Consider the following 288,358-nt stretch of genomic DNA (forward strand, 5'->3'; position numbering starts at 1 on the left):
GACCTGACAACCATAAAAAAACTTCAGATTGTTCAGAACGCTGCCGCTAGGCTGCTCCGCAACGTCCCCAGAAGAACATCTGCCTCTCTAGCACTCCGCGACCTTCACTGGCTCAAAATTCCAAATAGAATTAAATTTAAAGCCCTCTGTCATGTTTTTAAAATTAAGCAAGGCTCAGCTCCTAAATACCTTCAGGGCCTTATCCAGGCTTATAAGCCTAACCGAACTCTGAGATCATCAGGGAATGGTGATGTTTCCATTCCCAGAATTAGGCTAGCGAAAATGGGAGGCCGTTCCTTTGCCCACTTGGGTCCCAAATTTTGGAACACTCTTCCTGTGACCCTAAAAACAGAAACAAATCTTTTTCGCTTCCGCAAGGGACTTAAAACTTGGCTCTTTCAACAGTAATTTGTAGCCTCTCCTCAGTAAAATCAGCATACAAGTTGTTCTTCTTCAGTCTATTCCCTGAGCGCCGGGAAACCCACTGCGGGTAGCTGTGCGCATTATAAGTTTAAATAAAGAAATAAATAAGGGACAGATTAGAAGAGGGAAAGGAGAGCAACCGTGAATCATTGCCAAAAGAGCCATGTCTTGAGTCCTTTGCGGAAACGGAAAGGTTGGTTTCAGTTTTCAATGCAGCGGGTAGGGCGTTCCAAAGCTTAGGACCTAGTTGGGAAAATAAGCGGCTGCCCATTCTCATCAACCTAAATCTCTGAATCACAAAATCACCTTTACGGGAAGATCTAAGAGAACGAGTAGGGTGGTAGGCTTGAATGAGTGCCTGTAAGTATGTGGGGGCCGTACCTTGTTTGATCTTAAATATATAGCAGAGAGCCTTGAACTTAATTTGACTGGCAATCCTAAGCCAGTGAAGGTCATGAAGTGATTAAGAGATAGAGGCTCTCTGCGGAACATGGCACAGGAGTCGTGCAGCCGCATTCTGCACAACCTGAAGTTTTTTTAGGGTTCCTTGATCACCTCCTAAATAAAGAACGTTACCGTAGTCAAGGCGGGAAACAACTAGAGCCAGAACCACCGTCCTTTGTATTGAAACAGGGAGCATCCAAAGAATTTTGTAGAGCCATCTTAAAATAGTTAAACAAGTGGAAGCCACCATTACTAATAACTGTCGCATAGAGAGATTCTCATCAATGAGAAATCCAAGGTTGCGTACCTGGGCAACAGGTTGGGGAATAGAACCCAGTTCTTTGGGCCAATGTTGAGGGCCCCATGAGTTACTCACTTTGCCCAGGATGGCAACCTCAGTTTTGTCACCATTAAGTGTTAAAAAGTTACTACGCATCCACTCTGAGACCTTGATCAGTCCTTGTTTAAGAAATGAGATGTTGCCATCTTCCACATTAGAAAAAAAAAAGATATTTTGCGTATTGTCAGTGTACGAGAATAAAGTGAGGCCAGCTTCCTCCACAATAGTAGCTAGGAGTCTAACATAAATGTTAAACAATAGGGGACTCAGGATAGACCCCTGGGGTACACCGTACGCTGAAGAATAGATTTTGGAAGAGGCTTTTGCAGAGAAGACCTGGAAGGTGAGGTTGCTTAGAAAGGAGGCCAGCCAAGCCAAAGCAGGACCCTCAACTCCCAGAGACCGAACCGATGCGAGAAGGATGGAATGTGAGATCGTATCAAAAGCCGCACTGAAATTAAGTTATATGAGTGCAGATGTTTCTGCGTGATCAATACAGTGACGCAATCTCTTGGTGACTCCTAAAAGCGTTGTTTCAGTGGAGTGATTTACCCTAAAGCCTGATTGAGACGGATGTAAGAAGCCCGAGCTTTCCACAAAGTGGGTAAGTTGTTTATTAGTATGCCTTTCCAAAATCTTGGAAAAGATAGGCAACAGAGAGATAGGCCTATAATTAAATAGTTTAGAAGGGTCAGCTCCAAACTTCTTTAGGAGAGGAATAATCATTGCATGTGTCCACTCAGGTGGGACATAGAGTTAAGAAGCTCCTTCAAAACACAAAGGGAGTCCGGACCAAGTTGTTTTAGAATTTTAATCGGCAAAGGATCACGCGGAGAGCCCGATTTTATACTTTCCAGACAAATAGCAAAGGATATGTCATCAAAGGGTGACCAAACAGTAAGTTTAGCTGCAGAGTCAGGCACGCTACTATTAAGAGATTCAGGAAACGGAATGGTTTGGGGAGGGAGCGGGGAAGAGGGGGTGGTGCAGCCTGAACCACCAGAGACCTGTGAATTAGCACAAAGGGAAACCGTGGAGGGTGTAACCCGGTCTAGAATGGCGGTATTAGACAAACATACGATCAGCAGGGTAGGCGTACCTGTAAGCGCCCCAACAGTCACAGCTAAATGTCCAAGAGGGGGGGGGGCGAGGGGTAAAGCACAATACGGTTAATAGTAAAGGGAACACGAAAGATTCATCAAAGGAGGGTGGGACGAAAGGTACGCAGGAGGTGGCTGGTCTTTCTCACTGTATCAATTGTAGAGGGATGGAAACAGGTGATGGGGCGGACTCAGCTTTATGGCTTAGGTTGGAAACGTTCCTCAATAGCCAACTATCCCCGCTCTATACGAAGATTACTGCTATTGAAGATAAAGTGACCCTATTGCTAGAACAGAATGGGGGTTCATCTAGCATAGTCACCCCACAATTTTTAGAAGGACAAGATAGGGTGTCCCAATGCTCTGAGGGTGTGGGGGATGTATCACAGATGGACTCACAGCAGAGAGAAAGGACAGCTGACCACACGGATAATGCACAAGCTGGGCCTATGGGGCCCGAGAAAGATGGGAAAAATAGAGGGGATGGGAGAGTCTCGACCCAAAGGAAGGAAGGACAGACAGTGCAATCTCTAAATCAGTTGAGAAGGACGAGGGCACAGGGGGGCATAGGTGACGGTGCTGGCACACCGAATCTAGCTGTGTCCGCGGGGGAAGAGCATGCCAGAAGCACCGGGGACCTGCCCGTCTTGGACCTCCTGCCAGCAGCCAGTCCAGACACAATAATATTGACAGGGGTGCCCGCCTCAACTGAAATTTGTGAAGAGACACCCCAAATGCTAATTAATAAGGCAGCCCACTGGCTAAGTAAAAACGCCCAATTCAAGCTTGAGCATTATAGGCACATCCTAATGGCAAGAAGGGTGACTTGGATAGGTCGCAGTAGGGAGTGTTTTGAAGGAGACACAGTGATTTAAAATTTTAGATTTCCGGGGCTGGTACAGGATCTTCTGGCCCATTCCAGGGGTGGCTTCCGGGGGGATAGTGGTTCATCTATCCAATTGTTACCGTTGGTTTTTTTTTATCCGGACTTCTGAAGCAGACACCCAAGAGAGGCTGACTGGCACGAGCACAGTGGTAGTGCAGGAATAGGGCCCTTGCCACGCACAAAAAATCGGTATGCCCCTCTTGCAAATAGCCAGGGTCTGGAAGATGTCGATTGACGCAAAGGTAGCTCTTGTCTCGGGGATGGCCCTACCGAGGCAATTGCTCCAAGCAGTCACCTAGTAATACCAGATAGCATACTAACCCCTGCACCCCCGGAGAAAGGCCAGGATTGCCATTATATTAATGAGAAAGCGCAGAAATCTCAAGTTCAGGCGTCATCTATAGGAGGCCAGATTTTGCCCAGCACATTAAATACAGACCAAGGTACCATAAAAGTTATATCCTGGAACATAGCGGGGCTGTCAGCTAAAGTAATAAATAACGACTGGCTAGCCTATATAAAAAACTTCCAGGTTAGCCTTTTACAAGAGACCTGGGAATGGAACAGAGATCGGCTAGCCCTGGAAGGATTTAAAATGTTTTTTGTTCCGGCGCGGAAAGGGGGGTGGGAAGAGCTAAGGATGGACTGGTGACGTATGTGGACCTAAAACTTTAAGGGACATGGGAAGACCTGAGCTGGGACTCTGATGTTTTACAGGGGTTAAAACTATGCATGAGGGGTCAGAATATCTTTTTTGTGAACTTCTATAATATGTTATCAGCGGGCTCCCCACTGACTAGATTCATAGAATTAGAAAAAAGGCTGGCGGGGGAGGTTGACCAAAAGGGACGCATGTACCAGTGGGTGCTCGCAGGAGACTTTAACTGTCATCTTTGCCCAAACTTGAAATATAGTCAGGGCGACTGGTCTTCTTGCCCATGAGAAAATGCCCCCCACTTAGAACACAATACAGAGGGAAAAGAGCTCAATAAGGTCCTGGGAACTTTTGCCCTCGAACACACTATGGATCTATTGAAAGAAGGGAATCCTGGGCAGAGGCACCCTACCTTTAAAGGCAGAGGTTGTGAATCAGTCATAGATTTTATCTTTGTTTCCACTACACTGAAACAGTAGGCCCTGGGGTTTGAAATACAACTGAGCGCATTCAGTGACCATAACCCATTAGTTATTGTCATGAGGGACCCCGATACGTCCATAACCCAGGACAAGAGGGGTGTGAATGGGGAGTTAATAGCGGTTGATCAAGGGAGAAGGCTGAGATGGTCCAAGGTGGACGTTGACGCCTTTTATGATGCATTAATGGCGGACAAAGATCAACAGGTATGGAGGTGTTTGAACCCGGAAGTAAAAGGGGCTGACTTAGTCAAGGCCTATGAAGGGGTCACAAAGCATATTGACAGACTCCTCAGGGTCAAATCGGGAAAAAAAGGCTCGGCGGAACATGAGTGGTTTGACCAGGCCTGCTCTAAGGCCCTGAGAGAGCTGAAACTGGCACTTACAACCCGCCCTAGGGACAAAAGCAGGGTCACGACATGTCGAGGTTTATATAAAAAGGCTGTTAAACTCCGCAAATCCTCCCTGCAACAACAGGCCTGGGAGAATCTGAGGGAAGCAGCTGAAACCAAAAACATGACAGCATTCTGGAAGGTCATTAATGAGCCATGCTTCCAAGATAGGGATAAGCCCAAGATCGCAAATCATATCTTGGCGGTATCATGGTTCGAGTATTTTAATGGCCTATATAATTTCAGCACACAGGAGGATTGTTCAGTTTCCAAAGACAAGCAAGGAAGGGAAGAGCATATAATTTTTACACTAAATGAAATCACGGCAGGTGTGGAGGGCCTGCCTAGAAATAATGTGCTGGAACCAGCCCGGGTCCCCTGTGACCTGCTTTTAGCCCAAGTGGATTTGTGGGCTCCCATATTGATCAGGGTGATCAATGCTGCAGTAAGTACGGGCATGCCTAAATCATGGTCATCAGCGATAATTGTACCAATCTTTAAAAAGGGAGATAGGGAGAGCCTGTCCTGCTACCGACTTATTTCGCTCATTGACGTGTCCATGAAAGTTCTCGGCCGGGCCATACAGAACCGTCTATTTGACTTGGCAGATGAACATAAGATCATTTCCGATACACAGTACGGGTTCAGGATTGGACGTTCCACAATGGACCAATTCCTTAACCTGTGCCTCCTGACGGCCAAGTACACTGTCGCTAGTCAGGAGACAGTGTACTTGGCTTTCATGGACTTGACGGCGGCATATGACCGGGTGAATAGGAATAAACAGTGGGAACGCAGGAGCTGGGAGTGGACCTGGGACTAGTAAACATCTTGAGATCCCTGCATATGAACACCGTAGCCCAGGTCAGGTATAATGAGGAGGGCAGCATGACTGACCAGTTCCCTTGTACAAGGGGAGTTCGACAGGGTTGTATATTGGCACCCTACCTATTCAACCTGTACATTAATGGCTTGGAGAAAGCGCTGGCAAGGCTGGGAGTGAACTCGCCAAGGATAGGTACCAGGGGGGTTCAGGTCTTGCTCTACGCGGACGATGCAGTGCTGCTAGCCGAAACCCCCTGGGGCCTTCAAGCATTGCTGGATGGCATTGTTGATTTTATGGAGAAGCAGGACAGCTAATCTTGCCAAATCATACATAATGGAGGTAGGGAAGGTGCCCGCAAAGAAATACAGATATATGATTGGGGCACATTGCATAGAAAAAGTCCAGTCTTTTTCCTACTTAGGGATACTGGTAGATTCCAGACTACATTTTAAACTACTGATGGAGGAAAAATGTTGCACCCTGATTAGAAGCACGGGGCAATCATGAACTATGCATATAGGTTGGGCCGCTGTTCTCCTGATCAGATCCTGAATCTCTATAATTCCATTTGTTCTGCTAAAGTACTCTAGGGCAGTGAAGTTTGGGGCTTTGTGGATGCTAAGCCTCTTCAAATTGAGGAAAATACTTTTTTTTAGAAGATTACTGAAAGTGCCACAAAGTACCCTGGGCTTCATTGTGCATGAGGAACTGGACGCCACCTATATTAATGACAGGATAAAACTAAAACCGGCTCCTGCTGGGTCAAAATCTCGACAAATCCAGAGGCCACTCTAACAAGAGAAATCATCAAGGACTGTATGGCACGTGGTAATGGGCTGAACATTCCATGGCTCAAACATGTTAGGGAATACCTTTAGGGCCTTGGCTGCCAGGAATTTTTTAATCACCCTCAGAAACTGTTGGCCAAGGATAATCTTATGGTCAATGGGGAAATTTGGAAATTACTGGGTTCTAGCAGGGAAGACCAGGAGATTAAAAAACCGGCAGTGAGAAGATATATCCTGACCAAATCCTGCCTGGGCATTGAACCTTACCTGTATCTCATGCACAGTGCCCAGGATAGGTTTTTAATGACGCGCTTTAGGTTGGATTCCTTACATCATAGCCTTGCGGTGCCTTCAGGTTTTACTAAAACAGTGGAGCAGAAGGGTCCCTGCGGCTGTGATCACCAATCTCCGCAGGACACCCTTCATTTTGTACTGCTATGCCTGTATTATACGCACCCTAGGAAGCATTTTTTTTAAAGAATTTAAAAAAAAGCAGGGTTTAGACAGGCTAAAGCGACCTTACTGTATTTAAAACTCTCCTCTGAGAGGTTAGCCCTGTACTGTACTGTAAACTTTTTAAGAGTGGCAATGCGTCTCAGGAACACCAGAGGGAATGTGTGAATTGTACAGTCATGAAATGTTTTTAAATCTGTATTATATTGTAAACTTTTTAGCAGTTGCAAAGCGCTTAAGGAATTCCGGATGGAATAAACAAAAAAATGTATTTATATGAATTGTTTTTAAGCTGTGCTTTTATGGTGTTGTCTTCTGATGCCGAATAATGTATATATTTGATTTGACTCATAAATGTATTTGTGGTTTCTTGTAAATCGCTTCTCAATCCAATGTAAGGTTCCAGGGAGGTTTATAATATACATTTATGAAGTAAATGTCCTTGAGTAAAGTGGAGCATTAAGACCATATAATAGAGCAAGAATACATGCAAACAAAAAACTGATGTGCCATACAGGACAATACATTGGGAGATTGCATAGTGTGGGACGTGATACATGAATGTAGAGTGAGTTACTGCAGAAAGTGAGTTCATCTCTATTTCTTATGTGGATGCACTAAACAGCTCACTACAGAACAGAGATAATGGTTCACCGTGGAGTGTGGGAAGCACTTGCAATGTTGATCTGAGATACTCAGGATTTATGCAACTTATGAAAGCAGTAATATCAAAGGCCAGGACCGGATTAATAAATGAAGCCGGTTGGCATGGGAACCCTTGATGCTGCCAGGTCCACGGGGGTTGCAGATGGGTGGTTGGCAAACATCATTTGAAAATATAGATGAACACGATGGGGGAGGGGCAGATGTGTTGATGTCTGTGCTGACTAGGAAGATGACACATGCCAAACCTGTCATGTGGAGCCTAGGCTGTAGTGACACCTGTACGGACGCCACTGGCCCACTGACATTGGACCCAGTGTCCACACTATTATGATTTCAAAAGGATATTAGGAACTCTTAATACCGCAGATGGATTCTCTGCCACGTTTGTGATAGAGTAACCAGTCCGCCAAACTCGAAATCAGGCCCAAGTGTTGGTCTCACAGCTCATGGCAAAGAATCACTACAAACATGAATTATTTCAATGAGCAGTGTCCACATTAGGGACATATATGATCTATAACAGATTTTATTAATTAACCCAACATGTTTTTTTCACAAGCTATCTAATGTTAGATATGTTTATAAGGTTTAATAAGTGGGCCTGTGGCTTTAAAGTGATTCCTGGGCTCTGGTTGTGGGTTACTTGGGATTACTTTAACAGAAGTAATGTTTGATCACTTTCAATAACTCGTGGTAGATTTACCATTGATTCCAGCTCCTCTCCCAGAATTCTTGAATCGTATAATCCCGCTCTGCAGCTGCCTGGCCTTACACCAGGCTGCTTTAATACCTGCCCCATTCCCTTCCAGCATCTTGTCTATCATCTTAATGAGCTCTCGCACCTGCCGCTCCCTCTCTGCTCCGGTCGCTCGGTTGTTGAAGGCACAGAACCGCCCCCCGCAGCTCTTGATCAGCTCTTGAAGTTTCGGCTCCGATTTACGCACAAACATTTGTATAGTTTCACCCTCCAGGTCGTCTTTCCGTGTAAACACAATCACTGTGAACTTTAGCGCCTCCTTCCCGAAGAGGCACTGGATCCTCTGCACGGACTCCCGCTCCTCCGCGGTGAACCGTCCGGCCTGGAGCACCAGGAGGATGGGGTGTGCGCCGGAGGAGGTCTGTAAACACTGCTTTATCTCTGCAGAGAGCTCCTCGCCGGGGACTGTGAGGGAAAGGAAGCTCGGGGTGTCCACCACCACCAGGGGCCTGCCGTCCCACACTCCCTCCCTCCTCTGGCACTGTCTGGTCACGGGCACCGCTGCGGCTCTGGACTCAAACACTTTGTCCCTCAGGATGCTGTTCCCAGTGGCACTTTTCCCGGCTCCAGCGGTCCCAACAAGGATTAGCCTCAGCTCATCTCTTCTTCCGCACTTCTCATCTGTGGAAGGAACATTCACAAGTGAGTGCAAATACTGGTGAAGAAATAGATTTCCATAACTGACAGTACAAAGCTATCTTACATTTCTCCTCCATGTGCTCCCTCCACTGGAGGACGAAGAATGTCAGAAAATTTAGCTAATGGGGGATCTACCCTGGTGCTGTGGGATAAATGACCAATGTGAAGGACTTCACACCATTTACTGAGCTTGAACTTAAATGGCTGTTGAAACTCCCTCCCTGCTGCACATCAGTAACCTCGAAGAGCTCCTCCTCAGTTGTGGGATGAGACCTCCTGTGTCTCACGCCTCACACTGAGGCCTTCACAATATGTGAAGCCCTCACATGTGAAGCCCTCAGGAGATGCATTTCATTCTTGGCAGGTATCAGCTGTTCATGACCGTTTCACAATGTTCTACTGTGTAAAAGTGCCCCAGGTGGCGCCCATGTTGTATAGATGGTCCTTAGTTACCCCATCCCATTTGCAAAGGGGTTACCACCTACTTAAAGTAGGCGGTAAAATGTGGATGTTTTGCAACCGTGTTTTGGTCACAAAACATTCCTACATACCGAAGCAATTCGGTATTAGGAAGGGACGCCATGAACACGCCCCTTCCTAATAGCAAATCACAAACGATTCAGTAACAGGCAAAAATGCTTGATGCAAGTGCCCCTTTAACCTTTAAGCTATTGCTTTATTTCAACTGGTGTCTTCTAGTGCGCACAATGAAACTTATTAATTAACACCTGCTCTTTGGGCATGCTGTGTAACATATGCATACTGGGTTTAAATGTGCACGCACTTACATATTTACACATTTTTGTCATTTAAACTACTGCTCAATTTCAGCCAGGCCTTTTTTCCCATTTTGTTCCATACTCTTCCACTCCTTTCCTAGTCTCTCCCCACTCTCTCTCACTCCATCTATTTTTTCTCCCTCTTACCTACTCTCTTCACACTTTTGGCCCTTCTCCCACTGTCTGTTTTACCCATCCTTCTCTCATACACTCTTCTCCCTAGGTATGACACATGTTACAATAAAATTAAATGTATCTCATACTTTTCTTTTCTTACGTTTCACTCCTTCTCTCCACCACTTCTCTCCTAATCTCTCCCCACTCTCCCTCACTTCCTGCACCTATTTCTTCAGCCTCTTACCAATTTAACAACATGTTTTCTCCTTCACCCATTTCTCCTCCTCTTCCCTTCTCATCTGTGTTGCACCTCCCTCTCTCATACAATCCTCTCCCTACAACAAATGTTACAGTGAAATTAACTGTATCTCATACTTTTCTTCATCTGTGTGATTATTTGTATTCTACTCTATTGCTTCTCATTGTGGTGCATAATAAATATGCTGTTACATCATTTTGGCTTTCCACTCATGAGGTACACCAAGGCCCAGGGCAAGGATCATAAATTGTGACCAATTTGGTTTCCTTGGTTAAATAGCACCACTTACCCAATAATATTGTTACGTACACACAAGGAAAAACATATTTGCCGAAAAACACATAATATTAGGCCAGGACGAAACTGCATTTTCTTCCCCAAATCTAAATTTGGCACATTTCGTCCTTACACCTCATCCTCTCCACAATGGCCTTTGCCTCTCCTATTCTGATCCTTTTTTCCAGTACATTGTTTTACCTATCTCACTGGCTCCCTTTCTCTTCTTCTCTTACCCCATCACACTTTTCTGTTCTTACCCTTTTCTCCTTCTCTCCTCCACTTCTAATCTCTCCCTAATACATGTATTTGAGCATTTAACCGTTTACTTACTTTGAGTCAGAGTCGTCCAGTGCACACCAAAGCACTTAATTATTAACATCTGTTCTATGCCCTCACTTCCTTCATCTATTTCTCCACACCACTATACTTTCCTCCACACCACTTAGCTTTACTCTCCTCCAAAACACTTTACACCACTCTACTCGGCTTTACTCCAATCCACTCTGCTTTACTACACTTAACTTAACTACAATTCACATAATACCACTTACCACCACATAATGCAACTACACCTAATTACAAACTTCTCATTAACACATAAATACACCCCACATATATACACTCTATTACACATAACAATCCACATAAACACACTCCACACCATGCCACATAATTCTACTCATAATAATTTCACTCTATAACAAACTATTCCATGCCACACTATTCAACTCCACACAAATCCATTCCACACCACATATTTAATTTAAAAAAATCCACCCACAGCACAATTCCACCACACTCCACAGATATCGAATTTACAACACATAATTAAACATCATACCATAAAACAGCACATCATGTAACTAAACTCCACTTCATAGCAGTCCACAGCAAAACATGCTATTCATCATAATTACACTCCATTACACACAATTCCACTCCACACAATTCAAATAAATTCTAAAAGACATAATTAATATCCATGTAATACATTCTAAACCACACAATTCTTTGCTACACAATGCCACAACTACATTCCAAACCAACGCACATAATTCCACTACATAACACATACATCCACAATCCATAACATATAGGTAATAAACATTGTCATTTACAACGGCAGTAGCTCTAAGTCTCTTTTTAATAGATTTTTAACACACATAACTAAAGCTCATCTCCTACCTATTTCTTCTCTATCATCTCCAAACAGATAAATCTATCCACACAATTCCACACCACACAATTCAACTCCACACATTTGCAATCCACACCACATAATTCAACACCAAACCACTTAATATAACTCAACAACACAATTACACACCGCATACATCTAATCCACTCCACACAATTCCACATCAAGGAACACATTTAACAGCACACAACATAAGTAAACTCCACTACACACAACTCCACAACACAAGATACCATTCCACTTAATTACACTCAATAGCACACAATAAGCATGGGCAGAAAATCCGTTCCGCTCGCGGATTTTCGGTAAATTTGTGATCCGCGAACGCTCGTGAATTTACAGAAAATCCGCAAATTCGCACGCAGTGGATTTTTTTTTCTTGGTGATACAATTTTGCGGCGTGCGGCGTAAGTTCGCAATTGCGAACATGTAGGTGCGGCGGGCAGCAACAATCTCGCACTCGCGAAATTACAAAATTTGCAATTCTGCACAAGAAATCCACTAGCAAGCAGCATAGACCTTCTGAAAATGATGATTTTTATCAGAATAACTCCTCAGGTTGACATTTGCCTGCCCTTTGTTTGGATTTGAGGCCTTTTAACTTTCTTTGGATCACTTTTGGATTAGAAATCAACTTTCACAAGCAAGTTTGTTTGGGGCATTACATTTGCTGTTCTGCAGAAAAACGAGTTTTGCTAAACTGAAAGCACTCAGCAGGTGCAAAAGTTCAAATTCATCATTAGTAACCATTCCCTGTAGTGCTTCCTGACTGGGGACCCTCCAGAGTTCAGTTACTAGTTGCAACAATTGTATGACCCTGCTCTGACCCTCACAGCCGGATCATAGAATAGCTACAAGTAGGCCACAAAGGTCCTGGAAAAAAAAATTGCACTGCAACAGAAAGCAAATTACAGATAAGGAAGCAGGTGCCAGACTGGAATTTTAAAACAGTGACACATTAATAAATCAACCCCAAATTAATTCATGTCAGTTGAAGCAGGGCAGGTGTGCTTGCTTTTTCCCCCCATAATCTACAGTGATGATGATGAACCAGAGGGTGGCATTGATGTACCAGAGGGCGGCATGGGTGAAACAGAGGGTGTCAGTGTTGAAACAGAGGGTGCTGTGAACCTGTGATGATGAACCAGACGTAGAAACAACATAGTCGCGACCGTTGCGTGCCGACAAGTAAGTTCGCAATTGCGAACTGGTACAAAATCCTCGCGAACTGGCAGAAACCCTTGCGAACACTAGAAAAACAAAAAAATCTGCAAATTCGCGAGAGTTCGTGGATTTTGCGGATTGCGAGTTCGCAAATACGCAAATTCGCGAACGCCAGATTTGCAAAATTCGCCCATGCTTAGCACACAATCCCACACATACTTACACAACACTCAATACCACATATAACTATCCATATCATTCCACAGCACACCATTCCGCATAATTTCTCTACACAAATCTAATCCACGTCACACAATTACACAATTTACTAATCCAATCCAATATACATAATTCCACTACACATCACATATGTACATTCTATAACAGGTACGTAAAACACATTGCCATTTAGAATGACAATAGCTCTAACTCAAACAAATGCGAGACCTATTGCATTTTCAATGCTTGTTATTTTTTGGGGGGCCTACTGACCCTCTCTCCAGCAAGGCCTTGTATTATGTAAAGACTGGAATGCTGCATTACCTCTGTGTTTGAGGAGTGTCACTATGGAATACGTATGAACAGCCCAAGATAGCCATCCCTGAGCTGCATTCACCCCAAGTTGTATTTTCCCATTGAGACAGCTGCACACCTGCTGGTAGCTGCCTCCCCTCCATCACCCCGGCTTCTCTCTGCACTTCTCATCCCATCACCCTCTCCTGCTTGCATTGGTGGATAAAGGCTGTGTTTGTGTGTATCTCAGTTAGCACCTTTCACAGAGCACAGAAGGCCTCTAGGTCCATCTCTGTGAATCAGGTCTGTTTGTGTGAGCAAACAAGCGCATGAAAAATATGTTTTCATTTTAGGGGGATATGGTGCCACAAAACACAGCACATCACTGGGAACCTCAATTATTTATACCACAAACTGTCATGATTTAATAATTTATTTAACATGAACAGCAATCAGAAATATTGTTAAATCATAGGGAGAGAGAAAAAGAAAGAAATAGTACTTACAACAACGTGCAATAATAGATATAGACATTGTTGTGAAAATAATATTGTGATGCAGGAATATTGTTGACAAGAATATCGATTTTCTAAGGAAATTAATATCAATGTTAAATAATATCTATATTATCAATATCATTTATAAAAATATCCATGTTAATATCGATGGTAAAAATGTCTATGTTGTTATATCATTGATAAAAATAGTTAATAATATAGTTTTTAAACTATTTATATGGGTTTCAGTAAGCTTTAAATGGATATGTTATGAATTGTTTGTATAAATATTGTTAATGTTTTTAATATAGTTTGTAAATTGTTTTTTTTTTTAATTAAATTGTTTATTGTTTAGTGTTGTAGTGGATTGTGGGGTTTGTAGGGGAACAGGGAGGGAAGTAAATTATTATAATTTACTATTTATCAATTTGTAATTATTATTAATTATTTAACTACTAATTTATTAGGCAAACTGTGTAAAAAATGTATTTTTAAAGTTATGTTTTAGGTGAGGGTTGTGGGGTTTTTAGGGGTACAGAGTGGGTAGTAAATGAATTTTAATGAATTAATAGTTATTTTCAAAAATTCATTATTTAATTGCTAATGAACTAGGCAACATGTGTATTTCATTTATTATGTATGTTTTATTTTAGGTGCAGGTTTTGGGGTTTGTAAGGGTTCAGGGCAGGAAATAAATTCATTATAATTAATTAATAATAAATGTTAACAAATAATGCTTATTTCATTGATAACTAATTATGTAAGTTGTGTAAGTTAATTTACGGGTTATGTTGTTGTGTTTGTAGTAGTAAAGGGTGAGAAGTTAATTAAAATATATAAGTAATCATTAGTTAATTAATATAAATAATTAATTATCAGTTAATTACATAGATTCTGTAATTATTATTGTATAAGTATTAATATTATTGAGGGGTCTTCTTTTTTAGACGACCAGCAAGCCAGTTTTAGACCGTTTAACTCCACTGAAGCTGTCATCGTGGCTGTAATGGATGTGCTGAGGCAAGGCGCCGATAAGAACTTGGCCCAGGCACTTGTTCTTTTAGATCTGTCGGCTGCTTTTGACACGGTCGATCATGCTATCTTGATCGACCGTGTCAAAAATGCGGGCATCCGGGGCATGGCTCTAACTTGGATCAGGTCTTTCCTGCACCAGAGCTCTCAGTCAGTTCATTTGTCCACTTTTTCAGCCCCTTATTCCTCACTTTCCTGTGGTGTCCCTCAAGGCTCTGCCCTTTCGCCCCTTTTGTTTAATCTTTACATGCAACCCCTTATAGTTTCTCTCCGTCACACTCCGGTCACTATTTTCAATTATGCGGATGATTTACAGCGGATCTTTCCTATTGATTCCTCTCCCTCTTCCTGTGTCAATTTCCAATCCACCATGCTTGCCATCTCTGAGTGGATGCATTTTAGCCAGCTGAAGCTCAATCCCAACAAGACGGAGTTAGTATTGACAAGAGGGTCAGCTAACCCTGGGAGCTCTAGTTTTTGGCCCCCTTCCCTCGGCCCCCGCCCTGTCCTGTCAATTCGGTGAAGATCTTGGTGTACTTATATCCAGTGATTTATCTATGAGGCCTCAAATTAATGCTGTTACTTCTTCCTGCTTTTTCCACCTACGCAGAATCTGCAAAATCTGTAGGTTTCTTACTACTGAGGCTCTCATACTTGTCATCATGGCCCTTGTCACCTCCCGGATTGACTATGCTAACTCCCTCTATGTCGGGATTCCTGCTTACCATCTCCATCGGCTTCAGCTGGCACAAAATCAGGCGGCCAGACTGGTCTTTCAACAGCCTAAACACCAACATGTCTCGCCCCTGTTGAGGAGATTGCACTGGCTCCCAGTGGCCTCTCGATGCATTTTTAAATTGGGTTGTACCGTTTTTAAGGCACTCCTTGCTCTTGCCCCAGCTTTCACTTCCCTAAGCATTAAGCATCACATTCCCTCAAGAAATCTCCGGTCCACTGCTCACAACCTCCTAACTGTCCCCATGTATAAACGTAAAAAGCATGGAGGCTCGTGTTTCTCTTTCCTCGCCCCTGCATTGTGGAATTCCCTTCCAATTTCTATCTGCCCTAACTATACCTGTTTTCGCAAACTACTCAAAACTCATCTCTTTCAGTTAGCTTATGAGTAATCCTGCTGCTTGGCCCCTCTGCTATTGTCTATGAGCACCATGAAACCGTCTGGTGACCGTGCGCGGTAAAAATGATTTTTGCATAACATAACATAACATTATGACTTTTTTTACATATATTAAAGGTGTGGGCTGTTGGGGTATTAGGGGCACAGGTTGGGAAGTTGATTGAGAAATAATGTTTGAACATTCATTATATAAGTCATAATTATGCAAACTGTGATGCCATTTTTTGTTAAGTTATATTGTAGATGTGTTTTGCGAGGGAGTTACCTGTGTTTTTGAGCCCTACAGCCATCTAGGGAAATCTAACAATTCGAGACATTTCTGAAAACTATATATTTTGGGGAGTCCAGGAAGGCATGGCTTGCATGGATCCCCCAAAGATTTACTATTCAGAATCACCTGCAAACCTCAAATTTAGCTAAAAAAAAATCACATTTTTTTTCATATTTATGTGTGGGAAAGTTGTGAAATCACCTGGCTGACACAAATTTCCTACCATCCAGCGATTCCCCAGATCTCCTGATAAAAATGGTACCTCACTTGTGTGGGTCGGCCAAGTACCCACAACAGGCAAGGGCCCAAAACATTTTGTGGAGACATTGAAATTATCTATCACAAAACAACCTGGTTTTTTTAAAGGGGACACATGGGTTTTGGTCCCCGGCTCAGTGGCCATCTAGGTAAACCAACCAAACTCATACATTTCTTAAAACAAGACACCCAGGGAAGTCCAGAGATGTGTGGCTTGCATGGATTCCCCCAAAGTTTTCCTACCCAGAAACCCATGAAAACATCAAATTTAGCTAAAAAAAATATCATATTTTCCTTACATTTCTATGTGGGATCACCGTGCTGGCACAAATTTCCTACCACAAAGCGTTCCTCTTGATCTCCTGATAAGCATGATACCTTACTTGTGTGGGTGTTAAATGTAGAATATCCTAAAAAAATGTATTTAAAAAAATATATAGCGCTTAGAGCTATCCCATCAATCATAATGTTTTTACCGCTTCCCAGTCGCAGGCCCTTGGCCCACCCACACAAGTGAGGTTACATTTTACTTGGGAGACCAAGGGGAACAGTGAGTGGGGGGAAATGTGTGCTGGCACGGTGAAACCCAGACATAACTGTGAGGAAAGTGTGATTTTTTAGCTACATTTGAGGAATACACAGGATTCTGCGAAAGAAGGGATCCACGCAAACCACACCTCTTTGAACTCCCATTGGTGTCTAGTTTTTAGATATTTCGGGGTTTGATAGGTTTCCCTAGATGGCCGCCTAGCCCGGCACCAACAATGCAGGGCCCCCCTTCCAAAACCTGGTAGTTTTGTGATAGATAATTCTGATGTCTCCACAATATGCTTTGGACCCTTCCCTGTCATGGGTACTTGGCCCACCCACACAAATGTGGTAGCATTTTTATCAGGAAACCTGGTGGAACACTAAGTGGTAGGAAGTTTGTGTCAGCCCAGTGATCCCACAACTTTCCCAAACAGAAATGTGAGATAAATGTGATTTGTTGTCAGCTAAATTTGTAGTTTGCAGGCAATTTTGGGTGGGAAAACTTTCGGGGATCCACACAAGTCATTCTTCCCTGGACTTCTGCGGGCTTCTAGTTTTTAGAAATGTGTGGGTTTGGTATATTTCCCTAGACGACCGCTGATCCCAGTACCAAAAATGTAGGTGCCCCTCTTGCAAAACCAGGTTGTTTTATGATCGATAATTTTGAAGTCTCCACAGAGCTTTTTGGGCCATTTCCTGTCAAGAGCACTAGGCCTAACTACACAAGTGAGGTGTTATTTTTATCGGGAGACTCAGGGGAATGCTGGGTGGGTGGAAGTTTGTGGCTCTCCACAGATTCTAAAACTTTGTATCACAGAAATGTGAGGAAAATGCATTTCTTTTTACAAGGTTTGAGGTCTGTAAGGGATTATGGGTAACAGAACCTGGTAAGAGCCACAGAAGTCATCCAATTCTGGAATCCCCTGGGTGTCTAGTTTGCAAAAATGTACAGGTTTACTAGGTTTCTCTAAGTCCCAGATGAGCTTGGGTCCAACATCTACAGCTAGACATATTGAGAAGAGAGGGTTGTTTCAGTGGAATAATGATGTGTCTATGTTGCGTTTTGGGCCATTTCCGGTCATGGACACTTGGCCTACCAACACACGTGAGGTACCATTTTTATCGGGAGACTTAGGGGATGCTCGATGGGTGAAAGATTGTGGCTCCCTGCAGATTCTAGAACTTTCCATCACAGAAATGTTTTTTGTTTTACAAAGTTTGAGTTTTGCAATGCATTCTGGGTGATAGAACCTAGAGAGAGGCACACAATTCACCCCATCCCGGATTCCCCTGGGTAGCTAGTTTTCAAAAATGTACATGTTTCATAGGTTTTCCTATGTGCCGGCTGCAATAGTGCCCAAAATCCATAGCTAGGCACATTGCAAAAAAAAGAGGGCAGTGCCGAGGGGCTTTCAGCTGCCATGTGAGAGGGCAAATCGGGGGCTATCAATCAATCAATCAGAGTACTTGTAAAGCGTGCTACTTACCCGTGAGGGTCTGAAGGCGCTGAGGGGAGGGGGTGCCGCTACTGCTCGAAGAGCCAGGTCTTGAGGAGTCTTCTGAAGGCGAGTAGGTCTTGGGACTGCCGTAGGTGAATAGGGAGTGTGTTCCAGGTCTTGGGGAAGGATCTGCCGCCGGAGGTCGTTCATTGGATGCGGGGGACAGCGGCGAGGGCGAGGCTGGCGGAGCGGAGCTGGCGGGTGGGATTGTAGAAGCTGAGTCTGGTGTTCAGGTAAGCTGGTCCGGCGTTGTGGAGTGCTTTGTGTGCATGGGTGAGGAGCTTTAAGGTGATCCTCTTGTCGATGGGGAGCCAGTGTAGGTCTCTCAGGTGGGGGGTGATGTGGCTGCGGTGGGGGACGGTGACGATCAGTCGGGCGGAGGCGTTTTGGATGCATTGTAGTTGTCATAGGTTATTTCAAAGAGCAAGGGTTGAGGCAAAACAAAACAGCACCTGTTTCTACCTGTGGCTTGAAAGTTATGGCGATGGTGCTTGTGAATCCAAGGAACACAACCCCGTCTGTTCCTTCAAGGGCAGTGCCCAAAAAATGCAATAGACAATATGGAATCAGCACCCATCTGAAAAGTATTCTTTAGCAGTCTCTAATGTCCTCAATATGTATAAAAGTGCAAGATCTTGTAATAAATAGGTCCGGACTGTTGCAAAGTTTCTTATTCAAATTCTTTATTGTGGTAATCCAAGACAGGAAAAAATCCAAGAGCATGTGTGGATTTCCCTTCTTAGCCGACGCGTTTCGTCTCAAACACTGAGACTTCTTCAGGGCTCAAACATCAGTAATAGTCAAAAATCAGTACAGCAAATCGAGATTCCTTAGGAATGGCAGGTTATAGTAATTTCTCTTGGTCTTGAAAGAATATATTTGGATAACTTGCACAAGTTAAGGAATAACTGTGTGTATCGCGCTTATTCTTGTTGTGCTGTTTGTATCGTACTTTGTCTTGTTATACAGAAATAGGCATGGTGGCCAAGGGAAAGTCAGGTTTTACCGGTCGAACAGCATCTTGAACAGGTCGGCTAAGAAGGGTCGGCCACCAGGAGTTGTCCCAGGCTGTGGGGGGGGGTGGGTCCGAGGATGAGGACCTCCGTCTTGTCCGAGTTCAGTTTCAGACGGCTGCTCCTCATCGAGTCGGCGACGGCCTTCATTTCCTCATGGAGGTTTGTTTTGGCGGTGTGTGGGTCCTTGGTGAGGGAGAGGATGAGCTGGGTGTCGTCGGCATCGGAGATGATGTTGAGGTTGTAATGGCGGGCCACTTGTGCGAGGGGGGCCATGTAGACGTTGAACAGCGTCGGGCTGAGGCATGAGCCCTGGGGGACGCCGCAGATGATGTCGGTGGCTTCGGATCGGAAGGGTGGGAGGCAGACACTCTGGGTTCTGCCTGAGAGGAAGGACGTGGTCCAGTCATGGGCCTTCTCTTGGATTCCGGCTTCTTGGAGGCGTGTGTTTAGAGTGCGATGGCAGACCGTGTCGAAGGCATCTGACAGGTCCAGGAGGATGAGGGCTGAAGTTTCGCCGGTGTCTAGTTGGCGCCTGATGTCGTCTGTGGCGGCGATGAGGGCTGTCTCGGTGCTGTGGTTTCGTCTGAATCCGGACTGGGACGAGTCCAAGATGTTGTTGTCTTCGAGGTGGCGGGCCAATTGCATGTTGAAGATTTTCTCGATGCCCTTCGCCGGGAACGGGAGCAAGGAGATGGGCCTGAAGTTCTTAAGGTCCTTGGGGTCCGCCTTGGGCTTCTTGAGGATGGCATTGATTTCGGTGTGCTCCCAGCTTTCCGGGAATGTCACTGTTTCGAAGGAGATGTTGATGACCTTCCATAGATGGAGTTCAATGGCTGCGTCTGCTTTGTTGAATACGTGGTGTGGGCACGGAGATCCTGAGTGGATGGAGTTCATGACCTTGTGTGTCTCATTGTCGTTGACGTTGGACCAGGAGGTCAGGCGGTTGTAGTTGGTGGTGTTCACAGGGAAGGTGGAGTCTGGCGTAGTCGGGCGGTCGTGGTGTTGAAGCTGTCGTGGATGTCAGAGATCTTGCGGTGGAAGAAGATGGCCAGTGAGTTGCACAGTTCTTGTGAGGGCGGGATGTCGCTGGCATTGGCACTGGGATTGGAGAGTTCTTTTACGATGCTGAAGAGCTCTTTGCTGTCGTGTGCGTTGTTATCCAGGTGGTCTTTAAAGGAGGATCTCTTGGCTGATCTGATGAGGTGGTGGTGTCTGTGGGTGGCGTCCTTGTGGGCTGCGTGAATGTTCGGTGTGCGTTCGTGGAGCCATTTCTTCTCCAGTTTCCGGCATGCGCATTTGGAGGTCTGGAGCTCGTCGGTGAACCAGGTGGCTCTCTTGCTGGCATGGCTGTTGGAGGGTTTCTTGAGTGGGGTGAGGGTGTTGGCGCAGTCATCGATCCACTGTCTGAGGTTGCGGGCTGCAGCGTCTGGATTGGTGGGATCGGTGGGTGGGTTCTGTGCGAGGGTGGTGATCAGCTGGTCTTCGGTGACTTTGCTCCAGCAGCGGTGAGGCAGCTGTTGGGTGCAGTGGTACGTGGTTGGTTTCTTGAAGATGAAATGGATGCAGAGGTGGTCGGTCAAGTGGAGTTCGGTGGAGTGGTCGAAGGCGAGAAGATGGAGTCCAGCGGGTGGCCGTCAGAGTGGGTGGGTGCGGTGACGAGTTGTCTGAGGCAAGGGTTGGCGAGGTTGTCGATCAGGGTGGCGGAGTTGGTGTTGTCGTTGTTCTCGAGGTGGAAGTTCAGGTCCCCGAGGAGGATGTAGTCCATGGAGGTGAGTGTGTGGGTGCTGGCGAGGCCGGCGATGGAGTCGCTGAACTGAGCCTGGGGTCCAGAGGCTCTGTAGACGAGTGTTCCTCTGAGGGTGGTTTTGGGGTTGGTGTGGATCTGGAAGTGCAGGTGTTAGGCGGTGTAGAGGGTGTCGTCTGCATGGGTGGTGACCTTGAGGGTGGACTTGTGGACGCTGTCTATTCCTCCTCCGATTTCGTCGGCGCGATCCCTGCGGGTGATCTTGTAGCCGTCCGGGATGGCTATGGCAGTGTCGGGCGCCGAGGAGTCGTTCCACCAGGTCTCGGTTAGGAAGGCCATGTCTGGGGCGGAAGTGTCGAGCAGATCCCAGAGCTTGACGGCGTGTTAGCATGCGGAGTAGGTGTTGAGGAGTATGCAGCGGAGGTGGTTGGATCCAGTCCTTGGAGGTTTGGTGGCTCTGTCGCAGGTGAAGCTGCAGGTGTGGCAGGAGAAGGGTCTGTGGGTCCGTTTCAGGGCGGCCTGGAAGCTGGTGTCGTTTCGGCCGGCGCTGAATGCGTGGAGGGTGCTGGTGTCGCAGTGGAGTCTGGTGTTGTGGCGTTCGCGGGGTCCAGGCGTTCTGGCGCTGGGCGCGGTCCAGCCACGGACAAGTGCAGACAGGCTTGCCTTAGGCGCGCCCGCTGCACGTGTCCACTGCACGACCGTGCAGTGTCCGGCATATATGGGGAGGTGGGAGGGAGGAGCAGCTGGGAGGCAGGAGGCGGGGAAACAGTGAGACAGAAAGCAGAATGGGGTGCAAAGAGAGAGGGGGAAAAAAAGTGGCACAGAGGGCAAAAAACGCGCACAACAGAGGGGAAAAGCAAGTGGCACAGAAGCAAAAAACGGGGCACACAGAGGGGGAAAACAGTGGCACAGAGGGCAAAAACAGGGCACAATGGAGGGGAAAAGCGAGTGGCACAGAGAGCAAAAGTGGAGAACAAAATAGGGGGAAGACAGTGGCACAAAGGGCAAAACGGGGCACACAGAGGGGGAAAAACAGTGGCACAGAGGGCACAAGCGGGGCACAGAAACGGGGGTAGAGCACACTTACCAGCGGTTACTCGGCAGCGGCAGCAGGAGCACACAGGCGGAGCTGCGTGGAGCGGGAGCGACCTACCAGGAGAGTCAGGGTGCTATTGCCCCATATGCCTCCAAGAGAGGCAGAAAGACTGTTGCCAATTTTTGGGGCTGGGACATTACCATGCCAATTTTAGGCAGTCTCTACCCCTACGTACAAAAAAGCAGCATACTCTCCGGCACCTTGTGGGCTTTCTCCCCCCCTGGTGGGCAGATATGGCTGAGGCAGAAAGACTGTGGGTATGCTTTTGGTGGGTACGGGCATTAGCATGTCCATTCTAGGCAGCCCCCTCCTCTATGTTTAATTAAAAAAGAATCCCTGGTGCCTAGTTGGCTTTCTGCCCCCCAGGGGGGAAGATGAGGGGTTATTGCCCCATATGCCACCCAGGGGCAGAAAGACTGTAGAAATTGTTTTTGGGGTGGGGGACTTGACATGCCAAATCTGGGCAGCACCCACCCCTACGTATACAAAAAAAGAAGAATCCTTGGTGCCTTGTGGGCTTTCCACCCTCTCGGGGGCAGATCCGGGACTATTGCCTATATCTGCCTCCTCGAGGGCAGAAAGACTGTTGCATTGTTTGAGAGGGTGGAGCACTGGCATGACCATTCTCAGCAACACCCAACTCTGAACTTTGAAAACAAAAATCCCTGGTGCCTAGTAGGCTTTCAGCCCCTGGGGGCAGCTAGGGGGCCATTGCTCCATCTGCCTCCTGTGGGGGGCAGAAAGACTATGGCAATTTTTTATGGGGTGGTGGCATTAACATGCTTATTCTGGGCAGCCCCCACCCCCATGTATAAAAATTATCACCAGTGCCTAGTGGGATTTCCGACCCCCATGGGGCAGATAAAGGGCTATTGAGAATCCCTGGTGTCTATTTATTTATTTATTTATTTTGGAATTTTGTAAAGCGCTTGGTTACGTGCTCCGGCGTCTCCCCGCGCTGAAAGAAAAGCCTGTGAGAGGGTCAGGATATTACAGCAGTGCTAGACGGAAGAGATGGGTTTTGAGGGCTTTTGCTAGGGTGCTTTCTGCCCTCCAAGGGAGGGGGTGTCATATTGGGAGCTGCTGCGCCATCTCCCCCCAGGGGAGGCAGAAAGACTGGTTATGCCAATTTTTTAAGAGGGTAGCAAAGGCCCTTGCCAAAGAGGCCGCTTCCCCCTCCCTTGGGTCTAGTGGGTGGATCCCTGCTTGGAGATCATTAGGGTAATGTACCATTGGAAAGGGAAGATTATCCCCTTTTTCAACAATACCTCTCCAATGTCATTCGGTGATAGAGCCCCACAAGCACAGAAACAATGATACTGAAATTAAATTTCAGTTTTCATTACAGTGAAAGAAAAAAAACCTTGGGAGGTTGGGGATGCTCCTGAGGCAAAAATGAAAAAAAGGAAATTCCTCTGCTGTCTGCAGCAGAGGTATTTTGTGCACCTGTACACATGACAGAATGGTTCATTCATGAGCACAGGAGCACTGGTGCCCATGAAGAAATTATTCCATCATGAGCACTGAAGAAATTAAAATAGAAATATTTAGACATCATTTTACAATTTAAATATTTATATTTTTTGTTATTTAATCGAGTTGTTAAAATATGTAATTTAATTGGAGTGAACTACTTACTCTCTACTCTTGAACAGACTGGAGGGGGAAATGTACATTTTACCCTTCCTGAGTCCAACACTTCTCTTACTGTTGCACAGGCTGGAGTGGGAATAGTAACTTTTTAGTCATCCTGTGTTTATTTATTTATTAGTTGAATTTGTAAAGGCGCGACAGCTACCCAAAAAGGGTTTCCCGGCTCCAGAGCAGACTGGGTGGAAATGTATAGCAGCTTGGAGAAGTTACTGTTTAAACAACCAGGTCTTCAAGGATTTACGGAAACGGGTGTAAACTCTTGCTTTCTGGATAGCTGTGGGGGAGTGAACTCCAAAGTGAGGGGCCAAGGTAGGCAAATGTGTCCAACACTTTCCCTAATATTGCATAGACTGGTGTGAGAATAGTAAATGTTACTGCTCCTGAGGCCAATGCTGTCCCAACTGTTGCACAGACTGGAGTTGGAATAGTATTTTTAACACCTCTTGAGTCCAACACTTTCTCTACTGTTGTATATACTGGAGTGGGAATAGTATATTTTTTATTTATATAGTAGTTTTTTTATTATTTTTAAAATAGATACAATTATGTGTTCATGTGTTTAAATGTATATTTTTGTATGTATAAATGTATGTAGTTTTTAGAATATTTGAATAAAAACATATTTTTATTGGATTGTTTACTTTATAATGTATAACAAAAATGGAAATAATAAAAAACTAATTGCAGTTTATTTGTTGTACTTTTTCAATTTATATGTGTGTGTGTATATCCATATCTATATCTGTATTTACTGACAAAACCATAGGTTTCAGGCATGTTATAGTTAGAAATTAGCATTTAAAAACCTTAGAAATTCACTGAAAAACACCATAAGTTTCAGCAGCGTTATAGTTAGTTGGACATTTCACTTGTACAAAACCATAGAAATTCCCCCGTTATAGTTAGTTCAGCTAACAATAACTCGTGCGCCCGCAATGACATCACTGATGACATCATCCAGTGAATGTGTGTTTTTCTAAAAATTAAATATGTTTTATATATGTATATCTCAAGGTCGATGGAAGAATAAATGGGTTATAAGTGTCTAAATGGATGCTTTTTTTGGGAAAATTGATTGTATAACTGAATGATTAAGTATATCTTAGTGAATACATGGGTTAGCAAATAATCTTTAAATATGTACATAACTGTATCAGTCTCTCACTTTATGTATAAGTGGCTTCATGGGTTGGTGAGTAGCTACATGAGTGTCTATATGGGTTATTAGATGATTTTTTGGGTATTAGTATGAGTGTCTGAGTGTCTGTATGGTTTGGTGGGGGTATTACGTACTGCATAGATGCATGAATGAGTGACTCACTGTTTGTATGTGTTGAAGACAGCATGTGTTCAGGACTGTATGGGTGGATGAGTGTGTGTATGGGTGTGTTAGTGAGTGAATGACTGTCTCAATAGTGTCTTTATGAGTAACTACACATGTTTTAAACTAGTATGTGTGAGTATTGGTGTATATATGTGAGTATAAGTGAGAGATTGAAAGAGTTCCCGTATAAATTAGTATGTGTTTCTATAAGTGATTGCTTAAGAGAGTAGGTATGTGTACATTTCTGTAGACGTAAGTGTGGACGTGTGTGTATAACTGTATATGCAAGTAAATAGATGTTTGATACTTTGCATGTGTGACTATGTATGTGAGTTACTCTATGGATGTGTGTCGGTGTGTAACAGGATATATAGGTGTATGAATACATATGATGAGTGAGTACATGTATGAGTGACTGTATAGGACTGTTGGTGAATGAGTGGATGTGTGTGTAGATCTTGGAATTACTGGATAGGTGTGTTGTAAGTGGTATTGGTATGTCAATTTTTTTGAAAATGTTAGTTTCTATTTTTGAGTGTGTGTATCACATCTGCCACTCTATCACAAGGATGATGTCATCAGTGATGTCATTTGAGATGTCATCAGTGATGTCATGAGTGATGTCACTGACCATGTCATGGTCATGGTGATGTAATATGTGACGTCATCAGCAGTGCATTGCGGGCGTGCAAGTTACAGTTAGCTGAACTAACTCTAAAGGGGGAATTTCTATGGTTTTGGACGAGTGAAATGTCCAACTAACTATAATGCCCCTGAAACCTACGTTTTTTTGACCAATTTTCTAAGGTTTTTTAAATGCAAATTTCTAACTATAACATTTCTAAACCCTATGGTTTTTTAGGTGAATTTCAAAGGTTTGTAAAATGCTAATTTCTAACTGTAACGTGACTGAAACATATGTTTTTTTAAGTGAATTTCAAAGGTTTTTTAAATACCAGTTTCTCATTATGCCTACAGAGGTAGGAAATGTGAAGAAAGAAGAAAAAACACACAGAAAGAAGAAAAAGAAATGCGGAGAGAAGCAACAGAAGTCCTCAAAGACGAAGAAAAGTGCAGGAAGAAGGAAGATGTGCAGAAAGAACAAACAGGAGAGCAGAAAGAGGCCTTGTTGCAAAATCATCCTCTACCCTCAACTTTTTAGATGGGTGCTGGTGGTAACTGACTCTGACTAACCAGTCCTAGAGCCAATGCTATGCTAAGAGTTACTTAGAATACAGTGAAAACACCTATGTACACTAGGGAACACTATGCGTTGGGGTACCCCTGTGATTACCATGGCCTCCTCTGTTAGACCTTAGTACATAATAGGGCAGGGGATTAAAACTACCTATTAAAACGCAACACAGGGCGTTTTTGCACACGTCACCTCAGATCACATCCCCTCCCTTCACCACTGTGGCCATTTTAAGTTGGGAGATTAAACCCCTTGAATCCTGAGGGTCCTTAGGGTCCAAATAGCCCACTAAGTACCTCCAGTAAGCGCCACAGAGCTACATTGCAGAGAGGTGTAAAAAGGGGCACTGCCTGGACCACCTCTCTGCAACGTAGCGCAGTGGTGCTCACTGGAAGGACCTGGTCAGCTAGTTAGCCCCAGGGGCCCTCAGGATTGCAGGGGAATTATTTCCCCAACTTTAACAAGCCAAAGGGCCCGTTCACAAACCTCAACTCAGGCTCCGTCCCCTCCCTTCCCCACTGTGTAAACACGACCTGTGGCCTTTTTAACTTAGGTGATTAAGTCCCCTTGAATCCTGAGGGTCCCTAGGGTCAAACTAGCCGACAAGGTATCTCCAGTAAGCGCTGTTGCAGAGAGGTGTTAAAAGGAGCACAGCCTGGAGCACCTCTCTGCAATGCCTCGCAGTGGCACTTACTGGAAGCACCTGGTGGGCTAGTTGGCCCTCAGGGACCCTCAGTATTGAAGGGGAATTAATTTCCTAACGTACAACTCACCAGGGGGCGCATTTGCACAATGGTGAAGGAAGGGGGTGGGGCCTGAGGTGACATGTCTGTAAACACGCCCTGTGGCGCGTTTTAAGTTGGGGAATTAATTTCTCTTCAATTCTGAGGGTCCCTGGGGTCCAACTAGCCCACCAGGTACATCCAGTAAGAGCCAGAGAGCTGCATTGTAGAGAGGTGTTCAGAGGCCATGCCCCTTTTTTACAACAACCTGCAACGCAGATCCGTGGCGCTTAGTGGAGGTACCTGGTGGAGTAGTCGGCGGCAAGGGACCCTCAGGATTGCATAAGAATTAATTCCCCAACTTAAAACACGCAACAGGTCTTGTTTGCACACATGTCACCTCAGGCCCCACCCCCTCCCTTCACCATTGTGTAAACGCACCCTGTGCGGCAGTCCGCGCTTCGTTTTTCTTTTTCGCTGCCGGATCCACAGATCCTCCTCTCATCCCCCGGTCTAAAAAAATTATATTTTTTTGGGGGGGGGGGGCTTGGCGGTCCTTTTGGGACACCCTGAGCAGGTCTAGGTGGTCAGGGTGTTTCTATCCTACCCCCTTTTTGTGTTTTGAGCATTTGTTTTCCTCTTTTCTTGTGCCTCGGTTCTACGGAGGCACAAGATGGCTGCCAACACTTCCTGGTTTGAAGTGTTGACAGCCAATTAGCATGCAGTGATCAGGAGGGTGCTCGGATCCTGCGCGCCTCTAGATATCGATTTTTTTTAATTTTGATTTTCTCAGCAACTACTGAACTGATTTCCACCATTTAACAGAAAGAGTCCTTTCTGAACCAAGAGCTACCTTTTTACCAAATTTGGTGTAATTCTATTCAGCAGTTCGGGCTGTAGCCATGGCTAAAGTTTCCAATGGGAAATTGCCCACAACTTAGGAGCGGACCGGAGCGGGCCATAAGTTTAGGAAATTTCAAGAATATTCGTCAATCTGCACCAAATGTATTGGGAATATAATGTTGCTATTTTGCTAAGGTAACTAGGTCCTAACTAATATATATATATGTATTCACTGAAAAAGCATAGGTTTCAGGGATGGTATAGTTAGTTGGACATTTCTAGAGTACAAAACCAGAGAAATTCGGCCGTTATAGTAAGTAGAGCTAACTATAACTCACGCAACCGCAATGCACTGCTGATGACGTCACATATTACATCACTCATGACATGGTCAGTGACATCACTGATGACATCTCAAATATATATATATATTACCTACTGGCGGTCGCCAGTAGGTAGTTATAGTTAAAACCTAGTCTCCATAGGAAATCTGCAACATTCTATTTGGAATAACTTGGGCGCCGGTGGACGAATCTTTGCAAATTTCTCCAAGAAAATGGCCTGCTCCGCTCCGCTCCTTCCCTGAAAGTTTGGGAGTGATTTGTGAAGCGGGGGCTGAGAAAACAGGGGGTCCCAAAACGTGTTTTCCCCATGCAAATTCCCATAGGACCTTTAGACGGGGCTACAGCCTGAACGGCTGAACGAAATTACACCAAACTTGGCAAAAAGGTAGAGTTCTGTTTGCAGATGGGCCTTTTTGTTAAATGGTGTAAATCCGTTCAGTAGTTCCTGAGAAAATAAAAAGTAAATTCATAAGTCTATATTGGAGGTGTTACGGTATGCTTACTGTAAGCTTACTGTACTCTGTACCTTCCCGAGCACGAGCTGAATGCTAATTGGCTGTCAACTGTCTGTCAACACTCTAAACCAGAGTACTGTACGCGTACCTTTCCGAGTACAAGCTGCATGCTCATTGGCTGTGAACAACCCAAACCAGGAAGTGTTGGCAGCCATCTTGTGCTCGGTAGACAGAGGCACAAGAAAGCAGAAAAACAAATGTGTAATGCAAAAAGGGGGCAGGGTAGAAACAGCTTGACCCCCTAGGCCTGCTCAGGTGGTCCCACAAGGACCCCCAAGGCCCCACATTTATTTTTAAAAACCCGGTCAGCTTTTTTTCAAATTACCCCCCAGGGGGATCAAATCCCGGGGGCATAGTGAAAAAGAAGAACTGCCCCGGGGACCACCACAGCAGGGGCAAAGCAACGCAGCCCCCTGGTGCATACTGTAGGTTCCAGGTGGGCTAGTTGGCCCCCATGGACCCCCAGTATGCAAGGGGAATTGGTTCCCCCTCTGCAAACGCACAAGGGGGCTGCATTGCAGAGAGGTGTAAAAAGGACGGTGGCCTCATTACACCTCCCTACAATGCAGCCCCCTGGCACATACTGGAGGTTCCTGGTGGGCTAGTTGGCCACCATGGACCCCCAGTATTCAAGTGGAATTAGTTCCCCCTCAGCAAAGGCGGCCAGGGGCTGCGTTGCAGAGAGGTGTAAAAAGGGGTGTGGCCTCATTACACCTCTCTGCAATGCAGCCCCCTGGTGCATACTAGAAATTCCTGGTGGGCTAGTTGGCCCCCAGGGACCCCCAGTATGCAAGCGGAATTAGTTCCCCTCTGCAAACGCGCCCGGGGGCTGCATTGCAGAGAGGTATAAAAAGGGGCATGGCCTCATTACACATCTCTGCAACGCAGCCTCCTTGCGCATACTGGAGGTTCCCGGTGGGATAGTTGGCCCCCAGGGACCCCCAGTATGCAAGGGGACTTAATCCCCCAACTTAGAACACTCTACAGGGCGCGTTATCACAGTGGTGAAGGTAGGGGGCAGGGCTTGACGTGATGTGAGTGCAAACATGCCCTGAGGCGCGTTTTAAGGTGGGGAATTAATTCCTGTTCAATCCAGAGGTCCCATAGGGGACAACAAGTCCAACAGGTATCTCCAGTAAGCGCCAATGAGCTGTGTTGCAGAGTGTTGTAAAAAGGGGGCGTGCCCTTTGAACGACTCTCTGCAACACAGCTGCCTGGCGCATACTGGAGGTAAATGGTGGGCTAGTTGGCTCACAGGGGACCTCAGAAATGAAGAGGACTTAATTTCCCAATCTAGCTCACTACTATTCCTGAAAAGTAAATTTAAATGTACTTACCAGTAACTTGAATTTCCTTCCCCAGGATATCATTGCCTGCTATATAAAATATATATAAATAAAAAAAATATTAAATACACAAACAAAGATTACAATTTCAATATTTTTAAAAACATTTTTTTTCAATTCATATTAAAAATGTGAAATGTAATTTAAAAAAATAAAATATCTAAAAATAAATAGTTTAAAATAATGTAGTAAATTAGTATAAAATAATATAACAATTAATACATTAAAAAATTATCATTTACAAAACCTTTGAAATTCACTGAAAAAACCATAGGTATCCGCCACGTTATAGTTAAAAATTAGCTTTTAAAAAACCTTAGAAATTCACTAAAAAAACCATAGGTTTCAGCCATGTTATAGTTAAAAATTTGCATTTAAAAAAACCTTAGAAATTCACTGAAAAAAACATAGGTTTCACACACGTTATAGTTAGGAATTAACATTTAAAAAACCTTAGAAATTCACTGAAAAAACCATAGGTTTCACACATGTTATAGTTAGCTGGACATTTCACTCATACAAAACCATTGAAATTCCCCAATATAGTTAATTCAGCTAACTATAACTCGCGCGCCCGCAATGCACTGCTGATGACGTCACATATTACATCACTCATGACATGGTCAGTGACATCACTCATGACATCACTGTTGACATCTCAAATGACATGTTTCTTTGTTGTACTTTTTAAATTTCTGTGTGTGTATATATATATAGAAAGGTTACGGCAGGTAACTCTATTTTACATGGCCAAAGTAATCACCCCCGACACTTGATCAAAAGCATTCCTTATGGAGAGTTTTTAAGAATTCAAAGAATCTGCAATAATGAGGTGGATTTGAATATTTGTCTTGAGGAATCTTTTCAAAGGTTTTTAGTTAGGGGTTATGATAGCAATGAACTTATTAAATCTTTGAAATTGGTGATGACTAAAACCCCAACTGTTCCTTCGGTGACACCGGTCCCTTCCACTACATTGGAGGAAGCCGAAGTAGAGGACAATGAAAAATCTAAAACCAGACTCATCACCACGTATAATTGCCAGGAACGAAAAATCAAACAGATTGGTCAATCTAACTGGCCAATCCTCATGACTGATATTACTTTAGCTCCCTTGTTGGAAGAGTATCCATCTATAACCTTCCGTAGAGCCCCCTCTATGAGGGATGTGCTAGTTAAATGTAGCCCTGAAGTCACTACTAAAACTAATTGTTTGTAATGATTTTAATTAATCAAACAATAAACTTACTTACTTACTTACTTACTAAAACTAATTGGTTATCCAATAGATCTGGCTTCTTCAAATGCAGCTCTTGCAGAGCATGCAAATTTGGAGCCAACACTACTGAGTTTAAACCCGCGTTCTCTGAGACTATTAGCAAGATTAACAACCTTTACACTTGTAAGACTGATTTTGCGGTTTATGTACTACAATGTACTTGTAATCTTCAGTACATTGGGAGCACAAAGTTACAGGTGTTTAACTGCATTTTACAATATTTACGTGCAATAGTCAACTCCGACCCAAGTTATCCAGTCGCGCGTCATTTCAAATTGGTTCATAACAACAACCTAAATGATTTGAAATATTTTGTTATTGACGTGGTCCCCACATCTAAGAGAGGAGGGGATAGGGAGAAAAGACTTTGACAGTTGGAGAGCCATTATATAGTGCTGCTCAATAGTAAAATCCTGAATGAGCTCAACATGGGGGAGGACCTTCATAACTTTTTATAATCTGTCATTTTTAGTGGAAAAAACATATTTTTGTATATATATCCATGGTTAGTCTGAGGGTCTATTATTCAATCTCTCCTCATATATGCAATGGTCATTTAATTAGCTTTTAGATTTAAGCTTTTTAATACCTTGTTTTAGCATTATTTATGAAATTCTGGTTTTACTGTTTTTATGGTTTTACCTAAATTTTGGAATGCTTTGAGGACTATATATCTAACCACTATTGAATTTTGATACACTAATATGTATGAAGTCCATCTTGGTGTCATAATTATAAATTTGTCTGACCAGGACCCAACAGTTGATCCTTTATATTCATCCTTAAGCTTTTAAACAAATTGAGTACTACCAGTTGATTTCTATCACTATTGCACTTTTAAGCACTTTCACTTTATCTGCTGCTATTACTGTTTACATCCTTAGTAATGTTGCTCGTTAACATTCAATAATATGCCTAGCACTTTATCTATTAGCACTTACTCACTTTTTGTGGGTTGTTTTTTTGTAAATACAGCATAGAACAATTGTCCACTGCCTCAGAATCTTGCTACTTGTACATACTTTCTTCTTGTTGATTTAGGGCACTTGCCCTCTATAACTGTATTGAAATTAAATGTCGCTATAATGCGCATTTCTTTCTTTTCACTGAAATCATGTTGTCAAAGTTCAAAGTATATATCTTTTAGACAGCATTCAGTGAAAACAGATTAGTTTGAATATTGAATGAAGTATGTTTTCAATGTCTATGAATGTCAACAGGTGGAGCTATTTGTGATGCATAGAGTATTTAAACCACCTGTGTCTCTGGGTAGATTATGTGATCAAGTCCGGTTTTGCCGGACAAAACGCGTCATGCTGCTGCCCATTTTGGAATAAAGCACACTTTTTCACTCTTCGCTGTGGTCTGTACCTGCTTTTTGTGCTGGTGTCCGTCTGAGTCCCCGTGCTGCAGGATTGTGGATTTCGATATATATATGACCTACTGGCTGTTGCCAGTAGGTAGTTATAGTTAGGATCTACTTTCCATAGGAAATCTGCAACATTCTATTGGGAATCACTTTGGCGCCGGTGGACGAATCTTCCCGAATTTCTCCACAAAAATGGCCCGCTCTGCTCCGCTCCTTCCCTGAAAGTTTGGGGGGGATTCGTCAAGCGGGGGCCGAGATAAAAGGGGTCCCAAAACGTGTTTTCCCCATGTTAATTTCCATAGGGCGGTCGACTTCACTTGTAGCCCGAACGGCTGAATGGATTTCCACCAAACTTGGCAAAATTGTAGGGACTGGTAGCCCGATGTGCCTTTGCTATGTCTCAAGATATGTGCTCCAGTGGATTTTGAGTAATTTAGGTTCAAAAAAATATATATATCTATGGCAGCGCCCCGGTACGTGCACCGGGCGGGCTACGCGACTTGCACACGGAAAGCTGATCGCCTCTCGGGTGTCTGTAAACATTCGAAACAGTCCGGAGCGGCCGCCATCTTGTGTCTCGGTAGGATCGAGACACAAGAGGTGGCAAAAACAAAGGGGGAAATGACCATAAGGGGGCAGGGTAGACCCCCCTGACCCCCTAGGTTTGATGTGGGGGCTACAAAAGGGCCCCGCGGGGCAAAAACATTTTTTTTTTTTCGCGGGGGGAGCGCCCGGTATGCGCACCAGGGAGCGCACCGGGGAGCGTACCGGGGAGCATACCATGGGGAAAAAAGAATGACAGTTTAAAAAAAAAATTGCTGTTTTTAAAAAAAATATTTTTGTTGTTTTTTTTTTTTGATTTAAGTACCTACATGTAAGTATCAATGTAGAGACTTAGGGGCAGATTTACAAGCCACTTGCGCCACTTTTGTGTCACTTTTCCCATGTTAAACGTGATGCAAAGGTGGCGCAAGGGGCTTGTAAATCTGCCCCTTAAATTGTTTTTTTTTTGTTTTTTTTTATTTAAGTACCTACATGTATGTTCCAATGTAGAGACTTAGGGGCAGATTTACAAGCCCCTTGTGCCACTTTTGTGTCACTCTTCCTATGTTAAAAGTGACGCAAAGGTGGCGCAAGGGGCTAGTAAGTTTGTCCCTTAAATTTAATGCACACCTTCTCCTCTGTAGATATCTTGCATGTTGTTACAGAAGTTATTGTGGTATATGGAATCCATACCATAGTCTGTCAAGAAAGCAGAAACAGATACTTTAAGCACTTCCTGAGAAGGCCTAGTGGATGATGGGTAGTGTATCCTGCTCCCTTATGATGAAAAAGAGATGTATATTACACATTGTAGATAATATAGTGGGAGAAAGGAAGTAACTATGAGCAAACTTACTATGTAACACAAAAAAGTTGCACAGTATACTATAAGTCTCACTTTATATTTTAATAATTTTGGTAGTACTTCATGAATTACATATAAAAATTAATAATGTCTCAAAATTTTTTAATTAATAAATATAAATTTATTGTTCTGATTTTTCAAAATTTAAAAGAACTTCTAACATTAGATCATCTGGTATGTCCTCATTTTGTTTGAATGATTCTATTGCTTCAACACTGTCAAGTAATTGTTGGTCCAGAGACTGATCCATAAAGTCCAAATCATCCATATCTTCCTCTGGATTGTTCTCAACAACAACTTCAAAAGAAATATTAATTTTGTCTTGTTTTCCTTCCATTTTCTTACTGTAAATTGCATAAAATATAACTATATCAGTAGAGTTAGGGTACTGTTGGGTTTAAGATCAGACAGGTACTTCTGAGTTTTTAACAGTGAAGTAATTTTTGGATAGTGTATGGTTTCAGGCAGGAAGTAGAACTATTAAAAAGTGCATGTGAATAAGCATAAGTAAATTCATAATTATACCAGAGAAGCCTTACTCAATTCATAAGTATAACAGAGAATCCTATCTCAATCTATAACTATTACAGAGGGACAGTATATATCTATCAGAAAACGTTTTGTCAAATTAACTTAAAGTGCACAACATAGTTCCCCTTCAAAAATATTAACTTACCTTTTTCAAAGCAGTTGAAGTTTTCTGTGAAAATTCTTTTGAAATGTCTCTCAGGTACTATTAGTCAAAATGGCTGTGTTTCCCTCTCATTTTTCATATATATTGATGTACATAACCAATCAAATGTCAGTATATAAAAGTACAAAATGTAAGTAACATTTTAATTGGTTGAAAATTCTAACCCTTGCATATGTGTTTTTGTCATGTAATTTACCTCCGGATATTTAGACAGGGCTACAGTCTAAATGGCTCAATGGAATACCATCACATTTGGGAAAATGGTAGGGACTGGTATGTAGTAGGGTCTATTCTATATTTGGTGAAAGTCTGTGTTTCGGTCAAATTGAGACACAAGATGGAGGACAAACAACGTTGGGAATGGGTAAAAAGGGGCACAGTAGACACCCCCTGACCCTCTAGGTTTTCTGAGGGGAGTTTAGGAGGGGCATATATGCCCAAAAAAAAAAATGTTTACATTTCGCGGGGGGCGCCCGGTACGCGCACCGGGGAGCGCACCGGGGAGCGCACCGGGGAGCGTACTTTGGTGAAAAATAGTGAAAAAAGTTAAAGAAAGATAATCATTTTGAGTGATCAGAGATAGGGTAGCTCTGAAAAGAGCTTTTGGGTTCTGTGGCTGATTTAGGTACCTACAAGTAGGTTCCAATGCACAGTCTTAAATTCAGGAGGAATATTCTATTCCCCTCATCTGAGAAGTGCACACCATCTCCTCTGTAGATGTCTTGCATGTTGTAGCGCAAGTTATTGTTGTATATTGAACCCATTCCATAGTCTCTCATGTAAGCAGAAACAGATTTATTCACATGTTTCCGTGCTTTCTCAAATTGTGGACAAAATTGGTTGGACCATTTCTGTCTTTGGCATATATTGGAATATACCAAGGCAGTTTGTGGAAAAAGTGTCATCAATTGATCAAAGGTGTCCTTTAAAAGCATTTCCAGACCAACCCGTCAAAGTGCCCAAGTCATTTCCTCCACAGTGCACGATTAGGAGGTCAGGGTTTGGCAGATGCAAAAAGGTTTTCACCAATGGTATCAATTGGTGACATCTCAATCCTCTCTGGCCAATCCATTTAATTTCCACATTTGATAAATCAAGGTTGTGAAAAATTTCTGCCAGCTGCATACCTTTGAGCCCAGTGGATGTAGCTATGTCCAATAATTCACACAGAATACATGATGAGAGAAGGTTCTGGTGCAGTCAGATGAAGTGTGGGAATGAAATGGCAGTTGGAACAGTGGGAGTTTACAAAACAAATTGTGGAGTTTCCCTGTTCTTGAATCACAAGCAATGATTGGTGGATTCAAATAGTTGTAAACTGAAAGTTAGGGTGCCTGGTTGTGTTGTGTGAAAGAAGCAATTTGAATGGTTAAGAAAAAGTCAATTAAAGCAATAATGCCCTGGATAAGCTGGTGTTTTGAGAGCTCAAACATCCTTGCTGACTTAATTTGCAACATTGTTGAATAAACTTTTGAACCTGAGAGTTCAATTAGGAGGGAGTTGCTATGGTAACTGGTAGAAAGGTCTCAGAGGGGGAAGGGTGTTGGTTTGAAAATAGTGAGGGAAGAGTTTTGATTGGTTGAAATGAGGCATATGTGTGTTGAATTAGAGCTTTTCTGTGCCAGTCTTGGTTTCAGTGTATTGAATGCATACCTTTTGCTCTGCTAAAGAAAAATTGGTGTGTGTGTCTGACACTGTTCTCAATCTCCAAAAGCATGTGTAAAGGTAAGTAATGATTTATTTAATTTAGATAGAGACTTATTTGTTCTATGGAGAAGATTTGGAAGTAGATAGTGAAGTTTCAGTAGTAAAATTGAATGCTTGTACATAGGACTTGTGCTGTGTTTGTAAAAAGTTACTTAAAAAACGATTTTGGGATAAAAGAATGGCTTTTATTTTTTTGAGAAGCAATTAATAGTGTCTGCCTCTGTAAAGAAATATATTTGAATGTTTTAGAATCAAATCACCTGCGTTAACTCAAATAAGGAAGCAGATTGAGATTCTTTCTTATTGGTTTGTGGTATGTTTTTTGGAAATGCTTGATATTAAAATATGCAAGATAGAGGAATTGTCTTTTGTGAAACAGTGAGGTTTCAGTAGTGAAATTGAATGCTTGTACATAGGACCTGCACTGTGTTGGTAAAATGTTATTCAAAAAACGATTTTGGGTGCAAATCAATGGTATTTTCATTTGGGCTTTATTTTTGATTGGCTTGTGCCGCAGGTGCGTCACTTTTAACATGGGAAAAAAATGACGCACCGGTGGCGCAAGGCTTTCATAAATAAGGCCCTGAGTTTCTTTGCTGTTGGTTTGTGTTTTGCTTTTTGATAATTCTTGCTATTAACATTTGCAAGATAGAGGATTTGTATTTTGTGAAACAGTGAGGTTTCAGTAGTGAAATTGAATGGTTGTACATAGGAACTGCGCTGTGTTGGTAAAATGTTATTCAAAAAACGATTTTGGGTGCAAATCAATGGTATTTACATTTGGGCAATTTTGGGTGCAAATCAATGGTATTTACATTTGGGCCATATTTTGATTGCCTTGTGCTGAAGGTGCGTCACTTTTAACATGGGGAAAAAATGACGCACGGGTGGCGCAAGGCTTTCATAAATAAGGCCTTGAGTTTCTTTGCTGTTGGTTTGTGTGTTGCTTTTTGATAATTCTTGCTATTAACATTTGCAAGATAGAGGATTTGTATTTTGTGAAACAGTGAGGTTTCAGTAGTGAAATTGAATGCTTGTACATAGGACCTGCGCTGTGTTGGTAAAATGTTATTCAAAAAACGATTTTGGGGGCAAATCAATGGTATTTACATTTGGGCCTTATTTATGATTGCCTTGTGCTGCAGGTGTGTCAATTTTAACATGGGAAAAAATGACGCACCGGTGGCGCAAGGCCTTTATAAATAAGGCCCTGAATTTCTTTGGTGTTGGTTTGTGTGTTGCTTTTTGATAATTCTTGCTATTAACATTTGCAAGATAGAGGATTTGAATTTTGTGAAACAGTGAGGTTTCAGTAGAGAAATTGAATGCTTGTACATAGGACCTGCGCTGTGTTGGTAAAATGTTATTCAAAAAACGATTTTTGGTGCAAATCAATGGTATTTACATTTGGGCAATTTTGGGTGCAAATCAATGGTATTTACATTTGGGCAATTTTGGGTGCAAATCAATGGTATTTACATTTGGGCCTTATTTTGATTGCCTTGTGCCGCAGGTGCGTCACTTTTAACATGGGAAAAAAATTACGTACCGGTGGCGCAAGGCTTTCATAAATAAGGCCTTGAGTTTCTTTGCTGTTGGTTTGTGTGTTGCTTTTTGATAGTTCTTGCTAATAACATTTGCAAGATAGAGGATTTGTATTTTGTGAAACAGTGAGGTTTCAGTAGTGAAATTGAATGCTTGTACATAGGACCTACGCTGTGTTGGTAAAATGTTATTCAAAAAACGATTTTGGGGGCAAATCAATGGTATTTACATTTGGGCCTTATTTTTGATTGCCTTCTGCCGCAGGTGCATCACTTTTAACATGGGGAAAAAATGACGCACCGGTGGCGCAAGGTTTTCATAAATAAGACCCTGAGGTTCTTTGCTGTTGGTTTGTGTGTTGCTTTTTGATAATTCTTGCTATTAACATTTGCAAGATAGAGGATTTGTATTTTGTGAAACAGTGAGGTTTCAGTAGTGAAATTGAAGGCTTGTACATAGGACCTGCGCTGTGTTGGTAAAATGTTATTCAAAAAACGATTTTGGGGGCAAATCAATGGTATTTACATTTGGGCCTTATTTATGATTGCCTTGTGCTGCAGGTGCGTCACTTTTAACATGGGAAAAAAATGACGCACCGGTGGCGCAAGGCCTTCATAAATAAGGCCCTGAGTTTCTTTGCTGTTGGTTTGTGTCTTGCTTTTTGATAATGTTTGCTATCAACATTTGCAAGATAGAGGATTTGTATTTTGTGAAACACTGAGGTTTCACTAGAGAAATTGAATGCTTGTACATAGGACCTGCGCTGTGTTGGTAAAATGTTATTCAAAAAAACGATTTTGGGGGCAAATCAATGGTACTATCTAATCCTTGTCAATAATGTAAAACCAATTCATGTGCTCAAAATATTTTTTTAGAATAACATTTAAAAAACAGAGGTTAGGTTATATGTTTAAGTATTATAGTGTTTATATTGTTTACTTATTGTCATTGCTTTGTTGTTTGATAATAGTGGTTTATAATGTGTTTTTTTTTTTTTACCACAGATTTAAATCAACATTTCAATATTAAGGCAAAATGCCCACAAGCCAGAGGAGAAGGAAAGATGCTATGCGAAAAAAAACAAAAAGAGCAACGGCATTAAAGCAGTGTCCTACAACAAATACTACAAAAAACGCCAAAAAAGCTCCTGGTAAGACAACGAAGTCCTTTCTTCGGAATATTAATAGATTAAAAAAAAAAAATGTACCTGTGAATTTACAGAAGGAGACAGCAAATTTGAAGAGAAGGGAGAGGTCCCCCCAAAATCTTACTACTGCAGCAGGAGACAATAATATTTATAGGAATAGAAGGCAAAATGAATTTAGGGACATACATAAATGAATGTTTCGCAATAGGGTCGTTTTAAATTTATTAAAAAACATTAAGAAAGGTACACAGAGAGCTGCTTAATATAAGAAAAAGAAAAATGTAGAGAAGATTGTTGATCAAGCTTTTGAAGTTAAGAACAAATTATTTATTTTAGTAATCAATAGAATTAGGACACTTAACAAGACAATTGATGTTTTCAAATCAAACAGTAGATTCAAAAGAGTAATTAATCAAACACATTTTTGTAAAGTTTTTTCTGGAGAATGGATGCATAGTTCAAGTTGTGAGCCATTTTTTAATGAGGAGAGTTACTTCCAGCAGAATGATTTAGTGCATGCAGTTGACACCAGTGGTCGAGCATATGAGGTGAAAGATGGTTGTCCGATTGAAAAAGAGAAACTTGTGTCTAGAGATGTAGAAGAGGTATTAAGTGATGAAGTTTTAGGAAGACGTACTAAGGGTACAGTGTACAATCGGAAATGTAGTAGTATTTGTAGTGTGCGACAGGATTCTATCGATGTGCTTTGTAATTTCTTACGTACATATAGTAAGAAAAGTCTAAAACAAAAAATGAAGATATTGCAAGACTTAAATCCTTGCAGAGTGAGAGAAAAAAAAGGTTTGCATGGACATTCATTGGCTTGTCTTTCTAGAAAAGTATGTCAGAGTGTTTTTCATCATTTTAGGATGTTAGCAGTGCATCATAACAAAATGAGGAAATTAGTGAGAAGGTTGTATTTTGCAAAAAGTCCAGCACTTAAGCTTAAACAGTTAAACAGTGCTCTTTTGCATGGAACTGAATTAGATGTAAAGAAGATTTGTGAAGAAATTGAGATTTGTTATTTTTGTGAAAAAGAGGACAGTGTAGAAATTGACACAGTAATACAAGATAATGTGAAAGACAATGTACAGATTTCAAGTACAGAAAAGTGTGACCAGGAAATTAGCAAGTTTCAGTTGAAATCAATTGAAAGGCCTAATTTTACTTGTGTGTGTTGTCGACAGACTCATTATAAGATTCAGACTAGGTTAGTTGATTTATATGCAAAAAGTGAAATGGAAAATAATAGTGAATGGAGGAATTTTGCAACTTATTTGTTGGTGGAGAATTCTTTTGATTTGAGTTTTGATCAGCGTATTTGTAAATATTGTTATAATAAATTAAATAAAAACAGAATGCCTGCTAGAGCTGTTTATAATAATCTGGAGTTGGTAGACATTCCTTCTGAATTGATGGATTTAAATACATATGAATCTATTTTAATTCAATGTGTCCATCCTTTTCAGGCAATTGTTCGCATGGAGCCTAAGACAGGGAAATTGCCTCCTTCAGATTTACAGAGAGGATTAAAGGGAAGAGTTGTTTATTTGCCTTTAGTTATTCTAGTTAATGGGGTTCCGACAAAGAGTAAGAAAATCTGGCAAGATTACTGGATGTTAGGAAAGTCAAAAAGGCAACGTTGTATTTGGTCAAAAACAATGAGTACTACAAACATGTATGTGTTGAAGCAGAGGAAATAGTTGTAGAAGAAGACAGTGATTGTTCAGTCGGCCAAATTGAAAAAGTTGATGTGTCTAGAGGTGAAGAAATATATGAACATTTTACTGTTCATCCTTTGCATTCCAAAGAAGTAATGGGGAATGCTATTGACTTGTTTCAAATGAAAGCAGCAAAAGGAAGTCCCATTAGTGTATGGGAAGAAAGTTTGGAAGCTCGTTGTTTTCCACTGCTATTTCCAACAGGTCGAGGTGGATGATATGACGATCGACCAGTTCAAATTCCTGCTTCTGAATACCGGACTTTAAGATTATATGCTGAAGATTCAAGGTTTCTTCAATGCATTCCATATTTGTTTCATCTACTGTATGAAAGTGACTTGTCTGGACTTTCATATGCAGTAAATCATATACTGAAAAGTGGAGCACATCTGCAAAATGTTTTGGCAAGGGACTTTATGGAAAAAGTCAATCTGCAAGATAATTTTTTGGAATCTCATCTAATCAAACTCATGGCATGTCAGCTAAGCATGGGTGAATTTTGCGAATTCGCGATCCGCAAATTTGCGGATTTGCGAATTCGCGATCCGCAAAATTCACAAATTTGTGCGAATTTGCAGGTTTTTGTTTTTTTGCGTGTTCGCAGAGTTTTTTGCGTGTTCGCGGGGTTGTTTGCATGTTCGCGGGGCTTTTTGCGTCTTCGCGAGCCGCTTGCATAGCAAAGTTACCCATGCAGTCGTTTATGGGAGAGGGAGAGAGAGATAGATAGATAGATAGATAGATAGATAGAAAGAGAGAGAAAGAGAGGGAAAGAGAGAGGGAGAGAGAGAACGAGAGAAATAAAGAGAGGCCGGATCTCTGAATGGCCAGATTCCTGAGTTGCCCCTACAGAACATACAGCTTTTTATTTTTAGCAAAATGCATATGAAAATTGTGCTGTAAAGGTCTCTTTTAGTTAACCCCTCCTGACAACTCAAAATGGGTGTATTTGCCATCCTCTCCCTTCTTCCTGTTTTTTACATCTGTAAGTGCTTCCTGATGAGGTTTAATTCCTTGGACAGGTGCCTCGTTGCCTACTTGTAACTAGTCTCTGACCCTGCTTCAAGGGTCAGAGCAGGGTCAGAGAATAGTTGCAAGTAGGCAACGAGGCGCCAGGAAGCAATTAGCAGCAGGTGTCCAAGTTGAAGTTAATATTTTTGTAAAAGGTTACAAAGAAATTAGGTTCAACTTTTGCACCTGCTGCTGTAACCCTTGCTTGGCTGAAAATTCGTCCCCGCTGATTCGCGGATTTTACCGCGATTTCGCGAGATTCACGGATCGCGAAATCGCGGAAAATCCGCAAATTCGCCCGCAAAACGGATTTTACGCCCACCCTTATTGTCAGCGTGGTACAAACAAGTATTGGTACCGTCGTCATGGGGAATTGAAATGTATGCTAAGAAACTTAGGAACTCCTACATGGTTCCTCACTCTTAGCTGTGCTGAGTATGAATGGGACGACTTACTTGAATTTCTACGCGAGGCAAATGCTAATATACAAAATATAGAATTGAAAACACCAGGAGAACTGTGTTCTTTGGATCCAGTGAATGTATGCAGATATTTCAATCATAGATTTGAAGCTATGATGTCTGTTATTACCAATAAAAAAAATCCTCCTCTTCGAGAGGTTTTGGATTTCTTTTGGAGAAGGGAGTATCAAGCAAGAGGTGCTCCTCATATACATATGTTGTTGTGGATTAAAGATGCACCCAAAGTTGGATCAGATTCGGATGAAACAGTGATGAGTTTCATTGAAGAGTATTCAACATGTGCTGTTCCTAAAAGTACTGAAGAAAACAATTTAAGGCAACAAGTTTTACACTTTCAATCCCATCGTTGTGGGAAGTACTGTCGTCGAAAATTCAAAAACAAGGAAAAGTTCTACATAAAATGTTGTTTTGCGTTTCCACGAGTGATTTGTAAGGGAAGTGTAAATAATTTGATGTCATCTCTACGACATACTGTGACGAGGAAATCACCCAAAAATACATTCAATTTGAAAAGAAACAAAGAGTCCAAGTACATCAACGACTACAACCCAGTGATTTTGTCCATGTGGAATGCTAACATGGATATTCAGTTTGTTGCTGACAACTCTATTGCTGTGGCTCGATATGTGACATCTTACATCACAAAAAAAGAAAAGACAGAACTAAAGGAAATGTGGGAGGACATTTCACATGAAAAGAGTCTAAGCAAGAAATTATACAGTTACAGTCTGAAGATGTTGTCGCATCGAGAAATTGGAGCATATGAATGTTCTGATCGGTTATCATCAGCAAGTCTCTATGCCAAATCTAGAACAATCATTTGGGTGAGTCTAGCTCTTGCTGCAACACGAAACCGAGTTTTGAAATCTGTACAAGAAATTGAGTATTTGGCGGAGAAAGAACCAAATAGTACAGATATTTTGAAGACAAACATGTTGGATACATACTATCCAAATAGAAGTAGTCACCTTGAGAACGCTTGTTTGTATGAAGTTCTGAAAAACTATAGTTATAAAAGGAACATCACAGAAGATATCAATAATGGAAAATATGCTGTCATTGGAAAGGAAGTATGTCTAGTGAAGCAGAAAAAAGGCCATTTGATTAATCATCGAAAATTGAGTTGTGAATCTCCAGACAAAAGAGAATTTTAATATTTAGCTCTTTTGCAACTCTTTAAGCCATGGCGTATAGAAGAGGAACTACTTGGAGATTTTCTCTGTTACAAAGATTCTTTTAATGCAACAAAGGATACCATAGAATGTCCTGTTTTTCCAAATTATCTGCAAATGTTGAATGAAGAAATAGAGCAAGAAGCCACAATTGCTGAAGATTGCCAGAAACAGTTCTCAAGATAGTCAGAGTTCTACTTCATTGAGTCAGGATCCACTAGGAGGACCAATTATCCAAAATGAAGCTGCCACTGCCATGGATGAGGTGGAAAGAGCTATGGAACAAGCTCAAGAGGATGTAGTTAACTTAGAAGATTTGGCAAAGCAACTAAACGTTGAGCAGAAAAAGATATATGATGAAGTCACAGAACAGATTGAACATGGATTCAGACATGAGAAAAAAGAGTGCTCATGTACATCATTTGAGCCTGTCCGACTGTACGTAAGTGGAGAAGCGGGGACAGGAAAAAGTTTTTTAATTAAAGCAATTGCAACTTATCTGCAGAAAAGGACTGATTCACCGCTGTCTTGTGTTGTAACTGCTCCAACTGGACTGGCAGCACATAACATTAAAGGGATTACTCTACATCATTTACTGATGCTGCCAGTTGAGCATGATAATAAATTGCATTACAACAAGTTATCTGGAGATGCGTGTTCTGAAGTTTCCAGAGTCCTGAAGAAAATGAAACTTCTTATCATTGATGAAGTAAGCATGGTCTCAAATCTAATGCTTGCTTTTGTGCATTTGAGAATGCAAGAAATTCTTAGAACAGAGTATGATGTGTTATTTGGAGGAAAAGACATTATTGTTTTTGGAGATCTATTGCAGTTGACTCCAGTAAAAGGACAACCAGTGTTTAAAATGCTCACGCATGAAGATACCAGGAAATCCCTTGGAAGCATTGGAAACGTTAATATAGGGCTAAATTTCAAATATGCAGAACTGTTTCAAAATATACGACAGGCAAAGGATGAAGATTATAAAAAAATTCTACAAGATGTAAGAATCGGAAAAGTAAGCGAGCATGTGAAAGAAGCTTTACATGCACAATTAATTTCAAATTTGTATCTAAATAAAAACATTCTTCCAGAGAATATTTTTAAGAAAATTACTGAGAACAAATCTGGAATATGTTTGATGCCAACTCTGCAAGAATGTTCCATCTTCAACAACAAAATGTTAGAGTTAGAAAATGAAGAGATTGTGATACTAGAAGCAATAGATAAAATTGAGCATATGGGAGCAACAACTATTTTGTCAGAAAATTCGAAAACAAAATTGGATTCATTAGAGAAGAGTATATCTAAAACAGCTGGTTTTGAAAAGACTCTGAATGTGTGTTTTAATTGTCGTATCATTTTGAGAAGGAATTTAAATGTTGAAAGAGGTCTGGTAAATGGAGCAATGGGTCATGTTGTTGATTTTATGAATTATAGAAATAGAGATGGAATTGAATTTTTAAAAATTAAATTTGATTGCATTGAGCAAGTTCAACAAATCAGTTGTTGTTCTGCTAGGTTTTTGCTTGTAAAAGACTTATATGTTCACCGAAAACAGTTTCCTGTTTGTTTGGCATATGCGGTGACAATTCATAAATCTCAAGGTTTAAGTGTAGTTAGTGCTTTGGTGAACATTGGAAGTTCTGTGTTTAAAGAGGGTATGGCATATGTGGCATTATCACGAGTCAGAAATTTATCTAGATTGTATTTGATTAAGTGTGATGACACAAAGATTTGTGCAGATCTGGATTGTGTTAAAGAATACAATAGATTAAGAAGAGAGTATGCTCCACATTTGCCACAATATCCTCTGATTGAAAAACGTGTGGTAGGCCGAAAAAGAAGAAATGAGAGTAGTTGTAGTGAGGTAGCAGCAAAAAGACAAAAAGTAGATGAAAATGTAATTGTAAGCAGAAAGAAAAAGGGTTCTGTTCAAGATGTGGTTGGATTTCAATTTGAAAACAGGTGTCAACTGCTATGCTAATGTAGTGGTTAATGTTTTTTTTCTTAAAACTTTACAAGAACAGATTGTTGAAAATCGGGATCAAAGATTGTGCGGTTTATTGAATTCTGTGTTTGAGAAATGTAGCAGTGATAGAGCAAAAATAGAAAGTGTAACAGAAATGCGAAATATTTTAGACTTGTGTTCTGGTCAAGAAAAATGTTCACAGAACATTCAGCAGGATTGTCAGGAATTTTTAATGTATATGTTTGGTGTTTTGGAAGATGAAGATGTAGATGTAGAAAATCTTTTTAGCCTTTCTTATCAATGGCAGCATGACTGCGAGAATTGTAGTTTATCAAGTACTACTAGAATAGATTTATATATTTAACTTTACCAGACTGCAAATCAGTGCCATTTAATAATCTAGTTAAAGCAGCTGATCATAATATGATGTGTACCCAATGTAAGTGTCCAATGCTGTCCACATTATTTATACAAAGTTATGGTCAGTATGTGATTTTAGTTTTCCAACGATGTAGACCTGATGGAACTAAATTGACAACTTGTATCAAAAATTTTGTGGCTTCTCAGTTATCAATTGCAGGAAGAACTTTTACAACTGTAGCTATTATTTATCATGATGGTCCTTCAACAACATCAGGACATACATACATACATGCTACTTAAAATGTCAAACAGGTTGGAGTTACTTCAATGATTCTCATTTGACTTATAAACAACGTTTGCCTTTTGACTTAAAAAATTCTTACCTAGTGTTTTTAAAACCAAAATTTTAGTAAAGGTAATTGGTCTATGAAGACGGGTGTAGTTAATAAAAGTTAGTTTCTTAGTTAGTCTAATGTTTAAAATTATTTATGTCAAATAGGTACTGTAAGTGGATCTCATAGTAAGTGATATCAGTATTATAGGAAATGTTCAACATGAGTGAACAAAAAAGGGAATATGAATTTTAAAAGATTGTGAAAATGTTATATGTGCTTTTCTTTGAAAACTTCAGGTAAACGGTAATTTCAGAGTTTAATTAGAGAAATTTCAAAATATACTCATATATCTGACACTATTTGGCCGTAAGGATAGTTGAAGGTATGAGCAATAAGTTTTAAGTTAACACAAGGAGGAAAATGAAAACGTTGAAAATTATTTCAGATGTTCTTAGAGCTTTTTTTACAGAAAGTCAATGAAATGGAAGTTTAAGAGAACAGCAGAGTATTTTCCTACGAAAAGGACTTTCATTATCTACTATTTTGCCTCATGGAAAAGTAAGTGAATCAAGGATTAGTGTACATATATAATTTGTAAGTTTATATGGGTTTTTTAAAACACAATCTTTTAGATTGTGGTTTTTTTTCCCACTGTTATATGATGAAGAGTTTGAACTCACTGTTTTTAGTGAAATTCAATATATTCTGAGAACAGCAAAAATAAAATATCTAACATGTTCTATGGGTTATTCTATAGTTTGCATTGTGTAAGTTTTTATTGTATTCCCATTGTCTCACACTCATTTTCCATTTTTCCACCCATTTTCAGCTCTCTTTACTCACTTACACTGCCTTTTTTTTACTTTGTTTCATCGCTGTTTCTTTACTCCACTTCTTTCACAACCCCTCAATCCAATTTCAACTGTCTGCATTTCCTCTGTCCCTTGCACCACTTTTCAGCTTTCTCACATTCTCTCCACTGCTTTAGTTCTCTTCCCCTCTCTATCCTTGTTTTGCTCCTTTACTCTTTTTCCTTTCTTCACTCATTGTACTGCACTTCATTCAGTCCTTCCCTTAGTCTTTCTGTGTAGTTACTTTCTCACTCCTTTTTCCACTAACCTCATTCCCTTCATCCCTTCACTCTGTGACGACCCTTCAGTCACTCTCAGTCATCTTCCATTCCTCTTTCTTATAAATAGATCCTCATTTAGACTCCTTTCCCTTTCACTCATTCTCCTTTTACTTACTTCTCTTTCCTGATTTCGTTTTGGTATCTTACTTACCTTCAATAATTTGCTCTCCTTCTATTTCTTTTTCCCTTTTTTTGTCCTTGTACATTACTTTATTTTCGTTTCTGTATCCTTCACTCTTGCTTTATTTCTTAGTACATTTTTTTAGATTGTTAACCTCTTGACCCATTCCTTCTATTTTAAAATATATATTTTACTAATTATAACTTTTTTTTCTTTTGTCTTTCACAGATTTAAAGTGTAGTTTAAACATGAAGGTAAGTTTACATTAATTATATGGTAAGTGTGATTATTTCTCATCACCTTTTGTTTTAACCTCACTACTTTTCTCTCACCCTACCTCACCCTTGTTTCCTTAGTCTGCTTCCCTCAGTTGCTCTTTTCCTTACTTTCCTACCACATTCAACTTCTTTTAGTGCCACTGCTCACCCACACTCCCACACTTACCTTTTTTTCTGGTTCACTTAGTGCCTTTCTGTCACTCCTTCCTTTAATCTCTCTGTTCTTTCTCTCTGTCACTCCCAATGTCTTACTCTTATTCACTTTTTTCCACCCTCTTTCACCCCTCTTTACTTTCACTCACTGCTCTTTTCTTTCCCTCCGTCACCGCTGTTCCTTTTCTCTAGTTCCGTCACTACCCGTCATTCTCCATCCTTTATATTCCTTCCTTTTACTTTCATCACCCATTCACATTCTCCCAGAACCTCTGCTTTAGTCTTCTTCCTCTTTCTTCTCTTCTTTTGCTCCCTTATTCATTTTCCTTTTCTCAGTTACTTCCTCTTACACCGTCCCTGTGTGTTCCTACCTCTAGCTCTCTTTCTCTTTACACCACTCTCTCTGTCCCCTTTCTTTATGCTCACTCCTTCATTATTTATTATTTTTTTTTTGGGGTGCGCTAACAGGACGTGCCCCGGTACGCGCACCGGGGCGCGCCAAAAAATATGCGCTTACCAGTGCGCACACCGGTACGCGTACCGGGAGCGCTCAAAGGCAAAAAAACCCCCATTAAAAACCAATGAACAATATATATAAAAAAAATAGTATTACATAAATATACAATATAGGATTCATTTTTGAAAATATTACATTTCATAGCTATAGAAATTTGCTATTAAAAAACCTATGAAATGCACTGAAAAAACCATAGTTTTCACACCAGTTACAGTTAGGAATTAGCATTTAAAAAACCTATTAAATTCACAGAAAAAACCATAGGTTTCACACCAGTTATAGTTAGGAATTAGCATTTAAAAAACCTATTAAATTCACTGAAAAAACCATAGGTTTCAAACCAGTTATAGTTAGCTGGAAATTTTACTGACATAAAACCAATGAAATTCCACATTATAGTTAGTTGGACTCACTATAACTTGTGCGTGTAATGCACTGCTGAGGACATCACATATTACATCACTCATGACAAGGTCAGTGACATCACTCATGACATCACTGATGACACCATCCTTGTGACAGAGTGACAGACCTCCTTTCACTGTAAAGTAACCCTTGAAACATATATTCAAAAATAGAAACTAACATTTTCAAAAAAGTGGATATACCCATACCAGTAACAAAAACCAATTCAGTAATTCCACCATCTATATACACATCCACTCATTCACCAATAGTTCTATATAGTCACTCATACATATACTCACTCATCATACGTAGTGATACACCTATACATCCTGTTACACACCGACAGTCATGAAAAAGTTACTCACACACATATTCACACATGCAAATAAACTAATAAACATCCATTTATTTACATATACAGATATACACACACTACCACCTTACTTCTAAGGAAACTTACACATACTTACTCTCTTAAACAATCACTTATAGAAACACATACTTATTTAAACAGGAACTGTTTCAATCTCTCACTCTCACATATACTGACTTATATATATCAATACTCACATAAACTAGATTAAAACATATGTAGTTACTGATAAAGACACTAGTGAGGCAGTCATTCACTCACTAACACACACATATACACACTCATCCACTCATACAGTCCTGCACATATGCTGTCTTCAAAAAACATATAAACAGTGAGTCAGTCATTGATGCATCTATATGCTAAGTAACACCCCCACCAAACCATACAGACACTCATACTGATACTAAAAAAACATCTAATAACCCATATACACACACATGTAGCTACTCACCAACCCATGTAGCCATTTATACACAAAGTGAAACACTGATACAAACATTTAAATATTTAAACATTACTCGCTAATATATGTATTCACTAAGATACACTTAATAAGCCAGTTATCCAATCATTTTTTTTAAAAAAACATTCATTAAGACAATAATTTAAACATTTATTTTTCCAACGACCTTTACATATACATATATAAAACATATTTATTTTTCAGAAAGACACACATTCACTGGATGGTGTCATCAGTGATGTCATGAGTGATGTCACTGACCATGTCATGAGTGATGTAATATGTGATGTCATCAGCAGTGCATTACACTCGCAAGTTATAGTGAGTCCAACTAACTATAACGTGGAATTTCATTGGTTTTATGTCAGTAAAATTTCCAGCTAACTATAACTGGTGTGAAACCTATGGTTTTTTTTAGTGAATATATATAAATATGTTATCTACTGGTGGTCGCCAGTAGGTAGTTTTAGTTAGGACCGAGTTTCCATAGGAAGAACATTTTTCGTTTTGCTTATAACTTTAGCATCGTTTGATGAATCTTCATGAAATTTTCAAAACTAATTTGTTGTTGATACCAGCTCTTATTTTGAAAGTTTGGGGGTGATTCGTCAAGGGGGGCCAAGAGAAAAGAGGGGTTCCACAACATGTTTTCTCAATGTTAATTTCCATAGGAAACTTTAGACAAGGCTACAAGTCGAACGGGTGAACGGAATTACCCCAAATTTGGCAGGGAGAAGGGTCTTGGTCTAAAAAGCACACTTTTGTTTATTTGGTGTAAATCCATTTAGTAGTTTTTGAGAAATATCAAAATGTACAGATATCGATTTTTGGGAATTCTGCCATCTGATTGGCTGAGGCGTTACCAGCACAAGCTTGCTGCTGATTGGGTGCGAACGCTGCGAGCGGTTGCAACTAGGAAGTGTTAGCTGCCATTTTGTGATTCTGTTGAAGGGAGTAAGGGGAAAAAGGGCAAAAGGAGTAGGAAAGAGGAGGATAGGAGCACTGTAACCTCTGTGGGGTGTTTAGGGTGTGCTCTAGAGGGGGTGCAAAACAAAGTATTCCCCCCTACAGGGGTGAAAGTGCTGGGCTACGGAAATTTTGTGAGATATGGCATAGAGTCTGATGCTGATAAGGTGAGGTGGTGCGGGACTCGGGGAATAAAGCGTGAACCCCAACTGTGTGTCTTATGCTGTCAAGTCATGTACCGTGGCCGCTGTAGTACTGCTGTGGAAGTAGTATCAGCATGTGTTTATACCTACTAGGATGAACTACTGACCCATACTGGCCTGAAAGTCCTGGGGTATGGAAAATATTTGAGGTATTGTCTAGAGTCTCATGGTGCTAAGCTGAGCTGCTGCCGGACTCTGGGACAAAAGCGTGAGCCGAAACTGTGTGTCATATGCTGTGAAGTCATGTTCTCTGGTCGCTGTGCCACATCTGTCCAAGTAGTGTCAGTATGTAGTTATATCTACACAGAGTAACTTGTGTATGGAGCTTAGGGGGTATTATATAGGGAGCGCAAAGGTAAATTTGCGTGCATGAAATGAATATGGGATTTGTAAAGTGGAAAGCACTGACGTCTGATGGTGCTGTGGGCGTAAGATGAGGTGCTGCTGGAGTTGGGGATAAAGCTGATGAACTACTGACCCCTATTGTGAACTTTTAACCTGCACGTGCCATTAAATGTTCGATAAAATATTGCAAAAGTACAATGTTAGGTTAAAAAAAAATTATGAAGTTTTAATCTCGGTATTGTAGAATGTTCCAGAAAGTGTGGTGATAAAATAGGTTGAATTTGTGACCTTTATGTGCCGTGGAATATTAAATAGCTTTTCGTATGGAAAATTCTAAATTAACCAATGGAGATAAGTTTTGGGAGGTCGTTGAAGGACTGAAGTATTCTGATTTGTTCTTTGCATGTATTTATGTGTGGAGCGACAGATAAATTGTGCCATTCCTGGTTTGATTCTTGAAGAAATCGGTGCTTTACATGTACTATGTGACAAAGGAAGAATTGTATACATATTGTATACATGTGTGACATTTGAAATCTGCATACCAACAACAAAGGTGAGTTAGAAATGAACAATGCGTGTTATGTGTTCTGTAGTAGTGATTAAGTATTTGAGGGGATGTTTTTAAGTTTGAAAATATTTTTTTATTTCAAAGTCATATAGTGTTAGTAAAGTGTGGTGTTTGAAATTGATTATAAAATATGCATAACATTTGACCTGTTGTTAAATAAGTACTTTATATATGTTTAGGAATTTTTCACAAAGAAGAAGTGTAGTTTGTCATCTTTATAGGACTTTATGGTTTTGAAAATGAGGTACAACGTTAATTTGGGTTTGTAATGTATTCGGGGGAGATAAACAAAATGTTGCACGTTTGCAAATTATACTTTTTTTGAAAATAGTGGGGTGGGGATGGTGGTAGGAGATGTATGTGTTATTAAGTTAAAAGCGATAAAACCAAACCCAGAAATGTTATGTGGCAGGTCGTGGCCCCATTTTTGACACTGAGGAGTACATCTGAATGTAAGTTGAGGTAGGTTGTTGTACTGTGAGGCTGTCTACAGTGTTTGGAGATTACATGGAGAGGAGATGCAGATAGGAAAAGTGATACGTTCCTTTTATATGTACGCATAGTTTGAATCATTTGATCATAGGTTGAGATATAATATGAACATGATTTCTGGTTTGCATTTGGGTATAGTTAACAGCTTTAGTAGGTTCTTACTAGTGAATTACAAAAAAGTAGATATACTAAAATATATGGTAGTAATCGTATTAATGATTGTCTGTTCTTATGGAATAGAAGTGGTTGGGGAGTGCTTCTTTAGAAGAGATATGTTATACATGTGTGAGAGATAAAAAAGAAATGAAAATGTGCGGTATATTTTCTGTATGACTTTGTTGACAATAGAGAACCACATGTCATTTTAAGTGATACTATTTGTTAGGCTGTGTCCCTGTGCTGGATACATGTAGGTGTTGAAGTGGTCCGGGATTTACCGGTGCTCAGCTTCACTATTCCTTTTGAGATACTTGTCAATTTTTTCATTCCATTTAAGCACAACCTGCATCCACCGACTGCTCACTGAAGCATATACGTTTCTTACACTTCACACAGTGTTGCTCGAGAGAGGCAAATTCTGGCCTAATGTCCATTGCAGGTGTTCCCGAGGTCGCTCCAGACATACTTGCTGCAGCAGGTGAGGGGTTCAAAGCAGCTCGCCTCATTTCATCCCAAGAAAGATTGAGAGGATGTGTGGTCCGGTGATGCTTGTACATGGAAGCAGTGCCACAAGAGTCTTTTTTTTCACTGCCTCTTAACAGCACTCGGTCACAAATTGTGCACATTATCTTTCTCGCATTTACTTTCTTCTCTGCACATGGAAAATTGAAGAATTTCCACACAAAAGATTCCGGCCTCTGTGGACATGGTGCCTCCTGCAAGAATTCTTCTTCAGAAGATACTTCCTCCTGCTGCTGCTGCTGTCCATTTTGTTTGATATTTTTTGAAAAACAAAAAAAAACCAAGCAAAAAGGGTTCTTGTGGGGGCATGGCTTGGTGCCCGAGGAGCATGGCGGCGCTGAGGTGAGCGCTCCGCCGGCCGAGAAGAGGAGTCGCATTCCGAGGACTCTTCTCCTGCTATCAACAACGGCTCCTGCTCGCAGAAGGGACTGAGCATGTTGGGAGACCCTTTTTAGCTCCCGCTGTGCCATCTTTATACCCATTATTACTGGAGTAAGTTCAGCCGCAATTCTGTCTAGTCGCGGCTGCCATTTTTATTTTAATTTCTTCTCTCTCTCTGCCACTCGCAAAACGCTCGAACTGCCTTCATTCACTCCTGCTTTATCTCATGGCGATTTGTGTGCTTCAATGCTTCACAGGAATTATTTAACACCTGGGCTTCTATACCCGGGCTACTTGGCTCTTTCAGGCTGCTTCTTTCAGCGACTTTGTAATGCTCAGTTTTTCCTCAGATGTGGCGGCCATTTTATGCTGATCCTTCACACATCGTGCCTTCCTTTATTTGGTTGTTCTCCTCTATGAGAACATTACCGCCACGTTCTACCCCTATTCCCTCAAGGCACGCTTTCATTAAGAACTCCAAATTATTTACTCTCTTTGCCAAGTTTGAAGCTCTTAAGCTGCCCTCGATTCCAGTTACGCAGTTTGCGATGGAGTCTTCCGTGCCAGCCTCTGGGAAAGCAACTTCCAAAAGACTTAAAAAGGATCCCGCCTCTCCATCTAAGTCGACGTCACCAGTCTCCCTGGAGCTTCTCTTGGAGGAAATAAGGGCTCTACGTCCTTTTATGGAGGAAACCAATACCAAATTACAAGTCTTGCAAGACAACTGGTCGCAAATGGATGCAAGAGTTTCATCTGTGGAGCATAGCATTTTCTCATTCAAAGAAACGTCTACTAAAGTGTCTAACTTACATCTACAGGTTTCTTCTCTGCAGAAGCAGGTGGAGGAGCTTGAAAACCGCAACAGACGCAATAATTTGCGTATCCACAGCCTGGTGGAGGGTTGTCAGGGGAATGACCCCATTGCTTTCTTCAAGTCTTTTCTCCCTAAGCTCTTGCATCTACCAGAGGGCACTGAACTCAATATCCAACGAGCTCACAGATTGGGCCGGCTTCCTTCTACCATTGCCACTTCATTACGACCAAGAGGAGTTATCATGTACTTTCTTGAATATACTGATCTCCTGAAAGTTCTGTCGGCAGCCAGAGCTTCCCTCGACTTACTTCGTCCGGATCTTCTTTTTTCTTTGCGCAGGACTATGCTAAGGCCACAGCGAACCGGTGAAAGGCTTTTCTGGACATGTGTGCTGATCTACGAGCCATAGGAGCCAGATATGGACTATTTCATCCTTGTCTTTTCAAGGTCACCTACAACAACAAGACTACAGTGTACGAAGATCCTGTTTGTCTCTGAATTTCCTGAACTCATGCAGAATGGACCTCTCTGATGCTTCTAATTCCTTTCCTCCCTGATTCCCATGTCTTTCTTTTGTGGCTCTCTTTCACTTTGTTTCCCCATGCACGTTCCCTAACTCTCCTGATGTATTTTACGGTTCTTCCTTGAATTGTTTCTTTTTGTTGTTTTCATACCTGTTGACCAATGTTGCAATGTTTGTGCTGTGACTTTGGCTCCTTGTGTTCTGTTTATTACTTGTATTTTTTGCCGCTTTGATAAAGTTAGTATTTCTCCTTGTACCCTTCTATATCCCTCGCTTACCATTTTCCTCATGTTGCCCATAGGTCAGATCATCTTCTTGTGGTGTCTTCTCGGTTGTGCGCTCTGTTGACCCTGGATGTCTCGCCTGCTCTATGTGGTTCCACCCCCCCTCCCCTCGATTCTGGTTTGTTCCTGGTTGTGATCCCTCATTTTCCCCTTCTGAAGGTATGTTTTACCTTTGTTCCCTCCACATGTCATGTATCTGGTATACCTTTTTCCCCTTCCTCTTCTTCCTTTGCTTCTTGTCTTATACAGGTGTCTCTTCAGGTTTTGTTTTTCCATCCTCCTTTTTTCATGTGATTTCTTCACTGACGTTGTCGTTCTTCCTTGATATATTCTTGTTATTCTTTGATTTCTCTTTGTCTACTTATCTGATTGTATCCATTTTTTCCAGGAATGTATTTTCTTTTCATGTACTTCCTTTTTTTCTCACTTTCTTCTAAATATGTGTTCCTTCTCCCTTTGGGCTCATCTTTCTGTGTAATCTCCATATGTCATTCTACTTCACTTGTTTGTTATATCTTTCGTCCCTCTTATTATAGTTACTTGCTTCTTCTTTTTCTTCTTCACTTTGTCTTTCCTTTTCTAATGGACATCTTGTCAGCTTTCTATAATTTCTTTTTGGGCTTTCTTTATGCATCTTTTTAAGTTGTTTGTCATGATCAGTTTCTTATTATATGTCGTTAAAAATTGTTACATGGAATGTTAAGGGTATTAATTCTCCTATCAAGAGACAAGCAATCTCGCAACACAAGCTAATTGATGCTTGGCGCCTTTGTAATCCGATGACTAAAGAGTTTACTTTTTATTCCCCTTCACACCAATCTCAGTCGCGGATTGACTATATCTTTGTTTCTTATAACATTGCCCAAACCCTTGCGCACTGAAATTGGCCCCATTTTGCTTTCAGATCATGCCCCTGTTTCAATTAATATCGATATTATCCCTAAAATTGCTGGACCTAGGATGTGGCGTTTTAAAAATTATTTTCTCCTTGACCCCAAGTATACTACTTCCTTCACCGATTTTTTTTACTGAGTTTTTTTAAATTAATGATACTCATTCCATTGCCAAGCATACTTTTTGGGATGCTTCAAAAGCTTCCACAAGAGATTTTGTTATTGGATATGTTGCTAAGAAAAGGAAATCTGCTCACAAATTCACTGGAGATCTTCTCCAGATAATTAAGAGTTTGGAACACTCCTACTACACCTCACACTCCCAAGAAAGTTTGACAGCTCTTGTTCAGGCCAAAATGCAATTTAACAAAAAATCCACGGAAGATGCTTCCCTATATTTACTGAAGTCGAGTGCGAAATTTTATGGGGGTCGAAATAAGGCTGGGAAGATTTTGGCCAATTATTTGAAGAATAAACACAATAAGTCGGACATTGAATCTATTTATGATAATAACTTGGACCTTAAACACAAGGATGCAGATATTTTAACTGAATTTTCACTCTTTTACAACACCCTTTACTCCTCTGAAACTCAACCCTTTTCCCAATCCCTCTCACATTTCTTCTCCGGTATACAGAAACCTCAACACTTTCCTCTTGACCTCACCTCTTTAGAACCAGATTTATCCCAGTAAAAATTACTCTTTGCACTCCAACACCTCAAAAAGGACGCGGCTCCTGGACCAGACGGTTTCACAGTTGAATTTTACCTCCACTTTTCGAAATTACTTATACCAAAATTGCACTCCCTGCTTCACACTTTTTTTACTTTAGGTAGCTCCTCAGGTTCTTTTTCTGACGCTCACATTTGCCTCATTTCTAAGGAAGGGAAGGATACCCAATATTGCAAGAATTACAAACCGATTTCTTTAGTTAATATCAATTACAAAATCTTTGCCAAATCGCTTGCAGCCATGTTAGATCTTTTACTGCCTGACTTATTAGGAGCTGAACAGTCAGGTTTAGTTAAGGGCCGTTATATCACTGACAACACTAGACTTTTATTCAACGTCTTGTCGAAGTCCTCACACTCACAGCACTCTCTGGCAGCGATTGCATTGGATGCAGAGAAGGCATTTGATAGAGTCGAATGGACCTATCTCTTCTCAACCCTCAAATGGTTTGGGTTTGACCCCAAATTCATTTCTCTAGTCTCCCTTCTTTACTCTAACCCACGTGCAGCTGTATGTGCTAATGGCTTGGTGTCTTCCTTTTTTGATCTAGGTAGAGGGGTCCGTCAACGAAGCCCCCTGTCCCCATTTCTTTTTAATTTAGCTTTGGAACCTTTCCTTTCCAAACTTCGTCAACATCCTAACATTCATGGCTTCCAAACACCACATTCTCATATCAAATTGGCTGCATATGCTGATGACATGCTGCTTTTTATATCTAACCCCACTGACTCTATACCTGCCTTTCTTGATGTGGTGCGTGAATATTCTCTCATTTCGGGCTATAAACTTAATAACGACAAATGTGAGATTTTGCCTTTAACAAAGTACACACCCCTTCGAACTTTACTTGAAGTCCTTCTCATATTAAATACTTAGGCCTGCATGTTACCTCTTCCATCTCGGACACGGTCTCTCTTTGTTTGAACAAATGCATTCAGAAATTATCGGATTTAACGTCCAGATGGCACCCTCTTTATTTGTCATGGTGGGGCCGGCTCGACACGATTAAGATGATGTTATCTCCCATAATTCTCTACACTATATCCAATATTCCAGTAGCCATCCCCTCGAAGTTTTTAAAGAAAATTAATTCAATTTTATCTTCCTTTCTTTGGAATGGTAAGAAACCCTGGATGTCTCTTGCCAGACTAATAAGACCAAAATTGGAGGGTGGAGTTAATTTTCCGGATTTTCCAGCGTATCAGAAAGCCTTTCTCTTAAGACAGGCTTCTTTTTGGCTACAAGATCCTGCAGAGCCTTGTCCTTTGTGGGTCACGGTTGAACGTCTTACATTATCTCCCTTTTCCTTTACTTTTCTCGCAAACCACCCTCGCTCTCTACTCCCTTACATAAGTTCACCACTTTTTTACTTCTCTCTTCTTCATCTCTTCCTCTCATTACCACTGCTGATTTTCTTAGTTCTACCATTTGGCATAGCACGCATATAACAATTAAGAATAAGCCCTTTTATTGGAAGTCCTGGAGGCAGAAAGGGTTACTTTGGGTCTCTCAACTATTCTCCAACTCCACATTTATATCCTTTTCTACACTTAGCCAATCTTTTGACTTACCTTCCTCCTATGCTAGCAAATACCTTTTACTCAAGGAAGATGTCATGTCAACCTATGCACGACTCTCACATTCCTGTACCCCCTCACCACCCTTCAATCATGTCACTCACTTACATTCTTTTTTACGTGCTTCACCCAAAGCATCTACCATCTACAAATACTTACATTCCACAGATTCCATTAGACCTAACAATAAGGTGGAAGAACAATGGGAGTGTGACTTCGCCACATCTTGGCCTCTATCTCTTTGGTCTAAGATTTGGACTGAAATTCGCAAATCTTCTAGCGCAGCCTCCCTGACACAATCTTTGTTTTTCATTTATAATAGACTTCTTTTCACATCATATGACCTTCTCAAAAGGTTTCCCTCGACTCCAGACCTCTGTTGGACTTGCTCTTCCCCAACTGCTACCCTATTTCATATGTTATTTTCATGCAAGGTTGTCCGCGACTTCTGGTTACAAGTTTGGTCTTAGATTAACCTAATTTTATTCATACCTGCATTCCTTTTCCTTTTACTCACTTATTTCTGGGTAGTCTCTCCCCTTGCTGGGAGGACATTTCACTTAATGTTAAAATCATAGATTTGTTGTTGGCTGTTGCATTTCAGCAGATCACAGTCAATTGGAAACATTTTTCAAACGTCTCCTTTAAAGCTTGGTGGTACAATGTATGTCATAATCATAGATTGGATACGGAATTTGTTTTTCCCTCTCATATGGCGGTGAAACGTTTAGATTTATGGCTCCCAATTACGCTTTATCTAGATACATGTGTTAATCGTTCCATTTATTTACGACCTGCTCAGCAAGAAGTCTTTAAACCTCCTTGAATACCCTTGTCGTTCCTTCTTTCTTCATTACCCTACTGTACTTGCTTATTATTGCATCATTTCCTATTTATCATAATTGTAAACCCTTCCTTTTTCATATGCGAAAGCCTGTTTTCTTTAGTTTCAATAATTTTGTACTCCTTTACACATGATGTTTTGCTTATTTGTTTAATGTTTCTCTTTTGACTTGCTCTTATACTCTGTATTGACACCTTGATTTTTCCCTAATAAAATTCTTTTTGAACTTAAAAAAAAAGGGTTCTTGAGGGAAAATAGATGCATCTCTAAAGATGCTCCAACAAGAATGATTAAAACGGGTAGGGTCCTTATCATTTTAGAACATAATTTTTTTTTGCGGGAGTCGCGCATCAAGCGCGCCCCAGCACGTATATGACATCACGCGGGACCCGCCACTGTGCAAGCGTCGCGTTCCGTAATGCGCATGTGTCGTGAATGCGCGGGAGCAGGGATTGCAGACTGGTTGCATTCCAATCACGCGGATCTATGTCGTTACAACGCGTTATTTTACAACGCAGCCCGTTACAACGCAGTTTTTACAACGCAGGAACCATTACAATGCATGCCATTACAACGCATGGCATTACATAGCAGATACTATTACAATGCATGCCATTACATCGTAAGTATAGGTAAGTATATCTTTTTTTTAAAAATGTAATAAAGTTAATTTAGGTAATTTAAATTAATAAATATAATTAAAAAATTATTAAAACAGTAATTAATTTAATTTAACTAAATTATAGTAATTTAATTAATATTAAAATTGTAATTAAATTAATATATTTAATATAATATAATTAATGAAATTTAATAAATTTATAAATAGAAAATAATATAATGTAATTTATTACAATAAATATAATTTAATTAAATTTAAAATAATACTTAATATAATTTAATTTAATATAATTATAGATAATAAAATAATTTAAAAAGTGTAAATAATATTATTTAATTATAATAAATTAAATAAATAAAAAAAGTAATTAAGTTAATTTAATGTAAGTAATGTAATTCAATTAAATTTATAATTGAAAATATTGTAATTAATTTAATTAAATGTAATCAAATTAATTTAATTAATTAAGTTTAATTAAAATCGTTATACCCCTTTACCCCAAAAACCAAACCCATCCCTAAAACCTAAAAATACCCCTGTACCCCAAAAACCAAACCCAGCCCTAAAACCTAAAAATACCCCTGTACCCCAAAAACCAAACCTAGCCCTAAAACCTAAAAATACCCCTGTACCCCAAAAACCAAACCTAGCCCTAAAACCTAAAAATACCACTGTACCCCAAAAACCAAACCTAGCCCTAAAACCTAAAAATACCCCTGTACCCCAAAAACCAAACCTAGCCCTAAAACCTAAAAATACCCCTGTTCCCGAAAAACCAAACCCAGCCCTAAAACCTAAAAATACCCCTGTACCCAAAAAACCAAACCCAGCCCTAAAACCTAAAAATGCCCCTGTACCCCAAAAACCAAACCCAGCCCTAAAACCTAAAAATACCCCTGTACCCCAAAAACCAAACCTAGCCCTAAAACCTAAAAATACCCCTGTACCCCAAAAACCAAACCCAGCCCTAAAACCTAAAAATACCCCTGTACCCCAAAAACCAAACCTAGCCCTAAAACCTAAAAATACCCCAAAATTACTTAAATTAATATATTAATATTTTATTTAAATTTTAATATTAATTTAATTTAAAAAATAATGTAAAATAAAATTAAATGAAAATTATATACTTACCTATACTTACGATGTAATGGCATGCGTTGTAATAGTATCTGCTATGTAATGACATGCGATGTAATGGCATGCATTGTAATGGTATTTGCGTTGTAAAAGTTGCGATGTAGTGGTAGTGCGTTGTAAAAGTTGCGTTGTCACGGTGCAATACCAATCACGCACATCACGTAATATTAAATGTATATGATGTAACTGAAAAACACACAGCCGTCGCACACCGTATGCGGATCCTTCATGACTTTTCTAAAATGGCGGCTAGAATCCGAGCACCCACTGTGATGTGTACGGTTTGGGTGCGCGACTCCGAAAAAAAATTGGAAGAATTTTTTTTTTAAAAGAAAATAATATAAATATATTCAAATAAAAACATCAAACAAAAAAATTTAACAATATTTTAGTTTGCATTTTTTTGTGTGTAATTTTCAGAAAAATAGATAATGTTATTTAATGAATAAAATATTTATAAATAAACAGTTAAAAGACTGTAGAAAATCAGTACAAAAATAGGTATAACTAATATTACATTTAAACATTTGCATTTAAAAAACCTTTGAAATTCACTGAAAAAGCCATAGATTTCAGAGACGTTATAGTTAGAAATGAGCATTTAAAAAAGCTTTGAAGTTCACTGAAAAAACCATAGGTTTCAGGGGCGTTATAGTTAGTTGGACATTTCACTCGTACAAAACCATAGAAATTCCCCTGTTATAGTTAGTTCAGCTAACTATAACTCGCGAGCCCACGAAAAGCACTGCTGATAACGCCACATATTGCATCACTCATGACCTGGTCTGTGACATCACTCATGACATCACTGATGCCCGGTGGGCATTTTAGGTTGGGGGATTAAGTCCCCTTGAATCCTGACGGTCCCTAGGGTCAAACTAGCCCACTAGGTACCTCCAGTAAGTGCCACAGAGCTGCTTTGGAGAGAGGTGTAAAAAGGGGCACAGCCTGGACCACCTCTCTGCAATGCAGCGCAGTGACGCTTACTTGAATCACCTGTTGGCCTAGTTGGCTCCCAGTGGCCCTGAGGTTCTAAGGGGAATTATTTCCCCAACTTAAAATGCACCACAGGGTGTGTTTGCACACGTCACCTGAGTCCCGGTCCCCTCCCTTCACAACGTTCAGAGACGTTATAGTTAGAAATTAGCATTTAAAAAACCTTGGAAATTCACAGAACAAAACATAGGTTTCAGGGGTGTTATAGTTAGATGGACATTTCACTCCTACAAAACTATAGAAATTCCTCGGTTATAGTTAGTTCTGCTAACTATAATTTGCGCGCCCGCAATGCACTGCTGATGATGTCACATATTACATCATTCATTTCATGGTCAGTGACATCACTGATGACATCTCAAATGACATTACTGATGGCATCACTGATGACATCATCCACGTGACAATCTGATACACCTCATCATACACTAGTATAACCTTTCATCACTCACTGTAAAATACAGAGTACCATATTTGAAACCATTGACATACCAATACCAGTTACTATCCAAACCCACTCACTGATTCCTAAGTCTACACACACAAAAACTACCCATTAAACAAAATCACTTATCCATGCAGTCACTAAGTAAAAGAACACTACCAAATGCACTTATCTATACTACTATTATAAAGAGAGAACTTGCACCTTTTGGCCAGGTAAACTCGGGAACCACAGCGCCAACCTACACACCCGATACATCTATGAAAATGTCAGGGTGTGTAGATGGACATAGGCTATATAAATAAAATAAAAAAGTAAATTAAAAAAATTAAGTTTGAAAACAAAGTAGTCCCCTGAAAGTAGCGCTGGTCGGGACCTAGCGCTGGCCGCGACGCGACGTGCATGATGACCGCGACGCGACGTGCGTGATGACGACGACGGAGGAGCGGCGGTGCAGTGACGAGCGGCTGTGCAGTGAGGAGCGGCGGCACAGGTAAGGAAAGGGAAAGTTTTCGAGCTTTTCATAAACTCTCAGTGCGAGACTGTGTGATGCAGGGGGTGCGTCCCAGGGGGGGTGAAGTGAGGCAGACAAGGACCTTCGCAGTGCTATCAGCTGGAAGAGGCAGGAGGCAGCTAGGAAAGGAAAATGTCGGAGCAGGAGTGAGTCGGGGCGGGAGGGGGGCGGGAAGGAGTCGGGCCGGAGGGGGGCCTGGTCTGACAATGTCGGGGCGGGCGGGGGCCTGGGCGGGCGGTTGGCCCTCAAGCCTCATTGCCCCCAGGCAACGCTGGGGCGGGCTGCTAGTCACATATATAGACATTGACATAGCAGTAGTCATCTTAGTTGGTTATGCAGTCATCCTACTCACTCATGAAAAAAATAAATCACACTTACATTTACTCACTTACACAATTATACACACAACACCTCAATTATTCAAACACATAGTAACTCATAGTTAATATGTTAAAAAATCACCATTACAATTATACACTCATTCTTATAGTTACTCTTACAATCACTAACTCTTACATATACTTATTTATATACACCAACTCTCACATACAATGCCTTTTATTTTTTTACTTTGTTGAAGATGTAACAAAAATATATATTTACTCACGAACACACAAATAAATACACTAAGTTACCCAAACAATTCCAAAAGTTTCCTGTTTTATTTGTTCTTTTTTTGTTGATTTTTTTGAACAAACACAAAAGATACAAACTTGTTTAAAAAAATAAAAAAAAGAATACAAAAGAAAAAAGAAGAAAAAAAGTTCTTATCCGAACTACCTTATGTGGTTAAAGAAAGAACTATCATTGCAAGGTAATGTGTGAAAGTTTGTACATGAATATGTTGCAACTCTGTGCTTCCCTTTGCACTGCTGCACAAACTGCAGCCATGCGGTGACACAGACACCATGGTGCAAAGATGTCTGTGTTGTGTGGGGATTGTTTTTGTGCAGGAAGGGACACCTTCCTGCACAAAAAGAATCTGTAAAGGCATTTTCCTCTTTCAATGTATGCTGTGGAATGCAGCATGCATTGAAAGAGGAACAAATGAGGAGAAATGAAAACAATTCTTCTTGTTGCACCTTGCTACACCAACTCTAGGATGGTGCAGCATTCATACACATCTCCAGATTTACGATTCCTCATAAATCTGGAGATGTGTATTGTTCTATGGGTGTTGCATGGGAACACCCAGAGCAACACATATGGAACGCCCCTTCAATGCAAAGTTCTGTGTATGAAGGGGTCGTATTTACAAGGAGGGGAAAAACCATGCAGGGTGGCTTTTCCTCTCCTTGTAAATATGAAGGAGTGCCTGGCGCCATCACTACGTTTCAAAAAGTGACGTACTGGTGGCACAGGGTTCTTGTAAATCTGTCCCGTAAGTGCTTAGGTATTGGCAGGCTGATACAATAAGAACATAGTGCTGGATGGGTGATTGAAGAATTGCATGAGACTGACAGGAGGTATCCTACGGTGCATGGGTACTACTTCAGTATTTAATGAAGTGGACCAATAGTATGTATCTGCTTAGATATGTGTAGGGATTATGCACAGAATATTTTATATGTACTTATGTTGGTGCCTAGGTCATTTTATAAGAATACCACTACTAACTGGAATGATGACAGTGCTGCAAACAGAGTGAACACCTAATTTATAAGTGCTTACATATTGGTGGTGATAGGAGAAGTAGATAGTGGTAGATACGTGATTAAAGAAGTGCATGGAACAGACTTGACGATTCCTACACTGCATCAGTGCTAACTGGGTTTTAGAAGAGTGTATCAATAGTATTTAGCTAGTTAGAGGTCTGCTTGGATAGTGCACAACATATTATAGCTGTACTTGTGTTAGTAGCTACGCCATTCCATAAGTTCATAACTAGAGTAATTTCAGTATTACAAACAGAGTGTATAGTGAATTTATAAGTGCCTAGGTATTTGTGGAGTAGTATGATAAGTAGAGAGTGCTGGATGGGTGATTGGAGAAATGTATAGGACAGACAAAATTTTGTACCTGCACTTGTGTTAGTGACTACGCCATTCCTCAAGTATACAACTAATAACTGGAGTAATTTCAGTGTTGCAAAGAAAGTGTGTGCTGAATTTATAAGTGCTCAGGTATTGGCGGAGGAATAGGATACGTATATAGGGCTGGATGAATGATTGGATAAATACATGGCACAAGCAGAAGGATTCCAACACTGCATATTTAGAAGAGTATTTAGGTATTTAGAAGAGTGTATTAATAGTATGTAGCTTGTTAGAGATCTGCATGCATAGTGTACAACACATTTTACCTGTACTTGGGTTAGTGGCTAGGCCATTCCTTAAGTATATGACTAATAACTGGAGTAATTTCAGTGCTGCAAAGAGAGAGTATGCTAAATTTATAAGTGCCTAGGTATTGGCAGAGTGATAGGATATGTACATAGTACTGGATGGGTAAATGGACAAGTGCATGGGACAGACAGAAGGATTCCAAGACTGCATAGGTACTAACTGAGTATTTAAATTACTGTTTCAATGCTATATAGCTGATTAGAGGTCTGCATGCATAGTGCACATACTATTGTAGCTGTACTAGTATTGGTGTGTCTATGGTTTCGAGAATGGTAGTCTGTATTTTAGGTAGTGAGGAGGTGCATCAGATGATCACATGGATGATGTCATCAGGGATGTTATTTTATGATGTCATGAGTGATGTCACTGACTATGTCATGAGTGATGTAATATGTGACGTCATCAGCAGTGCATTGCGTGGGTGCGAGTTATAGTTGAATATATAGCTGAATTTCTCTTGTTTTGTATGAGTGAAATGTCCAACTAACTATGACGCCCATGAAACCTGTGTTTTTTCCATGAATTTCTGAGGTTTTTTAAATGCTAATTTCTAATTATAATGTCCCTGAAACTTGTGTTTTTTTTGTGAATTTTATATATATGTATTTAATCTCATCTCACTCTTCAAAGGAAGGAATCAGCACTCAGGTTGTAGTTTGGAAGTATTTAATCTGCAAAGGACGTGATCCACGCGTTTTGGCTCGTCCGAACCTTGATAACGATACAAGACGTCATTGTATCATCCTTATTTAAATGTACAAATGCCTCCAGTTGCCAACATTAACAAAGGACTACATATTACTTTAATCCAAAAAGCTGCCGGCCATATTGGCCTGTTCACTATGTGAATATTCAGGAATTGATACAATAAAGAAAAGAAAACTTGTGTTGATATCCACACAATGTAATTTCATCATATCTTGCCCAGTGAACGCCATATCTGTATGTTCATCAGCGTGACCTATTCATAATAAACATACTTAGGATTGCAAACATCAAAATAAACAATGGACTACACATTACTTTAAAGTGAAAGGCTATCGGCCATATTAATCTGTGCATATGCGTATTATAATGGTTCTTACACGAAAGAATAGAAAAAGGGTTGTTAATATACACACACTATCCCTCAAAGTTCTAGCGATTATAGTCCCATTCCATTCACAGCTCATTTGAGATGTCATGAGTGATGTAACTGACCATGTCATGAATGATGTAACGTCTGAGGTCAGTAGCAGTACATTGTGGGGGTGTAAGTTATAGTTAGCTCAGGTAACTATAACTGTTGAATTTCACCAGTTGTGTATGAGTGAAATCTGAGTCTAACTATACCTCCCCTGTAATCTTTGCTTTTTTCAGCACATTTCTAGTTTTTTTTTTACGTTAAGTAAGATGCATATCACAATGGATGGTGGGGGTTGGAAGCAGGGCATGGCATTGAGCTGCCCCCACCCAAGCTTGCTGCTCTTGCCTTCCCTCCTTCTAGCCATCCATTGTCCAAGTCCATGTCCCTGCTCCCTTATTACAGCCCAGTGTGGCCGTTGTTCTGCCACTGGCCTTCCCGCCTTCTCTGAACTGTTAGCTTACTGCCCTATCCACCTCCTCCCTATCCTCTGTTGTCTGAATCCATGGACTAGCCTCCTCCCTCCTGCCATGCATGGTCTGATGTGCTGCCACTGCCCTCCATTTAGCATGATGTACCAGTCCACTCCTCCTGCCCTTCATATGACAATTCTATGCCCCATCATTGACCTCCTGCTTAGCCTCTTTGCTTAGCTTGCTGACCCTATTCTCTTTCCCCCTGCCCTCCGATGTCTGTGCGTGCCCCTGCTCCATCCTTTTTGCCCACCATGTTGCATGGACCTGCCACTCCTATCTACTCTGACTGTTTTGTTGAGCTGCCACTCCCCTACCACCTTCCTAGCATTGTCAGATGACTGTAACCTGTCCCTGTCACCTCCTCCCTGTCTGTCCACATTCCATGCCCCTATCCCCTTCCTCCTGTCCTCCATGATCCAGTTTACTGCCACACCCTTCTGCCCTCCCTGGTGTGTTGTGCTGCAACTGCTCCTCCTGCCTGCCCTGCGTGGTCTGTAGTGAGGCCCCTTCCCCTGAACTCTCTTGTCTGTTTTCAGGTCCTGACCCTCCCTTATATCCTCCATGGTCCTGCACCCTCCTTCTTGCCCTTCATAGCCATTGTGCTGCCACAGCCCCTCCCACCTTCCCTGTGTGGTCAGCGTGCTGCCCCTGACCCCCTCCCACCTTCCCTCCATGGTCTGTGGGTATGCCATTATAGTCTCACTGTTGCTCTCCATGGTGTGTCTTGCTTCTAGTGCCCATCCTGCCTGACCTCCATGGTCATCTTGCTGCTCCTGCCCCCTTGCCCCAGCCCTCTGTCTCCACATGCAGACCCCTATTCCCTCCCTCCCGCCTGTTCCATTGTAATGCCCCTGATCCGTCCCTACTGCCCTTTATGGTCCGTTATGCTACAGCTTTGTCTCCTGTCTGTCCATTATGATCAGCCAGCTACTATTGCCTCTTTCCCCTCTTTCCCCTCTGTTCTCTGTTGTCCATGTGCATGGCCCTGTCCCCTCGCAATTGCTTTCTATGGATTCTTGTGCTGCACTCCCATCCAGTATGCCCTGTGTTGTGTATTGTACTGCTGAAAACCCTGATGCCTGCCCTGTAGGGTCAGTTTGGTGCACTTCTCCATGTCCCTCCTGTCCTCTGTTATCCGAGTCCATGTCCCTACCCCAATTCCTCCTGCCTTCCATGATCCAATGTACCATACTTGCTAACATTTTGAACTTGGTAAGAGGGAGATTTTGAAAAAAACTGGGGTGTTGATTTTCCCCTTTGACTTACATGGAAAAAGAGGAGATTGTAGACAGGAGACAGATCAAATAAAGCCCATTTGAGCTTAAAAACATTGGACGTTTCCTGGCTGAGTCGGGTCAGTTGGCATGTTTGGTTGAACTACCTCTGCCTCTTCCTTCTGCCTACAATGGTCTGTTATATTGCCACAGCCTTTCTTGCCAGTCCTGTATTGTTGGTTTGTTGCCCCTGCCCCCCTTTCCACTGCCCTCCATAATCTGTTGTGCTGCCACTGCCCTTCCTGCCTGCCCAGTGTGGTCAAATTGTTGCCTCTGGCCTCTGCCTCTCAATAGTATCCTAATGAACAACTAGATTGCTAACATTCCATATTTATTACAAAAGTGTGGAACGCCTGACGTCATCTTGATGTAATCAAAACTGTAATACCTAGAGCATTTCCTTTAGAAATACATTTATAAGAGGGTCTTTTTTGCATTAAAATTATGGTTAGTGCTCTAAAAAACTAAAATGAGGACATATTTTCTTCTGAGTTTTCAAAAAGCGACACAGCACTATTAAATTATTTGTTATCTTTATGTTTTTTTTTCCAGTTGACCACTTGATTAAATGTTGGACGTAGGGGAGAGGATATGGTGTTACTTCCAGAGCTGCAGACTTTGCAACGGGGAACCAGGGTAGGGTTTCTGTTTCAGCTCAACATTCTGTGATTCTGGTCAAATCACTTAAACTCCCCATGTTTACAACCAAAATGTATTTATTCTTGTGTGATGTAACCAATGCTCATGTAAAACACTCCAATACCTGACAAGTCTGCACCATATAAAACTGCAAAAAAACAAAAATTAAAAAGTGTTGTACACACTTCTGTCATTGGGCTACATGTGGGCTACATCTGGGTGATATTTGTGCTATATTTGGGCTCTTTTGTCTCTGGTGGCCATCTTGGGAGATTTATTTGTTATGAAGTTTCCTAATTTCCTCATTTACTGCAGTCTCCTCAATAGGAAATGCTTTCAGTTTTTTACTTTGAGTCCATCAATAAGGTATTCAGATATGTCACACATTTGCCATAAATTCTGAATTTTAGCACTCTAGTTTCTCATTAGATCACTGTAGTAAAGCTACTGCTCACCACGGAAGTCTGCTGCCGGTATTAAAAGTGCATGTTTCAGTCTGCATTTCAGAATTTTTTAATGCAATAGAAGAGGATTTGAGAAGTCACTCAAAATGTGCCCTAATTTTTCTTTCTGCAGCACTAATCCTACTTTATTTGGCAAAAGGAACCCCCTAATGTTGTTCCTTTGCAAATTGAATGTTTTAAGTGTTACCACTTTATTCCAATCAAGATGGCTTCAGGTGTGCCATACTTTTCTCATAAGTAAGACTATTCGCGCTCTGGTTGTACTTTAGAACACTTTGGGACATTCTGTCATTAGGCTATACTTGTGCTACATCTGGGTGATATTTGCGCTACATTAGGGCTCTTTTGTCTCTGGTGCAGAAATCATTGAACAATTGGAATTTCAAGGTGTAAGTGAAACTTGTGTGTCTCCCATGAAGAAACTTCTTTTCACTGTGACCAAGCCTGATGGGTCGTACCACCTAGTTTTGGATTATCAACATTTAAACTCTCATTGTCAAACGTGCACAGTACAGAAAACCCACATTTCAGCCCTGGTCGATAGTCTCGTGAGAAAAAGGTTTAAAACAACACTTGACATTTCCAATGGCTTTTTTAGTCATAATCTGTCCTCGATTAGTAGTCATTGGACAGCCTTTACTTCGGGCGGCAAACAAAGACAGTTCAAAAGATTAGCCATGGACTATAAAAACAACCCAAGCATCTTTGCCACGCGTGTAGTCTCTCTGCTTGACAGACGCGACCCTGATGAGTACTAGTATGTTGATGATATATCTCTCACTGACGACAAATTATGGCCGCATCTGTGTCGCGTTTACCGCATCATTATTATGTTTGCGGACTTCGGTTAAAAACGTAACTTTGCAAAATCACACATTGCAGAGTACACAGTGTTGTTTTTGGGCTATGAGCTCAACAATGAAGGTCGAGGTTCAGCACCTCATCAACTCTGAAAAAACTACAGTCTTTACTGTTTTTTTAAAATTTTGGGCGTACTTACATTCCTGATTATGCCCAGCGTATTAAGCCGCTATATGCCGTGATACAACCTACTTTTACCAAATCATGCTGGCTACCTGAGCATACAGCAATACTGCAATCTTTGCAGGCTGATCTTCTTTATGTCCTTGCATGTGAGATTTGCCAGCAGATTAAACCTTCGACTGCTGCGCCCCTACCACAAACACAGTTGTACACATCTAGTAAACCACTTGGGTGTGTTTATTTCAGGGTTTTCCAAACGGTCGATCGCGAGCTACCGGTAGCTCGCCGAGCCTCTGTGAGTAGCTCACGCCAGCATTTTGATTTTGTAACTCTATATTGTCTTTTAACGTTTTTCGGCTTTTTTTAATAGCTGTTACCCACCCTCACCCAAACCAGCTGCTCTGATAGGCTTAACTGAGCTTAGCTGGGGGGTAGAGGGTGGGCTGAAGAGGATGAAGTTGTTAGTCATCCGGGTCATCACTATGCCACCTGCCTTTCGCAGCCTGGCACCATGCTTTCAACCTGCATGACATGTGCTGGTGCAGAAAGAGGCCGGAATGCTTGATTGCATGGCAGTGGGGTGGCGCAGGCAGTACTGAACTGCTATCCTACCAGTACTTGAGCCACCTGCCTTTCCAAGTCTGGCACTGAGTCTCTGATCTGCATGGGGAGCAGCAGCTCAATCCGTAAGATCCGTCCTGAAATAGCTGGGGTTGCTTTATTAGATGTGAGCAATAAGGCTGGCGGGGCAGCGCTGGGTGAAATAACAAATGCAGTCTGTCTGGCCTCAAATGGGTATTTTCCCCTGCTTGGTGTGCCCTTGCTTCGTGATAATTACGCTCATCTTGTGAACTGTTTAAATTCATTCTCACCAGGTATTGACAGCAATCGAGTAACTGAAATATGTATTTACATATTAGATAAGGCAGTTATTCATGTACTCACGGCAGCATGGGACCGACACTGTTTAAATAGTGCCTTCCACAAATAGTTAGGCACACAAGTACGTTCACATTCTAGGTGCCCTTTTTATTCGGGGACTTCCCTCGACCAGATGTGCTTTTGTTGTGTATTCTTGGCTAGAGGCTTGTCAAGCACCTGATCTAGTATCAGTGTCTGATGGTCATTGTGAAAGTAAAATGAGTTCGATTATTTTCAAAATGTGTAGTGTGTCATGTGCACGGATGGGTGTACCCCTTTGTGTTCAAGTGATTGTCAGTTGTCCATGGTGCTTCCTGTACTGGTCGTCTTTGATACCACATTGCTAGTCAGGCCGTTAGCACTTATGTAATATGTTTCACATACCGGTGTCATATATTTAGGTAACTTTATTTGAATGGTTCTCAGGTGAATGTGGGTGTGAAGAGAAAAAAGTACTTTTCAGCACGTCGGCTGGCATTACTGTGATGAGTATGGCTTCGGTACTTGGTTGCATGGCGAGGGTGTTAATGGGTTTTTTAAAAAAAAAAAAAGAGTCCACGATTAGTCGCCCAGGTAATAGGTTGGTCTCAAAACTAAATTTCACCTGGGCATATCGACAGTAGTGGGTTCCTGCGCAGTGCATGGTGTGGATTACTTAATGGTGGGCTCAAGTTTTGAGGAGGATTGCAGCAGAGAAGAACGGTGGGAGGCGCATTGTCCAATGTCACCCCAGTGATAATTGATAAAAAATATATTATCAGGTGTCATCCTCCATTAATTGTCTGCAAGGCTTCCTCTGGCATACAAATATGAGGGCCTTGCAATTATTTTTTGGCCGGGCATCCAGGTCCAGCAGGTGACTGGCAGTGGAGCAGGTCTTCTCCCTGAGCTCACCCGAATCTCACATGCACAGTCATATGCTGTGTCAGGTAGCCCCTTTCATCTGTGGAGCTAAGGGGCTGTTGGGGTGCCAGCAGCAGGTTTGGATGACACAGCACTCCAGACATATGTACAGCCCCTGTCTTACCAACAGCCCCAGTTGCTGTCAGGCCTCTGAGACCATGCACCGCCCCGTCACCAAGCAGTGTTGTTACCTAACTCTGAGTCACCATATCGTCATCCCCAGGCACCATTAGCAGCAGTTTTTGATCATGAGGAATCTGCTGTGCACCTCATATTGTGTACAAACTGTTTGGTTGAGCATTGCTTTCATACAGCCACTATAACTTAGCTCCAGATTCTGCCACCCTTTATGTTTTTTTAAAAGGTCCATATACTTTGTGTACCAACACAGAATTTGTCAGATGTAACTGAAAGAAAACAGCCACTTGTTAAAAAAATATATACATTTAACTTTTCAAGTGACAATCAATAATTGCTGATCTGATTTTTTTCATTTTGCTCTCCCTGGGGAATCCGTTCACTGCAGTGCGTGTTCAAATCACAGTAAGGTCTCCAAAGAAATTAGGCTTAAAGTCAATGAAGCTGGGCATGGGAGATCTCTTGTAAAAATGCATGAGTTGCTTGGCATTTAGTAGCTTACTATGATTTTCACTGATAAGAAGTAGCTCTCACTACAGAAAAGGTTGGAGACCCCTGGTTTATTTAGATCATTGTTGTCCTTTCTTTTCTGATACTGCGTAAAAGTTCATCTTAGTTGCAGTGGATTCGTGCACATGCTTTTTATGGGTCTGGCCACAACGCAGTGCTGATGCTTGAACTCTCATCAGGATTTGCGTGTCTTTGTGGGAATTTTTGCATGTGGCTACCTCCATTCTGACCAAGGTCCTGCATTCGCCTCCATACCGGCCTGAGTGCAATTCTGTTTTGGAATGTATGAAACGTGACGTAAAGCAATCCTTGACAGCTAGGGTTTTAGGTACTGGCAGGAACTGGTTGGCCTATTTTTATAGCATACAGCATGCACTTAATTATCTCCCTAGATGGTCTCTTGGTAGGCGGACCCCATACGAAATGCTTTTTGGCATAAAGATGTTTGTCCCGGACCTTGAGAGTCTAGACATGGTGGAATCAGCCCCACCTTTTGACGTAGATGATCATGCTGCTGTCTTACCGAACCTACAAGAGACTCGAGACAGTCTTGCAAAGGAACACTTGCCCTCCACAACTGATGCTGCACTTTAGATTCCGGCTGGCTACCATGAGTCGGTGACCTGGTCCGTGAGACGGTGGAGAACAAGAAGGAGTTTGGCCCCTCTTATCGTGGACCTGTTCCAGTTTCCAGTGCTTGGTGTGCAGGGTACAAGAAAGTAATTTTACCTCCATTTCCTGGTTGCAAGGATAACAGGTACATCTCCATTGACAATGTCAAATTACAACGAGTGGCCAATACTTCATAGTATGACTCCAGCGGTCTCTTTTCCAGAAATGCTGAGAAATTCTGTTTTGGCCTCAGCTAACACTAACAGGCCTGCCATTGAGATAAACACAGTTCCTTTATTGAATCCACCGACCTGTGATCCCCATGAAGATACTGAATATACTTATCCCACAGATGTGTCATTGCCTGGTGTGAAGACAAGTGCAATTGACCAGTCACATTTTTCATTTGACACTGACTCTACAACATCAAGAGCCCCATCAAAAGTTTTATTTTTTGCTGTTTGTTTTAAAAGACACTTTTTAATTCCCCCTTGGACTTACATTTGGCTGGTGATCTTTTCCATTTTTTGGTTCATGTCGATTGGATTTGTAGTTATGTTTTTTCGTCTTGTAAATGGACATTATCTGAAAGAAAGATCTTCTATTAGATTAATTAATGGAACTTTGGCACCCCGCTCCTCATCACATAGAATGAAGAGGGACCAGACTTTTGTTAACATCACTGCCTGGCCTGTATTGGATGGGATTGTTTGGGATGTTGTAAAATTTCAAATTCAAGGCTCAACAAAGGTCATAATTGTCCTCATTGTACTGTGTATTTCAATAGGGGATATGTTAAACAAAATGTACGCTCTGATGATTGGGATGTCCAAGCCGTGGAGGCTCTTTTTTCTGATTTGAAATATAATGCTGCATTTGATGCTGAAGATTTATACTTAGACTCCGCAAATTAGGCAGACGTATTCTGCTACCAGCACTATGGCAATCAATTTCTGCATAAAGCAAATACATTTAGAAATGTGGTTAATTATACACAATGGGAACATTGCCCAGCTCGCATTGAAGGTAGTTCAAAAACTCTATTGAAAGAATTTACGTATTTTACTGATTTTAATCGATCGAATCCTGAAGCCTTTTATTTCGAAATGACTGCAAAGTCATCATCCAAAGGTAGACTCACCCACACTAAATTACTGTATTCGAAGTCCTTTATGGATCAATTGGCTATAGGGGGCTATGAACTTTGGAAAGATGCAATTGATCTTAATTCTGTATGGGGTTCCAGAAGCTGGCAGGTACAAGGCACTGAAGCTTTGCATCGCGCATGTCTTATCCCTACCACGTGTTGTTTTTGAACTCTACGATTTCACAAACGACTTGATTTGGATTGGCTACTTCTAAAAAAATGAATGCTCCTACCATTCCTGGTCTGGGTGCTTATTCCAAATAGAACAATCACATGTCTATTGGTGAATTGCAGTCACTAATTACTAATACCTCCTTTAATATTTCCAGCTTGGATCCCCAAGGTTGGTTAATATGGCAAAAAAGTTCAGATTCATGCCAACATCGTTTTCTGGGTCTGGCTCCAGGCTACACGCAGGTTAGGGTGAACCCCCGTTTTGAAAGCTCCCATTCTGTTACTAAATATTCGGTAGGTAAATTGTGTCAAAATTGGCTTAAACATTCCACCTTGGCGTCAGTTAAACATCATTTATCATAATTGACTGCCGATGTTGATTTGAATGACTTTGTTAAAGACCCTGTAGGATGGCAGGTCCAAAAGATGGATATATGCTATTTACAACAAAGTTTGGAAACTGTCTCAAGTTGAAGTTGCTTCTAGATTGAGGGCTATTGATCAAGCTAATTTAGAAAAAGTGCTTGCTGTCATTGATAATAGCATTAATAAATCTTTCTTCCAGAATGTACACATTACATACCATTGTTTCATTTGTTGTTGATATTGTACAAGATGAAGTGTCTGTTTTGTACCATGGTTAAAAATCAATTACGATCTATAATGCAGTTTGCTTGGACTTTACAAACTTTAAAATCTGGGAAAGTTCCTTGGGACTACATGAATACCTCTTCTCTATTTTTCCCGTTTAATTTGACTGAAAAACAACAGTTTATGTCCATGAAGGATGCTACATATTAACTTTTGCATATTGAAAAATGGGAAGCGTTGCCATTTTCGGTCGCTGAGTCAAACTCAGCAGTATGGCTCATTCATGAGTTATTAACTTTGTCTTTTCCCTTATTTAAATTCAGTTCATGTATGAAACACAATCCCCATGGCAGATATGAACCATTGGGCAGCATCTATCTCCATGAAGTTTGGTCTCTTCCATCCACATGTAGGTGCCTGAGAGAGGGTAAAGACATTTATTTGAAGGGCGAGGAGTGCACTTCTACACCTGATCATTCACTGGTTTGCAAGAACATACAATTGCACAGCTCATGTAACATGCAAGCCACACATTTAGCTTGCATTTTAAAGGGTAATCCAGTGCCAGCTATAACACCAACTTTCATGCTGCTAGCTAACGGTAGTTATTTACTTTTAAATAATGAAGATTGCAGTTGTATGCTGGCAGGGATTCCAAACAGTGTAACCGTCACCCAACTTGTAGTTTGCTGTAAAAATGTGCTGTGCCCTCCCCCGCAAGGCAGACTGGACATATCCATTTGGCCTTCCATTCCGACCTTGAAAGCAGAGTTCAACAAGATGAGTAGAATAAGGGCTCTATTGTCCCAAAGAGAAGTCGCCCTTACTTCTTCCTGTGAAACATTTGTCCTTCACGTGGCAAACACCCACCCCGAGGTGCATGCACTTTTAAATACTGATCTCCCACTTCATTTGGTGCTTTGATTCATACTGTATTCAATGCCTCGTCAACAACTGGCTTGGCACATTTTTTCAAGGTTGTGACCTCATTCCAAAAAATACTTGGTGTGATACCGGCATTTGTTCATTCTATTTTTTCTTGCATCTTCAGCGGGTTACCAATAATTCTTGCCTTGGCGGCCGGTGTGCTGCTGTTGATTTGCTTGCTCAGAAATGGCTGCATAATCTGTGTCACAAGACAGCCTGCCCCGGCTGCTCCAGCTTCACAACCGGATGCTTAAATATTATAGAATGCGTGAGTGTATTCTATGGATTATCCTTCTGATTCTCGTACTTTACTTGCATGCAACCTGTTTCCATTGCCTGTATTGTTGTTTTGAATGGGCTTTGGATTTGTGTCTCACCAATACGGCAACTCCTGCCCCGGATTATGATCGACTGATGAGTCCCTTAGTGGCCCTAGAGTTGAACTGTTCTGGTATCAGAATTATGACCTTTGCAGCTGTGCAGGGAGTTCTAGGTAATTGGGACATATGTGCAGCAGCCCATGACTTCCTGGCACAAAGTTACCTTGAAGAACACGCAAGGTGTCCTCTGATGGTTCTAGAAGCTCTGACTATCAAAGAACATGTATGTTCATTTGCTTTATTAAATTAATTTAAACAGTGACTTCCTTTTGGAGGCTGTTGCAACATACTGTGCCTATATGCTTATGGATTGAATTGGCACTTGTCCGTCTTTTAACGCGTACTTTACTTTGAAAATAAATAGCTATTTCTTCCTATCGATGATGGGCAGTATACCGCCCCTTCTTGGTTTTTTGCTTTTTACCTAACAATTTCAAACATATCACTTCCAATTATCCAGTTGGCAAATTATGAACTTGGTTCTATCTCACTCAAACTTGAACTCTGCGTCTTTGCTTCCCTTTTTGTTCATGGTCCAATCAGGTCCGATCAGGGAAGGGTGTAGTGAAGACAGGGCTCTGCTTGCACACATTGCTATGTAAGCGTAAGCGTATTAGAGGTTTAAACACAATTTTGCCACTTTGCAGCTTTTGCACACAACACTACATGTAACTGTTGTTGTAAATCGGACTACTTGATTTTCTTCACATGAGAACGGTCTGTTTTTCACATCCCTATACTTAAACTGCGACCTTAGTCTGTACACTGTGTGCAGAAGTCTTCAAGGTCATAATAACTATACATGCTGTGATTCAGGTTGATCAGCCCACGCTCTAGACACAACATGCACACAGCCGCATCCAACTGAAATTCTAGTGCCTCTAATATTGCATTGCATGCATGATTCAGGCACTTGGAGAAAAAACCTTTCCAGAGACAGAGCGCTTTGCTGATCTTGAGATGTGATTCACCTCTGCCTTTTCTCAGAGGTAAGGGGTTCCCCATTAAAGCCTAGAGACCTTCTATTATTATTATAAAACCTAGTTCCTAGCAGGGAAGGGTGCTTCACAAGGTGCTATATGACCTGTTTCCACTATCATTGTAACATGATTTCTCCCTTTGTGTTTTATGGAACAATGCTGATTGTTTTATTTCTAATCATATGCTTGCTTATGTTAGCCAAAAAACTGCATCTTAGAGCATGTAGTTAAAAGTAAACATTTTAAAAGTTTCTGTGTCTCTAATTACTCATGGTTTGGACTTGTATGAGAATAAATGAAAGAGTGTTTGTGATTTCCACCATTCCTGGGAGTTGTCTAATCATTGGTAGCTTTGCCGTAGGACGGAGAGCTAATGCGACACTGATGCTAGTCGAATAGGGGTTCTGGGTACCGAGGTGAGTTTTTTGGTACACCACAATTCACTGAGGTCCTGGTTTCCTGTGCATAGTTCTCTGCATGAGCAGAATCCCCACAAAAAGTGCATGTGGCATTCTCAGACTTCTTAGGGTCCCACAACATTCACCGAGTGCATTATGTGTAGGGTGTTTTTATTTGAAAATCAACACCTTTGCGGAATTCTTTACTATAAAGACAGGTGAAAGGGTGCAAATGCACCGTAGTTCCTAATTTGCCATTCAGGATGTGTTGTCACAATATTTTAAAACGCCTACATTTAGGTATTGACTTTTTGGGCATAATTTTTGTTCATAGTAGTATGGACAGACATCAGAAAATGGACGCATGCAGAATTGCACTTCCTGATGATGATTTATAGTGCCATAGGAAATATTTAATGTTCAACCTAATTCTCAGATATGTTACATTGGCATCTTATTTTAGTTACTCTGTTTCAATACAATAAATTAATCCATGTACGTTATCTGTGTAGGACCTGAAATGTGAACATTGCATTTGCTTGCATTTTGTAGGTTAGTGTTCTCCCACCTGCCTGTTATTCCTCAGTTTGGCAGGGATGAGTCACCAAGCTCTTTTGCAGTCCCTGTTCCAAAACAGTCCTTCTAACATTCCTCTTCCAACTTCTCACCACACCCCTGCTCCCCTCTGTTTCAGGAGTGAAAGGTCTGGCAAACAGCACTCCCCTGGGCTCGAATGAAGAATGAGTGTGAGCGTCTGAGGTTGTGAAAGCCCAGGAGGCAGCAGTGCTGCGCTGACGAGAGCCACAGGCATACTCTAATGAGGGGGGGAGGGAGAGGGGGCATTGATAGACTGTGACTTGGGCACACAGGTACAGGAAAACACAGAGTGACTCTGGGACTTAGACACACAGGTACAGTGGCAGGCACAGATAGACACACCAGGACTTAGACACACAGGGAAAGTAACAGGCAGGGATAGACTGCCACTGGGAGTTAGACACACAGGTACTGTTACAGGCACTGGTGTGCAGATAGTGGAATCTAGAGACACAGTCTAGGGGGTAAATAGACATAACTAGGCTTTAGGTGGGAAGAGAAAACTGAGGGTCTATCAAAGGGGCGTTGCCAATGTAATTAGGGGTGTGGCATAAATTAAAACACATAAGCTAAAAATATGTGCTTAGCATAGTGTGCCACTTGGCTTGTATTTTGCGGTTTCTGTAATTGAATCCAGATATTTGATACAACAAGTAACATCATCCGTCCAACAAGTCAGGACTATTGATTGTGTCAATGGTTGTTATTTGCATAAGATAAATAAGCAGTAACTATGGCTTGTTTATAATATTCAAAAAGCTTCCACTTAAAGCCCTGGTGACACCACGACAATGTTGCTGCTCCTGCATTTCAAAAAGTGAAGGGAAATCCAAAGAGAAAATGACTCTCTTTAAAAGATTTCCCTTCCCCTACAACACTCAGCTGGCATGAAGTCATGCTGTAACTACTAGTGAGAAGTGGACCTGTCGTCAGCTTTCGACACGGTGAACCATACCTATATACTCGATCGACTGAAAAACAGGATGGGATTTGAGGGTACAGTGCTATCCTGGTTCAGCTCCTTTCTGGAGAATAGATCGCAAAAAGTAATGGTCAATCAAACCCTTTCAAGCGCAACCGACAATACTATAGGAGTTCCTAAAGGCTCAACGCTATCTCCATCACTTTTCAATCTATATGTAGAACCTCTTACGGAAATACTTCAAAAAGCTAACATTGCTTACCATGTGTATGCTGAAGACACTCAGCTGTACGTCAAGTTTGCGTCGACTGATGATATAAAGACAATGAACCTTGCTCTAACAAGAACACCTCTACGGCTAACCAAGAACCACCTAAAACTAAATCCTCAAAAAACGAAATTCCTCCTGATTACTCCTAAAAAAAGCAAAACATTGATTGCTGAATGGTCCAACCTTTTCACAGCACTAAAGTGCACTCCGAAGATTGTGGAGTAAACTAAATCTCTGGGTATTACTCTGGACAAAAACCTCATTATGTCTGTACATATCAACACAATGGCAAAAAATGCCAGGTTCCACTTAAGCTACTTATGAAAACTAAAACCTTTCTTAAACAAAGCAGACCTCAAAACAGCAGTTCAGGCATTGGTTATCTCAAGGATTGAATACGGTTGCACAACCTTAGCCCGGCTCCCTAAGATCTCAACAGCCCCATTGAAAGCATGTCTTAATGCAGCCACAAGACTCATAGCGAGATCCCAAAAAGTTGACCATATCTCCCCCCACTTGAAGCACGAATCCAGTTCAAGCTGGCATGCATCACCCACAAAGCAATACACAACAAATCTCCAGTATACCTCGCCAAGAAACTTACGCTGTCGGGAGGGTCACGTTCCTCCAGGAGCAATGCTGATCTACTACTGAAACCGGCGCGCTTCCGTAAGAAAAGAACTTATGACCGAGCATTCTCAGGCTCTGCACCGAGAATTTGGAACGCCCTCCCCCCGGACTTGAGAAGAATTCAACCATCGCAATATTTAAAAAGGAAGCAAAATCGTTTTATATGAGGAAATTTATCCCGTAAATCCTTAAAACTGTACTTCATGTATTTCATTCTGCCTGGCTGGTAGAATTTTCACACAAGCAGCTCACTGTACTAGGTTGGAATGTTATACTAGTTTAAGTTAAGTTCTAAAGACTTTATGGAAATCTATCTGTGAACTTTTTGGTTGTGATAGCCCTTAGGGAATTGATAATACCGCAATCACCAATGGCTAGTAATATGTAAAGGTAAGAATGTTGCTTATATGCTATCGTAAAGCGCTCTGATACCCTGTGCAGGGTCATGTTCGCGCTATAAAAAACACCAAATAAATAACTAAATAAATAAATGTGCCTGCTGTCACTGCAGTCAGAAAACAAACATTGGCATAGCCAACAGGTCTCGCCTTTGGGACCTTATAAGTGTTTAGCCATGCATCACATTATCACCGACCGGGCAGATTTCTGTATTGAAATTAGTACTTATGTAAATTGCTTTGATACCTTCATTCGCACTACATAATGTAAAAAATAACGAGCATTGGCATAGCCAATAGGGCTCGCCTTTAGGACCTCATAAGTATTTAGTTATTCAGCGCAATATCCTTGGTGCAACAACATCAACTGTTGCATGGGTAAACACGTATAAGGTTCCAAAGGTGAGACTTTTTGGCTATGCCAATACTTGTCTAGGTCAGGTGTGTCCAAGTGCCATTTTGCTTAAAGGCAGCTGTTTATCCCGAGAAGCGCCCAGCCACACTGGTTTTATTCACCTTGGCAACTATTGCATAATGCACACGGTAATACAGGAAGCTGATGTACAGTTACTTTGATCCTGCGTTCAATGCTCACTTTTGATGTGCCACGTTCAACTCACTAGGAACTGAATGGAGTACTAGAGATTGGGCCACAGTTTGGAATGAGCAAGCCGCTTTCCGGTTTGAGGCAATTAAATTCACTATTAGTTTTAAGACAAGCTTCTTTTCGAAGGCTGAAAACGGCAGGCTCTCTATCAAAGTACAGAGGTGTGCACCTGGAATATGATTTTTGTTAAGGTGTGCAGTAGATGTTTTGTTTAAAGTTGTTTTTTTCCACTTTCAGAAAGAAAAATGGAAAATAACAGATCAGCAGCATATTACATACAGCCCAGAAACTTGGCAGGCCACCACTCATAGAAGGGAAGTAACATTTGTCCTTCAGCAACAATAGATAATACTTTGAAATAATTTAATTTAGTGCATCTCCATCGTAATTATGACAGAAATGTATAGAGCCCTCCACATCCAGATTTGTATGGCCACATACATGTTTGGCTGGTAAAGGGCAGGGCTGGATATTAAAATCGCCTGCCCATAGCACTACAAAACAGGTATGTATGGAGTATAAAAAGACATCCTGCCCAGATACAAGCATATATATAGGCCACCTTACTATGTGTGGAATTTCAGACATTATTCTAAATGTTGACCAAGACCACATCAGGACCCCCTTTGATGTATAAACACAACAACTAGGAATTTGGGCCTACTTGAAAAAAGCTTTTTATAGGAAACATGGAAGCTTATTATAGATAAGAATCTATAACCTTCTTTTGGCCCATCCAGTGTTGGAAGGTATAGAAATTGGGAAAAACTTTAACATGTATGCACGTTGTATACCGTATTTCCTGTAGGCAGATAACATAAATACCAGATATGGTTTAGCCCATTTCAATGTTACCAAGTTACTTGATAACACCTCCCATATTCCAGGGATCACATGTGTACCAGCTGTTCATGTCTGGAGAGATATTACACGTGATTAACTCATTAATATGCTGGCACCTAGGACTAGGATTAACAACACATATATCTTCATTAATATGTCATAGTCTCTAATTTGACAAGGGCAGATGTCCTTAGGATTAGAACATGTAGGGGTATTCCACATAATTTACTCATTATTATGATGACACATAGGACTGGTGTAAACAGCACATATATTCTCCTGAGTTATATCAGGGGCACCAATTTGAGGTGCACAAAGTTCCTTAGAATTGGAATATGGGACAGTAAATAAGCTAACCATGCTAGAAAATCAATTAGTTGAAGAAAGGGCATCACATCTGTTGGCTGTTGAAATGGAGAAAAAGGTTTTGAATACATTACAGGAATCCACAGGGTCATGTGCAGGAGCCTGCACTGACTTACCAGAGGACACACTACATTGTAGAACATGGAGGCAACCTGGGCTGGGAGCCATGAGCTGTATCAGCAATGAAATTAGGGAGGCCACAGGAAGGAGACTTTGGTCTATTAACTGGACGATTCGCTGTCCAATAGAAAAAGCCCTATGGTACAAAGGTGATATTACTCTTAGGTGCAGACTGTAAATACATCTTAAACAATAGGTTACAATCTAGACATGGCTACCTATAATTAACAATCACACTGTCTCCCGAAGTGTCCATAGTATCTGGTTTAATCCAAACACAGTTCAAATATGTGTTATATAACTCTTCAAAGGACTCACCCCGGTCCTTCAACAGGGTTGGGACCCCAATTATAACCCGTACGTATGGGCAGGAGGCAGGTAGAAGATTAATCACTGCTCATGTAGACCTTGATGCTTATCTGGTTGAACTTTATCAGTCTAAGGTACTAAATTTGGAGCATACAATATGGTTGCAGAATTAGGTTGGAGTGTGGACAAGCAAAAAGGTGCTGAAGATTGCAGAAATATTCTAATGTGAGGCAAGGAACCCCAATGAAATGTAGAGGATGACAATTTAGAGTTCAAAGCGTCTAAGTGCACAACTATGGGAGAAAGTTCTGGTTTTAACAGTTTAGCTGCCTTGTGCCTTTTTGTGATATACAATCAAAGTTCTCCATCCCTGGTTGAGGAGCGTTATCAGATTTCTTTGAAGCTGAACAATGAGGTGAAGTGTCAGGCTGTATTGGGGTGATAGCTGTATTACAGGGTTGTTTCTAACGCAATGTATGCTTGGATTTCCTAGGTAATGCAGAGGAGTGAGCTTTATCCATCATGTCACAAGAGCAAGGGCCCTTCCTACGACATGTTAACTGACAATTTAGACTGTGGCACCATCAACGGCCGTTGAGGTGATATGGTGGAGACTGACAATAAGCTAACTCTAAAGCCACAAACATGATCAGAATTAGGGCAGGTGGAGCCAATATACAATATGCTTTCAGCAAGTACTATTTCATTTCTCACCACATTCACAGCACGTTCTAGCATCCCACCAAATGAGGTGCACTTATGCAATGGAGTGGGGACTGGGCCAATCTCAATTAACACCTTTTTTCCCAAGCTTGGGCATGCGCAAAAAAAACAAAATAGTAGCAAACAATCAAAATAAAGATGAGTAAATGTTTCCTCTACCTTAGCCAAAGGTGCGCTGCTCGGAAAATAGGCTCTTGAGGTTTTCATCTGCAAACCAAGAGACAGGGACAAGCTAAGCCTACCCTCTTCTGATTGAGGAATGGGCGAAAACAAGCCAGCCTTGGCCCGGGCTACTCCCAGGTACGGCCTGCACCGTGGGAAGGAAGCATATCTGATATAGTGCTATTGGGGCTTATGTGGTATCCCCTTTGTTGCACCCAAATCAAGTAGGGTGTTATGGAAGTGGCCCTGGCAATGGCAGGCAACAATAATACCAGGCAAACACTTGCAGGCTGAAAAAACACAAGACTCTGAGTCATTGAAGTGCAATAAATGATTGGAAGAATAATCAATGAGGGGCATATTGTCTTGGTTGGCAAATTGCAATGGGACATCAAACTGTCTTGCCATGCTGCACTGTCAAGGAAACTGCTGGGTTACTGTATAAATGAATAATAACACAAAACTGAGGGGTCCACTATGACCATGGCCACTCACTTGTATAACAGGTAGAGCATAAGCAAGAATAAGAAAGCCTTCTCATTAAACATGTACAGTGACTGATAGCATGCAATCTTCACCGTGGAGTACAACCAGTCTGTTCTCTTAGTCTTTCTTACCAAGAGATATGTATGAGGAGAGGGAAAGCCTACTGACAAAGCAGAGGAAAGATACAGACTAGTACTGAAAGGAGAAAGTCAGATAAAGAAACTTGAAATATAGAAAGCAAGGATAATGGAATGATAACAAGAATTTACAAACATTAGAAATAGGAGTTGAAAATGGTGAAAGTAGAAAAAAACAAGGCAAAATTAAAATTATTCTAACAGTGGGGAGAGGTAAAAGTTAGGGAAATAATAATAATAATAATAATAATAATAATAATAATACTAATAATAATAATAATAATAATAATAATAATAATAATAATAATAGAACTTACTGGGGCCAGAAGAAATATTGGCTGTGGCTGCAGGGGCTGATGGTGGTGGATCATTGCGCTGCGGCACAGGTAGTGGCATTTGCCTTGCAGAACCTTTTGCCCTTGGTTGCTGATGTAAGAAATAAAGAAGATCAAATAATTTAGATCAGTGGTTCAGTTAATCTCCTCAAAAATATTTTGACAGGTAAATTCAGTTGTATTGTACTTTTCTAAATCAAATCTCCTATAGTAGTGGTAGTATTGAGTGACCAATTACTAATTTCCTAAACCTAAGCCCTATTACTAATTTCTTAAACCTAAATTTCATTTGGAACTGATAATGTCTCGGCGGTCGGGTTACAATGTCACAACTGAGACAGATATCCCGTCCCCCGAAATATGAATCCCATTATATTCTATTGGGTTTATATTTTGGTGGTTAGGATTTCCGTCACTGTTGTAGTCATGTAACCTGTCCACCGAGATATAAGTCAGGCCCTCTGTCTCTCTTTTCAATGCATAAGTGCAAACTACACATCACTGGGAGATTGGGACTGTATCAGCTGCATAAAGAAAGACATAAAGAACACTTGCTGAATGATAACAGTACCACTATCCTACTGATAGGACAGAGGAGTCTGCATGAATGCTTAAATATTCAGACCAAGCGAGCACCGACAAGTCCAATTATGTAGTACCGAGTATCTTGCTAGCTCAAGCTGGATCACGTAATATTCATAACATAAACTTAACTTACCTCCCAGCGTGAGCAGCATGCTATATGGAAATATAATAGTGTTTTAGAAAACAAAAAATAAATAATCACCCACTAAGCCCCTCAGCCTAAACACTCGGCAGGTCAAGCAGGTCATGTTTTTAGTCCAGCAGGTTGGCCCAGCGGTGCCTTAGCTGTTGCATTGTGCACTTAACTCCAGTTCTCTGACATGTGCCCTTGTGAAATTTCCCCCACAGCAGCTGACAATCAGGGTGCACACCTTCCCAGGCCAGCTACCAACATGGACGGGAGGTGGTACTGCATATAAAAAGCTAGTGCTGCTTCCTCTGCCTCTGAAAAAATGGGGCAGGTCTGCACCACTTGGTGGTACTGGTAACCACAAGGTGTGTGGCTTGTAGCAGCAGCTGCACTGGCACCACCTCTTGCTGTCTGCTCCCTGACATGGCACTGGGGTGGAAAAAGTTAATTCAATTCAAATTCAATTCAAAACAAGCTTTATTCGATTTTTGATTTAAAATCATAAAAGCATAAAATCACATTTTTACAATTTTTTAAAAATAGACAAATTACAGTCCATACTATACAAAATAAGCTTGATTGATATCTAAAAAAGAAACCAACTTCGGTCCTCTAAGAATTATTAAAAAACAGAAGAATTACAGTAATAATGTTTTATCAAACAGAGCCAATTACAGGGAACTTCTAACTTTTATGACAGCTTTTAAAAATCTTGAGACAGCATAAATAACATGTTCATCTCCTAATTGTAGAATTTTCACGAATGCTGATCTACATGTACGAATCCCCCAGGATTTAAGGATTGGTAGCAAGAGCTTCTTTCTGGGATTTGTGTAAAATCTACAAAATAGCGCAAGGTGAATGTTCGATTGGGATGAACTGTTGTCACAGGGGCAGATTGATTTGGCAGCAGACCAATCGTTACTAGTTGGTAGAGTGACCATACGAAAAAAGATACCCAGTCTGAAGCGTGTCAACAACATGCAGGAGTAAGGGCTCTGGACCAGGACAAATACGATTGTGATCCCTCACAAAATGTAATTTCCTTAAATCTGAGCACAGTATTTTTAGATTTTTCATGATTCCATCTGATGGTATCAAAGTGAGTGGCCACCATATTTTTCAGTGAGGATCTAGTAACCCCTTCTAAGTTGGTAGGCTTGTCAAAGAACCCTGGATGACCTAATTCAATGAACAAGTTTCTCACATAAGATAACCAGCTGATATTAGCTACCCCGTCCAATGTCAAGCAGTCGCTGATTAGGTCTCTGTTCAGCGTGGTTTCTTCCGTAACCCAAACCTTATGCCATAACAGGATAGGAGACATCCTAATGATATCGCTAATATAGGTGACTCCCGCTTCAATATGTGTCATGTAAGTTGATGTAGATTTTGATACACCCAGTAGGTAACGGATAAACTGGTTTTCACAACATTGTAAGGCCTGGGGACTCTCAATTCCCCATAACCCTGCACCATACGTGGCGGTAGATACACACTTTGCCTTGTATATGTGTATTAATTCCTTGACGGGTTTACCGCCGATTTTTACAGAAAGGTTTCTTAGGGCACCTATGGTCCGAGTGTCAGTCAGTCAGTCAAAATACTTTATTGCGATAACTTAATATCATACAAAGACAATGGCAGTTATATTCGTAAAATCACAAACAACAAGTACAATAAAAACAGTTAAAAAACATTTTAGGGTTAACATGTTAAAAAACCATCGTACACCATGTTACATTTCGTAACTAAAAAATTGATACAAAGTGCAAAGTGCTAAAGTGCAAGGTGCTAAAGTGCAGAAAAGGTTTGAAAAATTACTAGGTGTGTCCCCATCTGAATGGTAGGAAAGGGTGACTACTAGCCCTGTTACAATGCATTCTAAGATTCTTGACCAATGGTCACCAGCAGACAGACTAATTAGTGTGCAGGTCTATACTACAAAAGGAGGTAGACACATTTTTAAGTCTGATGTTCCTGCTTCTTATAGCTCTCACCAGGAAACTAGCCACATGAAACACAATCCTGGGAGTTTGTAACATTTGCAAATAAATAAGAGCAGGTCTGACTAAAATAAATCCTGCTTCCTTGAGTATAGGTACAAGAAACAACTTCCGAGCTTCATTGTAATAACTACAGAACATTGTAAAGTGCATAGTACTTTGCTCAGAGAAATGATCGCAAGAACAGGGCGGTGCCTTTTCAGGGGTACTCCAAACGGGGTAAAAACCCAAGTTAAAATGTATCAAATTAAATCAAAAATGAGTTAAAATAAACCTGTGGTATGGATGGGTCACCACATTAAGGTAACTGTCAGGACCATTAGGTATAGCCAACAATAAACTGGCCCTGACACAGGGTTTCTTCAGCTCAGTTTCTTCCCTCTCCAGGGATAGGAGCTCCTTCATGGCCACCTTGGTGTAAGCAATGTCTTTGGATGTTATAGAATCAATGACAGAGTATAGTTCAGGCCTCCCCAACCTCGAAAAACTATCCTTAATATACATTAACCACCTAATCCTGTGTACATTATCTAGGGTCAAACAGTCCCTCGTTATAATATGATTTAGAGGAATTTCTGTATTAAGCCACATCCTGATCCAGGCGATTAAAGGTGCAATTCTAATCAAATCTGAGATGTAGCCTTCCCCCAGTTCCATATGAACGGTATAGGACGGGGTTGACTGTGGGACACCCAAAACAGATCTAAAAAATTTATTTTCCGTTGTCTGTATGGGATCGACTCCCCTATGACCCCACAATGAGCCACCATATGATGCAACTGAAATGCATTTAGCTTTGTATATTTTACTGACAGCTGCAATTGGCCTACCCCCCAGTTTTTTAGAAAACCCATGGAGGGCAGCGGATGTTCTGGCCAGCATGGCTGCTCTGCTTTTTACATGAGGACCCCAGCTACCTTTCTCATCAAAGGTGATCCCCAGGTAGGGAAAAGAGGAGACGCGTACAAGCTTTTCCTGCCCACAGAAAAAGGTTTTATGAAAAGATTTCCTTGAGGCCAGGCCCATGAGCATAACCTGTGATTTTTTCGCATTTATTTTCAGGTCAAGGGAACCCATAAAGGATTCAAAGGCATCCAAGAGTCGTTGAAGCCCCACCCCAGTTCGAGCAAGAAGAACCGCGTCGTCCGCGTAAAGGAGGACTGGTATACCCTGTTCCCCTGCACGTGGGATGTCGCTTGTAACGCCCCTGAGGGCAGGCTCCAGGGCGTTCACATATAACGTGAACAACAGTGGTGCCAGTATGCAACCCTGTCTGACTCCCCTTTCAGATGCAAAAACATCTGTACACCTTCCATTAGTGGATACTCTAATTTTGGCGGTAAGGCCAGAATGGAGGTCAGCCAATAAATTGACTATGGATCTGTCCAGGCCCATGTCAAGTAATTTTCCCCAGAGCTTAGTTCTGTTGATCATATCAAACGCAGAGGAGAGGTCCATGAACCCAAGGTACATGGACCCATCCTTAGCCCTGGTATATTTCTCGATCAACAGTTGGAGATTAAGACACTGATCCAGGGTACTTCTTTTGGGTCTAAACCCATATTGCACATTACTCAAGATGTTGTTCTCTGTGGCCCATTCATTCAATTTCACTAATATGACTCTCCCTAGGATCTTAACTGAGGAGTCTATCAGTGAAATTGGCCTATAGCATGCAGGGTCCTGCCTATTTCCTTTTTTAAAAACAGGAATAATTATTGATGTTTTCCATGACTTGGGGATATTGTCACGGTTTAAAGCGTTGAAGACCCTGCAAAGCAGTCTTGACCAGAAGTTAGGGAAGCATTTAAAGGCATCAGCAGGAACACCATCTGGTCCCGGTGCCTTTTTAGTCAGGGTACAATCAATAGCAGCTAATAATTCCTCAACTTCAAAGTGCAAATAATTGCCTATTGGAATAGTAGTCTCTTCCTGTGCCCTGTTCTCTGCGTTATACTGGTCTGAGTAGATGTCTCTGAAATGTTTAATCCAACCCTCATCAGGGATATTAGTTTCTAGGGGGGAGTTATCCTCCCCTGTGAGAAGGGGTTGGTTGACAATCCTCCAGAAATCTCCACTATTTTTTATTATGACTGGATCTGTGAGTTGTGCCCAGGCTTCATCTTTAAGCTGTTTTTTCCTTTCTGCAATGGCCTTTTTATATAAAGCTCTACTAGTACTGATGAGGTCACGATCTTTTGGAACAGTTTTAAGAGCATTGAGCAATGCAGAATGTGCTTTTGAGCATCTGTGATCAAACCATCTTTTAAGAGGTTTCGATTTGGGTTTGCTGATCACAGAGAGCCTGCCGTTTATCTTGCTACATATGCTTCTAAATGCAAGGATCACTTCCCCATCATTAGCTTCACTAGATAAACACACTCCAACCTCTTCCTCTGCCTCTAAAAGAACTTCTTGAACAAAGGGTTCTGGGATTATACTATCCCATTTCAGTCTACGTCCCTGGTCCTTAACTTTAAGTTGTCTTTCTTCATAACAAGGACCATGGTTTCGCCCTAAAAGTTCAGACGCTACTAGATCCATGGAAACTGGATTATGATCACTAAAGTCGGATACCACAGTTCTATACATTAAAACTTTGAATAAAAAACATGCAGAAATAAAAATATAATCAATAATAGAGCCATTGTCTGAGCCCTTAAAAGTAGGGGCCCTGACCCCCCCTCCCCACAACTGGATTCGTATAGGTTCCATCTTGCGAGGAAGTTTTCTAGGCAACCCCCCTGTTTATTATGCTCAAGATGGACCATTGCACAATTAGGAGGGGATTCTATGTCATCGCAAACACACAAAAGTGAGCAAGGGTGTATATTAAAATCCCCTAGGAAGATGATTTCAAATGCATTAACATCTTCACTGTAGACTGACAGAAAATCATCCAATCTACCTAGACTATATGACGTACAGTCAGCAGCGTTGGAATTATAAAAATTAATAAACAAAATGTTGGGAGATTCCGCACGAGACAATTCGACAATAAGACAATGCTCAGATCCTGAGTCACATTTCTTAAGGCTACCTTTGATGTCAAGTTTAAAGAGGCTTAACAGGCCTCCCTTCGCTCTTCCTGCTGTGCTAGCCACAGCAGGAATACAAAAGTAACTGTAGCCATCAAGAGAAAAAGTATTGTTTGTTTCCCAGGTTTCCTGTAAAGCGATAATGTCATACTTAGATATAAAGTTTAGCCATATTGCATTGTCTACTTTAGTCTTGATACCTGCTATGTTCCAAGTAAGCATGCTAAGAACAGGCACATTATTCCCTGTCTGTCCAGAATGTTCTGGCTGAAGTCAGTCATTATGATCCAAAAAGGATAAGGGTGCAAAACAATTAGACAGTAAGAGGGGTTGAGCAAAAGGATTCTGATGAGCTAGGGGTACCGATTGATTTACAATATTACGATGATGTTCACGACCCCATCTAAAGTTTAAATCAGAATTAGAATCCCATCCAAAGGCTGGTGTTTTAGGGTATGTAACGTTCTGTTGCTCACCATAAAAGAATTTCAAGGTTAATGGTACAACAGAACCCTGCCTGCGTTGTGGTGGGAGTAAGTTAATGAGAATATTAGGTAACACGCCTGTGTGTGAAAAGCTTACTGCCACGCAATCCCCCTTAAATTTTTTTGGGCGATTACCCAGCCATGGAACCCTTTTAGCGGTTTTAATCTCTTGAGCCAGCTGTTGTCCCCCCCCTGGGGCTAATCTCATATTAGTTGTAAGCCACTGTAAGGCTTTATTAGACAGAGAGGAAGGGGATTCTTCAGTACCGGCTTCTAAAGGTGGTACATTAGCCAGTACTAGAACAACAGGAGAAGCTTCAACTATAAATTGAAGAGGGTCGGTTGGCTGAGCATGTGCAGGGGGTATCTCAACCGTTAAAGAACCGTCCCCTCTATTATTATTAGAACCACTAGTTTTTTGATCAGGAAGCTGGGGTGGTGGATTATTTAAGGCGTCAACTATGTTCTCCCCCTCTTGATCATCAACTTCTCTACTATTATTACCCAAGTTTGACACCAACGTCATGACATTATCAACACCCTCTGTTAGTTTGTTCATCTGCCCTCCCAGTTTTTTAACTTCAGATTGTAATTTGTCGATTTTAGAAAGCAATGGTTTAACAATGGATTTAATTTTCATATCTATTAAGTCAGCAATTCTGTCAAACAGATCCTCATCAAGGCTGACATTGGACTTAACACTTCCCCCTCCAGCTTCCTTATGGGTAGCTTTTGGGGTGTTTACCCTCTTCCTCCTGGTCCCAGATCTTAGTCCCCCCCGCCTCGGCGGGTTTTTAGTTTTCCCAGAGTCCAACCGAGAAGGTTGTTCAGTGATTGAAGTATCTTCATCTGTAAGGGTAGCACGAATTTCCTGATCCACATCACTGTCAGATTTATTTCCAAGGTCCACTATAAGAACCTCAGGACCAGATCCAGATAGTACATTGTCATTTATGGAGCCGGATTCCTGCGTAGTGGGACAGTTGAAACAAGCATCAGAGAAAGTCTGCAAGGACACTGAGTCCTCAGGTGAGGGGGTTAGAGAAGGGGACAAACAGTGTAGGTCAGGTGACTGACTCAGTCCCAGGGATTCTCTCCTCTGTAGATTAATTTTTTCCACTGTTTGCACCAAATAGTTTTTCATAGTGTTAGCTGGTGGTGCAGATCCCTTTTTAGACATAATGATGAATATAACAAGGAGCCTGAACTCCTGAAACACACAGGGGGCTATGTATCACCAACAAAACAGTCTTACTTGTTCTGTAGGGTCCCTTGTGAGCCTCGTGCAGAGTTTCTAGCCCTGCCCTGCCTCCTCCTGCCGATGAGGGCCGTAGAGGGCCCGCCCTTTGCCCGGGCTTCGCCCCGGGCGTCCCGCTCGAGTCCCGCGACGCGGGGGTGCTGCCGGCTTTATCCAGTCCTTTGGCGCTCACTGGCGCCTTTCGCGTCACTCAGAACGCGCCGCCGCGAGGCCTGCCGGGAGTTGTGGTCCCCCGGAGCGGCGGCGCGGAGCCAGGTGTTCCGGTGACTCTTGGCGGTGTCGGCGTTGCAGGGTAGGTGTTCTGTGCCCCCTTTGTGACTCTCGGCGGTGGCGGCGCTTCCAGGTATGTGCAGTCTCTCCCCCGCTCTGCCGGGGTGCTGCCGGCTTTATCCGGTCCTTTGGCGCTCACTGGCGCCTTTCGCGTCGCTCAGAACGCGCCGCCGCGAGGCCTGCCGGGAGTTGTGGTCCCCCGGAGCGGCGGCGCGGAGTCAGGTGTTCCGGTGACTCTTGGCGGTGTCGGCATTGCAGGGTAGGTGTTCTGTGCCCCCTTTGTGACTCTCGGCGGTGGCGGCGCTTCCAGGTATGTGCAGTCTCTCCCCCGCTCTGCCGGGGTGCTGCCGGCTTTATCCGGTCCTTTGGCGCTCACAGGCGCCTTTCGCGTCGCTCAGAACGCGCCGCCGCGAGGCCTGCCGGGAGTTGTGGTCCCCCGGAGCGGCGGCGCAGAGTCAGGTGTTCCGGTGACTCTTGGCGGTGTCGGCGTTGCAGGGTAGGTGTTCTGTGCCCCCTTTGTGACTCTCGGCGGTGGCTGCGCTTCCAGGTATGTGCAGTCTCTCCCCCGCTCTGCCGGGGTGCTGCCGGCTTTATCCGGTCCTTTGGTGCTCACTGGTGCCTTTCGTGTCGCTCAGAACGCGCCGCCGCGAGGCCTGCCGGGAGTTGTGGTCCCCCGGAGCGGCGGCGCGGAGTCAGGTGTTCCGGTGACTCTTGGCGGTGTCGGCGTTGCAGGGTAGGTGTTCTGTGCCCCCTTTGTGACTCTCGGCGGTGGCGGCACTTCCAGGTATGTGCAGTCTCTCCGAGTGAAAGCCAACTTCCCAGCTGCTATTGCAGCCTTCCAACCACCCCGCCTATCGAACATTACTCCCAGATAACAAAACCTGTCGGCTGTTTCAATTCTTTGGTCTTCTAAGAATATGGGGCCCTCCTTAATTTTGCTGCACAGGGCATGGTGTAAGTTTTAGAAATGTTCACCCTTAGACCTCTGTCCCTCATGAAGCCCGTACATTTTTTCACTGCCCTCTGTAGTCCGAGCCTTGTTCGTGACATTAATGCAGCATCGTCGGCGTATAATAGGATGGGCACCGGGGACCCGTTTATAGAAGGGTAGTCATATGGTGAGTCTGTTAGATGTTGCCCAATAGAATTGATATAAAAGGTAAATAACAGCGGTGCTAATATGCAACCTTGTCTAACCCCTCTCAGTATGGGAAATTTATCTGAACATTCTCCTTGTTTACCAAACCTCACTCTAGCACCTGCGTCCTTATATAGTTCTTTTATAAAAGTGATGATTTGATCATCAATGCCAATATCACGAAGTGTTAGCCAGAGGAGCTTGTGGTCGACGCAGTCAAATGCGGAACTTAGATCAATAAAAGTGATATAAAGCTTTCTGCATTTGGCCTGGGTATATTTGGAGATGAGTAGAGACAGATTTAAACATTGTTCAATCGTCCCTTTCCCTGTTCTAAACCCATATTGCAAGTTGGAAATAACATGGTGATCCTCCTCCCAGGATTGAATTCTGTTCAAAATTATTCTGCCGGCCACTTTCATAAAGGCATCCAAAAGAGAGATTGGCCTATAACAGGTGGGGTATTTTCTATTGCCTTCCTTGAAGATTGGGACCACGATGGCATCGGGCCAAGTAGAAATGAACCCACACTGATTGGCCTTATTTAAAACGTTCGTAAGCAAAGGGGCCCACAAATCCAACTCAGCCTTATAAACATCGATCTGGATGCAGTCAGGACCTGGTGCCTTCCCTGATGCACTTTCTTTAATGGCCACGAGTACCTCATGACAACTGAACGTTATATCCATGGGAAATGGGTTGCAATAGCTAGGATCACTTGAGGTAACAGTGGGTGTACTCGGTGTAGATATGTTCGCCCCAACTATCGGTTTGTTATATAGTTGTTTAAAATGAGTGACCCATGTATCACCAGTTATTGCAACATCTATGATAATTTCGCCCGAGTTTTGCAGGAATGCGGAATTCACCGCTTTCCAGAAAGCGGTATTGTCTCTTCGGCGAGAAGCCTCAATCAAGGACGCCCAGGCCTCTTTTTTCAAAACAGATTTTCTCTTCTTAATAGACAGTTTATATGACCTTCTAGCTTGGCGGATTGTGTCTGGGTTTTTAGGTGTACCCTGCAGGGCCTTTTTTAGATTTTTTAAGGCTTTCGTACAGTTGCTATCGAACCATCCTTTCGATTTGTTGTTACCGCGTTTTGGTGCTCTATATAGGAGGTTCTTTATTGCTACTTGGATTTTCGAAAATGCGGTCAGCACAATATCAGGGTCCTCGTTATCTCCCAAGCACCGCAAAAAGTTGCCAAGAGAAGATGATATTAAAATTTTCAAAAACCCTGTATGTTCAACCCTTTCCCATTTGATGACATAACCATTTCTTGCCGTTAAATTAATCTTTGGATTATAGGAGCAAGTGCCTAATTCTCTACTTGGTGCCCCCCTGAGTTTTACAGTAAGTGTTATAGGATAGTGGTCACTTTGTAAAACTTTTCCTATTTCCCAATTATTTGCAAACCTTGCAGGTGTGGAGGTCATCAAGATGAAATCTATGATAGAGTTGCTACCACGACCGTTAAAGGTTGGTTGAAAAGGGAAGGCGGTAAGCATAACTCATTTGCAAAAGACAAATCAAAGTGATATTGTTAAGGAGATTACCTATCTTTGTGGGGACGTTGTAATTGTCACATTTAAAGACCCAAGGGTCATTACACATATCACAGATTGGTTTTCTGGGTTTAGCAAGGGTCCAATATCGTCTAAACCTCTGGCTTACTTTTACCCTGAATCTCTAATGCCGCCTAAGCCACATCAATCAAAAATTTACTATGACAAATCCTCACTGGCACACCCTAGAAGACCATTTTATGACAGATATCCCACAAGGCACCGAGTAAGGGATCAGACATCTTTCCCCTTTACTGACTATAGGCAACTGCCGACACCACGATACAACCCTGCGGGCTATGCTCAACCTTCCCCATTCATAAATCCGTCCTGGGACTTTCCCTGCCATAACTTTTATGAGCCACTCTACGGTCTTGATGATGTAGAGTGACTCCTTCAAGGCAAAGAAGAAAACCAGGGTAGTATGTATGCTGTAAGATCAAATGACCATCTCAACGCCATTCAGGATGATGGGCTTGACAAAAACCTTTCAGTTAATGGGGCTAGAAATAGAGAAAAATCCATTGATAGGGACAAAGTTAAAGGTGCACTATGTTTAGGCCCAAAACCCACTGACAACGTTCCCTCGTCACAAATGGGACTCAGGAATAAAACTTCCTATTTGCATTTCCTCTCTTGGAACTTGGCGGGTCTTTCCACAAAAGTCACATTACCAGACTGGATTAAGGTGGTTAACCAGTATTCCATCCTGTGCTTTCAGGAAACTTGGGTGATTTCTCCTATCCATCTACAGGGTTTTCAAACATTTCATTCACCTGCGTCTGTGAGTAAGCAGGGCAGACACAAAGGGGGACTTTGCACGTATATTAGTGTAGCAGTTGCCAATAGGATTAGAAAAACTTTACTTAGGGACTCATTCCAAGTAATTGTCATGGATATCGCCCCGTCTCTCTCACTCTTAATTGTTAACTTTTATAACAACTTGACCGTGGAACAATTGGAGAAAGCAGTGGACAACCTACATCAAGCCCTCTTAACGATCAAAGCAACTTCTGGAGGAGAGTGTGTAATACTTTTCATGGGCGATCTTAATTGTCACATCTGCCCTAACACAACGAGAGATGCCTGCGATATCTATGAGTCATATGAACTGGACTCTGCCGATGCTATTTTCAATCATTTCCAACACACAAAATCAGGGGATCTGCTTAATAAATTTGTGACCTCTCTCAATTTACATCTAGCAAATGAGCTTCTTCACACCCCAAGATCCCTTAAAACAACCTTTCATGGCAGAGGAACGAACTCTATTATAGACTTTATATTCTTCTCAAAAAATCATGCTTCGCTAATATCAGGCTGGGACACCCTTAATCACCCTTATAGTGATCACTATCCTTTGTCTATATCTGTTGAGCTTCCTTCTCTAACTACGGGTCAAAAAAGCTTAGAGGTAAGATATGATCAACCAATTCAAATTGGAGCCACAAACGGTTATACTGTTAAATGGACAAAAATCAACCCAACTAATCTTCTCAAAAACCTAGTCACCAAGAGGAGGGAGGAGATTCATATCTGTCTCTCTAACAACAATAACCCCAATGACATCTGTAAAGCTTTCATCAACATCCAGGCTACACTGAAAGAATTACTGACGCGCCAGTACAAATCCGGACCTATTGTACATAAAGGGTGGTTTGATAAGAAATGTTCCATGGCTCTAAAGTCTTTAAAGAACTTGCTGCGTATCACACCCAAACCACTTCCAGAAATACGACAGGCCAGGATCCAATATCGCCAAGCTATGAAAAATAGAAAAAGGGAACTGAAAAGGGAAGCATGGCAGAATTTGGTGACAACATCTGTAACCGGGGACATGTCAGCCTTCTGGAAACTTATCAACACTCCCCTGCCGTGGGTAGTTATGCCTGAGAGGTATTTGGACATGGCAATAAATGGCGAGACGTGGGCGGCCCATTTTCAAAAACTATACAGCAATCCCACTTGCGCAATTAACTCTATACCAAATTGCATTTCATCATCAATCTTAAACTCATCCCCGGAGAGCACTAATAAAATTGTATTCTCGCACAAGGAGGTTGAACTGGCCATTAGGGAAACACCCCCTGGGAAGGCACCTGGTCCAGATGGCATTCCGGCAGATGTGTACAAGGCAGAAATTGAATTTTGGGCCCCCCTATTGACTTCTGTTTTAAATTCCATAAATACTTTTGATCTACTTCCATCTTGGGCTGAGGCAATAGTAATACCAGTCTTTAAAAAAGGAGATAGACACATGCCATCGTGCTATAGACCAATATCCCTGCTCGATACCCTAATGAAAATTGTCGGACGTATTATCCTGAAACGAATAACTAATTGGACAGAGGATAAGAACATACTGTCGAACTTGCAATATGGTTTTCGGTCAGGCAGAGGAACAATAGAACAGACCCTCAATTTACACCTCATCATGTCTAAATACGTCGATACTAAAAAGCGAAGCCTGTACATAACGTACATAGATTTAACTTCAGCATTCGACTGCGTCCTTCATGACCAATTATGGGGCATTTTAAAACAACTGGGGATAGATCCATCAATTCTCCTATTTATTAAAGCCCTGTACAGAGATGCCGGTGCCAGAGTCAGATTTGGCCTGAAGGGAGACTGTTCGCCACGCTTTAACATCAATAGAGGGGTTAGGCAGGGGTGCATTTTAGCCCCCCTGCTTTTCTCCCTCTATATAAATGCCATTGGCGAACAGCTCAAAAACATCGAATGTGACTTCCCAAAAGTAGGTGGTCAATCTATCCCAATTCTGCTATATGCAGACGACGCGGCTATTCTCTCCTAGACCAGAGTGGGCCTACAAAAAGCTGTTTCTGCATTCACAGTGTTCATGAACGATAGGGGCCTGAAAGTCAACATAGGAAAAACTTACACAATGCTATGTAATAAAAGGCATAAAAAAATCCCTTGCCCCGTGTTCATTGAGGGCCAAAGACTCGAGACTGTGGAGGCATTCACATACCTGGGCATTTGTTTACACAAAAAACTAACATGGAAAGCGGCAATAGAGAAGAGGAAACTTGCTTTTGTAAGAGCCATCGGTGGACTCCGAGATTTTGCAGGAAAAATAGGGGGGAGGCCTGTGAAACAACTAATAACTATATACAAAGCAAAATGCGCCTCTACTGCCACCTATGGGGCTGGTCTTTGGGGAATAGATAAAAACATCTCATCGCTACAGATAGTGGAAAATCAATTTTTAAGATACCTTCTGGCCACCACAAAAGCAACTTCCGTGTATATGATGCACATTGAATTGGATCTGCCATACATATCGGACATTATAAAATCTGAGCCTCTTCTCCTCTGGCACAAAATTTGGACTACCCCCGAGACCGCCTTGAACAGAGAAGTTATACTAGACATCTTAAAACTGGAAGGGGCCAAAACCGTCAACCAATCCAAATGGCTGACCTATGTCAAAAATCTCTTTGCGGAGATTGGGCATCCAGAGTGGTTTACGGATCCTTCAATATTGGAAGACATCTCAAGAAAAACCCTAAGAAAGACCCTAATGGCCCACCTGGAAACAACTAGATGGAATAAGCAAAAACATCTTAATAATATTCAGGCTTATCAAAGGGTGACATCCCATAAGGGTCTACAATTATACCTCTCTTCGGATTTCTCCTGCTACTCGAGGATGTTGCTTACCAGATTTAGACTGGGTACATTTTTCCGACTTGTAACTTTCCCTACACGTAACGATTGGACACAGATTCTCTGCCCATGCCCCTGTGATGAATTGTCAACCCAAACTAACATTCACACTATTCTTTTCTGTAAATATTATATGTCTCTGAGGAAAGCCCTTTTGTTACCCCTGTTAAAGAGATGGGGTATTAGGTCTTGTAAAATCGCCTTCGAGCGTCTGCAAGAACTTGAAGACCGGGAGGTGATCTCTAAAATGGAACAGTTTTTAAAATTACTGATCAAATTTAGGAAATCCCTAGAAGGATATGGGTGTTAACAACTGTCGTTTTTAATGCTGCTTTTAAATGCTGTTTTTAATTGATTTCTTAAACAGTGTGTTTTTACCAATTCCTAAGTAATTGATGAATTTTAAATTGAAATTCTATGTTTTTCTCTTTTTATTATCTTGTTTTTAAAAATATTGTATAATAATGTACGCTTATATGATATTTCTTTGTTGAATATCGAATAAAGCTTATTTTGAACCTTTGAACCTACCTATCTTTGTGTGGGTAAAATGTGTGGGACAGTCTTCCCCGTATTCTGCCAGGCCGCACAAACCTGTAGCATGGTGGGGACAGATGGTACAGTTGAAGTCACCAGCCCAAATTATCACCTTTTCACCTGGTACATTTTCTTTAAGCGAGTTTAGGCTAGTCATAAGAGTACAAAGAGTAGGCTCTATCATGTTACTGGGCACGTTGTTATAAAAGTTAACTAAAATAATATTTGATCGAAGCCCCATCTAAACACCAAAATTTGTTAATGCAAAGTGGATAAAAACTTTCGAACTTTGACATCCCCTGTTGCTTCTACGTATGTGCAAAGGCCTCCTTTGTTTCGACCCTGGGTGCTAGGGAGGGCAGGTGAGTAAAATGTTTGATAACCATTAATGTGCTGTTCCTCCATCCACCACATTTCTTGTAAACATATTATACTATGCTTCTTGACGACGTCTAGCCAAGTTTGCAGGGAAACCTTATTGGCTAACCCTGCTACGTTCCAAGAAAGCAGGGTATGGAGTGTCTCAGTAGTGTTCTTTGAAAGGGGCTTATCACTGATGTTTGTATTTGTGGTTATTGGGAGAATGCGATCAGGGATGACCTGCGTGACAGTTAACATTGGGGATATTTCACCAGGGTAAGTGTTCCGATTACTGGAGCCTAATTCTTCTGGAGGGTCCGCAACCGGGCTATCATTAGACGTGACCAGTACGTGTGGATTTAAGTTAGGTTGATCCGTAAAGCTGATAATATTCATCAGCGTCTCTACCTATGGGGTATCATGGTGGTCTATAATTGGCGTCTTTAATGGAGTAAATGTACCCTTGCCCGTAGAGGGTTTTACCTGTCAATCCAAATCTTCAAGGCCCGACAAAGCGTTGTTTCTATTATTTAAAGGAATTTGACAGAATGGTGCGTATGGAGGGAGAGGAACAGGAACATAATCTGCGTATCCCCCCCAGAACCTGGGTAGCCTGTTGGCAGGACTAGGATTGTGCCACCTAGGTCTCTTTATAATTGAGTTTATGTCAAATAAAGAAGGGACGCGGGCATGGTGTAAGGAATTATTAAATGTGTCTCCACCGCACCAAGAAGAGACCAGTGGCTGAGGGTAGAAATAGCTCAAATCCCTCGTTAAGATGCCGTTTGATTCCCGGGCCTTGTACCAATCAGTAATATGGGTAACCACCCTATGGTCTCTGAAATTAATGACAAATACATCCCCAGATAGATCTTTAGGTCTTTGTCCCACCCAGGACAACCTTCTCACGTTCACTATCTCTCCGTCTAGGTGAGGGGGCAGTGGCCTGTTGTTTCTAAGCCAATGAATCACCTTATTCTTTAATTCTAGGTTGCCTTCCCTCTTGCCTTCCATAAGTTTGGGGACCCCTGTCAGGACAATTACAAAAGGGGCTGAATCTGGGAGTAAGTCTAAGTGGTGATGGATTTTGTTGCCATATTTCTCAAGAGAGTTAACTCTATCCAAATTTGCAATGTTGGATTTAGATTTAGAAAATGGATTTATTTTATGGGTGCTATCGGTTGACTCTTTGTCCTGATTTCCCTTCGGCTTTGTTACCCTAACAGGACTTTTACTGCCCTTATTAGTTCGTACATTTCCTGAGGGAAGTAATTTCTCCCCTGCCTGTACTTCTCTATCAATATTATGTGCCAATTGTTGTGTTGATTTGGGAGATATAGGCCTCAAAGATTGTGGGATTGTAGGCTTATTCGTGTTTGCTTCCTTATGGCCAGTGAGATTTACAGATGGTACAATGGCTGGGAGTGCCGGTACAGGCTTCGCCAGATCCTTGATTAGCCCTGTGTTTGTACTAATTGCCTGCTCAAGAATCCCCAGCCAGTGCTCTATTCTTTTTGGTCTCTCTATTATTGGTAGTGTAAGGGATCTAAATAGATGTTCCATGCTTCCTATTAATTTGGTACTCAATGTTTCTTGTAACGGACAGTGTGGTAAGTTAGCTAAGCCTGGTGTTGTAGCTGCATTAGGTGGGGGGGCTTTAGGAGATTTACCAAAGTCAGTATGATTAGTCTTATTTTTCTGTAATCCACTCCCCTTCTTTCTCCTTTTTCTTGGAGGCGAGCCTTGTACTCTAGGTGGCTTTGATTGTTTAGCCTTTTTTTGGATAACCTCTGCAACTGGAGAGGGTGCCTCAACTAGTACTTCAACCTCTGAGATCGTATTGCTAAGGGAGTCTGAAACACTTATGTGCAGTTCCTTAGTCACATCGGGTGAGGGGGTTGTGTCTCAGAGGAGTATTGGGATGCTGTCATTAATAGATATGTCAATGTCCTCATTATCAATGTGAAGACTCGTATGTGGGGGGGTAACTTGTTGTATCGGGCCCAAGGACGAGCGATTATTCTTCATAAACTCAATTGAGCCCGGCCAGTCAGGGCTAAAAGAGCTGCACGGAGGAGCAAATCCGGGCCAGTCAAGACGTGCAGAAGAAAACGGCAGAGCGGAGCCCGGCCACCACACACAAGCAGGAAACCGTAGAGTCAGCGTGCACCCCTTCAGAAAGCTACCACATGGTCCTCGGCAGCGGTGTGTGTTTTATGCGCCTCCTGGCGCTGCAAAGTGAGGGGGGTGGTGTCCTGGCATCGAGGCTGCTGAGGCTTGTAGTCCGACCTGACCGGCGGAGCCAAGCCCGGCCAGTCAGGGCGAGAAGAGCTGCACGGCGGAGCAAAGCCCGGCCAGTCAAGACGTGCAGAAGACAACGGCAGAGCGGAGCCCGGCCACCACACACAAGCAGGAAACCGTAGAGTCAGCGTGCACCCCTTCAGAAACCTAAAGTTAAAAAAAGGAAGCAAAACAGAAGAACTAAAGGAAGTATAAAGATAAAACAATAAACATGGAAAAAGTCTCAGAAAATGTAAAAAAAGACAAAAAAATTAAACACACAAACACACACTGATAAAAAAAGGTAAATGATGGGTGGTTGACTGTGCTAGTTAGAGAATTAGAATAGACTGAAAGGATACAAATATCAGGCCCAACACCATGCAAAGAACACAAATCAGGTAAAATACTACAACTGCAACCAAGAGGACTGAGAGGTCCCATTTGCACTAGTTTTTCAGCAGAGAATATGCTATGGGCCTCCAAAAGAAGCACAAATAGGCAGACAAGCGTTCTTCTGCTCATTCGTGCAGTCCAGCAGAATCTTGCAGCTCTTTGTGGAACTCTGTGGAGCAAAACTCACTGAGTTCCACCCAGGCACAAAAAAATACATGAGCCAATTTCACTTTACATACCGATGGAAGGATTGCAAATAATGTATGAAATATAATTCTACAGGCCCACATTACAACAATAATTAATGAAATTAACAATCTAAACACATACTTTTCCTTATCTTGAGGAGGTCTTGGTTCAACTGGAGCACTTTATGACATATAATGATATAAACTACTTTTATTTGGCAGATGTTAAGGTGAACCAAAGAAAGAAATACAAAGAAATATCATTTCAAGCAAAGAGGTGAATGGCAATGGGAAAATACTATTTTAAAGTAATGACATTTGATACTGTGCCAAATGTATACTTTACTCCCATTGATTGAGTCAGTAAAGATGCATCACTGTTTTTTTATATATTTAGAAAACAACTTTTCTTGGGGAAGCATGTCTGTAAGAAATGTTTCTTAGTTGAGGTGGATGACTATCTACCTTATGAAATATTTGGAACACTTGTCAGGGTTGAACCCTCATAGCCACTAAATAATGTTCAGTGGACTGTAATGTTGGTGCCACATTTATGCCTGGCACCCGTTAGTAGGTATATCCTTGTACCTCCGTAACTAATGCCTTAAAATTTTACAGGGGTAACCCTACCCACCTTTAAAGAATTTACTGTGTATTCTAATTGAAACAATCCCACAGTGCCCTCACTCTCTAAATCCAAGGTGTAGAAACCTTTCTTCATTTTTATAGTGCCTGTGTGCTTATTCTGAGGTGATGAGCATTGGCTTCTCGGATCTTAGGGCACTTTCTCCCCCGTGCCTGGCTAGGAGGATAATGGCTGTTCAAGTGTCATCTGTCATTTTCTAATGATGGAGAGGCACTTTAGAAGTATGTTTTGTTCTTGGACACCAGCCAACTGGTCTTCCTGCAGTGGAATAAAATCACCTCTCCACACCCAAGCCATTTTGTCTGCAAGGGGAGCAGTTTTCACATCTCATCATTGCTCTTCACTAGTTGGGCAAATGCAAATTAACCGCCAGGAGATTCAGACAAGGAAAAGATAACTTTCTTAAAATCAGTTTTCTTTAATATTTAATAGAAATCCACACAACTTTGAGCTTGGTTGGTAATACTTTTGGGAAATAGTGATCTAATCATTTTTCTAACTGGTCCCTAGTCTGAGGTAGCAGAATTTCTGTTTGAATATATTGCTTCCCAGTGTTTTTCTTCGGGTCAGCCTGCCGTCCTACAGAAAAAGTTGCTTGTGGCTTCTAATCAATGTGAGGATATGTTAACTTTAAATTTCCACATCCTACTATAAAATCCCATGCACCCTGCCTAGTGGTGTCCAAGACCTACCCATACTTTATTTCTTAGTATTTATATAGGAATGTTTCCTAGGGGAGGTTTTTTCATGTCAAACAGCAGTAGCACCCAGGCTACAGTGATAGGCCTGGAGTCAAGTTTGCCTTGTCACATTAGTGGATAGCACAGTAGTGCTGAAGTTCATAAGTGACTATTAACTTTTGATTCCATTGGAGTAGTCTCTGGGCACTATATAGTATGACCTTATATGTCAATTAAATATGCTAAATAGTTGTTATCCAATTTCAACATGTATTAATGGTCAGAGAATATGCAATGAGTAGCAGTGTCCCTGTCTTCAGCCTCAAAACACCTGCGGCATCAGTTTACAAGACATAAGGGTTACCAAACAAGAAGATGCACTTTCTCACACTGGATTATACTGTTTAGCTATCTGCAGTAAAAGTAAAAGAAGACTACTTAAATATTTAGTTACAAATGCTGAATGTTGGACCAACACTGTTTGGTCTGTCAAAAAAGACATTTAGCTAGTTGAAGGGAAAGTTAGTTTAAACTCTCCTTCGTATGGTTCAATTAGGACAATGGAAGGATAAGATCTCATTGCAGTGGCAATCACCATGAAATTATGGGTTTTCTACATGTGTGACATATTGGGTATATAAATTTTTACACAGTTTTAAATTTTTAAGAAAAATACTATCATTAGAAATACTAATCTCAGATATTGTAACACACTTCTCCATTCCTTGATTTAATTTATATGTTTAAATATAAACATAGGACACAGTTACTGTTTGCCTCCATAGTACATTTTGTCATGTGCATGACTGGCAATTCATGAGTACATACAAATCAAAGTCTCTACTGATTTCTAATGCACAATTCAAATAGTGCTTCCCAAAGGTTCATACAAATGATCATTAACTCCTTCGGTGCTCATGACGAACCCAGCTTGTCATGAGTCACAGTGGAGCTGTGCTCATGACAAGCTGGGCTCGTCATAATGGCTGAGCGCCGCCCACGCATTATTGATTTTCCCCCTCTGCGTGAAAATTCATCAGTGGGAGGGGTTGTGACGAGCCCAGCTCATCATGCGCACAGCTCCACTGTGACTCATGATGACCTGGGCTCATCAGGAGCACCGCGGCGCTGCACTCACCCCTCTCCTCTCGCACCGTGGGGGAATTACCCCCACAGCTAAGGGGTTAAAACTGCGGACAACACAGTACTCAATGACGTGGACATTTGGTATATACAAAATCACATAAAAACACTGATTGAACACAATGGTTGTTGTGTAGTCTCACACCAAATGGAACACTATTGATGATAATTTAGTACAGTATTCCAATGGATGACATCAAATCAACACGCATGAATGTATTTGTAGATATTTCAACCAAAACATATTTTTCAGGTCTCTTCAGGACCAAAAGTCATCCAATTAAGCACCAGTTAAAATGATAATATCACCCTTATTGCAAGTGTGTATCTGTTAATAAATCTGGTAGATCATCTATGTACCTCCAATAACCATAGGTAAAAGGAGATCTCAGAAATTAGGCAGCCTGTATCAACAAGTATTGGGATATGGATAATCTATTCTGTTTATTAGTGAATAGTGAAAAACCCACTTACTCAATGTGGAGTTATCTGGATAGTCTTGAAGATTGATACTTTATCCATAACTAATGCAGAACATTGTAAGGAAAGAAAATGGTCTACCATTATGTTAGTTTATGCTGTCATGGACTGCACCCTCTGCATTTCTCACAATCATTTGTAAAGCACTATTTAAATAATGCCTCTTGGAACCGTTCATCAAATACAATATGCTGCCTTGCCCACGGAGGAGTACTTTGAGCTCATGAAAATAGACTAAGGGCCTCATTTAGAGTTTGGTGGATGAGTTACTCTGTCACAAATGTACTACAAGTGCCATTAGATATAATTTTGTTGATGGGATATCCATCAAATTTGAGACCGAATAACCCATCCATAAACTCTAAATCAGGTCCTATTTCTGACAGTAGAAATTTTGACAGGGAGACATTTCTAAACTTATTTGACGGACAGGAGAACTGTGGGAATTTTATTTATTGCTGATTGGAGCTTTTCCAGCCAAAACCAATGGCACAAGGTAAAGCCTTCAACCAGCTGGAACCTGGTTCGCATTTCGGACCTGCAATACATTTTGATTGACCGGAAATCACACAAAGGTCCCAGTCCACAGCAACCATGGACTATCATTACTGCTTTGTACATTTTGGCACTGCCTAAATCTTTACAAATACATATCTCTGGTTCTCCTTATGGTATTTTATTTTGTTTTCATACAGTATATTTATTAAAATGTGTTCTACATTTTATGATTTGCATTGCTTGATGTCATTACAGCGTTGGTACTGCATACATACTTTACAATTTGCTCTAAGGTAAGCCTCTATGCTCTGTGTCACAGTCACCAGGCAATTGAGCTATAAGGGTTCACCCTGAATAGGATTGTGATTATCCCTTAAGGTGGGGTGGTGACCATCCCAATTAACATTCACATTTTTCAGAGTACTCAACTAATTTAGGTGAATGATTGGTAGAGCACAAAATATTTCTAGATGGCAATTTTGGAATGGAATTAATAAATCAATTAATTTTGGGGTCACTTTTGTTCCTGGTTCTTGTACATGGTTTGCATATAAAAAGAGTGAGGGAGTGCAATATATTGAATAAACCAAAGGATACAGGGACTTCATAGTTAGGCTCTGATTTCACTCATGCAAAACCATATAGATTCAGCAGTTGTAGTTACCTAAACTAACTATAACTTATACCCAGTTATGCATTGCTAATGACTCACATATTACGGTATATATATATTCTTGTGTCCCAGTAGCTTGTGTGGTATATGTGAACGATGTCAAATCCCTCCTTGACAGACATTGTCTCACCTGCAAAGCCTGGTGACTGGAACACCTAAATGCATATGGTATCCCTAATATAGGGGCTTCATCTCTAAAGAAGAAGAACACTTTATTATAACTAAAAATGTAACTCATTAGAAAACAACAACCCTATCAAAATAATGCTCAAGCTAAAAGCAAACAATCAATCAATCAGGATTCTTATAGAGTGTGACTAATCACCCATTAGGGTCTCAAGGCAGTGGGAGGGGTTCTGCCATTCAGTCGAAGAGCCAGTTGAGTGGAAGAGCCAGGTCTGAGGTCCTTCCTGATTTGGGGCAGTGAGGGTGATTTTAGAGGAAAAGAGTTCCAGATCTTTGTTGCTAGGTAGGAGAGGGATCTTCTTCCGTCTGTGGTCTGGTGGATCTGTGGGATAGTGGCCACGGCCAGGTTAGTGGAGCAGAGGTATCTGGTGGGCATGTAGACCGAGAGGCAGTAGTTGAGGTATTCAGGTCCGATGTTGTAGATGGGCTTGATGGCATGCGTGAGGAGCTTGAAGGTGATTCTTTTTTTGAACAATAGTCAGTGGACGTTTTTTCAGGTGACTGGCGATGTGGCTGCAATGGGGGATGCCCAAGATAAGTATCACAGCTACGTTCTAGATTATTTGCAATTACTTTTGGAGCTTCTAGGTGGTGCTGGCATAGAGTATATTGCCATAGTCGATTGGCTGCTGACAAGCGCCTGGGTGATCATTCTCTGGGATCCACTTAAAGCTCTTTCAAAGCAGGTGGAGTGTGTGAAAGCAGAAGGATGAGACAGCAGTGATTCGGTAGTTCATTGAAAGAGAGGATTCAAGGATGATGCCAAGCTTATGTTTTTGGTTGGTTCGAATGGGGAGCTCTGAGTGGTGCAGGCCACCAGGAGGAGTTGTCCTCAGTTTTTTCTCAGTTGAGTTTGAGGCAGCTGTCCTTCATCCAGGTGGTGACTGCTTTCGTCCCATTTGGTAGTTGTTCTTTGCCGCTGTAGGTTCATCGGTGAGGGCGAGTGTCAGCTGGGTGTCATCACTGTCGGAGACAATGTTTCATCTGTGGTTTTTAAAGCGGGCTGCTAGCATGTAGAGGTTGAAGAGGGGGCGTTCAGAGAGGGACTCCATAGCTGATCTCTGTAGATTCTAAGGAGAACATTAGGGGCCTGACTATCTGGGTTAGCCTGGTGAGCAAGGCAAGGATTCACTTGAGTTGGGCCTTGATGGCCTTCTCAATGACTTTGCCTGGGAGGTGGAGCAGAGAGATGGGTCTGTACTTTTTTAGGTCTATCGGGTCAGCAGTGGGTTTTTTCAGCATGGGGTTTATCTCTGTGTGTTTCCGGTCTTCATGAAAGGTGGCAGATTCAATGCAACAGTTTATGGTGCGGCAGAGTTTGGGGTCAATGGTGGATCTGGCTCGGTTGTAGATGTGGTGAGGCAGGGGCTTGAGGGGGCTCCAGGGTGGATTATATTTATGATCCGTAAGCTGTCATCAGTGGTGAGATTCATCCAGTTGAGCAGGGTCAGCTGGGATCTGCAGCAATTGGGTGCGGTGGTTGAGGGTAGGGTGAGTGGGTCCTGCAATGCAAAGCCGTCATAGATGTCTGTGATCTTGTGATGGAATAAGGTAGTAAGGTTGTCACATAGGTCTTGGGAGGGGGATGTCAGTGGTATCTGTGCTAGTCTTGGCAAATTCTTTGATCACAATGTGGATTTCTTTGCTATTATATGCATTGGTGTTGGTACGTTTCTGTATGACAGTTTTCATTGTGGCTCTGATGAGGTGGCGCATTGTGACAGTGGTTTTGAAGGCACATAGTTTGCTGGGGTCTTGCTGCTCATCCATCTTCTCTCAAGTCACCTGCAGGAGCACCTGGACTTTTTAAGGGCAGGGAAGAACCAGCTTGTTTTCTCAGAAGGCTGTTTGTCAGAGGGTTTCCGGAGGGGGGGCCACTGTTTTGTACATGTGGGTTTGGTGAAGGAAAAGTGGACGCAGTGGTGGTCAGTCCATTGGAGTTCAGAGGTATAGCTGACCAAGATGTTGTTGCTTGCGGGAAAAGATGGGATCGAGTATGTGTTTTGCAGAGTGCATTGGGGAGGTAACCAGTTGTCCAATGTTGGTGAGGTTCTACTGTAGGGATGAGTTGTTGGGGTCCATGAGGTTATGGAAATTGAGGGTGGCAAGGAGGATGTATTCTGTTGAAAGGAGGGCGTGGTGTGGTAGGAAGTCGGCTACAGATTTGCTGAAAAGGTGGCAGGGCCTGGGGAGGTCTGTAGATGAGGGTGCCACAGATGGTAGAGTTTGGGTTGGTCTGGATCTGGAAAACAGTTTTTAAACTCCAATGCTGATCCATTGTTTGAGAACTGGGTATAAGTTGATGAAGAAAATAGTTTATATTAATACATTGTCCCAACAGGAGTTGTCTCAGCCTGCTTTTGTACATACTATTTTAGGTCATATAAAGGTGTATAAGTGAAAATATAAACATTTGTCTGGCATAAACTCGTAGATGAATATTGTGTGCACACAATATTTTGTTTAAAATATTAGACCCAAAATATCTAAAATATCATTGCAAATAGGTAAATATAGATTTACTCTTCATAACTTCACTTCAACATACCAATATGATATGTATTTATCATCAAGGTACATAAATATAGAGTGAAGCATGGTAAAACGTTGCTTTCCCCTAGAAATTTACCTTTATGATATTTTTTTCCTAAATATTGTACACTCAAAATATGTTATGCAATATTTTGTCCTAATACCGTATAAACATGGTTTATGGTGTCACATCTATCAGAAGGCAAGCAATGCTAATCCTTTACAACATAAAAGGAAAATGCAAGACAAAACAACATTTATCAGATGGAATTAGGGTTAACCAAATTCTAAACGTAGTTTAGGCAGAGGTTCAATGTACCTATACAGTTTCTGATTGTGCTAGCTAAAAGTATGGGTTACAACAATGTATGTCAATCTGAGCGTGGGGCTGGGCAGTAGCATAAAATGTGTAAGTGGGACTCTTTATCACATTAGCAGTGTCTACAAAAAATAATATCTGGGTTACAATGGAAAATACATCTGCTAACATTTTTGAGCAGCACTATCAAGAATTTCATTGGATGAAGTTCTGATTATATTGTAGGTTAAGTATTTCTGAAAGGTATGGTTGTTTTGAGTAGATGTTACAGGAATTATACTTACTTTTCGAAAGTGTATGTTGTAAGAGTTCAATGTAGTCAACTGACTGTGACATTAAGACAAGTGGTGTCTTGACTGGTATTTTAAATACCAAGTAGGATGTTAGGTGTCTAGATGAATAAGCAAATACTTTTCATTGATTTTGGAATTGAGTTTTCACTAAGCATGGGCTGAAAATTCATTTCGCTCATGAAATTTGCGGATTTTTGGCAATTTCGCGTACCGTGAATCGCGCAAAATTGCCAAACAATCCGCAATTCGCAAGTTCGCAAATTTTTTTGCTTGTTCGCGCTTCAAAAATACAATCTCGCGTGCGCTGCATTGACTTACCTTGATTCTGAGTTTGCCGAGTTGTTTTCCTCCAGCGAACGAGATGGTCCCGCCCAAAAACGACCGCATGGGTAAGTTTGTGGTAGCCGCGCTGAAAAAAAACCCTGCGAACAAGCCAAAATAAAAAAAATCGCAAGTGTTCACAAATTTGCGGATTTCGCGGACCGTGAATTAGCTTTCGCGCGAATTCACGGAACACAAATTTCGCCCATACTTAGTTTTCACATGAATTGTTGTATATTAGGCTGACTTTATAATGCCTGAATTTCCCAGTCTATAAGTTTGTAAGAATATATGAGAAAGAATTTTGCAGATCTTGAAGTCTACATTCTAGACACCCTATACACTGGAGTTGAACTGGGTAGTTAAAATATTCTTCTGAACTTATTTAACTTTTATGAGTTAAGAATTGAATCCAGTTTGTTGAGTAAAGCTCTCAGACCATGTACTGGAGCTAAGAGGAATTTGACCTTGATCACTTTAAAAATATAACTAAATTGAATTAGGATTAGAACTGTAAAGTATTGTGTTAAGTGGGCATCAGTCAAAGGCTAACGAGGCAGCTTTGTCCCTTACTATAGATCGATTCATCTTGATGAGAGCTTTCCTGTAAACCCGACTCCAAGGTAGTTGTAACTTTTGAATGTTACTCAGCATGTGATTGCTCAGGTACCAATTCCTGTGTTAGTTCTTTTTCTCTCTGCCAAAATCCATAATATTTATCTTGCTCAGGTTGGCCTATAATCATTTATTATTGTACTAGATTTAAGCTAATCCAATGCCTTTTGAAGGCCTATTGGTAATTGTACTAGGATAATTGGATCAACTACATAATGAAATATTTAAACTGCTAACTGAAAACTTTTGTGTAGAAGAGTATTATCCACAAAAGGCCATGACTAATGCTATACCAATGTCAGCTGAATAAAGACAGAATAGAACATAGCCTTATTTCAGACTTTTATTAGTAGGTCCCCACTTAGTAATGCGAGTGACGGGGGCGTGGTTTGGCGCCCGGCGGAGATGGCGGCGTTCATGGAGCGCTCCGTGGTCGCTGGGGTAAACGAGCGGTTCACGGACCTGTTCCCTACCGGAGATGACGGAAACAGCCTTCGGAGGGGTCCAGGAATGCTTCGACGCCCATTTCGTCACTTTTGGTGACTCCCGTCTCTACTTCTGGTGAAATTCATTCAGGCGCGGCGTCATGTCGGCCGCGACCGCTATTTTGGGGCTCTGAGGCGCGTTTCGCGAGTGGCGCTCTCCTAACGGTAGCGATTGTGGCTACATGCTTCTTCCCTCCTCAAACAAGGTTTGCCCTCATTTCTTTCTGCAATGCCTGCATTGACTACTGTGCTTTTGCCAATTCCGCAGCACGCTGTTTTGTGGTGTTTTTCGATTCAGCAGCCATTTTGAATTGTATGTACTATATGAAGCATCAATATTTTGACCAGCTGACCTTGGTGCCGAGCCTTCCTTTCTCATATAAAACTGGCTCTCGCTTCCTTCTCATATGTTTTTTGAGATTATTGCCTCAAGACCTCATGATGCAGCCAGGTTTGCCTCTTTCAATTTTGGGTGACCACCATATTTTCCTCTAACGTTCCTCTGCATGTTTTTTTTTCTTGAGTACTTCTGCAGCCCTCACTGACTCTCGTTACTTGCTGATGCCCCCATGGTTTCAGAGATCCAAGTGATAGTTTTTCTCTCCTTTGGGGGTCTTAAACTAATGGATTGAGGCGCAACGGGTCGTGCTAACAAGACTCCACGGCGCACCTTTATCAAGAACTCAAAAGTGTTCTCTGAACCGGCTCATTTGGAAGCCTCTCATGCATCTGTTCTCCACATGTCGCAGTCCAGCGCGGAACATCCTATGCAGCCCTCAGGAAAAGTCACCACGAAAAGGCTAAAAAAAGATCCTCCTTCACTGTCTAATTCCTCTTCAACCGTATCTATGGAAGTATTATTGGAGGAAATACGACCCCTTTGTCCTTTTATGGAAGAAACCAACGCTAAGCTGCAAGTTCTAACTGATAACTGGTCACAGATGGACGCCAGAGTTACGTTGGTGGAGCGCAATGTCTCTTCTCTCCAGGAGTCACCCATATGCACTCGCAGATCTCCTCTCTCCAGAATCAGGTTGAGGAGCTTGAAAACCGGAATAGGCGTTACAAACTATGCATCTATGGCCTGGCAGAGGGTTGTGAGGGGAGTAATCCTATTGCCTTCTTCAAATCCTTTCTTCCTAAACTCCTGCATTTACCAGAGGACACTTTGCTTAACATACAGCGAGGCCATAGGCTTGGCCGTGCTCTTCACCTGCTTCCACTTCTTCAAGACCAAGAGGCGTCATCATGTATTTCTTGGAATATACCGACCTTCTTAAAGTCCTCTCAGCGGCCAAAGCTTCCCCCCGCCCTACATAGTCGGGATCCACCTTGTTTTTTGCGCAGGACTACGCTAAATCTACAGCCAGTCGTCCCCCAGCTTTTTAGGATATGAGGCCAGAGTTGAGTTCCATCGGTGCCAGATATGGTCTCTTCCACCCTTGTTTCTTACTCATAATAATAAGACAACAACCTATGAAGATCCTGTGCGACTTCGGAGCTTCCTGAATTCCTGCAATGCAGCCACCATGGACACCTCTGGTTCCTCCTCCGCTTTTCCTCCATGACTTACTTGAGTTGCTGTTATTTTCTTCTAGTCCAGTTGGTTCATGCTAGTTTTGTCATACCAGTTCTGTTTTTCTGCAATTCCCCTTGCTTATCCCTCCCTTATATTTGTATATGATGTCTATTCATCTATCATTCTTATTATGTATCAATCTTTATTGTTTCGTTTCCTGATGTTTTCCTCATGTCTCCACAGAATTCGCTTTTTGTTCCGTGATGCTCCCCCGGCTTGACGGCCCGCTGACATTGGACGTCCTGCCTTCTCCAGTTGGCTCTACCCCCCTCAACCTTTCGTTTGTTCTCCCTTCTGATTGTCCTCCCTCGCTTCCCTCCTTTGTAAGTACATTCTCCTTCTTTGCCAAACATGTTTGCCTTTCCCTTTCTCTCCCTCTCCATGTTCTTCTCCCTACTTAACTTTGATTCGCAGGTGTCACCTTTCTTCTATTCACTTCAACATTTCTACTACTCATTCTCTTCATATATTTCTTTACTCTCTGATTGGGTTTTTCTTTTTTGTTTGTCTATTTGGATACACTTTATTATAATGTTCTTCACCTTTGTCTTTTGCCTTTGCTTATATTCTTCTTTTTTCTCTTTCCCCATTTGTTTCTTTTTTCCTCTGCTCGTGGTTCTATATTTTCCTTTTTTTCTTCTCCTCTTGTTCATAAATGTATTTTCTCTCTGCTCAGAATATCCTAGCATATACTTATACCTATTTTTTTCTACTTCCATTCCTTTCTTTCTTTACTCTCCTCTTCTCACTTTCTTCCTTACACTTCTTTCTCTTCTCTTACTCTTTCTCTCCTTCATTTACGGCATTTATGATCATTTCTTTTTCTCGCACTCAGCTTTTCTCATGAGCCTTCATTTTGAATCTACTTCTTGTTTTCATTTTCTTCTATTTTGTATATTATGTCATTGAAAATCATTACATGGAATGTTAAGGGCATTAATTCTCCAATCAAACGACAAAGAATTTTATCTCATCTAGCTAGATTAAATGTAGATATTGCATTTTTACAAGAAACTTATTTATCTGATGCAGAATCCGTTAAACTTAAACTGGGTGGGTGAGGTTTACTATTCCCAGGGTGACGGCAAACGAAATGGAGTAGCTATTTTATGTCGGCAAAATCTCTCCCATTCCCTGATTACTCAGGAATCGGATGCTGAAGGCCGGTGGATACATGTTAAACTGTCTCTTAAAAGTGTTCCAATTTCTCTTCTAAATGTCTATGCCCCTACTGGTGTCGATCCTGCTTTTTGGCATGACTTCTCTCGCCATATCACCAGATTTGTTGATGATAATTTCATCTTAGCAGGCGATTGTAACCAACCTCTTGATCCCTTCCTTGACAGAAATTCTAAAACTCCCTAAATCCCAAATAAGTCCCATAAACTCTTTGCTCAAGCCATCTCCCAGCACAAGCTCAGTGACACCTGGCGTTTGTGCAATCAATCGACAAGAGAATTTACTTTTTATTCCCCATGCCATCATTCCCAATCTCAGATTGATTATATTTTTGTTACTCACAATATTGCCCAGACTCTTACTAATGCCGAAATTGGTCCAATTTTACTCTCAGATCATGCCCCTACTTTAGTGCATCTTGATATACTTCCTAAGCCTGTTGGCCCCAAGAGGTGGCGTTTTAATAATACCCTTTTGTTGGATCCCAAATTCACTGATTCCTTTACTAAATTTTTTGACGATTTTTTTTTGTTTAATGATACTCCTTCCATTTCCAAACATACCGTATGGGATGCTTTTAAAGCTGCGGCCAGAGATTTTATAATTGGATATGTGGCAAAGAAACGAAAAATTGCCCGCAAATTTACTACAGATCTTCTTCGAGATATTAAGAAATTGGAGCACGCTTATTTTACGTCCCACTCACAAGACAGTTTAACAGCCCTGGTCAAGGCCAAAATGGAATTTAACACAAAATCTACATAAGATGCTTCCCTGTATTTATTGAAATCTAGTGCAGTTTTATGGAGGTAGAAATAAAGCCGGGAAAATCTTAGCCAATTATTTGAAAGTCAAGCATAACAAATTGAACATTGAATCCATCTACAACACTCAGTCTACTCTTAAACACAAAGACGCAGATATTCTTACTGAATTCTCCATTTTCTATAAAACCTTATACTCCTCTAAAACCCAACCCTCTTCCCAATCTCTTGATCATTTCTTTTCTACCATACACAAACCTGACCATTTTCCTCTTGATCTTTCTTACCTAGAACTAGACATTTCTCAACAAGAATTACTTACAGCGCTCCAAACTCTCAAAAGAGATAAAGGTCCTGGACCAGACGGTCTTACTGTTGAATTTTTCCTTCTTTTCTCAAAGCTCCTCATCCCAAAATTACATTCTCTTATAGACACTTTTGCTACCTTGGGTGCTTCCTCAGGTTCTTTCTCTGATGCCCACATCTGCCTTATACCCAAGGAAGGAAAGGATGCTCACTATTGTAAAAATTACAGACCCATTTCTTTGGTCAATATTGACTACAAGATATTTGCTAAATCACTTGCAACACGTCTTGACCTTTTACTCCCAGATCTCTTAGGACAAGAACAATCAGGCTTCGTCAAGGGTCGGTTTATCACTGATAACACAAGACTCTTGTTTAATTTATTATCAAAATCCCATAATTTATCCCTTCCCCTTTCAGCAATTGCACTAGATGCTGAGAAAGCATTTGATAGGGTTGAGTGGACTTATCTTTTTCATACCCTTAAATGGTTCAGTTTTGATCCCAAATTTATTTCTTTGATTTCTTTACTGTATTCTAATCCCCGAGTGGCAGTTTGCGCCAATGGCCTAGTCTCTTCCTTTTTTGACTTAGGGAGAGGCATGCGTCAGGGTTGTCCTTTGTCCCCTTGTCTTTTTAACCTGGCTTTAGAACCTTTCTTATCCAAACTTCACCAAAATCCCAATATTTATGGCTTTCAAGCTTTGGATTCCCAAGTTAAGCTCGACGCATATGTTGACGACATTTTACTTTTTATCTCCAACCCCGTTAAATCTATCCCTGCCTTCCTTGCCGAAGTAAAAGATTATTCCCAGATATCTCGTTATAGACTCAACAATGATAAATGTGAGATCTTACCCTTGACGAAGTACACCTTTAAACCTGATTTTAGCACTTCCAATTTTACATGGAGCTCCTCACACATCAAATACCTTGGCCTACACATTACCCTCTCTATTTCAGGCACGGTCTCCCTCTATTTAAATAAGTGCATTCAAAAATTATCGGATTTAACATCTAGGTGGCATCCTCTCTATTTATCATGGTGGGGCCGCCTAGATACAATCAAAATGATGTTATCTCCTATAGTCCTTTACACTATTTCTAACATCCCTGTCTCAATTCCTTCTAAGTTTTTCAAGAAGATTAACTCAATTCTTATATCTTTTCTTTGGAGCAATAAAAAATCTAGGATGTCTTTAGTTAGGCTTATATGCCCCAAGTCAGAAGGTGGAGTTAATTTCCCGGATTTTCCAGCATACCACAAGGCGTTTTTGTTGCGACAGGCTTCCTTTTGGTTGCAAGACCCGATCTCTCCCTGCCCCCTGTGGGCTTAACTCGAACGCCTCTTTCTCTCCCCCTTTTCCCTTGCTGAATACCTTTCATTCTCACGTAAACCCTCCTCTATTCCCACTCCCATTCACAAATTCACCATTAAATTACTTCTATCTTCTTCTCCTGCTCCCCCTGCGACCATTGCTGATTTCCTCACCTCTACCATTTGGCACAACACCTCCCTCTTGATTTGCGACAAACCCTTTTACTGGAAGTCGTGGCGGCAAAAAGGATTAATATGGGTTTCCCAGTTATTCTCACACTCTTCTTTCATCCCCTTCCCTACACTTCGTACTGACTATGGTTTGGCTGCCTCTTTTGCCCATAAATACCTTCTTCTTAAAGAGACAGCAATGGCCACTTACAACCGTCTCCTGCTAGCCCCTCTTTCCTCTCCTCCCTCACTCACTCCCACTTCATTACTTCATTCCTTTTTGCACACTACTCCTAAAGCTTCCTCTATTTACAAGCACCTTCACATCAAAGATACCATTAGACCCAAATCTAAAGTGGAAGAATGCTGGGAACACGATCTTGCCACATCTTGGCCCATTCCTTTCTGGGATAAGATCTGGAATAAGATTTGAAAATCCTCTAGAGCAGCGACCTTGACACAATCCTTGTTCTTCATTTAGAACAGACTTCTTTTCACGCCATTTGACCTCCATAAGCGCTTTCCAGCCACTCCACACATCTGCTGGTCATGTTCCTCCCTGCAAGCAACTTGATTCCATATGCTGTTCCTAAGTAAATCTGTTCGCGACTTTTGTTTGCAAGTTTGGGCCCAAATTAATGTTACTTTCCACACATGCATTCCCTTTTCATACACTAACATTTTCCTAGGTAGTCTATCTCCTTGTTGGGAAGACGTTGATCTTAATAGTAGGATTATTGATTTATTGTTAGCTGTTTCAGCAGATAACAGTCAAATGGAAAGACTTCTCTAATATTTCCTTTAAAGCATGGTGGTATAATGTTTGCCATAATCATAGACTGGGCACTGCTTTTGTTTCTCCTGCTCATATGGCAGCAAAACAAATGCATTTATGGCTTTCTATTACGCTTTATCTTAATGTATGTGCTAAACGCTCATTTCACCCGCGTCCCTCACAGCAAGAAGTTTTAAAACCTCCTTAAATGTCCTCCTCATTCCATTTTTCTTTCAATATCAACTGTGTGTATTTCCTTTTGCATTCTCATATTATTGCAATTACTGTCTCCACTGTATTTAGTTTTTGATGCTCATGGTTGGATTTTATTATTGTTTACAATGTTATTAGGCTTACTGCTTACTGATGTACTTATATTTTGTATTCTTTTTGAATCATATATTGACACGTTGTTCTTTTCTCCTTTTACCAAATAAAATTATTTTTGAACTTAAAAAAGAAATGCGAGTGACTCCATCTTTTTTAATTCTAATCAAGATATTGTTGAGTAAGGAAATGGTTGCCCTATGTAACAGTGTTGGAATTCCACAATCGTTCAGAAATCCATATAATCAGGGTCTGGTCCAATGTAGGTATAGAGAGACTTTTTTTAATTCTCTAGTTTACTCATTTTTTTTTATATAGTACCATATTATGTTTTCTTTTGATAGTTTTAATTTGAGTATTAGTTTGAGTGCAGTAGAGTGCCTTGAATGTGCTCTCACATAGTTTTTCATGCACTTTTCAAGCTTGAAACACCTCAAATCCTCATTTTCCCCATACACTTGTTTTATTTTATAAATAGGTCTCCGTATAGTAATGGCTGCTGTTACAGTTGTGTTGTTCACTAAAACAAATATCTTGAAGATAAGCCTTTTTTAATCAGTGCCACTTGAAAGATTGCTACCACCATCTCTAGCTTGATCTATGCCAATGCTTGTTAGCTTGGCCTTCCTTGGCCAGCTATTTACAAGCTGCCAGGTGTTCAGAATATGGTGCTATGACCATCGGGAATTTCAGGAAATGTGATAGGTTCTCCAAGGGTCTCTGTAAGCTGCCTGGTTGTCTGTTTCTAGAGGGATCCATTATAAGGTGCCACAGAGTCTAGTATGTAGCAAACCCCATACAGAGTATGCGTTTGCCTCACATTTAAATGCTCACTTCATTTTGATTCCACCCTCCTGGCATCAGTCCCCCAGTTCGGAAAGGCTCAGGGGAGAGCAGACAAAGGGCATATTCGCGTTCTTTTCTTGCTTCCTCTATTTGGAAAGCACTCTATCTTGGCCTGAACAAAATTGAAGAAGGCTCTATAAATTAAGTTATTTTATTGATTAAATTCATATCTTTTATAATGTTGTCAGTCAATTCAGTGCCAAGGTACCATTGGATGCCAGTTTCACTGTTTAAGTAACAACTTAACTGAAATCATATCTTGCACATATAGTCCTTCAATAAATTTAGTTGGTGACCTAATGCTTTAAATGCAGGGCTGGTAGCAATTTTAGAAGAAATCTACCAGAACTGATGTTTTTGGACTCCTGTACTGTGGTGAAGGAGCATTGCCACATTAGGGATAGCTCAGCGTTCTGACACCTAACTATGTGAAGCCCGAACATATAAGTTATGTCTAACCAGAGGTATACTTCTGTCACCTAAAGCAAACATACTGATGGTCAGTTACTCAGAGTGTACTGTAGATCCGATGTTAAGCTTGCTTTAATATATGCTTTGTGTGGTTGTCTCTGGGCCGGTATCTATGCAGAGGAAGTGCACCTGTACCCCCCTGTGTAAGCATGGCATCAGCGTGTTCCTCCTCCTCAAACTAGTGAAGTGTGTCAGAAAAGTGCCTGTGAAACCTTATTCTGCTTCTACGCTAAGATCGGGTCTTTCAAAAGTAGCACAGCAAAGATATTGAGCACAAGAGCTTACCAATGTAAAAGGATTGTGCAATGAAAAGACTACTTTGTGCACTACTACTTGCTGTGTTGAGCAATTCAAGGCTGTCCCTTTCGATACCGAAAACAGGCTAATTGCTATCAGTACACACATTTAGGACCAGCCATTATAGAGAATATGAATATTATTCTCAAAGAAATTGCGTGGATGTAACACACTGAAAATTACGCTTTGGGAATAGTATATCAGAATGGACTTTCTGAAGAGGGGATTAAAATATGTCTTGAGCCCACTTTAATTTAATGCAAGGGATTTTGCCTAACTGTCAAAATGTGTTGTTATCTTGAACACACTATCCAAAATTGGGTCTAAAGTCATTTGTGTTGAAATCTTATTTTAGTTATGAAACCAGCCACTCCACTTTATAAACATCTGTCTCTAGGCTGTAAACATGGTCAAATCCATGAAAACATGTTTGTTGTAATTGTGATATGTTTGACCCATATGTTTTAAATGAACACATTATCACTCTCTTGTTCTTATTTTTGCTCTAAGGATAGCTCTGACCTATTCTGTATGTAGTGTTATGTTAGCATGTTTTGTGTAGTGCACAGCTGCCTCAGCAAAGAGGCTTCCCACCGCTGAAGGAGAACGTGTAAGCTGGTAATCAGGAGAAGGCATTAGAGTGAGGGGAAAACATGAGTTTGAATGGCCCTACGAAAGGCCATGTAATTGTTCATGGAACGGAAGGAGTGCACTCCAGACCATGCCCTCCTCACACAAGGATAAGTGTTAGAGCCACCTCCAGGGATTGACATGTTAGAAGCCCTTCTGCCCCCCCCCCATGCTTGGGTCTAGTTACCCCCTGATCACACCCAGCAGTGAGAGGCCTGTCTGAGTACAGTTCCAAATGCCATGCACCATCAGGGGGCTGTAGCTCTCTATAGTCTTATATTAAAAACACACCGTTCACCAAGAACAGGGAGCCACTTCTTCATGGTGATTCTCTGTCTGTAAGGAACAGAGCTAGAACAGGGGCAGTCCCCCGTTTACTGCAGCAGAGTTGAGGTCAGGGAGTCCAAGGTTTCTCCAGGAGCTGTTATCCACATGGTACCCGGCATCTGTTCCATCTGCCTGTTCTGACCATGCACGCTGGCCTAAATTCCAACTCTGATTGTGCCTGCTGTCTCACTTTGCCCATCCGCTTACTTAGAGGTACAAATAGTGAAGGGGTACTCCTGCCATGAACATATCTTGCCTGGCCGACAGGTGTGCCACTACATTTGCAGTTGATTGTATCTCCTGTCTGAGGGGATTGCGCACAACAATTAACATATATGGCAAAAACATGACTAAAACACAAGCCCTGGAGTGTACTTTAATTCCCTAAAGATCTCTTCTCTTGTACAAAAGCTGTTGCAAGTGAAACCAAAGTACCCTATCAATATCCAACCATAAGGGGGCAGTACAAGTATCAGTTCCTGAACAGTCAGCCCTAGAATGGTCAGACTCCTTCTTCCATTGTAAACCCTGCATCACCACACATGACATTTCTGTCATTTTACGAGTTGTCCCAACACTGTATGTGTTCAGACAGCCTTTTCAAAAGCATTAACCAATGTCACGTATATGAACCCTAGTTCCCTAAGAGACTGATCACTAACTTCTACTTGACTTTTCAGAGTGCACAAAACTGTTGTAGCTAGACGCAAAAAGAAAGAGGGTCTCAGAACATGAGATCCCTATGGCTCATGTGGTGAGTGAGGAAACCAGCAGAGGAGTGGCAAGGGAATCATAACCCTCAAATGTAAATGTAAATGTAAATGTCTTTGTACTTGTATAGCGCACAGTTACCCGCAGAGGGTCTCCCGGCGCTTGTACGAATACCACAAGGGAAACCTTCCTGGTTTTCCGTGTGAAGTGTCCACTCCTGGGCACCTCCACGGTGAAACCAGGCATCCCCGGCGCTGTGGGGGCCGTTGTGGAGACTAAGCAAGATATTGCCCAGAGTTGCAGCGTGGGACCCATGATTAGAATAGGCACTGAGGTGAGAATATCCAGTCAGAGGAATTTATGAGCCCAAGACCCGCCGAGGCGGGAATCGAACCCTGGTTCCTGGCCGGAGCTCTGCATCAAGGTCTGCCTGCTCTAACCATTGAGCCACACTTCTCCAAATGATCAAGACCATGTACTACCCCAGCCTAACTCCTAAATGCAAACCTTGGGCATATAGGGGACTTGGACCAAACACATCACTATTACATACTCTTCAGATGAGGTGGACGTAGGAAGTTCCCACACTCCCTGCACTCTGCCTTACACTTAGGAGGGCCATTTAAATCTATTTCATCTCCTGGAGATTCCTGCCCTGCTCCCATTGATCTTCCCAGGCATTTTGAAGAAGGGGCAGGACTTGCAGCAACTACCCCTCTCATTTATAAGCCCCAGGCGCAGACCTCGCCTAGTCGAAGCAGTCCTACATCCCCCCGTGGAACGCCAATCTTCATGCCTGCACTAGGGAAGGCAGGGGAAGCCCTTCCCCTGCGTCCCCCGCAACTGCCTCCACGTCATCAATGATGTAAGCACGCGAGTCACACTGACGTCCTTCGAGGTTTCCCTTTGTTTCCTGACGCGCTGGAAGCAATTTGCTTCCACAAGTCGGGAAACAAACAAGTGAGTTTCTCCTTGTGGAGGGCGGGGTATATTTTAAAAGGCATTGGAGGAAAGGAAAGTGATTTCCTTTCCTCCTATGTCTTTAAAAAAGCATCCTGCTGCACCATTACACGCCTGGGGTGCGATAGTGCATCAGGAATGCTTGTCATTTTTTTTAAAGGCCCAATTTGTGTCAGGGAGCGGCCCCAGTGGGCAAAGGTCGCTCCCCTTGGGGGAACAATATGTGCAGTTGGGTCTGCCCCCCTTGGGGAGGCCAGATCGATAGTATATATTTTAAACAAAAAAGGTGTTTGTGTGCCCCCACTGGTCCACCAGGGATTTTTTTTTAAATGCCCTTTGTGTTTTGGGAAGCGACCCCTTGGGCAAGGGTCACTCCCCTTGGGGGAGAAATATGTGTAGTTGGTTCTGCCCCTCTGATGGACCACCTGGGATTTTTTTTTTGTAAATGCCCTTTTGTGTCAGGGAGCAGCCCCTTGGGCAAGGGTCGCCCCCCTTGAGGGAGCAATTTGTTTAACTGGGTTTGCCCCCTGTGTCCACTAGGCCACCAGGGATTTAAAAATAAAAATTAATTATGTTTTTCGGGAGCGGCCCCTTAGGTATGGGTCACTTCTCTTTGGGGATCTTTTATTTTGGCTGTTTCTGCCCCCCCTTGGGGGCAGGTCGGTCTTGTGAGTCTAGGCTCATCTGAAGCCATTAGACACCAGGGATTGTTTTAGTGTTGTCGGGGAGCGGCCCCTTGGGCAAGGGTCGTTCTCCTCGAAAGAGCAATATGTTTGTGGTGAGCATCACCTTTGGCAAGGGTCGCTCCCCTATGGGGAGCATTTATTTGGGCCCAAATAAACAATTTATTGTATTAACACTAGGCCACCAGGGATTGTTTTTGTGTTGTTGGGAGCGGCCCCTTGGGCAAGGGTCGCTCCCCTTCATGGGGTATTTATGTGGTTGTTTCTGCCCCTTTGGGGGCAGATCAGCCATATGTTTTCAGGCCCATCTGTCCCCTAGGGGGGCAGAAGCCAGTAGACACCAGGGCTTTTTAAATATTGGTGTTGGGGAGTGACCCCTTGGGCAAGGGTTCCTCCCCCTTTAAGAGGGTGAATTTTCTGGCTGTTTCTGCTCCCTGTGGGGGCAGATCGGCCTTATTCTTTTAGGCCCACCTACCACCTCTGCTTGGCTGGTGGATTGTATGTGGACTAGTGCATTATTTGCACATGGGATTGTAATGTTTTATTTCTCTTTTTTATTCAAGTGTAAAGCTTTTGAGCCCTGTTTGCGGTTTTGGCAGTGGATGTTCTGCAATTTTGCATAGTTGCATCTTTTGGTAAGAAAAACATTGTTATTGTATTTACTGCAAATGAGTATTATTGTCATGCATGAATGAATATTTTTGTAAGTGTTGTCATAATGGCAGCATATTTAGTTAGTGTTTTGAGCATGAAATTCCTTGTGGTGTGTTTTGCATTGTCCTATGTGTAATTTTCTTTTCTTTTTCTTTTTTAGTGGGATATTGTTGATCCTTACTGTGTCTGTGCAGAGTAGGTGGTGGTGAGTCTAGCTGCTTCTGGCAAGTGAGTGGTATCGTTTTGGAGTATGTAGGTCTTTCTGATAAAGACACATTTTGTTTATTACTTATTTTACAAAGTGTGTGTTGTTGTTGACTTGTTTGACAAGTTACCTTTATTAGTAAGTATTATGGCTAGCCGTAGAATGACTGCTCAGCAGGTGGTTGGTATGCTTTTTTAATCTTCCTCTGAGCAGGATTATGAGACTGACAGTGCGTCTGAGGGAGAGGAGGAAGGGGAAGTTTCAGGTAGTGAGTTTTCTCTCCACATGGATTCATCGGATGATGAAGGTTCTCTCAATGAGGATGAAGACACTCTTGGTGTGGACGAAGCTACTCTCAGTGCGGATGAAGTAGCGGTTTTAGAGGAGGACACTGCTGTTCTGATGGTGCAGGAGGCATCTGGGTTGCAGCCTGAGGCTGCTAGGCTTCCTACAGGAAGTGCTGGACTCTGGCTTGATCCAAACATGATTCAGAAAAGGGGGTGGTGATGAACAGAGTGTCTGAATTAAGCAGACCACTCTTACCCAGTCCAAAGATCAGGGCTTGATCCATCACCGTTATTTAGCTCACTGCACCATCCCAGCTCAGAACCTGGCTATATGCAAATTAGTCTGTCCCTGGCCCAGTGCATCATGGGAACAGGGCAGACCAAACTACCTAGCCAATTCTTCACCAGAAAAGAGACAAGCTTCCGGGGACCGGTTTCTGGCATTTCAGCCGTCGTCGGCCCGGCTTGCTTGAATCCTGATGGTGCAGTGAGCAAGGGACTCATGTCCGAGTATACCCTGCCACACCTATAGTGGCCAAAAACGATTCAGAAAAGGGGGTGGTGATGAACAGAGTGTCTAAATTAAGCAGACCACTCTTACCCAGTCCAAAGATCAGGGCTTGATCCATCACCGTTATTTAGCTCACTGCACCATCCCAGCTCAGAACCTGGCTATATGCAAATTAGTCTGTCCCTGGCCCAGTGCATCATGGGAACAGGGCAGACCAAACTACCTAGCCAATTCTTCACCAGAAAAGAGACAAGCTTCCGGGAACCGGTTTCTGGCATTTCAGCCGTCGTCGGCCCGGCTTGCTTGAATCCTGATGGTGCAGTGAGCAAGGGACTCATGTCTGAGTATACCCTGCCACACCTATAGTGGCCAAAAACGATTCAGAAAAAGGGGTGGTGATGAACAGAGTGTCTGAATTAAGCAGACCACTCTTACCCAGTCCAAAGATCAGGGCTTGATCCATCACCGTTATTTAGCTCACTGCACCATCCCAGCTCAGAACCTGGTTATATGCAAATTAGTCTGTCCCTGGCCCAGTGCATCATGGGAACAGGGCAGACCAAACTACCTGGCCAATTCTTCACCAGAAAAGAGACAAGTTTCCGGGGACCGGTTTCTGGCATTTCAGCCGTCGTCGGCCCGGTTTGCTTGAATCCTGATGGTGCAGTGAGCAAGGGACTCATGTCTGAGTATACCCTGCCACACCTATAGTGGCCAAAAATGATTCAGAAAAGGGGGTGGTGATGAACAGAGTGTCTGAATTAAGCAGACCACTCTTACCCAGTCCAAAGATCAGGGCTTGATCCATCACCGTTATTTAGCTCACTGCACCATCCCAGCTCAGAACCTGGCTATATGCAAATTAGTCTGTGCCTGGCCCAGTGCATCATGGGAACAGGGCAGACCAAACTACCTAGCCAATTCTTCACCAGAAAAGAAACAAGCTTCCGGGGACCGGTTTCTGGCATTTCAGCCGTCGTCGGCCCGGCTTGCTTGAATCCTGATGGTGCAGTGAGCAAGGGACTCATGTCTGAGTATACCCTGCCACACCTATAGTGGCCAAAAACGATTCAGAAAAGGGGGTGGTGATGAACAGAGTGTCTGAATTAAGCAGACCACTCTTACCCAGTCCAAAGATCAGGGCTTGATCCATCACCGTTATTTAGCTCACTGCACCATCCCAGCTCAGAACCTGGCTATATGCAAATTAGTCTGTCCCTGGCCCAGTGCATCATAGGAACAGGGCAGACCAAACTACCTAGCCAATTCTTCACCAGAAAAGAGACAAGCTTCCGGGGACCGGTTTTTGGCATTTCAGCCGTTGTCGGCCCGGCTTGCTTGAATCCTGATGGTGCAGTGAGCAAGGGACTCATGTCTGAGTATACCCTGCCACACCTATAGTGGCAAAAACGATTCAGAAAAGGGGGTGGTGATGAACAGAGTGTCTGAATTAAGCAGACCACTCTTACCCAGTCCAAAGATCAGGGCTTGATCCATCCCCGTTATTTAGCTCACTGCACCATCCCAGCTCAGAACCTGGCTATATGCAAATTAGTCTGTCCCTGGTCCAGTGCATCATGGGAACAGGGCAGACCAAACTACCTAGCCAATTCTTCACCAGAAAAGAGACAATCTTCCGGGGACCGGTTTCTGGCATTTCAGCCGTCGTCGGCCCGGCTTGCTTGAATCCTGATGGTGCAGTGAGCAAGGGACTCATGTCTGAGTATACCCTGCCACACCTATTGTGGCCAAAAACGATTCAGAAAAGGGGGTGGTGATGAACAGAAGACGGCTGAAATGCCAGAAACCGGTCCCCGGTAGCTTGTTTCCTTCCCAGTATAAGAATTGCCTTGGTAGTTTGGTCTGCCCTGTTCCCATGATGCACTGGGCCAGGGTCAGACTAATTTGCATATAGCCAAGTTCTGAGCAGGGATGGTGCAGTGAGCTAAAAAACGGTGATGGATCAAGCCCTGATCTTTGGACTGGGTAAGAGTGGTCTGCTTAATTCAGACACTCTGTTCATCACCACCCCCTTTTCTGAATCCTTTTTGTCCACCATAAGCGTGGAAGGGTATACTCAGATGTGAGTCCCTACCTCATTGCACCATCAGGATTCAAGCAAGCCGGGCCGAAGACGGCTGAAATGACAGAAACCGGTCCCCGGTAGCTTGTTTCCTTCCCAGTATAAGAATTGGCTTGGTAGTTTGGTCTGCCCTGTTCCCATGATGCACTGGGCCAGGGTCAGACTAATTTGCATATAGCCAAGTTCTGAGCTGGGATGGTGCAGTGAGCTAAAAAACGGTGATGGATCAAGCCCTGATCTTTGGACTGGGTAAGAGTGGTCTGCTTAATTCAGACACTCTGTTCATCACCACCCCCTTTTCTGAATCATTTTTGTCCACCATAAGCGTGGAAGGGTATACTCAGATGTGAGTCCCTAGCTCATTGCACCATCAGGATTCAAGCAAGCCGGGCCGAAGACGGCTGAAATGCCAGAAACCGGTCCCCGGTAGCTTGTTTCCTTCCCAGTATAAGAATTGGCTTGGTAGTTTGGTCTGCCCTGTTCCCATGATGCACTGGGCCAGGGTCAGACTAATTTGCATATAGCCAAGTTCTGAGCTGGGATGGTGCAGTGAGCTAAAAAACGGTGATGGATCAAGCCCTGATCTTTGGACTGGGTAAGAGTGGTCTGCTTAACTCAGACACTCTGTTCATCACCACCCCCTTTTCTGAATCATTTTTGATCCAAACATGGTTCAGTCGGTATTGCCTGCCTTTAGTGTGATGCAGGGTGTAGAGATTGTGAACATTTTTTGCCTATACAGTTTTTTCAGTTGTTTATGGATGATGTATTTTTGGGTGAGATTGTTGAGCAGACTAATGTATATGCTCAAATGTTTTTGAGGGACAGTAGTGCCAGTCTTAGGCCCCACTCTAGAGCTACCCGGTGGACTCCCATTAATCTGGAAGATTGGGTTTGACTTTATTGATGGGTTTGATAAGGAAGAAAGCTGTCCATGGCTTCATATTGGTCTACCAGTCCCTTGATGGCAGCTGCCATGTTTCCTGTAATTATGACTCATGATCGGTATTTACTTTTGCTTTGGATGCAGCATTTTGTTGATAATGCTTTGGCATTGCCATGAGATCACCCTGACTATGAGGGTCTTTTTAAGATTCAGCCTGTTCTTGATCACTTTGTAGATCGATTTTCAGAGATCTATACTCCAGGGAAAGAAATATCTATTGATGAGTCTGTGGTCCTGTTCAAGGGCCCTTTGTTTTTTAGGCAGTACATTCCTAGCAAGATGGAACTTTATGGAATTAAGCTGTATATGTTGTCTGAGAGTAGGATAGGATATGTTTTTAATTTCTGTGTGGACACTGGTAGGGATTCCACTATTGACCCCCCTGGTTGTCCGTCCACTTTTGGAGTTTCAGAGAAAATTGTGTGGTATCTTGCTAGAGGACTGTTTAACAGAGGCCACCATTTGTACCTTGATAACTTATACACTGCTGTGCAATTGTTTAAGGAATTGTTCAAAGTGAACACTTTTGCTTGTGGCACAATCCCCTCTAACAGTAAAGTTATCCAATAGAGCTTGATGGCAAAAAACTTCAAAGGGGACAGTGCCGTTCCTTGCGTAGTGATGAACTACTAGCTGTGACATTTATGGACAGGAGGGATGTGTACATGCTGACTACCATCCATGGTGAGAGTACTTCACCTGTGGCTGTTTGGGGTCAGATTTCTGAAGTGCGCCATCATGTATGTATTTTAGACTACAATAAGCACATTGTGGTAATGATAAAGTAGATCAGAGATTGAAACTGCTAATCATAGGGCTTACATTTGGTATAAGAAGTTGGCCATCCATCTCTTCAATTTAGCAACTTTCAATGCTTTTATTGTGTTCAAGGAGTGTTCTCCTGCGTCAAAGTTGACTTTTGTTCAGTTTTTGGAGTCTGTGATAAGCAGACTTGTTGTAGCTGAACAGGCAAGTGTTCCTAGAGTTGGAGTGGTGGAGGATGTGGCTAGATTGAAAGATCAAAGAGCGATTTTGGTGGGATGGAGTTCTAATGAGAAAAAAGAAGTCCTTCTTTGTTTTTAAAAAAACCCCTCACTCACCGACCTGGTCGGTGACATGCTTCATCATCGGGGCCACCTTGACAGCCGAGTGCCGTCAAGGTGTGCTGCGACACCTGGAATACAGTGGAGCAGGTATGTGAGTGATGAATGCAAAAAAAGAAGTAGGTGAGTTAAAAATTGTCCTGGTATGGCTTATATGTGAGAACTTTATTCTTAAGACTACTGGACAATAATAAAAATAGTGTATGTGTCGATACAGTAAAGGTTTTATTATGACCAAATGTATCTATAATATGTGTGCAAGGTCTACATGTTTCAAACCGAGTGGAAATCACCGGTTTTTCTTCAGGACCAAAAAAGGAAATGGGTGGTCAGGGTACACTAACGCCCTGCCATACCTGCAATCCTTTGTTCCCTAGTAACAAAAATAGTTACGGGCGCAAGGAGGGGTGATATAGGTACACGGCCTGAATTGTCCACGAAAACGAATATGTTTTCTCTACTGTAGCCTCCCTTCCCCCTTAACCCATGCAGCCAAACAACCCCTATTTAGGAGTTTTTTTGCTATTATTGTAACCACTTTTGGGTTACCTTGTTCTTGCCCTGTAACTATTTTTGTCGCAGCACACCTTGACGGCACTCGGCTGTCAAGGTGGCTCCGATGATGAAGCATGTCACCGACCAGGTCGGTGAGTGAGGGGTTTATTAAAAACAAAGAAGGACTTCTTCTTTATTCTCATTAGAACTCCATCCCACCAAAATTGCTCTTTGAGCTTTGTGTATGGTGTACTCCTCCTTTTTGTTATATATGTACCTAGCCCAGGGGATCAGGAGTACTCTTCCGTCCACCGAGGTGGATAAAATCCCTTTACTCTCCCTATTTGTTTATAATATAGATTGAAAGATCACCACTTTCCTGATTTAATTCCTCCCACGCCCCAAAAAAACAATCCCTGTGTGAGATGTAGAGTCTGCTTGTGAAGAGGTGTGTGGAAGGAGAGTTGTATGCACTGTGCCGATTGTCCTTCTAATCCTGGGCTCTGTGTGCCCACATGTTTCAGATTGTATCACACTCCAAAGAGTTTTTGGGAGCAACCATGAGTCTAATTGTGTACTGCCTGGTCTGTATGGTTTTATATAGTTCAATTTAACGTTTGGCAATAGAACGATGTCTTCAGTTATTGCTGTTGTTTTTGTAGTTATAGTTTTGTATTTTGTTCCAATTTGTTTGTGTTTTCTTTCTTGTTTAAAAAAATGATGCCGGTGTGCGTGGACTGGAGCTTACCTGGCGGACTGCGTGGACTGGAGCTTGGCTGGTGGTGTGCTTGGATGAGCTCTTGGCTGGCAGTGTGCGTGGATGGGCGCTTGGCTGGCTGTGTGTGAGTAGCGACTTGCTGCTGGTCACTACACACACTGCTATCTAAATGCCACTCCAAGCAATCTATGAACTGGTGTGGTTGCGGTGTCAGGAATATGTGCGTGTGAAAGTGATGGGCCCTTGAATGGCTTTGACTGCTGGTGTGAGTGTTGTAATGTGCTGGGTCCGCGGCTGGCGGTGTGAATGGTTTTGTATGTGTCAAACGTATGAAAGGTGTATGAATAGTTTGTAAAGCGGTTGGTGCCTTGTCGTGGCTTTACAGCTCACGAGCTGTCAGTCAATGGTTCAGTTTCTCATCCTTTCAATTATTAACAGTGCATTTCATTTTTGTGAAAACTCTGGTTATTACAACTATATATACTAAACCATCACTCACCCTCGTGCCAAATCCGACCAGTATGCCTGCATGCTTGAAGAATAGGTGGTTGTGTGGAATTTTAGTTTGCGATCTAAACATCATCTGCGCCAGCTTGTCACCTATGTACTACGTGCACAGCAGCCATTTTAGGTATCATGGTCTCCCTGTCCACGACCGATCGCCAGCGCGCCCCTCTGACCTAGCAAGCATCCTCCGCGCACCCTGGCTCCCCCTCCCTCCCCCTCATGAGCATGACCCTTCTGCATGACCCTGTCCTTGGGAGTCACGCCAGCGCCTGACCCGCACCTCCTCTCCTCCCATGAATGCCCCTCTGTTGATAAACCTTCCCTCCGCACTGGATTGTCCACACGGCATGAATACCACTCCTTTGATGACCCCTCACCCTGTGCCCGACTGTCCACACAGGTCCGAGGCCATTGCCTAAGCCGGGAGATATCATTTACTGCCCCTCATTGTATGGAATCGCCCCTCTTCAAAGGACACACTGTTGATCAGGGCCTCCCCACCCCCTGGGATATGATCAGGCGCACACATCCTAAGACTTGGCGAAACACTCAGCTGCGTGATGACCCCCTCCTCTAATCAGCAGGTTGAGGACCTCTATTGTGAAGGTATATGGGGGTGGGATTGACACAAGGATTACGGGGATGTGTCTTTCCTTGCTTCACAATGTTCTGATTGTAATAAAGAAAGGTCACATGCCATAAACCAGTGTATAGGAGGCCAGGCCTCCGAGAGGCTGTTAGAGCACCTCGAGACGATACCTTGTTGTCTGATCTGATGTGTTCTGCTCCGTCGGAATAAAACTTCTGTTTCCTGCCTTCTGGTCTCCGGCGCCTGCCTCATTGCTTGGTAATTCGAATGGTACAAGGGCGGTTAGCGCCGGGCAAATCTTGAAAAAGGTCATAGCCCTACCCTTTTTCTACAATTGGCGCCCAACGTGGGGCCCATCAGCGACACGTGGATCCAGTGGGAGAGGTCCCGACGACAGAGTGAACGACTGCAACGATCGGGAAGAGCTCGTGTCCGATAGACCCTCGTCTGACAGCCGATCATCCGACCTTCACTAGTTCCGAACAGACCTCTCTCGAGTGATCTACGGTCCTGACTGGGAACCATCAGGAGTGCCACGAACATCACGAAGAAGAGAGGACGATCGGGCGCTGGATTCAGAAGACAGGAAACCGTCCATGCGGTCCGGGTAAGGTCGTGTAGACACGACGAACTGAGAAAAGATTGTTTGGTTTGGATAATACTAGTATTACGCTTTGTTGAAACCTCTGGAGATTCACCGTCTGCAAACGGAGAAAACAACAGGCTCTCTCTTTGCAAGCAGTGAAGGATAGGTAACGCAGACTTTTGTCCCCATTGTAATCCGTCGTACCTATCTTCCTCCCCCACTGTTTTGTCTGGAGATTCTTTGTCTGCAAACAGGGAAGAACAAGGTCTCTCTTTGCAGGTAGAGAAAGAGTGGGTAACGCAAACTTTTCGTACCCACTTATTCTCCCCACTGATTGTTTGATTGACCGAACATTGATTGTCCGGTATTGGTTCTTTTGAGGTATTCACCGCCGGCAAACAACGGAGAATAGAAATATTCTGCCTAGTCTTTGCCCGCCGTGATAAGATAGGTAGTGCAGACCTTTGTCCCCGTTGTAACCCGTCATGCCTATCTTCTCCCCACTGATTGGTAGCCTGTACAGCCCGGACCGCTTATTAGAGATGAACCATCCGGCTCCACTGGAAGGCACCCCTAATAAGGACATGTTCACTAAGCATGGACTAGTCGCCATAGCTTATACTAAGCTATGGCATAAATATACAAAAAAGAACCCTGAAAGTCAGTGGCCACTGATAGGTTCCTTTAATGAAAATAAAATAAAAACATTGGAAATAGCGCTCCAGAAAAATAAGACCACGCCCACTATGCTCGATAGTATAGGCATGTGGCGCAAAGAAACGGAACAACGAAAGAAAAGAGAAGAAGCAAAGATAGGGAAAGAATTACGAAAGGCAGCCCACCTAGCCGCTAAGCAACTAGAAGAAGAAATAAAAGAAAGAAAGGAAGCTACACAAAACCAAGAATCAGGGTCGACAGGTCAATGTCCTGTAAGAACCCCCTCTGCACTCTACCCTGAATTGCCCTCTAAACAACGGGCGATCGACGAGCTACTGCTAGGTCCCCCAATCATCTACATGCCGCCTCCATATGCCCCCTGCCAACAAAGCTTGCAAGTCCCGAGTGCGAGCGAAAGTGACCTTAATGCTAGTGCACCAGCCCTCACGGCCTCCGCACCAGCCACATTAACAACATCGTCAGACGACCCTGAGGCTAGCAAACAACCACCAGCCAGACCAAATAGGTTGAGCAAAGATGAGCGGGATGGGATCGACAAAATAGCAAAGACATTAGTAGAACGAAGGGAGAACGAGGATTATACAATGAGCGTATATAACTCACATGCCGACAGCCACAGGCGACATTTCATTTTGCGATTCAGCTACCACACCCTGAACGCATATGAAGATAGGTATCAAAGTAAGGGTCCCGCTAAACTAACAACGCTGTATAGGAAGATTGATGTTGGAGATGGGACTGACTGTGAGGCGACGGAGCTCTTCATGCAGATGCTTGAGGTCCTCCGCCACCTCACGGAACAAAAACCAGAAGCCAAGGTTACAGTCCCTGAAACGACCTCAGTAGAAGTAGCCAATACTATGATGCCCATCAGAGAGGCGGCTCCTTACTGGATCCCGCCACGTGGCCAGGGAACAAGCGATGATATTAATCATGCAGATGCAAAAGGGAGAGTTGTGTACAATTGGGTTTACCAACCATGGGACCGACAAGATATCCCAACCTTTAAACAAACTCTGCCCGATTTAAGAAAGAACCCGACAGCATTCTATACCGAATTAGGCACAGCCTTGGGTTCGACGATAATGACTTTAGCGGACATTGACTTGTTCTTCGGGTTATGCCTGCCAGCTGACGTGTGGAAGCAAATCCGGAAGGCTGACCACACGGATCTGTTTGGACATACCTGGGACCAACTCGGTAAACTAGATAGACAGCGAGAGCCAGGAAGGAAACCAGTAAAGGACATACTGGAACTCCCAGACAAACTAGTCCAGAAGTTAAAGACACTGATCCCAGAAAGAAAGGTAGACTGGTCAATAGTCACGGCCTGTCGACAGAAACCCCAGGAAGATGTGTCAGAATACTTCTCCCGATTCGAGACAGTGTTCTCCGACTACAGTGGCCAAGACATGACCACCGCAACCGGACAGCACCCGTTTGTACAAAATTATGTAAAGGGCCTAACACAAGAGGTCTCCCAAAAACTGCAGACGAGTGAGAGTAGTTGGGGGGCATCCAAACCCGCAGCTATCCTCCAGATGGCTCAGTATTACGAGCACCAAAAGAACGAGAATGATAGGGCGTCCGAGAAAAAGAAGAAAGATTTAAAGGAAAGGGTAATGATAGCCCAGATACAAGGTATAGCGGTAGGACGGGAACACCAAAAAGGGAACTACCAATCGATCACCCCCAGAAATCTACCTCCTAAAGATCACTCCTCAACACCACACACTGGACGTAGAGACATTAGCAATGACCAATGCGCCTTCTGCAAAGGATTCGGCCACTGGAAATCCGAGTGTCCGGTTCTGCTAGAGATGAATAGAAACAGGGACCCCAGGGATGTGGCAGGTGGTCAGAGAAACCGAGGACAAGGACGAGGGCACACAAACGACACCAACAATGACAGATCAGGGAGATTGAACACATTTGACCGTCCCCGACAGAACCAGTATCAAGTATCTAACGGTGAGAATACCCCAGATTTTGCATAGGACTGCCAGGGGCAAGGGAGGGATCCAGTCGAGCTCTGTGTTGACCAGCAAGGTCCTTATGTCACCGCTAAGGTCTTGGGTACAGAGTCTCCATTTTTGGTAGACACTGGGGCGACACGTAGCGTGTTATCGAGACAACTGATTCCAAGGGCACCCTTGTCTGGCTCACACATTACATCGATAGGTTTCGATGGGACGCCCTCCACTAACCCCCTGTCCGTACCTATCACCTTTGACCTAGAAAGCAACATCACTGACGCGACATTTCTGCTCTCCTCCAACTCCCCTGATGCCATCATGGGCATCGACTTACTGAAACATTTTCGAGCGACCATTAGGTGTTCCCCAGATGGAATCCAAGTCATCCTGTACGACAACCCAGAGATACCCAAATCTTGCCCGACACGACACATGTGCTCCATAACTGACGCTGACCTGTCCTTGCTTGATACTCTGCCTCCGTACCTATGGGCCAAAAATGACTCTGATGTGGGACGAATGATGATTGACCCCATTCATATAACTGTAAGACAGGACGCTATGCTCCCGAAACTCTCACAATATCGGATATCACCCGAGGGCGAGAAGGCACTGGTAGCGATCATTCAATCTCTGGTGGATGCAGGAGTGGTTGAAGAAGTGGTCAGCAACGTCTGCAACAGCCCAATCCTACCTATTGTTAAGAAGCAAGGTGAAGGAGATGAGAAAGCGTACCGCTTCATCATCGACTTGCGAGAGATTAACAAAGTGGTTGTACCCCAGTATCCTGTAGTCTCAGACATCACCACCATTCTGACCCTCGTCCCGTCCACTGCCACCACCTTCACTGTTATTGACCTCAAGAATGCGTTTTTCTCTATCCCCATCCACCCAGACAGCCGTTATCTCTTCGGCTTCACCCTAAAATCCCGCTCGTACCGATTTTGTAGAGCTCCCCAGGGCTACACTGAAAGTCCCAGCATTTACAGCCAGGCCCTCAAAAGACAGCTGGATGCCTTCCAGCTACCAGATGGAGTGGTGTTGATCCAATATGTCGATGATATCCTTTTGGCAGCCGACACCACCCCACTGGCAATCACAGCCACTGTCCAACTCTTACACTTTCTTGCAGACAATGGCCACAAAGTTTCCAAAAAGAAATTACAGTTCTGCCAGCCACAAGTGACATACCTAGGCCATCTCCTGTCCAAAGAAGGGAGGAAACTCACACCCGACCGAATCCAAACCATTCTAGACACCCCTGTCCCAAAAACGCAAAAGCAAGTCCGCTCTTTGGTTGGCCTAACTTCTTTCTGCAGACAGTGGTTACCTAATTACAGACTCATTGTGAAACCATTACTTGCCCTGTTGACCAAAGATGTCCCCTCCCCGCTTCCTTGGACCACTGAGTGTCAAGCCTCCTTTAAGGAATTACGGGATGCACTCTGCTCAGCACCCGTCCTCGGAACGCCGGATTACTCCAAACCCTTCTCCCTCTTCACCCACGAAAGGGAGGGGTGTGCATTGTCTGTCCTAACTCAATCGATTGGTCCTAAGCAACGCCCTTGTGCCTACTTCTCCGCCACTCTTGATCCTGTAGCCAGAGCTTTGCCTGCCTGCCTTCGAGCAGTAGCTGCCGCTGCTGTCTCTATCCGTCAGAGCGAAGGAATCGTACTTTCGAATCCTCTCACTGTGTTAGTACCCCATGCAGTCGACACCCTTTTGAACCAGACAAAGACCCAACACCTGACTAGCGCACGACTTACAGGGTACGAACTGACGCTACTTGCACCCCACATCACACTAAAGAGATGCACGACTTTGAATCCTGCCACATTGTTGCCCCTGCCTGAAAATAACCCCAACGTCCCTCCCCTACACGACTGTGTGACCCTCACGGACGAACAAACTAGGAGTAGAGTTGACCTCCGAGACACTGCTTTCACTGACCCCGATGGAGAGCTATGGGTAGACGGCTCATGCATCAAACTCCCAGATGGCACCACTTCAGCTGCCTATGCAGTTACGACGGCCCGAACAGTAGTTGAGACAGCCTGCATCACACAACGATCTGCCCAGGCAGCAGAACTGATAGCCCTCACACGAGCATGCATCATAGCCACAGGGACCACTGCGAATGTATATACAGACAGCCAGTATGCCTTCGGGGTGGTCCACCATTTTGGGCTCCTGTGGAGGGAGAGGGGATTCCTGACGTCCCACGGCACCCCTATCCTCCACGGAGATCTAGTCTCCGCCCTGATTGAAGCAGTTCTCCTCCCCAAACGATTAGCGGTGATCAAGTGTCAAGCACACAAAAGGGTGACAGACTTAGTTGGGCAAGGGAATGCACTGGCCGACATCACTGCACGAACCACAGCCGAGAATAGGACGATAACACGCATGTATGTGACCAGGTCACAAGCAGAGAAATGGACTGACGCAAGGGAAATGATCAGAGACATCTAGTCGGCCAGCACCCCTCACGAGCTGACTGAATGGGCAAGGGTGGGTTTGAAGGATGATGAGGGCTGCTGGCGAACAAAAGATGCAAACAGATGGTTGCTACCCGACTCATACCTGATCCCCATACTGACAATGGCTCATTCCCCCGCACACATAGGATCTGCACCCATGATCGAACTCATTTCCAAAGTCTGGCACAACGACAAAATCCCCGACTCAGCCAGACGTCTAGTCCAACAGTGCCTTATCTGTTTGCAACACAACCCCGGGAAAGGAACTGTGGTACCCCAGGGAGGGTTTGGGACCCCCGATCACCCCTTTGAAGTCCTTCAGATGGACTACATCCAACTAGAGAGATGCCAGGGCTTGAAGTATATACTAGTCATTGTATGTGCCTTCAGCAAATGGGTAGAAGCCTATCCAACCCGTGACAACACTGCCATGACTACTGCCAAAGTACTACTGAAAGAATTTTTCCCTCGCTATGGCCTTTGTCGAATTTTATGGAGCGACAATGGCCCCCACTTCATAGCTGAAGTTATCCAATTAATCTTAAAGGGATTGGGGGTGAAGCAAAGGTTTCATGCGGTCTTCCACCCCCAATCCGCCGGTCTGGTGGAGCGCCATAATGCCACATTGAAGTTGAAATTGTCAAAAATAGTGGCAACCACCGGACTTAAATGGCCAGACGCTCTCCCTTTGGCCTTGTTATAAATGCGCTCCACTCCCACTAAACACCACTTGACCCCCTATGAGGTCGTATTCGGGCGACCGATGAACCTCTGGACCGCTCCCAAGCCGACCTCCATTCATGACGTCCCGGACGTTCTACTGTCTGATTATTTGTGCAAATTAACTAAGACGTTGTCTGTCATTCATCAACAGGTGCAGCAGGCCATCCCCGATGCTTCCAGGGGCCCCGGCCATGACATCCAACCGGGAGATTTCGTGTTGATACGAAATTTCCAGCGGACCAAGAGTCTGGAACCTCGGTGGACGGGCCCCTGGCAAGTGCTGATTACCACCCGGACGGCGCTTCGAGTGGAGGGGAAGAGGCACTGGCTGCACGCATATCACTGCCGAAAGGTCTCTGCGAACCTGGCCACGACTGAAAACGTCAACACCCAAGAAGAGCTCCTGAACAAAGACCGACCAACATCGAACTGTTATCCCGATACTGAGGCACTTGAACTTGCAAAATTCTCTGATCCCACTGTGCCCTCCAGAGAAGGGTATTTCCTGCGTCGAAAGGAGGGAGCTTCGGCTAAGTAGGCCACGGACTAAGTTGAATCTCAGAACGGTGACCTAAGCACAACCAAGGGTTGCCGGGAGAGAAGCTAAACGAAGTCTGTGGTTCTGCCCGCTACCGAGCCCCTTGAAGGTGATGGAAGCGCCAGATAAGAAGATGATGGAAGCGCCAGGTGGGAAGATGATGGAAGAAACAGGAAATACCCACTATAGAAACCCAAAGACTGACAATTTGCACAAATCAAAGACAATCGCCCTCTTTATTGTCTTCCTCTTCTGCCTCCTCCTCATGACCTCCTTCTGGATTCTGGAGGAAAGCACACCGGCTCATGAGGCATTGCTACCTACTGCACAGCCAACACCCCTGAAAGAGCATCACCTAATCTCTCTGTCACCTCAGCTCCGAGAGAGGCGCAGGGAATTCTGGAACAATTCCTTCGTGCAACTGTTGCACCAACACAACCTTGCTGCAAATGCTACGAACTGCTGGATCTGCGGGTTGCTCCCGCATGCCACTGGACACTCCATCCCCTTCATCCCTTCTCCTTTCTCAGTTCACGGCTCCTGCCTCGCCTGGTTGATCCTCATGCAAGAGAGCCACAAGGATAATGCCACCTCCAGCCAGACAGTGTCGCACTTCTACTCTGGGTTCTGGCTGAACAAAACCGGAAAGACCTCTGCTGCCCTGTGTCCTGCGCTCACAGGCGCCACCTTCCTTAAAGACATTCCAGCCAAGGAACGAGTCGAAGTACAGGTGCTCCACAATCCAGCCAGAACCACCTTCTCTCATCTGCAAAAACAAACTACCGCCACTCTGACTGTGGCTCTGTCTGTTATCAATGTCACAGGTCTTGTGTGTCTCGAAGGCCACGGAACACAGCTGGTGGGTCACAGTACCTGCCGAATCACCAGAACATTGGACTCAGTTGACCCCCCTTCCTTTGTTGCTTCTCCAAATATGTACTTTGTGTGTGGCACCAAAGCTTACACCTGGCTCCCGAAAGGATGGAAGGGTATTTGCTACATTGCCTTCGTTCTTCCACCCACGTATGTAGCCCCTGCCAACCATCACCGGCAGAGGCGTGCAGATGACATCGGACAAGCCGATTCCACTGGAGCCCAGTTCCTAGATGCAGCAAAGGGACTTGTTCCTCTGTGGGGCCCAATGGCAAACAGCCGCGCTATCCGACACCTGACTCAGGCAGTAGAAACAACGATCAACATCACGGCTGGCATCCTCGCTAACAACACGGCGGAGCTTCAGGCGGTCCGCCTTGTGACCCTCCAAAACCGCCTTGTCCTGGATGTGGTCCTAGCCGACCGAGGAGGAGCATGCCGCATCATCGGATCTAGCTGCTGCACCTACGTGCCAGACAACTCGCCTTCAGTCTACAAAGCCATTGAGCACCTCCACAGACTTTCCTCGGAGGTTCACCAAGAACAAGAAGGATGGTCGCTCGGGAGCTGGTTTTGGGACACTTTGAAGAACTGGGGTTGGAGGTTGTTTTCCTTCGTGCTGATACCTGTTGTGATATTATGTGGGTGTTGCTTAGGTATCCAATGTCTGCCACCTTTGTGCGGCCTTGTTTCCAACTGTATATGCCCAAAGACTTTGGACTTCCGAAATGAGCACATGAGTCCCCTCTATGAAGTAGAAATACGTAACCTTATGGGGATAAATCCAAACTGACAAGTTGGCGAGACATGTTAAAAGGGAGGACTGTGGAATTTTAGTTTGCGATCTAAACATCATCTGCGCCAGCTTGTCACCTATGTACTACGTGCACAGCAGCCATTTTAGGTATCATGGTCTCCCTGTCCACGACCGATCGCCAGCGCGCCCCTCTGACCTAGCAAGCATCCTCCACGCACCCTGGCTCCCCCTCCCTCCCCCTCATGAGCATGACCCTTCTGCATGACCCTGTCCTTGGGAGTCACGCCAGCGCCTGACCCGCACCTCCTCTCCTCCCATGAATGCCCCTCTGTTGATAAACCTTCCCTCCGCACTGGATTGTCCACGCGGCATGAATACCACTCCTTTGATGACCCCTCACCCCGTGCCCGACTGTCCACACAGGTCCGAGGCCATTGCCTAAGCCGGGAGATATCATTTACTGCCCCTCATTGTATGGAATCGCCCCTCTTCAAAGGACACACTGTTGATCAGGGCCTCCCCACCCCCTGGGATATGATCAGGCGCACACATCCTAAGACTTGGCGAAACACTCAGCTGCGTGATGACCCCCTCCTCTAATCAGCAGGTTGAGGACCTCTATTGTGAAGGTATATGGGGGTGGGATTGACACAAGGATTACGGGGATGTGTCTTTCCTTGCTTCACAATGTTCTGATTGTAATAAAGAAAGGTCACATGCCATAAACCAGTGTATAAGAGGCCAGGCCTCCGAGAGGCTGTTAGAGCACCTCGAGACGATACCTTGTTGTCTGATCTGATGTGTTCTGCTCCGTCGGAATAAAACTTCTGTTTCCTGCCTTCTGGTCTCCGGCGCCTGCCTCATTGCTTGGTAATTCGAATGGTACAAGGGCGGTTAGCGCCGGGCAAATCTTGAAAAAGGTCATAGCCCTACCCTTTTTCTACAGTTGTGCAGAAATATCTGTCTTTTCTGTCTTTTTCAAGCAGCATGTAACTTGTCCCTTTTTGTGAGTGTTGTAATGTGTTGGTTTTGTGCTTGGTGTTGTGAATGGTCTTGTGTGCATCACATATGAAATGTGTGTGAATGGCCTGTAGAGCAGTTTGAGCCTGGCCGTGGCTTTACAGCTCATGAGCTGCGAGTCACTGGTTCATTTTTTTGTCTGTTTAAATATTGACAATGCATTTCGTTTTTGTGAAATCTCTTGTTAATAACATTTTATACACTGAACCATCACTAGCACTAGTGCCAGGAATCTTTGTCTTTCTAGTCTCTCTGCCAAGGTGTACATTCCATCTAAGAATAACCTACCAACTGTAAATATTGTCGTAAACTAAACACCCATGGGGGTACATGGTGATGTCTCTCTTGTGGATACCAACAGGTTATCTTACCCACAATGTCCTGCAAACCACAAAATGTCCGTCACATTTTCCTTACATTATTGTGCCAAAGTTTTCACGCTGCAAAAAGAAACAACTTCTTTCCTATCCCCCGCCTTTTTCCAAGTATCCTAATAGAAATGGTACCTCACGTGTGTGGGAGGCCCAAGTACCCGCGACAGGCAAGGGCCCAAAACGTAGCGAGGCGACATAAAAATTGCCTTTCTCAAAACAACCTGGTTTTGCAAAGGGGTTACCTTTGTTTTTGGCCCCGTGCTCGGCAGTCATCTAGGGAAAACGACCAAACACACAAGTTTCTGAAACCTAGACACCCAAGGGATTCCAGGGAGGTATGGCTTGCGTGGCTAGCCCACCGTTTCCTTACCCAGAATCCCATGTAAACCTCAAATTTAGCTGAAACAAATTACTTTTTTTGCACATTTTTTGTTGGAAAGTTGTCACGTCACTGGGCTGACACAAATTTCCTACCACCCAGAATTCCCCAGGGTCTCCCGATAAAAATGGTGCCTCACTCGTGTGGGAAGCCCAAGTACCTGCGAAAGGCAAGGGCCCAAAACGTTTTGAGGCTACATCAAAATTGCCTGTCACAAAATGTTTTGCACCCTTGCCTGTCACTGGTACTTGGGCCTCCCACACGAGTGAGGCACTATTTTTATCCGGAGACCTGGGAGAACGCTGGGTGGTAGGAAATTTGTGTCAGCCCGGTGATGCCAAAACTTCCCCCACAAAAATGTGTGAAATAACTGATTTATTCAGCATAAATTGAGGTTTGCAGGGGATTCTGGGTAAGGAAACGTTGGGGGATTCACGCAAGCCATACCTCCCTGGAATCCCCAGGGTTTCTAGTTTTCATAAATGTCTGGGTTTGGTAGGTTTCCATAGATGGCAGCTATCGCGGGGCCAAAAACACAGGTGACCCCCTTGCGAAACCTGGTCGTTTAGTGATAGGCAATTTTGATGTTGCCTCACTATGTTTTGGGCCCTTGCCTGTTGCGGGTAATTGGGCCTCCCGGGGGAATGCTGGGTGGTAGGTAATTTGTGTCAGCCCGGTGATTCCACAAGTTTCTAACCACAAAAATTAGTGAAAAAAGTGATTTTTTCAGCTAAAGTTTGGGGTTGCAGGGAATTCTGGGTCAAGAAACGTTGGGGGATCCATACAAGCCATAACTCCCTGGAATGCCCCAGGTGTCCTGTTTTTCGAAATGTGTGGGTTTGGTAGGTTTCCCTTGATGGTAACTGAGCACGGGGCCAAAAGCCCAGGAGACCCCCTTGCAAAACCAGGTTGTTTTGTGATAGGCAATTTTGATGTTGCCTCAATACATTTGGGGCCCTTGTCTCACGCGTGTACTTGGGCCTCCCACACGAGTGAGGCACCATTTTTAGCGGGAGACCTGGGGGAACTCTGGGTGGTAGGAAATTTGTGTCTGCCCTGTGATGTCACAACTTTTGCACATAAAATTGTTTGAAAAAAGTGATTTTTTCAGCTAAATTTGAGGTTTGCAGGGGATTTTGGGTAAGGAAACGTTGGGGGATCCATTCAAGCTATATCGCCCTGGAGTCCCCTGGGTGTCTATTTTTCAAAAATGTATAGGTTTGCTAGGTTTCTGTGCCGGCAGAGCTAGGGTTAAAAAACTACTGCTAGGCACTTTGCCAAAAAAGGATCATTTTTCACTATGAAATTGTGGTGTGTCCACGTTGCGCTTTTTGCCGTTTCCTGTCGCGGGCACTAGGCCTACCCACACAAGTGAGGTAGCATTTTTCTCAGAAGACGTTGGGGAACGCGGCGTGGGTAGACATTTAGGGATCCATGCAAATTCCAGAACTTTCCACCACAGAAATGTGAGGAAAATGTGTTTTTTTTACAATTGTTTTGGTTTGCAAAGGATTCTGGGTAACAGAACCTGGTGAGAGGCAGTCAAGTCACGCCATCCTCGAATCCCCTGCGTGTCTAGTTTTGAGAAATGTATAGGTTTGCTATGTTTCCAAGGTGCCGGCAGAGCTAGGGTTCAAAAACCACAGCTTGGCACTTTGCCAAAAAAGGGTCATTTTTCACTGTGAAATTGTGTTGTGTCCACATTGCGTTTTGTGCTGTTTTCTGTCGCGGGCACTAGGCCTACCCACACAAGTAACGTACCATTTTTCTCATTAGACTTCGGGGAACGCGGGTGGGTGGAAATATGTGGATCCACGCAAATTCCAAAACTTTCCACCACAAAAATGTGAGGAAAATGTTTTTTTTTGTCAATCTTTTAGGTTTGCAAGGGATTCTGGGTAACAGAACCTGGTGAGAGGCAGTCGAGTCACCCCTTCCTTGATTCCCCTGGATGTCTAGTTTTAAAAAATGTATAGGTTTGCTATGTTTCCCTAGTTTCCAGCAGAGCTCCAGTTCAAAAACGACAGCTAGGCACTTTTCCAAAAAAGGGTAATTTTTCACTGTGAAATTGTGTTGTGTCAATGTTGCGTTTTGTGCCATTTCCTGTCATGGGCACTAGGCCTACCCACACAAGTGAGGTACCATTTTTCTCGGCAGACTTTGGGGAACGCAGTGTGGGTGGAAATCCATGCAGATTCCAGAACTTTCCACCACAGAAATGTGTGGAAAATATTTTTGGGGGGACATTTCTATAGGTTTGCAAGGGATTATGGGTAACAGAACCTGGTGAGAGTCAGTAAAGTCACCCCTCCCTGTGTTCCCATGTGTGTCTAGTTTTCAAAAATGTATACTAAACCACAGCTAGGGACTTTGTAAAAAAAGGGTAATTTTTCATTGTGAGAATGACAGTGTTCACATTGCGTTTTGAGCCGTTTTCCTGTTTTGGGCACTATGCCTACCCACACAAGTGAGGTACCAATTCTGTTGGGAGACTTAGAATAATTCAGATTTGTAAAGCAGCTTTTAATATCTATTGACTTTTAATGCATTTCTGCCTTCCAAATAAAAGACAATGAGTAAAAAACAAGTAATTTTGAAAAATGACCGATAATTCTCATGCTAGTATGAGTGTTCCCAATTTTGGAAATGTGCAAATATCTACTGTTTCTAAACTCTATATTTTGTTCCCATTTCAGAATGACATAGGTCTCTTTCATACCGGTTTTTCCATGTATACATTTTCCCAGAATAATTGCTATATACCTGCTACATAATAAAAAAACATTGCAAGTCGCTGCTCAGCTTTTGGCTCTGGGTTCGTCTGGTTCTTGGTGAACCTACAAGTCCTATATATCCCCTCAACCAGTAAGGTCCCACTGATGTAACAATATTTTGCTTTCAAAGAGCTGTCATAATTAGATGAAGTTACGGTGAAAACGTTGACACAAAAGGCTGTTTTTTAAACTAATTTTAAATTTTTCAGAATTTTGTCTACTTTTAAAAAATGTGTATCTTTCCAGGATCCATTATTGCTTTCATACCCATTCTACCATTAACTTGAAGGAGGTTGAAAGCACAATAAATAGCGAATGTCCCAGAAAAATGTCAAAACCATGTAAAAAAATGTTGGTTTTCTGACAAAAGTCTGTCATTCCCTTAAGGCTGGGAAAATTGTGATTTCAGCCCCATATACCTTTTTTTGATACCATTTGCAGGAAAAAACCCAGACGTGTTCATTTGCAGCACTTATTTCCCATTTTGCCTTAAAAAAACTAAATGTAGCTGTATTTTGGATAATTTTGGGGTTCCTTCCAGGGGAATCTACAAACCCCGGTTACCTTTAAAATCCCCATGATGTTGGAAGAAAAGGACATACATTTGGCATGGATACATTTTGTGGCCAAAAATTTAAAGGGGCCTAAGCGCAAACTACCCCAAATAGCCAAAAAAGGCTTAGCACAAGGGGGGAAAAGGCCTAGCAGTGAAGGGGTTAGGAAACATGTCAAATGGTTAATCTTGAGTGAACATTAAAAGCACCTGGTGAGTGGTTTGTTGGCATGTTTAAGCCTGTGTCTCCCAAATGGGTTGGATGGCTTTCTCCGTGACCAGAGAAACCAGCTGTCTCAAATATTGAGGGGCTTTGTATGTGCTATGTAAGGTAAGAGGATTCGCTCACCCTATTTGGTCAACAGGTTGTTTTTAAAGCCCTTAATTTGGTCTATTACTGTGGAGGAGAAAGCGAAAATACCGAAGGAGTTGAAGGCTTACTTATTATGCAAGGCAACATTATACATAGGATGAAACACAACTGTACTTGAAGATCTCTTCTCCAGAGGACATTTAAACTTTAAATGATGCTCTCTTACAAAATCAACAAGGCACACCCTGTTCTATCTGACAGATAATGGAAATTCTTTCTGCAGCACAATTGAGAGCCAAAACAAAATCCGAGTCCTGAAGAGAATCCCGGAATTGTTGGGGATTCGAAACGCGTTGGCTGTTGAGTGTGGGGGAAGGTAGAACAGGAAGTTCTACGAGGGGACTGAATAGAAATGATTTCCCCCTTTTTCTAGGTTGTCAACACCCTTAAGTAGGATATGCATCCCCATCAGACCACTGGCAGGACAGTATACATGTGTCTTTGAATGAGCAATTGTCCGCCTTGGGTTTTCAATGCAAATGCAGGACTGGTTTAATTTCAGGCTGGCACACATAATTTATCAATGTTTATCTTGTGATTATTGGTTTGCTATGTACATTTTTATCACAAATAACCTTTGGTATTATATATGTGTTGTATATATTGTCTCACAAAAGAAATGGTTCTAAATCATGCATACACACGTGTTGCAATTGTGTGATTCACTAATGTGGCGTTTCATTTTAAAAGACATGCCCAATTGATTTATGAATGTCTTTTTGAATTATCAAAACTAAGCAGAATAAATGCTCAAAAACCTCAGAATTAGTGGTCTCGGGTTTATCGCCAATATTTAAAATATTTCTCCCTTGACTCCTTTCTGTGATTTCAACAAATATGTATTATAGACGGAGGAGAGCCCTTCACATGCTGTAACATTGTTATGGCCAATAAAAATATTCTCTTAGTGAAATTGCCTGGGAGGGAGCTAAGCACACAAAGGAGGCAGGCTATGAGTCAAAGCAAGATGGTGGCTCCCTTTTGAGGTCTGGAGGACCAGCTTTTCCTTTAACACCAAGGAGCCTTCCCCCAATATGTTTACAGGGTTTAAGCTCAGTACCCCATCCAATAACACAGCGAGATGATAGCCTGATGTGGTGCTGCTCTCATCTCATCTCCTGGCAGTTTCTCTGAGAGTGTGGCCGACAGCCAATGGGAACTGCCTGTTTCCAACATGCCTCCCCCGCATCTCTGAAGTCCTCATACTCACCTAACCCTGGTAAGGCCCTTTCCCACCCAAAAGATGAGGGGGTTAGAACCTGACAGTGGACTCCTCAGTCATGGACATCAGTGGTGGCTGTAATGAGTGGTGCGAGCCTGACCATAACATGGAGGCACCACTCCTCTTCTAATCTCTCTACCCGGCTATGAGGCATACAGCCTGTTCTGTCTATTCCAGCAACATCGGGCCCTGAAGTCAATTACTGCCCGGTGTATCAGGCTATCTACCTGGCTGGTGTTGGCTTCCAGTAAGCAGATCATCACGGTGGAAGGAGCTAATCAATTGCTTACGGAGAACTGTGGACTCAGACGGTTTGGTTTCGCTCAACATTCTCCGGGTATCATGATGGAAACCATCCTGAAACAACTTTGGCGCTACCATGAGGAGCAACCTAATGACAAAGGAAATGATGGTCAAGAACGGCACGGCTCCCGGGGATCTCTGCTGCTGCCTTGGAGATGTTGAGGCAACCAGGCTAACAAGCATGGAAGACATCTGGCCATCACCAGCTCGGTTATCCCTCCAGGCTCAAGATCATTGCCCGGGAGCAAAACGCCCTGTAGGCTTTGCAGAATGATCAACACAAGACCCCCAGGAATTCCGAGAACATCATGCTCGGTAAATATGTAATATACGTTGTCCAACAGCAGCTGAATGAAAAATGTCCTAGTTAACATGAAGGAAAGTTTCAATTCTATTAAGGACGCAGAGGTGAGGCTTATGCACTTCTTTCTTCACTCTTTATTAATAGCACATTCAAAGATAAAGTATAAAAACATATCACTGAACTTCAACTTCCATGAACAGAAACCATGACCATGGCAACTACACTCTAATCACATATCATTCCATCAGTGCATATAATATTGCAGGTGTTGCAGTCCTTCCTCTTTCTTTGCATGTGGAGGTGAAGTACGTTGGACCTTATTTCGTTTTAGACTCCGAACTTAAGAATATATTGGTGATATTTTAAAGACTCTCCTTTAAACCGTTCTTACCAATGTATCTAATATTCAAGGCAAAGAATCCCACACCAAAATAATATCAAATTGAATTCAAGGAATATTGTAATCTCACATTAAATCTTAAGGTATAGCACAGGAACTGGGAACCATTATTAGCAATGTCAATGCATCATACACCAGCAAAGCAGTAAACCACAGTGGAAGAATTACTTTCCTGTTAATCCCAAGATTGCGTCCTCCTATCTGTAGATCCATGAATGTCACTGCGTAAGACCTCCTAGGGAGGGAGGAATAGGTAGAGTATGCCAGGGGGATATTCATCACTTCCGCATCCTTATTATAATTGAAATTTTCCTCAATGTTAACTAGTTTATTTTTCATTCTATGTCAGGACCGGAGGAAAGGATTATGCATTTTTAAATCTTACTTACCACCAGTGTAGCCACATCATGGATTGGTTTAAAATAAAACTTTTTGAAGGTGGAATCCGGTGACCAATCCGCCGCCTTCATAATACCTTCCAATCTGCCCACTTTGGAAGCCATAGCCCTTGAGTGGAGTGTGCCCCAAACTCACTAGTATCGATACAAGCCTCTGTCATAATCCATCTTACCCACCTGGCTATGGTCGGGGACGACATCACCTTGAAGGGTTTTTTGATGGCAATCAGCAGTTACCGTTCCCCTAGAGGCCGTACCTCCAATGTCATATCTTTGTAGGCCTTTAGGCATCTGGCATCACACAACTTAGGAGATTCGGGAAAAGCTGGATAGGATACCGACCTGGTACTAATTTTCGTCCTCCTTGAGATGTTGAATGTGACTCCCTCCGGGGTAAAAATTCTAACAGATAGGTCTAAGGCTCTCACATCTGAAGATCTCTTGTACAAGATGAGGCAGAGCAACATTGCCAGCTTTGCTGAAACTTCTTTCCTGGACAGGTACTGATTGTCTTGCCAAGATGACAACAGGCGAAGAACCAGATTGACGGCCCAAAGATCCGTGTAGCGAGGTTTGTTGGTACGAGGAATCCTGATGCCCTTAATGAGTTTACTCACCCAGGGGTGCTCCCCCACATGAACATTATTCACCGGTGTATGACCTGCTGAGATAGCTGATCTGAATGAGTTGATTGTACAATAAGCCAATCCTTCCTGAAAAAGTTCTGCCAAGAAGTTCACTATATCAGTAATGCTGGTGCCTACGGGATTCAGGTGTCTCTCCACACACACACATACCCATCTCCTCAAAGCTGATCTATACCGCTTGATGGTCCCTGGGGCCTAGGCCTGTCAGATAAGGAACTCAGCCCCCTTGTGAAAGCCTGACGTGCTGCCAGAGTCACCTGAAATTCTCCACTCCATGAGATGGAGATGGCCCTGGAGAACCAAAGGGTGAGGACGGCCCAGAGGATCCACCAGGAATTCTTTGTACAATGGAAGTTGTGTCAGGACAGCCCAAGCCAGCTCCAGGAGAGAGGGGAACCATGTCTGCGATCGCCATTGGAGCTTGTCCTGGCTTCCTGTGACTGACAAGTTCGGAGTACGTGAGTCCCCTCCGGAGATGGGATGCCTTCAGTCTTTGTAGTGCAGCGGTCCTGGGAAGATGGCCTGTATAGAGGATGCCAACAAACCAACATCCTGGCCAGCTGACGTAAAAAGATTCTGTCCCATCTGAGACCCTTCCTCAGTTCCTTCTTGATCTTGGCAATCATCTGTTCCGATAGATTCAGTGTCGCCAACCTGGAATGGATCCATAAGCCCAAGAGTAGCATGCTCTGCTGAGGGGGCAGGTCCGACTTCTGTAGGTTGATAGTGAGCCCTAAACTCTGGACCAGAATTATGGTGATATTCAGGTGAGTTATGAGTCATAATCGGGACTGATCCATCACCTATTGCCCAGGGTCCGTAGATGTTCAACCACTGGCTTGAGGAGTTTGGTAAAGCACCATGGTGCTGATGACAGGCCGAGCGGGAGAGTCCAGAATTTGAAGACCTGCTACCTCCACTTGAATTGGATAAACGGATATACCTGCAGTGAGGGGGAAAGATGGGGACAGGCAGGTAGGCATCTTTCAGGTCGAAACATACCAGTCGTCCTCTAGCAAAAAGGTCCCTGATGAGGTAGATCCCCTCCATCTTGAAGTGGCAGTACACCAGCCACTTGTTGAAGGACCTGAGGTTGATGACGTGGCAGAATCCCTTATCCTTCTTTTCCACTAAAAACAGGTTGCTTAAGAATCCTTTGGGATGCAGTCTGAGTGGTATATTGCCTCTTTGGTCAGAAGGTCCTGGACCTCCAGGTCTATGAAGGACTCATCCCGAGAGGAAAAAAAACAAAAAACAGGGTTTGACTGTTTGAACTGGAGTTCCATAGATCTCTAGTGGTACCCCTTTACCGTCTCCAGTACCCAAGGGTCTGAGGTGATCTCTGCCCACTTGTGAGACAATAAGGCTATTCTCCCTCCCAAATGAAGAGGTGTTAATAAATTGGTGCTTACCACTGGATCTGCTGGAGTTGTTGTGGGACCCTCCACTGCCATGGTTGTTCTTTCCTCTTCCGCCACGGGAGGGGTAGAAGGTTCCTTGCCAGCCATTGTTTCATCTTGCCTGGGCTCCGTTAGGGCCTTGGTAGGTTTGGCGGCCATAGGAGCAACTCCTGCTTCTTCCCGCCCTGCTAAAAACCTTCCAGAGGGAAGATCTTCTTCAGCAACGCCTGGGCTTTGTCCAGTGCTGAGAACGTCTAGACAAATTTCTCTAGCTCCTTGACAAAGGCGTCGTCGAAGAGGGAGCCCTGGACTTTGGGACCAGCCTCTGAGGATGAGAGTTCCCCAACGTAGGGTCTATTTTCAGAAGGAGAGAGCGACAACGTTCTGCTGAGGGGGCGCAGTTGATATTGCCCAGAAGGCATACGCCCTCTGCACCAAACCGGCCACGTCGTCTGTGGGAAAAGGCTGATCTCACTCCTTTGACCACTCTGCGAGCTCTATGATTTTTGTTCTTAGTCTCACCACATCCAGGAGCTTGTCCTGGCAATCTCTCCAGGATTTATCGATCCCCTTTTTGGAGTCCCTCATATATTTACTGAAGAAGGTGCACAGCATGGGGTCTATCTTGGGGGTAGCTGTGACCTTTTCCGTCAGTGAAGGTTGGTGGCATTCTAACCTGAGGCAGCGCACACCTCCTTGCTGGGGGGCTGACTAGTTTTGTTGCCAACGTACTTAGCCATCTTCCTGTCAGGCTCTCACGCCACAGACCACAGCCTAAAAATACCTTCGGGGTCAAACATGTGGGAAGGGGCACGTCCCCATCACAAGGGTCGGAGTTGATAGACTGTGGGCGCCAAAACCTGCCTGAATCCTGTGTTTAGTGATAGGAACCCCTTTCTTCCTCAAAATCGCCCTCCCCATGTCGTTGAACCACTCTTCAGGGTCGAAATCTGTGGCGACCTTGTCACTGGTAACCCTGGGTATGTCTTCTTCCCGGTATGGTGCCTCTTTCGGCGTTTGCATACTCTTGTGAAAAACTTTCAAGGTGCCCTGCGATACACTTATTAGCCTTATGTTGGTAAACTGGGGTCACCCCACTAGGCCCAGCCCCCCGTCTCCCAGTATCCCCGTGCCCTAGAAGACCTGGGCAGACAGTTTATCAACACTTTCTTGCAGGGGAGCTAGCACCTGGGAAGTGGCCCTTGAAAGGAGCTTGTCCAACCCTGCAGGAAGGAGCTGCTGGGGTCCCATTCCTCCTCAGAGCAATGAGAGGGTGCATAATCGTGGTGTCACTGGGATTGCATCTTATAGGAGGGCAGGCGCTCTTGAAAAATACTCCCTTTTATTACTGTGGGCAACCCCCTCACCGGTGCTCCGAAATTCCAGTGCAGGTCTACTACGGTAGTAGCTAAAAAAAAACCTGGACTGCCGGTAGCAGGAAATGAAGGGATTTAAATTATATTAGTGGGCAATGCCCTTAGTACCTACCGCAGCCCAGTGTCAAACAATGGTTGGAGGAAAGTAGGCATGAGCAGGCGGCGGCTCAATTTCCCTAAGCGCAACGCTACCACATGAGCGTAACAAGCTGCTCTGTGGAGCGTCTGAAGTGTGTTAGAAGTGCGAAAGAGTACCACCTACCTCACCAGCACAGGAGCAAGTAACACACGCGCTCCGGCCAAAGAGCCTGCCGCGCGGTTGTGAAGAGAGGGAACCGAGTAATTTAACAAAAACATGATTTTCAAACAAGTTTTTTAATAAATATTGAATCCAAGCCAATGAGAGCGGAAAAAGGCTGCAAATATTTATTATGGCATTCCCAGATGGGAGGAGGGGCCATCACATACTGTAACAGTGTGACGGGAACAAAAATTGTTCTCTTAGGGAAATCGCCGGGGAGGGCGCTAAGCACACAAAGGAGGGGCATTCTAACAAATGCACCACCAAAAAGCTAACATTTCTAAAGGACACAGATAACAATCAATGACAGTGGGTGTGCAAAAGCCAATAGAAGAGCATACAACAAGTCTTCAGGATACATGAGGAATGTTTAGGTGTGCAAACACCAGTTCCTAAGGAATCAGGTACTGAAGCTGAGGGATTGCAAGGAGGGTTGGTGTATACTGCACTTGTTCACCACTAAGTCTAATGTTCACCCTTTAAAATGTCCCCTCTTTTATTAGTATTCCCCGGATTATAGCATAGAGGATTGTAGCATAGTGGCGCCAAACTCGACACCCGGCTGCACATGGGGGTTTTCACAGGACCATAAAGGGACCCTAAAATGCGATTCAAGCGATGGAGCTGCACATGCAACATTAAAGTAGAAATACTTTCTAGTTTCACAATGAAACCTGCCAAAACAGTTGTCTTCTTTGAGTTTTTACTTCATCAATTCATCCAATTTATTTGTCAATTGACATCTTTCACAATAGTATATTCACAGCCCAACCAACATGGGTTTCGTACAAGTAAAATTGCTTAAACAAGGCGTGATTCCTGTGGTACATTTTTGTGTGTACAGACCCATTTCTAAAATACTCCGAAGGCATTTGGGTGGCTGTCTTGGTTAACCCCATCTGCTGACATTAAACTGCAGCATCACGGCTGCCACACTCCTCCACATAAGAAGTGTACAAATGGCTGGAACAAACACATTCACAGAGCCAGAACGGGAGGAATAACATACTCCCGGCAAAGACATGGACACTGTTAAAAAAGCAAACATGTGGTATCAGGTCTATCAAAAACACATTGTGAAAATAAATGTATAATACACTTACATTGCACGCCTCCAATAAATCATTAAATAGGCAGCTCCATTCAGTCGAAAAGCCAGGTCTTGAGTGTCTTTCTGAATGTGTTTAGAGAGGGGGCACATCTGATGTCAATTGCGAGCTCTTTCCAGGACTTGGCCACGATGTAGGTGAAGGCCCTTCTGCCCGTTGTGGCTCTGCGGATGAGCGGGGTTTCGGCGAGGTTGGCGGATCGGAGGTTTCTCTTGGGTACGTCGAAGGAGAGTCTCTCATTGAATATTGGGGTCCTGGTGTTGTGGAGGTATTTGAAGGCGTGGGTGAGTATCTTAAAGGTTACTCACTTCTTAACGGGGAGCCAGTGGAGGTCTCGGATGTGTTGGGTGATGTGTTCTTCTCGAGGGATGCCAAGGACAAGTCTGCCTGCAGTGTTCTGTATGGTCTGGAGTTTGTGGAGCAGAGACTTGTTGATTCCGGCATAGACGGTGTTTCTGCAGTCCAGTCTGCTGGTTATGAGTGTGTGGGTAATTTTCTTGATTCAGGGGGATCCATTTGAAGGTCTTGCGAAGGATGCAGAGGGTGTTGTAGCAGGTGGAGGCAATGGCGTTGACCTGATGGGTCATGGAGATGGATAAGTAAAAAAATAATGCAGAGGTTCTGGGCGTGGTCAGTGGGGCTGGGTGGGCTACCGAGGGTGGTGAGCTACTAGATGATGTCCCATACGGTGGAGGAGGGTCCGGGAAAGTGGTCCTCTGTTTTCTCCAAGTTGAGCTTCAGGTAGCTGCTGCTCATCCGGGATGCAACGTCAATCCTTCCTGAAACCTGAGTTTGGTGGGACAGGGTCATTGGTGTGGGAAAGGATGAGCTGGTTGTTGTCAGAGTAGGAGACTGTGTTGAGTCCGTGCTGTGTGATGATGGTGGTGAGGGGGCCCATATAGATGTTGAAGAGCGTAGGGATGAGTAACTGTTAGACCTGACATCATTGGTGTGAGCCTCCCTTCCATTTTTGATGGATTGCCTCCTCTATTTTGATATGTTTTCGTTGGATTTATGCTTTGGGCACTGTGCCCCTGCTAATCAGTGCCACAGTGCAAGTGCTCCCTATGTTAAATTGATGTTCTGATTGGTTATTCCATGATTGGGTTGTTTGATTTACTGCCAGCCCCTAGTAAGGTGCACCATGTGTGCCCAGGGCTTGTAAATCAAATGCTGCTGGTGGGCTTACAGCACTGGTTGTGCCACCCACAGAAGCCGCTTGTAAAGTATGTCTTAGGCCTGCCATTGCAAGGCCTGTGAGTAGTCTGTGACTACCATGTCGATTTGGCCAAGTGCACCCACTTGCCAGTCCCTAAACCTTCCCTGTGCTTCATATTAGACACCCCTATGGTAGGCCAAATGGCAGGGTGCATTGTAAGTATAAGGTAGGACATGCTCTGATGTGTGTAGCATTTCTCAACAGTGAATTACGGAAATTTTTGTTTTTCAGTATTGAAGACTACCTGTTCTTATAGGCCAGAATGGGCGGTTAGATTATTACATTCTTATAATCTTAACTGACTCAGGGAACATGGTGGAAATTCGAATTTAGTATGCCTGAACTGAATAAGGGGGTCCTTGTTTCTGCATACTTCACGGCCGGGCATTGCTCCGCCGCAGCGCCGCACCAGCAGCAAAGGGCCGGGCCTTGCTCCACCTGTTTCCCGGCCGGGCTTGGCTTCGTCGGGCCCCTCCCATCACCAGTGACGCCCACAACAGCGCCAGGAGGCGCATAAAGGCAGCGCCAGGGCTGAGTCCAGTGGGGGTCCTTGTTTCTGCTTACTTCACGGCCGGGCATTGCTCCGCCGCAGCGCCGCACCAGCAGCAAAGGGCCGGGATTTGCTCCGCCTGTTTCCCGGCTGGGCTTGGCTCCGCCGGGCCCCTCCCACCACCAATGTTGCCCACAACAGCGCCAGGAGGCGCATAACGGCAGCGCCAGGGCTGAGTCCAGTGGGGGTCCTTGTTTCTGCATACTTCACAGCCGGGCATTGCTCCGCCGCAGCGCCGCACCAGCAGCAAAGGGCCGGGCCTTGCTCCTCCTGTTTCCCGGCCGGGCTTGGCTCCGCCGGGCCCCTCCAACCACCAGTGACGCCCACAATAGTGCCAGGAGGCGCATTAAGGCAGCGCCAGGGCTGAGTCCAGTGGGGGTCCTTGTTTCTGCATACTTCACGGCCGGGCATTGCTCCGCCGCAGCGCCGCACCAGCTGCAAAAGGCCGGGCCTTGCTCCCCCTGTTTCCCAGCCGGGCTTGGCTCTGCTGGGCCCCTCCCACCACCAGTGACGCCCACAACAGCGCCAGGAGGCGCATAAAGGCAGCGCCAGGGCTGAGTCAAGTGGGGGTCCTTGTTTCCGCATACTTCACGGCCGCGCATTGCTCCGCACCAGCAGCAAAGGGCCGGGCCTTGCTCCGCCTGTTTCCCAGCCGGGCTTGGCTCTGCCGGGCCCCTCCCACCACCAGTGACGCCCACAACAGCACCAGGAGGCGCATAAAGGCAACGCCAGTCCCTCGTCCCGCGAAGCCCGGGCAAAGGGCGGGCCCTCTGAGGCCCTCAGAGACCGAAAGAGACTGGACTGGGCCACCCCCCTTGGCTTTGTGAACACACCAACTAAGGTAATCAATAGCTCTGATGGAGGCTAAACGTAAGGCTGCGGCCAAAAAGACACCAATGCATACACGATCTGCAACCAGGAAATTTACACTGGCGCAAACCCCACTACCTACCCTAACCGCAATTGATAGAATGTTGCAGCAAACAATTGGGGTTGTTGTGAATGCGATTGAAAACACTGAAAGAAGACTATCTTTGCCACCCAGTATGTGTTGAATTACTCAATCGCCACAAATTGTGAACTCCCCTGCAAATACAACTAATGTAACAACACTATCACATGACTCGATGTTATTACAATCTGTCGCAGGTCTGCCAGGGAATGATTTAAACCAGGTTGTTGCACCACAACCTTTAGGACCTACTGTGTTCTCTGCTAGGGAGAGTAGATTATCATTAACACCCAATTTGATAACAAGTGATATACCCCAACCCCCAATACTGAATGACGTGCCTAATGATACAGGGGAGATGGATGGTTGTGATATCAATGACATTATCTTTATATCTGATTCAACTAACACTAGTCTGTTAAGCAGTGTGACTGACCACGGGTCTACTCGGCCCAAAGATAAACCCACTCACAGTAGGAAGATGTTGTTAGTTAATAAACTGGGCAAGAGATACAGATGCAAAAGAAGGAAAGTAACCCAAACTTCAACAGATCATGGAAGGGAGGGAGAGGTATTGCAACATAGCTCAAAGGAGAAACTAACCACAATTAACATAAAGGGACTGCCGCAACATATGATAAAATCCTACATTACAACAGTGACCGAAATTTTAGAATCCCTTAGTAAAAAAGTGGAGAACTTGGAAAAACTAGGCATAGCCAACTTAGACATTCTAGAACATCTGGGCACGCAAGTCAAGTCCCCTACTACTAATGTACCAACAGCGAGACCAAGCAAAAACTTGCCAAGCAGTGCAACTAGAGTCCCTAGTATACCCACTATGGCAGCGACCCCGGTAGCAACTACAAGTGGAGTGAAAATGTTACCTACCATCGCCCCAAATGTTACAACGGGCCAGAAAGTCGCTGCGGGACAAAGGGAGACAGGTGGCCCCAGTTACAACACAATCTTACCAGCACCTAGGCGCCACATTAATCATACCATCCCTGCTATGATTAACCTTCCACCGGAATGTAGACCATATGTAGCTATCCTTGCTAATGTCCCTAAACTGAAGCCTACCCAATTCGAAAATCAGGAAACACTGAAAAACAAAACCTTGCACTGGCTCGTGAAAAACTGTGGTTTCCCAACACGAGGTGCAAATCAGATTATTTCCACACAAAGAGTCGGTTGGGTGGGACCAAGTAAAAAGGAGATAAATAGGGACTGTATAGTTATAAACTATAGGGCTACTGAATGGGCAAGAGACTCAATCTTAAATGCGTCAATGCCATCTAATCATGAATATAACACCACGTTGTTCCCACTTGACTACTTCTATAGGAACCAGTTAGGAAGACAAACCACCACGCATACTTTTAAGCACCCTAGAGCTGTACACCTCAACTACCCCATTGTACCCTCTGTACCAGCACCATTGTATAATGTATATGATAATTTCACAAATCCAATCTGCAATAGATTTCAGGTGTTTAACTCACTAGAGGAGACCGACTGACTGAATGTACCATCTATGATCCCACTCTGTGAATCTATTGTATCTGGTGAAATATCTACAATTGAACAAGGGTCAGGGGGTCAAATAGGGTTAGAAGATGTAACTGTGTTAAACACGACTAGCACCGAACAATGTACAAATATCGATGCAATTATGCCAATCGTAACCACCCCTACAGAGATAAACCCGAAGGTGAGCCTAGAAACACTGTCACTGATTGACTATCCTGATGTTACACAAGGCAACCCTGCCGACTGTTTAAATGTCACCACTTGTTATATAGCGGGAATTGCTGCTAAATTAACTACTCCGTACTGGGATAACTTCATCATACAGGGTTACGACATAATATGTCTGCAAGAAACGTGGCATAGAGATCAAATACAAGTCGAAGGATATACCACCTACAGTGTGACAGCAGTAGCATCCAAGGCAGGTAGAAAAAACGTGTCTCAATATCCCGTTCCATCAGATCCTTGAGATCCAATGACCTCCGCCTTCTGATCTCTCCCCGTTTCAGACTCTCTAGAATGGGTGGCAGAGGGTTCAGTGTTATCGCGGCAAAATTGTGGAACGCTCTGCCAATCGATCTTAGATTCTGTCCCTCTGAACCCATTTTCCGGGCCAGACTCAAAACTTGGCTCTTTTCTGGACTCTGATTTTTATTCTGCTGCTTTCCCTCCATGCTCCTCTCTCCTCCCCTGGAGGTTCAGGTTCTAGCGCCGGGACACCCCCTCGGGGGTAGCTGTGCGCTCTACAAACTACATAAATAAATAAATAGAGCAAAGGGTGGTTTATTGACTCTGGTATCCACTAAATTAATGGAATTCAGTACTGGTGGATATGTGGAGGTGGGTCAGAATGCATCAGTTTTACGACTGACACATAACGAATGTAGGGACTTACTTATTGGGAATTTTTATAATAATATTGTGGGGCCCAATAGGGGTATGATCGTATCGGATGTCGAGCGGGCAATAGAAGAAACACTTGCATTATCAAGCAAATGCCCTGTAATACTCTGGGCAGGAGATTTTAATACCCAAGCATGCAGAAACCCTCAGAAGGGGATCTGTGGACACCGAGAGGAGTACCCTGGTGCCGATAGTATTATCTTTCATCATTTCCCCCACAATAACTATGGTAGTGCACTGAAAAATCTGGTAGCTAAATTAGACCTGGAACTACTAGATTGTACTAAGAATAAAAATAACGAGAAGTGCCCAACATTTAGAGGGAGAGATGCCCACTCAAACATTGACCATATCTTGGTGTCCAATGGTTCTGTCTATTCCAATGTCTGGGTAATAGAACAGCCAGTGAGTGATCACAACAGTATATCAATGGAATTAATGGGCTGGAGCCCAAAAACAAATGTGTATGGTAGACTTATCCAAGGGATTGTGGCTGAGAGACCAAATGGCATGAGGATCAAGTGGATCAAAATAGACCCCAATAAATTAATGGTGGATATTATCCGCAAATGTAATAGAGAGGTAGGCTATTGCTTAGCACCTAATGTGATCGCGTCCACTTTACTTTCACATTTTTTGCAAATTACTAATACTATTGAGAATTCCCTGGTAGTAAGAAATAGAAATTCTAAGAGAAATAAAACTGCGTGGTTTGATAAGCACTGCGCCCAGTCATTAAAAAAGCTAAAAACAGCGCTTGATGTTAAGCCGAGAGATAAAGATAAAATCCGAGAAGAGCGACTTAACTATAAAATTGCCTTAGCATCTAGAAAATAAGAGTTGCAAAATGAAGTATGGCTGAAATTGGACATGGCTGCAGAAACAAAAGACCACAAACTATTCTGGGAAACTGTAAATGGTCCTTTTTTAAAGAACGATAATATCCCTGAAATTAGTTCGCATGTTAGCTGACACGCATGGATTGTCCACTTTACTGGGATTTTTTATTCTGATTTTAATCCAGATGGCTCCATTTTAAGTGTTGATACAGTACCATGCCCTAACTGGCAGAAAATGCAGTTATTTTTAATTTTAAATGAAGTTACAGAGGCAATTAAAAATAGTAAGGGTGGCAAAGCACCTGGGCCTGATGGGGTGCCCATGGACTTTTATAAACATGAAATGACTCTATGGGCACCAATATTAACACGTTATTTTAACGCGGCCGTAGAAGATAGTTTACCTATAACATGGGGGCAGTCAATTATTGTGCCGCTTTATAAAAAAAGGGTCCAGGTCTGAAGCACGAAACTATCGCCCCATTTCACTCTTGGACTCGACAGTTAAAATCCTTAGTCGTGTCCTATTAGTGAGATTGGAAGCCTGGGCCGAGGAAAATGAAATCTTATCCCCAGTGCAGTATGGGTTCCGCAAGGGGATGAGAACAATGGAGCAGTGCGTGAACCTGGAACTAATAGTCAGCAAGTACACTAAAGCTAAAGACGGTAATCTTTTCTTGTGCTTTGCTGACTTGAGTTCAGCATTTGATCTGGTGGAACACGCACTGCTCTGGCCTATCCTGCTGGCAATTGGTGCCCCTGTTGAAATTATCCATCTCCTTGCCAGGCTGTATGACACCCTGTCCAGCAAAGTTAGATTTGGAACAGATGGAGAGTGCACCCCCTTTTTTAAAATCAAGAGAAGAATCCGACAAGGATGCGTACTTGCCCCACTCCTATTCTCCCTTTTTATAAATCAAGTAGATCAAATTTTAAGACAAACTAACGCAGATGCACCTATCATTAACGGTAATCCAATCCCAATCCTTTTATATGCGGACGACGCAGTCCTTCTTTCCAGGACACAAAACGGATTGCAACATCTGATCAATAGGTTCCACATATTTACCGAGAGTAGAAAGCTGAAAATAAATAAAGGAAAGACTGTCACAATGACATGTGGCAAGAAAACAAGAAAATGTAGGTCTTTTTTTTAGATGGGGAGAGACTGGAATCCGTCAGGAGTTTTTGTTACCTAGGCATCTCTTTCTCAGGAGATGGGAAATGGACTAGTGAACAAGAAAGTGTCCTTTTTAAAATGGCTAGGAACACAAGCTGCGTTTTTAGATTTGCTGCCAAATTAGGGGGGTCGTAGAATACATGAAATATTGACAAGATATAATTCAAGATGTATAACATCAGCCATATACAGGGCTGGTATATGGGGCTATAGTGCTAACTTGATTCAGCGTGAGGAAAACGTGTTTTTTAAACGATTAATTTGTGCCCCGGCTATGGCCTCAACTGAGATAGTACATAGGGAACTTGGCATGAATTATGTTAATGATCTAATTGCTTTACGACCCCTGTCCCTATGGCGCTCAATCTGGGCAAAGGAAGAGACATAATTTACTCAGGATGTAATTTCTGATTGTTTAAAGCTCGATTGCCGCTCAAATATCCCCTGGTTATGCCACATACAACACTGGTATAAGACACTGTACGGTTACAACATCTTTGAAGATTTAACAACGGGGTCCGTGTTGTCGAAGCGGGAGCTCAAAGTTTCATTCCTTAAACATACAGATAGGATTAGAACGGAAAGATATGTAAAACAAAGTACAATTAATCTATATCTGGAATATAACAACAATGAAGGCTTCCAAACTTACCTAACTATTGTTAGTACCAGTTCCAACCGTTTTGTATTAACACGTTTGCGGTTGGGAATTGTGCACCATCTTGTGGCATTTCCTACAATTAAGAAACCCGGTACATGTTTATGTCCCTGTGATGGCAAATCCAAACAGAGTATTTGTCACTTTTTGCTATTTTGCAACTTTTATACTCCTTTTAGAAAATGTTATCTAAAACCCATCTTTTTAAAATACAATATGCGTAGTACAAAAACAGCGATGCAATTGATGTTTAATTTAGAGACCCCAAATGTATGTTTATATGTGGCCACTTATATTTTAACTCAACCAATGATGCATTTTTATGACAGCTTAGCATCCTCTTTTTATATGTAGAAATCGAATATCTCCAACACTTATATCACTTATAGCACTTTATACTGCGAATTTGCACATGTCTTGTTACTGAAATGTAGTGAGAAACATTTCTAGAGCATCCGGTTTTGTGCTGCTAAATGTATACTGCACTTTAGGAAGGATGGTACAGTCATTTTGCACTTTATTATGCTAGTTTGCACATCTACTTCCAGACGTATGCACTAAATAGGCACCTTAAATACCAGACATGCGCTGCTATTGTATACTGTGTTCAGAAAGAACGGTATTGCCACTTTGCACTTTATCTTGCCACTTTGCACATGTACTAGTAGAAGTATGCTCCAATGTAAGTTGTACATATGTAAGGATGATTCAATTAATTTTGCACTTTAATATTGCTAAATTTGCACCTACATTAGTATACAAATGCACTAAAAAGCTCTTTAAAGACTGTCGGATATATGGTGTTAAATGTATACCGTATTCAAGTAATCATGGCATTTGGCAAACCAAAATTGATATAAATATATGCTGTTTTTATTTTATTTTATGCTGTTGCTATATGGTTGTATTCATACATACCGAATAAAGCATTTTGAAATTGAATATTAAAATACATCTTTTAGTAAGGTTTATTTTAATATCCTGTGTTTGCAAATACCACTTTTCGAAAGTAGGTATTTGCTTGCCTAAACATTTGAGCCTGCCTCTGCTGAGTTGTGTATTCCTTGACTGGGTTTGTGTGTGACAGGGCTGGGGAATTCCAGGAGACAGGCTGGGGCAGCCCAGTGGTGAATAGAGAGATCAGCATCCAGGTGGGAGGGAGGAGTGCCCCTGGAACCTGAATAGGGCTTGGCCTTCCCTCTACAATGCTGGCTCCACCCCCTGTGGCTTGTCTGGTGTCTCTGCCCTGCACTGTGAAACAAGAGAAGGAATCATGTCAACAGAGTGCTCCAGAGCTGTATCTTCCCTCCCCTGTGCTGGCGCCACCTCCTGTGGGGCGGCTGAAATCTCTGCCCTGCACAGTGAAAGGAAGAAGAGAGTCATGTCAACAAAGTGCTCAGGAACTGGTTTGAACTAGGCAGAGGCCTCTCTGCCTTCAGAGAACAAAGGATTTTGGGATATAAATCTTGGGACCCAGTCCCAAGGACTTTAGATCACTTCTGGAACAAGAAAACGTTCTGCCAAGGAGAAGAACCAAGCAAGCTGCAGGAGCTGGACTGCCCCTCTGCCAGTGTGCTGTTTGCTGGGTTGGCCTGCAGTGGTTGCTTCATTGCCAAGGGAAAGGAGAAGGAACTTTTAAGGACTTTCATTTATCTACAGAATATTCTCCAAGGGCTTGAACTGTGCTTGCCTCCTGCTGGTCCCAGGGCCAAAAGACTTCACCTCCAGCTCCCTCCTGAATTTCCTTCCTGGGAATTCTGACTCCAGTTACTTGCATGTTGCTGGGAGCTGAAAGTGTGACGCATCGAGAAGAACTGTGTCGCCGCCGCAGCTGAAATCATCGCAACGCCGGAGAAACGAGCCTTCACCGCATCTCCCTGGAAGCGTGTGTTCATCGAATATGCCTGCTGTCACATCACCGGAGAAGTGTGACGCCATCGAGAGAGTCGCCATCACATCATCGGAGAAGCGTGTCGCAGGACCTGTCGCGGCTCCAAAGTACAGAGTCGTCGCAAGGCTGCCAGGGCGTCATCGCATCGGCATTGCCTCGCCGCATCAAGGGCACCATCTTCTCGCATCACAACCGGATCATCGCATTGCATCGCATCAAGGCACCAACTTGCGTACCGCAACGGGTCCGCAGGCCGAGAATCTCTGCATCACCTCCGGACCGGTAAGGCTCACGACGAGTCCCCTAATCTGCGCAAGCAATGAGGAAGGACGCAACCGTTTCCCTGGGTCACAGAACCGACGCATCTCCCCTTCTGCGAGCCTTTCTGTTTACTTTGCGTTACGCATCCAGGTACTTTGTTGAGAACTTTGTCGCATTTATCATCAACTTGAACTAAGCAACTTGAATCATCTTTTAAGTAACCTTAAGTGTAGTATTGTGGATTTTTGTCATTTGTGGTCTTGTGTTTAAGTTTATATAAAGAATACTTATTTTTATAAAACCTGTGTTGTGTCCATCTATAGTGTTTTCACTGTATTACTGTGTATATTCACAAATGCTTAATACACTGCCTCTGAGATAAGGCTGTCTGCTCGTGCCAAGCTACCAAGGGGGTGAGCAGGGGTTATTAAGGAGTGTAATCCCCTTATCCTAACTTAGAAGTAAGGGACCCCATTTGCACAAAGGTGAATTCCATTGCCAACTGGAGACCCCCAGATCTAACATTTGGTGGTCAGCGGTGAGGATTTGGACCTTGCATTTGTGTTTCATATACAGTGATTGGTGTACACTACTAGTGAGTGGAGACCAAACGTGACCACATACTTTTTATTTTTTTCCTTGGAACTGTTATTTTTTCTGGGCTCCCAATTCTTACTACTATGAGTAAAGCAGCATCTGTACCATCTATGGATCTTGATTTTGAGGAAGAGAGGTTGGAAACCAACACTGCGAAACAGCTCAAATATCTCTTCAGGAAACACTATCTTGGACCCCTCGCAATTAGGGTTCCGTCCAGGTTTCAGTACAGAGACTGCCCTATTAGCCGTGACGGACTCCCTGAGGATAACTATAGATGCAGGGGGATCAGCTATACTGATTATTCTTGACCTCTCCACGGCCTTTGATACCATTTCCCACCTAAGGCTCACAGAGAGGTTAATTTCCTGTGGCATTCAGGGAATAGCCCTTAAATGGATTTAGCACTTTCTGGCTGATAGATCTCAAACACTCATCTTGGGCCCTTTTCATTCTGATAAAATACTACTGAACAAGGGTGTTCCTCAGGGCTCCTGCCTTAGACCAACCCTTTTCAACATTTATATGGCTCCTTTGGCTAAGGCAGTAGAAGCCCTGGGTTTTGAAACAATTTCATACACTGACAACACCCAGCTGTTGTTCACCATCGGCCCTAATCCCGAATCTGATAAGCTCCATTTTTCCAAGGGTATATTGGCGATATCCAACTGGATGACTAACAACTGCCTCCAGTTGAACCCTGGAAAAACGGAAATCCTGTTACTGGGAAATAACTCATTTTTTACTTTGCTTGCCACCATACCGGAAGACCCAGCCCTGAACCTGACCTGACTTGAGGGGTCGGCGGAGCCGCGAGGCAAACGGCGGCGGCTGCTCCAGGAGGCATTTACAAATTGCAGAGCAAGTGCACCGGGAGACTCCCAGCCCCGCAGGACCACAACCTCCAGCAGCCTCTGGGGCGGCGCGTTCGTGACGCGCAGAGAGCGCCCGGAGGCGCCACTTAAGGACAGTCCGCCCTCTCGCCCCGCGAGTCGCGCGCGGGAGCGCCCGGGCTAAGCCTGGGACAAGGGCGGGACAGTCTGTGACAGTCCAGGACTGGCCGGCACTGGACTGGGCCAAGGACTCTGCTCAACTCTTTACTTGTGAGTCTCCACTTTTATTAAGTATTTTCACGTATTATCTGATTAACTTTGGATAAAGAGTTATCCCTATTGATATATCCAAGGGTCATAACTTTGGTAACATAGAGAAACATCTTTCAACAATGTCAAAACCTAAAACACCATACAATTGACAATTATCTCGTCCAAGTGGTCGCAAAAATAAATCACGATAGGAGATCTTCCCTGGGCCTGAGCTTAAGCTCCCAAACACCATCATTAGAAATTATGCCCCTTGTTACACCTGACCTTAACACTAGTAGGGAGGCACTCCATCAGCCATCCCAGGAGAATAGCTCTCTAACACAGCTAGTAGCGGTCCTAGCTGAGGTAGATGCTGATGCTGATGCTATACCAGATGAAGAAATCATACTACTAGAAGACGAGCCCCCAGTACCGGTACCAGCCCCTAGAGGCACCAAGGGGGGAGACAAAAATCTGCCAAAGAGGGGTGGGCTCCGCTCAGGCAAAAAACGTCTTGACATCTCCCCAGGTAAAAAGAGAAGTGAAGATGAAAGGGGTAGTACTGAAGGGAAGGTAACACTGGACGAGGATCAATTCAAGAGGCTGGTAAGCGCCCTAGAAACCAAAATTAAGAATATAACTAAACCCCTCCTGACTAAAATTGACTACCTAACCGAAGAGGTAACTAGACTAGGGGGGCTCCTGGAAATAGCTACTCAGGAAAAGGAAAATCCCCCTAGACTGGAGATCCTGAGAGTTGAGACGAAAGAAAGCCAGACACCCCACAGGCTAGAACCCTTGGTTAACATCCCCCTCACTTCTACGCTGGGTAATGCTCTTGGGGGGGGGACCCAGGAGGACTGGGTGAAAGCGGGGCTTCTGAAGGGTTGGGGAGAAGGGACAGATCTGAAGAAGGTAATATAGAAAAGGGCCCAGTAGAATTGATCGTTGAGGCATCACCACTTGTACTGGTCCTAGCCAATGTCCCCCATCTGGAACCTGGGCACATAGAGAATTCATCTTCCCTGATAAATAAATCACTCCACTGGCTTTCGCGTAATATGGCCTTTTCCCCGGGGGGTATGGATCAACTGGCCCAAGAGGTGGTAAAGGCTAGAAGAGTAGAGTGGATCGGGGGAAGTAACAAAAAATTTAGAGGGGACTGTATGATCTTACACTTCACCGATCCAGAGGTGTTGCCAAATGTCCTGGCTAATATATATCCCCCACAGCGTAGATCCACAGAGATAGTCCCACTGACTTTGGACTTCTTTTATGCAAGGACAGGGAATAAGCTTAATCCTTCTGTGCTTAGAACGAAATGGAACACGGTGGTACGGAGAGGAAAGCCCTCTGATGCCAAAAGTAGCTGGGGTATGCCCTTGGAGAACAGATTCTCAGGCCTATCAGGCCTAAACGAGTGTGATTGACTGCAGGAGAAGGAGAGTGCCTTGATGGACCGCACAGCCAGCATTCCATCTGAAGAAACTGTTATTGTAGAGAGGAGAGTACCCAAATTTATCCCCCTACTTGCCACCAAATCAGCAGAAGGGAGTAAACACTCCCGGGGTATGGTTTTGCATTGCCCAGCTAGGTACCTAGCCTCTGCTGCTAGCGGTCCCAATTATTGTAGGGCGTGTAGTCCTCCACTTAATTTGCAAAATCCTCCTTGTCGTCAAAATTTGTTTTCATCAGAAGAGAGGGTTGGCTTAGCTAATGAGGGCCTCCAACTTCTATCATGGAACCTGGCGGGAATTTTGAGCAAACTAGAGTCCCCAGAATGGGGGGAGTTCATTCAGCTCCATGATATAATCATGCTACAGTAAACCTGGTCAGTGCTCCCTGTTCATCGGCAAGGGTTTCTAAACTTTTTTATTCCCGCAAAAAAGAACCCCAAGGGGCGCCCTTCAGGGGGGCTAATTATATGGGTACGGCAAACTCTGCAATGCACCATAAGAGTAAGGCCTGTGAATAACTGCGACATACTGGCAGTTGTGATTACTTGGGGGGATGGTTCTGAGATGGCCCTTTTTAATATTTATGCTAGGGGAGTTCCTGGGGGTAAAGGTTCTGATGTGGTAACAGCACTAGATAACAACATGGAAGCCCTGCCACAGCACATTACAATCATGGTGGGGGGTGATGTGAATACCACATTTGAACCTTTGGGTCCTGAAGATAGTGAACTATCCCAAGAAGAGGATGCCAAATGGGGAATACCGCAGCTAGACTTACCTCCGATAAAGAAGTGGTCTGAGGCAGCCGTTCAATTGACGAGTATGTGCTTAGCCAGGGGATTGAGGGCTGCAAATGGACGCACTCTTTCTGACCTACAAGGTGCTCCTACTTTTGACAACCTCAGGGCAAGTAGCAGGATTGATTACATCCTTGTAGATGTCAGAGTCTGGAACAGGGTTAGGGACATGTAGGTCACCCCTAGAGTGGAGAGTGACCATAACCCGTTGTGTTTGCTCTTCCAACTAAATCACGGGGTAACAGTGCCAGGCTTCGGTATGGGTTTCCTGACCCTAGACCTAATCTCCACTAACAATCTACGCCATATAAAGTGGGCTGCACTGCTAGGTAGGCCTGAAAAACTGCATGATTTAAAAGAGGTGGTGGCAAATGAAGTGAGTGGACTGCAGGACCGATGCAACGATACTGACTTCTATAAATTAATTGAAGAGGCACATCCCAAATTCTTCTTAAAGATTCAGGGGTTCTTTTTAAAGGAAGCCAAGCAGAAAAAGGGTATGTATCCTTTGAAAATGGCAGGATGGTATGACCAAGCCTGCAGAAGGGCGAGACAGAATCTAAGCGTGGTACTAAGAAGTAAAAATAGAGGAGAAGTCCTGAAGGCTAGGGACGAGTATAGAAAAGCCCAGACTAGGGCAAAACGATCGTGGGATGAAAGCCAGTGGCAGGAATTAAAGAATGCTTGTGCAGCCAAACAATGAAAAGAATTTTGGGCAATCATAAAATGGGATAGGGGCGGAATAGCTGAATGCCCAAAAACCACGTGGCAAAAGAATGCTGGGTTGACTTCTTTAAGCCGCAATATTCCTGTACAATGCCCCTTGAGTGCCAACCCACGCCGCCCATAGTATTTTATAAAGAGGACGTATTCACAAAAAATGACGTAAGTGTAGCACTGGACTGGTTGACAAGAGGGAGGGCGCCGGGCATTGATGGCATACCGGCCGACCTATTTATATCGGACCGGGACAATTGGTGCCTGTACTTTGCCTGGCTCGCAAACTCTATAGCACAAGGAGCAGCAATACAACCTCGTGGAAAGGCGCAGAGATCATTCCAGTCTATAAAAAGGGAGATAAGGCCTTACCATCTAATTACAGACCAATCAGCCTTATCGACGCAGCGCAAAAATTGATGGGTAGAATGATTCAAAATAAAATGCAAGACTGGATAGATGAATGTGGAGTCCTCTCGCCATACCAAGCTGTTTTTCGCCCCTTAACCAGCTCAATTGATCAGGTTTTCCACTTTCTAACCCTGTATTGGAAAAATGTCACCCTAGCAGTCTTTGTAGACTTAAAACAGGCATTTGATTTAGTCCCTAGGCAAAAACTTTGGAATGTGCTAGGTGAACTTGGAATTAGCCCTGAACTATTGTCACTAATAGTGCGTTTGCATGAGGGTAACTATGCCAAGATTAGATGCGGGACACAGGGTGAAGTCAATGATTCCTTCCCCGTAGAGCGTGGGGTGAGACAGGGATGTGTCCTGGCCCCCACCTTATTCTCCCTTTATATTAATGGAGTAGTGGACCATCTTAGGAAATCACCAACTGATGCCCCTATCCTAGATGGGGTGCGGGTCCCGGTACTCATGTTCGCGGATGATACCCTATTGATATCACAAACGCCTAGTGGGCTACAAAAGACAATTAACGCCTTTGGGGACTTTTGTAGGATTCGGGGCTTGGAAATAAATACTGCAAAAACCAAGTTCATGAATATGAACCCTGCTAAATCGTTTAAGGGGGCTATGTACTTTAATGGGGCAGTTCTAGAAGAGGTGGATGCCTTCACATATTTGGGTATTAACCTGCAGGGGAACATGCAGTGGAAATCGCATATTGTCTCCACGGTTCTAAAGTTCCATCAGTTGTCGGGGGCCATTGCTCTGAAGCATAAATCTTCATTGACAAAACCCATTCAACCTGTTATGGAGATTTATAGCATGAAAGTTCTTGGTGCATGTCTTTATGGAGCAGAACTATGGGGGTTCGCCAACATCAATGAGTTGACAGTTGCAGAGAATACATTTTTACGTAGGCTGATTGGCGTCCCGCAGAGTACCCCATCTATTCCTCTCCTCTACGATTTAGGGAGGAAAAAAAATCGAGGATCAGGCTCGGTTGCGCCCACTAATATTTTGGAGGCGCATAAGGACTACGCCTGAACTGGGCCACTACGCAGCTGCACTGATGGACATTGTCAACTCTGATCGGTTCCATAAGATCACGTGGTTAAAAGAAATCAGGAATCTATTAAACAAGCTGCATCTTGATCACTTATGGTCTATTACTGACCCTGCAGCTTTCCCCTCCAAGGTCTTGATAAAGAAAATGTACTGGGATATGATATTCAGCTCGGCTTTGTCATCTAACCAGCCTTCGGTGTTAACATCCCAGTATTTGGAACATAAATTAGTCCCAACCTGTGAACATTACTGGGACTTGATCACTAAACCATTGGACAGAAAGTTGTATTTTCAGTTCATGGTTGGCTGTCTACCGCTCAATGTATTTACATCAAAATGGTCTCCCGGTAATGTTAACACCTGTGCTCACTGCAAGGATCTTGTTGAGGACATTCCACATTTTCTGTTCGCCTGCCCCCTTTATGTGGCTCCAAGGCAAAGATGGTTAAAACCTGCATGTAGAAATCTAGGGACTAGAATACACCAAGAAGCGCTTAGAATCTTAAGAACAAATTGCTCCCCATGCCTCGCCATTGCACTAGCCAAATATTTGGGCTGGGCTTGGATTATACGCACCCGCACTTTATCTCAATGAATTGTGTCCAAAGATAGCAGAATGTTTTTAGATGATTTTTTACTCACTTTTTGTAACAGGTTTTCATTTCTAATGCGATTGTATATTTTAAAATATGTTTCCGACAGCACTTCATGTTTAATGAGTATTTTAATTGTTGTAAAATAGAATAGTATTTATTATGTATAGAGTAGGGTGAAAATGCTTTTATGACAATGCTGTCGAATAAAGCTTTGAAACGAAAACGAAAACGTTACTGGGAAATGCCTCTGCTGTTTGGTCTAATGATTGGTGGCCCTCCCAGCTGGGGGTGTCCCCTGTCCCCAAGCAGAGTGTTAAAAACCTGGGCATAAAGCTGGATCAATCACTTTCAATGCAGGACCATGTAGCAGCCACTACAAGCTACTGGTATTACAGTCTTCGATTACTTCGAAAAATCCTCCCTTACATACCCACTGCCTATCGTAGAACGCTGGTCCAAGCGATGGTGATCAGCCGTTTGGACTACGGAAATGCCTTACTGGCCGAGGTGGGAGTGGCATTACTAAAGAAGTTACAGGTCATCCAAAATAACGCTGCCAGAATGATCTTAAATATGCCTGCAAGCTCCCCTTCTCTACCCCTGTTAAAAGACGTGCATTGGCTACCGGTAATAAAAAGACCCATTTTTAAAATTTGCTGTCTGTCATTTAAAGCGCTCAATGGCCGGGGCCCGCTTTATATATAAAATAAATTAAAAAAATACATTCCAGGCCGTCACTTGAGATCTGGCTCTTTGCAGTTGCTCCAGATCCCTCGCATTCGTCTTAAACGTACAGGAGGCAAGGCCTTTTCCTTTCTGGTGCCTAAGTACTGGAATAGCCTGCCCAAGGCCCTGAGGGATATCTCATCATATGGAACCTTCAGGAAACATCTAAAGGCTTTCCTTTATTAGTATCATAGCTTAGTCCCCCGCTGCAAGTGATGTTCCTATAGGCAGCGCCGAGATGACCCAGGGTGATTTGCGCGCTATAAAAGAGTAAATAATATAACATAACATAACATAACATATAGTGAGCCTGAGGTTGCCGAGCCTGGGTTAGCCCATGTGCTGGTGGTACCCCAGCGCTTCAGAGCCTTCCTACTGGTTTTGGCTCATGATGTTCCTTTAGCTGGTAATCTGGGGCAGAACAAGACCTTTGAAAGCCTTGTCTCCCACTTTTATTGGCCCCAGATGCGGAAGAGTTCAGATACTCATTGTAGAACTTATCAAACTTGCCAGGCAAGTGGGAAAAGTGGAAGGAGGCACAAGGCCCCTCTCCAACCTTTCCTGTAGTCAGTAACCCCTTTGAACGAGTGGGCATTGACATTGTGGTGCCACTGGACCCCAACACAGCCATGGGCAAGAGGTTTATCCTGGTCTTCGTGAACCATGCTACCCGGTACCTAAAAGCCATTCCACTCAGGACAGTAACGGCCCCGATGGTGGGACGTGCACTGATGGGGATCTTCTCCGTGTGGGGTTCCCCAGAGAGGTTGTGTCTGACCGAAAATAAACTTCATTTCTAATTATATGAAGTCTCTGTGGAAGGAGTGTGGTGTTACCTACAAGTTTACCTCTCCTTACCACCCCCAAGGTATGGGCTGGTTGAAAGATTTAACCGGACCCTTAAGGGCATGATCATGGGTCTTGAAGAACCAATGAGGCGTAAGTGGGACGACCTCTTGCCATGCCTTCTGTTTGCTTACCGTGAGGTGCCACAAAAGTCTCTCGGGTTCAGCCTCTTTGAGCTTTTGTATGGTCACCCGGCAAGAGGAGCTTTAAGTCTGGTCAAGGAAGGCCGGGAGCAATCTCCCAGGAAACCTCCCCAGGATGTATATAGCTACATGCTGGCCTTTAGGAACCAGACTCAGCGTTTCAGGGATCTCGCTCAGGCAAATCTGGAAGCCAGCCAGGAAGAGATGAAGCGGTGGTACGATCAGAATTCCACTCTGATTGAGCTTCAGCCTGGACAGAAAGTTTGGGTCATGGACCCTGTGGAGCCTTGTGCGCTCCAAGACAGGTGGACCAGTCCATATGAGGTGGTGGAGCGCAAGAGTGATGCCACCTATCTGGTGAACTTGCGGTCTCTCAGGAACCCCTTGCTGGTCCTGCATGTTAACCGCCTGAAGCCCCACTTAGAGAGGTCCGAAGTGGGCATGCTCCTAGCGACAGATGATGGAATGGAGGAGGAGACTGAGCCTCTTCTTGACCTCCTGTCTGCAACAGAGCAAGATGTGTTAGTGGATGATGTCAGCCTCTCTGCCACACTGACCCCTGATCAGCAGCATGATTGTCGCCAACTGTTGGGGCAATTCTCTGATCTATTTTCCTTGGTCACTGGTGTCACAAAGTGGTGAGTCCATGATGTGGACACTGGAGACAGTCCTCCTGTGAAGCACAAGACTTACAGGGTGACTGACAAGGTTAGGGCTTACATTAAGGAGCAAATCTCCAAGATGTTTGCTTTAGGGGTCATTGAGTCCTCCAACAGTCCTTAGGCCAGCCCAGTGGTCTTGGTCCCAAAGGCCCCCTCGCCGGGTGCCACACCTCAACTTCGGCTCTGTGTGGACTACAGAGGGCTCAATGCAGTCACCAGGACTGATGCACACCCCATCCCCAGAGCTGATGAGCTCATTAATCGGTTAGGGGCTGCATGGTACCTCAGCACGTTTGATATGACGTCTGGGTACTGGCAGATCACCTTGACTGATGGGGCTAAGGAGAGGTCAGCATTCTCCACACCAGATGGGCACTACCAATTCCGGGTTATGCCCTTTGGGATGATTGATGCCCCTGAAAACTTTCAAGGGTTGGTCAACCAGGTGTTGGCTGGGCTTGAGGATTTCAGTGCAGTGTTCAGCACCAGTTGGGAAGAATACTTGCAGCACCTCTGGGAAGTGTTGTTGGCACTGCGAAAGGCAGGCCTCACGATCAAAGCAAGTAAGTGCCAGATCGGGCAGGGTTCTGTGGTGTACTTGGGTTACCAGGTAGAAAGCGGCCAGGTGACGCCCCTACAACCCAAGATTGATACCATCCTGGCATGGGAACCCCCAAAGACTCAAACACAGGTAAGAGCCTTTTTTAGGATTCACTGGGTACTACAGGAGGTTTGTCAAGTGGTATGGCAACATTGTTGGACCCTTGACTGAGCTGACTGCCAGGAAGCAGCCCAAGAAAGTGAACTGAACTGACACCTGTCAGAAGGCTTTTGATGCCCTGAAGACTGCCGTGTACACAGCACCCGTGCTTCAGGCGCCCAACTTCTCAAAATAATTCATTGTACAAACAGACGCTTCAGAGCATGGTGTGGGGGCTGGTCTATCACAGATTACTGAAGAGGGCTTTGACCAACCTGTGGCCTTCATCAGTAGGAGGTTACTTTCACGGGAACAGAGGTGGAGTGCAATTGAGCGTGAGGCATTTGCTGTGGTCTGGGCGCTGTGGGTGGGGGTGATGACGAGCTGTTTCAGTCTGAGGTTTGCGAGGTTGTCCAGTAGGGTGGAGGAGTTGGGGTTGCTGATGTTGTTGAGGTGGAAGTTGAGGTCCCCGATGAGTATGTTGTCCGAGGAGGCGATGGCATGGGGTGCGACGAGGTCGGCGATGGTAGTGGTGAATGCAGTTTGAGGTCTGGGGGGCCTGTATGAGAGCGTGCAGCGTGGTGTGGATCTGAGGCTGGTCTGTTTCTGGAAATGGAGGTGCTCGGTGGTGGTGGGGAGTCGCTCGTAGTCGGAGGGAGCTCTTGCGTGCGATGGTGAGTTCTCCTTCTGGGAGGTCGGGTGGCATTTCTTCTGGATCTTGTATCCATCAGGGATGGCGGTGACGATGTCGGGTGGAGGAGGCGGTGGTCCAGGTTTCTGTGAAGAAGGTGACGTCTGGCGAGAGGGTGTCGAGGAGGTCCCAGATCTCTACGTCATGTCTGTGCAGGGAGTGGCGCATGTTGAGGAGGATGCATTTCAGGGCTTTAGCAAATATATGGATGTACAAATATGTACCTGTGTACCTACACCTACAATGTGATTCATTTGTGCGTTCAGTAAATGTACATACAGAAAAGGTCAGCAGGCCACGTACAATTCATATCCTAGGAGCATAGAAGAACAGACAATAGCTGGGGTATGCTGAGCTGCTCGTTCCCTGGGAGACAGGAGTGGGAGAGGGTGGGGTGTGCCCCACCGGAGACCGGAGTTCAGCCACAAACAGCAGGCTTTCCAAATTCACAGCCGCTCTCTGCCCCCCTCTCCATCCCAGTCACAATGGCCCCCGTCCTTCTTGCACATCAGTGGCAGGCGATGGTGGGCGTCTCTGCTGTGTCACAAGCCAGTGTGTGTGGTGCCCTGTGCCACGTACAGGCAGTGTGGTATAGCGCCTAGAATCAGAACCTCCTGCGCACTTCAGTTCTAGAACATAATGCTCTGGTGTCAAAGCACTGGGTGAATTGCACCAGCGCCTTCCCCCTGTGTGGGCGATCTGGCCGAGCAGCGCGTGCTAATGGTTACAATGCAAAATCCCCAAACTGCTGAAATTAACCAGTGATGATTCACTACATTAACCATATCCAGTGTGTCTGTCCAGCAGAGTTTAGGACGTCCACATATTTTATAACTCATGCCATCTTTAATGTCATTGCACGCTACATCATTGATGCCACCGTCACTGGCATACAGTACTGACATGATGCAGTGCTTAATTTGAGGCGGTGTTTCCCCGTGAGGGCCACCGGCACTCATTTTTCTTCAACAAACTTTACTTTCGAGGAAGAGACGGAAAAACACAAAAGGTGCGAAGAAGGGGGAAGAGGGACGGAAAATTGTGATAAATGGGTGAGCCAGGGGTGAAAAGAGCCTGCAAGGTTCGATAACAGGGTTAGGGAGTGGCAGGACAAAGGGGCATGGGGTGGAAGCAAGAGTAAGCAGACTTCGTGTTTGGCACCGCAGCCTTTGGCAGCACCCGCCATTGGGCAACGGAACTAAACGTTGCGTCTGACACCTTGTTTTTTTTTTTTACAAAAGAAGCATAGGAGGCTTCCTACCTTGGGGTCCCCGGCGGCCTCTGTTCGAGGGTCGAGAGCGCTGTGTAGGATGCTGCACACCGGGCAGGGGAGTTTCAGGTCCGCCTTCCGGGCGCTTTTCAGCAGCTCCTGGTGCTCCTGGCACAGGGGCTGACTCCTGAGTGTCTCTGGCTGCACAGGGCGCTGTCTCGGCTGCTCTACCATGTGCTGCTGCTCCCCACGCAGATGATGCCCTCTGGGTCTCTCTGGCCTCACAGGGCTCGGTCTCACCTGCTCTACCTTGTTCTGCGGCTCCCGGTGCTCCTCACACTGATTCTGCTCCCCGGGTCTCTCTGGCCGCACAGGGAGCTGTCTCACCTGCTGTAACTTCCTCAGCAGCTCGCTGTTGGGTGAGAGATCACCCCGGGCACATAATACTCTGCACTTTGGGCAGGGGGCGCGGGGCCCCTCTCCCTTCCAGCGCTCAGTGATGCAGGGGCGGCAGAAGTTGTCTTGACACTCCGTGGTCACAGGATCTTTATAAAACCCTTGGCAGAGGGAGCAGGTGGCTTCATCCTTCAGACGCTGCACAGGGCTCGTAGCCGCCATGTTACCAGCAGGAGCACAAGAGAGAAGTGAGGGATCACTGAGCACAGGAGGGAAGTGAAGGATCACTGAGGACAAGAGGAAAGGGAGGGGTCACTGAGCACAGGAGTGAAGGGAGGGATCACTGAGCACAAGAGGGAAGTGAGGGATCACTGAGCACAAGAGGGAAGGGAGGGGTCACTGAGGACAAGAGGAAAGGGAGGGGTCACTGAGCACAGGAGTGAAGGGAGGGATCACTGAGCACAAGAGGGAAGGGAGGGGTCACTGAGCACAAGAGGGAAGGGAGGGATCACTGAGCACAAGAGGGAAGGAAGGGGTCACTGAGCACAAGAGGGAAGGGAGGGGTCACTGAGCACAAGAGGGAAGGGAGGGGTCACTGAGCACAAGAGGGAAGGGAGGGGTCACTGAGCACAAGAGGGAAGGGAGGGGTCACTGAGCACAAGAGGGAAGTGAAGGATCACTGAGGACAAGAGGGAAGGGAGGGATCACTGTGCACAAGAGGGAAGGGAGGGGTCACTGAGCACAAGAGGGAAGGGAGGGGTCACTGAGCACAAGAGGGAAGGGAGGGGTCACTGAGCACAAGAGGGAAGTGAGGGATCACTGAGCACAAGAGGGAAGGGAGGGATCACTGAGGACAAGAGGAAAGGGAGGGGTCACTGAGCACAAGAGGGAAGTGAAGGATCACTGAGCACAAGAGGGAAGGGAGGGGTCACTGAGCACAAGAGGGAAGGGAGGGGTCACTGAGGACAAGAGGAAAGGGAGGGGTCACTGAGCACAGGAGTGAAGGGAGGGATCACTGAGCACAAGAGGGAAGGGAGGGGTCACTGAGCACAAGAGGGAAGGGAGGGATCACTGAGCACAAGAGGGAAGGAAGGGGTCACTGAGCACAAGAGGGAAGGGAGGGGTCACTGAGCACAAGAGGGAAGGGAGGGGTCACTGAGCACAAGAGGGAAGGGAGGGGTCACTGAGCACAAGAGGGAAGGGAGGGGTCACTGAGCACAAGAGGGAAGTGAAGGATCACTGAGGACAAGAGGGAAGGGAGGGATCACTGTGCACAAGAGGGAAGGGAGGGGTCACTGAGCACAAGAGGGAAGGGAGGGGTCACTGAGCACAAGAGGGAAGGGAGGGATCACTGAGCACAAGAGGGAAGTGAGGGATCACTGAGCACAAGAGGGAAGGGAGGGATCACTGAGGACAAGAGGAAAGGGAGGGGTCACTGAGCACAAGAGGGAAGTGAAGGATCACTGAGGACAAGAGGAAAGGGAGGGGTCACTGAGCACAGGAGTGAAGGGAGGGATCACTGAGCACAAGAGGGAAGGGAGGGGTCACTGAGCACAAGAGGGAAGGAAGGGGTCACTGAGCACAAGAGGGAAGGGAGGGATCACTGAGGACAAGAGGAAAGGGAGGGGTCACTGAGCACAGGAGTGAAGGGAGGGATCACTGAGCACAAGAGGGAAGTGAGGGATCACTGAGCACAAGAGGGAAGGGAGGGGTCACTGAGGACAAGAGGAAAGGGAGGGGTCACTGAGCACAAGAGGGAAGTGAAGGATCACTGAGGACAAGAGGAAAGGGAGGGGTCACTGAGCACAAGAGGGAAGTGAGGGATCACTGAGCACAAGAGGGAAGGGAGGGGTCACTGAGGACAAGAGGAAAGGGAGGGGTCACTGAGCACAGGAGTGAAGGGAGGGATCACTGAGCACAAGAGGGAAGGGAGGGGTCACTGAGCACAAGAGGGAAGTGAGGGATCACTGAGCACAAGAGGGAAGGGAGGGATCACTGAGCACAAGAGGGAAGGAAGGGGTCACTGAGCACAAGAGGGAAGGGAGGGGTCACTGAGCACAAGAGGGAAGGGAGGGGTCACTGAGCACAAGAGGGAAGGAAGGGGTCACTGAGCACAAGAGGGAAGGGAGGGGTCACTGAGCACAGGAGTGAAGGGAGGGATCACTGAGCACAAGAGGGAAGGGAGGGATCACTGAGCACAAGAGGGAAGTGAGGGATCACTGAGCACAAGAGGGAAGGGAGGGGTCACTGAGGACAAGAGGAAAGGGAGGGGTCACTGAGCACAAGAGGGAAGTGAAGGATCACTGAGGACAAGAGGAAAGGGAGGGGTCACTGAGCACAGGAGTGAAGGGAGGGATCACTGAGCACAAGAGGGAAGGGAGGGGTCACTGAGCACAAGAGGGAAGTGAAGGATCACTGAGGACAAGAGGAAAGGGAGGGGTCACTGAGCACAGGAGTGAAGGGAGGGATCACTGAGCACAAGAGGGAAGGGAGGGATCACTGAGCACAAGAGGGAAGTGAGGGATCACTGAGCACAAGAGGGAAGGGAGGGGTCACTGAGGACAAGAGGAAAGGGAGGGGTCACTGAGCACAGGAGTGAAGGGAGGGATCACTGAGCACAAGAGGGAAGGGAGGGGTCACTGAGCACAAGAGGGAAGGGAGGGATCACTGAGCACAAGAGGGAAGGAAGGGGTCACTGAGCACAAGAGGGAAGGGAGGGGTCACTGAGCACAAGAGGGAAGGGAGGGGTCACTGAGCACAAGAGGGAAGTGAAGGATCACTGAGGACAAGAGGGAAGGGAGGGGTCACTGAGCACAGGAGTGAAGGGAGGGATCACTGAGCACAAGAGGGAAGGGAGGGATCACTGAGCACAAGAGGGAAGTGAGGGATCACTGAGCACAAGAGGGAAGGGAGGGATCACTGAGGACAAGAGGAAAGGGAGGGGTCACTGAGCACAAGAGGGAAGTGAAGGATCACTGAGGACAAGAGGAAAGGGAGGGGTCACTGAGCACAGGAGTGAAGGGAGGGATCACTGAGCACAAGAGGGAAGGGAGGGGTCACTGAGCACAAGAGGGAAGTGAAGGATCACTGAGGACAAGAGGAAAGGGAGGGGTCACTGAGCACAGGAGTGAAGGGAGGGATCACTGAGCACAAGAGGGAAGGGAGGGATCACTGAGCACAAGAGGGAAGTGAGGGATCACTGAGCACAAGAGGGAAGGGAGGGGTCACTGAGGACAAGAGGAAAGGGAGGGGTCACTGAGCACAAGAGGGAAGTGAAGGATCACTGAGGACAAGAGGAAAGGGAGGGGTCACTGAGCACAAGAGGGAAGTGAGGGATCACTGAGCACAAGAGGGAAGGGAGGGGTCACTGAGGACAAGAGGAAAGGGAGGGGTCACTGAGCACAGGAGTGAAGGGAGGGATCACTGAGCACAAGAGGGAAGGGAGGGGTCACTGAGCACAAGAGGGAAGTGAGGGATCACTGAGCACAAGAGGGAAGGGAGGGATCACTGAGCACAAGAGGGAAGGAAGGGGTCACTGAGCACAAGAGGGAAGGGAGGGGTCACTGAGCACAAGAGGGAAGGGAGGGGTCACTGAGCACAAGAGGGAAGGAAGGGGTCACTGAGCACAAGAGGGAAGGGAGGGGTCACTGAGCACAGGAGTGAAGGGAGGGATCACTGAGCACAAGAGGGAAGGGAGGGATCACTGAGCACAAGAGGGAAGTGAGGGATCACTGAGCACAAGAGGGAAGGGAGGGGTCACTGAGGACAAGAGGAAAGGGAGGGGTCACTGAGCACAAGAGGGAAGTGAAGGATCACTGAGGACAAGAGGAAAGGGAGGGGTCACTGAGCACAGGAGTGAAGGGAGGGATCACTGAGCACAAGAGGGAAGGGAGGGGTCACTGAGCACAAGAGGGAAGTGAAGGATCACTGAGGACAAGAGGAAAGGGAGGGGTCACTGAGCACAGGAGTGAAGGGAGGGATCACTGAGCACAAGAGGGAAGGGAGGGATCACTGAGCACAAGAGGGAAGTGAGGGATCACTGAGCACAAGAGGGAAGGGAGGGGTCACTGAGGACAAGAGGAAAGGGAGGGGTCACTGAGCACAGGAGTGAAGGGAGGGATCACTGAGCACAAGAGGGAAGGGAGGGGTCACTGAGCACAAGAGGGAAGTGAGGGATCACTGAGCACAAGAGGGAAGGGAGGGATCACTGAGCACAAGAGGGAAGGAAGGGGTCACTGAGCACAAGAGGGAAGGGAGGGGTCACTGAGCACAAGAGGGAAGGGAGGGGTCACTGAGCACAAGAGGGAAGTGAAGGATCACTGAGGACAAGAGGGAAGGGAGGGGTCACTGAGCACAAGAGGGAAGTGAGCGCTCACTTTCTTGAAGCACTCCTCAGGCTGTGAGTGTGAACTCTGCTCTCACGAGAGCTGGTCCTGCTGCATTCCAGCCTCTGCACGTGCAGGGTCACGCCCTCCACACGTGCACAGAACCTCTGAAAACTGCTCACTCAGAGCAGTAAACCTTTTGGGGCGGATTAAACACTGCTCAGCATCCAATTCTATCACAGTGGCACACAACATCTTCAAGCGCCTAGATGCACCAGTTCATTTCACACAATAACTTCTGCGAAGGTTCTCTTTCAAGCTACAGACTGACTCCTTTTGACTACGTATATATTGATGCATACTTAAATAGTGTTGGCATTACCAAGGGTGAAGTAACAGATGGTTTAAGATTAACAAATAATTCTATAATTACAAAAGTCAAGAATACAACATGGTGGATCATTACATAAAACAGAAGGTACAAGAGGTATACACAGCAGTGAAAAGGCTGCGGTACCCTAACTGCCTGTCCCAAGAGGTGATTACAGCGTCTTTTATGAAATATTATTGAAAGAGAAGGGGTTTCAGGTCCATTTTAAAAGTCGCCAGGGAGGTAGTTGTGTGTAGATTGGAGGTAGTGAGTTTCACATTCAGGTTGCACTAACCGAGAAGGATTGGGCCATCAGTTGTTCATTTTTAAAGGCAAGGGTTCCAGCAGCATTGCTTTGGCGTTTTGCTAAGGTCTCTGGAACCACCACATAGCTTGTGTTTGTCTGCCTGGTAACTGAGAGTGAATGTGTGCAGCCCTTTATGGGTGATGCAGGCAGTCTTGTGAATAACCCTGGCTTCAATTGACAACTACTGCATAGTAATACACATGGGGGTAATGTGGTCATTTACCTTTGCTCTGTAGAGTGTACAATCTATTTCAGGGGTGCAAGGTGGGTTTTGAGACCTATCAAGAGAAAGTTATGGTAGTCTATTCTGCAGAGAACCGGTGTTTGAGCAAAAGATTTCAGATCTTGCTCTGCCGTCTAACAGCAGTTGATAGCAGGCATTTTTGGCTGTGGTGAATGTGTAAACATTTAGTTTGAGCATTTTGTTTAGGTTGACTCCTAGCGATTCGGCACTGTCAACAATGGTGGGTTTACTGTTAGAGTTAGAGTTTAGGGTGGTGGCAAGATGCCAGATATCGTTTTGTGAGGATACATCGAGGGGTGGTCTACATATTGATGGTAAAAAAAATCCATGTCTTGTTCAGGAGGACAATTAGTCAAATTGAAAATCCCATTGGGCTTCTATATCAAGAGACGTCAAGCAAACCACACACATAGGTTTTCGTTCTCACTCAATATTTCATACTCAACCCCGATCACATCAAGATGCAACTCCTCACTATATGCTACTTTATATATATTAAAACATTCCTTTATTCGTATGTCCAATATAATCTAAAAATATGTTTTTATAAATATAAAACCCATATTAATACAAATCTCATAGGTCACAATAATGAAAATACATACAACAATTACACATACATCACTATGACTGCCTTTCTAATGAAGAGGAGGAGTTCTCCTCTACAATACAATGCAATACAACTTGTTACACAAACATGTTAACATAGACAGGGAGAGGACAATAGACCATTGCATGTGTCTTTTCAATCACCAACCTTTCTAGATAATTTGTTGTATCACAGAGTATCATTCAATTGTTAATATCTACTGCAGTGTTAATTATGCAACAACGTGTTTCAGTGGATTTCCCCTGTTCAAGGCCACCTTCTTCAGGATAGATACATTTCTCCCATAGTCTAATTAAAACAGATTTACCTATATAAAACATAAAAGACAAATAGGCCTAATCTTCCTACTTCCCGAGATATATATTGCTCGTGTATTTCTTTCCTAAATATTCAGTCTCAGCACCAGTGGTTCGAAAATCTCATTCTTTTTATATGTTCATAAGTTTATACTCCATTTTATGAGGCTGGCTTGGTATATGATGCGTACGTATGTAAGTGGGCACACTGCACCAATCCAGAGAACCCTCATGGTGATGTTAGTGGTCTTAGAAAACCTTAGAAAGCTCTCTAAGTGGTAGCTGTGGAAAACAGCCTTCAGGCTTAGTCCAAAAGGAGTGTAAAGCTGCGCTTTTTACTAGAGCATAATCTTAAAAGTATAGATTAGGTGAAAAAGAACCACACAGTGTATCTATAAAAATATGTATTTATTATAAGACACTCACTGACACATACAGACATCTCCTGACCAGAGATATATACATAGCACACAAAACTTTTTAATAGAAACAGGTAAGTAGCACAAATACACAGTGGTCACAAGGGGGAGACCAAACCATATACTAAAATAGTGGTATGCGAACCTCAACCGGAGTCAACGCTATACCCAGAAGACTTAGAAGGGCCAGGGACCAAAGGAACCACCGAGGTAAGTAACCAGGAGCGCCACGGATGCCGTGTACAGTGAAGGAAAACGTGCAAAAAGAACAATTGATGGTCCGAATGCAGAACAATGTCATACATTCACCCCAGTACAGAGATCTGGACGTATATCCATTGGTTTTTTGCTCAATATGCCATTCCAGGGGGCGCTAGGTGGCGCCAGACCAAGATGGCTGTACTGGTGTGAGGCTCCCGATCGACCGAGCACTTCTGCCTATCCTGATGGGATCCTGACCGTGAAAATTCGCTCCAGCACTGCCCCTTCACATCCGCCTGACCGTGCTGATCACGGCGGTACCTCACTTGCCCTGGGAATCCTATCCTGAGCTGGGTCGGCGGCCGGAGAAACCTGAGCGGGCCGCGGCGCTGTGGAGGGTGCTCTCTTGCGCAGGCTTGCCTCGTCAGGAGAGGCCGGTGCTTTGCGGCCTTCCCGGCGCTGCCGAGAAAGCCTTGCCTGCTGAGCGGTGCCTGCCCGCTGGACGTCTGGTGCGCTCCTGCACGCCCTGGGGGACCCCAGTTGCTGCTTCAGGTGAGAGCTGCCTGCAGCCTGCAGTCTTTCCCTGCCATCTCCCCCCACCCGGCGCTGTGAATGCTCCTTGCTGTGCCCACTGCCTCACTGGTGTACCGGCCGCCCGCCATCTTGGGCCTTCTTCTCGGATGACTGGGAGGCCTCGTGCCTAGCCCCCACGCCACTACTCCTCTTTACCAACTCCTCTGGGGCTGTGACTAACTGGACTTTCGGCGCTGCTGCCCACCATCCACTGCACTGACGGCGGCACCCCCCCACCCCTCCCATTTTTGAGGCTGGCGCCTTATGCAACCACGGCGCCTCTCTACCTGCTGTGACTAGGCCGCTCCTGCTGATGCCACTGCGTGGGTCACTGTGACCACCTGGACACGGCCACCTGCCTGTCCTCTCTCTTTTGAGGCATCTCCGGGGCCATTGCGACCACGTGGCACCCTATTGACCACCCCCGCTGCAGATCCGCGCTGCGGTACCGGCCATTGTCGCAACGCATAGTGCCATTCGCATCCTGGAGCTCCTCCCAAGGCGGGCTGGTCTGATGGGTTTCCCCCCCCCACCCTCTGTGGAGGACCGCACGACCTACTGGTCGCTTGCCGTTGACCTCTCCTGGAGTGGAAGCGACGACGGTGCACAGCACGGGGCCTGAACCGCATGCGGCCATTGCGTGGGACGTCGGTCCGCAGTGCAGCCGCTTCCCCAGACCTGCTCTTCACGCTGTCGTACCTGCCTGGGACCCCCATCCATCCGGAGCCTACTGCTACAGCTGTTTTTTACCATTATCCACTTCACAGGCCCTGCCCGTGGCGGTCCCCCCCCTCTTCTGCCTCGTCCCTCCTGCGCTCTGGCGTCCACTTCTCCTACTACATCGCGGACGCCCAGACGAGACATGGGCCGTAGCGATGCACGACAGTCTAAAATACCTTTTGAAACCAAAAACACTTCCAAAACGGCGCCGGAGACTGAGGGCAGCCCTGCTACCTCAGCCCCTCCGGAAGAAGACTGGAAAACACTTCTGCTGGGTATGAAGCAAAGCCTATCCACAATTGATGCCAAAATAGACACCATTAACATGCGTATGGACAGCGTTGTAGCCAAGCTGGAGCAACACGACACCCGCATCAAGGAGACAGAAGACAGGATTTATGTTCTGGAAGATGGCGCTACCTAAACGTGCAAACAAGTCACTTAAATGGACAGGTTGCTCAAACTCATAGCAGACAAGAATGAGGACTTAGAAGCGAGGTCCCGCCGCAATAACTTCAGAATTTTAGGCCTTGCGGAGTCCACCAACACAGGTAAAATGGAGACCTTTGTAGAGAACCTTCTCATGGAACTGTTCCGGAAAGAATCATTCTCCTCACACTTCATCATCGAAAGGGCCCATAGATCTCTGGCAGCCCGCCCGCCTCCTGGAGCTCAACCTCGCCCTATTATCGTGCGCTTTCTGAACTATAGAGACCGAGATGCGGTGTTAAAACGCCTGAGAGAGCTGGGAACTGTGAACTATTGCAACTCTACTCTCTCCTTTTTTCCTGATTTTACACTCTCAGTCCAAGAAGCTAGGCCAAATTTGCAATGGTTAAAAAGAAACTCCAGGCACAGGAGATCCCATACGCCATGCTATACCCAGCCAAGTTGAAAGTAACATTTCAGGGCAAGCATCACTTCTTTCAAAATCCGCAGCAGGTGGAAGACTTTCTTAAGCACTGTAGGAGAGAACAAAACAGTGACGAAGCAGCTCGTCGGAGATCCAGGTCACAATCACCAATGTCGCAACAGGACTGAGAGGAAGCATTGCGATATTGTCCCTTTTTATACAGCGTGCACTGACCATTGCCTAAGCGGAGCCTGATTCTTCATATTTGGTTTTAGGTACTTGAACTGCACAAGACCTAACGGTCTATGATGTACCTGAGTGCTCGGTCGCACACCTCCGTCCCACCCTAGACGTCTGGTTCGTACCTGGTGTCTGTGGGTGTAAGTAGGGAGGTGGTTGGCAGGTCTGGTGCCCCTAGTTTCTGTCCCCCAATGGGCGAGCCCCTAAACACCCCTTCCCCCCTGAGGGTAGGGGTATGTGTCATACCATTTCTTGGTCTTATTCTGTTTCATTTTTGGGATGTTGGGTGGTGGTTGTATTCCCGGCCAGTTGGGGTTGCCGGTGTGGGTGGGAAGGAATTTCGCTCTACTACTGATGACATTGAAATGTTTGTTACGTTGCCTCGGGGGGGGGTTCTGTTGGGGGTTTTTGAGGGAGAACTGTCCTTTGTATAACGTCAACTGTGATATGGCCCTTGATTTCGATGTTACATGCTACATGATTCGTCCTAAGTCTGAATGGGTGACGTAGAGGGTATGCAACCGTCGCACCAGTTTCAGCTGGTATCGTGGAACATCCGAGGGCTGAATAACCCCAGAAAAAAGAGGCAAATTCTGTGATACCTCAACAGGCAGGGCATATCAATTGCTATGCTTCAAGAAACACATCTACTGCTAGATAGCTCTTCCCTTTTTGCGTCCAGGTGGGCCTCCTGCAAGGTTTTTTCTTCCTACTCCAACTATGCCAGGGGAGTTACGATCTTTGTTAGACGAGGTATGAAATTTACACCTGCCGGGACAGAGGTGGATCCCTGTGGCAGATACTGCATGGTCTGGGGTAAATTACACTCACATACGGTCCTCTTTGCCTGCTACTATGGCCCCAATATCGACGATACTTCCGCACTACTCACAATGTGGTGTAAGATTCAAACACTGGGCAGAGGCCATGTCATACTGGGTGGGGACTTCAACATTGCTTTGGCACCGGGCATTGACAGATCTCACCCCCAGGCCGCACACTACTCCCAAAACCCAACGTGCCCTATCCTCAATGGTTGCTGAACACCACTACATTGATGCATGGCGGCATCTACATCCGTCCCACAAACAGGGCACTCACCACTCTGCAGTGCATTCCACATGGGCACGTCTAGACTACGTGTTCCTATCGGCAGGCCTCACTCCTTGGCTAATCAACGCCCGACACCTCGCCAGGACCTTCTCCGACCATTCCCCGGTCCTAGTATCGCTACGCATTCCCACTGAGACCTCCCCTTATTTGAGCTGGCGCCTCAACCCTTCCCACCTCACGGACTCTGCCTTCAAGGCAGAACTCGAACAGGACATACAAGACTTTTTTGAGCGAAACGTGGGGTCGGTGTCGAACCTCACGGTGGTCTGGGAGGCCTTTAAGGTCACGGTGCGGGGATGGTGTATCACTAAAGGGGGAGGCGTCCTCAAATCCCTGCGAGGCAAACTGCGTAAACTTGAATCCGAGCTTCGTGATCTAGAACAGACTAGTACTCGCGAGGCCCGCGGTCATGCTTCCAACGCCCTACTTAGGGAAAAGCTGAATGAATACGCGGAGGCGGCAGATAGAGAGTGCAAGTTCCTTGGCAAACAGTATACTTCGCGCATTTTCGGTGAGGGAGACAGGCCCGGCAGGGCACTTGCCTCCGCTGTCCGGTCCCCTAGATATAATAATTTTGTCACCACCTTGCTGGATGAACATCAAATCCCACAGCGAGACCTTACTGAACAACTCCGCATCCTCACGAATCACTACTCCACTCTCTACACCTCTCAAAGATCGGCACCTATTAATCTGCATCCCTATCTAGACGACACAGCTATTGCATGGCTCGGTCCTTCCCAGCAAAAATTCCTTCACCACATCCTCGAGATAGATGAAATAAAAGACGCTATCATGTCCATGAAATCGGGCAAGTCACCTGGTTCTGATGGGCTGCCAATTGACTTTTACAAGGCCTATATCCACATCCTTGCCCCAATACTACAGCAAGTTTATTATTCGGCCCTTGAAGAGGGAACTCTGCCGTCCTCTATGCGCAAAGCCCTTATCACATCTCTCTTAAAACCGGGCATGCCTCCAGAGCACTGTGACTCCTATAGGCCCCTCTCACTGCTCAATACTGATGTCAAAATCCTAGCGAAGGTACTTGCGTCACGTCTTAACCTGTTGTTGGAACAGGGCGACTTCACATAATCTTCGCACCCTTCAGGCTGTACTACAGGACATTAACCCTAGATGCGAGGCGGCTGCTGTGTTCCTAGACGCCACTAAAGCGTTCGATTCCCTTGAGTGGGATTACCTCCTGGCTCTTCTTGAACGCATGGGGATCCCATACAGCTTCCTAGATTGGATAAAACTGCCATATAGCAATCCGTGTGCTTCAGTCCTACTCAATGGTGCCAGGTCAGCTCCCTTTGACATCCACAGAGGCACCAGACAGGGGTGCCCTTTCTCCCCTGTACTCTTCGCAATCGTCATTGAGCCGCTGGCGGCTAAACTCCAACAGCATCATAACCACCGCTCTCTAATTTACCCGGAGCGTCAGCTCCTAGTAGCACTGTATGCTGACGACATGACCCTATACGTACATAAACCGCAAGAAAACCTTAACCCCCTTCTACGCGAAATCACCAAATTTGGTGCCATATCAGGAATACAAATCAATTGGTCGAAGTCAGCTCTGTTCCCCTTAACAGATAGGACCGTGCATTTTCCCCTGGACTATCCCTTGATATGGGAAACAGAGGAAATAAAATATCTAGGTGTCGTTGTATCCCGAAACCGTGAGGCCCTCATCAGGGCTAACTACGGCACTGTACTCGAAAAATTGACTGATACCATCACCAAGTGGATCGATCTCCCGCTGTCAATGGCGGGACGCATCTCCCTTATAAAGATGGTGGTTCTTCCCAAATTGCTATACCTCTTTACTAACATACCATACAGTCCGGGCTCCCACTTCTTCCGTGCCCTCAATTCCCAATTATCGAGACTTATACGGGGTGGCAAACAGGCCAGGATTAGTCTAAAGACACTCATGTTACCTTACCATCAGGGCGGGTTTGATGTCCCAAACTTCCAACGCTATTACGACTGTGCCCAGGGCCACTTCGTCGCGTACTGGCTACCCCCCCTCCCTTCATGGCCCACTTGGCGGTGGAGGACGGATATATGCGGCCTGTGCAACCGTCGGGATATCTATATACTACGCCATGTCTCACTGACCGGGACCCAACCACAGTTGATTGCACGTTGCAGGCTTGGCAGCGCCTAGCAGATCACATGGAGGTCGAGTTTTTATATTCTCTGTGTATGCCTCTAGTGCATGATCCTAGATTGCGCGTAGCATGCGAAGAGATCGGTCGTAAACTACTCACGAAACTGGCGATTCACATGTGGGGTGATCTATACCTCCAGGGACAATTTCGAACATCGGCGCAATTTTTGGGGGAGAACACTCCCTCTGTAATGGACACGTTCCTTTACGTTCGGCTACGACAGAACGTTAAAGCGGTGACCCCAAGCTTCCCTGATGAGCCGGACACCCTGGCCCCCCTGCACACGCTCTTACAATCTGACACCCCTAGGCATGTGGTGTCTATTCTATACAAACATGCCCAGCCAGCCCCATCGCCATCTCCGCTCAGAGTCCGCAGCGAATGGGACGGCGACCTAGACACCCCGATGTCGGACGAACAATGGGGGGAAAGCATCTCGCACACTAATGCAGTGACCGGTAATACTCGTCTCAGGCTGATTCATTTCAAATTCTTGCACCAAATTTACTTCACTCCTTCCAAACTATTCCGGCTTGGCCTCCGCGACAAGGACAAATGCCTCAGATGCAGGGTAGAGGGTGCCGGCTTCTTCCACCTGGCGTGGACATGCCCTGCGGTGGCGGACTATTGGCATGCCATTTTTAGAGCGTTGTCAGACATGGTCGGGGTGGATATCGCTCCTTGTCCCAAGGTTGCCCTGTTGGGTCACATGGTCCCAGCACTGAAGTCGCATCGGAAATTTTTTGCACTGGGCCTCCTATTAGCCAAACGCCATGTAGCATGTAGATGGGGTAGAGGCCGTGCGCCTAAATTTAAGGTATGGCTTAATACTATGTCTACTTAGCAAGATCACCTTCACAATTATGCCGAACTCTTCCCACACAAGTCACGTCCCAAAGATCTATGGGGTCCCCTCACTGCATATCTCCTCCGTCAACAGAGCGAGGAGTCTTCGGAAACGTGAAATCATACTTGACTTCTCTAACCTCTCCCCTCTCCCTTATCCCTTACCCAAACCCTGCCCTGATCCCCTGCCCGCCTTGCCTCTAGCCTCCCCTCCCCCTCAATTTCCCCCCTCCCCCTGGTTATCATCCTACATATAGGCTAGCGTGCACACTGTGCCCTATGGCACCTCACCCAAGACATCTACCTGCCCTCTGAACCAGTCGGTGGCCTGACTATACATCTCGGCAGCTTCTGATGCCCGGCTCTAAGCTGCTCTGCGGCTTGCACTTCATACCGGACTGCATACTCACTTGACTTGCATGTTATACATATCACTACTTCCGTGGTCTTTGCACATTATTGACCTCACAGATTTGATTATGGAATGTCCCCCCTCCCTCCCTCTTCCCCCCTTCCCCTCCTCCCCTTTCTGCCCTTCCCCTCCCATGTCAGCCAGAAGTATTCAGCTGGTGCGGAGCATACTAACCTCGACGGAGGTTGATCCTCCTACTACTCAGCAATGCATTATGGCTCCTCACCTCAAGGTCCTTTAATCCACATACAATGTATGGTGGTATATCATGGGAGGGATTAGTTTTCTGTTGGGTTTCTGTAGTTGGTTTTAAAAAATGATAAAAGAAACCTCAAATGCATTTTGCTTGTGCACACAATGCTTCCATCCTGTGGTTATGATGCATGTATCACCTGGCTATACCACCCTTATATCGCGGCCGGCCCAGCAGGGTTGTAGGCGGCATGCTGTGTCTAAGTTCTATTGTTGTGCCTTTTTAATTATGAGCCCACCCTGTACTATCTCTTGTATAGCTGCCGGCCTGCAGCTGCAGGTTGTAGGCGTGAAGCTGTGTACTGACCTAATTTTTTTGTCATCAATAAAGGTTTCAAAAAAAAAAAAAGAAAAACAATATGCCATTCCAATTTGGACCAAGCCGTATGCAAATCAGTCTTGACCCTGCACCCAATGGGAACAGTCCAGCCCAAAAGGCCATACTCCCATGTCCTTTGTCCTGTTTTGCCCCTGAGCGTAAGCCAATGACTCCCTAAATTGGTTTGAACTGGACTACGCAAGGAGGGCACCAAATGTGCCCTACAAGCAGACTGAGTGTCGCTAGCAAGCGCTCCCTCCCGGCCCCAATACTCTAAATCCTGTCTGGGAGGTGGTCACACCTCCCTGTGACAGGATACCTATTTTTCTGCCTTCCCTGCTCAAGCCTGGCTTAGCAGCAGGAGGGTTTCTGTTGAGTATGGGTGAAATTTGTGAATTTGCTGTACAAATTCGCTGATTTTGCGGACCGCAAATTTCTTGCAAATTCACGGTCTGCAAAATCCGCGAATTTGTGAGAATTTGCGGATTTTTTTATTTTTGCGTGTACGCTGTTTTTTTTTCAGCGTGGCTACCGCGAAGTTACCCATTTAGTCATACATGGGCGTGGCCATCTTGTTCACTTTGCGTATTTCTGTTTCCGGGCACAAGTTGCATGCTCACGTTGTGCGCAGGGCAGGTATGCGTGTTCGCGTCTGTTTTTGGGTGCTCGCGAGGGAAATATCGCGCAAACTTACCCACGTGGTCGCAATGGGCGCGGTCATCTTGTTTTTTATTCATTGCTATGGGTCTGGGCATGCTTTTTCAATCCTCCTTTAATCTTCGTAATCCTTTGTTTGTTTGAACTTTTTAAAAATCTTTTTTTACTTATTATCTATCTTTATTTTTGTACATTTATATTATGTGATTTTTTCTACTTTTGGTTACTTTAAAACAACTTTTTTTTAACTCTCTTTTCTTTTACTTACTTTCCCTATTCTTTTCTATTTTATTTTCCTTTAACTGTCCAGGACCATGGCAAAGGGAGCCGGCAGCATAGGTTACAGTATGTTTTTTTTGTTCATATAGATACTCCTTCTAAACTGACAAGGAAGGAGTTGGCTAGACGGGCCCGGCAACGGAAGCTGGAGGCAATTGTCGCCGAATATCGGCGGCTGGTGGCCCAGGAGGAGGAGGATGACTCGCAGTCAACAACATCCACGACAGCTGCACCCTGCGCGTGTCCATCCTTGAGCAGGAGGTGGCGAGGCTGAAAGCCCTGCTCAAGGACCTCCGGAGGGAGCAGCGTGTCCACCAGGCCAAAGGACACCACCAGCAGAAGTAGATAGACTGTCCCTTGCCCCTTTTTTGAAGACTTTTGGGGGGGGGGGGATTGGGCGTTGGGGTTTTTGGACTGGGGACATTAATTTCATGGACATTGGTCTTGGTTAGGGCGGGGGTGGGTTGGGTCTTTTCTTGTGGGATAGTTTATTTTTGTTAGGGCTCAAATAATTATTTATTTCAACTTAAACATAGCATCTGCGTTTTTTTTTTACTGTTTTGTGGGGGAGGCAGGGTGGGGTTTACAGTACGTTTGTTTTCCTGAAACTTAACTGGCGGGTTGATTCAAATTGTCTAATCGCCCAAATTTGTACAAAACTGCCTCTGACAGACTTAGTGATTTCAATTGTCCCACTACTTTACTAGTACTACCGTCAGTCTCTCCTCTCCTCCTGCTCCATTATTCTTCCTCCCCAAAATGCTTATCTTACCTGTGATTCATGTTTGAGAATAAGGCTAGGCACAGGGCCGGCTGCATGGCAAATGGCGATTAAGGTTGCCTATGGAATCCTGAATGGATGAAATGTCATTGTTGTGGTGCTAGCACACTGGCAGTAGCAGCATATGAAAAAAAAGGAAATTAAACATTGAGTGGCCTGAGCGGAGGATTAAAACAGCACGATAGATAGTACAGTACACAATAACAGTGCCATAAATTGTAGCCTAAGCAATGCTAAATTATTAAAAATGTAAGTACTAGTTGCATGGAGTATGCCTACTACAAGAAATAGTACTGAAGGTGAAGGACACAGCAGCGCAAGCATTCATCATGTGTAGGAGGGGGATGTTGTTGATGATCAATCCACTTGATGGCGCACATGAAATTCTGATTTGATTTGCAAATACTCATGGGTGTTTGTCAAGCAGAATAAAAATAAGAATATATCCTCGGATTCCTTCACCAGCCTTGAAATTGATTTTCTGTTGCATTGACCTTATCCTCAATAACAACAAACAGGTGGGTTGAGGGTCCTAGGGAATATTTAATGACCACACAGTTACTGCCCCTAAACATAGTATGTTCTACAAAAAGAATAACTGTGGGTCTACAATGAATCTATGTGTGTCGAGATGACTTGATGTGTACTCTAAGTGTGTTAGTGGAGCACACAACAGGATATCGCACTGTGTGGGAAGATATCCATCAGTTACTCTTCCTTTGCCGCCCTTTCATCATTTGAACCACTTCCCAAAGTGGAGAGTCTTTGTTGTTGCCACCTCACTTAACGTTGGATGGGAATGGCTAGTTCTGTAGGATAAGGGGCACAAGAAATTGGTGTTAGTAACTGAAAGCAGTGCATGAAAAAGTTGTGGAAAAGGAAAAGTGCTCTATTAAAATTGGAGAGTGAGCACAAAGATACTTTATTCTGGTGCCGTCCACTTCCAAAGTTAAAAACAATTCAGTGCAAAAAAGCCAGTAGGTTCAGCAAATAGCTACTGACCGGATGTGTTGGTCGACATGTTTCTGCGGTTATTTAAAGATCCAAAAGGTATCTACCGCTTCTTCAGGACCTATGTGTTTGCTACTGCTTGAAAATGAAATACAGCAAAATTGATACAGATATCACCTGTTCAATCCTGGTAGTCCTCCTATGTGTGCAGGGGATGTCCCAGTACGCAAGTCATCAAGACACAGACAACATAGATAAAAAGGCACATACAAAAAAAAATAGAATAACAGTACTATAGTTAGTATAAGTCATCTAAAATCATTAGCTTTATTCAAAACAATTACTCATTGTGTGGGTTCTATTCAACCCATTTTAAACATATCCTCTAGCTCACCTCCGATTCAAGAGGAACGTGCTTCTCCTCACCTGGCAACAGCTCAGGAGGATAGTGCGCCGCTCTAGGATATAGAGAAATAAGTATGTAAAGTCACAGGAAAGTGCTCCATTAAATAAACAAAGTGACAAGTCTCTTTTCCTTCCAAGAGGAGTTTTTAAGAACTATCCTTCTTGATATTTCACCATCATATGTAGCCTTCGTGTATCTGTTGAGAGGCTTTATCATCTCTACGGTCTCATGATGTACCGTGAAATACTCTCCCTATCCCTTGCAAGAAGTATATGCAAGATACCTGAGCTTTACCTATGTGCCAGTTTCTTCCATTGCTTGTAAAAATGAATACCATTTCTCTTGTTTTAGTTCTGTTGTATGATACCCAAGTGCTGTAAAACGTTCAGAAGCGTGGGCGGTACCCTTCTCTGTTGACTATTGTTGTCTATTTGTATGCCCAGATTGTATTGTATAATGCTTAATGTTGATAAAAAACCTAGTAACCCAAAGTGTTGGTAATGTCTTTTTCTTAACTGAGTTTCTCAAATTGGGACTCCATGTGGAGTCCCTGGTCTATTATGCGGAAGCATCGTAGTCCCGATATGTCGATCCTCGTAGACACTACAGTGTGCATTAGTTCGCGTGGCCACAATAGTTCTCTATGCGCTGTTGTATTATGCTGTTTTAACGATCTGTTAATTTTTAGTGGTATCCACTTACCTGCCCGTCGATACACCTTGCAGCCATCTGGGCTGTATGGGGAGGTGCCGGGGCCGCGTAAGTAGACGTATTTGTGTTTGTAATATGAATAAAGTGATACTTAATTATATTATCACCATATTCTCTCCAGAAAGCAACCTCCAATTCAGTTTCAGCATCAAAATATCTTCCTTGCCTGAGAATGCCTTGGCAAGGTAACTAAAATAAACTAGTCATTCAATGATTGCAATGATTTTAATAAATGCATGCATCCAAATTTGCGTCTATGAAAAGCCCCAACACCGCCTTGGCTATATATATGAAATATATGCTGCACTCCTAGGTGAGGAAATTATACCCCTTTCACCTCTGATAATTCGTTCTCAATGCGCATGTGATGAAACACAAACATGTGCATGTTATTTCACCAATCCCGGGGAGCACAATAAATGCAAGCCCAAATAAATATGTAGGTTAAATATGTGTAACTAAAATACCAACTCTTACAGTTTCAGGAAGCTCATCAGTCCTGATGATGATCTAAAGCCATATAGATCGAAACGCCGTCGACATACCCAAGGATTTTTCACTCATTCTATTGTATATAATTGTTTTTTAACCTTGTTGTTGTTGTGTGACAGTTCGCTCACTTTGTTCACTTTTGTCACGTCCTGCACCGTACTATTCACCTGAGCACCTGAAATACAGTATAAATATTTATGTATACTCTATAAAAAAGAAAAGATTAAAATAAATAATTTTTCTACCTATACCTACAGTCTTTGCTCCCCAGCGTTTATTAAATGCTCGCTACTCAGACCTTTTTCTCCAGGACCTAATCAGGCCAAAAACTGAACCATTGTGACTTAAAAAGCACCACTGAGTGAACCAACCTAATGTAGCATACCTCTTTGACACAGACAGACAAAGCATATCTAGTTTTATGCAGCAAGCCAAATAGCCGCAATTGAATTTACATGAACTGCTTTCTGCACTCTGGCATAACAACACTACATTGGCTCGACCACTCCATACCACTAGTAGACAGACATGTAGTTCTGCTGTGGTTGTTGTTGACTTGTTTACCTGTTTGTCTCTCACGAAATGGCCATAGCTCTTCCATAAACCGACGATGATGATCCATCCATCCCAGTGAGTGACTGTAAAGAATAAAGATATTATGTAACTTTGATCATCAAGACTCATCATCATGGTATTTTGGCAAACTCCATGTTGTTTATGCAGTCACAGTCTACACACAGTGAGTCCAAGGACATTTTCCATATTAAAAAATGCAACGTAGTGGCCCCTGCAGTAGAAGTATAATTTGAATTAAACAAGGTAAAAACAGAGTAGACTTGAGTTACATTTAGTGTGTAAAAGATTAAATAATAACAGAACACAATGATTCATTTCATGCACAACAAACAAACAGCAACTGCTTTCATCAGAGCCAGACAGCCAGTGTTGTCCACTGCATGCCATCTCATTATTTATTACCTGTTCCACGTTTTATCCGCATCTTCTTCTTGTTCTTAAAATGAAGGCCCACAGGGCAGCCTCTTGTGTCAATTTCAGAAGTAACAGCCAACAATCAGCATATAGTCAGTAATTCCAGTCCCACTTCTTTTGAGGGGACTCGTCTACGAAGCAACAGTTTCTTGATTCTGCGTAATCCAGCCATTTGCCTTGAGGGAAATGGATAGGGGGAATCTGGAGGAGGAGGATGGAGGAGCATGACTGAGTTGTGAACTTGTGAACTTCAGGAATGCAGATAGCGGCACCTTCAATAAGGAAATAAGACGAAGACACTGCTGTTGATGGATTTGTTGTGATTAGAGTTTTGTTGTGGTAAAAGTTGCAAAACAAAGAAAGACACACAGGAATAAAAGTGAATAAGGACGAAAAAAAGGGAAGTCAGTATTTCAGGCCTAGGTGTCAGGGAAGTAGTGCTCGTCCTCAAACTCTGTGATTTGAAACGGGAGTAGATCCGCTAACAGAGAAGAACCTCTGTCACCTGAATCGGTGTCCTCTTCTTCCTGCGTGGATTCACGTATTTTGTAATCTGGTGGTATGAAGTGCTGATTCATCATTGTTAACCTCTCCACATTTTTGGGCGGGAGGCGGGTCCTTTTTGAGGTTACAATGGCACCAGTAGCACTGAAAACACGTTCAGAAGACACGCTTGTGAGTGGGCAAGGCAAATAATTTAGAGCCAGCTTGGTGATCAGTGGCCATAGAGGCCTTTTCCCATACCAACACACCAATGGGCTGTGATCAATGAAGACCTCTGTTGGGTCATCCAGATAGGCCTGCACCATCCACTCAAGGTCATCCAGGGGTGCTCCACTTTGCGTACCATCAGTGGCCTTTGCATCAACACTGGAATGAGCAAACCCTTGATGAGTTATCCAATCCGCTTCCGACAATATTATGGCTGAGCCTGGTGATGGTGAGGATGATGATGATACGGTTGCTGGAGTTGGTAAAGGCTCTGAGGAAAAGTGACTGCCTTCGACCACAGAAGTGGACCTTGACGCGGGGTGGCCTGCTGATTCAGTAGTACTTGTGGCGGTTCCTTCAATTTCCTGCCGCTCATTTTCGAACCAAGTGGTTGACAAAGCTATTGGCCAGTCAAAGGGGGTTGACTTGAGACTGAGAGATTTTGAATGAGATTTGAGAAGAAGTAAACATGAAACATCATGATTTGTTGCAATTTATTATTAGTAATTCCAAAACACAGTTTACTAAATTTGGAATAGGAGTGGACTAGGTAGGTAGGTTTTGTACATTTTTAATAGGATAGGATGGTCTGCGATATACTACTACTCGTTGATCTGATTTAGAAAAGTTCAATATTATTGCGATTGCCTTTGCCTGTGAGATATATTTTGGGGAGATAATTTTTATTATACCACTAATCTTTTTTTGTCCTTAAGTTTTTCATCAGCATATAGGGGCAAGAAGAGGGCTGAGGCGGGTGAGGGTCCAGGAGCTGGAGCTGGAAGTGCGTAAGAGTTCCTCCGTCAATGCATCTGCTGGCCCTAGTAAATCCTCCTTGTGTGAACATTAAGATATACCCGTTTATATATTATTTTTCCAAATCCTCTTCTATGTATACATTTCTATATTATTATTATCTCCGCATTATACTATTTATTTATTTTCTATATTTCAAGATTCTCTACTTTACGTCTAACTGTCTCTAGTTACTACTAGTCTGTCTGCTTTGTAGCTTTCTTTCAGCTGCTTTTTCAGTCAGCTTTCCCTCTACCCTTTTGTGGACTGAATTGGTGGTACTCTAAGACTCTGAGAACCCATTGGTCACATAGTACTACTACTCCTCTGCCATGCAGATTGCATGCCCAGTGCCCAATTAAGGTATTCCACACAGTAATAGACGAGAAGGCTCATAATCACTAAAACAAGCGAGTGGCAATGGTCACATTGGACACCCCTAAGTTGCGTCTTCTTATTAGCTAGTCCTAGTATTATATTAGCAGCAGTTGGTGAACTGATGAGCTGCACAATGTGTGGGAGGAAGTGCAAGCAGGACAGCTGTATTGCATTAGCCAACCAAGGCCCTATGCTATTTTTTCCCCAAACATCCAATTCTTCAAACAATAGCTCCAAACACTCCTTAACTGCTTATCTCTTGCCTTAACGTCAGGCTTTTTAAAAACTTTTCAACAACAAAATGATCATCCTGATATTTTTTTATAAAATATACTGTCTATAATGTATCCAAAATCTAGTGAATGATAGGAGTGATTTTTTTTAATTTTGCTATAAAACAATTGATAGGGGGAGGTGTATCTGTCATCTAAGAATTGTGTAATCTTTTTTTTCTAGCAGCACTAACCACCAGTGCCGGGGCCATCGCAGACGACGCCAGCCAGTCCGCAGATGTGGCAGCAGAAGGGGGTGATTCGTCAAAGGAGGGGGTAAGTCAAATTGCCTGCTTATTATTGACAATTAATTATAATTATCAGCTCACTGTAAAGGTGCAGTCTTTTTGACATGTGACCAGCAGGTGATCACATCAGGAGTTGAAGTTGTGCTGAGTAACTAATGGCTGCTCCTATCTTCAACTCAGCAGAAACATTTTCTTGAACAAGACCTTGAACAATGGGTTGTTGGAAAAGGGAAGGATGGAAGGGGAAAGGTTGAATAAAATGTATTATATATATGACTGAAAGCGAAGGATGCATGGGTGGAAGAAAGAAAGCGCCAGGTGCATAAATAGTACTGTAGGTGGCTGATAGCTAGGATGCATGGGTGGGTGAAAGATGGAAGAAAGATTAGTATACAGGTGGGAATGCAGCTTGCCTGGGATGGTGAAAGTGTATCTGTGAAAGGATATCCGCCTGGGTGTGGGATTAGAATCCTGTGGTCGTTTCTTTTGATTTAAGTATGGGTGGGTAAATGTCATATGACAAATGTATGTTGATGAAAGGTTTGTACTTGAGATTAGAGTGAGACAGAGAGCCTTGTTTGGTACTTTGGGTGGATGAGTATTTCAATGGTGAGGAGTGGATTGAGAGAATATAAAAAAAAACTAAATGGTGGTGGTAGGAAAGCCAAGGGTGAAGAATAAAAAATAAAATACTTGAAGAACAATGCAATGTTGAATGTAAAATCCTTCGGAAGGATAAAAAGGAACTATGGTGCTCCTCTGTAGTGGTGTTTGTCTCACCTTTACTTGCCTGGAATGTTTTTTAGAGGTTGTTTTTATTCAAATGTTTGAGGAGATGGTATTTCAGACTCCTCCCTCGACTCACAGTAGTTTTCAAGTGCAACATTATGTGTCCTTCCTACCCACCCATCATCAATCACCTCCCTCCAAAGGCATACTTTTCAAGGTGTTTTACTAAGAGCATTGTTTACAAATTGACTTTTATCTTTCTTGATACGTAGTTACTATTGCAGCCCGGACCTGGTGGAGGAAAATGGAGGCCATCAGGGGCGAGTACCAGCGTCTGGTGGCCAAGGAGGATAAGGCAGAAGCTGCCGCAGATGACCAGGATGCCCACCAGGCCCCAACAACCACCCCCCCACCACACAGTCCCAGAGGTCGAATGGGTGCCCGCCGGCACCATCATCATTCCACCAGCAATGCTGCTCCCCCTTATTTCAGCCATTATGAGCGCCGCATCATGCAAAGACTGGCGGATATTAAAGCCAGACAGGAAAAGGGAGAGTGGCACCTCCAGAAGTTCTTAACCCGCTGTTATTGCTCTCTTTAGCCCACTTTTTATCTGTTTTTATGGGGGGAGTTGGGAGATTGTTCGGTCTTTCTTTATTTATGGGCATCTCTTGGACAATACTTGGACGAGCTCAGCTCGTCATGAGGCACAGTGGAGCTGTGCTTATGACGAGCTGAGCTCGTCATGAACAATGGGAGTCAATGTTCTTCAGCACAGAGGGAGAATAAGGCCAGCATCGATGGTGATAGAATGATTGCCATTCAAAAGTGATCAATCAACCACTGTTCACTTCTCTTACCAGATTAGATGAAGCGAGGATTCCATGGATTCCCAAAGTGCCATCATGGTGGTGGTAGTAGTAGAAGCATGCATTGCTAGAGTTTCTTTTGATATTGAAGGCAAACTCATCAGAACTGAAGCAGGGTCCCACTTCCTCCTAGGCAAACTGGAAGTTAACAAAATTAAATTAAAAGAAGTAGGTTAATTCTGTTATTAATTATATGCAAGCTTCATGACATGACAGTCACCAGAGACTAGACTCCTAGAACAAACTCAGTCTCAGACACAAGAAGAGAGTATGATAAGCAATGAACTATTAAATTATTCAGAACAATCTTGAGCTACTATGAACTGTATGAAGTGGACATTCTTAACCGGCACAAATTAATAATGTGCCTAAAGGATGGTGCTGGCAATGAGATATGTTCCTCTGAAAATAAATATCATAGACTGTGCAGGCTGGGGTGGATATTATATAATATATACTGCCAGTGTTGGCTATATGAGCTTACTTAGGAATAAGATTCTTCTCACCCTGTGCTGAGTTGTGTTGCTTTCACCACATCCACCCCACCAAGTATGTGACCAATTAATGGTGTAAACATTGTTAAGTCACACCTTAATAAATCACACAGCCTGGAGGAAGTGGGTTAGTGGTTTGATGAATGGTTGGGAAGGGGAATTTGAGGGAAAGGTTTGACAAAGACAAACACTATACATGGACAACACTCATCTTGGCAGCCAACCATCATACATCTGTTATGGGAGGAACAGGAAATGCATGCATGATGATGAGTGGTACTAGACAAGAAAAGGGAAGTATATTAATTATGCAATTGTCTCTTTGCCACCAGGGAAACCCAAGTTACATACATGATATTTATGTTCTGTTGTACTGTACTAAGAAAGATAGCAAATACAATTAAATGATCTGTAGGAGTAAAAAGCAAGCATGGACAACAAACACAGTCGTAATGATTGAAGAGAAAAAAAAAAGATACTGTATAAATTGGGAGTTGCATCTCCATATTCCTATTGGACTGTCTGCCTGTGAATCTTGGATGCCTGGCGGATGCTGTTTGATATGGTAAGTGTGAGTTATTTTTTCCACTATGACGCAGAGTAAAGGGCCTGTAGATGGACAAACAAAAAGGACATTTAAAAATCAAGGAGAAAACAAAAAGTTGAACTCCATAAAGAGAAGGAGTGCAACAAGAAGACTTTCGGAGGCAGCAAGGCTTAATCAGACTCTGTTTACAGCAATTACCTCCAACAACAGGCCACCCTCACCCAAACTCTATTTAGCTTCAGATTTGAGCCAGACAGCACAGAGCACACATACATAGTATACGCAAAGCAACATAGTATTTTCCAAAAGAAGTAAACAAAAAAATCAATGCGCCACTGTCAGTCACACCATACTCACCGCCCAACACGACTACATAGATTTGTAGGGCTGGTCTTGGTTGTTGTTAACCTTTAGGCCCCTTCAACGTCCATTATTCCATCATTCATCTCTGATCCTCCTGACCTGACTCTGACTGCACATATGGTGGTCATGGTGTCCAACTCTGAGTCTGTCCCAACAGTGTCCAACTCCCGAGTGGGTCCTCGGGACTCATCCACTCCAACTCAAAATTGCAACAGATTTGCCTGTAGTAGTACAGTTTTGTTATTGAACAACAAGAAATGAAAGATTGACTTATGTCACTTTGTTGAATAGACATTCACAACAAACAACAATCACTCATCGTGCAATGTATGCCATCATTTACCTAGGTGTCCTTGCTGGGCAGTACCTCTAGGTTAGGAAAGGATAGATTGTTATGTTTCATATAGGCACCCTGATATAGGCACGGGTAAAATCATACCCTTTCACCTACATCACCTCCCCTACACTACACAGTAACAAGCCTTTTTTGGTGTGAACCTTTTTTCCAAGTTCTAATCCTGGGCGCAGAAGGAGGGTTTTTATGAACAATAGTGTTCTATGACTTCATCTTTAGACTAACACAGCATGAATGAATATTCATGAGTTATTGGAAACCAAAGAAGGACTACATCCACCGGCATAATATCTACGCTCAAAGTTCATACGATACATCATCTTCATACTACACAATGGCCAATACAAGAAACAAGGGAAAAAAGGCCCCTATATACTTTTCTGTATAACTACAGCACCTCTCACTGGCATTAGTTAGAGGGAACTGAGAATTCCAGCTGACACACTGACCAGAGACGCTGAGGCTCCTGCATGCAGGCGCTCCAGCGGACAGTGGTCTAACACATCCCCTGTGGGGTGTCCAACTCGAGACCAGGACGGGGTCCCACACTCCCTCTATTCAGGTAATGACTAAATCCTAGAGGGATTCTTGGCGTCACACCTACTCACATGCTAGGTACACTTAGGTACATCTAGATGGGCATCGTAGGAGTACACATGCTTTTATCATGCATTTTGTATTCATGTATGTATTCATGATTATTGCAAGATGGTAGAACTGTACTATCCTTTTATATTCACTGTACTGCTATTCATATTTCTCTGCTGCTGTCTAACGGATTTTGCAGCACATCTACTTTACACTAGAAGAACAACTGCGCGATAAATTCTGATTGTAACACGCCCAACTGTTTCTTTTGTGTAACTCTCTGTGACTGAGTAAGTAAGCACGATTGACTGAGCGAAAGGTAGTACATTGTTTCCTCAATTCTGAGGGATCAGGGTTGTCATGATCTAAGGTTGCCAGAAACTAGTCTCTCCCCCATAAGAGTAGATTCTAGTGGCACTGTGAGCTAGCTAATGAAAACAGGCTAACATTCTCAGTGGGGGTCCATGGAACCAGTCCGCCACCAATCCCACAGTTTATGTTATCTGAACGTGCAGATCCTGCATGGGTAATATATGAACTACACGACATGGCGCTGCCAACATTGGTTGGGTACTAATTTAAGCAGTAGTATCTGAGTAGTTCAGTCCAGCTTATTCTCAGAGACCCCTACTCACAAAATGCCAGAGACATCTGGAGTGGGTAGGGATAACTCTGCCACAGTTGAGTAGGTGAAATATCCTATTTATTGGCTGCTGGTTAATCAAGCTTGACAGGACACAGAGTTCCTAAAGAATTGTGCAATACAACCTTATCTTAGTTGACAGAGGGCAAAAATAAGTGGTGATGGCTCGATGAATCTCAGTGGAAAATAAAGAGGTGGATGTTATGCTAATAGCACCAAAATAAAGACGTGCAATCACCCTATGATCATTAGAAAATTGCTTACAAGCCAGGGATAGCTTAGTAGCTTTCGAGATTGAGGCACATGAAACAAACAAAACAGAGGTATTCTACTCGTGGGTTACATTCCCAGCAGCAGATGCACGAACACAGGCATTTCACTACTATACAGATGGAGATGCACCAGCGGAATATTGTCCGTTCAAGGGCATAGAGATTCCACTCACTTACCAGGAACATTTTTAATGGTTTAAAGGGGCCCAACACTACATAAGAAGAGGAGTAAAACTTGGTCCATTAGGAAGACCAGGAGCAACATGGCCAATATTAGCAGGCTACATACCACATCCTGACAATGAAACAATGCCACACGGAGACTTACTCACTCAACACAAATAATTAATTAAAATCTAAAGAAATTGACACAATTTGTCATGAGAACTTTCACAGTCCAGCCAGCAATAATTGCAACAAACACAGCTCCTACACAGAGCTTAACAACTAAAAACACTCCACAAATTCAGTAATGAGTAAAATGCCCACGAAACGTGAACAAATCCCTTTCTGGGAAGCCTCGAAGATTACCCAGCTTAAGGCTGTATTTACAAACACTTTCCATTTGAAATACACATGGGCAAATTCTCAAGGACTTATTACTGAGTTAACAGCACTTTATCGCAGCCAAAGTGGCAAAAAATGTATTGCCCCATTCACAAGCTGGTGCTAACAGCCCATATCACCAGTTTACCTGCGATATCAGCTGCAAAAAACATCGCCGCAGATTACCCCGGCAACTAACGCTAATGAGATGTAGAGTAGGTGTTCCCGTGCAAAAATCTGCGACAACATAATTCCGTACATTCTCAACGACCAGACAGATCAGCGATAAGATCATAAAGGAGGTGATAAGGCGCGTTAGCAGAAGGAAATTAACATCTGCTCTGACCTGGTGTAAAGTCGGAAGACAACCTGCACCAGAAAAGGGAGCCCAGCCCAGATCCACACCAGAAGAACAACAGATGCCATGGAGCCACTGATCATGCAGCCTTGAGCCACGAGTGGGCCACAACACCCACCACCACCACCACCACCACCAGGCCCGCCAGGTCCCCGGGCCCCACCAGCCCCCCCTGACCTTTCCATCCCCACCCAGACTACCACGGAGGCAGCGCAGACAAAGATAGCGGACCTTCAGAAAACTTGGCACCCCAGCACATTTACTACCCCCACACAGCGCAGGAACAGCTGGAGCCAAAGCAAGGCAACTATACCATAGCTGGCTTCCCGCACATGTTAGGGGCAATTGACTGCACACATGTCCTACTTTTGCCCCCTGCCGGCACTGCACATATTTACTGCAACAGAAAGCACACACATTCTATCAATGTGCAGGCAATAGTGGACCACCAGGGACTCAGCACCAATGTCATTGCCAACTTCCCAGGCTGTGTGCATGATTGCCATATCTTCCAACAGTCCATCATCAACCGGTGCCTCCAGGATGGCACCTACGGAAATGCTCTGCTCATTGGCAAGAACCAAATGAACACACCAAACCCCAACTCCACAATCATGCAACTCACAACCCCGGGATTGCGCACGTTGCAAACTCACTTTCAATATGCCAAACAACATGCCCACCCACCAGAAACAACAGCACAACTTACTGTGATAACGTGGCTAGCCATGTGCATGAGCCATCAACGGCATGGCACCTCAGCCACACAATAGCAGATTGTGTGGAGAGGCAGGAACCAGGCATGTGCGAACGAGGCAAGTGACCCATGAATGAGATTGTACGCAATGCTAAGTGTGGCATGGATGTGCTGGCCAGACTGAAGAATGCAGATCACAGACATATCCATGTCGACATACACTGCAGGTGGTGGCAGTGTAGTGGACACAACCATGTTACCTCAGTCAGTGGGGAAGGTTGCGGAAATATAGTTTTTTACATCCTCCCCTGTAAGCATGAGCGGAGTGGGCCTGCCATCGTAGGGGTGTGAAAAAAAAGCATGTTGCTCTGGGCATGGTCATCTTCTGGAATGCCCAATGTGTCTGCCAGGTCCGTGCCTCTCCCCCCGCCACAAGGATGACACCGTGTGCGGTGTTGCCTGCAATACTGTGTGCCTGCTGCACCCTGGGCTGCTGGTCAACAGACCCGTCTTGGCTGCCCCTGCACACCCAGGTCTCACTGCTAACCTGCCAAAACTGGCATGTGTCAAAGAGGGCCCACAATGTGCCGGAGCAAGCTACAAGCCTGAGGCTGTGATGAGACCATCACAGCCTCCACAACACAGGCCCACAGTACTCCTTTTTCCTCCGGCCTACACTACGGGCAAGTAGGTCACACATTTCGGTGGTTGGAAAGTAAGGCTCAACCTAGATTGACTGATGAAGGTCGTGAGATCCTTACTAGACCATTTACGGTTGAAGAAGTTAGACTTCACATAAAAAAGATCAAAAATAATAAAGGGGCGGGTCCTGTTGCCTTCCCTGGAGAGGTATATAAAGTATTCCAGGAGGCCTTGTTTCCAAGAGTATGTGAATTGTTTAATTATGTGTATAGTCTGGAAGGTAAGGTTCCGCCATCTTGGAAGGAGTCTACAATTGTCCTTATATTAAAACCAGGGAAGGACCCTCTTAAGGCGGACTCCTTCAGGCCAATCTCCCTGCTAAATGTGGATTATAAGATCTTTACCAGTATTTTGGCAGGGAGATTGCCTAAATTGGTTCCCCTGCTCATCAACTCCAACCAAAAGGGCTTTATGCCTGGTAGATACATCCATGAGCAGACTTCACAGCTGATTGGTAGTATTGATCTGGTGGTGGCACGGTCGGAGCCCTTGGCAGTGGCGGCGTACGATGCTGCGAAGGCCTTCGACCATGTCAACTGGGGATTTTTATGGGATGTTTGGAGCAACATGGGGTTTGGGACAATTTTCCCTCATGTACTGAGAAGTTGTTATGAGGGTGCCTCAGCCGCCATTTTGTTGAACATCCTATTGACATCTCGTTTCAACATCAGGAGGGGAACTAGGCAGGGGTGCCCTATCTCGCCCCTCCTGTTCAACCTCTATATTGAGCCCCTGGCACAGGCATTGAGGCTGGACGATGGGATAACACCATTCAAGGTAGATGACTATAGTTGTAGGCTCGCGTTATACGCGGACGACCTGATGGTTTATACAAGTAATCCATTCGAGGTATTCCCCAGAGTGGAGGAGATAATGTCTGACTTTGGTCGGTACTCTGGCTAACGGATTAACACCTTAAAAACTGAAACAATGTGTTGGGGATTAACAACTGGGAAAGAGCACAAAGTATTCAGTTTAAGTATCTGGGTATATTAATAACTTCAGACCTAAACAGTATACCCCAGATTAATATAAAGAGGGTGGCCAAGGATATCGACCAGTTGTTTTTGAGATGGCAGAACCTCCCTCTTACGATCTATGGCCGAGTCAATCTGGTCAAAATGGTGATTTTGCCCAAATTAACATACCTTTTTAATACGATACCCCTGCCTTTTCCTGCCTTTTCCTGATAAAATGCTGGGAAGAATTCAGGAGAAAATTGGAATTTTTGTCTGGGCCAATAAAAATTCCAGGTCATCGTGGGAAAAATTGAAAATAAGACTTTCCAGATGTTCTTTGGTATGCCCTTGCTTTCCAGTTAAAACACATCTGTAGTCTTCTCTCTAAGCCAGATGAATCCAACTGGCGGAAGATTCTGGGGATTATGGCTCATCAGAAAGGGGGCGGGCCCGGTTTTCTGTATAAGTTTGGGGCCCCAAAGTTCTATAAGAAGGTCCGCCTCAAGGTTCTGAAACTGGCTCTCTTGGTTTGGAGTAGAGTGAAGGTAAGATGGGGCATAAAATATTATTCTGAGTTTGCCCCAATTTGGGAATCCCCTGGTCTACCAATATGCCTCAAAGACAGTCTGGTCAGACCTGGTAACATCGGAAGGGGTTCTTCCCTGGGAGGTGCTACAGTTGAGGATTGGGGTAATTGGGACATTGAATCAGCCCTCCAAACACCTGGGTATAGGAAAAGGGAAGTGGGTTATTGGTATAGAAGAATGCTTGAGGTGGAGGAAATCCAGGTACCCTCGTTGCATCTTGTCTGGAATTCGTCTGCCTTAGAGGCTGCTTCAGGTGCATTATATGAAACATCTCTCCAAGACATATACAGATATGTCAGGTCAGCCTCTCTTAAGAAAAAATTTTTTGTTGCTTTGAATAGGTTGTACTACACTCCGAAAAAAATAGCTAAGTTTGCCACATTTCTATTTAGGAGCATCTCACAGTCTCCCCAGCGATTGCGAGCAGCCCGGTGGCAGTGGGCTAGCAAGCAGGAGCTGTGGGCTGCGATTGTGTATTTTAGCTATCTTTTAGCGCGTTGTCACGCTGACGAAAAGCGCTGACACGCGTTCGTTTTTTAAATTGCTTTTCTGTGTCTAACCTGCACTGAAATTTAACAGGTACCTCCTAACCCTCACTTTGCCTTCCAGGGACACAGCGGGGCTGGCTGGCAGCTTTTTCCATCTTAGGCGCCCAGCGGTAGTGGCCGCCATCTTGGATTGGGCCGGTTCGCCCGACCCCACCCACGCCACTCCCCCCACGCTGCTCCTCTATTTAGGAGCATCTCACAGTCTCCCCAGCGATTGCGAGCAGCCCGGTGGCAGTGGGCTAGCAAGCAGGAGCTGTGGGCTGCGATTGTGTATTTTAGCTATCTTTTAGCGCGTTGTCACGCTGACGAAAAGCGCTGACACGCGTTCGTTTTTTAAATTGCTTTTCTGTGTCTAACCTGCACTGAAATTTAACAGGTACCTCCTAACCCTCACTTTGCCTTCCAGGGACACAGCGGGGCTGGCTGGCAGCTTTTTCCATCTTAGGCGCCCAGCGGTAGTGGCCGCCATCTTGGATTGGGCCGGTTCGCCCGACTCCACCCACGCCACTCCCCCCACGCTGCTCCTCTATTTAAACGTCCCCTATGTGTCAGCGCAGCGGACGAGCGCAGCGGGCGCGCCGTAGGCTCGCCGGAGTCAAGCCAGAGTCCTGCCCGTCTGCGCCCGTCCGCGGCAGGCCGGGGCTAGGGGCACCCCCCCTTGCCCATTACCCTTTATATTCATCCTCCTTCCTTCTCTCGCTATGGTCTCCTGGTACTGTCAGCCCGCACACATCCGCACTACTGGCTCAGCTAGGTCTACTATGCCGTCCTCCCTTCTCACCCCCTTCCATCATCCCTGTCCGCCCTTCCCCCCCTCCGTCCGTTTCATGTACTCCGGCCTTTAACACCACGGCCACGCTACTAAACACCCGATCTGCTGTTAGCCATCAGTACGAACTATACGATTATATCGACACTCATAAACCAGATCTCCTGTTCTTAACGGAGACCTGGTTTAAGGCTGACTCCCTGCCCAACGCTTTAGCCGCACTTCCCCCTGGCTACTCGGCTCTTCGAGCAGACCGGCCAGAGGGCAGGAGAGGCGGTGGAGTGGCCCTGATAGCCCGCACTGACCTTCAGTTTCAGACTCTTCCCTCCCCCCCCATCCCCGAAGTGGACTACCTGGTCATCCGCTCCAACTCCCAATCCTCCCCTTTAACCTCTGTTCTAATTTATCGTCCCCCTCATCCCTCTCCCACTTTTGTCTCTAACCTCCAGGACATACTGGCAACGCTGGTAGTGAATAACTCTTCAGTGCTAGTCTTAGGTGACCTAAACTTCTGGCCTAATGACCCTGCCGAGAGCCCCTTGTCCAAAGATTTCACCGACCTTATGCTTAGTCTTAATTTCACTCCTCACATCCACAGCCCCACTCACGTTCAAGGCCACTCACTCGATCAGGTTTGGACCTTGAACATCCCTACTACTCCCCCCACCATTTCCCCTTGTCCCTGGTCTGATCATTTTTTAATTTCATTTTCCCTTGCCTTAGCCCCCATTATCAAGCCTCCACTCCCTAAGAACACCTGGGCCAGAAAATGGGGCAAAGTCGATTTGCCATCCTTCTGCTCTTCGCTAGCCAGCACCAGCCCTGACCTCTCAGGCCTCGCCGCCGGTGTCCAACTGGACACCATTAACAACTGGTTGACCCATGCGGGCGACGCCTTCGCCCCCCTTAGGCGCATTACGGTCAAGCGAGCCCACGCCGCCAACCGGTGGTTCACTCCCACTCTTAAGGAGAAAAAGCTGGCCGCACGTAGGGCAGAACGAGCATGGAGAAAAGCATACTGTCCCTCTCTAAAAACCATCTATCTCTCTGTGCTCAAGGAATATAAGCAGAGCATCCTTGATGCCAAGACCTTATTCTATTCTAATAGAATATTGTCAGCAGAGTCACAGTCGAAGGAAATTTTCGCCACAGTGCACGAGCTCGCGTCATCCAACAGAGTCTCGGCCTCTATTCCACCCTCTCAATCTCTCTGTGACTCGCTCAACGACTTCTTTGTGGACAAGGTGATAAAGATTAAGGCCAACATCCCTCCCCCTTCCCCTACTTTCACCAATCCTTCCCCCCCCCCGCTTCCTCCAAACTCACCTCCATCCCCCCCTTGACCACAGCCACGCTTCTCCCCCTGCTTCATAGGGTGAAATCAGGCTTCCCCCTAGATTTCGCCCCCGCCCACATCTTGAGAGAAATCTTCCTAACATGCCCATCCCCACCCCTCACACTTCTAAATGATTCTCTCAGTAATGGAGTGGTTCCCGCCCCCCACAAATTTGCAGCCGTTATTCCCATTCTAAAAAAGGCTGGTGCGGACCCGTCATCCCCTTCCAACTATCGTCCCATCTCCCTCCTTCCCTACCTGGGAAAGGTTCTAGAAACCCACGTCACCGCCACTCTGAGCTCCCACGTGGAAATCAACCACTGCCTTTCCCCTCGGCAGGCGGGCTTTCGCCCCCTCCATTCCACGGAAAAGGTAGTGGTCTCAGTTATGGACAGCCTACGCGAGGGCATCGACACCAATCTCCCTCAGGCCCTCATTCTTTTAGATCTGTCCGCCGCTTTTGACACGGTGGACCATTCCACCTTACTTACCCGTGTCAAGGCGGCGGGCATAGAGGGTCTAGCCTTCGCTTGGCTTGAGTCCTTTCTAAGCGGCAGAGCTCAGGCAGTCCATCTTACCGGTTTCACTGCGGCCTCCCACAAGGTGACGTGTGGGGTCCCCCAGGGTTCCTCACTCTCCCCCCTTTTGTTTAACTTATACATTTTCCCCCTCATTTTTATGTTACAGCAGCTCGAGGTCACGGTGTACAACTACGCCGATGACCTCCAGCTTATTTTCAACCTTTCTCATTCCCCTTCATCCTTCCAGAATGTCCAATCTGTCATGTTGTTCATTCAGGATTGGATGAACTGCAACCACCTCAAACTCAATCCGGACAAGACTGAACTAGTCTTGACCGGAGGTGGTTGCAGTCCTTGGTCCCCTTCTCACTGGCCCCCCCCACTCGGTGCTCCCCCACTCCCGGTCCCCAAAGTCAAAACCCTTGGTATCTTCCTTAATCCCTCACTTTCTGTTCACTCACAGGTTAGTTCTGTTGTCTCCTCTTGTTTCTTCTCCCTCAGAACCATCAGGAAGATCTCTCGGTTCTTTTCACTCCCCGCCCTAAAGATTATAGTGCTGGCGATGGTGTTGTCGCGCCTCGACTACGGCAACATCATTTACAATGGCGCGCCTGCCTACGCCATTCACCGGCTGCAACTAGTGCAGAACCAGGCGGCCCGACTTATCTATGGCCTGCCTAAATATCATCGGGTCACCCCTTTACTGCAGGCACTGCACTGGCTGCCGGTGAAAGAGCGGGCCCTGTTCAAGCTTGGGTGCCTCACCTTTCAGGCTAGAATGGGCACTGCACCAGAGTTCATCTGCTCGGCTATCAAGCCTTACACCCCAGGGAGAGAACTTCGCTCTTCTCACCTGGCCCTCTTAACTGTCCCCCGATTCAAAAAGAAAAAGGCTGGCGGCACCAAGTTTTCTGTTCTGGCCCCTGTGTTTTGGAACTCCCTGCCCGCGGCACTCCGCACAACACCCTCCTACACTGAATTTAGGAAAAACCTCAAAACCTTCCTTTTTTCTCGTGCTTTTGCTGCCTAATTTCTCCTTGTTTGCCATCCCCTCGCAATCTGAAGCGCCATGAAACCGCATGGTATAAGTGCGCTATATAAATGTTTTTAAATTCAAATTCAAATTCAATACATTGCCATCTTGCTGCCCCAGATGTGGAACACTAGAGGCTGACGATATTCATGTATTCTATGAATGTTCCAGTTTAGACCTTTTTTGGGCTAATGTGGAGAGGGCTATGGAGGGCATCTATAAGGTTAAATTTAGTTTGAACACAGTTAGAATCATTTTTGGGTTAGACACTGATCTTATTTGTGGGTTTAGGGAGACACAAGTGACTTTATTTTTTAACCTTATTCTTATCGCTCGCAGAGAGATCTGTATATGGAGGAACTCGAACCCCCCCCCCCCCCCCCCCCCTATATGAGAATGGGCTCAGAGCTGCACTGAGAATTGCACCGTTGGAACTGGGTATGACACATAATGTAAATAGCACGGTGTGGGAACCTCTGATAGAGTGGGGAAAAGAAATGAGGCCGGTCTAAAGCCTCAGGGTCCTATGATTACACCACGCCCTGAACAAGGGGGTAGGCCGGGCCGGCCCTAGGCATAAGCAACAACTTCAGCCCGGGGCGCCCAGGACAGAATGAGGGCTGCTAGTGTTTATTTGCATTTGCCAACGGTAAAATGAGGATCAAAGAAAGAAAAAAAAAAGAAAAAAGTAGGTCACACATTTAGAACTGAGTCTTGATTTCTCAATGGCAGAGTACATTTCATTGCACGCCAGGAGAGGAGTAAAAGGAAGAAGCTGTTCATTCGGGAGGGAAAAAGGATCATCATTACGAAGGTGATTGAACACTACGAACAACTGTTCTGGCGCCACTGACTCTGTGTTTCGCAAACCAACCTACATGTGGCTGTGTGCCCCTGCAGAGCGCTGCCTCCAGCCTAAACATATACTAATAAAAAAACAAAGGTGCCAGGGCTCTATTTTAAATCACCACAGCTTATTTATTCAGCTGATGTGTACCTTCCTTCCATTATTTCATGAAGGTAAACATTTGTCATTATTTCAAAATTTCAAAGCATATTTACATTTTTTACATTATACAGAGGATGAAACATTCCTTTTACTGTGGAAACAATGCAAACAAAATTTCATACATTTACAATACTTTCTATATGTTCAAACAAAACAAATAAGGAAAGATTCATATATGGACTCCACGACGCAGGGATCCAAGTCAAGGCCCTCGATTGGATCCACTCCTTCCTCTCTGGCTCAACACAGCGGGTCAGACTCCCTGTTTTCCTCTTGGGCCCTACACCTACCACCTGCGGAGTCCCCCAAGGGTCCTCCCTCAGCCCTACGCTCTTCAACGTATACATGGCTCTGCTCGCCCTCATCGTCAGAACCTACTAACTCAACATTGTGTCATATGCAGACGACACCCAACTCATCCTCTCCCAATACAACAAACCCAACACTGCCAGACACAACTCTCGAGAAGGCATGGAAGCCATCGCCAAATGGATGAAAAACAGCTGCCTTCATCTAAACACCAACAAAACGCAAGTATTCATCATGGCGCCAAACCCAGATGCCTGGAACGACACCTGGTGGCCCCCTGCTCTCGTTAGCCCGCCCACACCCCCACTGACCACGCACGCAACCTGGGAATCATCCTTGACTCAGAGCTCAAAATGGACCACCAGATCAACTCTGTCTCGTCCTCCTGCTTCCACACTCTCTGCCTCCTACATAAGACCTTCAAATTGATCCCCCTCGAACACAGAAAGACCGTCACTCACGCCCTGGTCACCAGCAGGCTCGACTACGGCAACCCACTCTATGCGGGAATAAACAAAGACCTCACCGCAAGCTACAGAACATCTTAAACGCCGCAGAAAGACTGGTCTTCAATCTTCCTAGACACTGCCACATCTCCCAGCACCTGCACACACTCCACTGGCTCCCCGTCGAAGCTAGAGCCACCTTCAAGATGCTAATCTATGCTCACAAGACCCTCCACAACACTGGACCAGCATACCAGAACACCCAACTCAAATTCCAGGCCCCCCAAAGGACCCTACAATCAGCCCAGCTCTCCTACGCCATGGTCCCCCACACCAGAATGACCAGATCAGGAGGCTGCTCCTTCTCCTTCCGCGCAGCAAGAGCCTGGAACGACCTTCCGCTCCACCTCAGACAGATGCCATGGCTCCCCATCTTTGCAAGAAACCTCAAAACCTAGCTCTTCGACAGACCTCCTCCTTGATGGACTGGAACCTATAAACCGCCCAGCGCCTTGAGACCCTTCGGGTGAGTAGTTGTGCTTAACAAACACCTGATTTGATTTGACATTGTGCTGTGTACAGCAGATGCAAACATGTAACCGCAGGCACCGGGTAAGACCGAGGGACATGTAGCTTTGTCATCCCCCACTCAATAGGTAATAAGAGTGGACTGGCCCGGCATACGCAGGCCCAGCGTGGGGGTGTGAATGAGTATTCCGGGGTACTGGGTGTGTTTTCAATAAGGAAATGTGCAATGGCCTGTGTCTCTGTCGCAGTGTGGGTCTCCGTTGGGGAGTGTAGGTGGTCCCTGATGGGACTTAGACAACCACGTATGTGATCTAGTTCGGCTTCCATGAGGTCAAAGCCCACCCACACCTGTTCAGCCACCTCCTTCTGGCAGTCCAACACCTGGCCTTGGAATGTGACGTGTGCTTCGTTGAGGTGCTGGAGGCTAGCCGTGATGGTGGGTGCTTCCTGCTGTGCGGTCTGTGCAGGGGGTGGGGTCTCCTTGATGCAGCTGGACAGCCCTGCTCCTGGAGGTGGGTTGCCAGAGATGTCCATGAGCTTTTGTAGGGCGTCAGTGTCGAAGGTGTGGGAGTCCTCTTCAGCATCACTGATGAGTTGTCTGGTGTGCTCTGCAGGAGGTGTTGTTTGTCCCTCTGCATGTGAAGGGGAGATGCATTTAGACATTGTGTTGACATGTATGTTGCCGCATTGTTCATGTTTACTTACAGACTGTATGACTATGTACATTGTGACTGTTTGGGAGGAGCTGACTATTTTATGCGGGACAGTGGACATTTGGACTACATGACAGAGATGAGGTTGTACACGGACATCCTCATCTCACAGTTTCCTGCTATGTCAGATGTGATTGGCCAGTTTCTACCCACATGCGGGCCCAGTTGTGTCCTCAGTTCTGCAGTGTAAGTATTGCACTTTGTACCACATTGTCGTCAATGTGGATGTGCTGTTCTTGCTATGTGTGTATTCTGCATTGTGGGAGGGTCGGCCCTGCAGCTGTAATTTTGCTGCCACTTATCCCTTTGAGGCACTTTGCCCTTGACATTTGTGCTTTTATGGTGCTGAGATATTGGCGACTTGGGTCATATGTATTCTTGGACCTTTTTGGACTCTTGTGCATTGTTTGTTTGCTGATGTATTGTTGATGTCAGGGGTATTTTGTGCACGTGGATGTATCAGAGTGGGGAAACGACCTTTACAATGCAACCATTACATATCACTACACTTACAAAGCAGGCATAACAACGCAACATCCTTTACAACGCATGACGCTACAACGCAGGCATTACAACGCATACCATTGGAGTTAGAATAGTAATTTTTAACCCCTACATTATCCAACACTTACCCTACTGTTGCAGCACCTGGATTTAGAATAGTAATTTTTACCCCTACACTATCCAACGCTTACACTACTGTTGCCCCCCCTGGAGTTAGAATAGTAATTTTTACCCCTATACTATCCAATACTTACTTTACATGCAATGTAATGTTATGCATTGTAATGGTATACATTGTAAAGGTAGTATGCGATGTAATGTAATGCAATGCAATGTAGTGGATGTGGCGATGTAAAAACTGCATTGTAAGTGCATGCGTTGTAAATGTAAGCGGTGTCACGTCATGTATTCGTCAGAGTGTGACCTGCTCCTTTCCGGTTGTGGGCCACACTCAGCCACCTCAGTGTCGTGGCTTGCACAATGTCATGATGATTGTACTGCAGCCATGTTGATCGTGATGTAGTGTCACTTGCATTGTCAGTGTGGCTCACAAATGTGCATCTTTGCTTGCTTTCGCACATGCGCATGTGTTGTTGTTGGGATTGTTGATGTGTGGGGTGGGACCCCTTTGCGCACATGGTGGACGAGGGGCTATTTGGTGTTGGTATGTGTGCTGCAGGGTGCCACGGGGGATCAGGGACATGATCCAGGGTCATTGTGAGTGTGCTACACTTCATTGTGCATGTGTGGCATTGGGCCTATCTCCCCTGTCCCACCATTTCTTAGTCGTTACTCACCCGTTGATGTTGTGTCAGGTCCTATTGAGCTGTGTCCGGACTCCAAACTCCTTGCACCGTCTCCGCACTGATGACTGTGGCCACCATGTTTTCGTTTGTGTTGCCAAAGACACAATGGAGGTGACGTACACTTGTTGGTAGTGTTCTGTCACCTCCGTGACTCTGATCCGGTTTTCATGTGGACTTCCTCTTCTCCCTGGCTTTCTCCAAGCTTGAGGTTCCTTGCTGGTGATCTGTGGTGCTTGTGGGATTCTCATTGGCCTCTGCACTCAGTCTGGGTGCATCCATGGTGCTACGCAGTTTCTTTTTTTCCCCTCTGTTTTTGTTCTGCTTATATGGTGCATTTTCCCACATGAGGCATGGGAATTACAGGCCAGTCACTGGTTATCGCTGATTTGTGTATCGCAATTGACCTCATCGAAAAAAAAATTGCGTTTGTGTTTTGCATTTTTGCGGGTTCACGTTGATTTTAACGCGGTCTTTTGATGCGTTATTGTGTGCCTATCACATGGTACTGCCATCTTGAGAATACAACATTAACATGGCTTTATTTTCCCGCGAAAGATTGCTATGCGAAGAGTTGCGTTAAGCTAATTTTGCGATGATTATCACACATTCTTGAGAATACGCCACACAGAATGTTAACAATCTGATTGCCCATGAGGATAACACCCCATTTAGAGCATTGCACCTCTTGGGGTACAGTCTTCGCTGTCATATGTAGCATAAATCATGGTATTCTTTTATTAGCATTGATACCCAATGTATTAAGACAAATACAGAATGAGTTTGTAGCAGAGCCTGCTCTGAACCTAGGGATGAAGTTACTAAATAACAACAACCTTGTATCAAACATATTACTAGCTAATAATAAAGGGGATGCAGCTTCAGAGGCAATCCGGCAACTCCTAAGGGAGTTCCGTCCAATTGACCAACACAATGAATTTCCCAAAATAATTAAATATGCATATGCAGAATTAGGCAGAAACAGTTTGGGGGAAAAGCTTTAAAACCTCAACTAATGGGCAGTCCTGAAAAGGACACTTCAAAGGAGACACCTGCTTCTCCTAAAAAGAAGTGGGACAATAAAAAACAACGAAAGTTTAAAAACAACAGGTCTCAATCCCAAGGTATATCTCCTCAGGGGGAGCCCTCTAAAAAGAGGTATACTCTCAAGAATAGGGATAATATTAGAAAACCTGACAGGGATCAGGATACTGATACATGTTCCTCTCGTTCTTTTCAGGGATCATCGAAAAACTCAGAGATAGGACGGTCAGAACACAAAAAGAGTGCACACAGTCCAAAGACAAGCAGCAAACTCAAGACTTTACTTCCAAAAAAGAAGAAAAGCCAAAATCCAAACGTCAGTTTAAAAAGAAGACAGTAGCAGGCCTGAAAATCAGAAATGCCCAGAATTCTGAGGACACAACTTCTGAACGGGGAATGGGCTCAGATGATTGTAGACAGTGCAGCAGAAGTAACAATAGCTCGCCGGAACCTGGAGAAATTTCTGGTGACAGCGGACTTGCGTGATTACATCATGGTGGAAACACGAGACAAAAAGAGTCAGCGTCCCACATAAATTGTATGAAATAACACTCCGGATGGAGGGGAACACGCCCAGGAAAGTAAAAGGTCTTTTTTGGAAGAACCTATCATCTGGTTATAACATCCTGTCAGCAGAACAAGATTGTCCGCCAGCATTCGTTATGGACTGCCCTATGGGAGAAGACATCATTTTTCTATCTCTCTCCGACCACGTACCAATTCACCTTAAACAAACATATGCGCAGGAGTGTGCAGTAGCCTTTGCTCCAGCATTGTACAAAAAACATGCTGGATGGGATGAGAATTTAACCCACCACGTGATACCATTAAAAGTTTCAACAAATGCTCAGAGGCAATACTCTATAAAGCAAGAAGCTAAAAAACAAGTCAGGGAGATCTTAGATCAACTTGAATACCAAGGGGTCATTGAAATATGTACCCTGCCAATGAACACACCTTTTTTTCCTGTATCTAATCCCTACAATACATATCGAACAGTTTTAGACTTCAGACATTTAACAAACACATTTGCTGTCTAAAATGCACACAGTGCTGCATTAATGAATGACATTGTGCGAAAAAAATACAAAACAACACTTGATATCTCAAATGGATTTTTCTGCCCAAGTATAGCGCCTGGAAGAAGGTATTTGACCACATTCTGAGCGTTAGGGTCCCAGCAACAATTTTCTCCTGTCCCCCAGGGGTAAAAGATTAGCACTGGGGTATTTTCAGCAAGGGTAACTGAGTTACTTCAAACATTTGGTGAAGAAGCATTGTCCTATGTGGATGATATTTATCTCACGAACGGCGGCTTAGAGAGGCACTTGACCAGGGTGAGCACCATTATTGAGGGCTACAAATTTAACTTTAAAAAATCTAAAATTGCCCACCTCAATGTCCTATTTTTAGGATATGAGCTGTCAAGTGAAGGTAAAAGTCTGACAGCTAACTTTTTAGAAAAGTGTGCGCTGCTCAAACCTCCAAAATCTTTAAAACATTTACAATCAATACTGGGATTCCTGAATTTCAGCAGAACATACTTTTTAGATTACGCACAAAGAATAAAACTATTCTATGACTTTATAAATCCTGACTTTTCAGCCAGACATTGAACACAGAAACACACTAATATCCAATGTTCACTACAAGAAGACATGATAGCTTCAAAACACTTGTAAACGTACGGCATTCGTTGATCCGCCTAATAGAGGGTCAATGCGGGTACACCAATTAAAACTTTAATGAAGGCGAAACAGTACCAATCGCATACAAATCCCACCTATACACCTATACACAAATGCAGAAATGTGTTTCTTTTCAACAGAGAAAATCCTGACAGCAGTTCAGGCCACTGTAGCAAGAGAAAGAGCACTGGCTCAGGGGAAGTGCATTACTGTCGTTACCCCAGTACCGGCTTTAGAAGCTGTTATAAAAGCTAGCATTCCAAATGAGTAAGCCTTACATCCAAGATGGATACAATGGGCTAATTCTTTTACTGCAACGGAAGACAGATTTGATCCAAGTTTAAAAACACAAGCATTCCTGCAATAAGAACAAGAACATCTCTACCAAATGAAATTTTGCTTCTCGATCAGTCGGAATACATTATTTACACTGACGGATCTGCTCTAAAAGCCATAGGGAGTAATCAACAATACAGCGCGGCATGTGCTATTATTAGAGGTCGCATGCGGGATGGAAAGTTCTATCCGAGTTGCACCAAGACGCAATCTCTAGGAGACTGCATGGCACTTTAAAGACTTAAAAGCACTAATACTAGCATTTGTAAATACGGATCATGAATTCCTCCTTGTGTCTGATTCATTTTACTGTGTGCAATCATATAATGAATAGTTATACAATTTGGAACAAAGCGGTTTTTAAAGATGCAAAAGGTGGCACAATTAAGCACAAAAGGCTATGGGAATAGGTAGTAGAGTTAAAAAATGAACTATCAAGGGCTCACATGATACATAAACTGAGTCATCAACGTGATGGGGTTCACGTTGAAGGGAATTCTTTGGCTGGTGAAGCCGCAAAGGGGGCTGTTCGCACGGCTTCCATAGCTGCAATCACTCATTCAAAAACGAGGATAGACGGTGAGATTATGATAGCTGTCATAGCTTCAGGCAAAGGTAGCACAGCAGTACCAAAGAAATTTCCACTCAAGTACTCCGTCAAGTTAGATGCAAGCAACATTCCATATGCTCAGGTTCCTGGAGTGGGGGATAGAGTAATACCAAATATGGATCGCAGACAAGGTTTGATTGTTAAAGCACACAATGGTTTGGACTCCGTGCACACAGGCACTACAGGGACTATTTCACTAATGAAACAGCGCTATTGGTTCCCAGGTCAAACAAAACAAATGTGACATCTGTCAGCATATGAAAGAATCCACCATAACACGCCAGGCACAGACACCATTATAAAAATCAGATAAACCTCTTGTATGTGTGTATTTCGACCACTGCGGCCCCTTACAATCTCGTTGGGCTTACAAGTATTTCATGGTTGCAGTGAATTTCTGCTCACGTTTCCTATGGGTTAGGCCTCAGCGCTCAGCTGAGGCTCCAACTGTTATAAAAAATTTGCGAGCCTTTATCTGCACATACGCAGTTAGCATATTACACTCTGACCGCGTCCCGGCGTTGAGCTCTCGGGCTTACAAAGAGGTCATGGGAGGAATGGGTGTAGCATTGCGGTACTCCTCTCCGTACGATCCTGAGTGAAATTTGGTCGTGGAGAGGAAAAACCGTGATTTAAAGCAATCTTTAACAGCTAGGGTATTGAGCAAGGGTGGTATTATTTATTTATTTATTTTTCAAGCTTATAAAGCGCACGGCTACCCCCGACGGGGGTGTCCCGGCGCTACGGACAACGGACCACAGGAGAAGTCTAGCGCAGCTAAAGATTGGAAAATAGCCAGGTTTTCAGTTTGCCTCGAAACATTGGTTCCGATGTGGTAAGTCGAAGGCTCAATGGGAGGTCGTTCCAGAGTTTTGCGGTCACCAGAGCAATGGCTCTACCCCCCGTTCTAGAACGGCGAAAACGAGGGGTACAGAGAAGGCAAAGATGATTAGATCTGAGGGCTCGGATGGAGTGGACAGGTTTAAGCCTTTTTGTCAGATAAACCGGGCCAAGGTCATTAAGGGCCTTGAAAGCAAAAAACAGTGCTTAGAATTGTATGCGACAGGCAACTGGCAGCCAGTGTAACTACACCAAGTACGGAGTAATGGAATGGCGATAAGGGATGTTACAAGTCAATCTGGCTGCAGCATTCTGCACCATCTGCAGCCGCTTGATCAGGTAAGCTAGAGCTCCAACATACATGCTGTTGGCATATTCAAGGTGAGAGATGATTAAGGCATGTATGACGGTCCTACGGGAATCAAGGGGAAGAAACAGTAGAATTTTCCTGATCATGCGGAGTTTACCAAAGCATGCTGCGGTAACTTTATTGATTTGGCTTTTGCAAGATGGATAGTTGTTGAATTGAAAACCCAAATTACGAGCTGTTTGAACTGGAACTGGAGGGGGGTTTAACTCCGCAGGCCACCACAATATAGAGGGGAGTGGAGAGCTTTGATTGAAGAATAAGACCTTGGTCTTATCCGCATTAAGTTTTAGAGTGTTAGTAGTCATCCACCGGCAGATGTTAGTAAGGCAGCGTTGAAATTTAGACAGGCTGCCGTCAGAATGATCTCTAAAGGAGAACACGAGCTGAGTGTCATCAGCATAAGAGATCACTCTGACCCCCCAAGATTCAACCACTTCCATCAAAGGAGTAAGGTAAATATTAAAGAAAAGAGGACTAAGTGCTGAGCCCTGCGGGACCCCGCAAAGCAGAGGTTTTTCTTCAGAAACAAAAGGCCGCAGGAGGACCGGCTGCGATCTACCCGAAAGATAAGATCTGAACCAGGCCAGAGGAGTACCCCAAATACCAATTTTACACATTATATCTAATAAAATGTCATGGGAAACGGTATCAAAAGCCGCGGACAGGTCAATTAGGACCAACATGGCCTCCTCGCCCGCATCCACGCACTCCCGAATAGACTCAGACACCTCATGCAGTGTGGACTCTGTGCTAAAGCCTGGTCTAAAACCGGACTGGGAGTCATGAAGAAGTTGTTTAGATTCAAGGTAATCGGCTAATTGCTCCTGTACCACTTTCTCAAGGATTTTTGCATGCTTAGGGAGGAGCGAAATAGGCCGATAGTTACTAAATAATAAAGGTTCAGCCTCTGCCTTCTTCAGGATTGGAATTATCATAGCCTGCTTCCATGCAGTGGGGAATTGACCTAAGTGAAGGGAAGTGTTACAAATAGAGAGAAGCGGGCTAACCACAAGTTGGTCAAGACTGCCTAATACCTGTGCTGGAGCAGGGTGAAGGGTAGACCCAGATCTGCACCGGAGTAACAAAGTCAACGCAGACTCCTTGGATAGACTTTTAAATGAGACAAACGTGACCTCTTGAGTGGCTTTAGGGTCAGGCGAAGGAGGAACCTCGCCTGATGTGGATGAGATATTGGCGATTTTATCATTAAAAAAGTCTGAAAGTCCGTCACAAAGGTTTTGACTAGGGGCAATCGGGCAAGCCAAGGCTGGGGGATTAGAACATTGTTTAATAATGTTAAATAGAGTCTTTGAGTAGTTTTCAGCAGTCTTGATTTTCTTGACAAAATAGTCCCTCATGGTGGCACGCTTAAGTTTATGAAAATTCTTTAAGGCAGTTCTATAGGTAATTTTAGCTGCGGATTCATACGTCAGACGCCAATTACGTTCCAATTTTTTAGACCTGCTCCTGCTTCTTTAAGATCAAAGGCACAGACAGCTTTGATCTTAAAGAAGCTAGCGGAAGCATCGGGGCAATGCGATCGATAGAGGAGAAAAGACAGGTGTTAAACTTGGATACCTCTGCATTCAGATCGTTGGAGGGCAGCCCTATCGATTTAGTGAAGAAGGATTCAAGTGCATTACAAGTAACCTTGTGCCACTTTCTACCATGGTCCCTGACTTTTGATGGAGAACCAGATGGCTGAAGCAAAGTCAGCTCAAACGGGATCAAATAATGATCAGACCAGGTGAGAGGTAAAGAAGGAAGAATAATTAAGCCAGAATGATTAGTGAATAAGAGGTTGAGAGTGTGGCCTGCTAGATGTGTAGAACCCTGTACCAGCTGAGTCAGGTTCAGGCTAAGCATAGAATCCAGAAAATCACTAGCCCGTGTACAGGCTGCCACATCTACGTGGAGATTAAAGTCTCCCAAAACAGTGAAATGGGGATGCTTTAACGAAAGGTCAGCAATCGTAGCAATATGAGCAGCAAGCGAGGAAGGTGAAGCCCCCGGGGTTATACACCAATACGCCTGCTAAAATGATGGAGGAGCCCTCTAAGATAGTAAAGTACATCGCTTCAATAAGGCCAAGGTTGGCAATTTCCTGGTAGTAATGTTCAGATGGGATTATTATTATTATTATTATTATTTATTTTTGTAGAGCGCGTAGTCACCCAGAGGTATCCCAGTGCTAGGAACCCTAATTCTACAATTCAGCGGGCAAGGGGCAGAGAAAAAGGAGGTGGGGGGGGGGGGGTGAGGATTCAGAATAAGGGGAGGGCATAGAAAAAACATTAGGGAAAGAGATGAGTCTTTAACTGCTTCCTGAAGCGCAGGTATTGTGATTCACGTCGCAGGTCTCGGGGGAGTGAGTTCCAGAGGTGTGCAGCTTGGACCGAGAAGCGTCTTCCTCCTGATCGGGCTTTCTTGAATCTGGGGGTGTTGATGAAGTTTTCTGCGTCTGAACGGTGGGATCTTGTAGTTTTATAGGGGGTGATGAATTTGCTCAGGACTGGGGGGCCTTGGTTTTGCAGTGATTTTTGGACTAGGCATAAGGCCTTGAATTTGACTCGCTCCCTTATGGGGAGCCAATGGAGGAGTTTGGGAGCAGGTTTAGCAGAGGTTCTGGCCGGGGTATTTGTGATAATCCGAGCAGCGGTGTTCTGGATTCTCTGAAGCTTGTTGAGGGTCTCTTCAGGAGCGCCCAGATAGATCACATTGCTGTAATCAAGCCTCGATATTATTAGGCCTTGGATTAGCACTTTTTGGGAGTTGAAGGGTAGGAGGGGCAGGACTTTCCTCAGAGATTTCAGGAGACCAAAGCAGGTCCCGGCTACCTTCTTTGCTTGTATAGTGAATGAGAGATCAGAGTCGATCCACACACCCAGACTTTTTACCTCCGTGTTTCGGTCAGGGGGAGGGCCCAGACAGGCTGGCCAGATGTCTGGGGAGAGTGAGGTTCCTTTCGGGCCAAGCAGAAGGACCTCGGTTTTCGTCCCATTTAGCTTTAAGGCTGATCTATTCATCCAACGGTGGACCTGCGTGAGGCAGTTGAATAGGTCAGCTGTCTGTTGTCTGGGGTGGGACAAAGACACCACTAGTTGCGTGTTGTCAGCATAGCTGACAACGCTCACTCCGAATGGGGTGATAACCTCCTCCAATGTGGACATATAGATATTAAATAATGTGGGGCTCAGGGAGGAGCCCTGAGGCATACCACATCGGAGGGGCATTTCGGAGGAGCGGGCGTTCTTCTCCCAGATCTGGTAGGTCCGTTGGGCCAAAAAGGATGAAAGCCAGGACAGGGCTGTGCCTTCCACACCAACTCTTTTGAGTCTTTCGATGAGGAGTTGGTGGTCAACGGTATCGAACGCCGCACTAAGGTCGAGGAGGATCACTGCCACTGATCCTCCCCCATCCAATAGCGCTCTGTCCTCCTCTACCGCTGCCAGGAGGGCGATGTCAGTGCCCTGCCCTGGTCGGAAGCCCGTCTGGGAACTTTTAAGCTTATTGTTGACCTCCAGAAACTGCGAGAGTTTCCTATTGACCAATTTTTCAGCGATTTTGCTGACTCCTGGGAGTAAGGAAATGGGCCTGTAATTAGCCAGATTCTCAGGGTCGAGGGATGGTTTCTTCAATAGGGCTTTTACGACGGCCGTCTTCCAACTCGGGGGTACAACTCCTTGTTGGAGTGAGGCGTTGATCAGATGAGTAAGGGGGGGATGATAGTGGGGGCTACCTCCTTGAGGATCCGGAGTGGAGCAGGGTCCCTAGGGGATCCGCTCTTCATGGAATTAAGCGTGTTTCCTACTTCATCTGTTGTAACTTGGCCCCACGAGGAGAGACAAGTAGGAGGTAACGGGCATGGGAGAACGGTTTCTTCACACGGGCTCGAAGGGGGAATTGAATCCAGAATTGTTCGGATTTTATCGTGGAAGAAATTAGCCAGTTGTTGGCGTTTCTCCTGATCAGCTTTAGGGTCGGAGGGGTATCCCGGTCCCTGTTCTGGGGTTTTTAAAAGCTCTTTAAGGATGACATATGATTCCTTGCTGGAGCATCCCGCTTTCTCTATTCTCTCCTGAAAGAACGCGCTTTTGGTTTTTCGGATAGCGGTTTTATAGGATAGAAGAGAAGTAGAGTAGATGTTTTTGTTGATTTCCGATTTGTCTCTTCTCCAGGTGCGTTCCGTTCTCTTACACTCCTGGCGCAGAGCTTTGAGCTCTGGGGTGTACCATAGAGCCGGAGATAGTCTTTTAGTATAACAGCGATCCCCCCACCCGCCTTAGTACCTGCACGATTTATTCCCACAAAACCATAGTCAGCGAGGGTAGGTAAGTTCATTTAAGGATTGGAAGAATCTTTAATCCATGTCTCTGTCAAAAACAGGAAATCCCAAGCGTGGGTGAAGAGCGTAAGCCAGATATCACTAGCATGGCGAGGAAGAGAACGACAGTTTAGCAGCCCAGCCTTGAAGGTCACAGGGGAACTAGATGGCCTGAAAATCTTATCCTGTGTGATGGCACCTTTACTGACACATTCCGTGCGGGGTGTCCAACTCAAGACCAGGAAGGGGTCCCACACTCTCTCTATTCAGGTAATGGGGTTGACTAAATCCTAGAGGGATTCTTGGCTTCACATCTACTCACATGCTAGGTACACTTAGGTACATCAAGATAGGCATTGTAGGAGTATGCACGCTTATATCATGCATTTTATATTAATGTATGTATTCATGATTATTGCAAGACGGTAGAGCTGTACTAACCTTTTATATTCACTTTACAGCTAATCATATATCTCTGCTACTGTCTAACAGTTGTTGCAGTGGATCTACTTTACACTAGACGAACAACTGAGCAATAAAGTCTTATTGTAAAATGCTGGACTGTTTCTTCTGTGTAACTCTCTGTGAAGAAGTAAGCACGAGTGACTGAGCGAAAGGTAGTACATTGTTTCCATGATTCTGAGGGATCAGGGTTGTCATGATCTAAGGTTGCCAGAAACTATTTTCTTCCTGATAAGAGTACATTATAGTGGCACTGTGAGCTAGAGAAGGGCAAACAGTCTAACATTCTTGGCGGGGGTGCATGGAACCAGTCTGCCTCCAATCCCACAGTTTATGTTATCCAAACGCATAGGTCCTGCATGGGTAATATAGGAACTACACGTAACGATAGATAGTCAGGGCCCAGGGTTGCAGGCAGGCACTCATTTGTTAGAATTCTCTATCCAATGTCTGGCTTGAGAGAAACGGCTTTTGGGTGAGCCAGGAGTGGACTTTACTTCTTTACTGACTGCACACCATTGCAACTCTGATCCAGCAATTAAAAGAGTAAGACAGTGGGGATGGATTTGTGAACCAGAAATACAGTCACACACACAAATAAATAATAAAGTAAATAATGTTCCTTAGATATAGCTTTTTTTTAGGGGGGTCAAGGAGAGAAAGTAACTGGAAATTGAAAGAAAGGAAAACGTTTCTGTTTCCAAAGTCCTAATCTACTGGCGCATGCCTTGTGACACCTCTCATGGTTGCTGCTCAGTCTTGACAGCGCGGGGACACACCGATAGGTGTAACCAGGCGCTTTAACAATTCAGAATTATTAATATTTTATTTTTTAGTTTTCAGGGAAGTAGGTCACCTAACACACTACTTTCACCTGTGTCACCGTCATCATCTTCCTCCTGTGCTACTTCAGGTGAATCACTGACATAATATGGACAGCCACATTATCAACCTACATTTTTATCCACACAAAGTTATCCACAGCAATAATATCAATACCATATATTGGTTAAATAACAACAAAATTATCGAAACCAGAATATTGTCATTAAAAAATATCTCCATCAAAAATATCGTTAACATTATTATCGTTTTGAAAAATATCAAAGCATGTTTATTTACATGCATGTCTAAATTATCGAAAACAAACATATCGACAGCAAAAATATTGTTATGTTACAAATATCGACATTGCTAACAAAATAAAACACAATATATAAAATACAACAGAAATATATATTACATATCAAATAAAATTTAACACCTTCATTTAAAACAATAAATACATAACTAAATTTCAATTTATGAAACACACTATTAATATTTATACATATAAACATACATCATATAAATTAATTTCCTTACATCTAACATAAATGATGACACATTATAAAATTATACAACTAAATAGACACAACAAATTAACTAACTCTTAATTAGCATTTTCCATATGAGGAAAACATCTTCCAAATAAATTTTGAAAATTCAAAATAACCGATGAAAACACAATTTATAAAAAACAACCAATAAAATGAAAGTGACGTGGGAGAACGATCTTCCACCGGCGTCTGTGCTTCAGATGCGTGGGATGATGGCGAGGGCGAGGGCGAGGTCAGCAGGGCGGAGCTGGCGGTACGAGGTATAGAAGGTGAGTCGTGTGTTGAGGTATGCTGGTCCGGTGACTTGGAGTGCCTTGTGAGCGTGGGTGTGGAGTTTGAAGGTTATCCTTTTGTTGATGGGGAGCCAGTGTAGGTCTTTCATGTGTTTTGTGATGTGGGTGTGGCGGGAGATGTCGAGGATGAGGCATGTTGATGCGTTCTGTATGCGTTGGAGTTGCTTCTGGAGTTTGGCTGTGCTTCTTGAGTAGAAGGAGTTGCCGTAGTCCAATTTGCTGCTGACAAGGGCCTGAGTGACCATCCTTCTGGTCACTGTGGGGATCCATTTGTAGATCTTGCGGAGCATGTGGAGGGTGTTGAAGCAGGAGGATGAGACGGCGTGGACTTGCTGGGTCATTGATAGCGATGAGTCTAGGATAATTCCCAGGTTGCGTGGGCGGTCGGTGGGTGTTGGTGCATCTCCCAGTGTGTCCGGCCACCAGGAGTCGTCCCAGGAGGAGGGGGTGAATCAGAGCATGAGGACCTCCGTCTTATCCGAGTTCAGCTTCAAGGGCTGTTCTTCATCCATTCAGCTACAGCCTTCATTCCTTCGTGGTGATGTGTTTTGGTGGTGGTGGGGTCATTGGTGATGAAGAGGATTAGCTGGGTATCATCAGCGTATGAGATGTTGATGTGGTGTGCTCGGACAATGTTGGCGAGCGGTGCCATGTAGACGTTGAAAAGTGTTAAGCTGAGTGAGGATCCTTAGGGTACGCCACATATGATCTTAGTGGCTTATGAGCGGAAGGGGGGGAGGCGGACACACTGTGTTCTGCCGGTGAGGAAGGAGGTGGTCCAGTCCAGGGCTTTGTTGTGGATTCCTGCGTTGTGGAGGCGTGTGCGTAGGGTGTGGTGGCAGACGGTTTCAAAGGCAGCCGACAGGTCCAGAAGGATGAAGGCCACGGTTTCACCATTGTCCTGCAGGGTCCTGCTGTCGTCAGTGGCGTCAATGATGGTGGTTTTGGTTCTATGGTTGCTGCAGAATCACGATTTGGATGCTTCCAGAGCATTGTTCTCTTCGAGGAAGCGTGTCATTTGCATGTTGACCTTCTTCTCAGTGACTTTCGCAGGGAATGGGAGCAAGGAGAAGGGCCTGAAGTTCTTGAGGTCCTTCTTGTGTTTCTTGAGTAAGGAGTTGATCTCAGCGTGCTTAGAGCATTCTGGGAAGATGGCGGTCTCGAAGGAGGTGCTAATGATCTTGCGGAGGTGTGGTGCGATGATGGTGCTTGCTTTGTTGAAGATGTGCTGTGGGCTGGGGTCGGACGGAGATCCTAAGTGGATGGTGCTCATGATTTTGATGGAAACAAAACAGGTGATGGACCGAATGTGGATCAATGTCACACATTCACCCCAGTCAAAAGATCTGGGCCCAAATCCATCGTTTTTTTGCACTCCACACCACCCTGGGTTAGACAATGGCGATATGCAAATCAGCTCTGACCCTGTGCCCCATGGGAACAGTCCAGTCCGAACTACAAAAGCCATGTCCTTCCCAGAACGGAATCAAGCATCCGAGGACCGGACCGGTTTCGAGGTAACACCTCTCATCAGCCCGGCTAGCTTGACTCCAGTGGTGTGGAGTGCCTGGGACCCACGTCTGAGCATCCCCAGCGCACTTATGGCGGTATTGCAAACAAAACAGGTGATGGACCGAATGTGGATCAATGTCACACATTCACCCCAGTCAAAAGATCTGGGCCCAAATCCATCGTTTTTTTGCACTCCACACCACCCTGGGTTAGACAATGGCGATATGCAAATCAGCTCTGACCCTGTGCCCCATGGGAACAGTCCAGTCCGAACTACAAAAGCCATGTCCTTCCCAGAACGGAATCAAGCATCCGAGGACCGGACCGGTTTCGAGGTAACACCTCTCATCAGCCCGGCTAGCTTGACTCCAGTGGTGTGGAGTGCCTGGGACCCACGTCTGAGCATCCCCAGCGCACTTATGGCGGTATTGCAAACAAAACAGGTGATGGACCGAATGTGGATCAATGTCACACATTCACCCCAGTCAAAAGATCTGGGCCCAAATCCATCGTTTTTTTGCACTCCACACCACCCTGGGTTAGACAATGGCGATATGCAAATCAGCTCTGACCCTGTGCCCCATGGGAACAGTCCAGTCCGAACTACAAAAGCCATGTCCTTCCCAGAACGGAATCAAGCATCCGAGGACCGGACCGGTTTCGAGGTAACACCTCTCATCAGCCCGGCTAGCTTGACTCCAGTGGTGTGGAGTGCCTGGGACCCACGTCTGAGCATCCCCAGCGCACTTATGGCGGTATTGCAAACAAAACAGGTGATGGACCGAATGTGGATCAATGTCACACATTCACCCCAGTCAAAAGATCTGGGCCCAAATCCATCGTTTTTTTGCACTCCACACCACCCTGGGTTAGACAATGGCGATATGCAAATCAGCTCTGACCCTGTGCCCCATGGGAACAGTCCAGTCCGAACTACAAAAGCCATGTCCTTCCCAGAACGGAATCAAGCATCCGAGGACCGGACCGGTTTCGAGGTAACACCTCTCATCAGCCTGGCTAGCTTGACTCCAGTGGTGTGGAGTGCCTGGGACCCACGTCTGAGCATCCCCAGCGCACTTATGGCGGTATTGCAAACAAAACAAGACTGGGGGAATGTGTGACATTGATCCACATTCGGTCCATCACTTGTTGTTTTTGCAATTGCCGCCCTAAGTGCGCTGGGGATGCCCAGACGTGGGTCCCAGGCACTCCACACCACTTGGAGTCAAGCTAGCCGGGCTGATGAGAGGTGTTACCTCGAAACCGGTCCGGTCCTCGGATGCTTGATTCCGTTCTGGGAAGGACATGGCTTTTGTAGTTCGGACTGGACTGTTCCCATGGGGCAACAGGGTCAGAGCTGATTTGCATATCGCCATTGTCTAACCCAGGGTGGTGTGGAGTGCAAAAAAACGATGGATTTGGGCCCAGATCTTTTGACTGGGGGAATGTGTGACATTGATCCACATTCGGTCCATCACTTGTTGTTTTTGCAATTGCCGCCCTAAGTGCGCTGGGGATGCCCAGACGTGGGTCCCAGGCACTCCACACCACTTGGAGTCAAGCTAGCCGGGCTGATGAGAGGTGTTACCTCGAAACCGGTCCGGTCCTCGGATGCTTGATTCCGTTCTGGGAAGGACATGGCTTTTGTAGTTCGGACTGGACTGTTCCCATGGGGCAACAGGGTCAGAGCTGATTTGCATATCGCCATTGTCTAACCCAGGGTGGTGTGGAGTGCAAAAAAACGATGGATTTGGACCCAGATCTTTTGACTGGGGGAATGTGTGACATTGATCCACATTCGGTCCATCACTTGTTGTTTTTGCAATTGCCGCCCTAAGTGCGCTGGGGATGCCCAGACGTGGGTTCCAGGCACTCCACACCACTTGGAGTCAAGCTAGCCGGGCTGATGAGAGGTGTTACCTCGAAACCGGTCCGGTCCCCGGATGCTTGATTCCGTTCTGGGAAGGACATGGCTTTTGTAGTTTGGACTGGACTGTTCCCATGGGGCAACAGGGTCAGAGCTGATTTGCATATCGCCATTGTCTAACCCAGGGTGGTGTGGAGTGCAAAAAAACGATGGATTTGGGCCCAGATCTTTTGACTGGGGGAATGTGTGACATTGATCCACATTCGGTCCATCACTTGTTGTTTTTGCAATTGCCGCCCTAAGTGCGCTGGGGATGCCCAGACGTGGGTCCCAGGCACTCCACACCACTTGGAGTCAAGCTAGCCGGGCTGATGAGAGGTGTTACCTCGAAACCGGTCCGGTCCTCGGATGCTTGATTCCGTTCTGGGAAGGACATGGCTTTTGTAGTTCGGACTGGACTGTTCCCATGGGGCAACAGGGTCAGAGCTGATTTGCATATCGCCATTGTCTAACCCAGGGTGGTGTGGAGTGCAAAAAAACGATGGATTTGGGCCCAGATCTTTTGACTGGGGGAATGTGTGACATTGATCCACATTCGGTCCATCACTTGTTGTTTTTGCAATTGCCGCCCTAAGTGCGCTGGGGATGCCCAGACGTGGGTCCCAGGCACTCCACACCACTTGGAGTCAAGCTAGCCGGGCTGATGAGAGGTGTTACCTCGAAACCGGTCCGGTCCTCGGATGCTTGATTCCGTTCTGGGAAGGACATGGCTTTTGTAGTTCGGACTGGACTGTTCCCATGGGGCAACAGGGTCAGAGCTGATTTGCATATCGCCATTGTCTAACCCAGGGTGGTGTGGAGTGCAAAAAAACGATGGATTTGGGCCCAGATCTTTTGACTGGGGGAATGTGTGACATTGATCCACATTCGGTCCATCACTTGTTGTTTTTGCAATTGCCGCCCTAAGTGCGCTGGGGATGCCCAGACGTGGGTCCCAGGCACTCCACACCACTTGGAGTCAAGCTAGCCGGGCTGATGAGAGGTGTTACCTCGAAACCGGTCCGGTCCTCGGATGCTTGATTCCGTTCTGGGAAGGACATGGCTTTTGTAGTTCGGACTGGACTGTTCCAATGGGGGGACAGGGTCAGAGCTGATTTGCATATCGCCATTGTCTAACCCAGGGTGGTGTGGAGTGCAAAAAAACGATGGATTTGGGCCCAGATCTTTTGACTGGGGGAATGTGTGACATTGATCCACATTCGGTCCATCACTTGTTGTTTTTGCAAATGATTTTGATGGAGTCATAGTTGTTGACGTGGGTCCAGGAGAGTAGGAGGTCAGTGTGGCTGGGGGCGGTGGTTCTGAGGTGTTGGTGGATGTCGGGAGGGGTCTAGGTGTTGAAGCTGTCGTGGATGTCTGCGATTTTACAGTGGAAGAAGGTGGCTAGGGAGTTACGGAGGTCTTGCGACGGCGGGATGCCCTTGGAGTTGGAGCTGGGGTTGGAGAGTTCTTTCATGATGTTGAAAAGCTCTTTGCTGTTTGCTGTTGCGTTCCTTGAAGGAGGTCCTTTTGGCAATTCAGATGAGTTGGTGGTGCCTGAGGATGGCGTTCTTGTGGGCTGCATTGTTATCTGGTGTCTGTTCGGCCTGCCATTTCCTCTCGAGTCTATGGCAGGTCTGTTTGCATGCCTGGAGGTCGGTGAAGAACCAGATGGCTTTTCTGTCGGTGCGTCTGTTGGAGGGTTTCTTGATCTGGGCAAGGGTGTTGGTGGAGTAGTCGATCCATTGCCTGAGGTTGTGGGCGGCGGTGTCGGTAGAGTTAGGTGGTGGGTTTCGGGCAATGGTGGCGATTAGTTGGTCTTCGGTGACCTTGGTCGAGCTGTGGTGGGGGCGGTGCCACAGGGGACTGAGTGGCGGGGAAGGTGGGAGGAGGTCTGGATGGCGGGAAATGGGCAGGACGAAAACAAGAGCAATACAAATAGAGAAACTAAGGCAGGGTGCGGAAAAATAACAGCAGTGGGGCAGAGTCACAAAGATGTAGAAAACACAAAAACAAAATACAACGGTGGTGCTGCGGAAGATCAGATACCTACTGGGGGCCTTGAACTCGTGGCAACAGCGGCAACAGTGGGGTCAGGGACACAAGCACAGGCAGGTGGAACTCTACAGCTTGGGGAGGGACCTGCCTAGAACAGGGTCAAGGATTGCTCATAGTATCGCATAAATAGTTAATATGTTCTTTCTATTTTATATTTCTACTACAGATAAATCTGAACACAACACTAAAAGAACATAGAACAACCGAAAAAATTGTAAATGTAAATGTATTTGAGCTTATATAGCGCACAGCTACCCACAAAGGGTTTCCCGGCGCTTGCTTAGGGAACCCATCCTGGTATTCCCCTGTGAGATAACCCCGGCAGGGTATCCACAAGGTGAAAGCCAGGCATCCCGCCGCGAGGGGCCATCGTGGAGATTAAGCAAGCTATTGCCCAGAGTCGCAGAGTGTGAACCCGTGAGTTGAGAAGGCACCGGAGTGAGAATTATCGAGTCCGTGGAATTTTTTGAGCCCAAGACCCGCCGAGGCGGGGAATTGAACCCTGGTCCAGGGCCGATCTCAGCTTCCGGGTCTGCCGCCTCTAACCCCTGAGCCACACTTCTCCACAAAATTAACCTAGTAAAGTAAGTATTACTCAAAATGCTTTTAACAAACCAAGAAAACACCTACCCAACACCAAAATCCATCCCAAACACCCACCCCACCCCATGTACAAATAGTGTTAAACAAATTGTAATATCTACTTTATGTTTTTTTACAGACAAAACAAACAACTTAAAAATACTCCACACAGAAACTTCAAAAATATTATTTTTCAAACATCTAAAGACTAAGTCGTCTATTAGGATGTCGGGGGTGGCACCACTGCGGGCCGGCAGAAAAATGCTTTTTTTCGGCCGCAGGCAGCGGCCCTTACGCCCACCATATTAGTATACTGGGGTGGCGGAGTGAGCTAAAGAATGATGATGGATTAAACCCAGATCAGTTGACTGGGGGTGAGTGCTTGCAATGTTCAACACTCCATCCTTCATCCTCTCTGGTTTTTCTTTGTTTGCCCTAAGTTGGCATTGTATGCCCAGACGTGGGTCACTTGCTCACTTTGCCACTGGATTCAGGCTAGCCTGGCTGATGACGGCTGATTAGCCAGAGACCAGTCCCAGGATGCTTGTTTCCGGTCCAGGGAAGACATGGCTTGGCAGTTCGGGCTGGACTGTTCCCATGAGGCACAGGGTCAGACTGTTTTGCATATGGCCATGTCTGAACTGGGGTGGCGTAGTGAGCTAAAGAATGATGATGGATTAAACCCAGATCAGTTGACTGGGGGTGAGTGCTTGCAATGTTCAACACTCCATCCATCATCCCCTTTGGTTTTTCCTTGTTCACCCTAAGTTGGCAGGGTATGCCCAGACGTTGGTCCGTTGCTCACTTTGCCACTGGATTCAAGCTAGCCTGTCTGATGATGGCTGATTAGCCAGAAACCGTTCCCAGGAAGCTTGATTCCGGTCCAGGGAAGACATGGCTCGGCAGTTTGGGCTGGACTGTTCCCATGAGGCACAGGGTCAGACTGATTTGCATATAGCCACTGAACTGGGGTGGCAGAGTGAGCTAAAGAATGATGATGGATTAAACCCAGATCAATTGACTGGGGGTGAGCGCTTGTAATGTTCAATACTCCATCCATCATCCCCTTTAGTTTTACTTCCACCATATTAGTATGGTCAAATATATCCCATTTCCCGTCTGCCGAAGTGAGACGTGAACCGCCATCAAAGTGCCCCCGCTACCGTGGCGGTGTGAGCCATTGGAGACCCACCGCCATGCGGAATGACGTCCACCCCGCTCCACAAATTAGGATTCTACAAACAACTAGTCGCACCACAGCGGAGAAATTGCCCATTCAGAGGCAGCGGAAGCTCAACAGCGGAGCGCGAAACCAGAGTTCTGGACCACACCACCCAGACATGACCGCAATAGACCCAGTTCTACACATTTTGCCTGTACTGTACCTGATACAGCACCAGTAACTCATGGACCGGTGCGGACGCCACACAGGTACGCAATAACACAACCACAACACACAACACATGGGTTGATACAGGGTCCAAATCCACATCAGACACCCTGGTGGGGACAGGAACACATCCACAAGTGTACCCACACATGACCCACCTGCCACCAAGTCATCCCTCTCCATCCAGGACACACATTTTCCACGATCATGCAGCAATGTCCCGGTCACGTCACCACAGCAGTGAAGACAAGGGAATACATGCGCACAATGCAGAAGGCAGGGCCGGCAAAAGGCATGGGCAGGGCACAAAGACCACAGGCCCATACCTCCACCCTCCAAACGCTAGCCCCCCCTGAAGGCACATGCCATGTGCCCCTCCTGTGCACCCCCATGCACAACAACTAGCCTGGTGAATCCACAGCCTGCACCACACACCAAACAACCAGGGAGACACCCACAGCAGGAATGGCTGCAGAGGAACACACAGCACAGAAGCACACTCATGGCAACAAAACTGAGTACAACCACCAAATTGAACACACACACATACAAGGAACAAACATCCTACTAGACACAGCCACATACACAAACACAAACCACATGCCACCAGCAATGGGGCACAACAAATAGGAAAGCCAAAGTCAGTTGAACACAAATGGATGGCCAAGGAGACAACCACCAAGCATGTGTACATCACATGCAAGACAAGGAACATAGAACAACACCCTCAGCCCATTGAAGCCCATTAAAGGGCCTGAGAGCTGGCTGTGTGTCAGGGACTTTTGGAGTACTTGACCGGAGAAAGAGTGGCCCAGCTGAGGTAGAGCAATCAGTGGCTTGGCAAGCCGGAGGGCTGCTTGGACAAGGTGGTGTAGTGGCACGTGGAGGCAGAGTCATGCAAACGTGAGACACAGTGTGGCTGGGAGATTGTGGAGGGGTGCCTTTCCACTTCTTGGGGAGTCTAAATGGCTTCACTGTCTTGGGTGGAGTTGGAAGTGGGGCAGACACAACAGGCACACTCTCCACCAAAGCTGCATCCGGTGCAGACGCTGGCAATCCCTCTGGGGACGTGCTGGATCCAGCGGACGCTTTGCCTGGCTTCGTCTTTGCCCCTCTATCCCCCTTTTACCAGGTGCTCTCATTCTACTGCTTCACTGGGTTTGGAATGGGAGTCAAGGTGGTGGGTGAATCTGCCTTGGAGCTCTTCTTAGGTGTACCCTTGGCATGCACCACCTTCTCAATGGGCACAGGAACTGTATGCTTCTCTTTGCGAGCTGCTTAAGAGACAGGAGAATCATTGGCTGGGGATACCTCTGAGGCATGAGAGCCTGAGGTTTGCTTCTTCGGTTTTTGACCCTTGGTGTCACCTGACAGCCTTTTGTCTTTGCACTCTTGGGTGGCTTTTGTGTTCTGTGGGGATGGGGTCTGTGGCCCTGACCACTCGGGCTGCTGCTGCTGTGTGCTCCATGTGCTGTATCGTAAATTTGAGGTCTGTGGAGTGTGGTCACTATCATCAGACATGGCCAATATCAGGGGGGTGGACAAAGGGACCGGAGCTTTGTGCCAGTTGAAGGGCTTCGGTCACTGTGGAGGACAATGACTAAACAGTCCGGTGCAGCCCACCCACTTCGGAATTTATGCCCTCCATGAAAGCAAGCACCTGTGCCAATTTTTTATTGTGGTCAATGAAGGCATTGAGGAGAGCTATCTGGCCTATACACAGCTGGTGCAATAGCTCAACAGACTCAGCACTGATGGCAGCAGGGGGGACAAGGGCAGGGACAGCGATGCCCGGGGTGAAGGATACTCTTCCCCTTGTACTGGGATGAACACGGGCAGTGCCAGAGGAAGTTGCTTGGAGGGTGGGCACTGGCCGCTGTGTGGTGGAAGGTGATGCAGAGTAACCGTTCCCTGTGCCTACCAACATGGATGCATCACCGCTGGCATCAAATGATGTGGATCTTTGAGTCTCAGGCTGTGATTCCTCTAGCAGACTCCTGTCCCCCTCCGAGGCACTTGTGAAATCTGAGTCACTGGGCTCCTGTGCAGCTGTTGTGCTTGTCTCACCTCATTGGTATCCGTCTCCTGTCCCACCGTGTCCACAGGAGATATTGCATGAGAGAGATAGATGTAGGGTCAGTTCAGTGGCAGCAAAAGAACAAACATATGCAAGCAAAGCATCACAAAAGATGACTCAATCTACCTGTCGCACATCACCCTGTGCAATCACATTGTGCTAACTCACTATATTGACTCAAACAGTGCGTGGAAAGTGGAAAATCTGGCATAAGTGAGCCATGTGATGAACACACAGCACAACACCCTTCTAGTTGCACCATTCAACCAGACACACAAATAGATCTGAGTACCCTTGAGACATCATGTTGGCACACCACTTGTTGCCACAAACAGATCTGGATGGATCAGAAGTGATCAACACACACAGACTACAACCCGACATTCCACAATGCCCATGAGCCCATGCCACCAACCATGTTGTACTTTGGTGCCCAAGGACTGGTGCACATTGATTTCAGATGTATAACCCACCCAAATCTGAGTGCAGGCAATGGAAGCATTGAAGAAGACACACTCCGATCACGCACACTTCCGTTCCCTCCCATGGGCTTCCCCAGACTACCCCAATGCAGAAGATAACTGAAAACCACGACTCATAATGCAATGGGAAAGAGCAGTGCTCTAATTACCTTAGTAAGTACAGGTAGGGCAAATGCATGACAGCTGCACCGAGCCCAGCTGCCACTTACAAGCCCCTGCATCACACTAACAATATAACAAAGGCCAGCACTAGCACAGGCTCTGTACACATGCAGCCACTACCAGCCAAAGTCACCCTTCCCAGAATGCCTACCCCAGGCTTGCTGCTGATGCTCCTTCAAACGTGCAGCTAACTCAGACTGGGTCACAGCCAAGATGCGGCTCATGAGTGGGGTGATGCTGTGCCATGCCAACCGCCCAGTGCGAGGAAGTAGCCCCAAGGTCATCTCCGCCACGTTTTTTGTCAGCTGACTGATGTTGTTTCACCTGTGGCAGTTGGTGCGCTGTTGCTTAGAGACCCCCAGATCCCACACCTTGGCCCTGCACACGGCCTTACGCTGGTGTACCTTGAGCTGCAGGCATGTGAGACAAGAGGGGGGAAAACATCAGTGACACAGTGTTATGTACCTACATCTCTCAGTACAGATATGTCTAACAGAGACAAGAATACATCTCACATGGTACATCTGCATGGGACAAGCTGATGTAAATACATGCAGGTGTGGGGGAAACAGTCCATGCACATCTCACACACATGCAGGATGCCATAACTGAAAGCTCAGTGTAGCCTGGCCATTTCTCCAGTCCATATTTAGTTTGAGTAACACATACATCACATATCAACATGTGTTTGGGGTAGACTCATGGTGTCCAAGACTGCTCAGCCCTTAATGCCCCCGCCCTGTGAATAGATAACTGTGTCATGGATGTCACATTGAGGGACATGATCTCACAAGTGAAAAATCCTTCTCACAAGGCCTGTCATGTGCAATCTACAGTGCATAGATGGCTAATAGCTGGAGTGAAATGCGAAAAGACTGATGTATTACTCTGTGGGTGAAGTGATGTGTCCTTGTCTTAATGGGCGGGGACTGTGCAGGCCAGCTGGGCTCACAAGGAGATGGACAACAGGGGCACACAGCCATTCAATCCCTGTCCTGACTCCTGACTCCTGCATGAATATCTCGCTACATCACTGTATGGCTGACAACACAACAGAGGTCACTCAAACATACATGTGGAAGCAGGGAAACCTGTGGCAAAGGGTACACCCCCCTTCCCCCTGGAGAAAGCATGTTAGGCAGTACATGACAACCCCACACTCTCAGGCACATACTGCATCTGTCCAACTACATGTGTGCCCCCGCATTCCCCCCCACTGTTGAGGACTTAGCATGGCATTTGGGGCACCATATAGCCTTGGGTACTGTGTAAACACCTCATCCACCAGGACCTCCAGCTCTTCGCTTGTGAATGGACTGGAACAGATCTTCTCAGTCCTTGCCATCATTGTGGACATGAGACAGCAGCAGCGGAAATGGGTGTTGAGGGCTCCCTGGCAGCAGTCCCTGGAGGCAGCAGCAGGTGAGAGTTCTCTGGCAGCAGTCCCTGGAGGCAGCAGCAGGTGAGGGCTCTCTGGCAGCAGTCGCTAGAGGCAGCAGCAGATGAGGGCTCGCAGGCAGCAGGCTCTTGGAGCAGTGGACATGTGAGGCTCAATCAAACACAAATAAAGCCTCCTGGGGTCGTTTCAAAGGTGCCAAGCTGCAGACATTGGTGTTCCAGGTCTGCTTTTTTTAATTGCATCCAATGACTGGCTCCACGGTGGCAGAGCACGCCTACCACGATTTTCAAAATTGCATCATGCCACAATGATCAAGCTTCCCATTGGCTGTAAGGGCATGTTCCATGGCCGTTACACACTGCAGGAGTCAGGAGGTAGCTACCGCAATGGTGCATCTTTCAATTGCATCCAATGAACGTCTCCGCAGTGGCAGAGCACGCCTACCGCAATTTTCAAAATTGCATCTAGCCACCACGATCAAGCTTCCAATTGACTGTAAGGGCATGCTCCATGGCGGTGACACAGCAGGGGCCAGGCAGTAGCTACCTTGATGCATACAATCACATGTGGCACCGCGATTTTGCTGGCAGAGCATGCCAAATGCCATTTGGCAATACATAGATATGTATCACTACCGCACTTGTGTAATGGGGATTGCTGGTGACACACCGTTGGGGCTAGGCGGTAGCTACTGCGATTTGGGTGCCATGCAATCAAATGCCAAATAACAACCGGGGTCTTGACTCATAACTCAGCTAGGCTGAGCCAAATTTAACTAGGAAAACAACACAAGGGCCAATGCTGAGGAATTCTTGAACCAAAGGAGGCTGGAGGTTTGAGTGTGAACAAAAACAACCAGCTAAATTACATTTGCAACATAGAAAGATTTATTTCTTTTCAAATATTATTTGCTTTGTTTGTAACACATTTTTTAGTGCATGGAGAAAAAACAATTTTTATGTACAATATATACAACATATACAGCAATATCACGAAAAAATAAGCATTTCCATACATGGCCATCCAGTCATACAATAAAACATTCATACACAAAGATAAACAATAAAGAACAAAAAACAGAGTACAAATAAATCCACGTATCGGTCACGAGTAAATTGGAAAAATCCCTTTTGATTATGCAATTTTTAGAGTCTTTTTAGTGAGTCAACACCGAGAAAGCATTTCTCTGGGAAATGGTGAGGGGGACTTTGATTTTAACACAGCACGTGTATACCAGATACGAGGATATGATGGTCGACGCGTTTCGAACCCCACTTGTTAGAGGGGTTCTCCTCAGGACCAAATTGGTTCTGAAAAAACAATACAGAAGGGTGCTTAGGGGAGGGTTCATAATGGGCGTAATGAGAGACATGTGCCCCCGTGAACACAACAGCCTACCTTACCGTTCGAACCAAACGTCATATAAATCCAAGGCGGCGAATCAAGGGGTTTCACAATAGAGTGCACGTAGTGGCTGTAACCGAAAGAACAAACGTGCTGCATTTAATATCATGCGCTTAATCCCAATCGTACAGTCTAGCCTAATGCGCTCCTGAGTGGGACTCTTACCTGGAAATCGACCGGCTAGTGACTTGCCGTCGGGTTCATATTTCTCTGTATTCCCGTGGGACAGGTTAACTTCGTTGCTGGAAAGAAAGGAGGGAACAGCCATCGGTAATAGATCAAACTCGTCGGTGCGCTAAGCTGTAGCGGACGTCTTCGTTAGAATATAAACGTACAGAAAAAGAGAGAGGCATCCGTCCTTGTCTCTGTGGTGCAACTTGTGAAAGAATGGCCGGTGGACCGGGCTAGCACTTCCTGGTTTAAAAACCCAGAAGGGGTTCTGGGACTTGTAGTTGGCAAATTAAACCAGGTCGGATACCGGCACGGGGACATGTCAGAACGGCATGTCAGCTGAGGGAATGGCTCAGAAAATCTAGATATTAGTTTTATATATTTCAGAGATCTCGTTCAAGTCTTTTAGGGCTGTGTTAAATTTCATTATTAATAGAGCCTCACGTTGGGATAGTTTCGCGTCTAAATCTCCTCCCCTTGGATCTTTTTCAATTTTAGAAAGCACAGTCCATTTTAAGTCAGTCTGTTCGTGTTTCATCCTAGTCCAATGATTGACTAATGGGGCATTTTCGACTCCTCTCCTGATCCTGGATTTGTGCTGAGTGATCCTGCTTCTCACTTCTTGTGTCGTTTTACCGATATATACCAGAGGGCACGGGCAAACAATGGCACACTGCAGGAGTCAGGAGGTAGCTACCGCAATGGTGCATCTTTCAATTGCATCCAATGAACGTCTCCGCAGTGGCAGAGCACGCCTACCGCAATTTTCAAAATTGCATCTAGCCACCACGATCAAGCTTCCAATTGACTGTAAGGGCATGCTCCATGGCGGTGACACAGCAGGGGCCAGGCAGTAGCTACCTTGATGCATACAATCACATGTGGCACCGCGATTTTGCTGGCAGAGCATGCCAAATGCCATTTGGCAATACATAGATATGTATCACTACCACACTTGTGTAATGGGGATTGCTGGTGACACACCGCTGGGGCCAGGCGCTTGCTACTGTGATTTAGGTGCCATACAATCACAATGGCCATCTGGCAAGCATAAACAGTGCACAGTGGCCACATGGTTAATGGCACATCAGTGTAGTACACAATGCCAATGTTCCATTTACTCTACTGGTGACAACACATGCCATGTATGTGTATGTGATTTCATAGATTGGCATGTACTCCCTCACATGTCACTTGTGATATTGATGGTCCTTTACATAGGACAGTGTTGTTGTGGACTCTACAATGTGTACCCATGTCAATGTGTTGAGGTACAGTGACAATCACGGCAATGTTTGTCTCAATGAATGATGTTATTATTTGCATGTCCTCTTATGTTTGGTCATGCACACAATCGTCATTTCTGCTCAGACTGAGGTCATTGTGTTGTTGATGTGTGCCAGGTTAAAATGACACATGAAGATGTGTCAGGTACAGCAGCTAGGTATGAGACAGTGGGGTTGATTTGTTACACATATGCAGGATGCTATACTCCCAGGCATGCCCATGGTAAATGTGGCCATACCCCTATGTGCAATCACATTAACCAAGGTAGTGTTTTGAGTAAATTGACAAGTGTGACATTTGTGTAGATTAAGGTGTACCCACATGTAAGCTGGTCTGTAATTCAATTTTAATGTCACTCATTGTTGGCGTTGTGTCATCCAGAACATGAGATTCTGTGCGCATCTCCTAATGTGTTGCATTGACATGTGTTCACTTTCATCTCACCGAGGAGGAGACCAAATCTACTTCGTCACTTGACAGTGCTGGAAGCCATGGAGGATGATCCGATCATCCAGAAATGCTGTCTGACTAGACCCACCCTAAAAACACTTTGTGATATGTTGGAGACCCACCTGCAGCCTCGCAGGACATATCCATCAGCTTTCACCTCAACGTATAAGGTGATGACTGCCCTGCATTTTTTTGCCACTGGATCTTTCCAGCACACAGTGTCCAGCACAGGTGGAATGTCACAACCTATGTTCAGCATGGTGCTGCGTGATGTACTGTCCGCCATGATGATCTACAAGGACAGATATATCCATTTCCCCAGGGGGCCTGAATTGGTAGCTGTGCAGGGAGATTTCTATCCCCCCGAACACATCTCCCATGTAATTGTTGCCATTGATTGCACCCCTGTTGGGCTTGTGCCACCACAGGCACGTGAGCACATCTAAAGGAATCGTAAACATTACTACTCCATAAATGTGCAAGTTGTGTGCTAGGCAGATACGATCATCTCACAAATGTGTGCCAAATTCCCAGGCTCAGGCCATGACTACTACATCCTGCGTAACAGCATTATACCCCAGCTGATGGCTAATCTGCTTCCCGACAATGCATGGTTGTTGGTGAGTATGCGTAATCATATGGCGTGATGGGTGTGTGACCTGCTGTCCTCTGCCTCAGCGATATAGCAATGTTTATTTGTGTTTGTCACACCTAGTTGACTGCGTTTCCCAACAGTCCCTGGTTGCTGACCCCACTGCGGAATCCCAGGGCACCAGCTGACGTCCGCTTCAATGATGCCCAGGGGAGGACACGTGGTGTGATTGAGCGTACTTTTGGTCTGCTCAAGGAGACTCCCCTGATCCTGGATGATGATGAGGACCCAAGGCCCCCGCCTGCAAACCAACCTGTGTTCAGTGAGGAGGACAGTGGAGAGGGGGAATGTGTTGACCTGCGTCAACAGCTCATCTCCCGCTACTTTACTTGAAGGTGTGTGACAATGTACAACATACTCATTGTCTGCTGATGTTGCTGTTGTTGTGAAGGTGTATGTGGGATTTGTGACCGCAGCCGGTTGTGGACTCAGTGGTGGGTGACACTGTTTCTGGGACAGCTCATTTAGGATCTTCTACAGGTTGTGCATGTAGACACTTGCTGCCCGTTGTGATGTGTGCATGTGGTATTCTCTTGTGCTGAAGTGTTGTGTACTGTCTGTGATGCCACACCCAGACTAGTGAATGTTGTTCTGTTGTGTTTTCCTAGTTGCCTTCAACCTGTCCTTACCTACCTACACTCAAAGATCCTGGTATATTGAAATCATGGTGAAGACTGTACATCCTGGAATAAACACGGACTGACACAACAGCATGTGTTTGTAAGGCGTGTTTATTTACAATGGGGAAATGTGACGGGGGTGAATATTTACAATAAGGTGATTGGTAAAGCAGTGAGTTGACAGTTGTGGTCCATGAGATAAGAGTAGTCACCACATGGATGTGGTGACCCAGTCCAACAGACATAGGCCATTCACAAGGCAGAGTGGGGAAGGACAGTCCAAAAAGTAAATGCAGTGGGGAACAGGGTTGCCATCATGGCTGGCTCCGTGACTAGCTTTTGGCAGGTGCTTTCCCAAAAGATACTCCCAGGGTTTTCCTTGAACGGCCCCTTCACCACTTGGCAGGCGGGGCCTCTGCTGGGCGGCTAGAGGTGTCTGAGGACTCACCCCTCTCTGTGGCTGTAGGAGAGGATGGTGAACTGTAATCCTGCGGACCACCAGTGAGAGGGGGAGTTGGTAGTGGTGCAGACCTGTCCCTCAGAATGGCCACTAGTTGGCCCTTGAGGTCCACAAGTTGTCTCATGCGGGTGTCCATGGACCTCATCAGCAGGACAAGCTCACGGGAATCTTCTGCTGAACAGTCCGTTCATCCCTGGGCCTGTTCATATGCCCCAAAGACTGTTGATGTGCTCAAGGGATTCGGTCTCAGTTTCTGCTCGTCCCTGTGTGACTATGCCCCTCCCACCTTCCTTGCTGCCATGGACATCATGCTTCTCCACTGTCAGCACTCGCATCCTCTGCCTGCCCTCCTCAGTTGGTGGTGTGGGACGGTCATCCTGTGGGACAGGGAGAGTGTTAAAGGCAGCTCCGGTAGTGGTTGTGATGGTGGAGGGTGCACCAGCCGTAACAGCAGGGGTGTGCAGAGGTGTTATTGCCGCAGATGTGGTGGGGGTGACGATGGGGTCCTGGGACCTGTTGCGCCCTGGAACACCAGATGGGCCGGCTTTGGGCTCCTCTCCAAGGAATCCTGGGAGTCAACATCTGAGAGTCGAAGTTTCAGGGGGTGACTGGCTCTGTAGGTTGCTAGTGTTGTCCTCTGCAGTCAGTTGTTGTTCACTTTTCGGTGAGATGGTAAATGGTCATTGTAGTGCACCCCACAAGCTGTGTTAGCTGTGTGTCATTCAATGTTTGTACACTACACAGTTCACAGATCATCAAATTGTATTGTATGTCCACTACTGTGCCTCCTGACATGATGCTGTGGTACATGCATTACCCATGGCACTGCACATGTCAATTTGTGCAGTGAATGATTGTGCACATGATTTCTTCTACATGTGCATTGGTGTGTCACACTTTGATTGCTGTGACAGTTTCCTATGCTTAGCTGTGTGCACACCGTCCGTGACAATAGGATCGGTGTGCATATTTGTGCAATGAGAGGGCTGGTGTTGTCAAATGGCACCATTTTTTATATGAATGGCTGGTTGCACATACTGGCTACTTTTGGCTTTGTTATGTGACACCTCTGAGTGCGCATGGTGAAGGCTTACATTCTGCTCAGGGTAAACACCCATTATCACAAATATTTCTTCCCGTATACCATCACTCCGCATACTATTATTATGAATCTACCATGACTCCGCAATGCATTAAAACGCATTGCATTACATTTTATATGATTTTACCACGTTCATTTACAACGAAATTCATTGCAAATGCATGAATGGTGTTAGACCTGGCATCTGTGGCGTGGTTTACCCCTATCTTTTTGCCTCTACCTCCTGTATTTTTGATGCTGTGCTGGATTTTGTTTTTGCTACTTTAAATGCTGTGGACACTCTGCCACTGCTGATCAGTGTCAGAGTGTAAGTGCTCCCTGTCTAAATTGTTATGATGATTGGTTATCCATGATTGGCATATTTGTGTCACCAAGAAGTCCCTATTAAAGTGCACTAAGTGTGCCAGGGCTGGTGATAACAAATGCTACTAGTGGGCCTGCAGCACTGATTGTGCCACCCTCATGAGTAGCCCTAAAATGGTGTCTCGGGCCTGCCACCGCAGTGCCTGTGTGCAGTCTGTGAACTGCCATGTCCTCCTGGTAAATGTCCCCACTGGCCAGGCCTAACCCTTCCCTTTCTGTTCACATTGGTCACCCCTATGGAAGGCCCAAGGTACCCCCTTGGTCAGGGTGCAGTGTATGTGAAAGATAGAGCATGTACTTCTGCAGTTGGCATGCTCTAGTAGTGAATTACAGCCATTTTCGTTTTTCACTATTGAAAGGCTATCTTGCCCCATAGGCTATCATGGAGGATGCTGGCTACAGTGGCTACCAGCATATCTTCCCATATGAGCAAGATAGGACATAAAAGTCTGGTATCCCTGAACTCAGAATTTAATAACACATCTTTTAGTAAAGGTTGTTTTTAAATCCTGTGTTTGAGAACAGCACTTTTAGAAAGCTGTTGTGCTCTTGTCCAATGTTTCTTTATTCCTTGGCCTGTTTTTGAATTGACTGTCTGGTTTGAGAGTGACAGAGGCTGGGAGCCCCCAGGAGGCTGGCTGCATCTGCATTTTGAGGGGTGGGAGGGGATAGCACCTGGGCCTGAATAGGGCTGTGCCTGCCTGCCACAATTCTGGCTCCACCTCCTGCTGGGAGGCTGACCACCCTGCCCCTCTCCCTGAAAGGAAAGGAGAGTCCAGGAAAACAAAGTGCTCAAAGAACACCCAGAACTGGTTCAGACCGGGCTCAGTGCCCTCCTGCACAAAGGGATCATAGACTTTTAGGGGTATAAGTACAGGACCCCTGACTACAGAAAATTAGATCATCCTGGAATCAAGAAGGAACCTCTGCCAAGCAGAAAGCTGAAACTGAAGAAGGAAGACTGTCCTGCTGTTGCTCTGCTGGACTGACCTGCTGTTGCCTTGCTGCCAAGGAGAGGGGAAGGACTTTGCTTTTGGTGCTGTGTCCTCTGTCTTGAAGGAATCTCCAAGGGCCTGAGAAGAGCTGGCTCCCTGTTAAAAAGTCCCAGGAACAATAGGACTTCACCCCCAGCTTCCCTAAACTCTGCTGAGAGAGTTCTGTCCTTCCTAGAGTGATTGGGCCAGTTGTGGTGCCTCTGGAAGTTATACCTGCGTTGGGAAGCTGGAAACCAAAATTTTAAATACTTTCGACAAGTTTTGTCACATCGCTCGCTTGCGGAGCGCATTCCCGATAGTGCGAGAAAATTCCCGGCGCTACGAAGGTCGAGATCGTCACAGCGCCTGTTGCTGCTGCCAGAGCCGTCGCAGGATGGTGAACTGTAATCCTGCAGACCACCAGTGAGAGGGGGAGTTGGTAGTGGTGCAGACCTGTCCCTCAGAATGGCCACTAGTTGGCCCTTGAGGTCCACAAGTTGTCTCATGCGGGTGTCCATGGACCTCATCAGCAGGACAAGCTCACGGGAATCTTCTGCTGAACAGTCCGTTCATCCCTGGGCCTGTTCATATGCCCCAAAGACTGTTGATGTGCTCCAGGGATTCGGTCTCAGTTTCTGCTCGTCCCTGTGTGACTATGCCCCTCCCACCTGCCCTGCTGCCATGGACATCATGCCTCTCCACTGTCAGCACTCGCATCCTCTGCCTGCCCTCCTCAGTTGGTGGTGTGGGACGGTCATCCTGTGGGACAGGGAGAGTGTTAAAGGCAGCTCCGGTAGTGGTTGTGATGGTGGAGGGCGCACCAGCCGTAACAGCAGGGGTGTGCAGAGGTGTTATTGCCGCAGATGTGGTGGGGGTGACGATGGGGTCCTGGGCCCTGTTGCGCCCTGGAACACCAGATGGGCCGGCTTTGGGCTCCTCGTCAAAGGAATCCTGGGAGTCAACATCTGAGAGTCGAAGTTTCAGGGGGTGACTGGTTCTGTAGGTTGCTGGTGTTGTCCTCTGCAGTCAGTTGTTGTTCACTTTTGGGTGAGATGGGAAATAGTCATTGTGGTGCACCCCACAAGCTGTTTTAGCTGTGTGTCATTCAATGTTTGTACACTACACAGTTCACAGATCATCAAATTGTATTGTATGTCCACTACTGTGCCTCCTGACATGATGCTGTGGTACATGCATTACTTGTCCAAGGTGTGAGGTGTCAATACATACAATGCGCCACATGCATAATTTGTGATTACAGGGACATTTTGACATCTAGGGACTAGCGCAACATATTGTTTCAGTGAGGACTCTTTGTTGATTTGTCTGACCTGGCAGACATCACATCTGGGGATAGCTTTTGCCTTGTCATGTGCATACATTGGTTTGTACCACCAACCATGCTTTCTTATTTTTCCAATGTTCCTTGTTGCTCTGGCCCCATGGCAATGCACATGTCAATTTGTGCAGTGCATGATTGTGCACATGATTTCTTCTACATGTGCATTGGTGTGTCACACTTTGGTTGCTGTGACAGTTTCCTATGCTTTTTTGTGTGCACACCTTTCATAACAATAGGATCGGTGTGCATATTTGTGCAATGAGAGGGCTGGTGCTGTCAAATGGCACCATTTTTTATATGAATGGCTGGTTGCATATACTGGCTACTTTTAGCTTTGTTATGTGACACCTCTGAGTGCGCATGGTGAAGGATTACATCCTGCTCAGGGTAAACACCCATTATCACAAATATTTCTTCCCGTATACCATCACTCCGCATACTATTATTACGAATCTACCATGACTCCGCAATGCATTAAAACGCATTGCATTACATTTTATATGCTTTTACCACGTTCATTTACAACGAAATTCATTGCAAATGCATGAATGGTGTTTGACCTGGCATCTGTGGCGTGGTTTCCCCCTATCTTTTTGCCTCTACCTCCTGTATTTTTGATGCTGTGCTGGATTTTGTTTTCGCTAGTTTAAATGCTGTGGACACTCTGCCACTGCTGATCAGTGTCAGAGTGTAAGTGCTCCCTGTTTAAATTGTTATGATGATTGGTTATCCATGATTGGCATATTTGTGTCACCAAGAAGTCCCTAGTAAAGTGCACTAAGTGTGCCAGGGCTGGTGATAACAAATGCTACTAGTGGGCCTGCAGCACTGATTGTGCCACCCTCATGAGTATCCCTAAAATGGTGTCTCAGGCCTGCCACTGCAGTGCCTGTGTGCAGTCTGTGAACTGCCATGTCCTCCTGGTCAATGTCCCCTCTGGCCAGGCCTAACCCTTCCCTTTCTTTTCACATTGGTCACCCCTATGGAAGGCCCAATGTACCCCCTTGGTCAGGGTGCAGTGTATGTGAAAGATAGAGCATGTACTTCTGCAGTTGGCATGCTCTAGTAGTGAATTACAGCCATTTTCGTTTTCACTATTGAAAGGCTATCTTGCCCCATAGGCTATCATGGAGGATGCTGGCTACAGTGGCTACCAGCATATCTTCCCATATGAGCAAGATAGGACATAAAAGTCTGGTATCCCTGAACTCAGAATTTAATAACACATCTTTTAGTAAAGGTTGTTTTTAAATCCTGTGTTTGAGAACAGCACTTTTAGAAAGCTGCTGTGCTCTTGTCCAATGTTTCTTTATTCCTTGGCCTGTTTTTGAATTGACTGTCTGGTTTGAGAGTGACAGAGGCTGGGAGCCCCCAGGAGGCTGGCTGCATCTGCATCTTGAGGGGTGGGAGGGGATAGCACCTGGGCCTGAATAGGGCTGTGCCTGCCTGCCACAATTCTGGCTCCACCTCCTGCTGGGAGGCTGACCACCCTGCCCTCTCCCTGAAAGGAAAGGAGAGTCCAGGAAAACAAAGTGCTCAAGGAACACCCAGAACTGGTTCAGACCGGGCTCAGTGCCCTCCTGCACAAAGGGATCAAAGACTTTTAGGGGTATAAGTACAGGACCCCTGACTACAGAAAATTAGATCATCCTGGAATCAAGAAGGAACCTCTGCCAAGGAGAAAGCTGAAACTGAAGAATGAAGACTGTCCTGCTGTTGCTCTGCTGGACTGTAAGAAAAGTAGGATGTCCCACGTTTATGGATTCACAGATCCTGTTATCCAATAGGACAAATCTGCGTGTGTATGAGTTTAGGGTAATCTAGTTTGGATTTGGCAGCGATGTACAGTTGTTATTTGGTATGCTTATTTGTATATAGGCAATCATAAACCCTTGGAAAACATTATGAAAAAACTAATTGGAAAAAACATAATTGGAAAAAACATAAAATACTTTTGCTGCAGGGTGACTCTAAATAAAAACTGATATGAATACAAATTAAGTTCTGGTAAAAAAAGTACAAATTTATTCTTTTGATACAAGTTAAAATATATCGTGATATTAAAAACAGTAGTAAAAAACATGAATATCAATGAACACAATATTATGCATGTAAATAAAAACAATTTGGGTACATGACATCAAGAATCGAAGATTTAGGTCAACGCGGCGTTTGGGTTTTCTTTATGTGACACCTTCTTCAGGACAGATTCTAAAAGTTATTTAGACACATACAATTACCCACTGTTTATTGATTTGTACATTTTGCACAGTTAAAAACTTTATTGCTATTCCTACACATTTAACTATTTGGCACCCTGCACTTGTACAGTTATATAGTTTTAATCAAACATCATTTTGATAGAAAGCATAACTAATTATTGGACAGACAGCAAATTTTCTTAGGGTCATAGTGTTTTAATCCGTATTTGTACAGAAAAGACTGCCATACTGTGAGATGTTGCTAACGGTTAGTCCAAATCCACACTAGTACCCCTCACCCTAACACACTTTCGAAGGATAGTTTATATTGACTATATTTATAATTGCAGATTTAGAACTGGGACTCATGTGTAAGATGTCCCTACCAATCTTTTGTGTAATATAGACTGGGGTTTGAAGGACATAATTGTCATTCCTTCATTTCCATTAGGACGAGGATTTTTGGGAAAGAACCCAGTAGTTTAACTGGCCCAAAGTGGGTCACCTTACCTTAAGAGTTCATAATTTTCTCTTATCATCCACTTTTATCAATGTCAGTGGAAAGTGTTGCCCCAGTGTAATACGATCTGTTGGCCTCAAATCAATAGGTTCTAAGGAAGATTATCTATTGGGGGAAACAAGATGTATTAATTCTTTCTTGTCCCTTGTGGTTTCTATTTACGCTGATTTAATGGAAAAGGTGATTTGATATACCTTTTTTCCTTGGATGACAGGCCTTATGCACTGTACGAGGGAGCCACCGTTATATCCTTTGGTGTAGAGTTTCTTTCTAAACAAATTATTCAAAAAATTAAACAAATGTGTGGGAAGTTTCCCTAATAGAATTTGGTATTGTATTCTAGAATTATCCCTTCTTTTACTCACCAATTGTTATGGTTGCAAACCGCTGCAGTAGGCTGCACCTATTCCGGGATATGCCCAGGAAAATTTTTTGAAGATTGTCCTCCTGTTCCGGTTTTTCTTTTGCCACAGTGTTCTATGAATGAATTACAATAAGCATTTGTTGTTTTACCTGATATGTTTCTTATATTTGTGGTAATAGTATATGCACTTTGGTAAGCAGTTCTTTAATCTTGTGGCTCAGTTCTAGGTTGCCAAACTATTCGTTTGCCACAGAGTATTATAAAGAGATTTTTGTATAGACTAAAATATCCTTTTCATTCGTATGCATGTGCAATCATGACTGCATGTTAAACAGATACATTAAAGGCTTTCTTCTTTATAGCGAGGCTCACTTAATTATACCCAGACATTATTGTCATTTCGAGATACTAGAAATGACTACTTAAAAATATATAGCTATTCTTTTGGGTTCTAAACCAAAACCCGCCGTTCGTTCTTTGGACATACCTTTTAGAGTAAATACGGCCTCCCTGCTCCTCGTCACAGCGTCGCCCGTTTTTTCGTCTTCAAGTGCGATCGTGATATGTCCCTTTCTGACTTTGTTTTCATAAGTAGGGTGTTAATTGGAGTAACCATTGTGAGGTTCCTGATAGGGCATAGATTGACCAAGAGTGATTCGGTCGCCATGGCGATAAGACGCATTTTACCCTCATGTTGTATATTTGTTTCCCGCGCTGTTTCTTGTGTTTCCCATGATAGGATTGGTTGGAAACTGACCAATCAGATCATCATAGCCACGGTTACCGGACGCGAAACGTGTTTGCTTAAACTAATCATTAACTCTACTACGCGGCATCTAGGTTATATATGTGCAGTGATGATATGGTATTTTTATGAATGATCCAAGGCGTATAGCAACAAGATATTCATATTAGCTTATTCTGCTAGCGTACTTAGTTCCCTGCGTTGGTTTCAGGGTTTTCATAAAAATGATGGGCTTGTATTTGGCCAATGGGATTACCGTTGCTCTGGTAACCGGACGCGGTGTAACTGTGTTAATGCTGGTTTGACGGCTACATAAACGAAGTGCTCTAATATCCGAGCGTGTATCCTGTTTGGTTTATTAATGCCGACAGCGGAATTAATTATACATGTCCATCCTAAGTGAATGTTTTCACACTCCTGGTACTGTAAATACAATTGTATACATTTTCCTGTTGTGATAAATTTGCGTTCGAAATCCCTGCTCCAAGTCACGCAATAGTTTTATAATTCTTGTTCTTTGTACACAGTTCTCATGTTGTGGTTATTGAAATGAAAATCCCTCCTCGAATTCTCACCATTGCATTAGTTGAAGGCATTATGTGTTTTTTTCCGGATTGCCAGGTGTGTTTATACGCGCGGTTCCCAAGGATAACCTTTAATTGAGCCTATATGTATGCACTGTTGCCTAGATACATGTCATATTGTATAGAACCTGATTATTAGGAGGTGTATCCTTAGAGTATAGGAATGTGTTTAATTCACATTAAAGGTATGACATGTTGAATTTACCTAATGGAAATTGTGATTTGCTTATGTACTCAGTATGAGCAGACTCAATAGTGAAATTCTTGGATATATATGAGTGGTCAGGTCTTGTAGGTTAAGCTGCATCTTTATCTGAGGTTGACCTGTATATACTCTTAAGAATTAAACAACCTCTCTATCTGAGGATGACCTATGTATAATCTTCCGAATGATTATTTGATTGACACATATGGTATAAACAGTGTGCAGAGGCCGTATGGGATTTAGGTTAATGCACAATTTGTTCCCAGTCTTCTCTGCGTTTAGGCCATATCTTACACTGTTGAACCTTGACATAAAGAATTGTTCTCTCTTCTTCTCTTGGCATTAGTATTGCCTCCTCTAGAGTTCAGGGTTACAATTTCAAGACTGCATCATCTGACGTCTTCTACTTTGTGGTTTGCTGACCGCCAATGGTCGGCAAGGGGGCGCCCTTTTTGTTGTTTCTAATGGCTGATTTATGCTCATTAAGGCGCACCCGTATCTCTCTCGATGTTTTGCCTACATAACATAGTTGGCAGGGACATTGTATTAAGTATATCAGGTTTTTTGTGCGGCAGTTTATGAAGTTTTTAATCTGGACCTTTACATTCTTTGTGACTATAGGATTGCCCTTTATGATATTCGTACAGTTGACACAGCCCTGGCATGGAAAAGTACCATCGGGCAAAGGTGCATTGTTTATGCAGGGTTGAGATTGTTGTCTATTTTCTCTGTAGGTGTGAACCAGTTTATTGCGAATCGTCATGTTTCTTCTAAAAGAAAACATTGGTTTTGGGAGTTTTTCTTGAGCTTTGTTGGTGATTAAATGCCAGTTTCTGTTTACTATGTTTTTGATTTTGTTACTGACTTGACTGAAGTTAGTTACAAAGATTAATGGTTGTGCTTGGGTGGTGGATGTTGTTTTTTCTTTAAAAAGGGTCTCCCGATTAAAGTATTTTGCTCTTTTGTACGCTTGGCGTATTAAACGTCTAGGGTACCCCCTATCTAGGAACTTTTTCTTAAGGGTGTCTGAATGTTTCTCATAGTCACTCATTGTTGTGCAGTTTCTTTTTAGCCTTGAGAACTGACCGAACGGGATGTTGTTTTTTTGACAGGGTGGGTGATTGCTGTCAAAATGTAGCATTGTGTTTCTGTCAGTTGTTTCCGTGAACAATTCCACATTAAGTCTTCCGTCTGTGTGTTTAATGATTATGTCTAAGAATTCGCATTGTTCACGGTTTCGATGTGATGTAAATTTAAGATTAATGTCGCCTAAATTGAGCCATTCTAAAAATTCTGTTAACATATCCATCTCACCTGTCCAAATAAAGAAAATGTCGACTATATACCTAGACCACTCACTGATGTTGTCGAAGAATGGTGCATTGGAATTGAAAATATGCTTCTCTTCGAAGTGGGAAACGTACAGGCAGGCCAGGCTAGGAGCACAGGTAGCCCCCATGCTCGTTCCCTTGACCTGCCTGTAGAGATTGCTCCCGAATATGAATATGTTGTTTTTCAGGACCATTGTGATGCAGTCTACTATGAATGTTTGGTGTGCTGTTAGGTCTTGTCCTTCATTGGTAAGCATATCTGTTATCATCATGATCGTACTGTCTTTTGGGATATTTGTATAGAGTGCCTCTATGTCTAAAGTTACTAAAATCTGGGTATCCGGGTTAAAATTGAGGCACTCTATCTTTTTGATCATTGATGTAGTGTCTTTGATATAGCCTTTCTGTTTCACAACCAAAGGTTGTAAAAACACATCAGCATATTTGCTGAGTGGTTCGGTTAGTGAGCCTATGCTCAATACGATGGGTCTCATTGGTGGGTCCTCTATATTTTTATGTACCTTTGGAAGGCCATATAACGCGGGAATAACCGGGTTGGTGTTCATTAAAAACGCATATTCGTCCTCACAAATGATTTCATCTTCTTTGGCGTATCTCAGCAGCCTATGAATGTTTTCTTGTAGGGTGACCCACTCTTTTTTGTTGGATTTACAATAATGGTCTGTCTTCTCTAGCAGGAGATTGATCCTATTTTCGTAATCCGGGGTGGACATTATTACAATGCTACCACCCTTGTCGGCCGGTTTGATTGTTAGGTCCTCTCTTAATTCTAATGTTTTTAGGGCTTCAGATTCTGTTTTGTTTAGGTTGTAATTAATCCAGTTTTTCTGATTTAAAAGGGAATCTATACTTTTGTCAACTACTCGTTCAAAGGTCTCGATATCTTTATTGACCATGTTGAGCGCAGGGGTCCAGGCTGATTTGTTTTTAACCCAGATTTGTTGACAATTGGATGCTTATCTTTTCCTTCAAAGTAGATGTTTAGCCTAATTTTCCTGAAGAAACTCTGTAGGTCTCTTTCCAATGAGTATCTATCTACAGGGGTGCAGATTGCATATCCTAATCCTTTTTCCAAAAGACTTGTTTGTGATGGAGTTAGTATATGTGTAGAGAGGTTTATGATGGCTGCTTTATGTTCCCTAATTTGTCCCAGATTTTCTGGCTCCTTGTCCTTGGACGTTGAAGGAACTAGGGTTGTGTATTGTAATTGCCCCGTCCTCTTCCCCTCCCCCTTGGCTGTCTAAAGTTCTGATGTCTTTGTTCTAAAAAAGACAGACCCTCCCTATTTGGGCCTGTTGGAATATCTCTCTCATTGGTATTTCTTTTATCGCTAGATTGTTCTCCCTCTGAGTCCGAACTGGTATATGATGTATCAAAGAAACTTACCTTTTTTGGGGGGAAATTGCGAGGCTGATGTTGCCATGGTTTACGTTGTTGATATTGTTCCCTTGGGCGGTCATAGAAATCTTTTTGTAGGTATGGGTAAACAAACTCGGGGTTATAATTAGAGATGTCTTTTCTAAGTTTGTTGCTTTTTTTATTTGCCAAATAGTCACTATATTCTGCTACATCATTTTGTATATCACGCAGTTTAGATTTAGTGTCATCTAGAGCTGTACTATCATTAAGTTTTGCTTCTAGCTCTTCAATTTCTTTCCGCTCGAAAATCAAAACTTCCTGCGCTGTCTCAATGATTAGGAGCATCCAATCTCGGCTGCAACGGTTTGCCACCAATGTCCAATTCTCTATGAATTTTTTATTTGCGATGAAGATGCCAGGTTCATTGGTAACTTGTAACCCTTTGGGTATTATACAGTTTTTACAATACTCAACAAGGAAGTCTGCGTGTAACTCTGCTCTCACTACTTTCTTTTTTCAATTCCAGAGTGCACGCCATTGCTCTTCATCGGTCTAATCGAGTCTAACTGCGGTGGTATTCTTAGATGACTTGTGAATGAGGTTGTTAAATTGATCTTCTGAAAAGCTATAGGTTTTAATTCCTTCCATTAGTCTCTTTGGGGTTACTTTTTTTTTTATTTCAATTTACCAAGAAGAAGTCCTATATATTGGACTAAAAGTGACAAGTTGCCTCCCCAGCTAACAAGCTGAGTTGTAAGGAAAAATTATTGAGGAGGCCCCCTTTAGGTAGTTGTCTGGGACAAGGGGGAATAAGTGTAAGAAAAGTAGGATGTCCCACGTTTATAGATTCACAGATCCTGTTATCCAATAGGACAAATCTGCGTGTGTATGAGTTTAGGGTGATCTAGTTTGAAAATGGCAGTGATGTACAGTTGTTATTTGGTATGCTTATTTGTATATAGGCAATCATAAACCCTTGGAAAACATTATGAAAAAACAAATTGGAAATAACATAATTGGAAAAAACATAAAATACTTTTGCTGCAGGGTGACTCTAAATAAAAACTGATATGAATACAAATTAAGTTCTGGTAAAAAAAGTACAAATTTATTCTTTTGATACAAGTTAAAATATATTGTGATAATAAAAACAGTAGTAAAAAACATGAATATCAATGAACACAATATTATGCATGTAAATAAAAACAATTTGGGTACATGACATCAAGAATCGAAGATTTAGATCGACGCGGCGTTTCGGTTTTCTTTATGTGACACCTTCTTCAGGACCGATTCTAAAAGTTATTTAGAAACATACAATTACCCACTGTTTATTGATATGTACATTTTGCACAGTTAAAAACGTTATTGCTATTCCTACCCATTTAACTATGTGGCACCCTGCACTTGTACAGTTATATAGTTTTAATCAAACATCATTTTGATTGAAAGCATAACTAATTATTGGACAGACAGCAAATTTTCTTAGGGTCATAGTGTTTTAATCCGTATTTGTACAGAAAAGACTGCCATACTGTGAGATGTTGCTAACGGTTAGTCCAAATCCACACTAGTACCCCTAACACACTTTCGAAGGATAGTTTATATTGACTATATTTATAATTGCAGATATAGAACTGGGACTCATGTGTAAGATGTCCCTACCAATCTTTTGTATAATATAGACTGGGGTTTGAAGGACATAATTGTCATTCCTTTATTTCCATTAGGACGAGGATTTTTGGGAAGGAACCCAGTAGTTTAACTGGCCCAAAGTGGGTCACCTTACCTTAAGAGTTCATAATTTTCTCTTATCATCCACTTTTATCAATGTCAGTGGAAAGTGTTGCCCCAGTCTAATACGATCTGTTGGCCTCAAATCAATAGGTTCTAAGGAAGATTATCTATTGGGGGAAACAAGATGTATTAATTCTTTCTTGTCCCTTGTGGTTTCTATTTACGCTGATTTAATGGAAAAGATGATTTGATATACCTTTTTTCTTTGGATGACAGGCCTTATGCACTGTACGAGGGAGCCACCGTTATATTCTTTGGTGTAGAGTTTCTTTCTAAACACATTATTCAAAAAATTAAACAAATGTTTGGGAAGTTTCCCTAATAGAATTTGGTATTGCATTCTAGAATTATCCCTTCTTTCACTCACCAATTGTTATGGTTGCAAACCGCTGCAGTAGGCTGCACCTATTCCGGGATATGCCCAGGAAGTTTTTTTGAAGATTGTCCTCCTGTTCCGGTTTTTATTTTGCCACGGTGTTCTATGAATGAATTACAATAAGCATTTGTTGTTTTACCTGATATGTTTCCTATATTTGTGGTAATAGTATATGCACTTTGGTAAGCAGTTCTTTAATCTTGTGGCTCAGTTCTAGGTTGCCAAACTATCCGTTTGCCACAGAGTATTGCGGCTCAGTTCTAGGTTGCCAGACTATTGGTTTGCCACAGAGTATTATAAAGAGATTTTTGTATAGACTAAAATATCCTTTTCATTCGTATGCATGTGCAATCATGACTGCATGTTAAACAGATACATTAAAGGCTTTCTTCTTTATATCGAGGCTCACTTAATTATACCCAGACATTATTGTCATTTCGAGATACTAGAAATGACTACTTAAAAATATATAGCTATTCTTTTGGGTTCTAAACCAAAACTGGCCGTTCGTTCTTTGGACTTACCTTTTAGAGTAAATACGGCCTCCCTGCTCCTCGTAACAGCGTCGCCCGTTTTTTCGTCTTCAAGTGCGATCATGATATGTCCCTTTCTGACTTTGTTTTTATAAGTAGGGTGTTAATTGGAGTAACCAGTGTGAGGTTCCTGATAGGGCATAGATTGACCAATAGTGATTCGGTCGCCATGGCGATAAGACGCATTTTACCCTCATGTTATATTTTTGTTTCCCGCGCTGTTTCTTGTGTTTCCCATGATAGGATTGGTTGGAAACTGGCCAATCAGATCATCGAAGCCAACGTTACCGGACGCGAAACGTTTTTGCTGAAACTAATCATTAACTCTACTACGCCGCATCTAGGTTATATATGTGCAGTGATGATATGGTATTTTTATGAATGCTCCAAGGCGTATAGCAAAAAGATATTCATATTAGCTTATTCTGCTAGCGTACTTAGTTCCCTGCGTTGGTTTCCTAGTTTTCATGAAAATGATGGGCTTGTATTTGGCCAATGGGATTACCGTTGCTCTGGTAACCGGACGCGGTGTAACTGTGTTAATGCTGGTTTGACGGCTGCATAAACGAAGTGCTCTAATATCCGAGCGTGTATCCTGTTTGGTTTATTAATGCTGACAGCGGAATTAATTATACATGTCCATCCTAAGTGAATGTTTTCACACTCCTGGTACTGTAAATACAATTGTATACATTTTCCTGTTGTGATAAATTTGCGTTCGAAATCCCTGCTCGAAGTCACGCAATAGTTTTATAATTCTTGTTCTTTGTACACAGTTCTCATGTTGTGGTTATTGAAATGAAAATCCCTCCTCGAATTCTCACCATTTCATTAGTTGAAGGCATTATGTGTTTTTTTACGGATTGCCAGGTGTGTTTATTCGCGCGGTTCTCAAGGATAACCTTTAGTTGAGCCTATATGTCTGCACTGTTGCCTAGATACATGTCATATTGTATAGAACCTGATTATTAGGAGGTGTATCCTCAGAGTATAGGAATGTGTTTAATTCACATTAAAGGTATGACTTGTTAAATTTACCTAATGGAAATTGTGATTTGCTTATGTACTCAGTATGAGCAGACTCAATAGTGAAATTATTGGATATATATGAGTGGTCAGGTCTTGTAGGTTAAGCTGCATCTTTATCTGAGGTTGACCAGTATATACTCTTAAGAATTAAACAACCTCTCTATCTGAGGATGACCTATGTATAATCTATCTTCCGAATGATTATTTGATTGACACATATGGTATAAACAGTGTGCAGAGGCCAGATGGGATTTAGGTTAATGCACGATTTGTTACCAGTCTTCTCGGCTGTTTAGGCCACATCTTACACTGTTGAACCTTGACATAAAGAATTGTTCTCTCTTCTTTCTCTTGGCATTAATATTGCCTCCTCTAGAGTTCAGGGTTACAATTTCAAGACCGCACCATCTGACGTCTTCTACTTTGTGGTTTGCTGACCGCCAATGGTCGGTAGGGGGGGCGCCCTTTTTGTTGTTTCTAATGGCTGATTTATGCTCATTAAGGCGCACCCGCATCTCTCTCGATGTTTCGCCTACATAACATAGTTGGCTGGGACATTGTATTAAGTATATCAGTTTTTTTGTGCAGCAGTTTATGAAGTTTTTAATCTGGACCTTTACATTCTTTGTGACTATAGGATTGCCCTTGATGGTATTCGTACAGTTGACACAGCCCTGGCATGGAAAAGTACCACTGGGCAAAGGTGCATTGTTTATGCAGGGTTGAGATTGTTGTCTGTTTTCTCTGTAGGTGTGAACCAGTTTATTGCGAATCGTCATGTTTCTTCGAAAAGAAAACATTGGTTTTGGGAGTTTTTCTTGAGCTTTGTTGGTGATTAAATGCCAGTTTCTGTTTACTATGTTTTTGATTTTGTTACTGACTTGACTGAAGTTAGTTACAAAGATTAATGGTTGTGCTTGGGTGGTGGATGTTGTTTTTTCATTGAAAAGGGTCTCCCGATTAAAGTATTTTGCTCTTTTGTACGCTTGGCTTATTAAACGTCTAGGGTACCCCCTATCTAGGAACTTTTTCTTAAGGGTGTCTGAATGTTTCTCATAGTCACTCATTGTTGTGCAGTTTCTTTTTAGCCTTAAGAACTGACCGAACGGGGTGTTGTTTTTTTGACAGGGTGGGTGATTGCTGTCAAAATGTAGCATTGTGTTTCTGTCAGTTGTTTTCGTGAACAATTCCACATTAAGTCTTCCGTCTGTGTGTTTAATGATTATGTCTAAGAATTTGCATTGTTCACGGTTTCGATGTGATGTAAATTTAAGATTAATGTCGCCTAAATTGAGCCATTCTAAAAATTCTGTTAACATATCCATCTCACCTGTCCAAATAAAGAAAATGTCGTCTATATACCTAGACCACTCACTGATGTTGTCGAAGAATGGTGCATTGGAATTGAAAATATGCTTCTCTTTGAAGTGGTAAACGTACAGGCAGGCCAGGCTAGAAGCACAGGTAGCCCCCATGCTCGTACCCTTGACCTGCCTGTAGAGATTGCTCCCGAATATGAATATGTTGTTTTTCAGGACCATTGTGATGCAGTCTACTATGAATGTTTGGTGTGCTGTTAGGTCTTGTCCTTCGTTGGTAAGCATATCTGTTATCATCATGATCGTACTGTCTTGTGGGATATTTGTATAGAGTGCCTCTATGTCTAAAGTTACTAAAATCTGGGTATCCGGGTTAAAATTGAGGCACTCTATCTTTTTGATCATTGATGTAGTGTCTTTGATATAGCATTTCTGTTTCACAACCAAAGGTTGTAAAAACACATCAGCATATTTGCTGAGTGGTTCGGTTAGTGAGCCTATGCTCGATACGATGGGTCTCATTGGTGGGTCCTCTATATTTTTATGTACCTTTGGAAGGTCATATAACGCGGGAATAACCGGGTTGGTGTTCATTAAAAACGCATATTCGTCCTCACAAATGATTTCATCTTCTTTGGCGTATCTCAGCAGCCTATGAATGTTTTCTTGTAGTTTGACCCACTCTTTTTTGTTGGATTTACAATAATGGTCTGTCTTCTCTAGCAGGAGATTAATCCTATTTTCGTAATCCGGGGTGGACATTATTACAATGCTACCACCCTTGTCGGCCGGTTTGATTGTTAGGTCCTCTCTTAATTCTAATGTTTTTAGATCTTCAGATTCTGTTTTGTTTAGGTTGTAATTAATCCAGTTTTTCTGATTTAAAAGGGAATCTATACTTTTGTCAACTATTCATTCAAAGGTCTCGATATCTTTATTGACCATGCCACAATTCTGGCTCCACCTCCTGCTGGGAGGCTGACCACCCTGCCCCTCTCCCTGAAAGGAAAGGAGAGTCCAGGAAAACAAAGTGCTCAAGGAACACCCAGAACTGGTTAAGACCGGGCTCAGTGCCCTCCTGCACAAAGGGATCAAAGACTTTTAGGGGTATAAGTACAGGACCCCTGACTACAGAAAATTAGATCATCCTGGAATCAAGAAGGAACTTCTGCCAAGGAGAAAGCTGAAACTGAAGAAGGAAGACTGTCCTGCTGTTGCTCTGCTGGACTGACCTGCTGTTGCTTTGCTGCCAAGGAGAGGGGAAGGACTTTGCTTTTGGTGCTGTGTCCTCTGTCTTGAAGGAATCTACAAGGGCCTGAGAAGAGCTGGCTCCCTGTTAAGAAGTCCCAGGAACAAAAGGACTTCACCCCCAGCTTCCCTAAACTCTGCTGAAAGAGTTCTGTCCTTCGCTCCGTGCTTGACGCGGGACAAACGGCAGCGCTTGTGCTATTAGATCTGAGCGCTGCCTTTGATACCGTCTCGCACCCGATCCTTCTGCGGCGCCTAGAGGAGGCTGGTGTCACCGGTATCGCTCTCCAGTGGTTCCGGTCGTTTTTAGCCAACCGAGCCTTTAGCGTGACCGTCCCACCTTACCAGTCCAAATTCCATCCGTTGAACCTGGGGGTCCCCCAAGGCTCCTCGCTGAGTCCTACGCTGTTTAATCTGTACGTAAGGCCGCTAGCTGAGGTTGTCAGGCAATGGGGTATGACGATGGTGTCATACGCCGATGACACCCAGCTAGCGGTTACGATCAGCGGGGATGCCGAAGTCGATGCCCCCAGGTTTCAACAAGGACTGCGGGCGGTCGCCAGCTGGATGACGTCCAACTGTCTCCAGCTGAACGCTAGTAAGACCGAGGTCATGGTTTTTGGCAAGCAGCCGGATCTTTGGGGTGAGAGATGGTGGCCTGGGGATTTGGGTCCTGCTCCCATCCCAGTCACCGAGCTTAAGAACCTCGGGGTCTGGCTGGACCCTTCCCTTACGTTTGTGTGTCATACCAAACGCACGGCGGCCTGCTGTTTTGGCATTCTGCGCGGGCTCCGTCCAGTGCTTAAGTTCTTCGATGCCCCCATAAGGCAACTCATGATCCAAGCCACTGTCATCTCTAGGCTGGATTATGCGAGTTCCTTACTGGTTGGTCTGAATCAGGCGGAGATTGGGCGTTTACAACGGATTCAGAACGCCGCAGCAAGAGCGGTGGTAGGCCGCCCAAGATTCTGTCCTACCTCCAGTACCCTGCGGTCACTGCATTGGCTCCCGGTGGCCCAGCGGATCCAGTTTAAGGTCCTCTGTGTCGCCTATAAAATTCTGAAGGGGTCCCCAGCAACGATTCTTATGGCCCTCCTCGCTCATTACACCCCAGCTCGACTCCTAAGATCTGCGGACCTAGAACTGGCTGTTGTGCCGCGCTTCAAGCGAAGTAGAGCGGGAGGACGTTCGTTTCGAGTGCGCGCGGTGGTCCTGTGGAACTCCCTGCCCCCGGCAATTCGTGCTATGAGGGATCTGCTTTCCTTTCGCCGTGCGGTGAAAACCTTTTTATTCCCTTAGTTCGTTTATACTGTCTGTTTATTGTTTAGTTGTGTTGTGCAGCTGCCTTGTCGGGCGCCAGGACGCTCCTTAGCTGGAGCATCTGTGCGCCAAATAAAAACGCATAACATAACATAACATAACATTGGGCCAGTTGTGGTGCCTCTGGAAGTTATACCTGCGTTGGGAAGCTGGAAACCAAAATTTTAAATACTTTCGACAAGTTTTGTCACATCGCTCGCTTGCGGAGCGCATTCCCGACAGTGCGAGAAAATTCCTGGTGCTACGAAGGTCGAGATCGTCACAGCGCCTGTTGCCGCTGCCAGAGCGATCGCACCCTTTGTTTGCGGGATGCACCAGACCGTTTCGGGAAGATTACCATCGCTGCGAGTGTCGTCGCAGAGCCTGTCATCGCTGTGTGAGATTGTTGCACCGCTTGCTTGCAGACGGCATCACGTCACTGCGATTGTCGTCACAGAAGCCATGGCATTGAGGAGATGCAAGAGAGTGATCAATACCGGTCCAGTGATCGTCGCCCCGGAGATCGTTGCAACTCCAAAGATCGTCGCATCGTGCCTTTGCGAGAGAAAACCTTCTACGGAACCTACGCACCGGAATCCATACAAGTCAGCCTTCCTCCCCATACAGATCGGATTTGTCACAACACGTCCACTGCTGCAGCGGGGTTGTCGCAACGACTCCCCAAGGTCTCAGGAGCAACGCATCGCTTGTTTTCCACCGCACCAGCTTCTACTTGGGAACTCTGTCCCTTTTAAAAGGTACTGTGGCTAAACGTGACGCAACTGTGAACTTTTCACGGAACTGTGGATTATTTTATTGCAACCGTACGAACTCTTTTGAAACCATATTCATGAACTGTGTATGTTGGATTTTTGTCGTTTTGGTCTTGTGTAGTTTAGATTAAGTACCTTTATTTTTCTAAACTGTTGTGGAGTCAGTTTGTGGTGTTTTCACTGTGTTACTGTGAGTGTTGGTACAAATACTTTACACATTGCTTTTGGTTATGCCTGACTGCTTGTGCCAAGCTACCAAGGGGGTGAGCAGAGGTTATCTAAAGAGTGTTTCCTCCTTACCGTGACTAGAAACAAGGGTCCCTATTTGGAAAGTGGTACCTACCTCTGCCAACTAGAGACCCCCAGTTCTAACAAATAGTAAAAGCATGTTTTTTTGTTAATGTTAGGATAAGTTGAGTATGGGTATCGGGGTATATGTTTTGGGGTTCTGAGGTATATGTTTTGGGGTGATTGGGTATTTTAAGGGTTCAAGGAACGGTTTGGGTTACAGGGGTATTTTTAGCGTGCAGGGATAGGTTTCGGTTTTGGGGTGGAGGGGTATTTTTAGGGTTCAGGGCTAGGTTAGGGTTTGGGGTACAGTGGTATTTTTAGGGTTCAGGGCAAGATTTGGGTTTTGGGGTACAGGGGTATTTTTAGCGTTCAGGGCTAGGTTTGGGTTTTAGGGTACAGGGGTATTTTTAGGGTTCAGGGATAGGTTTAGGTTTTGGGGTACAGGGGTATTTTTAGGGTTCAGGGATAGGTTTTGGTTTTGGGGTACATGTGTATTTTTAGGGTTCAGGGATAGGTCTTGGGTGTTGGGGTACAGGGCTATTTTTAGGGTTCTGGGATAGGTTTGGGGTTTGGGGTATAGGGGTATATGTTTTGGGGTTCTGAGGTATATGTTTTGGGGTGATTGGGTATTTTAAGGGTTCAAGGATAGGTTTGGATTACAGGGGTATTTTTAGCGTTCAGGGATAGGTTTGGGTTTTGGGGTAGAGGAGTATTTTTAGGGTTCAGGGCTAGGTTAGGGTTTGGGGTACAGTGGTATTTTTAGGGGTCAGGGCTAGATTTGGGTTTTGGGGTACAGGGGTATTTTTAGGGTTCATGGCTAGGTTTGGGTTTTAGGGTACAGGGGTATTTTTAGGGTTCAGGGATAGGTTTAGGTTTTGGGGTACAGGGGTATTTTTAGGGTTCAGGGATAGGTTTTGGTTTTGGGGTACATGTGTATTTTTAGGGTTCAGGGATAGGTTTTGGGTGTTGGGGTACAGGGATATTTTTAGGGTTCTGGGATAGGTTTGGGGTTTGGGGTACAGGGGTATTTTTAGGGTTCAGGGCTAGGTATGGGTTTTGGAGTATAGGGGTATTTGTAGGGTTCAGGGATAGGTTTGGGGTTTAGGGTGATAAGGTTTATTGAGGGTTTAGAGGGTATTAAAGTTTTGGGGTACAGGGGCATTTTTAGGGTTCAGGGATAGTTTTGGGGTGCAGGGTGTATTTTTAGGGTCAGAATGGGTTAGTGTTTAAGGGTGCTGGGGTATTTTAAGGAGTAAGGGTGGCTTATGATTATGGGGTGCAGGGGTATTTAAAGGGACCAGGGTGGGTTTAGTTTTTAGGGTGTGAAGGGTAATTAAAAAAAAGTGTAAAATATATAAATAAATGATACAATTTAAAAGAAAAAATGTTTTATTCAAATAATTACCTACTGGCGGTCGCCAGTAGGTAGTTATAGTTAGGACCTAGTTTCCATAGTTAATCCACAACATTATATTTGGAATAACTTTGGTGCTGATTGACGAATCTTCGTGAAATTCTCCAAGAAGATGGCCTGCTCACTTCCGCTTCTTCCCTGAAAGGGTGATTCGTGAAGCGGGGGCCGAGGAAAAAGGAGGGGTCCCAAAACGTGTTTTCCCCATGCAATTTTCTATAGGGACTATTAGACACGGCTACAGCCGAACTGCTGAACGGAATTACACCAAATTCGGCAAAAAGGTAGAGTTTGATTCTTAGATTGTGCTTTTTGTTAAATGGTGTAAATCCGTTCAGTAGTTCCTGAGAAAATCAAAAGTAGATTCAAAGATATATATCCGAAGTTGTACCGTAGGCGTACTGTCCGAGGCCTTTACGCGTACCATTACGAGCACAAGCTGCATGCTAATTGGCTGAAAACTGTCTGTCAACACTCCAAACCAGGAAGTGTTGGCAGCCATCACTGAAAAACAGAAAAAGAAAATTGAAAAGGGGGCAGTGTAGAAACAGCCTGACCCCCTAGGCCTGTTTAGGGGGTCCCACAAGGACCCACTAGGCCCCAAAATATATATTTTCTTTAAATCACGGGATACGCGTACCCTGCCGACAGAAAAAAATGACGGATTGCCCCACTCTGCAAACGCGCCCCCTGGTGCGTTTGCAGAGGGGGAACTAATTCCCTTGAATACTGGGGGGTCCCTGGGGGCCAACTAGTCCCTGGCACATACTTTAGATTCCTGGTGGGCTAGTTGGCCCCCAGGGACCACCAGTATGCAAGGAATTAGTTCCCCCTCTGCAAACGCGCCAGGGGGCTGCGTTGCAGAAAGGTGAAAAAAGGGGCGTGGCCTCATTACACCTCTCTGCAATGCAGCCCCCTGGCGCATACTGGAGGTTCCTAGTGGTCTAGTTGGCCCCCACGGACCCCCAGTATGCAAGAGAAATTAGTTCCCCCTCTGCATACGTACCAGGGGGCTGCATTGCAGAGAGGTGTAAAAAGGGGCATGGCTTCATTACACCTCTCTGCAATGCAGCCCCCTGGCGCATACTGGAGGTACCTGGTGGGCTAGTTGGCACCCAGTTTGCAAGGGGAATTAGTTCCCCCTCTGCAAACGCGCCACAGGGCTACGTTGCAGAGAGGTGTAAAAAGGGGCGTGGCCTCATTACACTCTCTGCAACGCAGCCCCCTGGCACATACTGGAGGTTCCTGGTGGGCTAGTTGGCCCCCAGGGACCCCCAGTATGCAAGGGGAATTAGTTCCCCCTCTGCAAATGCTCCAGAGGGCTGTGTTGCAGAGTGGTGTAATGAGGCCCGCCACTTTTTACACTTCTCTGCAACGCAGCCCCCTGGCGCATACTAGAGGTTCCTGGTGGGCTAGTTGGCCCCCAGGGACCCCCAGTATGCAAGGGGAATTAGTTCCCCCTCTGCAAACGCACCAGAGGGCTGTGTTGCAGAGAGGTGTAATGAGGCCACGCCCCTTTTTACACCTCTCTGCAACGCAGCCCCCTGGTTCCTGGTGGACTAGTTGGCCCCCAGGGACCCCCAGTATGCAAGGGGACTTAATCCCCCAACTTACAACACGCTACGGGGCGCGTTTGCACAGTGGTGAAGGTAGGGGGCGGGGCTTGAGGTGATATGTCCCTGGTGCATACTGGAGGTACCTGGTCGGGTAGTTGGCTCACAGGGGGCCTCAGGATTGAAGAGGAATTAATTCCCAAACCTAAAATTCACCTGTTAAACATCAAACATCCATGTATTTGTATATACAGCTATACGCACACCAATGCACTTACTTTTACAGAAACGTACACATACTTACTTTCTTAAACAATCACTTATAGAAACACATATTGATTTTCCAATCTCTCACTCTCACATAAACTCACTTAAATACATCATTGTCATTTGAGATGTCATCAGTGATGTCACTGACCATGTCATGAATGATGTAATATGTGACATCATCAGCAGTGGATTGCGGGTGCGCGAAATATAGTTAGTACAACTAACTATATAGGAGCAATTTCAATGGTTTTTTAAATGCTAATTCCTACCTATATAAGTCCTGAAACCTATGGTTTTTTCAGTGAATATATATATATATATATATATATATATATATATATATATATATATGTATTGCAGCACCTCCTCTGCCAGCCGGCATTTGCAATATTACAAAAAGCAGGAGCACGGACCACTATTAAGTGCACAGAATCAATTTATTAGATTGTGCTCAGTCAGCCATATATATATGTATATATATATTCACTGAAAATCTGTGAATTTCAAAGGTTTTTTAAAAGCTAATTCCTAACTATAACGAGTTTGTAACCTATGGTTTTTAAAGTGAATTATTACGGTTTTTTAATAGCTATTTTTTATAGCTATTAATTAATATATTTTTTATAAAATTATTTAAATAATGTTTATTTTTCTAACATTAATTTTTCAATGTATTTTTTCTGTGTTTTTTTAAATCTTTTTACCCCGGAGCGCTCAGGGTACGCGCACCCGTAAACGCACCCGTAAACGTAGCGAGAGCGCTATTCCAGCGCGCAAAAAAATATATAATTATGTATTTAAAGTAAATAATAATGCAAGACATTCAGTAGCATACTCATAAAAGTAGTATTTTTTATTTTATGTTTGAAAGCTTTATTAGAGAAGAATAGGTATTACAATAAGGTGACATCAGCAAATATGAGAAAAAAGGTATACGATGGGATAAAGTAAATAGAAGCAGCCAATATCACAATGAAAAACAAAGCATTTTGAATTATGGGGAAGGGAGGAGGGGGGGAGGGGGGAGAGAGGAAAACAAAAACATGGTATTTATCGTAGAAGATGGGTAAGCAAAAATAGGAAATACGTTAAATGTCAATCAAAAAGTACAGTAAAAAACCATCATACTAGTAATTTCGTGAATGAAAAAGATGCAGTAAAGGAGATCAATATAAAGCTAAATAAGTACAATATTGAGACTGAAAAATATCATAAAAACTGCAGGCAAGAGTACATATGTTCAGGGGGGCTTGAAATTATCTGCAGAAAGTGGAGAGTAACTCTTTTTGGCGGATTGATCGAGGTATAGGGTAAGAGGTAGCCAGTAAAGTTCAACATTTCGGGAAGGTTTGCAGGAGGAAGCAAAGGCAACATCAAGTCTGTGTGAATGACATACAAGACTCCACCAACAATTGAGAGACAATTTGTGCAAAGATTTCCAATTAGAGACGATATGTTGTAATGCCAGAGCCAGCATAAGGTCAAAAAGACCGCGAGAATGTGGGGGGAGGTCTAAATCTTCTGAAAGGCTACCAAGAAAGACCAAAGAAATGGAGAATTGAATAGAGATGTCGAAAATGCGAGAAAGGCGAGAGAATATCTGAGACCAGAAAATACGAGTTGAAGGACAGAAAAAGAAGAGGTGTAGAAGATCTGCAGAAGGGGCATTACAGGTCCAACAATTAGATAGAGCATTGGGTTGAAAGCGAGAGATAGAAAGAGGAGAAAGGAATAGTCTGTGGTAAAAGAAAAATAGGGATTGAGTGAGAGAAGCAGTACGGGAAATCTTCAAGGATCGGGCCCATACGTCATCTTTTTGATGGGTCATCCCCTTGCTCATTTCCTACATTTCGTTCTCAATTCCACTGCCCTCCTTCTTTTGCAAAGAAATTCCCTATCCTTATGGAAACCATTCTAGATCGTTATTACTCTCTCCCCTCTGAAGACCTATCTGCCTCATCTTCCTCTCTACTCACTATCCTTTCTACAACTCCTAAAGCTTCCATCATTTACCGGTACTTCTCAGCCCCCAATCCAGATCGTCTCAAATCAAAATTAGAATTGTCCTGGGAAACAGATTTATATTCTTCATGGCCGACTTCTCTTTGGGACAAAGTATTTTTTATTTTGATAAACCGTATTTTGACTCTAAACACATTTCCGAAAATCAAGTAAAACGTCATTGCGACGCACCGCGTACGCGCCCCCGGAAGCGCCTCCGTAAGGGCCTATGTAGGTGCCGCGTAAACGCACCCGGAAGCGCTCCAGAGCGCGTAGCGTAAGCGTGTCAAGCTATCTGACCTTAAAACAACACTTTAATATTGAAAGCCCCCACCCATTTCCCTCACTACTACTTTGAACTTGGAGAGAGCAAGAGGTGTTCCTTGGATCATCTGCAGCATCTTTTCTTTTTCAGAACAATGGCTGGAAGACAACCAACCTCCAGTGACTCAGAAGAAGAGTTTTTGCCTGAGGACCCTCCTCGGCGCAAAGTTAAAGAACACTTCATTTGGAAATGTTTTACCTTCCCTGAAGGGGAAAAGAAAGTGAATGCAGCGAAGGTGTGCTGCAAAATCTGCGGCACTACCTTGTCACGTGCTGACCCAACTAAGAAATACAGTTTTGGCAACGCCACTTTGCTCAGACACGTGGAGAGGAGGCACCCCAATAATTTTGCGAGGGAGAGTGTCAGGGACCTGGCACGAAATCCCCAAAGAGATGGCGGCAGCCCCTCCACCGGAGGAGCAACACGTTCCGGAAGACCGGAAAGACTAGTTCCTAACGTGCAGCCGGTCTTTACAGGTCTGAAATTTGTCTGCAAGGACTGCAATGAACTTATTTGCTACGGGGAGCAGAGCGTCGAACTTGTTGTTCGCAGAAAGGAGGAACATCGCTGCTCCACCTGGCAATAATGTTTCCCATTTTTTTTGCTCCTGTTGGGCAGTTTGGCATTCCGTAGTTTTGTTTTTGTTCTGAAAAAAATAAAAAATAAATTTTAAATCGTTCGGAAAAAGTAAAAAAATAAAAATAAAAAAAAGAAGAAAAAAAACAGTTCTTTTTAGAACTACCTCCAATTCTCCAAAAAGAGCTATATTCTTTACATATTCTCAAGTAGTGAGTGAAGTGGAGTACGGTGAGAGAGGAAAAGAAAATGAGTGAGGGAGTGAAGGAAGGGAAGAGAGGGGAAGGGAAGTGCAGCAGGGGGACTGAAAGAAGATGAGTGTGGGAGGTGAGTGAGGGGAAGGGGACTGAACATGGGGAATGAGGATAAGTGAGGAAAGCAGACTAAGGGAACGGGGTGAGGAAGGGTAAGAGAAGAGCAGTGAGGTTGAGGAAAGAGTGGTGATAGAGGGTGGATAAAGGCAAGTGAGCATGAGACAAGGGGAGTGAGGGAGTGAGGAGACAGAGAGAGTGAAGGAAAGAGTGAGAGAAGGGGGCTGAGTGAGGGTGCATAGAAAGGTAAGTGAGGGAGTGTGGGTGAGTTAAAGGGAGTGAGCATGAGGGAAGTGGACTGAGGGAGTGAGGGGACAGAGGTAGTGAAGCTAAAAGAAAGGGAGTGAGGGAAGGAGAATGAGGATGTGACAGGACAGAGGGAGTGAGGGAAGGAGTGAGAGAAGTGGAGTAAGGTGATTGAGGGAAGCGGAATGAGTGAGTGAGCGAAGGAAGAAAAGAGAAGGGAAGATGACTCAAGCATAGGTACTGGGAGAAGGTGAGTAGGGGATAAAACTAAAGGGAAGGGGAGAAAAGGATGGGGAATAAGGGGTAGTGAGGGAACTGGAGTAAGGGAACGGGGGTGAGGGAGGGTGAGAGAAGGGCAGAGAGCGTGAGTAAAGAGGGGTGAAAGAGGGTGGGTAAAAGTGAGTGAGGGTAAGAGAAGGGGAGTGAGGGAGTGAGGGGATAGAGAAAGTGATGGAAGGAGTGACAGAAAGGGACTGAGTGAGGGAGCAAAGAAAGGTAAGTGAGGGAGTGTGGGTGAGTTATAGGGAGTGAACATGATGGAAGAGGAGTGAGAGAGTGAGAGGACGGAGAGAGGGAGGCTAAGAGAGATAGAGTAAGGGAAGGGGAGTGAGGATGTTAGAGGACAGTGAGAGTGAGAGGAGGAGTGAGTGAAGTGGAGTAAGGTGAGGTAGGGAAGGGGAATGAGTGAGTGAGCGAAGGAAGGGAACAGAGGTAAAGGGAAGTAAAGCAGGGGGTCTGAAAGAAGGTGAGTGTGGGAAGGGAGTGAGGGAAAGGGGAGTAAACATGGGGAATGAGAATAAGTGAGAGTAGCGGAGTAAGGGAATGGGGGTGTGGGTGGGTGAGAGAAGCGTGGTGAGGTTAAGGAAAAGAGTGATGAGAAAGTAAATTTTGTTTGTCCTACTTACCTTATAAGTAATGTAAACTTAATGACATATTTTTAATAAATGTAATATCTGTGGAAGAGGGGAAAAAAATTACTTATAATTTTTATAATATATATTTCAAAATACAAGAGACAAGGCAGGAGATTAAAAGTCATAAAAGGGTACTAAGAGATAAAGTAGGAGTGAAGGACACAGAAAGGGAAACAAAGGAATGGTGAAGGACAGAGAGAGGGAAAAAGAAATAGAGGGAGAGCAAATTACTAGGAGGATAATGAGGCGGATAGATTCAGTGACAGAGGGGAAGAGAGGGAGAGAGAAATGAACTGAAGGTGAGTAAGATACTAAATGAATGTGAGTTAGGAAAACTAAAGGAGGAAAGGGGAGTAAGGAAAGGGGAGTGAGTGACAGGGAAGGGGGAGTGAGTGAGGGTGGTTTCACGACAATGAGGGATGGAAGGTGAGTGAGGGTGAGTGAAGGGGTGTGAGAAAGTGAGGGGACAGAGGGAGTGAGGGTAACCGAGAGGGAGTGAGGGAAGAGGAGTGAGGAAGTGAGAGGACAGAAGGAGTGAGAGAAGGAGTGAGTAAAGTGGAGTAAGTTGAGTAAGGGAAGGAGAATGACTGAGGGAGCAAAGGAAGGAAAGAAGGGAAAGGGGAGTGAAGCAGAGGGACTGTGAAAAGGTGACAGCGGGCGGAGAGTGAGGGGAAGGGCAGTTAAGGATGGGGAATGAGGATAAGTGAGGGAAGTGGAGTAAGGGAACAGGGGTTAGGGAGGGTTAGAGAATGGCAGTGAGGTTGAGGAAAGAGGAGTGATAGAAGGTAGATAAAGGTGAATGAGCGTAAGACAAGGGGGGTGAGGGAGTGAGGACATAGAGGTAGTGAAGGAAGGAGTGAGAGAAGGGGACTAAGTGAGGGAGCATAGAAAGGTAAATGAGGACGTGTTGGTGACTTGAAGTGAGTGAGCGTGACGGAATCGGAGTGAGAGAGTGAGAGGATGGAGAGAGTGAGGTAAAGAGTGAGAGAGTGAGGGAAGGGGAGTGAGGATGTTAGAGGACAGAGGAAGTGAGAGAAGGAGTGAGTGAAGTGGAGTAAGGTAAGTAAGGGAAGGGGAATTACTGAGGGAGCAAAAAAAGGAAAGAAGGGGAAGAGGAGTGAAGTAGAGTGACTGAGAGCTGGAAAGTGGTGGAGGGGAGAGAGGGAAAGAGCAGTGAAGGAATGGGGAATGAGGGGTAGTGAGGGAAGTGGAGTAAGGGAACGGGGGTGAGGGAGGGTGAGAGAAGGGCAGTGAGGGGGAGTAAAGACGGGTGATAGAGGGTGGAAAAAGGTGAGTGAGCGTGAGACAAGGGGAGTATAATATATATTTCATAATACAAAATACAAAATAACTTGTACAACATGTTATATGGTTTATTTTTGCTGTTCTCAGAATATATTGAATGTCACTTAAAACAGTGAGTTCAATACTACTCATCATATGACAGCGGGCAAAAAAAACACAATCAAAAAGATTGTGTTTAAAATTCCCATACAACGTTTCAATAAATAATGTAAAACTTAGAAAAAACATATCTAAACTCATTGCTGATCTACTTACTTTGCCACGGGGCCAAATAGTATATGGAAAGTCCTTTTCTTTCGAAATTACTCAATAGTACTGTTAAACTTCCATTTACCCGAGTTTCTGAAAGAAAAGCTCCAACATCTTTTACATCATGTAACAATAGTTATATTTCCAGCTGTGGCTCACTCATGATCAACATTTCCTATAATACTGATATCCCTCACTATGTGATACACTTACACTACCTCTATGACAACTACAAGTTTTGTATTATCTTGATCACTCTCACTCACAAAGTAATTTTGAACAGCAAACTAAGTTTTATTAACTGCTCCAATCTTCATAGGCCAATTACCTTTCCTAATATTTTGGTTGTAAGAACACTAGGTAAGAATTTTCTAAGTCAGAAGGCAAACGTTGTTGGAAAGTCAATTGAGTATCATTACAATTAGTCCAGCCTTTTTGACATTTTAAATGAGCTGTGTAATGTCCTGATGTTGTCGAAGGACCATCATGGTAAATAATTGCTTCAGTTGCAAAGGTTCTTCCTGAAATTGATAATTGAGAAGCCACACATGTTTTAATTAAAGTTGTCAATTTAGTTCCATCAGGTCTACATCGTTGGACATTAAAATTACATACTGTCCATATCTTTCTATAAATAATGTTGATAGCATTGCAGATTTACACTGAGTACAGACCATGTTTTGATTTGCTTCTCTAACTAGATTATTAAAAGATACTGATTTGCAGTCTGGTAAAGTCAAATATATAAATCTTTCAGTGTTTATTGCAGTAGTACTTGAAAAGGAACAACTTTCACAGTCATGTTGCCATTAATAAGAAAGGCCAAAAAGATTTTCAATATCTATACCTTCATCTTGCAATACAACAAGCATATACATTAGAAATTCCTGACAATCTTTCTGAATATTCTGTGAAAATTGATTTAGACCAGAACATATGTCTGAAACATTTCGAATTTCAGAAACACTTTCTATTTTTGTTCTATCACTGCTACATTTCTCAAACACAGAATTCAACAAACAACAAAATCTTTGATCCCGATTTTCAACAAACTGTTCTTGTAAAGTTTGAAGAAAAAAAAACAACATTAACCACTACATTAGCATAGCAGTTGACACCAGAACTGTTTTCAAACTGAAATCCAACAACATCTTTAACTGAATCCATTTCCTTTCTGCTTACAATTACTGGTTCATCAATTTTTTTTCTTTTTGCTACAACTTCACTACAATTTTTCTCATTTCTTTTTTTTCGGCCTACCACACGCTTTTCAAATAGAGGATATTGAGGTAAATTTGGAGCATACTCTCTTCTTAACCTATTATATTCTTTTACACAATTTAAATCTGCATTAATCTTTGTCTCATCAAAATCAATCAAGTATAATCCAGATAAAGTTCGGACTCGAGATAAAGCAACATATGCCATACCCTCCTTGAACACAGAACTTCCAATATTCACCAAAGCACTATCTACACTTAAACCTTGAGATTTATGAATAGTCACCGCATATGCCAAAGAAACAGGAAACTGTTTTCGGCGGACATATAAATCTTTCACAAGCAAAAATCGAGCAGAACAACGACTGATTTGTTGTACATCTTCAATTCCATCAAATTTAATTTTTAAAATTTCAATTCCATCTCTATTTCGGTAATTCACAAAATCAACAACATGACCCATTGCTCCATTTACTAAACCTCTTTCCACATGTAAATTCCGTCATAAAATGATATGACAATTTAAACATGCATACAGAGTCTTTTCCAAACCAGCAGTTTTAGATATTGTCTTCTGTAAAGATCCCAATTTTGATTTCAACTTTTGTGACAAAATAATAGTTGCTCCTTCATGCTCTATTTTATCAATAGATTACAGTTTCACAATCTCTTGATTTTCTAACTTTAACATTTTGTTGTTGAAGATTTTACATTCTTGCAGAGTTGGCATCAAGCATATCACAGATTTGTTTTCAGGAATTTTCTTAAAATATTCTCTGGGAGAATATTTTCGTTTGGAAACAAATTTGAAAATAATCGTGCATGCAAAGCTTCTTTGCCATGCTCACTTACTTTTCCAATTCTTAAATCTTGTAGAATATTTTTATAATCTTCATCCTTTGCCTGTCGCATATTTTGAAGCAGTTCTGCATATTTGAAATGTAACCATATGTTAACATTTCCAATGCGTCCTAGGCACTTCCTGGTATCTTCATGCAGAAGCATTTTAAACACTGGTTGTCCTTTCACTGGAGTTAGCTGCAGTAGATCTCCAAAAACAATGATGTGTTTGCCTCCAAATAACACATCATTCTCTGTTTTAAGAATTTCTTGGATTCTTAAATGCACAACAGCAAGCATTACATTTGATACCATGCTTACCTCATCAATGATAAGAAGTTTCATTTTCTTCAGGACTCTGGAAACTTCACAACAAGCTTCTCCAGATAGCTTGTGGTATTGTAATTTATTATCATGCTCTACTGGCAGCATCAATAAACGATGTAAAGTAATCCCTTTAATGTTATGTGCTGCCAACCCAGGTGGAGCGGTAACAACACAAGACAGCGATGACTCTGTTCTTTTCTGCAGATAAGTTGCAATTGCTTTAATCAGAAAACTTTTCCCAGTTCCTGCTTCTCCACTCACGTACAGTCGGACAGGCATAAATGACGTACATGAGCACTCTTTTTTCTCATGACATAAACCATGCTCAATCTGTTCAGTGACTTCATCATATATTTGTTTCTGCTCAACGTTTAGTTCTTTTTCCAAATCTTCTAAGTCAACTTCATCCTCCTGAGCTTTTTCCATGGCTCTTTCACTTCATCCATGGCAGTGGCAGCTTCATTTTGGACAATTGGTCCTCCTAGTGGATCCTGATTTAATGAAGCAGAACTCTGACTGTCTTGAGAACTGTCTCTAGCAACCTCTGCTGCAATTGTAGCTTCTTGCTGTATTTCCTCGTTCAACATTTGCAGATAATTTGAAAAAACAGGACATTCTATGGTATCCTTGGTTGCATTGAAGGAATCTTCATAACTGAGAAAATCTCCAAGTAGTTCCTCTTCTGTACGCCATGGCTTAAAGAGTTGCAAAAGAGCTAAATAGTAAAATTCCCTTTTGTCAGGAGATTTGCAACTTAATTTTCGATGATTAATCAAATGGCCTTTTCTTTGTTTCACCAGACATCCTTCACATCCATTTACAGCATATACTCCTTTATTGATATCTTCTGTGATGTTCCTCTTAAAAGTATAGGTTTGCAGAACTTCATAGAGACAATTGTTCTCAAGATGACTACTTCTATTTGGATAGTATGTATCCAACATGTTTGTCTTAAAAATATCTGTACTGTTTGGTTCTTTCTCCGCCAAATACTCAATTTCTTGTACAGATTTCAAAACTCCGTTTCGTGTTGCAGCAAGACCTAGACTCACCCAAATGATTGTTCTAGATTTTGCATATAGACTTGCTGATGATAACCGATCAGAACATTTATATGCTCCAATTTCTCAATGCGACAACATCTTCAGACTTTAACTGTACAAGTTCTTACTTAGACTCTTTTCATGTGAAATTTCCTCCCACATTTCCTTCAGTTCCGTCTTTTCTGATTTTGTGATGTAAGACGTCACATATCGAGCCATAGCAATAGAGTTGTCAGCAACATATTGAATATCCATGTTAGCATTCCACATGGACAAAATGATTGGGTTGTAGTCATTTATGATTTGGACTCTTCATTTCTTCTTAAGTTGTATGTATTTTTCGGTGATTTTCTTGTCACAGTATGTCGCAGAGAAGACATACCATTTTTCACTCTTCCTTTAGATATTACTGGTCGTGGAAATGCAAAACGACATTTTGTGTAGAACTTGTCCTTGGATTTGAACTTTCAACGACAGTATTTTCTACAACAATGGCTTTGAAAGTGTAAGACTTGATGCCTTAAATTGTTTTCTTCTGTACTTTTCGGAACAGCACATGTAGAATACTGTTCAATGAAACTCATCACTGAGTCATCCGAATCTGTTCCAAATTTGGGTGCATCTTTGATCCATAGCAGCATATGTATGTGAGGAGCACTTCTTGCTTGATACTCCTTTCTCCCCAAAAAATCCAAAAGCTCTCCAAGCGGAGGATTTTTTTTGATTGTGATAAAAGACATCATAGCTTCAAACTTATGATTGAAATACCTGCATACATTAACTGGATCCAAAGAGCACAGTTCTCCAGGTGTCTTGTATTCAATATTTTCAATGTTTGCATTTGCCTCTCGTAGAAATTGAAGTAAGTCTTCTCAAGCATACTCAGCACAGCTAAGAGTGAGGAACCATGTAGGAGTTCCTAAGTTTCTTAGCATACATTTCAATTCCCCATGACGATGGTACCAATACTCATTAGTACCACGCTGACATGCCATGAGATTAATTAGGTGAGATTCCAAAATACTGTCTCGCAGTTTGACTTTATCCATAAAGTCCCTTGCCGAAACATTTTGCAGATGTACTCCACTTTTCAGTATATGGTTCACTGCATAAGAAAGTCCAGACAAGTCACTCTCAAACAGTAGATGAAACAAATATGGAATGCATTGACGAAACCTTGGATCTTCTGCATATAATCTTAAAGTCCGGTATTCAGATGCAGGAATTTGAAAAGGTCGGTCGTCATATCGTCCGCCTTGACCTGTTGGAAATAACTGAGGAAAACAACAAGCTTCCAAACTTTCTTCCCATACACTAATGGGACTTCCTTTTGCTTCTTGAAACAAGTCAATAGCATTCCCCATTACTTCTTTGGAATGCAAAGGATGAACACTATAATGTTCATAAATGTCTTCACTTCTAGAGACATCAACTTTTTCAATTTGCCCAGCTGAGAAATCACTGTCCTCTTCTACAGTTGTTTCCTCTTCTCCAACATATACATTTTTGTAGTAGTGATTGTTTTTTACCAAATACAACATTGCCTTTTTGACTTTCCTAACAACCACTAATTCTTTCCAGATTTTCTTACTCTTTGTCGGAACACCATTAACTAGAATAACCAGAGGTTCCTCTTCTACCTTTTCTACATCAATTGTATCAACATTTTTCTTAAAATCTAGAGGCAAATGAACAACTCTTCCCTTTAATCCTCTCTGTAAATCCGAAGGAGGCAATTTCCCTGTCTTAGGCTCCATGCTAACAATAGCCTGAAAAGGATGCACACATTGAATCAGAATAGACTCATAGGTATTTAAATCCATCAATTCAGAAGGAATGTCTACCAACTCCAGATTATTATGAACAGCTCTAGCAGGTATTCTGTTTTCATTTAATTTATTATAACAATATTTACAAATATGTTGATTAGAACCCAAATCAAAACAATTTTCTACAAACAAATAAGGTGCAAAATCATTCCACTCAATATTATTTTACATTTCACTTTTTACATATAAATCAAGTAACCTAGTCTGATTCCAATAATGAGTTCTTCGACAACACACACAAGAAAAATTAGGCCTTTCACTTGAATTGACCTTAAACTTTGTAATTTCATGGTCAAATTTTTCTATACTTGAAATCTGTACATTCTCTTCCACATTACCATCTATTACTGTATCAGTTTCTGCACTGCCCTCTTTTTCACCAAAATACCAAAACTCAATTTCTTCACAAATGTTCTTCACATCTAATTCAGATCCATGCAAAAGAGCACTTTTTAACTGTCTTAGCTTAAGTGCTGGACTTTTTGCATAATACAACCTTCTCACTAATTTCCTCACTTTATTATGATGCACCGCTAACATCCTAAAATGGTGAAAAACACTCTGACATAGTTTTCTTCACAGACAAGCCAGTGAATGCCCATGCAAACCTGTTTTTCTCTCACCTTGCAAGGATCTAACTTTTGCAACATTTTCATCTTTTGTTTTAGACTTTTCTTAGTATATGTCTGTAAGAAATTGAGAAACAAATCAATTGAATCCTTTTGCACACTACAAATACTACTACAATTCCAAGTATACACTGGAGCCTTAGGACATCTCCCTAAAACTTCATCAGCTAACACCTCTTCTGCATTTCTAGGCACAATTTTTTCTTTTTCAACCGGACAACCGTCCTTCACCTCATATGCTCGACCACTGGTGTCAACTGCATGCACCAAATCAGTAACTCTCTTCATTAAAAAATGGCTCACAACTTGAACTATGCTTCCATTCTCTAGAAAAAACATCACAAAAATTAGTCAGATTAATTACTCTTTTACACTTACATTTTGATTTCAAAACATTGATTACCTTATCTAGTGTACGAATTCTATTGATTACTAAAGTGAATAATTTATTTTTCACTTCAAAAGCCTGATCCATAATCTTTACTATACTTTTCTTTTTCTTGTAAAAAGCTCTCTTCTTTTTATAAATCTTAACACAATTCAGTTATAAAACATTCATCTACGAATGTCAATAAATTGATTTCTCCTTCTATTACTAGACCCAATATCATCCCCTTCTACAGGTCTAACATTTTTTGGGGCGCTCTGCTTTTTCTTTGTATTTATAGATGGTTTTTTTTCTTTGAAACAATATCCAGATGTTTATTACTTTGCGTTAATTTCCTAAAAAAGTCCTTTGTTTGCTTACCAGGAGCATTCTTTTTTTCACTGAAGATTGTGTTTTGGATGAATCTTCTAATTGTGTTTTCATGGCCAATAAAGCATATTTGTAACGTTTTCTTCTTCTTTCCTTCGTCTGCATATTCTTTTATCTTTCTATAGACGATTACAATCTGTGGTAAAGGAAAAATAACATATAATAGACCACTACTAACATACTACATTTTGATTACAATAAGTGAATCATATGAACACTAAATTACAACATAAGTAAGTTTATAGCCCAGCAACTGTGTCACAGCAACAGTGCAGTACAGTTTCCTTATTATTTCTCACTCTCTGCCTGCACCATCTCACTCTTTGCGTGTGTCATCTCACTCTGTGCCTGTACCATCTCTCTCTTTGTATATGTCATCTCTCTCTATACGTATGTCATCTCTCTCTCTGTCTGTGCCATTTGTCTTAGCATGTGTCACACACAAAGAGAGAGATGGCGCAGGCAGAGAGTGAGATGACACAAGCAAGGAGAGAGATAGCGCAGGCAGAGCGTGAGTTGAAACCCGCTAAGACAAATGGCACAGGCAGAGAGAGAGATGAGTATCCACTAGTTCATATCCTAAAGCCTAACTGACTTCAAGAATACATGTGTTCCCCTATTTTTAAACACATCAACTAAGCATATTATTCACCCAGATACATTTAAAATCAAGCTTGACTCACAGTGTGATCTTAGACACATGACCAGGATGTTACATGTAATCTACCATGTCTGTCTCTGCTTGCAGTATGTGTGCCTGTGTTCATACTATCTCACTGTCTCTACTGGCAAAAAACAGACCATATATATATATATATATATATATATACAAGTAAGACATAACATTCCCTTTTCATGTCAACAGCACTCCCTGGACCTTTATTGCACAACTTAGAGTCTATTTGTGAACTAAGAGGCCTGACAGACATGCTGCCTAATATTCTCTACTAGTACATATCCTAAAGCCTAACTGACTTCAAGAATACATGTATTCCCATATTTGTAAACACATCAACTAAGCAAATTATTCACCCAGATACATTTAAAATCAAGCTTGACTCACAGTGTAATCTTAGACACATGACCAGGATGTTACATGTAATCTACCATGTCTGTCTCTGCTTGCAGTATGTGTGCATGTGCTCATACTATCTCACTGTCTCTACTGGCAAAAAACAGACCATATATACATATATATATACAAGCAAGACATAACATTCCCTTTTCATTTCAACAGCACACCCTGGATCTTTATTGCACAGCTTAGAGCATATTTGGGAACTAAGAATACCAATTTCCAAAATACATTTCCAATATGCACCATTACATTTTTTACCAGCATTACAAAAAAACATGACACACAATGCAAGAATAAAGAAGCCCAATATGCTTCTTAATCTTTCCCATAGTGCATACAGCACTCTATCTATATTAAATGATTCATTCCTCACCTTTAAAAATGCTTTTGAAGATTTAGAACAGTGTCAGTCACACACACCAGATTTTCTTAAGCAGAATTTCTAAAATGCACCTCAGACACTGCAACCACAAATGGCCCTGATTCCCTGTAATTCTTCACACATATCCCTGGACTTGACCAATTAAAATTCTTCCCACACTATTTCAAAACCAAACTAACATTTTAATTGGTTCTACATTTCAACACTTTAAAACTCACATAATATTCACCCATCCCCACAGTGTTTATTCAGCCTGTTACCATGGTAACTCCCACCTAACTCAGCACACAGGTGAAAGGTTCATCATACTGTGTTGCAAATGAACTCAGCAAGGGTGTTTGAACTCTCAATATAGTAGCTAATCATGTGCAATGTTTCTTTCAATGACTTTTTATCAACCATTAGAATTACTTCTTTCAAAAAACAAAAGCATGCACCCTAATTTTCAGTGGAGAATTTTAAGAAACCACCAATCATTTCTGCTTTTTCAAGGGCACTGAATCTCAACCACTTTTTTTTCATAACTCCTACTTTCAAACTGCCATTTCATTTCCACAACTCATCTGAATACAATCACATCTACCTTCAAGATGCCTAAAGTCTGGATTGTGGGTCACAGCTTTGTTCACTGGAGTGAAAGATATGCAGCAAACAGAGGTATTCACAACCTTGACTTACCAAATGTGGAAATTATGTGGATTGGCAAGAGAGGTTTGAGATGTCACCAATTGATACCATTGGTAAAATCCTTTATGCATCTACCACACCCTGACCTCATAATTGTGCACTGTGGTGGCAATGACATGGGCACTTTGACTGCGGTAGGTCTGGAAATGCTTTTAAAGGACACCTTCGGGCAATTGATGTCACTTTTTCCAAAAACTGCCTTGGTATATTCTAATATATGCCAAAGGCAAAAATGGAACTGGTCCAACCAATTTTGTCCCCAGATTGAGAAAACAAGGAAACATGTGAATAAATCTGTTTCTGCTTTCCTCAGAGAATATGGTATGCGTTCCATATACCACAACAACTTGCGTTACAACATGCAAGGCATCTATAGGAGAGATGGTGTACATTTTACAGATGAGGGGAATAGAGTCTTCCTCCTGAATTTTAGACTCTGCATCGGTACCTACTTGTAGGTACTTACATCACCCACATAACACAACAGCTCTTTTCAGAGTTACCCTACCTCTAAGAACTCTAAATTATCTTTTAACTCTAATTTTTTGCACTGTTTTTCCCCGTGGTGCGCTCAGTTCAGTACCTGGAAGCGTACATGGGAATGCACCCTGCGCTTACCCGGTGAAAATTTCACACAAAAAAATAGTTTTTTTGCCCTTCAGGGTCCTCCAAGGCCCCCCTAGGGGATCAGGGGGTCTCTACCCTGCCCCTTTTTGGTAGGTTTATAGATTTTGTTTGTTTGAAAGTGTTGATCTGTATAACCAATACAAATGTTAGTTTGGTTTCGTATTTGTATGTGAAGAAATTTGATTGGTTAGGGACGGGTATAAGTGTGAAGAATGAGAGGGAATGACGGCCATTTTGTGATTACAGTGTCTGAGGTAGATTTGTGAGGAGTTTTTGGTTTTCAGTTTCTGGTGTGAGAATTTTCAACAGCATTCTAAAAGGTTAGTTGTTAATTTGTAAGGGGCACTATGTTGTACACATTAAGTTAATAAGAATAATGTTTTTTCATATACAAATTACTTACTCTCACTGTCTTTCTCTCTCTCTCTTTTTGTAGTACCCTAACAGCAATGATGGATCTTAATGAGGAGTCAGTTGACATTGTTTTTGAAATTTCTGCAACTATTTTAGACAATTTGAATGATCCAGTTGATGTGAATACACATAATGAAGACCTTATTAAAGAAGGAGATGGCATGGAGGATTTTTATGATGAATCTTTGGATTCTGAATTAATTGAATATTTGGACTTCATTGAGTTCCAGGATTCTTCTTTGGAGACTACCAATGACGAAATCTCTGATGATTTAATGTTAGAAGTTCTTTCAAATTACTAAAATTCAGAACAATAAATTTATATTTAGTAATTAAAAATTGTAAAAAATGTTTATTTAAAAAAAAATACTACATGTAGGTACTTCATTCACCCAGATAACACAACAGCTCTTTTCAGAGCTACCCTACCTCTAAACACTCTAAATTCATTCTTTAAACTAAATTTTTTTCTCTGTTTTTCCCCATGGTACGTGTACCGGTACGAGCACCCAGAGCGCACTCAGCGAAAATTTATAAAAAAAAATAGTTTGTCTGCCCATCGTGATCCTTCTAGGCCCCCCTCAGAAAATCTAGGGGGTCAGGGAGTGTCTACCCTGCCCCCTTTTATTCATTTCCCCATTTTTTTCACCTCTTGTGTCTCGATTCTACGGAGACACAAGATGGCGGACTCTCGGGACTGTTTGGAATGTTGACAGACACCCGAGAGCCAATCAGCTTTCCGCTTGCGCACTTCGCTCCCCGGTACGCGTACCGATAAGCGCTCGAAGCGCGCATATAGATATATATGTGTTTTTGAACTTACTTTTCATAAAAACCACTGGAGCAATTTTCACCAAATATAGAAAAGGCACTTCTGCGTACCAGTCCCTACCATTTTGCAAAGTTTGGTGTAATTCCAATAAGCGGTTTGGGCTGTAGCCGTGTCTGAACATCCTATGGAAAATAACAAGGGGAAAACACGTTTTGGGACCCCCCTTTTTTCTCGGCCCCCACAGAACGAATCCCCCCGAAACTTTCAGGGAAGGAGCGGAGCGGAGCTGGCCTAAATGTTGGAAAATTTCACATTATATCCTCAACCGGCACCAAAGTTATTCCCAATAGAATGTTGCGGATTTCCTATGGTAACTAGGTCCTAACTATAACTACCTACTGGCTACCGCCAGTAGGTAATATATATATATATATATATATATATATATATATATATATATATATATATACAACACATATATATAAAAAATAATACTTTTACAAAGTATATGACTTCACCACACATGCATTTGCGTTGTAATGGCATTTGTGATAAAGTCATATGCAGGGTACAAGTTTGAGGAATGATGGCTTTGCAGAGTAATTGTCCCGCGTTTTTAAAAATGCGGAGTGATGGTATGCAGGATTTTTGTTTGAGGAATATCATCATATATTCCCTGCTCAGTGGTGGCACAAGATAGAATAATATGTCTACCTACCTGTTAATTTGTTTGTAGTGATCCATTGGATACCACATGCATCTGGGTGGTATCGGGAGCTTCATCTTGCTCTACAGGGGGACAAGGGTGCATGGTGGGAGTAGTTGTCCTGGCCTCCCACCCCCAAATAGCCCTCTAAGGTAAGATGGCTGCCGACCTGTTAGGTGAAGATGAACAATGCAATGGCTTCTAACTGATTCTAGGTGGAGGAGTGCTCCATCCTGCTGTGGTGTGGGACAAGGGGCATGGTGGGAGTAGTAGTGCAGGCCTCCCACCCCCAAACAGCCTCCCAGGGAAGATTGCTACCAACCTGTTAGTTGGATGAGGGTGATGTAATGGCTGACACATGCTTCTGGGTGGGTGGGGGGTCGAGTGATCCATCCTGCTGGGTTGTGGGACAAGGGGCACGGTGGAAGTATTAGTGCAGGCCTCCCACCCACAAACACCCTCACTGTGCAGCTGGCTACCTACCTGTAAGTTTCATTGGTGTACTGCAATGGCTTCCAATTGCTTCTGGGTGGGTGGGGGATAGTGATCCATCCTGCTGGGGTGTGGGACAAGGGGCATGGTGGGAGTAGTAGTACAGGTATCCCACCCCCAAACCGCCCTCCCAGGGAAGATAGCTACCTAGCTGTTAGTTGGATGAAGGTAATGTAATGGCTGACACATGCTTCTGGGTGGGGTGGGGGGAGTGCTCCATCCTGCTGGGGTGTGGGACAGGGGGCACGGTGGAAGTAGTAGTGCAGGCCTCCCACCCACAAACACCCTCACTGTGCAGCTGGCTACCTACCTGTAAGTTTCATTGGTGTACTGCAATGGCTTCCAATTGCTTCTGGGTGGGGGGAGTGTTCCATCCTGCTGGGGTGTGGGACAAGGGACATGGTGGGAGTAGTACTGCAGTCCCCCAACCCCAAACAGCCCTCCCAAGGAAGATGGCTACCTAGCTGTTAGATGAGGGTAATGTAATGGCTGACACATGCTTCTGGGTTGGGTGGGGGGAGTTCTTCTTCCTGCTGGGGTGTGGGATGGGGGCATGGTGGGAGTAGTAGTGCAGGCCTCCCAACCCCAACAGCCCTCACAGGGAAGATGGCTACCAACCTGCTAGGTGAAGGTAAACAATGCAATGGCTTCCAACTGATTCTGGGTGGGTGCTCCATTCTGCTGGTGTGTGGGACAAGAGGCATGGTGGGAGAAATAGTGCAGATATCCCACCCTCAAACAGCCATCCCAGGAAAGATGGCTACCAAGCTGTTAGTTGGATGAGGGTAATGTAATGGCTGACATATGGTTCTGGCTGGGGTGGTGGAGTGCTCCATCCTGCTGGTGTGTGGGACAGGGGGCATGGTGGGAGTAGTAGTGCAGGCCTTTCACACACAAAAACCCTCACTGTGCAGCTGGCTACCTACCTGTAAGTTTGTTTTGTGTACTGCAATGGCTTCCAATTGCTTCAGGGGGGGGGAGTGCTCCATCCTGCTGGGGTGTGGACAGGGGGCATGGTGGGAGTCGTAGTGCAATCCTCCCACACCCAAACAGCCCTCCCAGGGAAGATGGCTACAGACCTGTTAGTTGGATGAGGGTAATGTAATGGCTGACATATGGCTCTGGGTGGGGGAGTGCTTCATCCTGCTGGGGTGTGGGACAGGGAGACAGGGGGCATGGTAGGAGTAGTAGTGCAGGCCAGCCCCCACCCAAATAGCCCTCCCAGGGAAGATGGTTACCAACAGGTTAGGTGAGGGTGAACAATGGAAAGGCTTCCCACTTCTTCTGAGTGGGGGAGTGCTCCATCCTGCTGGGGTGTGTTGGACCCAGGGTCTCCGGTCCATCTAGGGCAGCTTAGCACAGAGTGGTAAGGTCTAACTCCAAGGGAAGTGTGTTGTACTTGTGTCACACTCAATACAGTAGCACAGCGTACCTTCACTCAAAAATGACACCACACCTTCTTTAGAAAAGGTAGAAAAGCTTTATCTTTTCTTTCACTTTAGTTTTTAATTTGCATCACAGTTAGTACCATTAAATTTAGGTTTCTCACCATCAATCTTTCGGCCTTTATAACATTTGACATGGCATGTCTTTACTCCTTCCTCACAATATTAGCAGAATAGCTTTTGCGATACGTTACCATTGAGGACTCATTCTCTTTACAAACATGAGGTAATAATTCAGTAGTCAGTTTTATGCGATCTCAAACAGCGGAATTTCTAGATGGAAAAAGGATGGGTAATTTCAACACATCAGATATACTTTAACTCTGTTTTAAACCCACAGTCAATTAGCAAATCCTCAAAGGAAATCTTTGGAGCCTTGAACAGTTTGCTTTTAGCATTCAGCTTAGTCAGGCATTGTTCCTAGACCAACATGGATCTCAAGACTTTCTTTAGTTAGGCTCACCCGTAAGCTGATGTCTGTAAGGAACCGCTATTCCCAGGATAACTTTATCTAAACAATAATGGTTCCTTAATGGGCAGGACTAATAACTTGGACCTTCGGTGAGGTAGTTCTGCTGGTTTTAGTAAACAAGGCCCATTTTACACTTCGTTCACCTGGGCCAAGGGGGACCGTCACAAAGTAGATCCCATTGACGGTCTTCCCTCCCTCCACTTCCAGTGCCCTGCTTACTTCTCAGTCAGGCGTGTCAGCTTAAAACTGAATTTTCCTCAGTGAAGCCCCGACCTCCAGCCGATGCTCTCCTCAGGGCAGCCCGGCCTCTTCCAGAGGCGGGATGCTGATTGCCATTGGGTGGGGATTAAATCGGGCGCTTCCCGGCTTTTTTGTGTTCTTCCTCCTCGCCAGGTTGTTGACACGGGAGGAGCCACGCCAGAACTACGCCGGAGCCCAGCCTCCCTCAGCTCCTCCCCTCCGCTTCCGGCAACTCCCTGCTAGCTTGTCGGGCGGAGTTTCACACGTTCTCTTCCGCCAGACAGTTTCTCCCCAAACAGTTCTCGCGCTGCAGCAATCCCGTCACACTGGAGCTCCGCGGAAAGGAACCAGCGCCAGAATTACTCGCAGATATGGAAAGAAGCCGCGAGCAGGAGGCACCCGCCCCTCGGGTCACACCAGGGCAACTACGGTAGGCTTAGTCCAGCGCTAGAAACGCTTAGGTCCCCTCAGTTCAGTAAACCCTCGGGCAGGGATAAAGCAGAGTTAAGCAGTGGTTTTGGCCCCTTATTCAGAGAAAGGAATTCACACATCCTGTTTCCTCACCCAATGCGTCTCACTTCCTCAGAATTTCCCCAAGATTTCTCTAAAAGGAGCGCTTGGGGGGGCAAAGGAGCTACAAATAAAGCGATGGCAGGAGGGTTAGGTCAGCAGGCAGGGGGTTGCATCAACAAAGAAGGGCAGCAGGCCCAGAGGTCAATCAAACCCTACTCAGTGCACCATCCTCCCCACGTAGTTGCCTTAACTCCTCTCTCCTCAGCTCACACAAAATTGCTGCACAACATTCCAACTTAAATAGCCTGAGCCTAGAATGTCCAGAGTGGACCAGAAAGTTCTAGAACCCCTTTGACATTCCTATGGCCTTATACTGTGAGGTAATCTGGTCAGTTAGCAGGCCAACATTTTGTGAGAGAGAATCTTCCTCCATTTTAGAGGAGCACCTGCACCTCATTACTAATTGGTAGTAATGTGGCACCCAGAGAACTAGGGTCAACATCAAAAATATAGTGGACACACAAAAAAAAATCAAGAAGGCAAAAAGGAGACAAAAAATTAGAAGGGACCACCCAAAGGGTTGACAGGTCTAACAGGGTGTGGAACAAGGGGCATGGTGAGAGTAGTGCAGGCCTCCCACCCCCAAACAGCCCTCCCAGGTAAGATTGCTACCGACCTGTTAGTTGGATGAGGGTAATGTAATGGCGGACACATACTTCTGGGTGGGGTGGGGGGAGTGATCCATCCTGCTGGATTGTGGGACAGGGTCAAGTCAAGTCAAGTCAAGAGATTTATATAGCGCGCTACATACCCATAGGGTCTCAAGGCGCTTGAGGCAGGGTGGGGGATTACTTGTCGAATATCCAAGTTTTAAGTTGCTTTCTGAATGCTAGGTGGTTCTGAGTAAGGCGAAGGTGAGTGGGAAGTGATTTCCAGGTTTTAGCTGCCAGGTAGGAGAAGGATCTACCTCCCATGGTGGTTTTGTTGATGCGAGGTACAGTGGCAAGGGCTTGGTTGGAGGATCGCAGCTGACGGAAGGGGGTGTAGAAGGACAGTCGTGTGTTGAGGCATTCGGGTCCAAGTTCGTAAAGTGCTTTGTGTGCGTGGGTTAGGAGGCGGAAAGTGATCCTCTTATTAACGGGGAGCCATTGGAGGTTTTTCAGGTGACCAGATATGTGGTCTTTACGCGGGATGTCTAGTATGAGCCTGGCTGAAGCGTTCTGGATGCGTTGAAGTTTTTTCTGGAGTTTTGCGTTGGTACCGGCGTATAGGGTGTTTCCGTAGTCCAGGCGGCTCGTGACCAGTGCGTGGGTGACCGTTTTTCTAGTTTCGGTGGGGATCCAGCGAAATGTTTTTTTGAGCATGCGAAGGATGTTGTAGCAAGATGATGAAACGGCGTTGACTTGTCTGGTCATCGAGAGTGAGGAGTCCAGGATGACGCCCAGGTTCCGTGCGTGGTCCGTCGGGATGGGTGCTTTTCCAAGGGCCTCTGGCCACCAAGAGTCATCCCAGGCGGAGGGGGAGGTGCCTAAGATGAGGACTTCTGTTTTGTTTGAGTTCAGTTTCAGACGGCTGTGCTTCATCCATTCGGCTACTTCTTTCATTCCTTCGTGTAAGTTGGTTTTGGCGGTGTTAGGGTCTTTGGTGAGTGAGAGGATCAGTTGAGTGTCGTCAGCGTAGGAGATGATGTTGAGATTGCGTTGGCGAGCGATGGCCGCAAAGGGGCTCATGTATACCTTGAAGAGGGTGGGGCTGAGTGACGATCCTTGTGGCACGCCGCAGATGACATCTGAAGCCTCTGATTTGAATGGTGGGAGGCGGACTCTCTGGGTTCTTCCGGTGAGGAATGAGGTGATCCATTCCAGTGCTTTTCCTTGGATTTCGACGTTTCTGAGGCATTGTAGAAGGGTGCTATGACAGACTGTGTCGAAGGCAGCGGAGAGGTCAAGGAGGATGAGGGCGACTGTGTCTCCATTGTCCAGTAGAGTTCGAATGTCGTCTGTTGCTGCGATAAGTGCGGTCTCGGTGCTGTGTTTGGCTCGGAAGCCGGACTGTGAGGGGTCGAGGGATTTGTTGGCTTCGAGGAAGGCGGCGAGCTGGTTGTTGACAGCTTTCTCGATGACTTTGGCCGGGAATGAAAGAAGCGAGATGGGGCGGTAGTTTTTGAGTTCGGTGGGGTCAGATGTGGGTTTTTTCAGAAGGGCGCTGAGTTCTGCGTGTTTCCAGCTTTCCGGGAAAGTGGTGGAGTTGAGGGAGCAGTTGATGATATCTCGGAGGTGTGGTGCTATGATGGAGTCTGCTTTGTTGAAGATGTGGTGAGGGCATGGGTCAGTTGGGGATCCTGAGTGGATGGAGTTCATCAGGCGGATGGTGTCCTCAGGGGCGATTGGGTTCCAGTCGTTGAGGATGTTCAAGGGGGGTGAAGGTCCTGCAGAAGGTTGGGTGGGTTGGTCTCCGGGTCGGTTGTCGAAGCTGTTGTGGATGTCTGCGATTTTGTTGTGGAAGAAGGAAGCTAGGGAGTCGCAGAGGGCTTGGGAGGGGGTGATGTCGTTGGAGTTGGCTGATGGGTTGGTAAATTCTTTGACGATGTTGAATAATTCCTTGCTGTTGTGGGCGTTGTTATCTAGTCGGTCTTTGAATGCGGCTTTCTTGGCGGACCGGATTAGTTGGTGGTGTATGCGGGTGGCGTTTTTGAAGGCGTCCCTGGTGCTGGTGTTTGGGTCTTTTTTCCAGGCTTTCTCAAGGGAGCGACAGAGTTTCTTCGATTTCTTAAGATCATCGTTGAACCAGGGGACGTTTTTGCAGCCTAGCTTGATTTGACGTTTTTTCAACGGTGCTAGGATGTTGGCGCTGTTAGATAGCCATTGGGTGAGGTTAATGGCTGCTTGGTCAGGGTTTTGGGAGTGGGCAGGGGGGTTTTGAAGAAGCGATGAGGAGATCTGGTCGATGGTGATTTTGTTCCAGTTTCTTCGCATAGTAGGTTGCGGATGGTTGTGGGTTGTGGTTTTCTTGTAGATAAAGTGAACGCAGCTGTGGTCCGTCCAATGGACAGCTGTGGTGTGGCTGAAGGAGACATGTTTGCTGGAGGTGAAGATAGGGTCGAGTGTGTGACCTGCAGTGTGGGTGGGGGTAGTGACAAGTTGTTTGAGTCCGAGGTCGGCGAGATTGTCCAGAAGGGTGGTAGTGCTGCTGTCATTGC

General features: G+C 44.3%; 1 protein-coding gene and 1 pseudogene across 1 annotated transcript; both read right to left on the minus strand.

Annotated features, from left to right (window-relative positions):
• Window positions 1-7,958: 7,958 nt before the first annotated feature.
• LOC147725108 (uncharacterized) lies at window positions 7,959-174,834 on the minus strand. The gene is made up of 3 exons (XM_086918172.1): window positions 174,268-174,834; window positions 84,728-84,836; window positions 7,959-8,830 (listed from the first exon to the last, which is right to left on the minus strand). Exons 1-3 carry the CDS (start codon window positions 174,832-174,834, stop codon window positions 8,133-8,135), a joined length of 1,374 nt encoding a protein of 457 aa, XP_086774298.1. The 3' UTR covers window positions 7,959-8,132.
• Window positions 174,835-274,583: 99,749 nt separating this feature from the next.
• On the minus strand, window positions 274,584-276,104 carry LOC147725109 (uncharacterized; annotated as a pseudogene).
• Between the last annotated feature and the right edge of the window lie 12,254 nt (window positions 276,105-288,358).

This window comes from Lissotriton vulgaris, chromosome 4_1 (assembly GCF_964263255.1).
Source record: "Lissotriton vulgaris chromosome 4_1, aLisVul1.2, whole genome shotgun sequence".
Taxonomy (NCBI): Eukaryota; Metazoa; Chordata; class Amphibia; order Caudata; family Salamandridae; genus Lissotriton; species Lissotriton vulgaris.

Excerpts from the sequence above, each read along its gene's own strand:
- LOC147725108 (XM_086918172.1), bottom strand. The coding sequence starts at position 174,834 with ATGGCGGCTACGAGCCCTGTGCAGCGTCTGAAGGATGAAGCCACCTGC. Across the intron at positions 84,837-174,267 it reads AGGCCGCCGGGGACCCCAAG|CAACCAAGGGCAAAAGGTTC; the intron begins GTAGGAAGCCTC and ends TTCTTACATCAG. Across the intron at positions 8,831-84,727 it reads CAATATTTCTTCTGGCCCCA|ATGAGAAGTGCGGAAGAAGA; the intron begins GTAAGTTCTATT and ends TTCCTTCCACAG.